This window comes from Grampus griseus (assembly GCF_964374135.1).
Source record: "Grampus griseus genome assembly, chromosome: 1".
In the NCBI taxonomy this organism is placed as follows: domain Eukaryota; kingdom Metazoa; phylum Chordata; class Mammalia; order Artiodactyla; family Delphinidae; genus Grampus; species Grampus griseus.
In genome coordinates this window covers 85,390,853-85,650,195 of record NC_139017.1, presented here as the reverse complement: position 1 = coordinate 85,650,195, position 259,343 = coordinate 85,390,853, and the positions used below count along the sequence as shown (strand labels likewise).

The window sequence follows — 259,343 nt, the reverse complement described above, 5'->3', positions numbered from 1 at the left end:
AAAGGGTTAAAATAGCAAGACCAGAAATAGACCAAAAACACATGAGGAAGTTTAGAGTATGATGAAGATGGCATATCAAATCATTTGGGGGAAATTAGTTTATTCATAAATGGTGTTGAGACAATTAAGTAACCATGTAGATGAGAATAAGATCAGATCTATATCTGACTCCTTGTATCAAAATTCCAGATGTGTCAAAAAATTGTTTTAAACATCATAAAAGTACTGGAAGAAAATATGGGAGGACTTTTAAAACAACAGAGTGGAGCATGACTTTGAATGCAGGACACCTGTTCAATAAACCAGAAAAGACTAATCAGCTTTACTTACAAAGTAACATTCAAAAGACAAATGAAATGTTGGGAAAATACTTGCAGAGCATCTTGTAGACAAAGGGCTGATCTCCTTAATCTATTAAGAGTTCCTATAAATCAACAGGGAAAAAAATCAACAACTCAATAGAAAAGAAAAAGGACAATGGATAATGTTGGGCTAGTCACAGAAAAGGAAATATAAATGCCATTAAACATATGAAGAGAAACTCAACTTTACTCATATTAAGAGAAATCATAATTAGAACTACAATTAGATGATATTTTTCATCAATAAGATTAGCAAAATTCAAAAAGTTTGCTAACAAAACGTCTGGGCAAGATTGTGGGGAACTAAGACACACATATACTACTGGTGGGAGACTGAGTTGACACAACTACTGTGACAGGCATTTTGGCAACAGCTAACAACATTTCCAATTCTATTTCTAAGAATGTATCCTACTTAAACATGTGGGGAGTCACCTATGTAATTTGAATTGCAGCATTCATCAAACTGACTAAAACTTAGTGAGTCTTGTTATACTCCAATCACTATTCTGAGCACTTGGCGTGTGGTCATGGAATCCCCACAAAACACTAGGAGGTTACAGTTATTATTATTCTCATTTTAGATACAAAAATGGAGGCACAGAGAGGTCAAACAACTCGCCTGAGTTCACACTGTTACACACTATTACTGAGTTTGCACCTGTATTTGTATTTATTTAGTCTGTCTCTAAAAGAAAACACCACTAACTGATCTTAGTAATTGCCCCAGGGGAGAGGAACGTGATAACTGAGGGACTGAGGGGCAGGGATGGGAGGAGGTATGCTTTCCCTTAAAAACATTTTTGTAACTTTTGAAGTTCTTCATTGACCTTGTTGAGGATTTTCAGGGAGCCTGATACCTAGTGTTCACACTTCCCACCTGAATTCTAGACCAACTGAGAAATAAGAGGACTCAGGAGATGGAGAACAAAGTAGTATCTTTATTACAAACATAGGAGAATATAAGCATAAACCATGGCTGCCGAGAAGTGGGCTTCAGAACCCTGAACTCCATGCACCACGGCAAGCCCCCGCCCCTCCCGGCAACCCAAACAGAGGCTCACCTGCCCACAGAAGCTGAAGAAGAGACCATGTGCTCTTTGAAAACTGCACACAAGAGATTTAAAAATGAAGAGGAAGGAGATGGGTTCAAGATGGCAGAGTAGAAGGACATGCGCTCACTCCCTCTTGCGAGAGCACCTGAATCACAACTAACTGCTGGACAATTGTAGGCAGGAAGACACTGGAACTCACCGGAAGAGATACCCCACATCCAAAGACAAAGGAGAAGCCACAGTGAGATGGTGGGAGGGGCACAATCACAATAAAATCAAATCCCATAACCGCTCGGTGGGTGACTCACAAACTGGAGAACACTTATAACACAGAAGTCCACCCACTGGAGTGAGGGTTCTGAGCCCCACGTCAGGCTTCCCAACCTGGGGGTCCAGCAATGGGAGGAGGAATTCCCAGAGAATCGGGCTTTGAAGGCTAGCAGGATTTGATTGCAGGACTTTGACAGGACTGGGGGAAACAGAGACTCCACTCTTGGAGCGCACACACAAAGTAGTGTGCACATTGGGACCCAGGGGGAAGGAGCAGTGACTCCATAGGAGTGACTCCATAGGAGACTTGCTGGTATTGGAGGGTCTCCTGCAGAGGCAAGGGGTGGCTGTGGCTTAGGGTGGGGACAAGGACACTGGCAGCAAATGTTCTGGGGAGTGCTCCTAGGTGTGAGCCCTCCCAGAGTCCGTCATTATCGCCACCAAAGAGCCTGTGGTCTCCAGTGCTGGGTCGCCTCAGGCCAAACAACCAACAGGGAGAGAACTCAGACCGACCCATCAGCAGACTAAAGTTTTACTGAGCTCTGCCCACCAGAGCAACACCCAGCTCTACCCACCAACAGTCCCTCCCGTCAGGAAGCCTGCACAAGCCTCTTAGATAGCCTCATCCACCAGAGGGCAGACAGCAAAAGCAATACAATGGAGAAAAGACAGCCTCTTCAATAAGTGGTGCAAGGAAAACTGGACAGTACATGTAAAAGTATGAAATTAGAACACTCCCTAACACCATATACAAAAATAAACTCAAAATGGACTAAAGACCTAAATGTAAGGCCAGACACTATCAAACTCTTAGAGGAAAACATGGGCAGAACACTCTATGACATAAATCACAGCAAGATCCTTTTGACTCACCTCCTAGGGAAATGGAAATAAAAACAAAAATAAACAAATGAGACCTAATGAAACTTCAAAGCTTTTGCACAGCAAAGGAAACCATACACAAGACCAAAAGAAACCCTCAGAATGGGAGAAAATATTTGCAAGTGAAGCAACTGACAAAGGATTAATCTCCAAAATTTACAAGCAGCTCATGCAGCTCAATAACAAAAAAACAAACAACCCAATCCAAAAATGGGCAGAAGACCTAAATAGACATTTCTCCAAAGAAGATATACAGATTGCCAACAAACACATGAAAGAATGCTCAGCATCATTAATCATTAGAGAAATGCAAATCAAAACTACAATGAGATATCATCTCACACTGGTCAGAATGGCCATCATCAAAAACTCTAGAAACAATAAATGCTGGAGAGGGTGTGGAGAAAAGGGAACCCTCTTGCACTGTTGGTGGGAATGTAAATTGATACAGCCACTATGGAGAACAGTATGGAGGTTCCTTAAAAAACTAAAAATAGAACTACAACATAACCCAGCAATCCCACTACTGGCCATATACCTTAAAAAACCATCATTCAAAAAGAGTCACGTAGGGGCTTCCCTGGTGGCACAGTGGTTGAGAGTTCACCTGCCAATGCAGGGGACACGAGTTCATGCCCCACTCCGGGAATATCCCACATACCACGCAGTGGCTGGGCCTGTGAGCCATGGCCTCTGAGCCTGTGCGTCCGGAGCCTGTGCTCTGCAACGGGAGAGGCCACAACAGTGAAAGGCCCGCGTACCACCAAAAAAAAAAAAAAAAAAAAAAGAAGAGTCATGTACCAAAATATTAATTGCAGCTCTATTTACAATAGCCAGGACATGGAAGCAACCTAAGTGTTCATCATTGGATGAATGGATAAAGAAGATGTGGCACATATATACAATGGAATATTACTCAGCCATAAAAAGAAACAAAATTGAGTTATTTGTAGGGAGGTGGATGGACCTAGAGTCTGTCATACAGAGCCAAGTAAGTCAAGAAGAGAAAAACAAATACCATATGCTAACACATATATATGGAATCAAAGAAAAAAAAAAGTCATGAAGAACCTAGGAGTAAGACGGGAATAAAGACACAAACCTACAAGAGAGGTAATGGGGAGGGCGAAGGGTAAGCTGTGACAAAGTGAGAGAGTGGCATGGACATATACACACTACCAAATGTAAAATAGATAGCTAGTGGGAAGCAGCCACATAGCACAGGGAGATCAGCTCGGTGGTTTGTGACCACCTAGAGGGGTGGGATAGGGAGGGTGGGAGGAAGGGAGATGCAAGAGGGAAGAGATATGGAAACATATGTATATGTATAGCTGATTCACTTTGTTATAAAGCAAAAAATAACACACCATTGTAAAGCAATTATACTCCAATAAAGATGTTAAAAAAAAAAAAAAGAAGAAGAACTAGAATTCTGCAGCCTGTGGAACAAAATCCACATTTACAGAAAGAGAGACAAGGTGAAAAGGCAGAGGGCTATGTACCAGATGAAGGAACAAGATAAAACCCCAGAAAAACAACTAAATGAAGTGGTGATAGGCAACCTGAGCCCACATACCACAACTACTGAAGCCTACATGCCTAGAGCCCGTGCTCCGCAGCAAGAGAAGCCACTGCAATGAGAAGCCCCCACACCACAACCAAGAGTAACCCTCGCTCACCACAGCTAGAGAAAAGCCCGCGCACAACAACGAGGACCCAAGGCAGCCAAAAATAAATAAATTAATTAATTTAAAAAAGAGAAAACAATAGCAAAGATCAGTAAAGCTAAAACTGGTTCTTTGAGAAGATAAACAAAATTGATAAACCGTTAACCAGACTCATCAAGAAAAAGAGGGTGAGGACTCAAATCAATAGAGTTAGAAATGAAAAAGGAGAAGTTACAACGGACACTGCAGAAATACAAAGCATCATAAGAGACTACTACAAGCAACTCTATGCCAATAAAATGGACAACCTGGAAGAAATGGACAAATTCCAAGACTGAGCCAGGAAGAAATAGAAAACATGAACAGACCAATCACAAGTAATGAAATTGAAACTGTGATTAAAAATCTTCCAACACACAGAAGTCCAGGACCAGAGAGCTTCACAGGTGAATTCTATCAAACATTTAGAGAAGAGCTAACACCCATTCTTCTCAAACTCTTCCAAAAAATTGCAGAGGAAGGAACACTCCCAAACTCACTCTACAAGGCCACTATCACCCTAATACCAAAACCAGACAAAGATACTACAAAAAAGAAAATTACAGACCAATATCACTGATGAATATCGAGGGAAAAATCCTCAACAAAATACTAGCAAACAGAATCCAACAACACATTAAAAGGATCATACTCCATGATCAAGTGGGATTTATTGCAGGAATACAAGGATTCTTCAATATATCCAAATCAATCAATGTGATACACCATATTAACAAATTGAAGAATAAAATCCATATGATCATCTCAATAGATGCAAAAAAAGTTTTGACAAAATTCAACACCAATTTCGATAAAAAAAAAAAAAAACTCTCCAGAAAGTGGGCAGAGAGGAAACCTACCTCAACATAATAAAGGCCATATACAACAAATCCACAGCAAACATCATCTCAATGGTGAAAAACTGAAAGCATTCCCTCTAAGATCAGGAACAAGACAAGGATGTCCACTCTCACCACTATTATTCAACATAGTTTTGGAAGTCCTAGCCATGGCAATCAGAGAAGAAAAAGAAATAAAAGGAATACAAATTGGAAGGAAGAAGTAAAACTGTCACTGTTTGCAGATGACATGATACTATATATAGATAATCCTAAAGATGCCAACAGAAAACTACTAAAGCAAATCAATGAATTTGGTAAAGTTGCAGGATATAAAATTAATGCACAGAAATCTCTTGCATTCCTATACACTAACAACAAAAGATCAGAAACAGAAATTAAGGAAACAATCCCATTCACCATTGCAACAAAAATAATAAAATACGTAGGAATAAAGCTACCTAAGGAGGTAAGAAACCTGTACTCAGAAAACTATAAGACACTGATGAAAGAAATCAAAGATGACACAAACAGATGGAGAGATATACCATGTTCTTGGATTGAAAGAATCAATATTGTGAAAATGACTATACTACCCAAAGCAATCTACAGATTCAATGCTGTCCCTATCGAATTACCAATGTCGTATTTTACAGAACTAGAATTTAAAAATCTTAACATTTGTATGGATTCACAGAAGACCCCAAACAGCTAAATCGATCTTGAGGGAAGAAAACAGAGCTGGAGGAATCAGACTCCCTGACTTCAGACTATAATACAAAGCTACAGTAATCAGGACAACATGATACTGGCACAAAAACAGAAATTTAGATCAATGGAACAGCATAGAGATCCCAGAAATAAACCCACATACTTATTGTCAATTAATCTATGAAAAAGGAGACAAGGCTATACAATGGAGAAAAGACAGTCTCTTCAATAAGTGGTACAAGGAAAACTGGACAGTCACATGTAAAAGAATGAAATTAGAACACTCCCTAACAGCATATACAAAAATAAACTCAAAATGGATTAAAGACCTAAACACAAGGCCAGACACTATAAAACTCCTAAAGGAAAACATAGGAAGAACCCTCTTTGACATGAATCACAGCAAGATCTTTTTTGACCCACCTCCTAGAGTAATGGAAATAAAAACAAAACTAAACAAATTGGACCTAATGAAACTTAAAAGCTTTTGCACAGCAAAGGAAACTCTAAACAAGAAGAAAAGACGACCCTCAGAATGGGAGAAAATGTTTGCAAACAAATCAACGGGCAAAGGATTAATCTCCAAAATATATGAACAGCTCGTGCAGCTCAATATTAAAAAACCAAACAACCCAATCCAAAAATGGGCAGAAGGTCTAAATAGACATTTCTCCAAAGAAGACATACAGATGGCCAAGAGGAACATGAAAAGCTGCACAGGATCACTAATTATTAGAGAAATGCAAATCAAAACTATAATGAGGTATCACCTCACACCAGTTAGAATGGGCATCATCAGAAAATCTACAAACAACAAATACTGGAGGGGGTGTGGAGAAAAGGGAACCCTCTTGCACTGTTGGTGGGAATGTAAATTGATACAGCCACTATGGAGAACCGTATGGAGGTTCCTTAAAAAACTAAAAATAGAATTACCATATGACCCAGCAATCCCACAACAGGGCATATATCCAGAGAAAAGCATAATTCAAAAAGCCACATGCACACCAATGTTCATTGCAGCACTATTTACAATAGCCAGGTCATGGGAGCAACCTAAATGCCTGTCAACAAACGAATGGATTAAAGAAGATGTGGTACATGTATACCCAATGCAATATTACTCAGCCATAAAAAGGAGTGAAATTGGGTCATTTGCAGAGACATGGATGGACCTAGAGACTGTCATACAGAGTGAAGTAAGTCAGAGAAAAACAAATATGGTACATTAACGCATATATGTGGAATCTAGAAAAATGGTACAGAGGAAGCGGTTTGCAAGGCAGAAGTAGAGACCCAGATATAGAGAACAAATGTACGGACACCAAGGGGGGAAAGCACGGGGGCGGGGGGGGGGGGTGGTGGGATGAACTGGGAGATTGGGATTGACGTATATACACTAATATGTATAAAATAGATAACTAGTTAGAACCTGCTGTATAAAAAAATGAAATAAAATTCAAAAAAAAAAAAATGAAGAGGAAGGGCAGAGTAGGCACACCTGGTTCCTACCTCCAGACTCACTCATCAGACAGACCACTCCACCTCCGCTGGGGTGTCACTGAGGAGTGTCCCCGTAGTGGAGCTCAGTCCACAGGGAAGGAAGCTCCCTCCACGAATCTCTCTTAAAAAAACATAAGTAATATTTTTGAATACCAAGGTAAGGAAATTAAAGCGCAAAGAGAGATGACATAATTTACCCAATGTCTCCCAGCTAGTAAGTGGCAGAACAAAATTTAAATCGAGTCCTCTCACTTCAAATTCCTTGCATCTTGCCTCTACACCAAGCTGTCCCAGAGTACGTATAGTGGCAGAGAAACTAGAGAGGTAAAGCCAGGGGATGTGTTCGAGAGAGCATGTTCACTCTGAGATGGAGCAGCTACTCCTGATAGCTGGATATGGAGGGGAAGACAGAGGAAGACAGAGTTGATAAATGAGCCCCCATCACCATCCGCAGTGCAGCCAGCCACACAAGGTCATCAGAGCGCCAGGAATGCCCTTCTCCCCCGGCTGGCTGTGGTGCGCATCCTTGGGTAGGACTCTCTCAGTTTCAGCTGAAACTCTGAGCCGACATCAAAACAATTCTACCAACATTGAAGCTAGAAGCCACATCAGCTTTCCAGTTCAGGGCCAGTACCTTATGAACAGCTGCAAGAGGAGATGTAAACATTGTCCTATGGCCACACAATACGTGAAATATCAGATTAATTGCTCTTCCCTCTGTTTTTTTGAAGCTTCCCAGTTTTAATAGCACAGCCTTGTATTTACAAAGTCTTGTTTTTTTGTCTCTTTATCATGAAAACTGGTGCGTGACTAGCCTTGCTGGAAGAGGAAATGAGTAATTAAATAATTGACCACAGATTCAACAAGTCTTTGCTTGGTGTGGGAAGAAACATGGTTGTGGATGCTGGATCATGGAACCAGAGCAAACCTGTAGGATTCTCAGGGGAAATAGTTTTCCAGATAAGTAAGTGTAAATCTTCCAAGACATCTATGGATGTCTTCATCTGTTGTGGAATATTGCTGTCTACTATCTTGCCTTGTGTAGTGGGATGTACAAGCCAACTTGTACATCCAGTGTACAAGGCCAGCCCAGACTGGATTGCTATTTGCAGAACTGGTGGGCTAGTGGCTTCTTTATGCAAATTCAATACATGGCCACAGGGGAAGGATTGGGGTTGTTTTGTGGCTGAGGCGAGAGACAGCATTTTTTTTTTTTAAAACATCTTTATTGGAGTGTAATTGCTTTACAATGGTGTGTTAGTTTCTGCTGTATAACAAAGTGAATCAGCTGTACATATACATATATCCCCATATCTCCTCCCTTTTGCGTTTCCCTCCCACCCTCCCTATCTCACCCGTCTAGGTGGTCACAAAGCACTGAGCTGATCTCCCTGTGCTATGCGGTTGCTTCCCATTAGCTAGCTATTTTATATTTGGTAGTGTATATAAGTCCATGCCACTCTCTCACTTCGTCCCAGCTTACCCTTCTCCCTCCCCGTGTCCTCAAGTCCATGCTCTACATCTGTGTCTTTATTCCTGTCCTGCCCCTAGGTTATTCAGAACCATTTTTAAAAAATGTTTTTTAGATTCCATATATATGTGTTAGCATACGGTATTTGTTTTTCTCTTTCTGAGTTGCTTCACTCTGTATGACAGACTCTGGGTCCGTCCACCTCACTACAAATAACTCAATTTCGTTTCTTCTTATGGCTGAGTAATATTCTGTTGTATATATGTGCCACATCTTCTTTATTCATTCATCTGTCTATGGACACTTAGGTTGCTTCCATGTCCTGACTATTGTAAATAGAGCTGCAATGAACATTGTGGTACATGACTCTTTTTGAATGATGGTTTTCTCAGGGTATATGGCCAGTAGTGGGATTGCTGGGTCATATGGTAGTTCTATTTGTAGTTTGTTAAGGAACCTCCATACTGTTCTCCATAGTGGCTGTATCAATTCACATTCCCACCAACAATGCAAGAGGGTTCCCTTTTCTCCACACCCTCTCCAGCATTTATTGTTTGTAGATTTTTTGATGATGGCCATTCTGACCGGTGTGAGGTGATACCTCATTGTAGTTTTGATTTGCATTTGAGAGACAGCACTTTTGATGTTGCTTGATCTGAGACTCTGGGAGGGAGGGGGCCAGCTGTGTGGGAACACGGAGGATGGCAGCAGTGGAGTGGCATCCACACTCCCTCCTCTCCCCATCAGGGTTCTGAGTAGCTTTGAGTTCCCTACCTATGGAGAGAGGGTTTAGGGTGGAAGCTGAAGGAACTGTGCTCATAAACAAGTGAGTGAGAGCCTGGACCTACACGTGCAGGGCATGTGCAGAACCCTGTCCCAGCCCTGCTCAGACCAGAGGGCAACTGAGTGTCCTGAGTGCAGAGACTGGCCAGCACCCTACCAGAAGAGACTGGAAGAGCAGGGTTTTTATGAGGGCAACAGAGGCAGTGGTGGGGAGCCGCCAGGGTCTGAAATAGCAGGAGAGACACTCTACGGGAAGAGAGGGTGCAGACATTCATGTAGGAGCTAAGAGTTTGGGTAATTCTGGCATTAATGACAGTATCACCTCACCTGCACCCACAACTGCTGATGCCCCCGTATTGATTTGTGTTTCCTGATGTGAATGAATATTTCTCTTAATTTATCACACCTTGGTTTCTCGCTGATCAGAAGCAGGTATGCATTCAGTCTAGTGGCAGTTTCCCATACAGGACAGTCTTCGAGCCAAGAGAACCTAAGAACCCCTGATTTAGCCTCTCTCCCTTTCTTTGGGTAGAACAGCATGTAATACCAATTCAGAAGTAAATTGGAATACTATACTTTAAAAGAAACTTTTCCAGAAATACTCTCCCAGTGATATCCTGAGAGAAGTTAGTCATACCTTGGAGTTCATTCAACACTGGGTCAGAAATTTATTGGCTAAGGAATACAACACAAGTGATCTCCTGGCCCTCTGACCAAGATCTGGCCCTTTTCTTCACCTCTGACAAGCCGAGTGCGTGAGAACTAAGATCTTGAGATGTTATCCGACCGTGGCCTTGCTTAGGCGTGGCCTAGCACAGCCCCTCTGGCTGCCACCGTTCTTACGTAACTGCAAATGATAGCTGGCAAGGTTAGAGGGGCCTTCGAATGCCTGAGATCAGAATCAGTCCCCAAGATGTGGGCCAGTTGTCATGGTGACTCTATTGTAGCATCATTTTATTTTTCAACTAAATAAAAGAAATCTTCAGATCCATCTGTTCAGTATGAGCCATTGCCTTTGGAGTCAGGACATGAGAGGGGCTTCAAAGAGTCGTCTACTTTGTTGGAAACAGAAAAGGAAAATTGAGTTGAGATTTGTTGCCTACTTCTGCTGGGTGTTTCTGCAGCAAAAGTGGCAAACTCTGTCATGGGTGCTCCATGGAGACCAAACACCGAAGTTTGTTTTCAGGGTGGAAATCAGACGTCATGCCTTTAAAGGTCATCCGTCAGTCAGCAGGAAAGCTTGGTGCGTGGGGCCTGTGTTCACCTCTCGCCAGGCTCTGGTGACGTGAATGCAGCTGGACTCCTTCAGAGCCCATAAAGGACCCTGATTGCGGCTGTCACGTTCCCATGGCCTGAGTGTGAGGAAGCAGGCCGTGGCTAAACCAAGTTGTACAACTCCTTGCTAAAAAAGAACAGGGTTGGGTGCCATTGCTTCAACTTGCGTAGCACCACGCATCTCTCCTTCAGAGTACTTACTCTAGTTGATGATCTCACGTGTGTGTGTGTGTGTGTGTGTGTGTGTGTGTGTGTGTGTGTGTCTGAGATGGCTTGCCTACTTCCCACTCTACATTATATGCTCCATGAAGACAGATGCTATTTCTTTGGCTCAGCTGTGTATCCCAGAATCTGGCGTGGTCCTTGTTTATTGAATGAATGAATGAATGAGTGAATTAGTAAAAAATCCTGGGGAGTATGGGGTCCTCAATTGATAGAGAAGAAAACAGGCCCAGAGAAGTAACAAGTTTCCCAAGGTCATGCCTTAAGGAAGTGACAATGGGTTTTGCAAAAACCTAGACTCAAATTGTGTCCCAAAGGGAGAGGTCTTGGGTAAAACCAAGCGAGATGTTGCCTTGTCTGCATCCCCCACCTCCACAGTTCCCACAGCTCTTAAACGGCAAAAGGCCAGAAATGCCATGGGAGCCACTGCTTCGATTTCTTAGGACTCCTGCTCTGCCCCCGGGGCCAAATTATCCCAGACAGAGAATGAGGCCTCACAGCCTTAGCTTTGGGTTTCAGGTTTGTCTGGCTGTAGACCCTGTGTTTCGTTAACAGGTGTTTCTGGTTTGTGTTCTCTCATTCTCTAAAATGTTGTTTCCTACATTTCCACACCCAGAGGAGGTTGGAGTCTGTTTTGTAATTATGCCTACAGTCTCTCCATTGCCCAAGGTATTTCTGTGGCTTCTGAGCATAAAAAGAAAACAATAAAAAACCTATTAGACAAGCAGTGGCACTTGTCTGTGATGCTCTCTCTACCCTGTGTCCACTTGAGAGGTTAGCCAATTCACCACAGGGTGGCCTTCTTCTATTTAGGAATAGGGTGCCCTACAGACCAGGGAGTGGTGGGCACAGGGCCCAGGATAGAAGAGTCAAGGAGGGAACTTACCGGAAGCGTGGGGACCACAGAGGAAGCTTGGCTGCTTTTCTGGCTTCTGGCTAGGACTTTACCTGCAATCGCCCAAGGGCAGAAGGAGGCACAAAGCTGAAAGGCCTCTCCTCCCATGGCTCAAGGCTGGGCCTGAGGCCCTTGGGCCTGTCCTCTTCCGATCCTGACCCTTCTTCTCAAGGAGACCTTTCTATGCCTGCTTACCCAGGGGCCCCAGAAGCTCCTCTGACGTCTCAGCCTCCCTCCCTGCTGGTCTACACACATCTCCACTTATGAGGGTTACAGTGCTCTCTCTGCCACCTCTCAGAGAGCATTTGTCACCGTGAAACAGAATTGCCCCTAGCCCATGGGCAGGCGGCACGGGATTCCAGGGGTCCAGGCAAAAAGAAGAGGGTCACATTCACCCATTTGAAAGCTGTTCCTTGACCCCTTTCATTTTCCCCAATTCCCACCCACACCACCCCAACTGCTACCTACCCTTCTACTCATTTGACCTCTCCTTCTTCTGGACAAATGACTGATGATAGAGATGGTCCCCAAGCCCGTGCTCAGCATGCAGATGATGGGAATGGTCATCCTGGAAGGAATCAGACACAATCCGTGTCCCTTGGAAGACACCATCTTTTGGTTCTCTGCTCAGGATCCCCTTTTCTGGGACCCGTCCCCTCTCCCTGCCCCTGCTCTTGCCCAGTTCCAGCAATCCTGGATTCCTTCAGAGCACCCGTCTCCTCCAGACCACACTTGATTGGACTTGGGGTGGGTGTCTGACCAAGCTGGGCCCAGCCCCCTCCTCGGGAACTAACATGGGACTGGAAGTGGGAGGATGCAGTCTCAGGCTGGCGAGTCTCTTGAACAGGGGAAGAATAAACTCGGCAGCTAGCAATGGATTATCTTCTCCTATGGCAAAGATGAAATATAAAAGGGTAGTGGGGAGAGAGAGAGGAAGCAAACACACATAAGCGGAGCAGATTAGAGATGGAGATAAATCCTGATGACATTCAGACCCTTTCTCAGGGCTATCACATCCCTGCCCTCTCATTTCATCAGTCATTGCTCTCTCCTTATGAAGAATTTCCCCCTTTAGCTAAAATAGCCAGAGAGCATTCTTGCTGCTTGTGATCAAGAGTCCTAAACTATATTCTTTTGAAAGGAAGCAAATAGTCACACTGAAGACAGTTCAGGAAGAGAAACAATACACTGCTGAAAAGGAGCAGGTGCAAACCCACCGTCATGTTGTGTTGTTACTGCCCACCCAAAGTCTGCTTGTCTCCTAAAGTCATGACTCACCTGGAGTGATCTGTCTTGTGGACAACTTTGGAAGAACCGCAGCTTCTATTCTTGTTGCCTGATAGGTCTGTGTCAGAAAGGATTTGTTGAGAGTCAAATAAGGCCCATCCCCAGGCCCTTCCTTTGCCTTCTGCATCTCTGCACCTCTGCCTGTCATTCCCTCAGTCTCCAGAGAATTAGTACCCTGGGTGACTGCTGGGTCAAGTCCAGCTGTTTATGGGTGCCCTGCACAGGGCAGAGGTGGAGGGAACAAGCAGGGCTGTAATCCAGCCCATATACTCGTTTGCCAAGCCATGCACCTTGCCACTGGGCTCCATGCACCTGGAGGAAGGGGCATCTTTTCCAGATTTGCACAAAGGCGCTGTGTTGACTAGATATGGCCTGTGGTTAGAGAGTGCCAGGCTGAGTGCCAGTCCTATCCTTAAGGAACTGATCAGTAGGTAACATAATTGCCACATCGTGCTTCTGACAGCCACCAAAACCCAACGGGAGAAGGGCCACTATGGTCACCCACATTGCCACCTGTGATAAGACTGGGGTGTGGGGTGTGTGTCTGTGTTTCATTTAAACTAAGGAGCACACTTAGGTGGGACTTCTCTCATCCTGAGCCTAAAACTCAGGACAGACTACACAGTTAAGTAAAAGCAGAACCACACAAAGTAGAAACACTGCAGGCGTGAAGGGTATCACACATTCAGCAAGAGGCTTGTTGAACAAATAACCAGTGGGTCAAGTGTGAGCAAGGCCCTCTAGCACCAGGAGGAGGCTTCCCGGAGCTTCCCTTAAGTCCTCTGTTTTCCTACTGACACTGTGCTCTGGATTGCACTAGAAAAAGACATCCCTTCTAGAAATGGAAATAATGAGAAGTCACTAGAGGAAAGGAGGAAGAAAAGAAAGATAGTACTTTCCATAAGCAGTGTGCCTGAGACAGGTTTTCAGCATTGGACAGAAGGATTTGGGGGAGCATCTGGAGACCCTATGCCTTCGCCCGGGCCCAAAGGAGCAACACACTGGCTTACACAGACTTAACCCTCCAGGCTGCTCCACCCACACCCTTCCGGCAGCTTCCTGGTGCAAACTGTACTCCTTAAAAGAAAGCACTGACCTCTGGGACCATATTTATCCCTGTAAATTATGAAATTATTTAAGTGGACAGTTTTTGAGGGTGCTTGTCTGGGTGCTTAGACCCCCTTTTTTTTTTCTTTTTTTCTTTTTTTTTTTTTTTTGCGGTACGCGGGCCTCTCACTGCTGTGGCCTCTCCCATTGCGGAGCACAGGCTCCAGACGCGCAGGCTCAGCGGCCATGGCTCACGGGCCCAGCCGCTCTGCGGCATGTGGAATCTTCCTGGACCGGGGCACGAACCCGCGTCGCCTGCATCGGCAGGTGGACTCTCAACCACTGCGCCTCCAGGGGAGCCCTTAGACCACTTTTTATAGCCTCAGTCACGCCTCAAGAAGTGAATCTTCAAGATTCTAGACCTGCAAGGCAATGCTCTCGCACCTGTCAGCCTCCCAAGTTCCATCTGCCAGATGGCTGTGAGGGGAGAGAGGTACCAAGAGCACCCCAGGGCAATGGACCCTCCTCTTCCCCAAATTCCAAGTCAGTTGTCAGCAGCAGCAGCAGCTATCCTACTATGGAGGGAAGGAGAGGCCAGGTTACCCCAGAGAACCTAGGGGGAGCCCGAGTTGTTGCTCTCTGAGTATTTACCACACCAGCTAACATGCACTGCTGTGGCTTACCCGCAGCTGGACCCCCAACAGGCTCTTACCTCTCCCAGACCAAAAATTGTTGGCGAGGGCTCTTCTGTTGTCAGTGACAACCAGCTCTGTAAAATCCATGTCATCCCTGGCAAAGTCCCACTGGATGCTGCACCAGTACCAGCCCGTATCCTCCTTGGTCAGGCAGGACACAGTGACGATAAGCTGGTTTCCTGTGTCCCCCATGGCCACACGGTCAGTGCTGTTGGGGGTGAAGGCGATGATGTTGCAATAGTCCCGGAAATAGCCTCGGCACCAGTATTTGGCGTGGTCCTTTTAGTGGGCATCGTAGTTGCAGATGGCAGAAGCTGTGTCCAGCACAAAACTTTCCTTGACCTTTTCGTCCATGACCATAGCATCTGTGAAAACACACATAGACAAACACTATTGTTCTTTTAAACACATTGTAGTTCCTGCACCCTGGAGGAAAATTAATTAAAGCATTGGAGGCCGATTTTTGCCTGCTTTGGGGTTGGCAACTGTTATGGGCTGAATAGTGTCCCCCTAAAATTTATACGTTGAAGTGTTAACTACCCAGTACTATAGAATGTGACTACCTTTGGATTTAGAACCTTTAAAGAGGTAATTAAGTTAAAATGGGGTCGTTAGAATGTGCCCTAATCCAATCTGACCGGTGCCCTAATAAAAAAGATTAGGACACAGACAACAGAGTGATGACCATGTGAGGACACAGTGAGAAGGCGGCCCTCTGCAAGCCAAGGAGAGAGACCTCAGGAGAAACCAAACCTGCCAACACCTTGATCTTGGACTTCTGGCCTCCATCACTGTAAGGAAACAAATTTCTGTTGTATAAGCCACACAGTCTGTGGTTGTTACAGGAGGCCTAGCAGACTAATACAGCAACCCTGGAGAAGACTTCTTCCCTGGCCTAAGAGCGGGTAAAATACATCTCCCCCTCTGCAAGAATTTAGGCAGCTTCTCATGTTGCTTGCAGGGAAGGGTAGAAGAGCCTGAGGCTTCCTGTTAGTATATCCTCTGACCCTAGCCCCCCACTCCACCTTGGTATCCTCGAGAAGAAAGTAAGGAGGTTTGAAACAGAAACAAACTCACAGACATAGAAAGCAAATTTATGGCTACCAAAGGGGAAAGGGCAGGGGGAGGAATAAATTAGGAGTTTGGGGTTAACAGATACACACTACTATATGTAAAATAGCTAAACAACAAAGACCTACTGTATAGCACAGGGAACTATATTCAGTATCTTGTAATAATCTATAATGGAAAAAAATCTGAAAAAAAATATATATGTATAACTGAATCACTTTGCTGTACACCTGAAACTACACAACGTTGTAAATCAAATATACTTCAATAAAATTTTAAAAAATAGAAAATAGGGCTTCCCTGGTGGCGCAGTGGTTGAGAGTCCGCCTGCCGATGCAGGGGACACGGGTTCGTGCCCCAGTCCGGGAAGATCCCACATGCCGCGGAGCGGCTGGGCCCGTGAGCCATGGCCGCTGAGCCTGCGCGTCTGGAGCCTGTGCTCTGCAACGGGAGAGGCCACAACAGTGAGAGGCCCGCGTACCGCAAAAAAAGAAAATAATTATAGAAAAAGAAAGTAAGGTGGTTTAGAGGTTTCTGATAGATATATAGGGCTGAAAACAGAGAGGTCTGGTTCTATCTGTCCTCAGGGGCTAAGAACTTCATGTTTCCTCCATACCAGACCAGTGTGGGCACATCTGTCATCTCAGGATGTTGCATAATAAGGAAGTCATGTACTTCACATCCAGCATGATAGTGGCTGGGGAAGTGTCTGACCAAGGAGACGAGATGGGCAACAGAGACCACCCCTCAGCCTTCCAGATGTGCACTGGGGCCTCCTCAAATGCTGCCTCAAGTGTAGCTCACAGTGGGTGTGACCAGCCTACAAAGCAGGCTCACATCCTTGATATCATTTGACATGGTATGATATTTTGTTCTCAGATGGACCCCATAAGAAAGATTGTGTGATACTCAGTTTACTGGCCTGAACACTGACTCAGAGAGGTGCAGTGACTTTCAAAGGTCACAAGGCTGGACAGTGGCAGAGCTGGGGCCAGCCCGGTCCTCTGAGTCTCATCTTTGGGGTCAGGCATGGACAGTAAGTGGAAAGTCCCATCCTCATATATTAGCACAAATGTTTTTAAGGGGAGAAAGGGGAAAGGAAGGGGAAACTTAAACTGAGAGAGAGAATCTAGACCCCTCATTTTAGCTGAGGGCTTCAAATTCCCCCACAACCCCTTCATCAGATCAAAGAACAAGGACTAATTTAGACAAGATCTATTTCCACCTCCTTTTATTTTCCCATCCCACTCCTTAGGTGGTTTGCGCTAATAAGCAAGAACTCCAGGTAGGAAAGGAAAAGAAAATGTATAGTCTCTGGGAAGCTTGGAGGGCTGGAGATGTTCCTTCCCTATCTCTTACCTGAAAAGACAGTCAAGGAGAGCAGAATGAAGAGCCTCATGACTGGAAGGAAGTGAACCTTCAACTGGGATGACCAGATGGACCCAGTGGTCTTAGGAATCCTAGATCTGTTTTCAGGAAATAGGAATCTTTGAGTTTAAGATGGTTTTATCCTGTTTGGAGTGACCAGGGAAAAGAAGGACCAACCAGTTAACCCAAGAAGTGCTACTATGTATAGGTCCCCAGGTTGTGCACTGCACAAGGGTACCTCATCAGAGGGATGCCATTTGTGGACATCAACTTACTTATATAGTAATATGAGAAAATTCTGGGCTTCCTGGTAGAGCCCAGAACAGCAGTGAAGATCCCCCTCCTGGGTAAATCCACTCTGGCACACGAGGCACACTCAGAAGGGCACATGTGCACACACCATCACTGGCACACATTCGTCTGTGCGACAGTGCCCTGTTTTGCCAATGGTCCAGGTATCATACGAGGCCAGGCCTCTTGTCTGTTCACCACTCTTGGAAGTCCAATTCCTATTTAGCTGAGAGGAAGACTAGTAATGAGATTCATAACTATCCTGCCTTCTGAGTGGATAGAGGGTGGAGCCTGAAGCAGGTGGAGCCTGGCATCCGGAGCATGTGAGCAGGTGAAAGTGCGGGTTTTTGTGCATCAGTAGACAGGCTGCAGCCTAAAGACATCTTGAAAGCTTTCTTGGGACAAAGCAAGGCTATCTGTCCATGCAGCAGAAGCTTCCCCTTATTCCTAATGGGACTCATATGGCCTGGCCACTGATTTTTAAAGTTTGAATTATGGAACCACCCTCAGTTGAATTTAAGCTGAATGCTTACTTATCACATCCCAGAGCTAGCACTTCTCATCAAGGGCTGGACGTGGGTGATTGTCCAGGTTTTCAATAATGTCCTCTCTTGAGGAAGGAGAGCCTTTCTCTAATTCACACCAAGTCAGCATATGGGCCAGCAGCAGGCCTGCATCATGGTATGTGTTTTACCTGCATCATGGTAGGTGTTTTGCTTATATTGCCTCATTTATTCCTTATGAAACATTTATGAGTTCAACAATTAAACTGCACAGGGAAAAAATGAAGCAGGAATCTAGATTAAAAGGGGCTTAAGAGACATATTGATAAAATTGCAATATATGGAATTTATTTGGATTCTGACTGAAGGAAACAATTGAGAAAATTTGGACAGTGATTAGATAGTTGATGATATTCAGAGATTATTGTTGGGGGACAGAGTCAAGATAGCAGTGTGGGAAGATGCTGAGTTAGGCTCTCCCCACAACTAGGGCACCTGCCGGCCACTGGTGGGGGACCCTGATGCCCAAGTAGATAGGAGGAACCCCCAAGTGAACCAGTAGGACACGGGGGCACTGAGGGGGAAGAATTGGAAGCCAGATAAGATTGGTGTCCCTGAGGCTGGGGAGATCAGGAGAGGCAGGAAGGAGGGACTCTCCGGGAGGAGCAGGAAAGGAGCAGAGGGCGATCGCCTGGCCCACTCAGGCCTAGGGAGCCTGCTGAGCTCCCAGGCCAGTCCTCTGCCCTCCAAGGCCCCCCCACCCCACCCCGGCCGCATTGGTCCTGGGGGCATAGCAAGGAGCCCGAGGGGAGAATAGGAGAGGCAGGCAGGAGGGGGCCTCCGGGACCAGGGGAGCAGGAGAGGGGAGGAAGGCATTTGCCCCACCCACTCAAGTCCAGGAAGCTTGCTGGGCTCCCAGGTGAGGTCCCCTGCCCTCTGAGACCAGGGATGGGGGACACGCCTGGACCCCTTCTGTTCCTTGAGCCTAAGCCACAGCCCCCAGGGCCTTTTCCAGCCCTGTGGGTCCTGAGCATAGGCCCCGCCCAGCACCCAAACCTCTCCCTTGCTTAGGCCCCGCCCTCCACAGCCAAGGCCTTCCCCTCCTCTTTTTTTTTTCTTTTCTCTCCTCCTCTTCTTTACTATTGTGATACTGACGTACCTTCTAGTTGTTGATTCATCTATATTTTTATATTCTTTCTAACATATCTGTTAGTTTCCTAGTCTAATTTTATTTTTTACTTTGTTTTTGTTCTCTTTTTTGTTTTTTTGCCACCCCATGCAGCTTATGGGATCTTGGTTCATGAGCCAGGGGTCAGGCCGAATCTCCTGTGGTGGGAGCTCTGAGTCCAAAGCACTGGACTAACAGAGAACCTCAGACCCCAGGGAATATTCATTGGAGTGAGTGAGGTCTCACAGAGTTCTTCATCTCAGCACCAAGACCCATGCTCTACCCAGTAGCCTCAAATTCCACTGTTGGAAGCCTCAGGCCAAACAACAAGTAAAACAGGAACACAATCCCAGTCATTAAAAAAAAAAAAAAAAATTTCACAGATGAAGGAGTAAGGTGAAAATCTACAAGACCAAATAAATGAATAGGAAATAGGCAATCTACCTGAAAAATAATTCAGAGTAATGAGAGAAAAGATGACCCAGAATCTCAGAAATAGAATGGAGGCATGGATTCAGAAAATACAAGAAATGTTAACGAAGATCTAGAAGAACTAAAGAACAAAAAAACAGAGATGAACAACACAATAACTGAAATGAAAAATACACAAGAAGGAATCAATAACAGAATAACTGAGGCAGAAGAACGAACGAGTGAGCTGGAAGACAAAATGGTAGAAATAACTGCTGAGGAGCAGAATAAAGAAAAAAGAATGAAAAGAATTGAGGACAATCTCAGAGACCTCTGGGACAACACTAAACACACCAACATTCTAATTATAGGGGTCCCAGAAAAAGAAGAGAAAAAGAAAGTGTCTGAGAAAATATTTGAAGGGATTATAGAAAACTCTATAACCTCTTCCTTAACATGGGAAAGGAAATAGTCACCCAAGTCCAGGAAGCACAGACAGTCCCATACAGGATAAATCCTAGGAAAAACACACCAAGACACATATTAATCAAACTAACAAAAATTAAATTCAAAGAAAAAAAATTAAAAACAGCAAGGGAAAAACAAAAAAATAACATACAAAGGAATCCCTATAAGATTATCAGCTGCTTTTTCAGCAGACACTCTGCAGACCAGAAGGGAGTGGCAAGATATACTTAAAGTGATGAAAGAGAAAAACCTACAACCAAGATTACTCTACTCAGCAAGGATCTCATTCAGATTTGATGGAGAAGTCAAAAGCTTTTCAGACAAGCAAAAGCTAAGAGAATTCAGCACCACCAAACCAGCTTTACAACAAATGCTAAAGAAACTTCTCTAAGCGGGAAACACAAGAGAAGAAAAAGACCCACAAAAAAAACTCCAAAGCAATTAAGAAAATGGTAATAGGAACATACATATTGATAATAACCTTGAATGTAAATGGATTAAATGCCCCAACCAAAACACACAGACTGGCTGAATGGATCCAATAAAAAGACCCATATATAGGCTGTCTACAAGAGACCCACTTCAGACCTAGGGACACATACAGACCAAACGTGAGGGGATGGAAAAAGATATTCCATGCAAATGGAAATCAAAAGGAAGCTGAAGTAGCAATACCTGTATCAGATAAAATAGAATTTAAAATAAAGACTGTTACAAGAGATAAGGAAGGACACTACACAAGGATCAAAGGATCAATCCAAAAGAAGATATAACAATTATAAATGTCTATGCACCCAACATAGGAGCACCTCAATACATAAGGCAAATGCTAACAACCATGAAAGGAGAAATTGACAGTAACACAATAATAGAGTAGGGGACTTTAACACCCCACTTACACCAATGGACAGATCATCCAATCAGAAAATAAGTAAGGAAATACAAGCTTTAAATGACACAATAGACCAGATATATTTAATTGATATTTATACAACATTCCACTCAAAATCAGCAGAATACACATTCTTCTCAAGTGCACATGGAACATTCTCCAGGATAGACCACATCTTGCATCACAAATCAAGCCTCAGAAAATTTAAGAAAATTGAAATCGTATCAAGCATCTTTTCTGACCACAACACTATGAAATTGGAAATCAATTACAGGAAAAGAACTGTAAAAAACCCAAATACATGGAGGCTAAACAGTGTGCTACTAAATAACCAAGAGATCACTGAACAAATCAAAACAGAAATTAAAAAACACATAGAAACAAATGACAGTGAGAACACAATGACCCAAAACATATGGGATGCAGCAAAAGCAGTTCTAAGAGGGAAGTTTATAGCAATTCAATCTCACCTCAAGAAACAAGAAAAATCTCAAGTAAACTATCTAACCCTACACTTAAAACAACTAGAGGAAGAAGAACAAAGAAAACCCAAAGTCAGTAGAAGGAAATAAATCATAAAGATCAGAGCAGAAATAACTGAAATAGAAACAGAGAAAACAACAGCAAAGATCAATAAAACTAAAAGCTGCTTCTTTGAGAAGATAAACAAAATTAATAAACCATTAGCCAGACTCATCAAGAAAAAAAGAGAGAAGTAAATCAATAAAATTAGAGGGGCTTCCCTGGTGGCGCAATTGTTGAGAGTCCACCTGCCGAGGCAGGGGACATGGGTTCATGCCCCGGTCCAGGAAGATCCCACATGCCGCGGAGCGGCTGGGCCTGTGAGCCATGGGCGCTGAGGCTGCGCATCCAAAGCCTGTGCTCCGCAACGGGAGAGGCCACAACAGTGAGAGGCCCGCGTACCGCAAAAAAAAAAAAAAAAAAAATTAGAAATGAAAAAGGAGAAATCACAACTGACACTGCAGAAATACAAAGGATTATAAGAGACTACTACAAACAACTGTATGCCAATAAAATGGACAGCCACGAAGAAATGGACAAGTTCTTGGAAAGGTACAATTTTCCAAGACTGAACCAGGAAAAATTAGAAAACATAAACAGACCTATCACAAGTAATGAAATTGAAACCATAATTAAAAATCTTCCAACAAACAAAAGTCCAGGACCAGATGGCTGGACCAGGTGAATTCTATCAAACATTTAGAGAAGAGCTAACACCCATTCTTCTCAAAACAGATGGAGAAATATACCATGTCCTTGGATTGGAAGAATCAATATTGTGAAAATGACTATACTACCCAAAGCAATCTACAGATTCAATGCAATCCCTATCAAACTACCAATGGCATTCTTCACAGAATTAGAACAGAAAATTTTACAATTTGTGTGGAAACACAAAAGACTCTGAATAGCCAAAGCAATCTTGAGAAAGAAAAACAGAGCTGGAGGAATAAGGTTCCCTGGCTTCAAACTATACCACAAAGCTAGAGTAATCAAGACAGCATGGTACTGGCACAAAAGCAGAAATATAGATCAATAGAACAGGTTAGAATGTCCAGAGATAAGCCCATGCACATATGGGCACCTAATTTACAACAAAGAGGCAAGAACATACAACGGAGAAAAGAGAGCCTCTTCGATAAGTGGTGCTGGGAAAACTGGACAGTACATGTAAAAGAATGAAATTAGAACACTACCTAACACCATACACAAAAATAAACTCCAAATGGATTAAAGCTCTAAATGTAAGACCAGACACTATAAAACTCTTAGAGGAAAACATAGGAAAAACACTCTAAACCATAGCAAGGTCTTTTTTGACCCACCTCCTAGAGTAACAGAAAAAAACAAAAATTAAAAAATGGGACTTAATTAAACTTAAAAACTTTTACACAGCAAAGGAAACCATAAGCAAGACAAAAAGACAACCCTCAGAATGGGAGAAAATATTTGCAAATGAAACCACGGACAAAGGATCAATCTCTGAAATATACAAACAGCTCATAGAGCTCAATATCAAAAAAAAAAACAATCCAATTAAAAAATGGGCGGAAGGAAGACCTAAATAGACATTTCACCAAGGAAGTCATACAGTTGGCCAAGAGACACATGAAAAGATGCTCAACATCGCTAATTATTAGAGAAATGCAAATCAAAACTACAATGAGGTATCACCTCACACAGGCCAGAATGGCCACTATGAAAAAATCTGGAAACAATAAGTGCTGGAAAGGGTGTGGTGAAAAGGGAACCCTCATGCACTGCTGGTGGGCATGTAAATTGATACAACCACTACGGAAAACAGTATGGAGTTTCCTTAAAAAACTAAAAATAGAACTACCATATGACCCAGCAATCCTACTACTGGGCATATACCCCAAGAAAACCATAATTCAAAAAGAGACATGTACCACAATGTTCATTGCAGCACTATTTACAATAGCCAGGACATGGAACCAAACTAAATGTCCATCGACAGATGAATGAAAGAAGATGTGGCGCATATATACAATGGAATATTACTCAGCGATAAAAAGATATGAAATTGAGTTATTTGTAGTGAGGTGGATGGACCTAGAGTCTGTCATACAGAGTGAATTAAGTCAGAAAGAAAAACAAATACGGTATGCTAACGCATATATATGGAATCTAAAAAAAAAAAAAAAAATGGTACCAATGAACCTAGTTGCAGGGCAGGAATAAAGATGTAGACATAGAGAATGGACTTGAGGACACGGGGTGGGAGGGGGAAGCTGGGGCGAAGTGAGAGTAGCATCGACATATATACACTACCGAATGTAAAATAGATAGCTGGTGGGAAGCAGCAGCATAGCACAGGGAGATCAGCTCAGTGCTTTATGACCACCTAGAGAGGTGGGGTAGGGAGGATGGGAGAGAGGCTCAAGAACGTGGGGATGTGGGGACATGTGTATGCATATAGCTGATTCACTTTGTTGTACAACAGAAACTAACACAGTATTGTGAAGCAATTATACTCCAATAAAGATCTATCAAAAAAAAATTTTTTTAAAGAAATTATTGTTACATTTTTTTTCAGATGTGATAATGATATTGTCATAGCCAGCCTCTAAGATGGCTCCTGACATTCATGCCATTGTGTAATCCCCTCCTAATCTGAATCAGGGCTAGCCCATGTGATCAGTAAAATATGGTAGAAGGGATGGCATATGACTTCCAAGGCTAGGTCATAAAAGGTGTGCAACTTCCACCTCAGAAGTCACACTGCTCTTTCTTTCTTGCGGAAGTCAGATGCCATGTTGTGAGGACTCTCAAGCAGACATGTGCAAAGGCCCATGTGGAAAGGAACCAACTTGCGACCCACCTTGGGAGTAAATGTACAACCCACCTTGGGAGTAAATCCTCCAGCGCCATCAAACCTCCAGATGACTACAGACCCAGCAACCTCGTGAGAGATGTCAAGCATGACCCACCCAACCAAGATGCTCCTGAATTCCTGACCCACGGAAAGTACAAGAGATAATAATTATCATGTTAAGCCTCTAAGTTTGGGAATAGTTCATTACATAGCAATCAATAATTAATACTGACATTGTGGTTATTTTTTTTTAAGTAGTCCCTATTGCTGAGAAAGCTGCATGTAAAACAAACACTCAGTATTGCTCAGAGCTGGCACACCGTGAAACCGAAGAAAGTACCAACAGAAGGAGATTATGCACAGATATCAGGAAAATGCCCAAGACATGAAAAAGTAACATTCTAAAGCAAATGACAGGCTGAGAGTTACAGAGAATAAACAGGTGTGTCTATTAGCGTTCTGAGTATTATCTGGTGTTATTAGTTCTGTTGCTCCCTCTTAAGGGTAGAATTAATTTTCACTCTATTTGATGTGTAAATAAAAAGATAAATGGGTCATAAGGATAAACCAAATTTTTAAAATATCTTTTAGAAATACAAACCGCAATGTTTACAGATGAAATAATTTGATGTGCAAAATTTCAAGATAATCAGGGTAAGGCAAGTTGGTGGGGTCATTAATGAAACAAGGCTGGCTGTAAATTGATCATTATTAAAGCAGGACAATAGGTATATGAGCCTTCATTATTCTAATCTCTCCACTTTTGTGTGTTTGAAATTTTTCATAACAAAAAGTAAAAAACGAAACGTTGACACAGGTATTACTAGTCTCCCATTTTACAGATGAGAAAAATTGAGGCTCAGTTAAAGTAACTGCTAAATTTAAGTTCACACAGCTAGTACAGCCGCCATGAGCTGATGCTAAATCTGAAAGAAAAAATTGTTCTTTCCATCGCTCAATTCTGCTTCCCCAGTAGTAACAATATCGCAACACTGTAGAGCACTTTAGAGTTGAGATTTACGTTATGCCAGTCATCCGAGTGGTTGGGGCAAGATGCAGCCTCATTTTTCTCATTCCCATTGTACCCAGTATAGTATCTAAGGGCAGAGTTTCTCTAGAAAATGTGAATTTAATTGTAAGAAACTGAAGATACAAACGGACCATGGCCAGACCATATATAAAAATAGAACTCTGGCCCACTACCAGCCCAGGAAACCAGCCCCTTATCTATAGTAACTGGCCCAGGAAGCCAGCCTGATGTAAACCAGACTTATAGGAACTCAGGCCATTATTCCTAGTAACAATTCAGAAAGCCAAACAATAATCCCTGTAACAATTGGCCCTGAATGGCCAGGACCTGATGAATAACTGACAGCTTCCCTAATTTTTGTCCTGCTTCCATCTACGAACCAACCAGAGAAAGTCAAGTATGCCCCCTAACCCATCACACAGGACACCCCACTTCTAGTCGGCCTGCCTACAGCCTCCCCAGGCCAACAGTCTCCAGTCGGGGTGTACCTGAAGCCTTCTTTTTTCTACTATAAAAGTGTCCCACTCTTCTGCCTGCCTTTAAGTCTCTGCCAAAAAGCAAAGGGCAGTGACTGACTCCTTTGCTATAGAAAGCTCAGAATAAACAGGGTTTGTTTGTTCTCATTTGGTTGGTCTTCACTTATTTCTACTGTTGATTTGATTTTAAAAATTGAGTAAATAAGCCCAGCTACTCAGCACCTACCTTTGTTCCAGTGAATCTGTCTGGAGGAGGAAGGAGCAAGCAAACCTCAGTTTTGTCTCGGTGGTCTTTTTTGTCTTATTCCTTTAAAATGAAAGCCCAACAGCCACCTTTGACAATGTTTAGCCGAAGGGAGCTAGCCAGGAGACAGACTCAGGGAAACTCCAGTGACATTAATCTCTAAACCTGAAACCAGGGTAGATCTCGCCACTTCCAGCCCAACTCCTCACCAGTGAGTCTTGGTTCATCTTTTTTGAGTTCACGCCAAAAGATGTTTCACTGTAAGGGCCTCTTCTGGGCTGGTGGAGCCCCCTAGCTCAAGAGATTCTCATTGACTCTCAAGCCCCCAACATACAACTTCCTACAAGCCTTCAGTGGGTTTGCTAAGCAGTGACTGTCAGAAAGGAAAAGAGAGAGAAGGAGGGGAGGAGGAGAAAGGGAGAAAAAAAAGAAGTTTTTCTGAAACTCTGGAGCTACAGCTTGTCTGATGACACCAAATGACTCAGGACAGACTGCTGTTTTCTTGTGAGGCAAGCGGTCCCTTTAAATCAAGTTTCCTAAAAGGGCACATGCCCAATGTTGCTATAGCAACTGGGTTAGAGGCCAAGAACCAACCAGCACTTCCCTCAAGTCTCCAACTGGGCAAAGGTGAGTCGTGGGCAGAACAGTGTGCCAGGAGCACCCAATGCCCCAGAGTAGACCCAGCGCCTCGTCCTGGAGGGGCATTTTAACTAAACACAAAAGTTAATTTGGGGGAAAATGCTGAAATCAAAAGAGGGGATACCATTAAGAAAAAATTAGAGGTGGGGGAGGCTTGTCTTTTGAAAGAAAAAAGATCCCCCAAAACGTTGATGGGGAATTTGTCAGGACAAAAGTCCCCTCCCACGTCCAGGGACCCCCAGGAATGGAGGGCGAGGGTGCGTTGCAGTCCTCTGCCTCTAACATAAGATTGTGAATGGCACCAGGAAGTGGGTGGGCGGGGTGACCAACGGGTTTGGCATCGGTAGAAAATGCTACGTGCGTGCGAGCTTTGCAACATCGCACATAGTGTTAATTACTCCTGGGCTGACAAGAGAAGACAAGAGGACATTTCCCTGAAGTGCAATGTTAACAAGATAAATAGGCTTATCGGGCTCTGGCCTAAGATTAGGATCAGGATAACCTTTCAAGATTGGCTAAGAATTAATTAGAAAAACGTTTCAGTACAGTTATCTTCTTTGATGTGGTTTAACTGAAATCCCCATCTTGCTGCTCTCATCAAGTTAATATATTTATTGTCTTGGGAGTGAGAGTCCACAGCTGCAAGTTTGGATAGCCCAATCAGAGATGCCACCTCAAACTTCCAGAGCCACACTTAAAGCCCGAATGACTTGACTAGAACGCCATCCCTGTCTGGTGTCCCAATTGGCAACGGCAGTTAATGCAAAAAACCCAGCAGTCTTTTTTTTTTTTTTGGCGGTACGCGGGCCTCTCTCTGTTGTGGCCTCTCCCGTTGCGGAGCACAGGCTCCGGATGCGCAGGCTCAGCGGCCATGGCTCACGGGCCCAGCCGCTCCACGGCATGTGGAATCTTCCCAGACCGGGCCACGAACCCGTGTCCCCCGCATCGGCAGGCGGACTCTCAACCACTGCGCCACCAGAGAAGCCCCCAGCAGTCCTTGAGTATACAAATCATAGTTTGTACCCATGATTCTGTTAATTGTACATAAGGTGGACTTAAGAGTTTGGAATTTGTAGAAATGCCAAGTCACTCTGCATGTCTAGGGATAGTTAGCAAGAATCTTGGGTTCTCCCATAAGGCAGGACTGCCTTGAAATCCTGGCTCTCATACTCGTTAACTGTGTGATCGTGGACAAGTTACTTAACACCTCTGTGCCTCAGTTTTCTCTTCTGCAAAATAGAGATGGTAATAACGGTGGTACCTAAAAGACTGTCAGGACCAAAAGAGAGAACGCGTGCAAAATAGTACATAGAAAGTGCTCAACATATAATAGCTGTCTGGTGTCTCTTTTTGCCCCACTCCCGCTATTCCTATTAAATTATAAAATACCAGAGGAGATGATTAAGACTCAGCTCTAAGAATCATTTCTTCTCTAACACTCGATGAATGGTTCATAAAGTTGACAAATGTTCTGATCAGCCCTGGAAAAAGGAGCAGGGTGTTCTGGGGCCAGGGGTGAGGGTCCTAGAATTTACACAGACGAACATGCCACATGGCATCAGGTAGAAGCAGGCTGAGTGCCAGGAGGAGCCAGCTGGGTCTTCAAGACCCAAGTGACCCTGACCCTCAGCAAAGAGCTACACAGCAATTAGTTATCATCTTTTATTTACTCAAATACATTTACAGGTGAATCCAGCAAGTTAAGTCCCTCTTAAACTCAGTTCACTCCTTGCATTCCATCCATCCTCCAGGTATCTGCTGAGAGCAGGGTTCTCTGCTTAGTTCCATAATGGAGTAGAACTGAGTCACCATTACGTCCATGTCCAGCCCAGTTGGGACCCTTTTGTCAGTAAGTCAATGAGGCATCCTTCAGATACCATGACTTCTGTTTGGGAAGGAGGAACACAGGCAGTAGTAACAATAGACTATTGTCCTCAAGTCAGACACCCAGAAAATTGAATTAGAAAAGAAGGACAAGAAAAAAATTGAATTAGAGAAAGAGGGTAGTAGGGAAGATAAAATTGGAGACAGCCAGCCAAATGCATCCCACATCACTGGAAGGAATCAAACACGTGAGAGCCCATGGCCCGGGTGGGTAGGCCCTCAAGAGTTTGTCCATGCTGAATCTGAAGGGTAATGGAATGGAGAGTCATCTTTCATGGATAGCTACTCAGAAGTCTGCTCAGTGCTTGAGTCCAAGCAATTAGAGGGCTGGCAGATCACACAGGATTTGAGGATCAAGAGATAGGTTTCCTTGAACTTCTTTATTTTATAAGCATAGACGATAGGGTTCATCATGGAGTTAGCATGGGACAGCAGGATGCCCAAGTAGAGCACAACTTGTGGTACTTCACCATTAAAGTAGATGATACAATTGATGATGGATAAAGGCAGCCAGGACAAAGCAAACAAGAAAAGAACCAGAAACAGAGACTTGGCTGTCTTGAACTCCCGTCCATAAAATGCACCTGTCTCTTTGGAGTTAGAAAAGTTCTGATTGAGTTTGTTCCGGATGACATAGAAGATGTCAAGGTAGATGGCACACATGACAACCAGGGGAATGAAAATCCAAGTGAAGAAGCTGAAGTAGACCATGTAGTCCATCCTCATCACGGAACGGAATTGGCAGGAAAGGAAGGTGAGATTTTTGTGGTACTCTGAGTTCAGTTTCATGTTCCAGCCAAACATGGGAGTCAATCCCACCAGGAATGACACCAGCCAGCAAAGGCCCAGAGCCAACCATATTCGTCTTTGAGTGGTGAACCTCTTGTATCTGTTGGAATGGAAGAGAGTCAGTGAGTTCACAGAGGAATTGCTAATGAGTGGGGGGAGATGGAGCTGGAGGGTGTTGGTATTCTATGGTGATTTCAGCTAAACTCTACTGGATGTGAAGACAAGATGAGCAGACAATGATTAGAGAAAAATACAGCAAAGTTCTCTGGGAACTTTTCTAAAGAAGTACAACCTCCAAAGCAACAGGAGTACGTTGCCTAGAGTCAGGGGCTTGCGTACCCCATTCACAGTTCCATTTCCAGCCCAAGAATTCTTCAGTCCCTGGGAGGTAAGAGTTATCGATCAAAGTCTCCTGGGATCGCCTTACCTGGGGAGAAATAATCTGCTCAAAGCATGTTTGCCTGCTGTGCTCTGCACTGGTTTTTTGTTTGTTTGTTTTGTTTTTTGGCTGTTGTGCTGCTGTCCATAAATTAGACTCTGCCTGTCCCACACTTACTCCCTACCTGTGTCTGCCCCTGCTTCTCTATTTGCACTACACTTGGGGTTTGAGTTAGACTCCACTCTCATGGAGTTGCAAACATCATGTTGAGGTGCTTCCAGGACCTTAAAAGACTCATCCAATCAAAAGTCACCATTTCTCCTTAAACCATTCTTCCTGACAACATTCTACATAGGCTATAAGAAGGAAGCAGATTTTAAGTACTGGCTATGTACTCAGTAGACTTTCTCTCAATAAAATCTCATGATAAACTGGAGATATTTTTATGACACTCTCCATTTCATTGATGGTAATGGTGAAAATCATAGTAGTTACAGCTACCATTTACTGAGCACAGACTGTGTGCTGGGCATTTTTCTAAGAGCTTTACGTGTATTAACTCATTTGATCTTATGGGAAAAGTACAATTATCATCCCCATTTTATAGATGAAAAAAATGAAACAGACAAGTTAAGCAACTTGTAGAAGCCAAAAGTGTTGGAGCTAAAATGGAATGGAGGTGAATCTGAGTTCAGAGCATCTTAACACTATGACGAGGAACTGAGACACAGAAAGCTAAATAACTTGCCCAAGATCAGGCCTCAAGATCTGGGATTTGAACCCAGGCTCGTTTGTATCAAAAGTTGTCTGTAGCTCCCTCACCATGCTCTTTCCCCAAGAGAAGAGAGGAGCAACAAGATACCAATGTAATTCAGGACACCTGGGGAATTCGATTTCTTCATTTGGCAATCTGTTCTGTTCACATGGTCACCTGAAAAGTTGTTACTACTTTCTGTAATGGAGAACTTTTGTGGTCCCCTTCTCAACATGGAAGAAGAAACAAAATTAAAATAACTTTAAAATAGCCTACATTTGCAAAGAAGAGAAACATCAGTTTATCTCCTTCTTTCCTCTCTGCTTATCTTATCATCTAGTACGTCTCTATCATTTCTAAAAGTCAAGAGCATTTTTCACTAATTAAAGATGCATCGAGTTTTTATCATCTTTAGCTCCCCAGGGTATTGAGCATATACTCCTGTAGTCAGTGGGGAGGGATTGGAGCGTTCCTCTGTTTCTAGTTCCCAAGTCTCTACTCATCGTTGTTAAACTCTTCACACACCAAGTGGTGAAAAGAACCTCTTTCAAGCTCAGAGGCCAATTTGGATTTGTTTCCACTCAAAAAGTCTGAGATCTGGAGGTTGTAGTCCCATTTCCCAGGCACCTCTATCACTGCCCCACACCACCCCTCTCCAAGCAAGTTACCTGACCGTGAGCTTGACCCGCAGGTATCGGTCCACAGCAATGGCTAGCAAGGACATGATGGAGGCGTGGGTGAAGATCAGCAGCAGGCAGGTCATGAGAAGGCAGCTATGAAAGTGGATTGTGACACCCAGGCTGATGACAATGGCCAAAGGCATGACCAGCACCCCGACAGCAATGTCAGCCAGGGCTAGGGAGACAATGAAATAGAAGGTGGTGTTCTGCAGGCTGGGGTTCAGTTTGACCACCCAGATGACCAGCACGTTGCCCACTATGGCACAGAGCCCAATGAGAATCTCCACAGTGATGTAGGTAGCGTTGGCCAAGGACACGGCAGTGCTGTTGAGAGGCATCTCGCTTTCCAGGTGGAGCCTCCCAGGTGACATTTGTGCCAACAAGATCCGTGTGGACAAGTCAGCCTAGCTCTTGCCAGACATCTCACCAGAGGTCCAGGTGCAGCAGCCACAGTCCAGAGCTCACAACACACCCATTCCTTCTCTTCTCTGTTGGAACCCCCTCTCCCCCTGTCCTTAGAGACAGTCCATCACAGGGCCATCACTTTCAGCCCCAATGCAGGCCGTACACCCCTGGGCTCCCAGAAGCCTGGAGGACAGTTCTATGTGGGCTGAAAGTGAAAATGCTGCTTCTGTTAGTTCCCCTGCCCCTGGAGGGCTACTTAAGCCCCATCAAGACAAGCAATGCTCTTCAGTGGTGTTTCAGGAAGTGAGATGGGCCAAGGGGAAGCACAGAGCCAGGAACACTCAGCAAGAAGATGGAAAGAATGAGAGCTGGGTGGGAGCATGTTTGTAGCATGGAGAAGACTCAGCATTCATTTACTCAAGGACTAGATAAGAATGTCACTCTGGGTGGGAGAGGAGCTGGGAGCACTGACCACGTAACATTCTGGTTTTCTGATAGCTTATCAGAAAGATCGCACAGTAAGGAGGCAAGCAGAACCCACAGAAGAGAAAGAAATAGCCTTTGGTGGCAGGCTCCTAAACTTAGCCAGAATGTACTCTTTCTAAAGAGTACACTCCATAGACTGACTGTGTCCCCCCAAAACTCATAGGTTGAATTCTGACCCTCAAGTCAAAGTAGTTGGAGGTGGTGGCTTTGGGAGCTTATTAGGTCATGAGGGTGGAGCCCTCATGAATGGGATTAGTGTCCTTATAAGAGGGACCCCACAGAGCTCCCTTGCCCCTTCCACCATCTATGTACCAGGAAGTTGGCTCTCACCAGACACAGGTTCTACTGATGCCTTGATCTTGGACTTCCCAGCCTCCAGAAATGTGGGAAATAAATCTCTCTTGTTTCTAAGTCACTTAGTCTTTGGTATTCAGTTATATCAGCCCAAAGGTACTAAGACAGCTCATAACAGTAAGGACTGAGAATTCGGCCACATGAGTTGACTCTGCTGGGGCATAGCTGGAACACAGCCTTTGTATCAAAGATCTTTTGCCAAAGAGACAAACTAAGATTCCCTGTTCAGATGAGCAAAACTTCAGCACCTCCCGTAAGCATCACATCTGCTGACCTTCATCTTCCCTTCTCAGCCCACACACCCACCATGCCCTCACACTAGCAACCAGCCTGTGTCAGATCTATTTGAGGGACAACAGGATGACCAGCCATGCAGAAAGGAGGGAAAGGGCAACATGTACACATGATCACACAGCATACCTCCTGCCTTCCGGCCCCAAGGCCCACCCCCGCCCTGCAGGAACAGCCATCTACCTGAAAATCAGACCCTCTCCCTGAAGTTGCTCACCTGGGAACTCCTGGGAATCAGACACTTGAATGCAATTTTTATTTGGAGTTCCCCTGGTTCAGGGGTTTCTCAGTGCCGCCCAAAAGGGTTATTTAGAGAGACAGCAAAAGGAACAGTTGGACCTAAGCCCACACTGTGGATTGAAGGGTTGATAATACTTACCTCTAAGCACCAATCTACGTAGAGCCAAAAAATAAAATTTGACGATCACAGGAGTGCTGTTCTGGTGTTTACTAACAAACACCTCTCACTGGGGCACTGGCGAGATGCCTCAGCATGGGGCCTGCCAGGGTCTTCTTTAGTTGTTCTGCTTCGGCATCATCTGTCGACACCCCTACCCCCCCACTGCCCACCCCCACCGCATCCCAAGTCTGTCTGGTGTGCCTTGCTAATCCCTGCTAGACTTGCTCAGGGAAATGAGCCAACTCCCCGGACATTAAGTGGCAGTCCTCTCCAACTGCATTTCTGTCGCTCCAGCATTTCCCAATGTTAGCCGTGCCCACATCCCTGCACTTTGGGAACATGAAAGGTGTCACCAGCCTCCAACGTGACCTCTCATAAATGTCTCTACTGCAGCTGCTCTCTTTATCTCTGCTCGGGAGAAGGGAGATATAGAGAGCGATTTCTAGGAGGCTGCGTGCGACCGAAACAAGTCCTCCTCGCTGTAAAGCCGTTGTTGAATCTTGGTAATTCACTGCCAACAATGTACCCCGGCTCCTGACCCTCAGCCACCCAGTAGCACCAAAACCTTGTGGGAGAGAAAGACCCTCTGGGGTAGCAATGAGTCGTGTTGCCTGGCTGTGGTGATGGTATAGCTAAGGAACATTTTTCCTGGAGGGTTTGGTAACCCCGGGTCTGGCTGGGGTGGACGAGGACAGAGCGAGTGGGCTCATGGCAGAGTGGAGCACAGACAGCTGCTGTGTGTTTGGGAGCTGGACAGACAGTGGACAGTTCCTGCATTTAAAGAAAAAAGCCTGTGGCCCTTGTGCAGCTGTAGGCCAGAAGCTTGGGGGAGGGAGAAGGAGGTGGAGGCCAGGGAAAAACCACAGATCCATCCTACCGGAAGTGAGCCGAGCTGTTAGGGATGGAAGTGACAGCAGGAGCTGGAAACCCGACTGGTGGGTGTTTTCAGATTCCAGCCTAATTCCCCTCCTTTAAGACCCAGGTGAGTCCTTCCAGAATCAGCCCATCTCATCTGGGTTAGAGAAACCAAGTAGAAGGGTTTTGCTCAAGGACCAGTCACAAGGACAGCGTGGTGGGGACAGGATAGCCTGTGAAGCTGTAACCCACAGGAACAAGGAGAGACAGGGGACACACTTGGGGCCACTGACCCAGCCACCGCCTCCCCCCCCTTCCCCAGGAATTGTTCCCAGAATCCTCTGCACAAACCTGGGGCATTTCCTCTCCATGAATAAAGGAAGCCCTTCCTTTATATTTTCTGAGTAGACAGAGCCCACCGATACTCAGGGGGCTGATGTGAGGGGTGAGGAGGAAGGCTTTCACAGCCACTTAGCATTTTGGGGTAAGACAGGGCCCTGAGTGTCCTTTTCATTCTAGACCGAACACCAAAGGGCAGCCAGGGAAAGAGGACAGAGAAACCAGGAGGAATGGTCCCCTTTCCCCATCCCCCCAACCCGGTCCACAGCCACTCTTAGTCAGGGAACTACCCTCATCACCTCTGAGCCCCCTAACCCAGCCCCAGGTGCAGCCTCCATGTTGCTCCCACGATCAAGTCCAGACTCCTCGGAATGGCATTGGAGACTCTCTGTGAGGGGGTCTCCCAGCCCCTGCAGTCTCCTGTTGCCTGGTTCATCAGGAAACCATAAGTGCCACTGGGCCACGTGTCCCGGGGCTCAGAGCGAGCTGTTTCACTTCCTCTCCCCTACGCACATGCTCCTTTCTGGCTAGGAAGGCCCTTCTCCTGTGCATCCACACAGAAAACAAGCACTTTTCCTTCTAGACACTTCTCAAACTGAACCTTGAAGAAAAATTTTCAGACCCCACCCGCCCCTGTCCCATGCTGGGTTTATATAATCCCTCCCCTGTTATTCTTTGAGCTGCTGGAAGGCAGGGAGCTCCCCTTTTCATTTCTGCATTTCTATCCCCTACCACAATGCCTGACAGCTACTAGGTGCTCAGAATATTGACAAATGAATGAGTAGGAACCTCAGTGAACCAGGGGGCATAAACTCAGCACTGGGTATAGAATACCAGCACTGGGTATAGAATACCAATCAGCTAGGACCTGTGAAGCACTTTCCATTATACTAGCTGCTGTGCCGAGCATTTTATACATCTGATCTCCTTCGATTCTCTCTGATGAAGTAGATACTGTCATTACTGTTGAGGCTCAGAAGGGTTAAGTAACTTGCCCCCCGGGATGCAGAGCTAGGAAGTGGCAGAGCTGGCATTCAAACCCAGGTTCCCGGCTTCCGTAAATGCATAAACGAGAAGGGCTTGGGCCCCAAGGGGATCTCTGTACCAGAAAGAAAACCTTTTGTTGGACCAAGGTGCCCCACACACAAAAAATTTAATAATAAAATAAATTATAAGTGAAACGTGGCTCAGCAGATTTTCCCATCTAAAAGAAAGCCCATGTCTGTTTAGGTTCTACTGAAAAAACCTGAAAATATGGAGGAGGGAAGGGTCTGGGAGGAACCATGAGCCTGAATCAGAGAAAAAGCAACCGAAGTCCTAGGGAAAGGCCTCTCGTGTCCCAAACCCTGGCCTGGAGCCACCATGGGCTGAGGCAACTGGACTCAGATCAACTGCAAGGCCACAACCTGACCCTTGGGCTTCTGCTTAAAAGCTTAAGAGCCCGGCCAGAGATGGTTCATCTGATCCTTTGCAGCTTCTCAGAAAAGCCTGGGAAATCCCAGCACCCAGCCTGCAGCAACAACAAGACGCAGTGTTAGCAGGGGCCCAAGGAAAGGACTCTGCAGCCCCAGAACTGGTGCAGGTGGTTGCTGAGACAGGATGTCAGGCAGGCGGAAGGTGCGGGCTTCTGCCAGGGGCTGGCTCTCACTGACTCGACTGCTGCCTGCAGAGTTGCACAAAATCATTTTGCTCACTTCCTCTTGGCCCCATCACCACTTCCCCAAAGATTTATATTTTTATAGAACTTGATGCTTGCCAGCCAGCAGCAGAGGCTTAGAAAGAGCAAGTGCTCAGAGTCCCTCCAGGACGGTGGTCTGCTCTTTCTCCCCCTCTGCCATCCCCCCTTCCTTCTCTGCCTCTCAATCAAGCCAGAGGGAGGAGGCTGTGCCGATCTGCAGCCACTGTCCCCAGGGGGCTTCCTACTAGGACTTCAGCTGTGACCAAGGAGCCAGGGACTCCCTATAGCCTGAGTTCAGCAGACTAACTGAGAGCCAGTGTGATGGGGGAGGAGAGAGGTCAAGGTTCCTTCACTCTGAGCAACAGGAAATCCTGCCCAGCTAAGGGGAACTGTTCCTGGCACCTACGCCCCACCCACCAGACCCTCCACCCACACTGAGTGTGTCAGAAGGCCTCTGGGCTCTAGTGGAGAATCCAGAGAAGGGTTCAGCTGACTATATTTATTCCAGGTTCTAGGCACTTAGGAAGTGAGGAGGTGTTCCGACTACCGGAGTCTTAGCAGGTAAGAGGCTTTTATTCCTGTGTCCCTGTTGGGGTGCTATGTGCAGCAGTGACCACCAGGTGGCAGCACATTTCCACTGCCACTCAGGGTGCAGGCTGAGCAATAAAATCCCTGAGAATTTAGCAGCACAGCCTCCGAGCACCACCTAGCCAGCCCCCTCAGATCGCGACACAGAGAGATTGCCATCTGCCTAAATTCAATCCAATCCCAAAGAATATTCCTGGGCAGTGCCAAATTCCATCCTCTTGATTCAAGGGGCTGAGAAGCAGCTTCTCCTTTTAAACCCGTGAGTGTTCCAGTAAAAACAATATTTGGTGCCCTTCATAGCGTGCAAAACTCCTCACACGGTCCACGTCAGTAAATGAACACAACAACCCCGCAAGGTAGGTATCATTCGTCTCATCTCCCAGCAGGAGAAACTGAGGCAGAGAGACAGGGGGATCTACTCAAGGTTGCCCATCTGGTCAGAGGCAGTGTGAGGATGGAGCCATCTCTGGCCTCCTTGACGTGGGGGGAGGGCTGCGGGGGGGACAGAAACCACCCGGGGAGGCCCCACCGGGATGTTTCGCTCCCTATGCCTATGTCACCAGGCCCTCCCTCGGTGCCTGCCAGTCTCTGACCTGTCCTCTCCCTTCTATGGGCACAGGGCCCACTGGTCCATTTTCCCGGCCTTTGCTGGAATGCTTCCTGTCTTTTGGTGCACATGATTTCTCAAACCACCTTGGGTCTCTTCGCAATCCAGCCTCCTCTTCATCACAGCCCCAGGCTTCTGACCACCCATGCCGGGTGTCTCCACAGTCCCCGGGGTGGCCAACTGTACACCCTGCTCTTGATCCCCACACCCTTTGTCTAAACACCAGAAGGTGTAAGAATGAACTCCGGATAGAGCAACTGCTGATCCTAAACGTTTCCAGCAGGACCATGCCCCGGGCCCTGCTTTTTACCTTCTACCTAGCAAATGTGATGACACTCCTGCAGGAATTGGGTGGGAATGCCCCTGTTTTGATGACATATGTGTCTTCCCCTCCTATACTACAAGGCCTCTCATATTTATGACCATGAGAGCTGCATGATTGGATGCCAACCAACCTGTGCCAGGCACTCTGCCAGGGGTTGTACACACAAGTCTACAGCAACCCTGCAAGTGAGTATTATTAGATCCATTTCACAGATGAGGAAACTAAGGCATGGTAGCCAGTGAATGACTTGCTCTGGGCAACACAGCCAGTAAATGGCAGAACTGGGCCCAAACCCCAGTCTGTCTTGCCTTCAAAGCCCTGGCTCTTCTCAATGAACCCCATGAGGACAGTTACACATCAATATGCCAAAACCCCAATTGTCATTTGGGCAGAAATCCTTCAGTGTCCTAATTGATAAGACTGGCTTCAGAGGTCAGGCCACCTACTAGGGGCAATGTGTTATTGGGCCAATTGTCTGCGTTCCAGCACCTGTCAAAGCTCAGCTCAGCAGGGGGGTATCCTGGGCCTCCAGAGCAGCCAGTCCCCTCCCCCTCCACACTCTCTGCGTGCAACTCCTACAGTGGGCCACATGAGGCAATGGCGTCCTGGAACCATATTACTTTAGTTCCCTGCTGAGACGCGTTCCCAGATAACCTCAGCCTCTGCGTTTTATTAAAGGTAAATATGGAAGGCTGTCAGAGGAAGTATGTACTGCATTTCATCATGACCAAAGATACTATCTGCTGCTATGTTCCCTATAGAAAGTTTCTCAGGATACATTTCTCTGAGGAGTTTAGTGTTAGAAAAAAAAAAAAAAGTTGCTTCTCTTAATAAACTAGCCTGCTTTGTTGAACTGCTTAGTGGTAGAGCTTTGTATAATTTGGTTTTGTGTGGGCAGCCAAGAGGCTCCGCCCTGGTGTTCTGTCTCAGTAACCACGCTCTGCTTAGGTATCCCACAGCATCTATAGTCCCCGCGTCAGCCCTTGGCACCTGTTGTGTCGGGGATTCCGTCGTGCCTTGTTCTTTTATTATGAAGGGCTCCCATGCTTTTTGGAAGTGGGCAAGCTGTAAATAACGAACACACAGAACTGACATTAGAAGGCCCGTTAGTGTTTATTTTGAAGGCAGGTCTGCCGGTTGATTCACCCAGGTTCTTAAACAAAGATTCTTGTCAGTCCCCCCACGACTTGGAGGGGAGGATTTTTTTCCCCGGACAAGTGATCCACAATCGTATTTTAGATGATCAGTTTGGGCAAAAGAAAAAATACGTCGACACTGGAAATGCCCTCTGGGGTTCAGTGAGCCCTTTGAGGAAAGCTTTCAATACAATACTTGAAGCATCAGTATCCAGCAGGATCTGGTAAATGTTCCCTTAGGAATGATGCTGTATAGAGCATAATGTAATGATTCTCCGGGTGGAATTTATTTTTATTTATGTAACCCCACCCACTTCCACCAAGGACTGAAGTTACTCTACCAGGCTGAGTCAATAGCTTCCCCCTCTGTACTCCCACGTCATCTCACACTTATTACACCACTTTGTAGTTATTTAATTACATGACTGCTCCTCTCACTAGCTAGCAAACCCCAGTAACTAGTAAACTCCTTAAGTAAACTCCATAAGAAATTATACCTTATTCATCTTTATATCTCCCTCCCTCTCCCCTTCTGCCAAAAGTACCAAGAGCCTGAAATAGTACCTGGCACATAGGAGACCTACAATCAATTCTCATTGGATGTGTGTTGCATTATTCTCAGGTCTCTCCACTCCTCACCTTGCAGGAATGCTGACCATATGTCTCTACGTCCACTGCGGAGTCAGGAGGGATCTAGGAAGTCCTCTTTCTCACCAAAAATAGCTTTTTGCATCTAACTTCAATTGCAAACCAGTACAGATAGAGAACAACATTTTTCTGGTCAAAGTTTGGGTCTGGTCAAAGGCACCCTCAGGGAGAATGTCTGCTATTTACATTACAGTTTGTGGTTTCAGCATTTTTATATACAATAGCCTATTTCATTCTCTCATCTCTGTGATTTATCTAAAATGGTGCCCTCTACACACACACACACACACACACACACACACACGCGCGCGCGCACGCACTCTCCGTCATCTCACTCTGTTTATTTCCTATGTTACCCCTTTCACAACCAGAGCACTTCATCAGAGTTTATTCCTTTCCTCACTTGGCTTGTCACTGCTCTGTCTGCAGGACCCAGAACCACCTCTGGTCCTGGCTAGCCCATTTAGTGTGACACATGATGTAGTGTGACAGATCACTGGGTTTGGTATGGGGTTTCCAGAATATGAGGATTGGGGGTGGGAGGGAGCAACAGAGGAATCTGATGCCCAGAGTGGCTAGTTCAAGGTCAAACCTGGAGCAAGCAGCCAGGGTTCTTCGCCAGCAGAAAGACTGGGAACCCACGTGGTTGGGAATCCCTAACGATGCGCTCCCCAGTTCCTGCATTTTCTTAGGGTTGATTCTCTCAGTCTCTTGCTGGAGGGGCTCTATCCATGTTCTGCTTCACTGGCTCCTTTGTCATTCTGGTCCCCCCTCTCTCTGAATCCGCAAACCGCCTAGGACCCTCCAACCAAGTCTGTGGTTGATTTTTTCTTCTTTCATGCCTGCACTTGAGCCTTGACCAGTCTGCCTGTCAACCCGTGCTGATGGGTGCAGTGGTGGGTGCTAATGAGTTACACCTGGAGCACCCCAGATGGGCCTAATGGACGTTCAGCTACAGTGAGATGCTTGACGGCACGCACATCCGTGCCTCTTCATCCAGGTGCCAGGCCCTTCCCACTCCGCCCTCACCTGACATGCTCCGGGGAGAGATCACTGTCCGGTCCAGGCCTGTGCTGCAAAACATGCTCATCTGTCTTTTTAAAACTCTGTTTCTAAATGGATGATGGCGGACAAGTTGTTCATTCTGTGTCTTCATTTTCCCCTTGATAAGTGACAAAGATACCTGACCGAGGGCTGAGGGAAGCAACGTGGGCCCGGCAGCTGGTCCACGGTCTTGCTGACCTCCCCCTCTACCAGTGTGTGAGCGCTACAGGGGAGGGTCCTGGTTGCACGGTCAGGGTCACGCCAGCGCCCGGCCACTGCTCCACCTAAGAGGTGCTTGATAAATATTGAATTAAAGGAAAATCATTTCACACCTACCAGCCTCCCCAAACCGTGAGATACAGGCTTTTGGGAATCCAAGAGGAAGGACTCCCCAGATGCTGGTCTCTTCGGCACTGACTCTCCCAGTTTCTCAGTGGAGCGGCTCTACTCCTGTCCAAATCCCCCAGCAGTGCTCCTGGCTTCTGAAACAGGAAGTGTCCAAAGGAGATTTGGAGGAGGCGGTATCATCTTCCTCTCCCTTCTCCACAGTTGCCAGGGTAACTTGCTTACCCCGTTCCAAGTGGTTTGTTAGCATTGGAGATGGTGCCCACCTACCCGGGGAAGCAGAAGCAGGCGACCTCGGTGGGCTCCCAACCGTCCCATCCATGACTCCTCTGTGAGCCTGGGGAAAGGCAGCTCTGATCTGAAGACGCTCAGTTCCAGACATGCTGTCTGCCAGGTCACTGGCCCCTAAGAGCCACCCTGGCCCCCGACGTGCCCCAGGTGACACTCTCCCAGCACCAGTCTCAAGAGCAAGATTATCCCAAGCAATAATCGTAGTTTCCATTTCTCACGTGTCATTCATTCTGGAGGGCCTGGCACGTCACTCGACACTATTCACCACTGGGAAGGGCCCCCTCCTGCGCAGGGTGTAAGGGTTGCTGAATATTACAGCCAACTCCTGCCGAAACAACTGCATGGCAAACCTGGGGGCACATGAGGCCCACAATTTAACTTGAATTACATCTATTTGTATTTGCTGTCAACCCTCAACACCAAACATCATCCAATCTTTCATTAACCGTGGAATCTTTCCTGATTTCAAGGCAACAAAGAAATAAGTTTGTTTTAGGTCGAGAGTTTAGGCTCAGAGCCGGGCTGTGGAGCCAACTCCAATCACTCCCGGCTTCCAAAATAGCATCTCATTCTGTCCTTGTCCCTCCAAGATGAGCCAACTGGCCTGCTCTGGCCATTCCCAGTGGAAGGCTAGACCTCGCTTTAATGACCATGACTTCAGCTGGGGCAACAGAACTCTAGGTCACTGCAAGACAGTCCAGCCCACGCCCCTTTGTCCCCCACCCCCGTGCCCTGCCCAGTGCCCATGACTAGAGCTTTTTATGTGATTCTGGAGTTGGCACACTCTCCCTTTCTTGCCAATAATGCCAGCTGTTGTTTCTGAGCAAATGGAACAAATGACCAACGTGAACTCCACGCAATCTATGGACTGGAAACAGCTACAGGGAGGCAAGGGCAGCCGCTGCCTAGGGTGGGACTGGGGGAGATGGAGGAGGGGTTTGCGAAGGAAGATGCAAGAACCTCAGGGAAGAGGGCAAAGGGCGAAGCCTCAGCAGAGAACCACGGAGAGGCACAGGGGCCTTGGCGTAATGGCCCAAGACTGCTGGAGGCCTCACAACTCCTCCCCAGTTTCGCTTCCAAAGATGAACTCGGCTGCGTCTTGACCAGATGAACGGAGTATATGCATAGCCTTTTATGAATGCCATTTTAAATGTTAAATTCTCTGTTAAAGCTGAAATGGATCTGAGAAAACAATAGGTCAAACTCCCGATTTCACAGGTGATAAGAAAGGTTCAAAGACAAAATAGATGTGTAAGTGAGAGGCCAAGTCTAAACTAGTACCCAGCAGCACCACTGCCCCCTGCAAGTGTGCACGCGCGCGCGCGCGCGCGCACACACACACACACACACACACACACTATACCACACCGCCTCAAAGTCAGGTAGATGAGGAAGGAAAAGAAAAAATAGCAAGTAGAGATTGCCTACTATGTGTCAGGAGCCACAGTAATACAGCGACAGCCACTAACCCTCCTGCAGGCGCCCTCTGGGCCTGGCACAATGCTTAGTGCTCTGTCACACGCTCTCCCTTGATCCCTGTCAAGGCTGTATCGCAGAACACATCCTTTTCATCACATCTGCTCTTTGCAGGAGGGAAGTTGCGTTTAGAAAGGTTCTGTAACTCAACAAGGTAGCCCTGCTTGTAGACAGTAGAGCCAACATCCACCTGGGTCAGTCACCTGCCCAACCCCTGTGCCACATGCCCCGGGCTGCTCGTTCAGTCCCGTTGCAACCTTGAGAGGTGGGTTTTGCCAGTCTCTGCAGATGAGAGACGGGGGTGAGCAGCTCGAATCCGGAATTCAACAGTAAGACAGCCCCAGGATCTGCTTTTCCCCTCAAGTGGGAACCTCTAGAGGGAAGCGCTAGTTCTTGACCCCAGACTCTAACCTGGAAAGGCCTTTCTGAGCATCGCACGGACTGGCTACCGGCACAGCTGGTGGGACATAGACTGGGTCACAGGGGCTGCCCAGCCAGGACTCCCACCGAGTAAGCCTGAGCCTCATTCCCTGGGTCTGGAAGAGGAAACACCAGTTTCCTAAACTGCCCCCTGCCAGTCCGCAGCCCTGCTTATTTGATGAAGGAAACACCAGCGGAGGGGAGTTTTCAGGTCCTGGATGTTGCGCGAGGAAGGGGCTGTGTGCTTCCTCGTGGGAGCGGGTGACGCTGTCAGTCTCCCCCGCAGCAGATGACAAGGAAGGAGGTCCCTGCGAGGAACTAAAGGTGCCCTGCGCTGAGGCGATGGGCCGGGTCCTCACAGGCAGCTGAGCCCAGCCATAGGTCTGAGAACTGGAGGGAAGCAGGGACAAGGAGGTGGAGCTCTCGGGGGGGGGGGGGGGGGCTTGGTGGGGGGCGGTACTGGTTCCCAGGCACCCCCAGGGGGTCACTGCGCCGTCAGCTCAGCTCCGCTGCTCTAACGCGGGGGTGGAGGGTGTGGAACTCTGGGGCTGATTCATCCGCCACACAATTTGAGGACGCCGGTGGTACACCCGGCCGGAGGTGCTCCTCTGGGAGTCTGCGAGCAAGGGATGCGAGAGGGAGTGTTCCCCGCAGACCGCAGACCTGAGCCGCTCTTGTCAGCACAGCCCGGCCCAGAGAGGGGCGCCCCCATTAAGATCAGGTCCAGCCGTGATGCCCATGCTCTGTCGCGGGCGTGGGTACCCATTCACTTACACGCCCCAAGAGTCCCGGAACTGCAGCTTCTGCGATTCCCCCGAGGTGACTCATCTGGGCGCTGTGTCTCCCTCCCCAGCTCCCATCAGCGGAGCCTGAGGCTGGGATTCCTCTGACAGTCCTGTTGTAGGAGAACCGGGCTTGGGCTCTGCCTGCCAGGACAGCGCCCTTGGCACGCGCCTTGGCACACAGCCCGCCCTCACCTTCCACGATCCTGTACACATCACCTGGGCTCGAGCTGACCTAAGCAGGAAGGTGCTCCTTGCCACGTCAGTCATGACCAAGGAGCCAAGTTCTGACACCCGTGGCTCAGGGCAGTGTCAGAAAGGCCCAAAGCAAATCAGCAGACGCCCATCTGGGAGCAGAGCCTGTGTCCTTATCAGCCTTAGCAAGCCCCCGCCAAAACCCTGTCTCCTCAGAAACTTCCGCCCAGCCAGCAGCTGTTTCCTCTCCTATATTTAAACAACCAGGCTAGTGAACTTGAGAGAGCATTGCTGCGGGGGGAGGAACACAGCCTCCCATGGAACCCACGGGCATAGGATGACCCCGAGGCCTAGTGGCCTCTCCTAGTGGCTTGGCTTCTCCCCAGCTTCTGCTGGGTGAGTGTGGCCCAGAGTTCCCAACAAGGCCTCAAGCAGCATGGTCTGTGCAGTGAAGCAGGGGGCCTGCAGGTCTGCCCAGACGGGTGCAAGCAGCTCGTGATGCCTTCCAATAGCGATGGGGTGAAGGGGACCCGCAGGAGAGCCAAGAAACACCTATCTCACAGCCCCAGCCCTGAGCACCAGTGGGTGCGACTCTCTAACACCATTACTGCTGGGGTACATTCAAGCCTTTTGGCTATTTTTAGGTGCCATTTCCACCCATATCTAAACAGAGCTGCTTGTTTAGAGGAAGGCCACCGTTTTACTAGAGACGTCTTCCTGGTTCTGCCGGCTCCCCAGGCCCAAGCTATTGTGGTCTCATCCCACTAGACACACACACACACACACACACACACACACACCACTAGCTTCATGAAACATTTAGTGAGAGGAGGGGCGTTTCAGGAATCCTCTAGAAAATATCCCCTTGTGGCAGAAAGTACCAACAGGGAGTAACCTAACGGCCCACATCCCTTCTCTCAGGCTGCCAAGCCTCGGCCATTACCAAGAAATGTTCTCCATGAGCAGCTTTACGTTGCTCTGCAAGGCAAGGAGGCTTTCCTGGACTTAGTAGTTGTCACTGGACAAGAGCAAGGACTGCTCCTGTCATTTGTGTCCTGCTCCCCTTGCCTCATCCCCATATACCGCAAGCCCCTTGTCCCAGCCGGTACTAGAGACAGGAGCTTGGCTTTACATTTTTCCTCCCTTCCTTAAACACAGAACACACCAACCAGCTGAATATTTTATATCTTGGAGTCTACCCTGAGGTGGGCATTTCTGAATTTCAGCCCACAAAAGCACAGGCTAGAGTCCTACCTGGATTTAGAACCCTAGCTCTACCCCTTAGGGCTGTGTGAGTCTGGGCAAGTTACTTTGTCTGGAGCCTCTTTCCATATCTGTAACATAAGCCTGAAATTGGTTAATGAAAGCCATTTCAAAGAATTGTCAAGGGGATTTAATGAGATGATATTTATAAACACCTGGCAACCCGCCCAGCAACACTTACTGGGTCTTGAGCGGGTTGATGAACTTTCTATTGCTGTGTGAATTATCCATTTCTGTCTGGTTTGTGTTCCTCTTCATAGTTCATATAAAAAAAGTTCAGAGCTTCAATTAAAATCAGTGCCCCTCTCAGCACTGGCTCCATAACTACTCCCCTTGTAATAATAGAAAGTATGAGTTGAGCAGCTGCTAAGCTATGCAGACCCATCCTTTGTGTGTCTTAACACGTCTCTGTGGGCAGGTATCAGTGTTGTCCCCATTTTATAGATAAGTAGACTGAGGTTAATGACTTGAGCAAGAATACACATGTAGTAAGTGGTAAAGCCAGGATATGGATCCAAGCAGGCTGGCTCCAGAGCCCCCACTTGGAACCTCTTTGCCGCACCTGCATTAACTGTTGAGTGGACTGCAGGTAGCACTGTTGGGGACTTTTCCAGAACCTAAGGCACACTTGCGCAGTCCTTGCTTCCCCAGAATCTGGTTTTCAATTAGCCACACTGAATTGATCGTTTGGTAACGATAGTGCCACCGATTCAGCACCTGTTTTATGCCAGACACTTGCATATATTATCTCTCAACAAGGATTTCCCAAGCTCAGCTCTATTGACATAATTCTTTACTGTGAGGAGCTGTCTGTGCATCGTAGGATGTTTAGCAGCATCCGTGGCCTCTACCCACCAAATGCCAATAGCATCCCCTCACTCCCAAGTCATGAGTCGTGATGATCAAAAATGTCTCTAGATATTATGAAATGTTCCCTGGGCGGGGGATGTGAAATCACTCCCAGTTGAGAGCTACTGCTCTAAATGGGAAGTCTGAAGTTCAGAGAGGTTAAGCAATTTTCCCAAGGCCACAAGGCTGGCAGGCAGCAGAGTCAGAATCTGAATCAAGGTGTGCCTGACACCAAAACCAGGTATTTGTCACTCTGTCATGCTCTCTCCTAGTTCTAAATAAGGAAGGTGTGAACTCGATACTGAAATCTATCTGCCCAGAGGCAATAGCATCAATAAACTGATTCCCCACCCCAGAGAGTGTTCAGATTCTGAACTTACAACTTCTGGCTACTGCTTATCTAGACTTTGGGAGCTAAATCAACTGAGACCTAGGCCACTCTGCCAAACCTGGAAATTTAAGCTCTTCTTTACAATCCTGTCTCTCCTATGTGTGCCATGAACTTAGTTTGGACATCTACTGCACTGGTTCTTCTGGAACCATGGAGAGGCTGCGGTCTTGGGAAATAATAGCAACTCTTCCAGTAGCTTGTCCACAGCCACTTTCTAGAAACATGCTGAGGCCAGAATCACAACCCAAACTTCTGCCTGAGTTCCATCTTCTTTTGCTTCCGAGTTCATTGATTAAAAGCTTCATGGAGGGCTTCCCTGATGGCGCAGTGGTTGAGAGTCTGCCTGCCGATGCAGGGGACACAGGCTTGTGCCCCAGTCCGGGAAGATCCCACATGCTGCGGAGCTGCTGGGCCCGTGAGCCATGGCCGCTGAGCCTGCGCGTCCGGAGCCTGTGCTCCACAACGGGAGAGGCCACAACAGTGAGAGGCCCGCGTCCCGCAAAAAAAAAAAAAAAAAGCTTCATGGACATATTGTCATACTGAGTGAAGTAAGTCAGACAGATAAAGACAAATATCATATGATATCACTTATATGTGGAATCTAAAAAATATGGTACAAATGAACTTATTTACAAAACAGAAATAGAGTCACAGATGTAGAATAAAAACTTATGGTTATCTGGGAGGAAAGCGGGGTGGATAAATTGGGAGAATGGGATTTACATATACACACCACTATATATAAAATAGATAACTAATAAGGACCTACTGTATAGCACAGGGAACTCTACTCAATACTCTGCAATGACCTATATGGGAAAAGAAAAAAGAGAGGATATATGTATATGTACAACTGATTCCCTTTACTGTACACCTGAAACTAACACAACATTGTAAATCAACTATACTCCAATAAAATATATAAAGTAAAATCTTCATGGCCATAAAATGGACTGAATTTGCACATTATACCACTTCCTGTGACATAAAACTATGCGTAATTGAAGAGAGACTGCGAGGCACATGAATATAAAGTTGCATACGGGAACCTAATTCACAGCAGAACTTGAACTACCCCAAGCCTAGATTTCTGTCATCACTTTTTATTCTTTTCTCCCCTCTCCTAGTTTTTTCTCTTCTTTGCTAAACCCTGCTGTGCACAGACATCTACCGCTGTTAACGTACTGGATGTTAGGAAACAAGGAACCACTTTCCATATGGCCTTCTTCATGCACAGGCAAAAACAACAACTAAAAGTAAATCCTGCAGGAAACTAAATAAGTCATCACTAAGAGTAGGTTCACTGCCAGAGCCTGCTAGCTTTCTTTTATGAGAGAAATGATAACTAATAGCAGCTGCTACCCATGTTGGTAAAGTCCAAAAGCCTTGGCAACCACAGCAACTGTGTGGTCGGTAGCTGCCTTCTCACTGCTCCTCAAAAGCCCCCCATAGTGTTCCTTTTGCCTAGAGTCATCACAGAAGAATTTTCATTATGAGATCATAAGATCAACAATCTCCCGAACAAGTCAGTGGCAGATCATGGCAAAAGGGGGAGTGTAAGTCTCAGTTTCCAGTGCAAGAATTTGAAAGATTAGGACTTCTACTTTAAGGTTCTATAATTTCTCAACCACACTAACAGAAGGGGAGATGAAAGTTAGTGGTCAAGACAGAGAAACTGACTCAGAGGGGCTTGTCAGTGTAAGAGACTGTTTTGGACTCAAGCCATTCATTTTTCAAACATATTTTAAAGCCGTGTTTTTCAAACTACAGATCTCAATCTACTATAGAAGTATGAAATCAACTTTGTAGATCATGATCAGAGTATACTTTCAATTAAATGGAATGGAATGAAATGTATATATCAGATTACATTGCACATTGTAATTTCATTTCAGTTATGTTTGAGAGTACAGTGGATAGCAATCAAAAATGAATTCCTGGGCTTCCCTGGTGGCGCAGTGGTTGAGAGTCTGCCTGCCGATTCAGGGGACACGGGTTCGTGCCCTGGTCCGGGAGGATCCCACATGCCGCGGAGCAGCTGGGCCCGTGAGCTGTGGTCTCTGAGCCTGCGCGTCCGGAACCTGTGCTCCACAACGGGAGAGGCCACAACAGTGAGAGGCCCGTGTACTGCAAAAAAAAAAAAAAGAATTCCTTTCGTTTTACACCCTCACTGAAGTGTAAGTAACATGCAAAAAACTTTACGTACTTAATGTATGCAATTTGATAAATTTTTACACATGTATACACCTGTGAAACAATCACTACAATCAAGGTAACAAACCCATTGCTCCCCAAACTTTCCTCATGCCCTTTGGTAATCCCTCCTTCCACTTAACTACTGATCCGCTCTCTGTTACTATAGTTTGTACTTTGTGCAATAGAAAATTATATAAATGGGGTCATACAGTAAGTACGCACTCTTTTTTATCTGGCTTTTTTCGATCCGAGTAATTACTCTGAGATTTATGCATGTTGTTGTGTGCATCAGTGGTTCATTCATTGTCATTGCTGAGTAGGATTCCATTGTGTAGCTCTATCACAATTTGCTTATGCACTCACCTATTGGTGGACATCTGGATTGTTCCCAGTTTGGGACTATTACAAATAAAAGTGCTATAAACATTTACATACAAGTTTTTATGTGGACATAGTTTTTCTTGGGTAAATACCTGGTTACGGAATGAGTGAATCATATGGTAGATGTATATTTAGCTTCCTCAGAAACTTCCAAACCGTTTTGTAAAATGATTTTACCATTTTACACTCCCACCACTAATGATGACAGTTCCATTTCCACTACATGGATCTTTGCCAGGGCTTGGAAAGGTCAGTTGATTTAATTTTAGCTGTTCTAGTAGTTATACAATAGTATCTCATTTAATTTGTGTATAGTGAAGTGACTATTAAATATTTTGCCCATTTTTATTTATTTATTTATTTATTTATTTATTTTTGTGGTATGCGGGCCTCTCACTGTTGTGGCCTCTCCCGTTGCGGAGCACAGGCTCCGGACGTGCAGGCTCAGCAGCCATGGCTTACGGGCCCAGCCGCTCCGCGGCATGTGGGATCTTCCCAGACCGGGGCATGAACCCGTATCCCCTGCATCGGCAGGCGGACTCTCAACCACTGCGCCATTTTAGTTTGATTATTCATCTTCTTATGGAATTGTTAGAGTTCTTTGTATATTTTAGTTACAAGTCCTGTGTCAGATATATATTCTGCAAATATTTTCTCCCAGTCTCTAAAGACTAACTAACCATTCCATTGTTTTAACAGTGCCTTTGAAAGACAAAAGATTTAATTTTGATTATTTTTACTTGTATATCTAGTTTACTTATTTTGGGTTGTATAGTTTGTGCTTTTTGCATCATATTTAAGAAATCTTTGCCAAGCCCAAGGCCACTAAGACTTTTCCTTAGGTTTTCTCTTAGAAATTTTATAGTTTTAGCCTCATATTCAAGTCTATGGTCTACATTTTTTGAAGATTTTTTTTTGATGTGGACCATTTTTAAGGTTTTTATTGAATTTGTTACAATATCGCTTCCATTTTATGTTTTGTTTTTTTGTCCGTGAGGCATGTGGGATCTTAGCTCCCCAAGCGCACCTCCTGCATTAGAACGCAAAGTCTTAGCCACTGGACCATCAGGGAAGTCCCTATGATCCATTGCAAGTTGGTTTTTGTATAAGGTGTTAAGTAAGTTGAGGGTCATTTATTGCATATGGCTATCCAATTGTTCCAGCACCGTTTGCTGAAAAGATTGTCCTTTTCCCATTCAGTTGCCTTGGCATCTTTCTTGAAAATCAATTGACCATTATGTGTGGGTCTATTTCTGGACTCTATATTCTGTTCCATCAATCAATTCATCTATTTTTACACAAATACCATACCATCTTGATTGCTGTGGTTTTATAGTCAGTCTTGAAATTAAGTAGTGTTAGTACTCCAACTTTTTTTCTTTTTCAAAGTTGTTCTGACTAGTCTGGGTCTTTTGAATTTTCATATACATTTTAAAATCAACTTTTCAATTTCTTCAAAGAAGTCTCCGGGAATTTGATTAAGGTGGTGTAAATTTAAGAGATCAGTTTGGGAGAGAATTGCCATCTCAACAACACAGAACCTTACAATGTATGAAGACAATGTATCTCTTCATTTCATTAGGTCTTCTTTAATTTCTTTCAGCAATGTTCTATATCTTTCAGTGTTCAGATATTGCATAGTTTTCATTAAATTTATCCTCAGGTATTGTTTGTTGCTATTGCTGTTGCAAATGGTATTTTTTTTTTTTTTTTTTTTGCTGTACGCGGGCCTCTCACTGTTGTGGCCTCTCCTGTTGCGGAGCACAGGCTCCGGACACACAGGCTCAGCGGCACGGCTCACGGGCCCAGCCGCTCTGTGGCATGTGGGATCTTTCTGTTTTCTACTTCATTAATTTCTGCTGTTATCTTTATTATTTTCTTTCTTCTGCTTGCTTTGGGTTTAATTTTCTTTTTCTAGTTTCTTAAGGTAGAAGCTGAGGTCATTGATTTGAGACCTTTCTTTTCTAATAGAGGTGTTTCATTCTATAAATTTCCTTTTGAACACTGCTTTAGCTGTGTCTACAAATTTTGATGTTACATTTTTACTCTTATTTATTTCAATATACCTTCTAATTTACCTTTTGATTTCTTCTATGACATACATTATTTAGAAGTGTGTTAATTTCTAAATATTTGGGGATTTTCCTAATATCTTTCTATTATTTATTTCTAATTTAATTCCATGTGGGCAGAAAACAGTTTGTATGATTTAAATTATTTTGAGTTTATTGGGATTTGTTTTGTGTTTTCTTGGTAAATGTTCTATGTGTACTTGGAAAGAGTATGTATTCTATTGCTGTTGCATGGATAGTTCTATAAATGCCAATTAGGCCTACTTAATTGATGGTTGTTATTCAGTTTTTCTATATACTGTCTGACTTTCTATTTATTCTAATAACTATTGAGTGAGGGGTGTTAAAAATTCCAACTATAATTGTGGATTTGTCTATTTCCTCTTTCAGTTCTATCAGTTTTGTTTCATGTATTTTGAAGCTCTATTATTAAGTGCATAAATGTTTAGGATTACTGTGTCCTCTTGATGAACTGACCCTTTTATCACTATGAAATAACTCTCTTTATCCCTAATAATATTCTCTGTTCTGAAATCTACTTTGTTTGATATTAATGGAGTCTCTTCAGCTTTCTTTTGATTAGTGTTTCCATGCTGTATTATTTTCCATCTTTTTACTTTTATCCTAGTTTTATCTTTATATTTAAAGTGGATTTCTTTGGAGGCAATATATAGTTCATTCTTGCTTTTGTATATAATCTGACAATCTCTGCCTTTTAATGAACATCTAGTGTAACTATTGATAAGGTTGGATTTAAATCTACTATTTTGCTATATGTTTTCTATTTGTTCCATTGTTCTTGATTCCCTTTTTTCCTCTTTTTATGCCTTCTTTTGGACTATTTTTTAGAAAGTTTTTAAAAATAGACTTTACTTTTTAGAACAGTTTTAAGTTCACAGCAAAATTGAGCAGGAAGTACAAAGAGTTCACATATATCCCCTGCCCCACATATATACAGCCTCCACCATTATCAACAACCACAGTGTGGGGTGATTTTTGTAGTTGTTATTGTTACAATTTGTTATAATTGAAGAACCTACATTGACACATAATCATCACCCAAGTTCATACTTTACAATAGGGTTCACTCTTGGTGTTGTACATTCAGTGGGTTTTAACAAATGTATAACAATATGTATCTACCATTATAGTATCATACAAAACAGTTTCACTGCCCTAAAAATCCTTTGTGTTCCACCTATTAAGCTCCCATCCCAACCCCCGGCAACCACTGATCGTTTTACTGTCTCCATAGTTTTGCCTTTTCCAGAATGTCATATGGTTGGAATTGTAGTAGTCTTTTCAGATTGGCCTCTTTCACTTAGTAATGTGCATTTTAGGTTCCTCCTTATCTTTTCATGGCTTGATAGTTCATTTGTTTTTAGTGCTGAATAATATTCCATTATCTGGATGAACCACAGTTTATTTATCCATTCATCTACTGAAATTCATCTTGGTTTGCTTCCATGTTTTGACAAATCTGAATAATGCTACCATAAAAATCCTTGTGTAGGTTATTATGTAGATATAAGTTTTTCAACTCATCTGGGTAAACACCAAGGAACACAACAGCTGGATCCTAGGGTAAGAGTATGTTTAGGTTTATAAGAAACTGCCAAACTGCATTTCAAAGGGACTGGACCATTTTACATTCCCACCAGCAATGAATGAGAATTTCTGTTGCTCTACATCCTTGCCAGCATTTGGTGTTGTCTGTGTTTTAGATTTTGGCCATTCTACTAGGTATGTAGTGGTGCCTCACTGTTGCTTTAATTTGCATTTCCCTGATGACATATGATGTAGAGCATATTTTCATATACTTATTTGAAAATCTGCATATTTTCTTTGGTGAGGTGTTTTTGTCCATTTTTAATCTCGTTCTTACTGCTGAGTTTTGAGTTCTTTGTATATTTTTGTTAATAGTTCTTTATCAGAATAGTTCTTTCTCCCAGTCTGTGGTTTGTCTTCTCATTCTCTTGACGGTGTCTTTTGCAGAGCAGAACCTTTTCAATTTAACAAGTCCAGCTTATGAATTATTTCTTTCATGGATTGTGCCTTTGCTATTGCATCTAAAAAGCCATCTACCACACCGAATGTCATCTAGATTTCCTCCTATATTATCTTCTGGAAGTTTTATAATTTTGCATTTTACATTTAGGTCTATGAGCCACTTTGAGTTAATTTTTGCAAAGGGTATATGATCTATGTTTAGATTTACTTTTTGCATGTGGGTGTCCAAGTTGTTCTAGTACCATTTGTTGAAAAGACTGTCGTCTATTGTATTGCATTTGCTCCTTTGTCAAAGATCAGTTGACTATATTTATGTAGGTCTTTTTCTGGTCTCTCTATCCTGTTCCATTGATCTATTTATCTGCTCTCTTGCTAATACCATGCTGTCTCAATTACTGTAGCTTTACAGTAAGTTAGGTAGTGTGTCTTCCAACTTTGCTCTTCTCTTTCAATGTCGTGTTGTCTATTCTGGGTTTTTGGATTTCCATATAAACTTTAGAATTAGAATGCTGACCAAAAACTTGCTGGGATTTTGATTGGGATTATGTTGAATCTATAGTCCTAAGTAGGAAGAACTGATATCTTGACAATACTGAGTCTTCCTATTCATGAACATGAAATATCTTTCCACTAATTTAATTCTTTTTTTAAATTTCTTTCATCAGAGTTTTTGTAGTTTTCCTCACATAAATCTTGTATATATTTTCTTAGATTTACTCTCAAGTATTTAATATTTTTAAGGTGCTAATGTAAATGATATTATGCTTTTAATTTCAAATTCTGTTTATTACTAATATGTAGGAAAGCAATTGAGTTTTGCATATTGACCTTGTATCTTGCAACCTTGCTATAATTGTATATTAATTCCAGGAGCTTTTTGTTGATTCTTTGGAATATTTTACATAGATAATCATTCATCTTCAAAAATTGACAGTTTTATTTCTTCCTTCCCAATCTGTATACCTTTTATTTCCTTTTGTCTTATTGCATTATCTAGGACTTCCAGTACAATGTGGAAAAGGAATAATGAGAGGGGGCATCCTTGTCCTCTTTAATTATTAAAATTATAATTCTAATGATTCTATTTTATATCCTTTGTTAGCTCATTAGCTGTAACTCTTTGTTTTATTATTTTATAACAAAGGTTTGCAATATACAGTCTACCTTCAAATAATATACCATTTAACACATAGTATAAGGGCCTTAAAACAATATATATCCATTTAACCCCTTCCCAGACTTTGTGCTATTGTCATACATTTTACTTCTATGTATGTCATGAACCTTTCAATACATTGTTATTACTTTTGCTTTCCAAAGTCAATTATTTTAAAGAGTTTTTTAATAATAAAAAAAGTCTTTTATATTTACTTACATATTTACCATTTCTAGTGCTCATTTTTCCTATGATTTCCATCTCATATCATTCTCCTTCTCCCTGTAGAAATCTCTTTAACATTTCTTGTGCAGGTCTGCTGGTGATAAATTCCTTCAGTTTTTGTATGCCTGGAAAAGCTATCATGGGCAAAAGTTATTTTTGAAAAATTTTTTCACTGGGTTTTGACAGATTTTCTTTTCTTTCCACATTATGAAGATGTTGCTCTATGGTCTTGTGTCTCACACTGTTCCTGACATGATGTATTCTTTCATTCTTTGTTCCTCAATATGTAATGTGTCTTCTTTTTATCCCTTTCTGGTAGCTTTTAAGATTTTATCTGTATCTCTGGTTTTGAGAAATTTGTCTCTTGGTGTAATTATTCATGGTTTTTATGCATGGGATCCATTAAGCTTCTTGGGCCTATGGTGTTATAGTAGACGTCAAATTTGGAAATTTTCAACCATTACTTCTTCAAACATTTTCACTGTTCATTCCTCTTTCCTCTCTCCTTCAGGGTCTCTACTTACATGTACATTGGCCTGCCTGAGGTTTTACCACAGCTTACTGATGTTCTTAGATTTTTTTTAAATTCATTTCTCTCAGTTTCATTTGGCATCATTTCTATTGCTAAGCCTTCAGATTTACTAATCTTTTATACTTCAGTGTCTAATCTGTTAATCTCATCCAGTGTATTTTTCATATCAGATATTGTCATTTCCTCACTAGAATTCTGTTTGGGCCTTTTTAATATTTTCCACATCTCTACTTAACATGCTCAATCTTCGCCTTCTTGAACATATAGAATATATTATAACTATTATTTTAAACTTTGTCTACTAATTCTATCATATGTGTTATTTCTGGGTCTGTTTCTTTGACTTTATACCTCATTACTGGTCATGTTCCTGTTTCTTTACATACTAGGTAATATTTTGATTGTATACCAGGCCTTGTTAATTTTACCTTGTTAGTACTAGATATTTTTGTCCTCCTTGAGTTTTGTTCTGGAGCACAGTTAAGTTACTTGGAAACAGTTTTATCCTCTCCAGGCTTGCTTTTAAACTTTGTTCAGTAGACCAGAGATGCTTTTAGTCTAGGACTAATTTTGTCCTATGCCGAGGCAGTATCTTTATAAGAATTCTACCCAAAACCCCATTAATTTGAAGATTTCCTCTCTGACTAGAAGAAACATGAACTATTCAGGTCCTGTCCCCTCTCCTTTTGGGTGGTTTTCTCCAGCTTTAGGCAGTTTCCTCATATGCATGTGCTGACCAATATTCAGCCAAAGACTAGAGGGAGACCCTCTGCAGATCTCCAGCACTTTCTCTCTGTGAAGCTCTCTCCTGTTCCGTGCTCTCTTCTGCAGACTCTAGCCACCTTGCCCTCCCTAGGCTCCCACCTCTGTCTCCTCAATCACCATGCTCTGCCTGGGTTTCTCCTCCCTGCTTTGCAACACAGACACTCTCCCAGAAATAAGCTGGGAGTAATTGTGGGGCTAACTTCATTTGTTTTCAGTGTTCAAATATAGTTGTTTCATATATTTTGTTCAGTTTATTACTTATTTCTGGCAGAAAACTAAATCTGATTCCTTTTACTTCATCTTGCCTGCAATTAAAAGTCTAACATGTATTTTTTTTTGTATGGGTTATGGGGTGGGGGGAAGTGTAAAAAATGCTGTCTTTGAAGACACATTTCCATGAATAATGAAAATTCCATCCATTGCAGAGTTCAGTCATGCAAAGGTCAACCAGTTTTAGAAAATCACTTCTTTAACAGAATGCTCCCAAGTTGCCTTTGTAAAGGCACTCAGTAACTTGTATAAAGATTGAGAACTTAAATTCAAGTAGTGTAAATAATCATTCAGATCATGTACAGGAGACAATGGGAAATCAATGTCAACCCTAACAAACTGCCCAGAACAGCTTCACCATGAGGAGATACCATGAGCAGAGAAGCAACTCTCAGATGCCAGTTAGCCCTGAAAGATAATCAGTGATTCTTCCTTGGAGACCTAGCCATAAGTACTGGGGCGGTAGTTCCTACCTCCCCTATGGGCAGTGATGTGCTCAGAGAGCCAGCCATTGGCCTTGGAATGGGAGAGGGATGCACCAGCTTGGCTTATTCTACAGGCCTCTGAACACAATCAGAGCAAATCCTCCTTAGTGACAGAGTTATATCCTCATCAGAAATGAGGAACTTTGGGGATACAGTAACCCTCTTCTAGGACTTCATGGTATTTAGTAGCTGAGTAAATGTAGCTTCCAAAGATTCCATATGCAAGTGCCAGTCATACTAGTAAGTTAGAGGAGAATCTGAGGTGTCAGACAAGGTACAACTCTGCATTTATGCTGCAGCTCTGGCAACCTGTTTATTAAGGAGCTTGCTTAAAAAATAGTTTCTATTTGCACTTGAAAGAGCAATCTAGCATAATGCATAATGTACACATTTAATGTATAAATTTACCAGCTTTGGACTTGAACAGTCCTGGGTTCAAATCCCACCTCTGCCACAAATGAATGGCCCTGGATAAGACTCTTAACTTCTCTGATGATCAGTTTCATCCACTTGTAAAATGGTGTTAATATTCCCTATTGCAGCATTTTGTTGCGAGAAGTGTATAGCTAAGATTCCTGGCATATAATATTCATTCAGTAAATATGGCTATAATTACAGTTATGGTAGCTATCTGGGGATGAAACAGGAAGAAAATAGGAAGGTGGAACCTCTTCATACTAGTCAAGATGAAAACATGCCATGCTGTAAGTAGAAGTACATCCAAGCTTAGGGAAAAAAAAAACGAAGAAAATCTCATTTGTACTCCCCAGACTCTAAATTGTCAGAATTATCTCAAGTGAGGATGATTTTTCTTGGCCCTGACTGACAGTCCTTTAGAGGCTACCTTTTCCAGAGACTCAGTCTTTCTTATGACAGTGCCCAACTCATGAGACCCTGGGAGCCACTCAGGGCTGAGCACTGCCTGTCCACTGTGCATCAGGAAGGCCCTGATATGAAAGGCAATAGCACGCTCCTTCCTCCAGAGACCTTGGCTCTAGCTCAAGGGTAAAGGTGGTGGAGCTGATAGCAGACCTGGCAAAGGAGCTGCTGGGGTCTGCTGGAACAGGGCCACCTCACAGAGGCCTGTCACCAGGCCAGGAAGGTGTCCCAGCAGCTGAAACCTGATCCCTTCCCTCTCACACCGGTGTGGTTTTGGGTGGCCCCGTTTACCTGAACTGCTCTGTAGAGGAGGATCAATCTGCATTTGCATTTTTCAGAGACTGGGAGCCTACTCCTGCTTTAAAACAGCAAACTTTCCTCTAAACCAGGACACTAGATCTCAAGATGGAGACAAATGAACTATGCTTGAAATTCTTCCTGGGACCCTCCAGACCAGCCCCCAAAAGGACAGTTACTGGTTAACTTATAAAGTGTGTAAAATATTTCATTCCTGTACATGGAGAACACAGGTTTTTCCCTCTGCTGAGACCTTATATTTAATGTGGATCATTAAAGTCAGCAGGGCTAGATGCCCAAGTTCCTCGTCACACTTCCATGCACTGATTTCCACTCCTTTCCCTTCTTTGTTGCTTCTACTGGCTCCTCAGTCATCTTTCTCCCTCTTCTCTCTTTTTTTCCTCTTCAGTTTTTTTTTTTTTAGTTGTAGTGAAATACACTTAACGTAAATTTTACCATCTTAAGTGCATTACCATTTTCAAGTGCGCAGGTCAACGGTGTTAAATACATTCACGTAGCTGTGCAACCACGACCATCATCCAACTCCAGAACTCTTCATCTGGTAAAACAGGAACTCTATACCCATTAAAAAACAACTCCCAATTCCCTCTCCCGCCAGCCCCTGGCAGCCACCATTACACTTTCTGTCTCTATGAATTCGACGGCTCTAGGTACATCATCTCTCCCCCTTCTCTTTAAGTCATACCCATACGCTTTCCTTTTTACTTATAAACCCAGCCCAGTCCCCATTCTCTCCTCCTAAAAACAGAATTTTCTTAAATCTCTTCTCTTGACTAGGCTACTTCAAATTCAATGGTTGCCTGCAGCCCTTAAAGGATTTTTTAAACTTGTAAACAAATAATCAGATAGTTTAAGAATAATGCCCCAAAGTACAGCAGTGTGTATTATAAAAATAAAATGTCCTCTCTTGTCCCTCATCCAAACCCAAATTTCCACATGTCTTTGCTAACCATTGTTAACAGTTTGCTGTATATTTGTCTAGAATTGTTCTCTGCTTCCATGACATTTAAAGTACAGCGTACTGGTTAATAGTAGACGCTCTGGGGCCAGGATGCCTGGGTTTGAATACTGACTTCACTACTTAGCTGGGTGACCTTGAGCAAGTTACTTAACTTCTCCATACTTTGATTTCTTCATATAAAACTGAGCTAATATTAGTATCCATTTTATAGGATTGTTCTGAAGATTAAGTTAATAAATGTAGAGCACTTTGAATAATGCCTTGTGTATAATAAGCATTTTTATTATTGTTATTATGCATGTGTTTTTATCTTGGTTACACAAATGGGAGTATACCATGCATATTGTTCTGCAAGCTTATTTCACCTAATGGACACACCAAGGGTAACTTTCAATGTTAATGCACCCTTATTCATTGTAATGACAACACACCGTTCCACACTATGGTTATAAGAGTTGGACTGGTTTTTAAATTCAGGGTACAAGAAGCTATAGAGTACGTGATAGCATGCCACAGAATATGTCCCAAGATGACAGTCTTGGGGTGTGGGGGATGACACATCAGAACTGGAGTTTGCTTTTGTCAGTGCTGAGCTCCTCAAGGGCAGGACTGATTTCCTTCTATGCTCAGAGAGCTGGTGATTGCACCGCCTCACTCATAGAGGTTTGTCCTTCACAGCTGCTATTCTTTTTTTTTAATATTTATTTATTTATTTTATTATTTTTTTAAATAAATGTATTTATTTATTTTGGGGCTGTGTTGGGTCTTCGTTGCTGCGTGCAGGCTTTCTCTAGTTGCGGCGAGCGGGGGCTCCTCTTCATTGCGATGCATGGGCTTCTCATTGTCGTGGCTTCTCTTGTTGCAGAGCATGGGTTCTAGGCACGCGGGCTTCAGTAGTTGTGGCACGTGGGCTCAGTAGTTGTGGCTTGCAGGTCTAGAGTGCAGGCTCAGTAGTTGTGGCGCACGGGCTTAGTTGCTCCACGGCATGTGGGATCTTCCCAGGCCAGAGCTCGAACCTGTGTCCCTTGCATTGGCAGGCAGATTCTTAACCACTGCACCACCAGGGAAGCCCACAGTTGCTATTCTTATTGATCAAATCTTACAAGCGTGCCTCTCTAAACATGGTTTTCCAGCAGACCCTTGGAAAGGAAGTCATCTCCTTCCTGCCCCTTCCCATGACCTGGAGTGCAAAGGACTGAGCCCTCAGGGAAACACTATGTGTAACCTGGCAGGAAAGGAGCCTCTGAGAGCACATGAGTGATGTGAGGATAAAATAAATAAATTTTATTGTAAGCGTGTGTACATGTGTGTGTGTGTGTGTGTGTGTGTGTGACCTCGATGCCATGACTCGTTGCCTTCCTCTCCACCCCTGTTGACTCTCCCATGACTTTCTGCTCATCTTATGTCGGGGAACCAGAATATAAAGACAATGAATAGTCAAGACTTATATCTAGAATGAAAGTACAACATAGCTGTCAGGAAACCAAGAGGCATGAAAGTTAGAGAAACACCCTGCTCACAGGAAATTAGTAAAATGTCCCACTCTAAGGACCACATTTGGGAGCCTGGCTCAGCTACGTATCAGCTTCATGATTTAACCTCTCTATGCCACGGCTTCCTCATTTGTTAAAGTGACAAAGACAATAATATCTATTCTATAGAGTCACTTTGAGGATTAAATGAATTAAATTCCTAAAGTACCCCCACCAGGGTAAGCTCTGAATGTCAACTATTATTATCATTGTATCTAAATGTATTCTACTACCCCCATCTCTAAACCCCAGTTTCCTTTTGTGTCATCTCCTTAGGCTTCATCTGTTTAAAGAGAAATCACAGAAAAACTATCACAGAGGTTTAGCAGAAGAAATAATTTATCATTTTAGAAATATTTCCCAAAGAGGGGGTCAGAGCCATTTCAAGGACCATCTGATTAGATCCCGTAAAGCAGTAGGCACAGAAATCCCTCCAGACTTTTTAAATCAGATGGGCATTTATTCAACACATTCCTGTACAGGGTAGTTTACAAAATTAAGCTAACACAGCAAAAGGACCCAGCACTGCAGGAACTTACACACCTAAAATGGTCATCGGAGGCAGGGCAAATGTTCAGGTGAGTGGAAAGTGTTTGATGTTCCTTGCTTTACTGAAAGTCCTTATTCACAGATTCACGGAGGTCTCATGCTAATGAGAGCTGATAACTCCTGCTCATGATCTGCTTCCTGTTTTCTAGACTTTACAGCATGGGACTGACTAGAATTTTATTCTCCAGACCAATGTGTCCTATGGGGTATCTCCAAAAGAGGAGCATCAAAGGGGAATAAAAAAGATGCTGGCTGTTGAGCTCTAGAAATCCAGCTGCCTTCTCCCAGCTTCTGGACACACAACGGCTTCATTGTGTATGGAGAAAAAAAATTGAACTGAAGCTTTCCTGCAAGCATTTTTGAACTTGGACCTCCAGTGCATAGATTAGAAGCCAGCTCCCAGCCCAGGCCCCCTCCTCTTCTCCCTTCTCCTTTCCATCTTTGTCAGAGAATTTAGTTCCATTTAAGTCCAGGGGACATGGCAAAAACAACACTCCAAACACCACTTCCATTTTTGGCAATGGGATCCTTCAAACAGTGAGAAATAGCCCTTCAGTTCGCAGGCCCCTTAGATTCTGCACCTCATACACTAGTTTCCTCTGCTCGCTTCAGAGGGAAGGGATGGATCTGAAGAGTTGAGGCTCATTTTCTGAGTTGTTTTTTAAGGAAAAAGATACCAGCAAAAAGAACAGTCACTGATTCTTAACGCTGGAAGGAGGTTAGCTAGCCACCAATCAACTCCCCGTTTTGCAGATGAGGAAACCAAAGCCAAAGAGGTTAACAACGCGAGCAGCACTTTGAGAGGTAGCCCCAGGACAAGCCATCTTAGGACACCAGAGACGCTGAAAGCCATGCCCTCATTTCCCCATTTACTTGCATTATTAACTTCCTATTAATACTTACTGATAAATTGTTATATACTGAGTCCTGTGCTCAGGAGAAGGAAGCAAAACTCGACCCTGCAGGAGTTTATAGTGATTAGTTCATTTTCTTTTCTTTGAATTCACTTCATCTCTCATATTTCTCTTTCCTGTCAATGAAATAATAAATCATTCTTTTTGTCCCTTTGGTTCAAATTTTTAGAGTCATAGACATGTCTCATGTTCACTCCTTTTTGATATACCACGTGCTATTAATTATTCATGTAAATATTCCATCTTTCTCTCAACAGACATTTATCATCCCCTACCACGAGCCAACCACTGTCCCTTTCCACCAGGGTACATTCTTTTTCTCTCTGTTCCTTCTGCTATCACCCCAATCCCAGGCTTTATCAACTTCCAATTGACTGGTATTTACAAGAACTACCTGGCTGCCTTCAGGCCAACCTCTCTGTCTGCAACAGGTCAAGTCTGATGAATTTTCCTTGAACAGTCACTGGTCACATCATGCTTCTGCTCCTCAGCCTGCAGTTGCTTGCTTCCTATTACCAATCAATTTGGGTCCAGATTCTTCCCCTTGGTTTTCAAATTTTCCTGCAATCCCTTTATCTACCCAAATTTATTTCCCCTTTATTCTCACCTAACTATTCTTTACTTTAACTGGTGAAATTTCACTCATCCTTCAAGGCCTGGGGTCAGGTTTCATCTACTCTCTGAAAAGTTCCTCTTCCCCAGCATCACAGTAGCCACTCCCTCTTAGACCTCCCTGGGCACTCACCTCTAGTGTAAGACTGCTCAGATTGCTGTAAGGTTATTTGTTCATCGGCTATCTCCTTACCTGGACTCTGAGCTCTTGGAACACAGAGACCATCCTTTTAATGTCCTATTCCAATGTCCAGCAGAACATAGGTGCTCAATATATGTCCTGCATGGAGTGAATGAATAGCTCCTAGCGCAGCACTGAGTTCTATGCAGGTGCTCAATGAAGACTTGCTGAGCACCTGAAGGTAGCCTGACATCAGAGCTCAACAGCCAGTGATGCAGGCAAGGATGTAAATAGCAATTGTGACACAAAACTATGCTCATAAAAGCATTGTTGCTAAAGGGAAACTTCCCTTTTTGGGCAACCTAGGCCAAAGAGACTCAAAGTCCAAGCAGCACTTTGAAAGTTATCCCCAGGGCAAACTGTCCTCGAACACCAGAGAGCTCTCCTTTCAAAGGGAAGCTTCCCTTTTGACACATGATTTTAAAGAATTGGAAAGAAGGGAGTCTGAACTCACTCGTAAATGCTAAGGAATAAAAATATTATATTTCCGAGGGAAACAATCTCCCTTCACCAAGCCTAAGGAAGACATATCTAATGTGGAATTAATACATTTTAAGAAAAAATTAAAACAGTATAGTTAGCAACATGAGACACATGGGAGCTATGATAACCAGAATGAAAATAGATGTGATCTTTTTTATTGAACCACTTTAATTACTATTTATTTATTCAAGAGGATGTTTATTCAAGAGGATGTTATCCCCATGCCTTTACTACAAGAACGGCCCTCTTACCATTTTCTTTAAATATTTTCCTTAAATACCTAAGCATTTAAGATTATCAATGACTTGTTTGCTATTAGTCAGCTCATATAGCATTTTCACAATTTTTAAAAGAACGATTGCATCAGAAAATTGAACATATTAGGATGATATCATGGATGATACCAGTCATTAAAAATACACTTCCCATGATATGCAGAAAACTAGAGCAATTTCACTGGAAAATACAATTTGTGCTTCTGGAATTAGCTCTTGTTACAGACATTATCAAGTACATATTATGGACAAGATGCTGTGCAGAAAACCAAGCTGTACCTGAGCAACTCCTTGCTCTCAAGTTTACCAAATACAGGAGGAGGATTTGAGTTGGGAAGTTCATCACTCAACACCCTTCACGTGTCTACAGAAATTGCAAGGTCTTTCCATTACCAGGCTCATTGTTTAGATACGCCACATTTCTGTGTGTAACTAATGACTCTGAGAAGGCTGTGAGAAGGAGGCTCTCAGTGAGGATGTCTCTGTTTCATTGGGGCTGCTGAATCGATCTGCTCCCAGCATCTGACCCTGCGTACTGGGCGGCACCTACTACTACTTCACATTTTGTCCTAAATGCGCTGGCCCATTTTTGATCCCAGGAACCAAGTTCACTGGGTGTCCTTTGAGTTTAGAACCATATTGTCTACAAAATAATTGAAACATCTACAGTCATTGAAATGCATATTGAGAAACATTCTCAAGAATTAAAGAACTGAAGTTTCACAAAAAGATTTTTCATTCTAAATGCACTGGAGAATAAAAAAGCTTCCCAGGACCTCTGGCATTCCTCCAGAAAAGGACTACCACACCACAGAGGAATTGGACTTTTGCCTAGTGACCTTTGGAATGACCTGAAATTTATATATTTTTTCAAATAGATGCCCTGCATGGTGACCTGGCAGCAGGATTATTTTCCCAGTCTATGATTCAGAAGCCATGTGATACTCATATTCCTCTGCAAGGGTCCATATATTCTACATCCTAGTGAGCCTGATCCTGAAGACCAACACTTGAGGATTTCTCCCACTTGAGCCACTTGCCAATGGCAGAGCTATCCCACTCTTAGCAGCAGGCCCTTGCCCTGAAGATACAAAATTCCCTTCGGTTCTGTTAAATTAATTTTAACAGATGTTATCTATGTGCCAAAAATTGTGTTTAGCCACTGGAAGTTAAACAAAAGAAGAAGATCTGGTCCCTGATCTTGAAGAGCTTATAGACAATTACTATACAATATAATGTCTTAACCAAACAACTCAGACCAGGTTGGGGTGGGGGGCATCGGAATTCAGAAGAGAGAATCATAGCCCAACATGGGGGCTTGGGAAATGCTTCTTGGAGAAGATAACATGTAAGATGATATTCTTAAAGGAAGAATTAGAGGGTATCAATCATAAAAAGGGAAGAGTGCTCTTGGCAGAGGAAACAGTATAAGCAGAAGTACAGAAGCATAAAGAAAATGGGCTGTACACATAGTTAGGCACTAGTTAAGAAGTTATAAAAGAACTACAAGGTAGAAGGTCGGGACAGAGGTGATACAAGGGAGACTAGATTTATAGAAGATAGGATACGAAGAACCTTGGGCGACCTGCTAAAGAGTTTGGAATTATTCAGTACATAATGGGTACCCATTGGTGAGTTTTGTTTTGCTTATGTAAGGAGTTGTTTGGGTGGATAGTATTTTTTTAATTTACCTTTTAATGTTTTATTATCAATAAAATTAGCATTCATTTTATTTTAAAAAAATAAACTAGGAACAACAAGCCCAAGTAGCCAAAGCAATCTTGAAAAAAGTAAAATTAAAATGTTGGAGATTTCACACTTCTTGATCTCAAAACTTAATACAAAGCTACAGTAATCAAAACAGTGTAGTACTAGCATAAAAACAGACATATAGATCAATGGGATGGAATGGAGAGCCAGCAATAAACCCTCATATATATGGTCAAATGAAAAGCTGTAGAGACCATTCAATGAGGAAAGGACAGTATTTTCAGCAAATGGTGATAGGAAAAACTAGATATTCACATACAAAAGAATTAAGTTGGACACTTACCCTACACTATAAAACAAAAATTAACTCAAAATGAAACAAATATTTAAACATAAGAACTAAAACTATAAAACTCTTAGGAGAAAACATAGGGGAAAGTTTCATGACATTGGATTTGGCAATGATTTCTTGAATATGAAACAAAAGCATAGGCAATAAAAGAAAAAAATGGCTAAATTGTACTACATCAAAACTAAAACTTTTGTGCATCAAAGGACACTGTCAACAGAGTAAAAAGTCAACCCATGGAACTGGCGAAAATTTTTGCAAATTATATAGCTGATAAGAGGTATATATATAAATATTTAAAGAAATCCTACAATTCAACAACATAAAAACAAACAACCAAATTAAAAAATGGGTAAACTGGGCTTCCCTGGTGGCGCAGTGGTTGAGAGCCGACCTGCTGATGCAGGGGACATGGGTTCGTGCCCCGGTCTGGGAAGATCCCCCATGCTGCGGAGCGTCTGGGCCTGTGAGAAATGGCCACTGAGCCTGCGCGTCTGGAGCCTGTGCTCCACAACGGGAGAGGCCACAACAGTGAAAGGCCTGTGTACCACAAAAAAAAAAAAAAAAAAAAAAAAAATGGGTAAACTGAGTTGAATAGACGTTTCTCCAAAAAGCTGTACAAATGGCCAATAAACACATAAAAGGATGCTCAACATCACTAATCATTAGGGAAATGCAAATCAAAACCACAGTGAAATACAACTTCACACCCAGTAGGATGGCTATTACCAAAACAAAACAAAACAAGCAAACAAATGAAGAACTCAGAAAATGACAAGTGTTGGTGAGGATACAGAGAAATTAGAATCCTTGTGCACTGCTGCTGGGAATGTGAAAAACAGTATGGCAGTTCGTCAAAAGATTAAATCCAGAATTACTGTATCATCCAGCAATTCCACTTCTGGGTATATCTCCAAAGGAATTGAAAGCAGAGACTCAAACAAATATTTGTACCCTCACGTTCATAGCAACATTGCTTACAACGGCCAGAAGATAGAAGCAACCCAAATGTCCATCAACAAATAAACAGATTTTAAAAAATGCTGCATATGCAATATAATGGAATATTATTTACCCTTTAAAAAATGAAATTCTGATACATGCTACAACATGGCTGAAACTTCAGGATATTATGCTGAGTGAACTAAGGCATTCACAAAAGGACAAATACTGTATGATTTCACTGATGTGAAATACTGAGAGTAGTCAATAGTCAAATTCATAGAGATGGAAAGTAGAATGGTGGTTGCCAGGAGGTGGGCAGAGGGAGAAATGGGGAGTTAGTGTTGAAAGGATATGGAGTCTCAGTTTGGGAAGATGAAAAAAATTTGGAGATGGATGATGGTAACAGTGTGACAACAATGTAAATGTATTTAATGCTACTGAACTGCTACTTAAAATAGTTAATATAGTAAATTCTATGTTATTTAAATTTCACCACAGAAAAACTCCTAGGAACCCAGAAAGCAAGAAAGTTACTCATAAGCTTACACAATATTCCCAATCTCCAGTACCAATATAACACTCTGGAGTGGTGAATGGGAGAATACATGATGTGGTTCGATTTGTGTTTGAGGTAGTTTCCTTCAACTGTAGAAAGGAGGATGGCTTTAAGCAGGACAAAATGAAAGGCAGGGAGATTGTTTAGGTAGTGACAGAAATAAGGCAAAAGACAAGGAAGGCCTGAACTGGGGAAGTGGTAGATCACTGCTATAGAGGAACAGACATTATTAGAAACATATTTAGGACCTGAAATGAGCAAGATTTGATGAGTGACCAGTGATGAGGATGGAGAGGAAGACATCCAATTTCAGAAATTTCAGAAATTTAGTGAATAGGGCACCATTACTTAAGACTACATACACAGAAAAAACAGAATAATTAATTTAAATTAAATTTAAATAACTAAAATGCAATATAATTTAATTAAATAATTTAAAATGTAATATAATGTAAATTTTTAAATAATTTAACTAAAATGTAATATAAGTTAATTAGAACTTTAAATAGTTTAATTAAAAATTTACTAATTGGGAATGTGATTGTAGTGGTTTGTATTTTGTTAACTTGGTTAAAATAACTATTTCCCAGAACTCTCTTCCTTGCATGTTTCTGTTTAGGGTGGACCATAGAGACATTTTGCGTGAGCTTTGGAAGGTGGAAGGGAAGCAGAGGCCATAATGTTTGGATGCGCAAAAGGTTGGTGCAGGAGCAGGAGGCACTGATGGAGCTCATGCACTTTGTCTCTTATCTGGGGGCTCAGGAGGAGCTGGAACACTTTGTCATGGTGTTAAACATTTACCTGAATGAGGAGTCAAAAAAGTTGAAGGAAGATCCAGGAGGAGGTAGAGAAGCTGCAGGACTGGATGCTGCCCTGAGCCAAGGAGATGAGGGGCCCATAAAAGAGCCTGAGATGCGTAAGACCCCAGGAAAAGAGGCCGAGGAAATGGAGAGTCTCAAGATGCTGGGAGTGACTGCAATAAAACTGGGTCTGGCTGAGCTGGAGAAATTTGGTAAGTCAGAATTGAAAGAGCCAGGAACATGGCCAGTGCCTTCAAAAGAAACATTTAAAGAGGAGAAGCAAGATGTGAATTTTTATGAGGTCTGTGTCACCAGAGCACAGTCATCCTACTAGCATTTCCTTCTTTATTATTTTTTAATCTATTTTATTGAAGTATAGTTGATTTATAATGTGTTAATTTCTGCTGTACAGCAAAGTGATTCAATTATACATATGTGTGTGTATATATAGGTATATATATATATATATATATACATTCTTTTTCATATTCTTTTCCATTATGATTTATCACAGGATATTGAATATAGTTCCCTGTGCTATAGAGTAGGACCTTGTTGTTTGTCCATTCTACATATAATAGTTTGCATCTGCTGATCCCAAACTCCCACTGCATCCCTCCCCCCGGCCTTTTGCAACCACAAGATTGTTTTCTATGTCTGAGGAGTCTGTTTCTCTTTCATAGATAAGCTCATTTGTGTCATATTTTAGATTCCACATATAAGTGATATGATATGGTATTTGTCTTACTCTTTCTGACTTACTTCACTTAAGATAATTTCTAGGTCCATCCATGTTTCTGCAAATGGCGTTATTTCATTCTTTTATGGCTGAGTAGTATTCCGTTGTGTATGTGTGTGTGTGTGTGTGTGTGTGTGTGTGTGTGTGTGTGTGTGTGTGTGTATACACCACCACTTCTTTATCCATCCATCTGACAGTGGACATTTAGGCTGTTTCCATGTCTTGGCTATTGTAAATAGTGCTGCAATGAGCATTGTAGCATCCCCTTCTTTAAATAGCCATTTAAATTGGGGACGATGCAGAGGTTAGATACAGGAGAAATGGCTGTGCGGCTCCTTCCTTCCACAGGAGTGGAAAGGACTGTGCTGGATGAGAGGTAAGAGCCCCAGGAAGCTGCCTGGTGTCCTCCATTTATCTGATGAAGTACTAGGCACAGTCATTGAGAAAGGAAGTCGAGGGCTGTGTAGAGAGTTTGAAGGGAGAAGTGAAGTTTGGGAACAGTGCCCCGAGGGTGGGAAAATTTTATTTAAATAAGTGCAGACTTCATGCAGCACTGTTATATGAATGCCCTTTCATATGTGACTTACAATGTGAAGGGAGCATTTCTCTTATGATCATCTTAACAATACTGGGCATGTTTGACCACATCCGGACCAGTTCCTAGTATCATGAGTGGTTTTCTTTTTCAGTAACCATGGATAATGAAAGAACAAAAAAGAATTTCCCTGATCTCTAGCAGCTCTGAGAGCATCCTTTTAAATTCCTAATTCTCTGAACACTCACACAGAAGAGCTAAACAGACCTGCATTAATTCACAGTATTGACTCCCACCATATCTTACCAAAGTATTACTTGCAGATTTCTGTTTATTTCACTTGTTCTAGGAGACCTGCAACCAGCCCTGCTGAAGTACCAGATGAGTAACTTCGTATGTCTACTCCTTCACAAACTCAGTTTCCTCCTGATAAAAGAAAACATAAAAAATATAATTTGGAATGTGATGGGAAACTGAAATCAAAAGTCTATTTGCACATTTCCCCTGTTGGGTTATAATATCTAGAACAATTCTAAAGAAATTCTTTCTGCTAAATACACACATACAGCACAGGTTAAGAGTTCTTTGGTAACCCAACTGTGAAATGGAGTTTTTATGGGTATTTTTACCGATGAACCAAAAAAGATCAAACTAAATTTATTCTGTGTGGACACAGGTGTACATATATTTTGAAGCGTACAATCAGAGAAGAGCTTGATTTTGAAAGAAAAATGGACGAATTTCATTTCTGAGGAGATTCACTGCCCAGAGGGAAAAACTATACATCTGGTCTCCCTGAATACTGTCTCCCATCCATTCAACACACAGCAACCAAAGTGATCTGAGAAATATAATTGGATAACATCACTCTTCTGCTTAAAACTCACAATGGAGAGTGTTCCCCAAAATGTTAGCGCAATCACTTCTTGACGTGTCAGTGCTTTGAGGAAATGAAAAGTGAATTTCCCTCTTTGAAAGACCAATCCCTACCTTGAAGAGGAGGAGGGAAAGAGCCCTACTGCAAATCGGAAAGCTTCACATAAAAATAGAACTACCCTATTCTTATATTTGTCTTGCCAACCCAGAGTGAGCCATTTTTGAATCTGGTGGGGTTTTTCTTGTTTAAAAGCACCAGGCCTTCTCAGAAAGAGATGGCAGATCATAGGCTATGATCTGCAAGGACGGGTTCCTTTTCTTGGAGAGGGCTTCATTCTCCCAATAGCTACTATATCCTATGCTGAAGGTTCCAAAGATTCCTAATTTCTGTATTTTTTTTGTTTTAGTTTATGTTAGTTTTCTTTTTTGCTAGTAGTCATACTAATGGGTTTGAAGTGCAATAATGCCATCTTAACAATAATTTATTCCTAAGTATTTTATTCTTTTTGACGGTATCATAAATGAAATTGTTTTTTAATTTAATTTTTGGATTGTTTATTGCTAATGCATAGAAATTTTATCTTTCAACTTTGCTGAACTCATTTTCTAGCTCTAATAGTGTGTGTGTGCGTGTGTATGTATTCTAAAGAAAACCTAAAGGGTTTTTTATATTTAAATTGTACCCAAATCATGTCATCTGTGAATAAAGATACTTTTACTTCTTTCTTTCCAAATTCAACGCCTTCTATTTCTTTTCTTTCCTAATCGCCCTGGCTAGAACTTCCAATAGAGTGTTGAGTAGGAGTGGTGAAAGTGGTCATTTTTGTCTTTTTCCTGATTTTAGGGGGAAAGATTTCAGTCTTTCACCATTAAGTCTGATGTTACCTGTGGATTTTTCATAGGTACCTTTTATCCAACTGAGGAATTTCCCTTCTATTTCTGATTTTGTTGACTGCTTTTTTTGTGAAAGAACGTTGGATTTTGTCAAACGTTTTTTCTATGTCTATTAAAATGTTCATTTTTTTTTACTACATTGGTTTTTGTATATCAAACCAATCTTTCATTTCTGGGATAATTTCTACTTGGTCATGATGTACAATATTTCTTTATATGCTACTGAGTTCAGTTTACTAGTATTTTATTGAGGATTTTCACACCTATGTTTATAAGGGATATTGACCTGTAGTTTTCTTTTCTTTTGATGTCTTTGTCTCATTTGGTATCATGGTAATACTGTCCTCTTGAACAAGTTAGGAAGTCTTTGCTGTTTTTTATTTTTTGGAAGTGTTTGTATAGGATTGGTGCTAATTCTTTGAGCACTTGGTAGAAATAACCAGTGAAGGCATCTAGTACCAGGTTTTTCTTTATTGGAAGTTTTCTGATTGTTGACTCCGTTTCTTTACATTTTATAGGTCTATTCGGATTTTCCATTTCTTCTTCAGTCAGTTTTGTTAGTTCACATGTTTCTAGAAATTTGTCCATTTCATCTGGGTTTTCTGATTTGTTGGCATATAATTGTTCATAGTATTCTCTTATAATTCTTTTCATTTCTCTAAGGTCAGTGGTAGAGTGCCTGCTTTCATTCCTGATTTTAGTAATTTGAGCCTTCTCCCAATTTTTCTGGTCAGTCTAGATCAGGGGTCCCCAGCCCCTGGGCCACATAGCAGGAGATGAGCAGTGGGCAAGCGAGCAAAGCTTCATCTGCTGCTCCCATAGCTCCCCATCACTTGCATTACCTCCTGAATCATCCCTCCCATCACTTGCATTACTGCTTGAACCATCTCCCACTCCCCCCAGTCCGTGGAAAAATTGTTTTCCACAAAACCAGTCCCTGGTGCCAAAAATGTGGGGCACCACTGGTCTAGATAAAGGTTTGCAATTTTGTTGCTCTTTTTAAAATACCAACTTTTAGTTTTATTGATTTCCTCTATTATTTTTCTATTCTCTATTTCATTTATTTCCATTTTGATTATTATTTCCTTCCTTGTTGATTTGGGCTTAGTTTGCTCTTCTCTAGTTTCTTCAGATGGAAGATTATGTTATTGACTTGAGATCTTTCTTCTTTTTTAATGAAGGTGTTTACAACTATAAATTTCCCTCTGAGTATTTTTCCAACATTCTCTGTATCCCATAAGTTTTACTATGTTGTGTTTTTGTTTTCATTCATCGCAAATTATTTTCTAATTTCCCTTTTGATTTCTTCTTTCACCCATTGATTATTTGAGTGTATTTTCACATATTTGTGAATGTTATAGATTTTTTTTTTTTTGTGCGGTACGCAGGCCTCTCACTGTTGTGGCCTCTCCCATTGCGGAGCACAGGCTCCGGACACACAGGCTCAGTGGCCATGGCTCATGGGCCCAGCCGCTCTGTGGCATGTGGGATCCTCCCAGACCAGGGCACAAACCCGTGTGCCCTGCATCGGTAGGCGGACTCTCAACCACTGAGCCACCAGGGAAGTCCTATAATACTATTTTTAAATTTTTATTTTATTTATTTATTGCTGCATTGGGTCTTTGTTGCTGTGCGCGGGCTTTCTCTAGTTGTGGCGAGCGGGAGTGACTCCTCATTGTGGTGTGCAGGCTTCTCATTGCGGTGGCTTCTCTTGTTGTCAATGTTCTAAATTTACTTCTGTTATTGATTTCTAATTTCACTTTATCATGGTACGAGAACATACTTTGTCCGATTTCAATCTTTTAAAATCTATTGAAATTGGCTTGTGGCCTAGCATATAGTCTAAACTAGAGAATGTTCCATGTACATTTGAGAAGAATGTTTATTCTGCTGTTATTAGGTGGAGAGTTCTAGAGGTATCTACTAGGTATAGTTTGTTTATAATGTTGTAAAGTCTTTTACATCCTTGATGGACTTCAGCCTATTTGTTTTATACATTATTGAAAGTGGGATATTAAAGTTTCCAGCTATTATTATAGAATTGTCTATTTCTCCCATCAGTTCTTTCAGCTTTGGTCAGTTCTGTTGTAAGATGCATACATGTTTGTAACTGTCATATCTTATTGAGTGGTTGATCCCTTTATCATTATAAAATATCCTTCTTTGTTTCAGTGACAATTTTTGTTTTAAAATCTGATATATTTCTCTGATGTTAGAATAGCTATGCCAGCTCTCTTTTCTTTACTGTTTGTGTGGAGTGTCTTTTCCCATTCTTTTTTTTACCCTACTATGTTTTTAATCTCAAGTGAGTCCCTTGTAGACAGCATGTACTTGGATCATGTTTTTTAAAAGTCCATTCTGCCAATCTCTCTGTTAATTGAGTGTTTAATCCATAATTAATTAATTATATTTAATGTAATTTCCAGTGGAAAGGACTCACTTCTGCCATTTTGTTATTATCTATGTCATCTATCTTTATTTTTCTCAATTCCTCCATTATGACTTTCTTTTATGTTAAATAGTTACTTTCTAGGGTACCATTCTAATTCCCTATCATTTCTATATATTTTTCAGTTATTTTCTTAGTGCTTTACCTGAGAATTACAATTAACAATTTATAGCAATCTAGTTCATATTAATACTAACTTAATTTTAATAATATACAGAATTTTGCTCCTATATAGCTCAGTTTCTCCCTCCCTTTATTCTGTAATCATTACAAATTATACCTTTAAACATTGCTTGCCCATCAACATAGATTTATAATTATTGTTTTAGTTGTCTTTTAAATCATAGGAAAAAAGAGGAGTTACAAACACAAATCCATTAATATTATCCTTTAAATTTATCTATGTAGTTACCATTAACAATGGATTTGAGTTATTGTCTAGTATCCTTTCATTTTAACCTAAAGGATTCCCTTCAGCATCTCTTGTAGGACAGGTTTGCTAGAAACAAACTCTCTCAGTTTTTGTTTATCTGAGAATATCTTAGTTTCTCCTTCATATCTGAAGGATATTTTTGCTGAATATAGAATTTTTGCTTGACATGTTTTCTTCTTCAGCACTTAAATATATCTCCCCACCACCATCTGGCCTCTATGGTTTCTGATGAGAAGTTAGCTGTATGTGATGAATTGCTTCTTGTCACTTTCAAGACTCTCTGTCCTGAGCTTTCAACAGTTTGATTATGATGTATCTTGGTGTGGATTTCTTTGAGTTTATCCTTCTTGGAGTTTACTGAGCTCCATGGAGGTGTAGATTCATATTTTTCAGAAAATCTGGGAATTTTTGGATGTTATTTCCTCAATTATTTTTTTCTGCCCTTTTCTCTTTTCCTACAGGAACTCTCATTATGCATGTTTTAGTTCACTTAATGGTGTCACACAAGTTTCCTAGCCTCTGCCATTTTTCTTCATTCTTTCTTCTTTCTGTTCCTGACATGGTATAATTTCAATTAGCCTATCTTCAAGTTGCTGATTCTTTCTTCTACTTCCTCAGATCTGTTGTTAAGCCCCTCTAGTGACTTTTTCATTTAAGTTATTGTATGCTTCAACTCCAGAATTTCTGTTTGGTTTATTTGTATAATCTCTACCTCCTTATTGATATTCTCTATTTGGTGAGGCATTGTTTTCATGCTCTTCTTTAGTGCTTTACATATGGTTTCCTTTAGGTCTTTAAGCATATTAAAATGGCTAATGTTAAGTCTTTGTCCAGGAAGACTAATACCTGGGCTTCCTCAGAAACACTTTCTATTGATTGTTATTTTTCCTGTAAATGGGCCATAATTTCTTGTTTTGGTTCATGCCTCATAATTTTTTATTGAAAACTCAACATTTTGGATATTAAAATTTGGCAACTCTGAAATCAGATTCTACTCCCTCCACAGGCTTTGTTGTTGCTGCTTGCTGTAACTATTGTTTGTTAATTGAATTCTCTGAACCAGTTGTGTAAAGGCTGTATTCTCAGTCATGTGCAACCACTGAAATTTCTGATTGTTAACTTAGTGGATAACTAATGATTGTACAGAGATTTCCTTAAGCACCTGGAACAACAACAGCGACAACAAAACCTCCCAGTCTTTGCACAGAGATTCTGTGTGTTTATTGTAGCATGCCTTCAACACTCAGCCAGGCAATTTACAACTCTGCCTTGACCTTCGCTTCCTGCTTGTTCAGGACAACTAGAGGTCAGAGCTTAGGAACTTCTTGACCTTTCTTGAGCATGGGAACAGCCCTGGGCCTTCTAGATTTCCAGAAATATGTCAGAACTTTACAAAGCCCTTATTCCCTAGCCTTTCTTTCAAGGTATTTGATTAATCTATTGTTTACCCCAACTGTTATCCATTGCCTTAGCAGCAAAGGCTAAAACATTTGCCTCCAAGTGTTTTCAATGAATGACCCCAGGTAATGCCTTTAAGGCTGGGCAACTTCTGCATTAAGTGAGGTAAAATATGCCTTTTGAGCTGGTCTTCTAGGGAGTCACCAGACAAATCAACCAAAAACAAATATTTCCAAGTGATATTTATTCTACTCCCTCTGGCACTGGTACTAGAATACAGGTGGTTATTTTCAAGGCCACCACAGACCTGGGGGGCTGGAGACGGGACAAAGGCAAGTTACAATGCCACAAAGCTTGTTGTTCTTACAAAGATCAGCTTTTTTCCTGGAGTATGTGATCCATGAATTGCCGCAAGCATCTGGTTGGTTTCCAGAGTTATGATAAAAAGTTTATTCTGACAGTTTTGCCAGGTTTTTAGTTGCTTTTATGAAGGGGTGGACTTTTGAAGTATCCCACTCCACCCTTGTCACTAAGATCAAAACTCATCCCTTTTTATTCATCCTCTATATCCAGGAAATCAGCAAATCCATTCTACTCTTCCTTTAAAACTCCTTTTTTTCTGTTTTTCCCAATTACCACCACCAGCAGGCAAGCACTGAAAGACAGTTTATCGTAATAACTAAAAGCACAGATTCTGGAATCACATGTTGGTGTTTGAATCCTATCTCCACCACTTCATACAAGTATAACCTGAAGTAAGTTAATTAAAACTTTCTGTGCCTCAAGTTTACCATCTGTAAAATGGGGTAATAAAGAACCTATTGTTGGGAGGATTAAATGAGTTAACACTTGTCAAATGATTAGTGCTGGGCCTGGGATGAGGTAAACACTAAAAAATTGTTACACACTAAATGCATTCAGCAAATATTTATTGATGGCCTGTTATATACTTATCTGTATATTACAGTGAACAAGACTAACAACAGTCAGTGTCTTATCCTGGGTTGCTATAACAAATTACCATAGATTGGGTGGCTTAAATAATAAAAATTTATTTCTTACAGCAGTGCTGGAGACTGGGAAGCCCAAGACCAAGGTGTCAGCAGATTTGGTGTCTGTCAAGGGCATTCTTCCTGGTTTTCAGATGGCCTCCTTCTTGCTGTATCCTCACATGGCAGAGAGAAAGAGAGATCATCTTTCTTGTGTCTTTTCTTATAAGGGCACTAATCCATGCATGAGTGCTCTACTCTCATGACCTAATTACCTCCCAAATGTCCCACCTCTAAATATCATCACATGGGGATTAGAACTTCAACATATGAATTTGATGCAGACACAAACATTCAGTCTATAGCAACAGGTAAAATCCCTGCTCTCATGGAGCTTATATAAAATGTTGCAAATGCTTCATACTCAGATTGCTATTTTTCAGATTCCTTCTGATGGGAAACAATTTTTGTGGTTTTCTCACGTTGCTTCCCATCTTGCAAACAGAGGCACCTGTGGCCTTACTTTTGGACTATTTCCCTCTAGAGCAGAGAACAGGTTTGTTTATTGTCTAGTATAATAAAGATGATGTCTCCCTCCTGGCAGAAATCAGGTAGATGTTCTTGTAGTCCATTATAAAAGATTTAGTTCATTAGGGTTGAAGTTCTTCAGCTGTGATACAAACCCCTTGCACATAGAGCTTTCATTCTACATCACTTCTGTGGGACTCTAGGAACAAGGAGAGTGGAGGTGAAACTGAAACTCATGCTGCTTGCTATGCCACGAATAACAAAGTCCTTTGTCTCTGCTCAGGAGCCTTGTGTCTTCTGCCAGCATCTATGCAACAGGCTAACTTTTTTTGCTTTCAGGTAGAGTAAAATGTCAGACCCGTCATGGTTTTTGATAACTTCCATCTAGTATGCTATTATGAAGGTGCCTTCCTTAAACCTAAGTTCTACTTATTACACCTAAAGTTTTTTATCTGACTTCCAGGTTCCTTATACCTATCCAACTGAATTGCCCATTTCTTCTTTAAGATCTTCTTCATGGGCCAGGGTTTTCAGACATATATTATCATGCTCATTTCTACTTCTGACATTGGGTGCATATCCCCCCCCCCCCAACCCCTGCCTCTTTTGGAATTTCTTCCTCATTCCCTTTTCTCCTACTTTGTTGATTCATACCCATTTCTCAAGACCTATTTCAAGTCCAAAAACTGGCAGAAAACTTCCCCATTGATTACTCTTTCTGAAAACATGTACAGTGATTAAGAACCCATACACATAACATTATCTTATATTGTTTTTTAATAGTTCCATATGGGAATGCTTGGTGTCAGTTTATTTATCTCTTGTAAAAATAAAATACAGTGTGTGGGTGTGTGAAAAAAAAAAAAGTTCCATATGGGGATGCATTGCTTCCTCATTCTGATTGTAAGCAGGAAGGAAGAGTGCCGGGAACAAAGAGTAGTCTGAATATGATTGATTGGAGTGGTTAAGTACATGTGCACTGAAGCCAGAATTCCCAGATTCAAATATCTACCACTTATTGGCTGTGTGACCTTGGGCATATTACTTAACTTTTCTATGTCTCGGTTTCTTCATCTTTAAAATGGCAATGATGATGATAATAATAATACTTATCTCACAAACCTGTTGTAAGAATTAAAATAATACACCATACACCAAATATAATAAAAACATAAGAAAACATACACCAAAGATCAAATTAAAAACATCACAGAATTTAGAGCTATGTATGTGTGTAGTATAAATACTGTAGAGGATTTCATATCTGAAAAGACTTCTTGCTATGAATCTCTCAAAACCACCAGATAAAATATAACAAAAATCTTCTGTTTGACAAGAAAATAAAGAAAATATTCAAAGGTCAAAGGTGAAACCATTGCACAAATCTAGAGAAGAGGGTGAATGCTGAAGCTGGGGACTGTTCTAGAGCATTTGCTGATCCAAGATAATCTAGAGCATTTGTTTTAATGGCCACTTGGAGGCAGCACAATAAATCTCAAGTCCATATAAGTTCATGAGTAACAGGAGAGACCCAAACATTTATCCAAGAGTTGCAAAGGACTATACACAAAGTAAATAATTAAAAGAGACACACACATACCCCTCAAAGGAATATAATAAAAAAAAACCCACACAATTAATATATCAGTCATGGCATTTGGTACAGGGTCAAAGGCAGCTTTGTGAATTTTTAAGCACATGTGAGATCTCAAATAAGTTTGGGGCCTGAATTCAGATTTCCTTCATGTTCCAAAAAAACCCAAATCAAAAATTTAGTTCAAAGTGGTCCTAGATTGGTAGTACCCTAGCCTCTGGTAAAAGCAAACACAAATTCTCTCCACTCAGGTCTCTAAGAGTTCCCACAAAGCTCCAAAGAATGTTAGCTCACAATCAAAAATCACAAAATACATGAGTACACAAATTTCCCTGCATAAGAGACAGCAGAAACATGCAGGGAAAAAGTCACCAGCCAAGATTTTAAATATAAGTATTAATGGTTACAGAATATTAAGTAAGTATGTATAGTATGTTTATAAGGTATGAGTATTAATTGAAAATATGAGCAAAGAATAAGAGACTATCAAAAATGACAAGACATATTTGGAAAAGAACTACATAGAACTTCTAGAAAAAAAATTTTAAATGTAATAATTGAATTTAAAACTCAGTAGACAGGTTAAACAGTAGACTAACCCAGAAGAATAATTAGTAAGTTGAAAAACAAAGCCGAAGAAATTAAACAGAATTAATATTACAAAGATAAAAGAAACTAAGATTAAGAAATAAGAAACATGGAAGATGAAATGAGAAATATGTCTATTTAGCTTTCCAAAAGAGAGACTAGAAATGAAAAAAGGAGAGGCAATATTTAAAGAGTCTATGGTCTTTTCAACAAATAGTGTTTGGAAAACTGGATATTCACATGCAAAAAAAAAAGTGAAGTTTTATACCATATACAAAAATTAATTTAAAACGGATAAAAACCTAAACGGAAGCACTAAAAGTATAAAAATCTTAGAAGAAAATATAAGGAAAAACTCTCGATTGGGCAATGATTTCTTAGATATGACAGCAAAACCATAGGTAACAGGGAATTCCCTGGCAGTCCAGTGGTTAGGACTCCAGGGTTAGGCTTCCATTGCAGGGGGCAAGGATTTGATCCCTGGTTGGGGAACTAAGATCCCACAGGCTGCAGCCAAAAAAAAAAAAAAAAAAAAGACATAGGTAACAAAAGAAAAAAAAATTGGACTATATCAAAACTTAAAACTTTTTGTGCATCAAAGGATACTACTAACGGAGTAAAAAGGCAACTCGTGGAATGGGAGAAAATATTTGCAAGGTATATATCTAATAAGGAATTAATATCTAGAATAGATAAGGAACCTACAACTCAACAACAACAACAAACCCAATTAGAAAATGGGCAAAGGGCTCAAATAGACATTTCTCCAAAGAAGATATACAAATGATCAAAAAGCACATGAGAAGATGCTCAATATCATTAATCATTAGGGAAATGCAAATCAAAACCACAGTAAGAAACCATTTCACACCCACTGAGATGGCTATTATCAAAAAAAGAAAACCAAAACCAAACCAAACCAAGCAGAAAATAACAGGTGTGGATGAGGATGTGGAGAAATTGGAACTTTTGTGCACTGCTGGTAAGAATGTAATATGATACAGTCACTATGGAAAATAGCATGGTGGTTCCAAAAGATTAAAAATGGAATTATTGTATGATACTTCTGGTTATATAGCCAGAAGAATTGAAAGCAGGGACTCAGATATTGGTATACCCATGTTCATAGCAGCATTATTCACAATAGCCCAAAGATGGAAATAGAAGCTAACCTGGATGAATGGATAAACAGAATGTGGTGTATTCATACAATGAAATACTACTCAGTCTTAGAAAGACACGTACTATAATACCAGTGAACCTTGAGGAAATTATGTTTAGTGAAATAACACAGTCATGAAAGGACAAATACTGTTTGATTCCAGTTACATAAGGTACCTAGAATACTGTAGTCAAATTCACAGAGACAGAAAGTAGAATGGTGATTGCCAGGGACTGGGGTAAGGGAGAGTTAGTGTTTAATGAGTACCGAATTAAAGTTTTAGAAGATAAAAAAATGTTCCGGAGACAGATGGCGGTGATGGTGGTACAACAATATGAATGTACCTAATGCTGCTGAATTGTACACTTAAAAATGGTTAAAATGGTAAATTTTGTTATGTATATTTTACCACAATTTTTTAAAAACTTAAAAAAAGGTTAATGGCTGATAATTTTACAGAAAGATAAAGGATAGAAGTATTCAACTTAAGAAATCACAGTAAATCCTTAGTAAAATAAATACATGTCTAGACACATTGGAGTAAAACCACAGATTAACAAAGAGAACATGTTAAGACCTGTCAAAGCGAAAGATATCACCTGCGGAGGAATGATATTGAGACTGACAACTGATTTCTCAACATCACAATGGAAGCCAGAAGAGAGAAGTATAATGTCTTCCAAAAACTGAGGTGAAAAATAATTCTACATAAAAATGTATACCTTATTTTTTTAATTTACAGAAATAGTGAAAATATACCCCATGTAATTTTGTACAGCATTTTAACTCCATGGGTCATGTGTCTGTCTCCTGCACCAGTGCCTTGTCTTTGATTCCTAAAACCTAGTACAGAGCCCATTAGTTTAAAAACTCTTCATTGTGTGGATAAATTAAACAAATAGCCAAACAAACAAACACAGTGCTAATCATTTTTTTGGTGACGTATAATAACACATCTACATTTGTGTCCATCAAAATTTCTGAACAAAAATTAAGATGCATGGTCTGGAAATGGGGCAGATGATTTGCAATTGGAAAATATCCTCGAACATATACTGCCTCATACGTATATCCCACAACCATCCCGTCAACATCTCAGTACTAATATTGCCAATATCCCCTTCCTTGACCCAAACCCACTGTCATATTTCAAGTGAGATTTATCAGTTGTCAACCCAAGAAAATAAGTTGCCTTAATATTACTGTTTAAGTCTCTGCCTGGGTCAGGAAGCCATAACCCTTTCAGTTTCTGCTGATAGGCTGGAAGATTAAAACCAAAACTGGTCATGAATTATTGTTTGCTTTCTTTGCTTCACTTCCAGTTCTCAGTTAAGTATTTTGAGAAAACCCAGTACTAGTATGTACCAAGTGCTGTGCTGGTAACTATTGTTCAGAATACTGATTAGGCTCTTACTAGGTACTAGGTATTGAGTTTAGAACTTTAGATGCATTATCTCTTTCAATTCTCACAAAAACACTTTACAAATGATATTATTATAATGTCAATATTGTGGATGAGAAGACTAATTCTTTAACAGATTAAGTAACCCTACCCAAAGTCCTACACAGCAAGTAAGTAGCAAAGCCAAGATTTAAACCCAAGAGTAAATGACTCTGAAGTCTGTGTTCTTAGCACCACGCAGCTTACAGTCTGTCTGGGGATATAAGAAATTCACATATGAAATCAATGGAAAACAGTATTTGGTGAAATGCCAAAGTATAGCTCCTTAAGTCACAAACTGTGGTGGTTCTCCAAGCCAGACTGATATTTGTTTTTCTGAACCCTGAGGGACATTCAAGAGGAAAGGGCTGAACTTTATAACAAAATAAAAGTTTACAAGAGCCCTGAGTTATATACAATCAGGAAATTCAATGATTGAATGTGTAGTGTGGGCAGACAAGAAAACTCATGGGAAAATACCTACAGCGCTAAAAACTTGTCTTTCTCAGCTTATAGAGCACCTTCATATATATCATGTCATGTCATCTTCACAACAACCCTGTGAAATACAAATTATGTCTCTTTCACAAGTGAGGACAAAGCATTGATTGAGTGGCTTGCCCCACGTCACTGAGTCGTGTTCCAAAGTGGTCAGTATGCAGACTCAGACCGAGATCTTTGCCTCCACCTCTTATTTCTGCTCTGACTCGCTGCCACTCAGGACTCCGGCAGCCCAGCATTGGTCAGATGCTTTTCTCAGGATCTTTCCTACCTGGTCCCTTTCTGTCCCAAGCAACCTGCTGGAGTCCCTGCATCAGTCCAACTGATGGTGTCCCTTACCAACTGCCGTGGAGGCTTCCAACAGCTACAATCCATCCCTCCAACCCCTCTGCCTTTAGAGGATCAGGGGTCCCCTTATTCTGGGGACAGAGAACTGGACTCACTCATGAAGACTTTACCTCCTAAAACTCACAATTATCCTTTTTTCTCCTGCAGCAACTTCTGCACCATAAGTCGAAGAAAAGCTGAAATTTGGGTAACTTTCAAGCCGTTTGGACATTTTAAAATTTGAAGTGGGAGAAGTACTGAAATTTCTGGAACTCTGCTTCTGAGTGCTTATTACCTTTTCCATTTCCCTAAGCTCCCCTATGATAGATGGTCTAACCTTCTTACAGTCAATAAATATTTAATGAGCACCTATTAGGTGCCAGGGACAGTTCTAGGTTCTGGAAAAACAGCATTGGACATCACAGAAAAGTGCCTACTCTCATGAAACTTGTGTTCTAGGAGTAATTAATAATCATAAGTAAATTATATAAGTAAATATAAAGTAAACAATTATAAATGAATAGTAATTAGTTCTAGTATGGAGAGTCAGGTGGTGATGGGCACCATGATGAAAACTAAAGTTAAGTGGTAGAAAATGACTGGCAGAATGGGGCTTATTTTCAAAAGGTTGGCCAGGGAAGGCAACTGTAAAGAGATACCTAAATGCAATGAGGGAGCAAGCAAAGTCGACAGGCCTTCCAGGGGAGGGGCTCTCTAGGCACAGAGAACATTGTGCTGAGGGCCTGAGGTTGGCACATACACAGAGCATTCAATGAATGATAAGGAGCTGGTGTGGCTGCCACAGGGTGAATGAGGGGAGGGTGGTAGGAGACAAAGTCAAGTGCAAGGGACTGGATTTTGTAGTGCCTTGAAAGCCCAGAGAAGATTGCTGCTGTTCAGGTATTCAATCACCTTCAAACAAACTGAGCAACTATCTTAGCCAGCATTGTCCGATGTTGAAAATACAAAGATTTGTAAGACAAAGTCCTAACTGTCAATAAGGTTAGAGTCTCATGAAAAACAGAGACAAGTAAGCAGACAACTCTATCACAGTGTGATAAGCATTATGATTGGGTTAACCACAAAATACTGTAGTAGCATCTGGGAGGGCACCCAGTGCAGACTGGGCATGTCCAAGAAAGTGAAAACTAAACCTGTGATGTCCGTACGGTGGTCACCAGCCACAAGGAGTGATTAAGCGCTTGAAATGTGACTAGTCTGACTGAGGAACAGAACTTGTAATTTTCATGAGTTTAAAACTGAAGCAGTGTGAACTATTTTTCCATTAAACACAACTTTATGGTTTTGGTAGGATTACGTTCCTTTGCCATGGCATCACGTAAGATATTGTTGTGCTGTAGTGCTCATGTGCTTTTTACTTTTAAAAACATGGCTCCTAGAAATTTTATAATTAAATAAATAGGTGGCGCATGTAATATCTCGGTGGATAGCACTAATCTAAACTGAAAGTGGAGGAGATGAGTCAGGGCAAAGTAGGAGGGAAGCCTCTAGGCAGAAAACCCAGATGGTGGAGCGAGCTCTGCACCTTCCAGGAATTACAAGTAACTCAGTGTGATGAGCCCTGAAATGCCAGCCAGGTGTGGGGAGACAGGAGGGAAAGGTAAACAGCAGGCAAGTCCTGAGGGCTTTGCACATAACACCACGGAATCTGAGCTTTATCTTGAGTAGAATAGGGAGCCACCGAGGGATTCAAGCATGAGAGCTATGATCACCTTGGAATGGCTGAAAAGTTCTCTCCGGCTATCGGCTAGGCTATCGTATGAAGGATGAATTGAAGAGGGCAAGAGCAGAAGGAGGAAGACCAGTTAGCACAATAACCAGGCGAGAGAGCATGGCAGTGACACTGGAGGCAAAGAGAGAAGTGGGCTAACATGAGACGGTAATGAGAGGTCAGGTTGGCTAGACTTTCCACTGAGTGGGTGTGAGGACTCCTGCTCTCTGAAGCCAGGCAGACAACTAAGCTCCTAAAGGAACTCAGGGTGCGAGGGCTGCCCCACATGGCTGTGCTTCCCCTTTCTGTAAAGGCTCTGAGTAATAGTTGGTGGGAAGAAAACTCTCCTGGAATCATGCTTGGGCATATTATTTTGTCTTTAATTAATGATTTTTGGAAGTCAGTGTATTCCATGATACCAGGCACACAGCTCCACTATTTTCATTTCCTTTGATCAAAAGATGGCTTAGTAGACACAGATATAGAGAACAAACTGGTGGTTACCAGTGGGGAGGGGGAGGAGAGGGGAAATATAGAGGTAGAGGAGTGGGAGGTACAAACTATTGGGTGTAAGGTAGGTTACAAGGATACAATACGGGGAATATAGCTAATCTTTTGTAATAACCGTAAATGGAGTGTAACCTAATTGCATAAAAATAAAAATTTAAATAATAATAATAATAAGATGGCTTAGTGAACAGATTATATCTCTCAAAAATAGCCTCAGGGGGGCTTCCCTGGTAGCGCAGTGGTTGAGAGTCCGCCTGCTGATGCAGGGGACACGGGTTCGTGCCCCGGTCCGGGAAGATCCCACGTGCCACGGAGTGGCTGGGCCCATGAGCCATGGCCACTGAGCCTGCGCGTCCGGAGCCTGTGCTCCGCAACGGGAGAGGCCACAACAGTGAGAGGCCCGCGTACAGGAAAAAAAAGAAAAAAAAAGCCTCAGGAAAGAGAAATGTATTTGAGGTGCATCCCGCCCCTCCAGGGTCAAACAGGTTAGGGAAGAAATATTAAATATAGTAGAGAGCCACACCTTACCTCAGCAACCCAGGGCCATACCCAGGTTTTATGGAGCCAGAATTTATATAGTTTTGGTTTTGTCTTGCTTTGTTTTGTTTTGTTTTTGGAGGGAGGTTGGGATTAACAATCTCTTTAAGGAAAAGAATACCAAATTGTGACTTTGAAATTGCTTAGATAGGTCCTCATGCAAATGAGGGGCCCTGATACTTAAGCTTCATTAGCTTCACTGTATGTCTGCCTTGGTACCAACAGTTTTAGGAGACCATTTTGTTCATCCCTCAAACATTTATCAAATGTCTAAAGGTTAAGGGCACCGAGCAGGGTGCTGGAGACAGACATATCAATGGGATGAGATGTAGGCTCTCTCCGCAGGTGCTGTGGGTGCAGGGAAGAGGAGCCCCTGGCTCACTGGAAGGCAAGCTGGCTGGGGTGGCTTCCTGACGGGGGGTGCATAACATTTTGTGTCCCATGAAGCTGAGAAATCTGTCCACTGAAAGTAGAAGTGCCTGGAACGGCAAATCCAGTTCTTGCAAAAAGTCTCATCACAGCCAAGATGAATGGCTTACTAATACCTTAAGATCCACCCCAGGGTAAAATGACAACACTGCTGGGGACTGAACTTTGTCCTCTCAAAATTCGTATGTTGAAGCCCTACCCTTCCTTTTGACTGTATTTGGAGACAGGGACTTTAAGGAGGTAATTAAGGTTAAATGAGGTCAAAAGGGTGGGGCCCTGAGCCAATAGGACTGTTATCCTTATAAGAAAAGGAAGAGATAGGTAGATCTCTCTCTCTCTCTCTTTCCCTCTCTCCCTTCCTTTTTCCCCTCTCTCTCTCCTTCTCTTCCTTCCTTTCTCCCTGCCTCTGTCCCTGGCAAACCAGGAAGACAGACCTCACTAGAAACCAAATTTTCTGACACCTTGTTCTTGGACTTGTAGTCTCCAGAACTTGAAAGAAAATATGTTTCTGTGGTTTAAGGCAGTCAGCCTGTGGTACTTTGTTATGGCAGCTGCACAGACAGGACAAACCTCCAGCGCAATGCGGTCAGTTTCTCACTACACCTGCCCCTGGACAGAAGAGCCAGGAGCAGAGGGGCAGTTCTTGGCCTCCATCCATATTTCCAGGGGAGATGCAAGAACTGTGACTGGTGTCCCCTTATCTCCTTGGGCCCTCCTTCCTGATGCCTTAGTCCCACCAGGCTACTCTCCCTTGGAGTCATCCTCCCAAAGGTCACATTCATAGTTAGCAAATGATTCTCCACTCGTGGATGAAGCAGCTAGCCTGCTATGGCTGAATGAGTCCTGGTAATATTTAGAAAGAGGCTGGCTTGGCCACTGTCCTGGGTACAAGGCCCCAGGAAAATCAAGTCCTGTCTCTGAACTGTGAAATGAGGGGGATGGGCCAAATCATCCCTAAGCTCCCTTCTACCTCAGGGATTCTAGGATTCTAAACTTCTATCACTTTCAAGGGCCTCTGAGTACAGAAATGCTTCCAGGTCCCACAAGAAGGAATCTTTCTCTGAGATGGGGAGGTACTTCTGGCCAGGGAGCCTTCCCAGTGGTCTTCAAATCACCCTTGGGTGCACAGGCAACTGTACTACCTACTCAGAAGTCTTAGAGTCTCCTGCTTCTTAGCACTTTTGAAGCCACAAATGTACTGGAATTCAGAGGTTTCCCTGGAAGGTTCTGACTAGCCAGAAATATAAAAAGTCTTTTCCCAGTTACAGGAGGAACCTCTGTGGCATTCTTTCCACTTGGAAAAAAATAAAAACAAAGCATAAAATGTCAGGGAAGAAACTGCTGAGTGCTGTGTCCTGAGCGTGTGGTGCAGGGAAGCTTCTTAATTTCCCAAAGAACATGCAAAAGTTGGCCAACCTAAACTTCATTTTGGCTTGGGGACTCAAATGCTATATGAGCTAACCATGGCCGGCACCCAGTTCTCGCTGCCATGCCAGCGTCTCATCTGGTCAAGGTGGCAGACCCTCCCAGAAGCAGGGTCTGAAACCCAGGGTCTTTGAGGCCACGTGGAGGTGGGAACCACATCTTGCTTCTTATAAACTTACAGCTTGTGCACCTTAGAATATTTATAAACTGAAATGATATTGAGGTTGAAAGAGACTTCAAGGTCAAATTAAGGAGATACAGCCATTCGCTTGTTGGGCACTTTCCAAAATGACTTTGAATTGTGCATTTTTTCATGGGCATCCAAACTCCCAATTGATAGTAAGCCCTGAATGACCATCTCTTATTTTTGTGTCTCCTCCTTTGTACTCAGCATGTTCATTGCAAAGCATGTTTTCTGACATCAGAGGTGTGGGAGTTCTTCACATCAATGCTCCAATTCTCCAACACCAACAATTTGATTCAATTCTGACACTAACTCCTGAAGTTCATGTCCCGCACATCTGTCTCCACTTCAGACACCAGACACAAATGAGGTGCCGGGGCTACCCACACCTCTGCTTGGCTAACTGCAAATTTGAGGGTTCCCACAACCACCCCCCTCAGGTTCCATAATTGGCTAGAATGACTCATACAATTCAGGAAAACACTCTGCTTACCAGCTTATTATAAGGGATACTCAGAAACAGCCACATGGAAGAAATACATAAGGCAAAGTATGAGGTAGGGGGTGGGGGGGTGCACAGAGTTTTTTATGTCCTTTCTGGGTACAGCACCCTCCCAGCTCATCAGTGTGTTCTCCAACCTGGAAGCTCCCTGGGTCGCCTTGTTTTTGTAACCCATCTCCAGACCCCTCCCCTCCCTGGGGGTCAGAGGGTGAGGCTGAAAGTTTGGTCTTTCTGGTGACCAATCTCCATCTTGAAGCCGTCTAGGCATCCCACCCTGAGTCACTTCATTAGCAAAAACTCAGGTGTGATCAAAAGGGGCTCTTTATAAATAACAAAAGATGCTCCTATCAGGAAATTCCAAGGGTTTTAGGAACTCTGTGTCAGGAATCCGAGACAAAGGCTAAACATATATTTTTTATCATACCACAATTGCACGCATATTCTTTTTTTTTTTTTTTTTTGCGGTACGAGGTCCTCTCACTGTTGTGGCCTCTCCCGTTGCGGAGCACAGGCTCCGGACACGCAGCCTCCAGACGTGCAGGCTCAGCGGCCATGGCTCACTGGCGCAGCCGCTCCGCGGCATGTGGGATCTTCCCTGACCGGGGCAGGAGCCCGTGTCCCCTGCATCGGCAGGCGGACTCTCAACCGCTGCGCCACCAGGGAAGCCCTTGCACACATATTCTTAGTGAAACATGTGTCAGTTAACTCCTTGACTAACTTGGAGTACAAGAAGCATAATTAAGAATTAAATATGGCTAAGGAATCCCCTTTCCCTGAAATCAGAAAGTTTCTGGAGGACCCTTGTTTTTGTGACAGGCCATTCTGCCAAAATGTATGGTGCCAGTTCCACACATCAACTTGAATTTGGTGAGAGAACAGATAAAACAGCATACGTTTGGGCCACTTTTGTTGTTATTAAAAAGCTAAATTTTTTATTTAGGAGGTTCCAAAGATTTAACTAATTATGAGGCTCCCTGACTATTCCTTATTCCTTGACCCTTTCATTGAAGCCTTGAGCGCTAACAGGATGACAAAAAGCAGAGGCTGGTGTACAACGCACTTGGCATCTCTGCCGCTGAGAAGCCTGCCATTTCCACAGGCAGGAGCTTCTCAGAAGCTGCATCTCATAGACAGTGGGCAGTGGAAACGCCTCAGCACCAGGGAGGTACCAGAGCAGGTCAGCAGGGCTCTGCTGAAGTCATCAATATGCAGTAGGATTTGGCTACCTTGCTCCTTTCTCCACATTCCAATGGCTCTAGCGTTACAGAGCACGGCAGGTTCCGTGCTCCCCAAGATGGCTGCTTGGTGCCCCAAGTTCTAGGCAAACTGCGATGATGAGTTTGTCACCCTAGGAAATGGCCAGGACTGACCTGAAACAAATATAGTCCCAGAGGCTAGATTCAGAGCCTGGTTTTGTTTGCAAGGTTGTTATACTATTTTCTTGAATGTAGCAATAAATAATGGTGTGGAGTTACACAAAAATTATTCTCTATAGCAGTTGAGAGCGCAAGCATAGAGAGTCCAGAATAAAAAATAATCCACAAAAATATCAGGTTTATGAGAGCAAGAACCATGATTTCTGTATCCTTATCACTTACATAGGACATAGTAGATAGCCAATATATATTTGCTAAATAAATGAGTAAACTCATGAGTAAACAAAAAGGTCCAGTTCTGGCTCTATCACTTCTAGGTGTGTGGCATTAACCAAGTTAATAGACTTTTTTAGGCCTCTGTCTCTTCATCTATAAAATAGGGATGATAATAATTAGCCACTTTATAGTTGTTATGAGCTCAATTGTATCCCTTCAAAATTCAAATATTGAAGTCCTAACTCCCAGTACCTCAGAATGTAGCCTTGTTTGGAGATAAGGTCTTTAACGAGGTAATTACGTTAAAATGAAGCCATTAGGATAGAGCTTAATCCAATCTGATTTATAAGAAGAGGAAGTTTGAATACACGGAGAGAGACACCAGACACCCACACACAGAGGAAAGACCATGTGAGGACACAGTAAGAAGACAGCCAAGGAGAGAGGTCTCAGTAGAAAACAAACCTGCTGGCACCTTGATTTTGGGCTTCTAGCCTCCAGTACTGTGGGAAAATTAATTTCTGTTGTTTAAGCCACCCAGTCTACGGTACTTTGTTATAGCAACCCTAGCGACAGCAATGATTAAAAGAATAATACATATAAATCACCTACCACATGAATGCTCAGTAAAATTTCTTGTTCTTCTTATTATTTACTATTAATAAAAATATCTGGGGGCTTCCCTGGTGGCGCAGTGGTCGAGAGTCTGCCTGCCGATGCAGGGGACGTGGGTTCGTGCCCCGGTCCAGGAAGATCCCACATGCCGCGGAGCGGCTGGGCCCGTGAGCCATGGCCGCTGAGCCTGCGCGTCCGGAGCCTGTGCTCCGCAACGGGAGAGGCCACAACAGTGAGAGGCCCGCGTACCGCAAAAAAAAAAAAAAAAATATCTGGGACTTCCCTGGTGGCACAGTGGTTAAGAATCCGCCTGTCAACGCAGGAGACACGGGTTCGAGCCTTGGTCCGGGAAGATCCCTCATGCCACGGAGCAACTAAGTCCGCGCGCCACACTACTTTGCCTGCACTCTAGAGCCCACGCGCCACAACTACTGAAGCCCACAGGCCTATAGCCCGTGCTCTGCAACAAGAGAAGCCACCGCAATGAGAAGCCCGCACACCGCAACGAAGAGTAGCCCCCGCTTGCCGCAACTAGAAAGAAAGCCCAAAGATCCAACGCAGCCAAAAATAAATAAATTTTTTTAAAAAATTAGTTCCTTTAAAAAAAATCTTAAAAAATAATATCTGTGCAGGGCACTGAAAAAAGATATAGTATGTAGAAAACCATACAAAAAGGATCAGTAGAATTGTTGTCCACACTGGAGGATCTTGGGGGGGCGGACATAGAAAACTGCCCCTGCCCTGCATAATGACCACTACGCTGAGATCACAGAAGAGTTTGTGTGTCAGTAAACAACATTCTAGCCCAGAGCTTCTCAGACTTTAAGGTGCATGTGAACCACCTGAGGATCTTGTGGGTCTAGGGTGGGGCCTGCAAGTCTGCATTTCTAATAAGCTTGGAGTGATTCTCAGCCTGCCGGTTGAAGACCACACCAGGCAACACTGAAGAAACAGGTTGTTTGGTCCCAAGTGAGGCAAGAGGTAGATGGGCCCCCCGCTGAGCAGCTGGAGTTTGTCCCCTGTAGGGGGCACAGGAGCAAGAGAGGAGCTGAGCCCTGCCTAGATAAGAGATAAAGAGACCACATATTTCTCATTCTCAAGGTCAAAGAGACCTTCCTGACTACACATGAACAGAAAGGCTCCTCAGAGGTCGAAAGGGAGGGGGCATCATCCCATAGTAAGTGATGTCAACCTACCCATAGACCTCTTTGCTAGAATCCATCTTGGCTAAGACATAAGCACACACATGGGAGGACTCTGAGATATACCAGATATGGACTCAGAACCAGGCACAGCAAGATGATTGGCCAAAGGGAACCCAGGAGGGATGCCCAATATAAGTGGTTCAAACTACCATGAGGGCGCATCTCTCTCTCTGAGTCCACCCATGTGAGTCTATTCACATGTATCCTTTTTCCTCATGATAAACACTTTACTTGTTTCACTACTTTCCATCTCTTTGTGGGAATTCATTTCTACAAAGCCGACAGGCCAGGGCCTTGTCACTGGCCACTGGTCTAGTGGCTAGGATTCAGCGTGCTCACTGCTGCGGCCTGACTTCAACCTCTGTCCAGGGAACCGAAATCCTGCTTCAAGCCACTGCAGGCCGAGGCCACCCCAGATCGCAAGGGGATATGAACTATTTGGATAGCCAAGACTAAAACCAAAATACATCAAGGGAGTAGAAAATACTTTCTAAACTGCATCCTATATCTACATATAATGATTAGAGTTCTCAGTACCATTTAAGTGAATGTATAATCCAGGGCCAGAGAGTGAAGGTGCTCAGGCAGGTGAAGTTATTTGGAGAATCCTTGGGGGAAGGAAGGAAGACACTTGATTCCAGGGGAAATGAAATCTTTCTGTAGGAGAACCTCTCTGGACTAAAGCCACCTTAAATAGTCCATCTGAGGTCCTATACAGTTCTTTTTCTTTTTTTTTTTTTTTTACATCTTTATTGGAGTATAATTGCTTTACAATGGTGTGTTAGTTTCTGCTTTACAACAAAATGAATCAGTTATATATATACATATGTTCCCATATCTCTTTCCTCTTGCATCTCCCTCCCTCCCACCCTCCCTATCCCACCCCTATTCGGTTCTTTATTTCCCTATCCAAATAAGGCCAGGAGTGGCATTTTGCTGCTCCTTTGAAGGGGTGAGGGGAGGAAAGTGTAGGCGCATTTCTGGCTCTGTTTGCCACCAGCTAGCTAATGTTTGGTTTCCTTATCTTTGGAGAGTATAATGGGTGTTGGTGCCAGTTTGGAAGCTACCTGATCTCAATCAGACTCTAAAGTCATTAACAAAGCTATCAGGAGGTAGGTCTCCACGTGAGCCTGCAGCCAGAGCTTTAGGAAGAGGGCCTGGGGAGGAGGATGAACAGACTCAACCTCGGGTTACTGGGAACCTAAGTGGAACATCTTTAGTAGAGCCCCCAAATCTGCATCATCAGGGCTTATTGCTCTAACTGTGCCCCAAGAAGCAATCCCTTCCAGGTACCTGACCACACACAGGTCAGATTTTCCTTGTCTTCTGAGTCCCCCTGAGACCCAGCAGTTTCCCTAGGGTAAGGAGATGTGGATCCAGCAACTTGAGGAAGCTTCTGTTTTTCATGTTTTTCTAGAGTTGGAGATGGGAGGATGGATTGAGAAGGAACAGCAGAGATCTCAGCCCCTAGAAACTTGGATTAATCAACTGACATCTGGGTATTCTTTTGCAGGAAACCAGGTTCCTTGTAGGGTAAGCGGTCAAAATGACCCCTGATGACAATTTCCCCCTGAATAGATTCATTTCCATGATCCCATCGCAAGCCCCATAAATGCGTACGAGCTGTGGCTTACTTCCCTTCTCTCCTCCGATCCTAAAGTCTACTACAGTGCTTTTCAGGGAGATAAAATCTAAATAAGCATCTTCTATTAGCCAAACAAAAGACACAGTCCTTGCCTTAAGGAGTAACACAGCCTCTTAGAGGGAAACAGAGGAGTCAACAAATAAATGTAATCAAGTATCCTAGGCGCCCTGACAAACGTCTAAATGGGCAAAGAGCAACGAAGCAGAGCATGTTTACTTTCAGCCTGGAGACTTAAGAGATAAGAAAAGGGTTCAGAAGCTTCCGGGTTGGTGAATGCATGGAGATTTGGGGAGAGTAACACCCTTGGAGAGGTTATGGAAGCACCTTGCCCTTTCCCCACACCTTGCCTTATGCATCTCTTCCATCTGGCTGTTAATAAACTGGGCTCTCTCTCCTTTATAAGCACCTGATTGGCCCCAGAGTCTTGGCCGTTCATGTGCCTGGGCTCCGGCAGAAGCCACAGACAGTCCGAGTGAGCCAGGACAAACTAAGGACTTATGCTCGCTGCACAAACCACCACCACCACAACTGTGTTTGCGGATCCATTACACTTTTTATTATCAACCTGCACTGATCAAGAATGAACTCAAGCTGGCCAGGACTTTCAGGGACAAGCTTATGCACCAGTATCTGTTGCAGCCCTGTGGAAAGGAGGGTCTAAGTCCAATCTCCTCTCTTTAACAAAAATAAAGGAAGTTATTGGAATGTCCAACCAGCCACATCAGAGTGGAACTCAACAGACATGTGAACAACTATCACAAGCAAGAAGGCACAGAACCACTATTGAAAATTAAGAAATGGAACCAATTTTGTCTAGCAGGCAAAATGGCTCCAGTACCCAGATAAAATAAAGCTGAGGAGGATGCATGCTAAATAAAAGGAGAGAAAATAAAGAAAGAAAAAAAAAGAAAAAGCGTTCTGCAAGGATGTGTTTGAACTGAGTTTTGAGAAAAGAGAATAGGTCGGGTGTCCAAGGATATGCTTCTAAGTGTCTAAGTGTGGACCTGTGTATGGATGTGGGATGGAAGGAGTGGGATGGAAGGGAAGAGATGGAGGGCATGGGGCAGCCACCAAGCAGAGGGAGAACCCTATGCAGAAACAGGCGACAGCCTGGCTTGTTCAGGGATCTGGAAGAGGTTTGGAGTTGCCAGAGTGTGTAATGGGGGAAAGGGAGGGTTGGTAGAGCATGAAATAAGGTTACATAATGAGGTCAAGGCCAAATCACAGCTCATCTTGTAAGTCACGCTTAGAGGTTTGGACTTGACCGAGGAGCAATGAACAGCCAATAAAATCAAGTGGCATAATCAGTTGTCTGTATAAGAGTGTTTGTTTTAGCAAAACGTTTTTCTTTAGTTGCAAAAATAATTTCTTTTCAATGGGAAAAAAATGAGAGAACATGAGAAAAAAATATCACTTATAATCTGACTACCCATACACAACTCTTAATGTTCAAGAGTGTGTCTTCCAGAAGAAAATAACAGGGAAAGGGAGCTAACATGTGCTGGGTACCTACTGTGTGCCAGGTGCTTTCTGGAAGTTATCTCATTTAATGTAATACTAAGGTTCCCTGCTCCATGCTGGCTAGAGATAGAGGGTTGTAAGAAGGGCCACTGAGGAACTGGCTCAGCCATGCATGACTAGGTTACCTAAGATGAACATCTTTACTGAAGTGTCCACCTAATATCTGCATCACCAAAGCCCAAAGTACACAGTACTCCATTGGGCAGACGAGATGGGGCATGAGAGGGTAGGAGGAGAAGCAACTTTGGGAAGAGGAGTTGAGGAGAATAAGTTCTCTTTGAGATGTCTGTGAGACCCACAGGAGAGCAATCTGGGCTGGAACTAAACATTTCGGTAATCGATGCTTAAATGGGAACTAAAGCCTTGAGAATAGATGAACATGTGCCAGGGAGAGAGAAGAGAGAAGGCCAAGAACAGAGGCCTGGAGAATGACAAAATTTAAGAGGCAGAGCAAACGAGACCCCACTAGGGTTTATGAAAGAAGGTCAAAGAAGAACAGGAAAGAAAAACATCCTGGAATTTATAGAGCATCTAATGTCACAGAGGCCAAGCAAAGTGAGCAGTGGAAAGATGACACAGGCTTTAGCCATTCATCAGCAGGAACTTGGCCAGAGCATCTCATGAAGGGGGTGGGGGAGCCTGAGTGCAGCAGGTGGAAGAATGGGTGGAAAGGGACCATGAGTGCAGATTATGCTTTTGGAGAGCTTGACTGTGAAGGGAGTGGACTTTTTGTTGGATTGATCTGTTTTGTTTTGAAAGACTGGAGAATACAGCATATTTTTATGAGAGAAAAGTGCCAATAGAGGCTTAATACAGATCCTGGAGAGGAGGGCTAGCCAAGGGAGCAAAGTTCTAGAGCAGTTTTCCTCAACCAAGAGCAGTCAATGTCTGGAGACATTTGGGGTTGTCACATCCAGGTTGGGGAGTTGATACCAGCTTCTAGTTCATAGAGGTCAGGGATGCCGCTCAACATCCCACAATGTACAGGACAACCCCCCATAAAACATAGAATTATCTGGCCCAAATCTCAATAGTGTCAAAGTTGAGAAACCCTTTTTTTAAAAAATTTGTTTGTTTGTTTATTTATTTATTTATGGCTGCGTTGGGTCTTCGTTGCTGCTCACGGACTTCTCTAGTTGTAGCCAGCGGGGACTACTCTTCGTTGCGATGCGTGGGCTTCTCATTGCGGTGGCTTCTCTTGTTGCAGAGCATGGGCTCTAGGCGTGAGGGCTTCAGTAGTTGTGGCTCACAGGCTTAGTTGCTCTGTGGCATGGGGGATCTTCCAGGACCAGGGCTCGAACCCGTGTCGCCTGCATTGGCAGTCAGGTTCTTAACCACTGCGCCACCAGGGAAGTCCAAGAAACCCTATCCTAAAAGGAGAAAAAACATATTAAGAACACAAGCAGGGGCTTCCCTGGTGGCGCAGTGGTTGAGAGTCCGCCTGCCGATGCAGGGGACACGGGTTCGTGCCCCGGTCCGGAAAGATCCCACATGCCGCGGAGCGGCTAGGCCCGTGAGCTGTGGTCTCTGAGCCTGCGCGTTCGGAGCCTGTGCTCCACAACAGGAGAGGCCACAACAGTGAGAGACCCGTGTACCGCAAAAAAAAAAAAAAAAGAACACAAGCAGTATGACAAGCTACCATCTGATATCATCAAATAAATATTTATTGAATAAATAAATGAATTAAAAATTCCATCTGGAAGCCCTATAACTTAAACAGGGCATGAAGAATTTGAATACTATGTATCTCTGTGGACTCAGAGATAAGATACAGGCTCATACTCTAAGTTTTGAGTAAAATGATGCTGCCTAGAGAACCAAGGAAGGCTTAGAAGATGGGCATGGAAGAAGGACATTGACATTTATTGTCTGCTGTATGCCAAGCACCGTATATAGTTTTATGACTTAATATTTACTACACTCCAGTGAGTAAGGTAATAACTCCATTAACTAAGGGGGAAACAGACTCACAGAGATCAAATTAACTTGTCCAAGGTCATCACTCTAGTAAAAAAGGGTACCAAAATTTAAACCCAGTTATGTCTCACTGTAAAGTCCAAGTTCTCTCCACCACGCTATGCTGTCTTCATGCTATAACCAAATCAAGTGACATGTTAGCCTTCAAGGATGAGCAGGACTTCAACAAAGAGAGGAGAAGAGAAGAATAGGGGCATTCCAGGTGTTGTGGAGCACGTGTAAAGGGCCTGTGGTGTGAAACAGCCTAGATGGTGAGGCGGTGTGACTGAAATAAATGGAACACAGCCAGGGCAAGGGTGAAAACTGGCACAAGGGGTAGATGAGTAGTGTGGCCACCACACAGGTAAGTCATTTCCAGAAGTAAGCAGTTCTTAATTTTAGTCTTTCCTGTTGCTATTCAACCAGTTAGAGACTCCTCATTCTCTGTTTTACGTGGTTTTCCTTTTTCCCAGTACTAAATTTTCCTTATTCCAAGCACAGAGGTATCTATATATTGGTTTAGTGTTTAGTAAATCTTTTTGTTTTCTATGACAGCAAAAATGAACTATGCAACTTACAAATCCCTTGACTAGACACTCATTTTACAAGGGAATACGATTTATAGATTAACTGGGGGAATTTTAACACCTGTTAAACAGCAGTGGGTACACAATTGCCCAGAACGTAAAACCAAGGCTGTCAGGGAGCACCTCCATCTTGCTAACTGTAATGCCAGATAAATGTCATCCTCTGCTCAGGCTTTTTCATAGTTTCTTAAAAAATAAAAATAAGTACTCGGTTGTACTTCCTAAGGCATTTCCTGTTTACAGGGTGTGTGTTCTAGCAGCTGTGTTAGAAATTGTGACCTAAGGGCTTTCGGATCAAATTATCCTTTGAAGCTACTCGATGCCAAGCTAGGGGATTACTCCCACCCAGGCCAGAGGCTGGTCTACTGGCCCCGATCCTGGCAGTGCTGGGTTCCTGGCTCCTACAGTCATATAGTCCTGTAATGACGGCAAGGGGATGAAGGGTGCATGGAGGTCTGGAGTTTACTCTGTCTTCATGGAATGTATCATTTAATTGGAAAGGCAGGAAAAAAATGATATTCACAAAGTATTTTTCTGAGATTCCTGTGTTTCCCAGTCACAGAGAAGAGGTTTCAAGGCACAGGTCACTGCTGGTCCTCCAAACTCTCCCTCTCTCACCCACCCCCAATGTCTTTCCCTGCTCTGGAAAAGGGCAAAAGGGCAGTTTTTGTCCCAGGCTGCTGAACACATGCCCAATTATTCTCTGGGACAATGAGTCCACCGGTGATAGGTAAATGTACATGCTTACAAAAAGAAAAAAACGGGGCTTCCCTGGTGGCGCAGTGGTTGAGAGTCCGCCTGCCGATGCAGGGGACATGGGTTCGTGCTCTGGTCCGGGAAGATCCCACATGCTGCAGAGTGGCTGGGCCCACGAGCCACAGCCGCTGAGCCTGTGCATCCGGAGCCTGTGCTCCGCAACGGGAGAGGCCACAACAGTGAGAGGCCCACATACCAAAAAAAAAAAAACGGTGATAGGTAAATGTACATACTTACAAAAAGAAAGAAAAATCCCACTTTAAATAGTCAATTTAAACACATTTTTTACTTTTAGGCCACTAATTCACTAATTACCATTTCAGTAAAAAATACCTAGCCAGCCTGAAAGAAGTGAATCTCATTTCACACAGAAAGAGGTGAATTTATAAAGATGTTCATTGCAGCATTATTTACAATTGCAAAAACCTGAAAACACCCTAAATCTATAATCACAGAATAGGTTTTAAAAAAAGTATGATATATGCACAGTGAGATATTATACAACTATTAATAATTTTACTTAAGAGTGTTCATGGGCTTTCCTGGTGGTGCAATGGTCGAGAGTCCGCCTGCGCATGCAGGGGACCCGGGTTCGTGCCCCAGTCTGGGAAGATCCCACATGCCGCGCAGCGGCTGGGCCCGTGAGCCATGGCCACTGAGCCTGCGCGTCAGAAGCCTGTGCTCCGCAACGGGAGAGGCCACGGCAGTGAGAGGCCCGCGTACCGCAAAAAAAAAAAAAAAAAAGAAAAAAGAAAAAGGGACACTGAGATTGTGTGCTCTATGAAATAGTTAAACCATAAAACCAGCAAGGCCAGTAATTAAGGGGATTAAATTGATACAGATGATGGGCATAAATCAGAAGTGTGTTGTCAAAGATTTGTAGTTACTAAACCTGTTTATCCTCGTTCCAATAGGAAAAAAAATAAAGCAATCATAGGGTTTTTAATGGAGGTCTGGGCCATTAAGCCATTATGTAATTTTTATCTTTTCTTGCTCCCTTGCCAGAAGACTCAATAATATCCCCTGAGTAAATAAATTTCCTCTGCCTCTAACAAGCTGTGTGGTGCAATCCCGGGCCAGCTACTTACCTCTTGAGATTCAGTTTCCTCATTTGGAAAGGAGGGAATTTGTTCTTATAGGTCTGACATTCTGTTTCTCTAAAACAAAATGTTTAGATAGTTCTAGGACATTCATTCTAAGACACATTTAATTTAAGACACATCATCATTTTGTGTTTCACTAAGAAAAAAAAAATCTTGCCAGCTAAGCGCTGACACAATGCCTTAACCATAACCCTATGACCAGGAATCTGTCACACCAGGCTCTCATGACTTTGAAATATGGAACAATTCTCCCTGCCTTCAATTGTGTTGCTTGGCTTATTCTAGGCAATTCTTTTGTGCATATACCAGTAACACAACAGAACACAATTTTATTTGCTTGTGGGTATTTTTTCTTTCATAGGTCCCATAAAACACTTGGTTCTTGTTTTTTGCAGTAACATATGGAATTGTGGTAATTTCTCCAATGATAAATATCTGCTTCACTAATGTCAGATTCATGTCCCACTATTTTCATGCCTTCTGCAAATACAATCACTTTTCATTTCAATGTCAAATGATAGTGTAATTTTTTGTAATTTAAACGGCAACCAAGCTCAACATGTTATTACCAACAGTGTACTTAACTGAAGTACTGACACCATGAACAGCTATGAGTAAGTTTGAGCCTGGGCAGACCATGACAACTACATCATGGCTACAGCCTGGCTGACATCAGTGTAAGAAGTATCCCAATTGATTTCAGAGATATTAAAAAATTGGAAGGAAGGCGGGAAAAGTGTGTTTCAGAACTGATGAATTGAGATATGTCCTGTTCACCCCGGTGATGGGGATCTGGAACAGAGTAAATGTTCAGTAACTATTGTTTGGTTGTTGAAAGATTGGAATGAAAGGAGGAATGAAGAAACAAGTATCTAATTGGGAATGCTGCAAAGGCACTTCACTTACTGCCTTCTTTCAGATTGTTTTTTATTTGGTGGCAAACTACCACCAATGTATTATTCTCTGTACTCAAAATATATTTGCTTGAAATACATCATTAAAAGAGTTATATACTGGGCTTCCCTGGTGGCTCAGTGGTTGAGAATCCGCCTGCCGAGGCAGGGGACACGGGTTCGAGCCCTGGTTCGGGAAGATCCCACATGCCATGGAGCAGCTAAGTCCGTGTGCCAGAACTACTGAGCCTGTGCTCTAGAGCCCGCGAGCCACAACTACTGAACCCACGTGCTGCAATTACTGAAGCCCGTGCACCTAGATCCCATGCTCCGCAACAAAACAAGCCACTGCAACGAGAAGCTTGCACACCGCGACAAAGAGTAGCCCCCGCTCGCCGCAACTAGAGAAAGCCCACACGGAGCAACGAAGACCCAACGTGGCCAAAAATAAATAAATAAATAAAATAATTTTTTTTTTTAAGTTATATACTATCCTTAAGGAGTTGAAACCTTGTTACCATGTTAAATAAACAAAAACTTCAATATCAAGTCAAATATGATAATTTATAGTAAATTTTGCTCTGAATCACCAGAGCTGGCTGGTATCATGAATCTCCCAACTTTCACCTAGGACTTGGAATCTGGTTCACATTCCGTTTTTTTCCCCTACAACCTCTTACATCTCTATCAAACTGTGAAACTCTAATGTTCACGTGGAAGACTCGTGTCACGTGATCTTACACAGCCTTGACTCCTCAATACCAGTAGCCTTGCCTTCCTATCCTCTCCAGCCGCCACCTCCCAGCCCTCTTCTTCCTGATCCGTGTATTTCAACCATTCTATAACATTCTACCTATTCTATTCAATCTGTCATTCTTCTCAACAGCTCTTTCACCCTTTGTTTTTCCCAAACCCTCAAGATCTTCACTTTCAGCGAATCATCTTACTTTCCATCCTACGAGAAAATTAAAAGTCATCAGGTTGGAACTCCCTGAGCTCCCTCCCCAGAACCTAAAAACTAAAAACACTTATTCTACCCTTTCCTCCTTCTCTCCTGTTTCAGGGTGACTCCTTCTCCAGTTCAAGACTTATCCCTCCATCTGGTCTCTGCCTCCCCCTCAGGAAACTCTTACTCTGTTAATCATCACTTTCATCTCATTTATGCTAAGTTTCCCCTTCACTTGATCTTTCCTGACAGCATATAAATATTTTCATCTCTTCTCTCTAAAAAAACAACTTTTACTCGTCCACGCACTCCTCCTCTCTCCTAGCTCTAGCCTTTTCTCTTTCCTTCAAAGCAAAGTTTGTGAAGTCTACCTATTATTGTTGTCTGCACTTTCATCTCCTAGTCACTTGAAAGTCTACTGCAATCTGCCATCTGGGAAACATCCTTCCTATACCAATAAAATTGTTCTCTAAGCTGACCAGTGACTGCCATGTGGCCAACGGTATCTCACCTTACCTCTCTGCAGACATTAATACTATGGAATCTCCTTCCTTGACATTTCTTCCCCTTTGGTTTTTAAGACACCATTCTCTCCTCCTTTTTCATATTTTCTCTGTTTTATTCTTTGACCAGACAGAGGAAGTCTCTGTCTTCAGCCTTTTGCTCTTCCGATCTACTGACGAAATCTCTTTGGTGGTCTTCTATCAAATACACTGCTTCAGCTTCCACATATGACCCTCAGCCCCAAATCTGTCCCAAATGTGTTCAACTCAAACTTCTCTCCACATTGATGATAACAGGTCTCAATTAAGCTCATCATCTTCTCCCATAAACCTGTTTCTCCTCCTGCCTCAGTGATGAGCATCACCATCCCCACAGTTGTCAAGCCAGAAGTGGGGCCATCCCCTTGGACTCGTCCCTCCGTCATCTGCACATCTGATCAGTTACTTAGGCTTCTAGAGTCTGCGTCCTAGCATCTGTTGATCCATTTCCAATGCATCTGCTTTAATGAGGTCTTTGTCATCTGTCACTTGCATCATTATAGTGGTCTGCTAATTGCTTGTTCTCCAATCTACCTGCCACACGACTGCCAGGATAATCTTCCGAAAATGCATATCAGATCACATTATTTCCCTGCTTAAATTACTTAGATGGCTCCCCAGGAGCTTTCAAGACAAAATTAAAACACCTTAACAACTAATCCTTCTAGACGTGCCCCTGCCTACATCTCTGGCCCTTATTCAGCTAAATACCCTAATACTTTCTTTTTCCTGATCACACTTAACTATATGCACAGGATGTTTCATGACCCTGAGCCACCTCCTCAGATGCTCTCCTATGCTCTCCTCTTTGGTCCAGCTAACTAACTGCTGAACATCCTTCTTGAATATCTCTTCTTCTACTAAGCCTTCCTTAACTCCCTAATTAGCTGCTGCTCCTCTGTTCTACAAGACATCCTGTGCACACCTCTATTGCCTCTATTGTCATTGCTGGTTTATTTATAAGTCTTGTCCCAGAATTTATGCTCCAAGAAAGTAAGGACCATGTGTTACTTGGTTTAGGTTGTTATAAATATTAGTAGAATGAATGAATGAACAAATGAATCACTGAGCCTTCAAGTCTAAAAATAAGTTGTTTTACAGTATGGAGGTTCCTCAAAAAACTAAAAGTAGAGCTGCCATATGATCCAGCAATCCCACTCCTGGGCATATATCCAAACAAAACTATAATTCTAAAAGATACATGCACACCTGTGTTCATAACAGCACTATTCACAATAACCAAAACATGGAAACAACTTAAATGTCCATTGACAGATGAATGGGTAAAGAAGATGTGGTACATATAGACAGTAAAGTACTACTCAGCCATAAAAAAGAATGAAATAATGCCATTTGCAGCAACATGGATGGACCTAGAGATTATCATACTAAGTGAAGTAAGTCAGAAAGACAAAGACTTGTGGTTGCCAAAAGGGAGGTAGGTGGGAGAGAGATGGAGTGGGAGTTTGGGGTTAGCAGATGCAAACTATTATATGTGGAATGGATAAACAACAAGGTCCCACTGTATAGCACAGAGAACTATATTCATTATTCTATGATAAACCATATGGAAAAGAATATTTTAAAAAAGAAAGTATATATATGTATAACTGAATCACTTTGCTGTACAGCAGAAATTAACATGACATTGTAAATTAACTATATTTCAATTTTAAAAAGTTGTTTTGTACTCAAGACAGAGGAGAAATTGTGGATAAACTAAGGAGTGATAACAGTAAAAGAAGTATGAAAAAAAGCACTTCATGAAATTAGATATCTTTGTTTACTTGCATCTTTCTCTAAATGGTTTTATTCTCTTAAATAAGTATATTAATACAGTTATTATTAATATTTTGATGTCTTGCTGATATTCTAATTTTTAATTGAAAAAAAAACAACCCCAATTCATTAGGAATATATCTTAAGCTGAACTCCCAAGGGAAATTCAAGTGGAGCCTAAGTACTTGAAACTCAGATCCAGGCACCAGAGTATACCTTAGGAGGTTTGGATTTTCTCAACCAACACTTTCACTTGGCATTTAAATTTCTCCAAGATTTTATACCAATCCATCTTTCACCATTCTTCTGTACTCATCTTATATTCCAGTCCAAGTGAACTTCCAAACATTCCCTGAAAATGCCTAACTTCATTGTTATTGTTATTACACTGTCTTCATTGTTATTGATTTAAATTGACTTGATATATAGCAGCACAAATTCTCCCAATCTTGTTTTTCTTTGAAAATATGTTGTCTATGTATGGTCTTCTGAATGCTCTACCTTTTGAATTTAGGTTGAGCTTATCAACTGCCACTCAATAAATAAATAAAGCAAAACAACAGAACACTTGGAGATTTTGATTGGAATTGCACTGAACTTAAATTACCTTGCGAAGAATTGACATCTTTATTGAGTCTTCCTTTCACAAAATACAGTACCTCTCAGTAGTTGTTTAGGTATTATTTTATGTGTTCCAATATGGTTATATAACTATTTCCACAACTGTGTTACACATCTTTGGTTATATTCTTTTTTTTGTTGTTGTTGCTAGGAAACATCATCGTTGTTTTTATTATTATGGTTTCTAATTATTTGTTTCTCTTATATAAGAATACAGCTGATTTTTGCATTTTGATTTTGTTATCTAAGGGTTTTGCCAAACTCTTTTATTTTAATAGTTTGTAGATTGTCTTGAATTTTTTTATATAATCACATTAATTGTGAATAACAGTTTGTTTCTTCCTTTCAAATCCTTATCCATTTAACTTCTTTTGATCTTATGGTTGCTTGCTGGGCCCTTCAGTACTCAGTTTAATAGAAGTAGTGATGATAAGCATCATTGTCTTATTCTTGACTTTAAAAGAAATGCTTCTAGAAAATTAATCATTAAGTATATTAAATGTGTTATTTGCTGTAAATTTTGGGTGGACACCCTTTATCAAGTTAAGGAAGGTCCTTTTATAATGCATTTGCTAAGAATTTTTACCATGAATTAAATTTTATCAGATATTTTCTCTGCAGACATTGGGATAATTACTTTTTCGCCTTTCATATAGTAATGTAGTAATATATAAATATAATGAATTATATTGATAAATTTTCTAATGTTCTAGTATTGAATTCTGGGATAAACCCTAATAGATCATGAATCTTAATTCTAATGCATTGCTGGATTTAATTTTTTACTATTTTGTTTAGGATTTTTACTTCTGTATTTATGAGGGATTGATCTATAATTTCTTCTCCTATCTATCCTTGTCTGGTTTTGATATCAAAATTCTGTCAGCTTCATAAAATGATTTGAGGTCATTCTTTCCTTTTGCTGTTGTTCTCTGAAATAGATTGTGCAAGATTATGGTTCTCTTTTTCTTAACTGTTTGTCAGAATTTGCCTGCAAATTCCTCTGGCCCTTATGTATTTTGTTTTTTTTCTGTAGGTAGATTTTAAACTACCAGTTCAACTTTTTTAAATTAATTTTTAAATGAAGTATAGTCGATGTACAATATTTTATAGTTACAGGTGTACAATATAGCAATTCACAATTTTTAAAGGTTATACTCCACTTATAATTATTATAAAATATTGGCTATATTCCTCGTGTTGTACAATATATCCTTGTAGCTTATTTTATTTTATTTATTTACTTATTTATTTAGTTGCTCTGGGTCTTAGTTGCAACAGGCGGGCTCCTTAGTTGTGGCAGGTGGACTCTTTAGCTGCGGCTTGCTGGCTCCTTAGTTGTGGCATGCAAACTCTTTGTTGTGGCATGCATGTATGATCTAGCTCCCTGACCAGGGATTGAAGCCGGCCCCCTACCTTAGGAGTGTGGAGTCTTAACCACTGTGCCACCAGGGAAGTCCCTTACTTTATATATAATAGTTTGTACCTCTTAATTCCCTACCTTCCCCCAACTGGTAACCACTAGCTTCCCTCCCCCAACTGGTAACCACTAGCTTGTTCTCTATATCTGTGAGGCTGCTTCTTTTTTGTTATATTCACTAGTTTTTTGTATTTTTTAAATTCCACATATAAGTGACATCATAGTATTTTTCTTTCTCTATCTGTCTTAGTTCACTTACCATAATACCCTCTAAGTCTACCCATGTTTCTGCAAATGGCAAATTTTCATTTCTTTTATGGCTGAGTAGTGTTCCATTGTCTCTCTCTCTCTCTATATATATATATATACACTGCATCTTCTTTATCCATGCATCTGTTGATGGACACTTAGATTGCTTTCATACCTTGGCAAGTGTAAATAATGCTTCTATGAACATTGGGGTGCACGTAGCTTTTTGAATTAGTGTTTTTGTTTTTTCCAGATATATATACCCAGGAGTGGAATTTCTGGGTCATATGGAAGTTCTATTTTTAGTTTTTTAGTTTTTTGAGAAACCTCCAAACCTCCTGTACCAATTTACACTCCGACCAACAGTATAAAAGGGTTCCCTTTTCTCCATATCCTCACCAACATTTGTTATTTGTGTTTTTGTTTTGTTTTGTTTTTTATTTTTGGCTGCATTGGGTCTTCATTGCTACACGCGGGCTTTCTCTAGTTTTGACGAGAGGGGGCTACTCTTGGTTGCAGTGTGTGGGCTCCTCATTGTGGGGGCTTCTCTTGTTGTGGAGCATGGGCTCTAGGCACGTGGGCTTCAGTAGTTGTGGCATGCAGGCTCTAGAGTGCAGGCTCAGCAGTTGTGGTGCACGGGCCTAGTTGCTCCGCGGCATGTGGGATCTTCCTGGACCAGGGCTCGAACCCACGTCACCTGCATTGGCAGGCAGGTTCTTAACCACTGCACCACCAGGGAAGCCCTTATGTATTCTTTATGATGAGAGCTCTTCTGATAGGTGTATGGTGATATCTCATTGTGATTCTGATTTGCATTTCCCTGAAGATTACTGATGCTGAGCATCTTTTCATGTGCCTGTTGGGCATCTGCATTTCCTCTTTGGAAAAATGTCTATTCAGTTCTTCTGCCCATTTTTTAAATTAGGTTGTTTGTTTTTTTTGATGTTGAGTTGTATGAGCTCTTTATATATGTTGGATATTAATCCCTTAACATTCATATCATTTGCAAATATTTTCTCCCATTCAGTAGGTTGTTTTTTTGTCTTGTCAATGGTTTCTGCTGCTGTGCAAAAGCTTTTAAATTTAATTAGGTACCATTTGTTTATTTTTTTCTTTTATTTCCTTTGCTTTAGGAGACATATCCAAAAAAATATTGCTGCAATTTATGCCAAAAAGTGTTCTGCCTCTGTTTTCCTCTAGAAAGTTTATGGTTTCTGGTCTTACATTTAGATCTTTAATCCATCTTGAGTTTATTTTCGTGTATGATGTTAAAGAATGTTCTAATTTCATTTTTTACATGTAGCTGTGCAGTTTTCCCAACATCACTTATTGAAGAGACTGTCTTTTCTCCACTGTATATTCTTGCCCCCTTTGTTATAGATTAATTGACTATAAGTTTATGGGTTTATATCTGGGCTCTCTGTTCTGTTGCATTGATCTATGTGTCCATTTTTGTGCCAGTACCATACTGTTTTGATTACTGTAGCTTTGTAGTATAGTCTGAAGTCAGGGAGCATGAGTCCTCCAGCTCTGATCTTCTTTCTCAAAACTGTTTTGGCTAGTCAGAGTCTTTTGTGTTTCCATACAAATTTTAAAATATTTGTTCTAGTTCTGTGAAAAATGGCATTGGTATTTTTATAGGGATTGCATTGAATCTGTAGATGGCCTTGGGTAGTATGGTCATTTTAACAATATTAATTCTTCCAATCTAAGAACAATGTATATCTTTCCATCTCTTTGTGTCATCTTCAATTTCCTTCATCAGTGTTTCATAGTTTTCTGAGTACAGGTATTTTACCTCCTTAGGTAGGTTTATTTCTAGGTATTTTATTCTTTTTGATGTCATGGTAAATGGGATTGCTTCCTTAATTTCTCATTCTGATACTTCATCTCTAAAATGCAAGCGATTTCTATATATTAATTTTGTATCCTGCAACTTTACCGAATTCATTGATGAGCTTTAGTAGTTTTCTGGTGGTGTCTTTAGGATTTTTCTGTGTGTAGTATCATGGCATCTGCAAACAGTTACAGATTTATTTCTTCCTTTCCAATTTGGATTCCTTTATTTCTTTTTCTTCTCTCATTGCTGTGGCTAGGATTTCCAATACTATGTTGAATAAAAGTGGCAAGAGTGGGCATCCTTGTCTTGTCCCTGATCTTAGAGGAAATGCTTTCAGCTTTTCACTGTTGAGTATGATGTTAGCTGTGGATTTGTCATATATGGCCTTTATGATCTTGAGGCATGTTCCCTTATACCAACTTTCTGGAGAGTTTTTATCAAAAATGAATGTTGAATTTTGTCAAAAGCTTTTCCTACATCGATTGAGATAATTGTATGGTTTTTATTCTTCAGTTTGTTAATGTGGTGTATCACATTGACTGATTTGTGGATATTGAAAAAATCCCACTTGATCATGTTCTATGATCCTTTAAATGTATTTTTGGATTAGTTTGCTAGTATTTTGTCAAAGATTTTTGCATCTATGTTCTTCAGTGATATTGACCTATAATTTTCTTTTTTTGTGATATCTTTGTCTGATTTTGCTATTAGGGTGATGGTGGCCTCATAGAAGGAATTCAGAAGTGTTCCTTCCCCTGCAATTTTTTGGAATAGTTGCAGAAAGATAGGTGTTAACTCTTCTCCAAATGTTTGATAGAATTCATCTGTGAATCTATCTGGTCCTGAATTTTTGTTTGTTGGAAACTTAAATTACTGATCCAGTTTCATTACTGGTAATTGGTCTGTTCATATTTTCTATTTATTCCTGGTTCAGTATTGGGAGATTGCACCTTTCTAAGAATTTGTCCATTTCCTCTAGGTTGTCAATTTTATTTAGTTGCTTGTAGTAGTCTCTTATGATCCTTTGTATTTCTGTGGTGTCGGTTGTAACTTTGCCTCCTTCGTTTCTGATTTTAGTGATTTGGGCCCTCTCCCTTTTTTTCTTGTTGAATTTGGCTAAAGGTTTATCAATTTTGTTTATTTTTTCAAAGAACCAGGTTTTAGTTTCATTGATCTTTTCTATTGTTTTCTTCATCACTATTTCATTTATTTCTGCTCTCATCTTTATGATTTCTTTCCTTCTACTAACTTTTGGGTTTCTTTTTTCTTCTTTCTCTAGTTCCTTTAGGTGTAAGGTTAGGTTATTTATTTGAGATTTGTCTTGTTTCCTGAGGTAAGCTTGTATCACTATAAACTTGCATCTCAGAACTGCTTTTGTTTTGTCCCATGGGTTTTGGATAGTTGTGTTTTCATTTTCATTTGTAAACTACCAATTCAACTTTTAAAAAATAGCTATAGCTGTTTATTAGATTTTCTTTTTCTTCTTGAGTCAGTTTTTGTAATTTCCTTTTTCTAGGGAACTGGCCATTTCATATGTTTTCAAATTTTGTTGCGTGAAGTTTATAAAATTCTCTTATTTTTAAAAAATTCTATATATATATGTAGTGATTTTCTCTATATATGTAGTGATTTTCTTTTCTAATCTGTGAATTTATTGGTCTTTTCAAACCACCGGCTTTTTGTTTTCTTGATCATTTCTACTGAAACTTTGTTTTCTATTTAATTAATTTCTCCTCTACAGTAGTTCTTTTCATCTTTATTCTCTGTGTGTATTCTGTTGTCCCTTTTTCCAGTGTTCTGAGTTGGACACATGGCTCATTAACTTCTACTTTTTCTTCTTTTCTAAATAAGCATTTTAAAGCTTTTGTGAATTTCTCTGCAGTTCTTACTGTATCACATAAGTCTTGAAATATATTTTATTATTTAGCTCTCTATACTATTTGATTTTAGTTATGATTTTTTTCCTTTGGCCTATTCAGTTATGATTTATTCCCCATGTTTTTTAGAAGAATCTTTAGATTTCCTAATTCATGGAAATAAGTAAATTTTTTTTAAAAGTTTTAAAGTTAAGTTTTGTTTTGTTTTATAGATCAGAGAATGTGGTCTATGTGATTACTGATTTGTTGTTGTCTGGGCTAAGATGGTGGCATGGTGCCATCAGAGACCTAGATCCTTCTGTCTTTCTGCTCCATCATCCCAATACGTGACTTCCATAATATACCTTTTTAAAATTTCTTACTGTCCCCAGGAAAATGGTTTTCATATAGCAGCTGTTAGGTACAATGATCTCATTTAACATACCATGCAGCATTAGAAGGAATTAACAGCCCAAACTCAATAATCAGGAGATTTGTCATGAGTCAGTCCTCCTTCCATCCTCATCAGCTTCTTTCTCTCAGACAGAGTTCAGAATCCTGTTCTGGAATTGCTCCATCTCATTCCCCGGCTCTGGACCTGAAGAGCTGCCTCCAACGTTAGGCATTTAGAAATATTTGTCAAATTAAAGAATACACAATTAGAAAGGAATGAATATCTCCCAGCTTGTTGATCTTGCAAGTCCCAAGCTAGGAATGGATGGCAAATGTCACAAACAGTAATTGGATACACTTACTAAAGAGATTGGAACTAGAACAAGGCAGGCTTACAGTACAAGAAGAAGCATCATGGACTGCACAGTCTTGGGGGAACAATTTCAGGAAAATTAATCTTGAAGCAACAACTTTCTGGGAGCCTCTGAAATATATATATTCATGAATTTTCTGGCTGACCTATCACATATAATTTTCCCATTGTTCACAACATAAGCAGTGTCTGTCTATTCAGGACAGCAGCAACTCCACACCAAATATTGTCCACAAAGCCAATCTAGACAGTTGAGCCGAAGGCACATGGCTATTGGGGAGTGGGAGACGAAGTTTAGGGCATTGTATTTTGTAGGTGGTGCTTGGCTGTCCTGTAACTGCACCCTTCCACCTTGCTCTGGCCCAGTCAACACAGCTTGGGTGTGGTTGCTCGTAAATATTCCCAAAGAGCAATGACGATTCTTTTGGATTCCTGAACACGCCATCTCCCTGTGGGAGAGCTCTGGGGTGTGTGGCCAGGACTCTCAATGAAGTTTTAATCAAAGCACTGCTTCCTCCCCGTTGTTGCTTTTGGAATGGCCTTGTTCTCTGAGTCCGAGTTTTGACAACAGCACCTCGCTAAATTTTTCCATAGCAGCACTTGGATTTTTGCCCCATCTCCTCCCATCTGCACACCCCCATTTCCTCTCTTCTCTGTTTTGGCTCTGTGTGGTTCTTCTCGGTAACGTGGCTGAAGAGTAATGAACCCAAAATACCTAAGCAACAAATGAGTCACCACACTCAACAGCAGAGTTCTGAAGATCAGCGGGTGTGTTGGGAGCTAAATAGCAGAAGAGGTGGCTGCCCAGAGAGAGAGGGAGACGGAGAAAAACAGAAACAAAATGAACAAGTTGGCTGAGGTGGCTGACAGCAGCTGAGTGGGTGGAGGGGGCAGGGAACTTGGTTGGCTTGCAAAGGTGAGATCGGCACCGTGGCTTGTCACACCCCGGCTGACTCAAGCTAAGTGCAGCCCCCTCTGGACCTGTTAACACTGGACTGTCTAGTAAAACCTGGCTGGACAAGTCATCTGACTGCTGTCCTCTCTGGTTTACAAGTTTTGAGTCCTAGGGCTTGCAACTCTTTGTCCAGGTTGCTACAAGTCTGCTTAATCAGGGACCCAGTGATATTGTTCCAGGGCCATTCCCTTTCTGGTCATACATTATCTGGGTGACAAGAGTCAAGACATAATTTAAATTGCTTCTTTGTACTTTTCTGTTTGTTGGGGGTTTTTTAGAATGCATCATTTTCCCAAAATCTTATCTTGAAGCATAATAGTAGAGCTGGATGGCCAGCTCAAGGCCAAGGCTCCAGGCTGCACTGGCCGTGAACACTATGGGCAGCTAAGGCTGTGACTCTGCTGAGAGATCCGGGGACATTGCCCCATCAGGATCAGCTTGGCTTAGAATCCACAGGGCATGTGTCCTGGAAGCTTAGGACATGACTCCCACTTTTTCTACTTTTCTAAGTAAAAACGGGAATGGAGTAGGCTGAGCCCTTGGAACATGTCTAGTGGTCTGATTTCATGGGGATCTGCCTGGCCAGCCCACAGTCCTTCCCAAAGACTTTTTTTTTTTTTTTTTTGCGGTACGCGGGCCTCTCACTGTTGTGGCCTCTCCCGTTGCGGAGCACAGGCTCCGGACGCGCAGGCTCAGCGGCCATGGCTCACGGGCGCAGCCGCTCCGCGGCATGTGGGATCTTCCCGGACCGGGGCACGAACCCGTGTCCCCTGCATCGAAGGCGGACTCTCAACCACTGCGCCACAAGGGAAGCACCCAAAGACTTTTAAACTATCACAAGGAGCCAGAAGGAAAAGCCACATGTGCAAGGGACAAGGGCTAGGATGCAGCTAGGACTGTTAATGTGTCATGGCTGCCAGGAGAATCTTTTGAAGAAAAAAAATATATAAAATGTTCCTTGAGATAGACTGTCTCAGATCATGAGGATGACAGGGTTTGCTCACAAGCTGTTTGGAAGTTTGGGGACTACCTTAGAAAGAGAGGAAAACAACGTAAGCTGCTTTGGGTTTTTAAGTCTGCAGCCACTTTCTGCTCCACTTGACCCTGCACTGGGGGCTGGACTCAGCCTTTGGTTTCGTCTCCCGCAGACCCCGCCCCCACCCCACCCTGCAGAAGAGCACAAGCAGATGCCATGACTTGGGAAAAGCAAAGATTGATCTTGAGAGGAAGTGGAGGACTTAACGCTAACCAGGCTGGACAGCTAGAAAGAGAACAATTCCAGCCCCTGTGAAGAAAGACCAGAACCCAAGGCCTGATCAAGGCAAACTTTCTGATCCCTATGAAGTTCCTGAAAAGGGCTGCCTCTGCTCAGTTCAACTCACCCTCAGCTGTGCCAACAGGTGAATTACTGAAAATCTTCTTTGGAAATGATTTGTTACAATCATCTCAGGGAAGTCCATATTCTTAGCCTCAGAAGTCTTCATTTCAAAATGAACAATATCATTTTCTTAAGATGACATAAGCAAGTAAGCTTGTTATAAAAATAAAAGTAGAAACAAAGAAGCCAGCCATAGTTCCCACTCTCAGAATGTTAACTTTTTAGTGTGTTTCCTTCCAGTCCTTTCACAGGCATTGGTCTATTCTTTCACACAGTTATTCTCATTCTGTATATAGAATTTTGTACACTACTTTTTGCTAAACATATCTTTTTCTGGTATCACATGGAAAATCTGTAACCATAGTTATTAATGGTTGACATATAATCCATAGATTATGTTTTGGACATTATTTGTGCTTCCAGTTTTTTAAAACTATGCCTGTATTTAATTAATGTACAAAATTTGGAGATTTTCACATTAGCCCCATCACTTAGCCATGTGGTAAATCATAATAATATCCCAGTTGGTAACCCGAGGGCTTTGGGAGGAATCTATAGGACAGCTAATCGGAGGGAGCTGCCAGTCAGTCTTCTTCAGGGATCTAGCCCCTCTTCAGCTGTAAGATCATGGATTTCTGGTACAGGAGTCCTGAAGGACATAGAAATTGCTTAAGGCAATGTCAGCGGCATCTAGCTGTGTATTTCCTGCCACATGTGGCCCACATTTCCATCTCCAGCCCCACTTTTTCAAGCATCCTGAAGACAACAGATAATATTTTCAGTGAGTGAAAAGAACAGTAAAATGAAGGACAGGGGCTACACTCAGTGTGACAAGGCTGAGGCTCTCCTTTGAAAACATTTATAAAGCATCTTCTTCTTCTGCTGATTTCCTAGCAGAGCATTTTGATTTCTTGTGGGCTTCCCTGGTTGGGTCTCTTGCTGGAGAGAGATGTTTTGAGCTGCAGAACTAGGGCAGCGGAAGCAGAAAGAGCTGGCACTAGTCAGGACAGGTAGAGTCAGCTACGGGTATAATTTATCATTTACCAAATAGCTCATAGTTGTATGGTTGCCTTTAAACATTGCATGAAAATGCTGTTTTCTTTCAAAGGCAAGTCCTGCATCATATAGAACACCGTTCCTGAGCATAATGGAGGAGAATGTGCTTCAGGCCAGGTACTTTTTAGTGATTATTTCATTTAAGAAACTCAACAATCCAGAGTCAAGTGCTCTTTTCCTTATTTCGTATATGAGGTCCTTAGACCATAGAAAAGAAAAATAAGTCACCTAAGGGGACATGGCTAATAAATGTTTGAGTCAAGATTAGAACCCAGGGCTGATTTCAAAGCCTGTGGTCTTTGCCCTACATCATGCTGCCTCCCTTGTTTAGCCTGGCTTATCTATTTTTTAAATATATATTTATTTATTTATTTATTTTTGGCTGTGTTGGGTCTTCGTTGCTGTGTGCAGGCTTTCTCCAGTTGTGGCAAGTGGGGGCCACTCTTCATTGCGTGGGTTTCTCATTGCGGTGGCTTCTCTTGTTGCGGAGCACGGGCTCTAGGCACGTGGGCTTCAGTAGTTGTGGCTCGCGGGCTCAGCAGTTGTGGCATGTGGGCTGTAGAGCACAGGCTCAGCAGTTGTGGCACACAGGCGTAGTTGCTCCCGGCATGTGGGATCCTCCCAGACCAAGGCTTGAACCCGTGTCCCCTGCCTTGGCAGGCAGGTTCTTAACCACTGGGCCACCAGGGAAGCCCAGCCTTGCTTATCTATTGATAAACATGCTTGTAATTAAAAATGAGCTGATACTTATTGGTTAAAGGTGGGGCTTTCTCAGATATCCAGAAGTCATTCACAGCATTCTCTTGAGAGACCCTAAGACTAGGGGTCCAACAGTGTATAAGGAGCTCTTTCATGGGGTGGTCTTAGAGACCCCATGGAGGTTCTGACAACAGAAGGCCACAGGGAGCTTCCACCTCCCATTTTCTCCAAGGCCAGTCCTTGGGACATATTACGGAATAGAAACTATTGATTTACTGTGCTCTTTAATACCTGTGTAATAGAATGACTTTATCATAAGAAAAGTGTCTGTGTTCCCGCTAGACTTGAATTTTGTGAAGTAGGGAACTATACTTATTTTCTTCATTGCTATATTCCCACCCTTAATGCAGTGCTTAGTCAATAATAGATGCTCAATAAAATTTGTTGAATGAATGAATGAAAATAATATCTAATCAAGTGTGGGCCTAAGGTGTAGGCTGGAGTTAAGGATGGCTCATGATCAACTCCCCGGATATAGATGTGTTTCTCAGGATGTGTAGTCTAAACTGAGGTGGCCCAAATCGGGATTGGTCAGGAAGCCTGTGCAATCTGTTTCCATTTTTTAATGTCCGTGGTAAACTCTTGGTCACAGGCATGAGGCCATTTGACATGGGAAATGAAGTGTTTCCTTTTTTCCCTTGCCCTTCCATCGTGGACTGAAGATAAACTTTCTTTCCTTGTCTCCTTGATTCCTCAATCAAGTTGGATTTATGCTAGGCTTACAAAGAGAATCCCTCCTACAGAGAGTGCTTACAGCATCCGGCTTGTTCCCCAAAGGGAAAAGTCAGGGGGAAAGTGTACATTAAGCCCAGTTAATTAAGTGTGCATTAATATTAAGCAATTAATATTGTGTTCAAGAAACAAAAAGCAAGAGCATTACAAGTGGTTTTTGTCATAATCCTGTATCTCCCAAATGTGTAAACTCCAGGAAAGTCCAGATCCCCAGTAGGAACCCATCTGCTATATTTCTAGTCTGATACTCTTCTGTTTATATTTGCTCATTTCTCTCACAGAGTGCCAGGAGAGAAAAAGGATATTTAAAAAATTCATCTGCTAGTATTTATGCAAACACAATCCTCTCCAAGTGTGGGTTGAGCAATATGAGGAAAGCAGATGCAAATGCCTCCAGCGGACCTCAGTGAAACTGTAATAAAGAGAAGGCAGAAATACGTATATCTACCTTATAAGATCTGAAAAGCAGAAGACAGAAACTGTCCTCTGACCAGCTGCATTTGACAGGGAGAAGTTCTGGGTCTTGAGCTCCAGATTTGGAGGCTTATTTTCATCTGTCAGTGAATCTGTTGGGCTTCTCCTGTGTACTAGCCAGTTAGGGAATTATAAAAGCTTAAGATTCCTGGTTAAGGACATAACAGTAAACAATTATAAAAGAGCATGTTACTGACCTAAGGAGAAAAGGGAAGAAACATTGGTTGAGCCTCAACTATCCGCTTAACTTTTTGCTGAGTGTTTCACACACAGTATTTCATTATTTAATTCTGACAGCTCTCCTATGATACTGTCATCCTCGTCCTTCAGACCCAGCCTCACGGTAGCCGTATAACTTGTGCAACATCATATAACTTAGGCTGTCTATTTCAAAAATCCATGCTTTTCCCCCTATATCATACATAAGGAGCTTCTAAGGCTTAAAATCCAATGTTATATGTGTTCGGAATTTAAATAGCTAACATCAGGGAGTTCCCTGGCAGTCTAGTGGTTAGGACTCGGCACTTTCACTGCTGGGCCTGGGTTCAATCCCTGGTCGGGGAACTAAGATCCCACAAATCGAGTGGCATGGCAAAATAATAAAAAAATAAAATAAACAAATAGCTAACATTGGTTGAGTGTTTATGAGATAGGCCAAAGTTTAAGTTCTTTATATATGTTAACAGATTTAAACTTTGTCATCACTCTAGGAGGTGGATACTACCCTTATCCCATTTTAAGGATGGAGAAATTGAGTTTACGTATAAATAAAGTTGTCCAAATCACAAGGAAAGAGCAGAGCCCAGTCTGGATCCCGAAGCCATGCTTCTAAGCACTGCACCACACTGCCTCTCCTCTGAGGAGCGCTTTTAAAAGCATTCCAGAATCCCGCCTCCCCTTCAGCCAGCCCAAGCCTACGTCGATTTAACGGGGACAATATTCAGTAAACACAGTACAGTAAGTCCTCCATATCCGCAGCTTCCACATTCAGGCATACAACCAACCGTGGATGGAAAATATTCAGGAAGAACCAAACAAACAGAAAGTTCCAAAAAGCAAAAACGAGTTTGCAGCCCTGGCAACTGTTTACATAGCATTTACATTGTACTAGGTATTAAGAAATCTAGGGATGATTTAAAGTATACAGGAGGAGGTGCATAGGTTTTACGCAAATATGACACCATTTTATATACAGGACTTGAGCATCCCTGGAGTTTGGTATCCGTAGGGGGTCCTGGAACAAATCCCCTGTTGTTATTGAGGAAAGACTGTATTTCAATTCCTCTCAAAATCTCTCTTCTTGCGGCCCACATCTCAGGGTCCTAGCCTGGAGGTGTAATGCCTCAGGCAGGTCAGGACAGTCACTTGCAGCAAGCTTGGAAAAACGAATTGGATATATACTCTTTAGAAGCTCAAGAAACAAGCAGTTTAGTGTTTCCCCCTTAGTATAAAGAAAATACTCTTCTGCTTGCGATAAAGGTTAGCGGGCCTCCCCGTGCAGCCTGATGCTAGAAGGAGACGGAGTGGATGGCCGCACGCCAGGCCCGGGTCCCCCTGTCCCCTCCTCTCCCTCCTCTCCAGGTCTCTGCCTGAAGAGAATGAAATAAATTAAAAGAACATCCAGGGCAGGAGAGCTGTTTCCCTTTCCTGTAAATGCCTTTGTTAAGGCACCATGTTTAAGAAGGCATAGCAATGTGGGGAGGGAGTCAGGGGCCTGGTCTCAGAAGCATGAGTAGTACCATTTACAGAGAAGCAAGCAGAAGAGAAGAATCTGAAAGACAGAGCCTTAACCCAAAGACACAGAGTTAAGCCTAAAGAAAGTGTTTCAATAATTGAATGACGAAATTTTAAAACTTATGGAACTAAAGTTAGTTTTTTCCCTCTTGCTACCCAGCAAGTGGAGGCTCACAGGGAGAGCAGAGTGACTTAGAGAAAAAAGAAACTGTGTTTTCTTTACACATCTGAGTGGAGTGAGTAATTTTACAATCCTGGTTTACACGGGAAAGGGGAGGCGGGTATGAATTTCAGTAGTCAGAATCAGAGCTGAGGCCGCTGCAGTCCCCCTCACTCCCTCTCCACAGCAGCAGGGGTGGGATCCCCAACACCTTTCTTTGAAGACCTGTTCTCTCCCCAGTGAGGTCCACGTGCTTATATTTAGACAACATGAGGACATGTTCATGAACCTCACCCACAATGTTCAGTGCGGGTAAACTGCCGATCTCTCTCTGCTGAGGCCCATGATGATGCTGGGATCCTTCATGTCCAAGGAGTGGGATGTCGGCCACTTTTTACTGCCTGTGGGTGTCCAGGACAATGACCACATCAGAGGGTGGTAACCCACAGCTGAGAAAGAAGATCCTTGTCTGCAGTCGCCCCTCACTCCCATCACATCAGAAAGATGCTGAAGACCAGCTGAGGAGAAGAAAAATAGGAGCCAAGCTCTGCAATGAAAGGTGAGGAGCTGAACTCAGCAGGCTTCTCCAGCAGGTTAACATGAATGTGGGTAGAGGGACCTAGCGCTTCATGTGGAGAAGGTTCCTTTTCCTCTAGAAACAGAAAATGAGAAAAGACTCTTTCCCAAGTACAGAACTGACCCTTATCTATGTACAATCTTCCCTGATGACAAGCAGCAAAAAGTGTACTTGATAGGTGCCCAGGTTTGGAAGTTCAAATCCCAGCTGTGCCACTTCTTTCCTGTGTAACCTTGGGCACGTTACTTAACCTCTCTGTGCCTTTCATCTGTCAAATGGAGAAAATAATAATACCTTCCTCAAAGGATTGTTGGAGGATTAAATAACATATGTAAAGCCTAAAGAACAGTTCCTGGTACATAATAAGCCCTCAATAAATTTGGCTATAATTACTTTTATGACAAGGGTAAGAGCAGTATGATTTTGAAGGTCTTTCTAGTTTAAGGTATCCTTAAATTTACTGACAAGTGATTAAGGATAAACTCTAATTGAATTTTTCAACAAAGTCATAGAATCTCTCCCTCCATAGGCCAATCACCTTTTGCAAGGAACTGTACCCCACACCCTGGAAAGAAAGGTATTCATTCAATGAATCAGCCTTCAGCCAAATAGGATTTTGAAACAAGACTGACATCCTGACACTTCCTATCATTAAGGATGTTCTGATAATCATGTTATATAAGAAGACAGTCAGTACCCAACTACTGTCCTTTTCCTCCCATAGGCTGAGTTCAAGATCAAGTCAGCCTTCATTCAAAAGGGGCACTTCAGGGCTTCCCTGGTGGCGCAGTGGTTGAGAGTCCGCCTGCCGATGCAGGGGACACGGGTTCGTGCCCCGGTCTGGGAGGATCCAATGTGCCGCGGAGCGGCTGGGCCCCGTGAGCCATGGCCGCTGAGCCTGCGCGTCCGGAGCCTGTGCTCCGCAACGGGAGAGGCTACAACAGTGAGAGGCCCGCGTACTGCAAAAAAAACAAAAACAAAAAAAAAATGGGCACTTCATCATGAAAACAATACTCATAGAAAGAATGTGGAGTTAGGAAGTCCTGGGTTTTCCATTTTGGCCTCCTAGCTTCCTAACTGTGAGAGCCTAAGGGAGCCGTTTCTAAAAATGAAGATAATACCTATAGAGTAGGGTCTTGTGAGGGAGGACTAAATTAAATTAAAGTGACCAGTATAAAGAAGGCACTCAAATGTCAGTTCCTGCTTCCTCTTTCCCCCTTTCCTGCTGAGATACAGAGTTGGACTACTCTGTGGGAAGGGGGCATTCATCAAATGATGTGTCAGTTTATTTTTCTCCCACTTTTTTGAGGCAAGGGATTATGAAGATGGGAAGAAATAATCACCCATCAAGAAAAGATTGGTCTAATCTTTTCTACCCAGTGGAAATTGCCCATTTTTCTCCTCTAGCACTTTAGAACAATGATCAAAGTCCAGCTGATACTGAAAGATCTAGCGACTCTAAGACTGCCTCGGTCAACCAAGGAGTAAGTGTCCTGTTGATCGCTATTGAAGGTGGAAACAAATAAGGCCTCAAGCAAATCCATCCCAATATGGCCCCTTTCCAGAGTTTACAGGATGTATGCAACACCCAAGTGGGCAAGACAAGTGGCCACAGCATTGAGATGCTTCAATAGAGGAGGTAGTACAAGTCCTGCCAGCTTCTTATCGGAGTTCTAAGGACAAAGCTGAGTGTCCAGTCCAATCCCCTCCAGTTATACCAATTCATAGTCACAGAGCCCTTCTCTTCCCTGCTAACATCCATTCAAGCACCCAACCATCAAACTCACCAAGGCCTCGCTGTAATTCCCCACCCACTCTGTTTTCTTCAACTGCCAGAGAACTTTTCTAAGATGAAGCAGAGGCCAAGAATCTGGGGCCCCTTGGACAGGAGTCATCTTAGCTGCTGACACACACAAGTGCTGACATTGGAAAGTACCACTGCTGAATCAAAAAGCCACTTCCTAGAGATGGCGGAAGTCCTCAAGGCTTGGTTCCTGGAACACCACTGATGAGGTCCAGAAACTTGAAGCCTTCCATGCCTCAGTTTTCCAGCATGTGGGAAGGGTAATGACAACAAAGGAAAATTGCTACCTACTGCCCAAGTTGTCATCACTATAAGTTTGAATGACTCAACCGACTTCAGAATGCTGTGAAAAGTAATAAGTATTTACTGTGTTTTCTGAGATGAAAGGTGCCAGAATTAGGCAGAGCTGAGTCAAGCAGTAGGGTGTCAGCTGGGATGCAGTGAAGCTTTGACAGCATGTTCCCTTGGCTTGTAGACTGAACTTTAATTTTTGCCGTGGTAGAAATTTTTCAGTAAGAATTATTTTATTTTTTCCTTTGCAAAATACTTTTACATTTCTCCTTCCAAGTCTGAGGCATGAAGAGTTGTGTTGGAGGGGCTTCCCTGGTGGTGCAGTGGTTGAGAGTCCGCCTGCCGATGCAGGGGACACGGGCTCGTGCCCCGGTCAGGGAAGATCCCACATGCCGTGGAGTGGCTGGGCCCGTGAGCCATGGCCGCTGAGCCTGCGCGTCAGGAGCCTGTGCTCGGCAACGGGAGAGGCCACAGCAGTGAGAGGCCCGCGTACCGCAAAAAAAAAAAAAAAAAAAGAGTTGTGTTGGAATACAAAACCACTCCTCCCAGTTGAACTGCTCAGGACTGCAATTTAAAAAATAGTTGAACATCTTTTAGATTCTTCTTCATACCATGCCACGCAAAGGGGTTAGTATCTAGCTTTTTGGGGTTTTTTTTTTCTCTTTCCAACAAAACAAGTAAAATTTCTAAGATTGAGAGTCTATGAGATCCTGTTCAGCTTCTGCCCTGACAGCTGTCTTTGCCTCCCCCTACATTTTCAGATGAGCTTCATTTCAGACTCATTTTGGAAATGTAGACATTTATTTGCTCCTAGGCCACTTACTCTTTGCCTCTCTGTTCAAATGTCAAGAGCACAAAAGGAAAAGATTGCAATGATCATGTGCAACTTGCCATCCCAAACCTCTGATGTAAGAGATGCAAAGCAGACTAGAGTGGGCCTTGGCTTCTCTGACAGAAGAGCAGCCAGAAGAGGAGGAAGTGGGAAGAGGCCCCGGGGCTGCGGTGGAGACTCTATCAGCAAAGTCAGCACCTACAGGCTGACAGAGGTAGCAAACAGGTCTGTGCCTGGTGCCCCACCATGTAACTGCCCTATCGGGCCACATCAGGGGCTGTCGAGCCGAGTTTCTGCACACCGTCTGCACTCCTACATGCTGTCGGTAACACAGGCACCCTGTGGAGTCGACAGACAGTTTCTTGTGGAGCTGAACCCTCTGCCTCATTCTCATCTCCTGCGTGTGCCCCCTTCACCACCACGCTTTGATCCAAATTCTTCTCAGGGTCCCTATTACATGCTGGTTCTACTTGAAATCAATCCCTGGTGGCCAGGATGTCCAGAGTTTAGCTTATAGCCTTCAAAACAAAAGTGAAAAAAATAATCATCACTAAAATAAATAAAAACGAGTCTCCACTTTCTGACAATTTTGATAGTTTCATTTGTTTACCATGTGACAATTTCTACCTACTTCCCATCTTGCCTCGTCATTTGCCTTCTTTGGTGCCCTTTTCCTTCTTCCTCCCTTTGGGCCAACCCATTGAAAGCCATCCCACAAAATGGCTGGACAGTGAATTGCCTGTCTTACAAATTCATCCTCAAAACAATTGTTCAGTTAAAATACTCTTGGGCCCTCCATCAAAAAAGATCAGCAATGTTCTTTGAAACGTCTAAGCCCGTCTCATGTCTGAACATACCCAGGGCCATGTTTCTCTCCATTTCTATGACTCATCAACCTCTCTGACTCTCCGGTTTCCATACTATTAGATTGCTTTGGGGTTAGTTGTGAGGTGAAGACCTACTGCAAAATTCAAGGTGGTAGTCATAATACTACACTGAACCTCAGACAGAAGATTGACATGGTTTCTTACCTGCCAGGAATAAGCAACCCCAGGACTGAAGTGATTTTCAAGATTCAGGATTTGCTGAGTGGTCCTAATTGCTAACAGCCAACAGAGGAAGGGGATGTCCAAACGCAGCCAGCCTACCCTGTGAACTGTTGGGCACAGTCATTCCACTAAAGATGGTGGTTTGCCCATCTTTGTGTTTTGCCATTATTTTGGCAGGATGCAAGCCCCCAAGGGCTAATTTACCCCACTGACCACCACTTAACAGTTAAAAAACAAACAAACAAAACAAAACAAAAAAACAAACAACAAAACTTAGGTTTGTTTATCGAGAAGAAAACCAAAGCTTTGGAGAGAAGACAGGGATAATGTCTTTGGATCCCCAGGGCCTAATGGTCTCAAAAGATATTTACTGAGGTCATTTGATTCCTGTGAGGGTTAATCATACATAATTTTCCAATCATTCCAGTCTTGAAACTACCCTTGGAAGGTAAATCTTTGTCTTAGAGTACAATCAGGTAATGGATTGTGGCCAGACTAATTTCTTAATTTTTATAAAACGTGGTAAAGAGGAGAGGAGCAGCAGCCTGAACCTCCCAAATGCTTAGAATTAATTGATCGGTCATTGATTATCTGTTAAAGATGTTTCTCTCTAAAACTTGGTTGGGGGAAGAAGGAGGGTCCAACGTGGTCACCAAGGTGGCCAGAAATCCAAATGCTATGACAGGCAAAATTCTTGGCATAAGAGAAAAGAAAATTGGGCAATAGGATTAGACTGTGTGTTTCTGAGGTCACGTCAGCAGTCTCCTGGGCCACGGCTTTTGCTTGCTCACAAGGCAGTTTGCTCAAGCAGTGCAGCTGCGGGCAGCAGGGCTTTGGATACAAAGCCCTGGTGAGAGAAAATCAAAATAATCCCCATTAAGTTCCTATTATCTTAAAACTTAGAAACCCTAATGAGAGGCTTCCAGAGTGAGCAGCACAGCAGGAGGGCACGTCTGATGCATGCTGTCTTCTGTGAGGATGTCACTGTCGCCATGGGCAAGCTGAGTGCCCACGTGCATCAGAGCAGTTTCCCTGGAAGCAGCCAAGACTGACGGGGCACCCCAGGACTCAGAAGCCACGAGGAAGGGACAGAGAAGCAGCCCGGAAGTGACACTGGCGTCCTGAAGGAGACCCTGGGCCTGAGGGGTGACTATCTTTAACCTCGCATTTTGTTAGTTGCTCCTCAGAAACTCTGAGCAGATTTCACTTTGAAGGTCCCAGACTCTTTAGTGTGGTGCTGCCTAAAGGCAGGTCAAATGCCCTGTGCAGGACTCCCTCACCTCTACGATTCTCAAACTATGTTCTCATTATACTTCAGGTAGCGGAATCTCTTATGGGAAGAAGGAGAATGCTTATTCCCCCAGCAATGAGCAATTGTGGAAGCACTCCTCTCTAGACCCGGCAGATGGATTTCAGTGTTTTCTGTCCAAACACTGCGTCCCCCCGCCAGGTCTGCATTACATCTTGGCACTGCGCGGCCCACTAGTACCACATCATCTCTTGGCACTGAGCCAAGAGTGTGCCCAGCAGCGCTTAGCACCATACAGGGAGTCTATGGGGGCCCTCCAAGCTCCCTCCACCGCACTCCTACTGGAGCAGGGGAAGAGATTATCAGGCAGCAAGTCACAGTGTTGTTAGGTATTGTTATTATTACCCTGATGTGTAATAAATCTGCATGGTGCAATAAATTAAGGCAAGGATCTGTTCTCACTTTACACGCTGCCAATAGTTTTATTGTAACAGCTTGAAGATATGCGTTTTCCTTTTTAGGCAGAGCAGAGGAAGCTGTGAAATTTGAAGAGAGAACAAAAGCATACTTGAATGTAGTTTGCAAGACAGGTATTGGACAAAAGGCAGCTCATCAGGACAGGGAGCATCTAACATTTCTGTGTTTAATGGTGTTGGGGAACTTTGATGCCTTACAATGCTGCAATAATTCATTTGAATTCATTTTCCTATCAGTAGATCTGCGTTCTGCAAAGCTGACCTCTCTACCAAGACTTACAGTGCTTTCTTTCAGTGATAAACCTGAGCTGATTGTAAGATCACACAAATTGGTTCTGGAACTCATTAAAGTCAGCAAATGAGCATTAGTGAGATAGTTGCATAGGCTGAAATTGTGATAATCTGTCCATTCACCAAGGGTGAAGAGAGGGGAGGTGAGAAACCCTAGGGCTCCCAGCAGGAAGATTATGATGCATTTCAGGTGCCTGTCCAGTGATGCACATGCCCTGGCTTTTCTTCCTTTACACCACGCACCTCGGTTCTGCAAGAGACAAGGGAAGGGCTTGAGAAATCCTTCCCCTCTATCCTTTGCCAAGTTCAAAGCCCAGGCCGAGGCCTTTAATCATGTCCCCAGCATATCTTACCCTTAATGAATCTTTTTTTGTCAAGAGTGCTCCTCTTTGGTAGGAAATCTATTTCTATTCTTTGTTTCAGAATCTAGGCTTTACTTTTGAAATTCAAATTGTTAGTGATTCAAGATCTCTTAACCCTCTGGTTCCAGGGCTTTCCATTTATCTTGTTCTTCTGTTTCCGTAGGCTCATAGGCTACTTTCCCCTAAACTAGGCATACTGGGTGCTGATGCTCTGCTTTCTGTGCCATTGGATCCCCTGAATGTTTATTAAGCTCTTGAGTACATAGTTGATACTCAGTATATAAATGGTAATTAAATGATTTTCAAAAGAGTCATATATGGCTCATTCTACAACTACCAGCTCTGTTTCCCTAGTTTACCATCATCTCTGTATTACCCTGCACAACTATGCATTCCCCATGACCTTCCAGCCCCAAACAACTGACGGCCTTGGTAATCCCCTTGGCAAAACCCTAAACCTCACCCCTTCAGTCCTCCTTAGAAAATACTACACTCCTTTGCTTGAATCTCGTTTATTAGCAACAAGCACTAAGACAGGAAATTTCATTCTATGAGTTTGAGTAATCTCATGAATTCTATTTTTTTCTCCTATGTTTTCCCCTTAATACAGTCTACCTCTGGTTAATCTGTAACAAGCCTAATCAGTATAAACTCTGGAAAAGCTGAGGTCATAATTTCTGAATCTGGTTTGAATTTGGGATTTGCTCCCTCAACTCAAAATTAATATTTTAAATGTACTAGAAGTGTTTTCCACTTTCTGGCCTCAAAGTTATGTTTTTTACACACACAGTTTAGGATCTGGCTCAACTAATTATGAAAATGGAAAGGAAATTTCCAACTCCTTTTCTGGCCTCTCTTCTATCTCACCACTGCCTGCCACCAACGTACACACACACACACACACACACAGACATACAAGTCACTGGAGATGGGGAAGATGGAGTCCTTTCTTGAATTCCCCTTAGGTTGTATCACTGTTTGGAAATAATTGGTTCTCATCCAGAAGCAGACAGAGACAGAGTAAGGAGTTACTGTTTTAGCTTAGCCATATAAAGTAGCACGTACCCCAGGCTTTAATCTTTCTGTGAGGCTGCTCTGGGATATGGTCTTCTTTCTAGTGAATAAGCAGATTCATGTTAACAAATATTTACCAAGTACTTATTTTGTTCCCAGTACTCTACTGTTCATTATACTAGCTCATTTAACTTAATTCTTGCCTTTAATCATATTTTCGTTTCATAGATGAGGAAGCAAATGTTTAAACATATTAGGTGGCTTTTGCTGAATGGTAGAACCAGAGTTTTGGATTCCAGGTCTACTGTTCTTCACATTTCACCATGTTTTCTCTTGTCTGATGTTTTAACTTTGTGCTAATAAAATCCTATGTGTAAGAAGTGGAACTCTCTGTATAAAGTAGTTGCTCTTATGTAACATACAGAGCATGGACATGTATGTTACTTAAGAGTATGTACCATTCTGATGAAACCCCATTCTAGAGCTGGCATTGGCTTCTGGGTAAATACCCATCTAGTAAATACTCAAGTAATACTTTATAAAGATTTACACAAATTTCTCACTGGAAATTTGGAGCTTAGGACATCTCCAAGATTGGGTCCAAGCGTTATGCATCAAGGGAAGGAACAGAAAGCCTGATGATACTGTAAGACGCTGGTTGTGTGTTCCTTTATGCCATAGATAATGGGTCTAAAAGTTGTATTAATTTGTTGTAAACAAAATTGAAAGTAGGATGAAAATAGGGGGAAAAAAATCTCTGCCTAAATTTTTTTTTTTAAAAAGGCATTTGAGGACTTCCCTGGTGGAGCAGTGGTTAGGAATCCCCCTGCCAATGCAGGGGACGTGGGTTCGAGCCCTGGTCCGGGAAAATCCCACATGCCGCGGAGCAAAAAAGCCTGTGCGCCACAACTACTGAGCCCGCAAGCCACAACTACTGAGCCCACATGCCACAACTACTGAAGCCTGCACACCTAGAGCCTATGCTCCACAACAAGAGAAGCCACCACAATGAGACGCCCGCGCACCGCAACGAAGAGTAGCTCCGCTAGCCGCAACTAGAGAAAGCAAAAAAGACCCAGCACAGCTATAAATAAATAAATAAATATTTTAAAAGGTACTTGAAATCATAATGCCAGGTTTTTGAAGATGTTTGGTTATCAAATAACCATTTACCTTTCCTATACAGACAACTAGTATTTTTTCAGCATTCACTATATGTTAGTTACCATTATAAATTTTATGTATGATTCAATCTTCACAACAACTCTATGAGGTAAATGCTATCCTCATTTTACATATACAGAAACTGAGGCTCCAACGGGTTAACTAATACGTCTAAGGTCCCACAGTGGCAGGGCCAGAATTTGAAGTCACACTGTGTGACTCCAGAGCCTACATGTTTAATCACACTTAGGGTTGCCAGATAAAATACAGGATGCCAAGTTAAGTCTGAATTTCAGATAAACAAAGCCCAAGTATTGTGTGGAACATATTTATACTAAAAATATATTCATTGTTTATCTGAAATTCAGATTTAACTGGACATCTTGTATTTTTATTTGCTAAACCTAGCAACCCTAACCACACTATTCTGCCTTCTAAAAATGCATACATATGTCTGTATCTATGCGGGTTGCTTAATTTGTGGTTTACATATGCTTGAGTTTTGTTACAGAATAGGAAATGATGTTAACTCATAGCCACAAAGTTAGAGCAAGCCCTCTTGGATTCCTTTACCCTCCATTTATTGAAGGCTGGGTTGGTCTGGGGCCAGTCTTATCCTTGATACGGCAGTTAAGTGCAAGCTTTTCTCTTTTGATAAGAGAAGACTTTGCTTACTGTTGGCACATTCTGGCCTCCTGCCTATATTGAGCTCTCTCTTCAGTGGCCACAAGTTTTCTCCCTGGTACTCATCCTTATCCAACTTCCTTGCTGCAGAAATCCTTGATTCTTTCTTGGAGTTTCAGAGCTGCATGGTTGAGTAGCTCCTTCCTCCCAAATGACAATGTTCACAGAAAGAAATGGAAAAGAATGAGCTGGCTTAGCAGAAAGGGACCTTGCGTATAAAGTCTGCTGTATAAAACATATAAATAGGCAATCTACAGACCACCAAACAAGCACTCATGTTTATCAGTGTGTGTACTCTCCACTCTAATGTACATCATGCAGGGACTTCCCTGGCGGTCCAGTGGTTAAGACTCCAGGCTTCCACTGCAGGGGGCACAGGTTTGATCCCTGGTCAGGGAACTAAGATCCCGCATGCTGTGCAGCCAAAAAAAAAAAAAAAAAAGTTCTCCTTGGAAATAGAAACTGTTTTTAATGGCCACTTAGAAGACAAATATATTGTCCCTAGATCACACAATGCATTAAAAAAAATAAAGGACTTTTGAATTAGCTTATCTTTATCATCTTTCAATAATGTGGATAATTGAAAAGTGACCATCCATTTACAGGCTTGGATGGTTACAGAGTTACCTCTATAGTCAAGATTTTTTTAAATCTTTTAAACAGCATGAATTTTTATGAACTTAAAATAAAATAATAATGATAGATAATATTTATGATAACATAAAACCAACATTTTGCCATTATGTGCCAGGTTCTAAAAACAGTATTTTTTCTTTTTGCAGTACGCGGGCCTCTACTGTTGTGGCCTGTCCCGTTGCGGAGCACAGGCTCCGGACGCGCAGGCTCAGTGGCCATGGCTCACGGGCGCAACCGCTCTGCGGCATGTGGGATCTTCCCGGACCGGGGCACGAACCCGTGTCCCCTGCATCGGCAGGCGGACTCTCAACCACTGCGCCACCAGGGAAGCCCTAAAAACAGTATTTTATATGCCTGATTGCTAAAATTTTTACCAAAACGCTATGATATTTTGTACTTTTAGTAGTACGATATCACAAAAAAGAACACTGAGGCTGAAAGGGGTTAAGTAGTTTGCCCAAGGTGGCACAGTTGGTAAGTGGCTAAACCTGCATTTAAACCTATATAGGACTTCCCTGGTGACGCAGTGGTTAAGAATCCACCTGCCAGCGCAGGAGACATGGGTTCGAACCCTGGTCCGGGAAGATCCCACATGCCGCGGAGCAACTAAGCCCATGTGCCACAACTACTGAGCATGCACTCTAGGTCCCGCAAGCCACAACTACTGAGCCCATGTGCCACAACTACTGAAGCCCGCATGCCTAGAGCCCGTGCTCCGCAACAAGAGAAGCCAACGCAATGAGAAGACCGTGCACTGCAACAAAGAGTAGCCCCCACTCGCCGCAACTAGAGAATGCCCGCGCACAGCAACAGACTCAACACAGCCAGAAAAATAAAAAGTAAAAAAGTAAGTTAGGCATTAAAAACTAATAATAATAAAAAATTTAAAAATAAACCTACATAGTCTCACTCCAAAGACCATATGCTTAATTACTGAGCAATAATGCCTCCACAGCATAAGATCGGTAGATACAGCTTCTGTGGTGAAAAAGAAGTTTTTAAAAAATTTCCAATCTGTTGCTGACCCTTTCACTCCAAAGGCATGAAGTGCTTTCTTTCTGAAAACGTAAGGAATATCCAGGCGGAAAAGAAGGTGGGTGGCAAATAGCCAAAGTGGTTAGTATTAATTTAGATGATTAAATTCCTAGAAACGCAACCTACCAAGACTGAATCATGAAGAAACAGAAAATCTGAACAGACCAACTACCAGTAATGAAATCAAATCAGTAATCAAAAGCCTCCAACAAACAAAAGTCCAGGACCAGATGGCTTCACTGGTGAATTCTACCAAACATTCGAAGAAGAACCAATCCTTCAACAAAATAAAAAGGGAACCCATTGAATGGAAGAAAATATTTGCAAATTATATATCTGGTAAGGGGTTACTATCTAAAATATATAAAGAACTCAAACAACTTAATAGCAAAAAACCAACAACCTGAATATAAAATGGGCGGAAGATCTGAATAGACATTTTCCCAAAGATATACAGATGGCCAACACAAACATGAAAAGGTGTTCAACAACAGTAATTAAGCAAATCAAAACTACAATGAGCTATCACCTCACACCTGTTAGAATAGCTATTAAAGACAACAAATAACAAGTGTTGTGGAGAAAAGGGAACCCTCATGCACAGTTGGTAGGGTTATAAATTGGTGAAGCCACTATGGAAGACGGTATGGAGGTTCCTCAAAAAATTAAAAATAGAACTACCATATGATCCAGCAATTCCACTTCTTGATATTTATCTGAAGAAAATGAAAAACTAACTTGAAAATATTTATGCACCCCCATGTTTGTTGCAGCATTATTTACAATAGCCAAGACATGGAAGCATCCTAAGTGTCCACCGATGGATGAATCGATAAAGAAAATCTGGTGTATGTATATAAAATGGAACATTATTCAGCTATAAAAAGGAAATCTTGCCATTTGTGACATGTGGATGGACCTTGAGGGCATTATGCTATGTGAGATATGTGAGGGAAAGGCAAATACTGTATGATCTCTCTTATACTTGGAATCTAAAAAAACAAAAAAACAAACAAGCTCATAGAGATCTAGAACAGATTAGTGATTGCCAGATGTGGGAGATGGAGGGGGTGAGAGAAATGGGTGAAGGGGGTCAAAAGGTTAAAAAAAATTAGATGTTGTCTGACTACTATACAGCTTATACCTCATGTGACTCACTATACAAGCTGGGCAACACCTGCACTGGTCTATGCCCTGCTCAAGTAGACAGGTCTACTGACGACTCACTTGTAAGTCACAGCAATATAAGTAGCCACAAAAGATTCTAAATTCTTACTGTCATTTTCTGTACTTATCTTAAGGTCAACTGGGGCTATAGTCTGAATGTTTGTGTCCACCCCCGCATTCATATGTTGAAATCCTAACTCCCGAAGATGATAGTATTAGGAGGTGGGCACCTGGGAGGTACTTATGTCATGAGGATAGAGCCCTCATGAATGGGATTAGTGCCCTTATAAAACACATGCCAGAGAGATCCCTAGCCCCTCTCACCAGGTGAGGACACAGCAAGAAGGTGCTGCTACGAATCAGAAAGAAGGCCCTAACCAGAACATGAGCATGCTGGCATTGTGATCTCAGTTTCAGCCTCCAGAACTGTGAGAAATACATTTCTGTTGTTTATAAGCTACCCAGTCTGTGATATTTTGTTATAGCAGCCCCAACGAACTACAGCAATTGGTATTAAACAATTCTATGGACCAGAACCAGTATGTGGACCACACTTTGAACAGCACTAATATAGAAAAGATCCGCTTAGCACATAACTAAAATATACAAATATGCTAATGATTTAGATGGTTGGCTATACTCTCTCTCCCTCCCTCACCCACTGCCCCCCCTCCAACGACACGCACACACACACACACACACACACACTCTCACACACACACACACACACACTCCTGAAATATTTATTGAGAACCTACTATATGCCTGGTACTTTTCTAGGCTCTGGGAATACAGCAATGAACAAAACAGATCAAGTGCCTGTCCTCAGAGAACTTACGTTCTAATCCAACGAATGTTTTGACACCAAAAGTTCTGGGTTCCAGCTCAAGATCTTGCCAGTTAACAGCTCTGTGCTTCTGTACAATTCATGTAATCCCCCTGAACAAGTTTTCCCTAGTGCAAAATAAGCCTGATACCTACCTTAATGACATTGTTGGTAGGATTAAATTAGGTACTGTGGAAATATTTTGAAAACTTTAAAGTTATATACCAACATCAGGTCAGTTTTACCATGTGTCCTTCTTGAAGCCAAGGGCCATATCTTTCCTGTCTTTGTATCCAGGGCAACAAGCATAACTGCTTGGCAAGTAACAAGCACTCGGTTAAGGTTTGCTGAATAAATAGATGTTAAGGTCCTATACATCTGAGTTATGTTTTTTGTGTAAAATGTTATAACTGCTCTTCAAATCCTTAAAACCACTGCACCAACAGGAAAAGTATATTTGGCACTGCAGAGCATGGCACGTGTAATTCTATTCTTGGGTTACAGGTTTCTAAGAGTCCGAGGCCTAAAAATATATATTCTGAACACTTATTAGATGGAAACCTCTTTTTATGGATTTGTATCACCATCTGAACGCTTCTTAAAGGTCTTTTCCATAAATTGACCCTAGGAGTAGCTATGCTGGTCCTGCCAGTTCTAAGCATGCCCTTGCTCTCTAGGGTTATGAGCTAGAACTGAGTTGTCAAAGTACCCTGTAAAAGTTGGGAAGCGTTTGGAAGAAACTCTCAGCAAATGGTAACATGAAAAGAAATATAGTCAGGTTGCTTCTTTTCAAAAATTGGAATCTCATATTAGTTTTGTTTTTTGTTTTTAATTTTAAGGTCAGCTTATTAAGTTCAATGATGAAAGCTATCAGAAGAATATTTTCCTGAAAATGATTTTTTCTTAGAAAAAGAGAAAGGAAAATGACCACCCTCTCAGCATAGCCACAGATGCTGTGGCAGTCAGACCTCTCTGTGGATGGCGGTAGCCCATCAGTTGGTCAAGTCACTCTCAGGGTCAGCAGGACTGTAGTCTGGATCACCCTCACTCTCCTCCAGATCCTGGAACAAAGAATCATCTACCTCCACATTGTTTCTAGCATCCTCCAAGAACCGGATATCAGATGTGTCAAAATTATGCTCTATTTCAAATGGCTGTTTCCCACTTTACTTTTTCCTGCTTGTTCTTCCTCTTTCATTCATTGCTTTTTAATTTCCAAGAATTCTGCATCAAACTTGGCCTTCCAACTGAAGAAATTCTCAAGTGTAACGGGAGTACTTCTTGGCTTCTTCTGCTTCTTTTTCTTTTTGTTTCTCCCAGGGTATACAGACATGCTCTTTCAGGGTTAGAGATATTACTCTTGGAGGCAGAGAGAGGCACAAATTCTCTTGTAGAACTCAATGCAGTGGCTAGTTGAGGAGTACCTCATATATATAAGGTGCAAGACTGACACTGAAGGGGCACTAACACAATTAGAGTGATCTGCAAGGAGGAATATTTTGTAACGGAAATGCCATGAATACATAAAATACATAACAAGGCAACATATAAGTGCCACAGGTAATGTAAAAACAGAAACTGTAGGGAATTCCCTGGCGGTCCAGTGGTTAGGACTCGGTGCTTTCACTGCTGGGGTCCAGGTTCAATCCCTGGTCAGGGAACTAGGATCTCCACAAGCCGTGCAGCACAGCCAAAAAAAAACCAAACCAAAACAAACAAAAAACCCCACAGAAACTGTATTTCAGAGGAGATGAAAAATCAGAAAAGTTTCCAGGGGGGATTCCCTGTCGGTACAGTGGTTAAGACTCCACGCTTCCACTGCAGGGGACGCGGGTGTGACCCCTGGTCCGGGACCCAAGATCCCACATGTCACATGCGGCACCCACCCCCATCCTGCCAAAAAAGAAAAGTTTCCAGATATAAACTGCTATGCAAGACAGGCCTTCGAGAATTTCAACAAATTTGGGGCCTAGAGGCAATTGTCTCTGTTCCAAGCAAAGACAATTTAGACAAACGCGTTGACTGCTTTGTAAAAAGTTGGTAGAAATTATGGCAAGCAGTTCAATTTTGCTTGAGAACCAACTCTATATTATGTAAAGGGGCAGTGCAGGGTAAGGCTGGAAAAGGGGAATGGAGACATATAACTGGACAAATGCCAGATTAAGCAGTTTTACCTAATTTGACAGGGAAAATAATTTTTAAAATAGGGTTGGAGCTGTGATCTGGCCACTGCTTTAGGGAGACGGCTCTGGAAAGAACACAAAATGTATTGAAGGGAAAGCAACTAAGCAGGAGACCAAATAGGAAACTACAACAAAAGTCTAGAGAAGAGGTAATCAGTACCTGACCTAGGGCAGTGGCAATGGTGATAGAGAGGAGGGGGCAGATGGAAGGGACATTGGGTAGGAAAGGTCTATACGTGTCTGTCCAATATGGTAGCCCCCAGCCACATGTGGCTATTTAAATCTAATTTAAATACCCTAAAGTTAAATAAAATTTAAAATCTAGTTCCTCAATCAATGCTTGATAGCCACATGTGACTATTGTATTAAATATACAGCTAAACATTACCATCACAGCAGAATGTTCTGTTGGACGGTGCTGATCGATATACTTTGAGGACCAATTGGGTACAGGAATGGGGAAGATGGATTAAATGTGGCTGAGCTTTGGTGGATGAGTAACTGAGAAAGACAGTGCCAAGAGCAGGAAAGGGGAAGTAAGGAGGAAAGATGTCGTTTAGTTTCTGTCAAACACCAGGCAGGACAAAGCATCTACACAAATGCTCAGGTGGGTAGAGCAGGGCATGAGTGGGCTCTCCCAAGCCTTGTCAAGCCACATGATTCCCCATCCTCCAACTTCCCCTTCCCTGCAGTATTGAGTTGGCTTATCCTCTATCGGGCTCAGTTTCTCCCCAGCTAGGGCGGCTCCCTCAACCTCCCCCAGATCAGCGGCTCACAAGAACTGTGACAAGGCAGGAGCCCGAGAGCCTACTGTTTCCTCCGCTCAGAGGCGCCTGCCTGGATCCTCATTTCTCACAGATACCTTCGCTTCCTCTCTCCCAACTGCCTCACTCACCCTTCCCTATGCTCAATCCTTGGAAAGTCCCCTTGATCCCACTTATTTGACTGCTTCCTCTTGAACTCTTCTCTCCTACAAGAACCACGACACCATTGACCCCACCGCTTTTTTACTTGCCCTCTCTTCCCTCTCAGCTTAGATTCTAAGGTTTATCACTATAACCACTCCTTGGCTTGTACCCCTCCCCCCTCTAATGACTTTCATCAGCAAAACCCAGCCCTGGCCAAATCCACCTCTCCTTCAACCCCACAAGCAAAGGAATGTGGCTGGATAAAAACCACACAACCTTGCTGAGTGGTCTCACTTTAGATACAGGACCACTGACTCAAGAGGGCCCTCAGCCTTGTCCGTACTACACTTCTCCAGTAACTCTTCCACTCTGAGGGAATTCCTTCTCACCTTCTTCTATCTCCTTAAATAGCCAACAGCCCCACCCCACTCACAGCTTTCTATTGCTTAGAATAAAAGAAAGCTCACAGCCCTAATCTACTTCATCAAACCCACTGAGGCAACCGCACAACAAAGAATATTCCGTGCAAACTGGGAAAATGTGCACACAGACTGCGTGTGCGCGTGCACGTGTGTGTGTGTGTGTGTGTGTGAGAGAGAGATGTGGAGGATTTGCTAAAAGGCACCACCTCTGCAGTTGGAGCAATTAGAAAAGGTGCTCCTTCCTGCAGGTTGATTTGGCCTCAAACTTGGTTGGCAGAACAGGGGCTGGATTTCAGCTCCCACCTGCCTCCTGCACGTCAGTGGCCTGAACAGGCTACCAAATGTACTACCTGACCTACCTGCATTTGCACCCACGGACTTTGCCTCCTCTGCAAAAACAGTGTGTGAACATACTGTCCTTGCTCCTATCCAAGGCCAACTCCTCCACTTCTACACTAGGTCTCATCGTTTCTCACCTACTGGAGGACAAGCTTTCTCCAGCTGTCTCCTCTTATCTTCTGCGTCATCACCTTTACCTCTCTAAAGGTTCATTCCAGAATACCAACATAAGGAAACATCCCCCATCTTTAAAATACCTTCCCTTAATCCCAAGTACTCCTCTCTCTCCCTCTTTCTTTACAGCAAAGCTCCTCAAGAGCTGTTTAGACTTGCTATAAACACTTTCTCTTCCTCACCTCCCATCTCTTGTTCACACTAATCAGACTTTCTGCCCAATGACTCTGTTGAAACTGCTTTCGTCAAGGACATCAGCAACCTTCATCAGGTCAAATGCAGTGTTCAAACTCTCAGTCCTCATCTTACTTATTTCAACGGTATTTGATAAGACTGGTCACTCCCACCTTCCTGAAACAATTCTCTTATCTTCCAACACTCCACCCTCTCCTGGTGTTCCTCCTACCTGGTAGCTCCTTCTGCTCTTCTACAGAATTTCCAAAGGTTGAAGTTTACCTTCCTCCTCCCCTCTAGCTACTCTCCCTCCTAAGTGATTTTACGTAGACCTAAGGCTTTAAAAAGCATCTATGTGCCGATGACTCCCAAATTCATATGTTCAGACTCATATATCCATCCAACTGTTTTGCATCTCTACTTGGATGTAGAACAAGCACCTTATGCAACATGTGCAAAACAGAATTCCTGATTTCCCCCACCTCAGATTTTTTTCCTTTTTAAATCTTCCCCATCTCATTAAATAGTATCACCATTAACCTATCCTTTACGCCCTGAACCTAAGTATCATTCATGATTTTTTGTTCCTTCACACACTCTCTGCCAAATCCATTCCAAATCTATATGTATCTGAATACATCCCGAAACATCCCTTCTCACCCCTTTTCTGCTGCCATCCTAGTCCAAGCTACCATAAACAGCTTCCTTACTGGTCTCCCCGAGGACATCTGTGCTTCCCTGTTGTGTATTTTACACACATTAGCAAGAGTAACTTTTTCAAATGTGAATCAGATGCGGTCACTCCTCTGCTCACCCTCCCATGGCTTTCTGTTGCTCTTATTAACAGCCCATAAGGCGCCATAGGATCTGACCTCTTCCCCACCTCTCAGCCTAACTACTACTGCTCTCTGGCTAACTGACTACGCTCAGCCATACTGGCCTTTTGTTGGTCCTGCAACATGCCAGGCTATTCCCACTTCTGAGTTTATGGCTGATGTTCTTTCAGCTTGGAAAGACCCCCCTACCCCTCTCCTGCCGAGGTATTTGCTAGGCTCACCCCTTCATATCATACATGTATGTGCTCAAAGGTCTCCTCTGAGGGGCAATACCTGGCCATCTATAAAGTCATCCCATTCCTGGCTTTATATTTCTTCACACAACATCACTTCCCGAAATTTTTGTTTACTTGTTTGTTGTGTCTCCTCTCTCCCACTAGAATGCAAGCTCCACGGGGCCTTTGCTTGCCAACGGCATTCCCTGAACCTAGGACAGTGCCTAGCACCTACTAGATGCTCAATTAGTACTTATCAAATGGTTGCATTCCCTCCAAAATTCTATTCTCCTGAATCTTCAGACCCTTCCTCATTTCCTTTCCAGCCTCCCACACCACCACCCCACGCAAGGCAAAGCTGCAACTCCCCGCTCTTTCCTCTGCGTTCTTAGCTCTTCCACCGCCTTCCAGCGCGGCCCCTTTAAGCGGACTCCGGAAAGCCGCGGGGAAGGCGGGGCCGAAACCTCGCCGATGCTGACTCGAAGGGGCGGGGCGGAACTAAGGGGGCGGGGCCTGCGTGCTGCGTGCGTGCGCGTTCTGGAGGCGCCGCCGCCGCCGCTCTCGAGGCCGCCGCCGCCGCCGCCGCCGCCGTCGTCGCCGCGCAGAGCCGGAGCAGGAGCCACGGCCGAGAGGAGGGAGGAGGAGGAGGAGGAGGTGGAGGAGGCGCCGGACCGTGGGGGTGAGTGAGGGGCGGGGAGCCGGAGCCGGCCCCAGAGGGAGCAGGGGGCGCGGGTCGGCCGAGCCCGGGCTGAGGCGGCTCCTGTCGCCGGTCAGTCCCCTGGCTCCCCCTTCTTTCTCCGCGTTCCCTCGGTGTCCGGGGCGGCGGCCCGGGGGCCTGGCCGGCGGGAGGGGCCAGGGCTCGGGGAGGCCCGGCCGCTGCCGCCCGGGGCCAGAGCCAACCACGCCCGCGGACCGAGCCGGTCGACTGTGGTTGGGCCTGCGGGAGAGGGACGGGAGGGGCCCGGGCCGGGTGTGGGAGAGAAAGAGGACATTGTGTCCCCCACCCTCCAACTCCCTGAGGTGTCATGGCACAAGCCCATTTCCCTCGCCATCTCCCCGGACATAGTGCCCTCGCCCCTCGCTGCCTGAGAGAGGTAGAAGATTAGACATCGCTGCATTTTTTTTCTTCTTGCTTGTCCCCAGACTAGGGTCAGATCTTCTTTCAAACGCAGCTCACCCTTTGGGGGGCACGCGTAGAAGGGGGTTGCAGGGTTGGGTGAATTTTCTGTCCTCCCTCGGCTCCTTGGAGAGGTGCGGGTAGACGGGAGCGGTGTCCTTTCTGTGTTCCCTTGTTAGGGTTCGGGGTCTCCCGTTCCTTCCTTCATTCCCCCGGTGCACAGGGCTGACATCTCTACACCCCACTCCACCTCTCAGCTCCTTTCCCGCCCTCTCTCCCCACGTCTTCCGTAGCATGCCATGTGTTCGCTTTTTCAGCGTTGCCTTTCTTGGATCTCTGCTTTTCCCCTGAATTTTGTTAGGGAAGAGGTCACTGTGTGATTCTTCTTGTCTTCCTTCAAACGGGGACTGGTTGGAGTGTCTTTTGCCCCCTCGTTCAGGAAGTTAAGGACAGTGTCTTAGATAAATTGTGTAATTTACTGCTATAGGGGAAAGATGAGGGGAAGACATCAACTCACAGGGCTAAGAACCAGTTTAGGGGACCATTTGACCTCTTGGAAAAAGAACTAGCATTGAGGAGTTAATGTATTCCGTTTTGGGAGGGAAGATCGTTTTGTCACTGCTTTGAAGGGAGGTGGTTTTAAGAAGGAAGGGAATAACAGGGCAGGAGGTTATTGGGTCACAGTCGTACAGGTGGCCACAGTTTTCTGCTTCCTGGGTGTGAGATGATGATTTTTCCTGTTTTTAATCACAGTAAAAATGAAGGATCAGCTCTTAGTTTTAACGTGGGGCTGCTACCTTCAAAAGCATGCTGAAAGGGCAGTCTCAGAAGGGATGCTGCTGGAAACAGGATTTGGAAACTTTATTTTGGTTTCCTGTCAGAGTGTGTGGGGGTGGGCACACGTGTGTGTAGTTTTTCTTTTCTTTTGATGTAACTGATACCTGTGATATTTTGCCATAATAAGCACTAAATCAGGCCCTGATCCCCTGTCTGTCTTTATTATGATTTCCTATAACACTTTCTGTTTGAAATTATATTTGTGTTGGTTGAAATTCTTTTTAGTCTGGTGTTTCAGTGAATCTTGTTTACTCCGCATTTTGAATTATGTACTACAAAATATACTTAGGTGTAAGGTACTGAGGATCACACCATGCCCACTGGCACATGGTAGGCACTTGGTATTTCTTGAATGAATTGTTTGATTACGAAGATGTGTCTAAGTTTTACATATCATCTATCTTTTTGAGAGGTAGCTCAAATTAGAAGATTGCATTTCACTTCCAATATACAAAATACTAATTATTAACGTTTTTTGGGCCACTGACACCTTTGAGACTATAGTGAAATATACGTATAGACTCTCTCCTCAGGAAAGAAGCAATAGACATTTATGCACAAAATTTCACATTCAGTTTCAGGGACCCTCTGAAACCAACCATGGGTGCTTGTCTTAAATGTAAACTGGAATCCTGAGTATTATTCAGTTCCATATTAAAACTGTTCAAATACCTTTGTTCACCTTCTGTGTGACCTCAGGAATGACAGTGTCTGCGCTTACAGACTAAACTTTGGGTCTTTGGAAACAAGATTTAAGAGTGATTGTTATTACAATTTTATGTGGAAAAGTTCTCATTAATAACTTTTACCAATAATTTTGAACTAGTAATTTTAATTTTTTTTTTTTTTTTTTTTTTACGGTACGCGGGCCTCTCACTGCTGTGGCCTCTCCCGTTGCGGAGCACAGGCTCCGGACGCGCAGGCTCAGTGGCCATGGCTCACGGGCCCAGCCGCTCCGCGGCATGTGGGATCTTCCCGGACCGGGGCATGAACCCGTGTCCCCTGCATCGGCAGGCGGACTCTCAACCACTGCGCCACCAGGGAAGCCCCTGAACTAGTAATTCTAAACAAACGGCTTTGAAGGAAATAAGATTGTTATAGTCACTTTTGACAGCTTAAAATCATAATCACGACTGACTTATGATTTTTATTGTGCAAACTCCTTAGCAATATGATCAGCACTTGAAAATGTTCATAGATCATTTTTCCTGTTCTCTTCCAAGCTTGTTTATATGCATGGTTTTTCATGTAGTTAATAATTATTGTACAATTATCAACATCCAGTATTAATCTAACAAGTGCTTTTTAAATGCCTATTAAAACAAAGTCCTTGCTGTCATAGAGCTTATATACTAATCAGGAGAGGTGGGCCATAACCAGATAAATATAGAATAAGTCAGATGATAAGAGGTATGCAGAAGAGTAAAGTAGGGTAAGAGGATAAAGAGAAACAGTAGCAAGGAAGGGTAGTCAGGGAAGACATGAGTGAGGGATATATGCTCTCTTGGGGAAGAAGGTTACAGGCAGAGAGGACTGTTAAGTGCAAAGACTGCTCAGTCTTTGCCTTGACCTTTTGGAGAAGGCCAGTAAGCAAGAGGGAAAGTGAGAGAGCTTGAGGTTAAAGAAGTAGCCGAGGCCACTATAAAGCCTTTTAGGCAATGGTCAGAACTTTGGATTTTACTTTGAATGAGATGGGAAACCACTGGAGGGTTTTGAGTAGAAGAGAGACCTGTTCTGACTTACGTTTGTGGGAAATGTTCTGGCTGCTGTGTGGAAATCAACTGGGAGAGGGGGGGTGGGAGTAAAAGCAGGAAGACCTTAGGAGGTTAATCTTCATTTTAAACCTTTTTCCGTGGTTGCAAAATAGTCCATCTACCTGCTCTTGGGCGTATAGGTAGTTTCCTTTTCCCCCTATTGAAAATAACAATGAAATGAACACTTTTGTGTATACAACATTTTCTTTCTTTTCGAATATTTCCTTGGAATTGATTTCCAGAAGTACTGCTGAATCAAAGTATATAAATATACTTGTCTTCTTGGTGTGTCTATTAATTCCTTCAGAGAGTAGATTGTACTAGTTAAAAGTGACAGTTGTTGATCTTAAGTTTCATGCAGTGTCACTTGCATTGAATATTATTATTTAATACTTTAAAAAATAATTTGAGTTATAAAAAAGAGACCTTTTAGATTGTTAGAGTGAATTTTCCAGTAGCTCACGTGAGTTCATTAGTTAGCTCACCACTCTCTTTAACATTTGACAGCAGCGTGCCAGCTGTTGGTGCTAACTGTTGGGGATACATCGTTGAATTAGAAAGGGTCTCTGCCCTCAGGGAGTTTTACATAATGTGATAGTTAAATAACTTCAGATCTTGCCAGTGTTTACTGATACTCAAGAACTTTGTTAGTATATGGTTGATGATCTTTTATATAGAATGGACATTCCAATCAAGCACCTAATTTTTCATATTGATAATTCTTTTTTTTTTTTTGCAAAGGGATTTTTAAATGGCATCTGCAATTTGTTTAATTTCTGTTTTGTATGTCTTTAAAATCATACATCTCTGATAGCCCCACGTTTTGTTCTTTGCAGTAAATTTACGCAGATAGTACTTGGTTGAGGACTTTCACAGTTGAATTTTTAAATTGTTGTAATTCTTTATAAGTTATTCAAAACACAGAGACTGTTGTTTCTGTTAAATAAGGTCAGCACTGCATCTTTGAAATTTTATTTAGATTATAAAGGAGGATGATACCAGTCTGTTTTGATAGAGTCATACCACTGGGCGTCTACGTGGCTTGATTTGGCATGAGCGGAAACTCCAATATCTATGAATTGAGTGGGTTGAACTAATAGAGTTACCTGCAAGCACCTAGCACTGTGTCTGACACGAGCTAGGGACTCAGCAAATGTTCATTGAACCTCGGATAACCTCTAAGCTCCCAGTTCTAAAATTCTCTTATTTTAGAAGGTCAATAAAAATATCTTGTTTAAAGCATTTATATCTTAATGTTGTGGTGAGTTTAAAATTGTGAACATAAACTTACTTCCTCCTAATGTTCCTTTCAGATTGAACTCATCAGTTTTAAAAAGAGTTATGGCATATTGCCAAGTATTTTCTGCTCGTTCCCATGTCATATACTGCTGCATGACTTAATGCCAAATTCATATCTTATGGAAATGATTAATGTTAAAAATAAAGATATTTAAGCTTTCTTATGTTACTGAAACAGATGAAACATCCATTTTTTCCCCTTTTTTCTGTGTGTGAAATTTGAACCTATAAACTTACCATGATGTTCTGATCAGTTAAGCAGTTCAACAGAGAACTATGCCATTCTGTCATTTTTGCTTGAAAATAGGCCTTTTAGAGGTAGAAGGTACAGGTATGCACCAATAGAAAAAGGAAATTGTGTATGATGATTAAGGTGGAATTGAAATAAGAAATAGTATACTTTTATAAGTGGAATATCTCAGGATTAAATATGTTCTATGAAATTAATTTCAATCATTAGACTAATGGCTTTTTTTTTTTCAGTTCAGATGACTTACTTAGGCTATATAAATTTAGGTTAGATAAATCTGGAAAAGGTTTCTTTGCATATCCAGTTTTCCCAGAGATAGAGATAAGTTTCCTGTCTTCAGCGTATTTATTTAGTTCACATTGACAGAGAGTGGTTCAAAGTGTAGAATGGTAAAACTAACCAAATTTGGAATTAAATATGTAATTCTATGTTTGGTTTCAGAATATATTTATATTAGGCCATATCTCATAAGGATAGGAATGTACTAAACACATAACTGATAAAAGACACTGTTGGATTAATTAAAACTTAAGTTGATTTACTTCAAATTCACAAGTATACATGTATACCTATAACACGCATGGTTGTTTGCAATGCTGTGTTATACTCACTCATTTTGGTTGTAAGAAATAACTTTGCTTAGGCTAGAACTGTGGCTTAGTTATCAATGACAAAAGTGTAAAGTTGGAGAGACACAAAGAACTGAGTACAACTGTTTCTTTGGACAAAGCCCAAATGCCGCTTGTAAGATTCTAAGTTAGTAGTAGTAAGAATTCTCTCTTATTGCAGACTGAACATTTCAGATCTGTCAGATGTGTGATCCGGAGAGTAAATTCATTCACTCTGTTTTCAGTGATATTTTTAAATTCATTTATAAATAGGATCATTCTGTTCTAGACATGTTGGCTGTTTTATAGGACATTAAGCAAGCAACCATAACTTAATTATTTTAGCAGCTGACATTTAACACTAATCTTTGGGTTTTATGTAGTTTTCAGTATCTATTCCAAATCATTGATGTCTTTTGAACTACCTTATTTATTCATTTATTTGGCTGAACCGGGTCTTAGTTGCGGCATGTGGGCTCTTTTAGTTGCAGTATGCAGGCTCTTAGTTGCGTCATGTGGGATCTAGTTCCCTGACCAGGGATTGAACCCGGACCCCCTGCATTGGGAGCTCACAGTCTTTTTTTTTTTTTTTTTTTTTTTTTTTGCGGTACGCGGGCCTCTCACTGCTGTGGCCTCTCCCGTTGCGGAGCACAGGCTCCGGACGCGCAGGCTCAGCGGCCATGGCTCACGGGCCCAGCCGCTCCGCGGCATGCGGGATCCTCCCAGACTGGGGCACGAACCCGTGTACCCTGCATCGGCAGGCGGACTCTCAACCACTGCGCCACCAGGGAAGCCCGGGAGCTCACAGTCTTAACTACTGGACCACCAGGGAAGTTCCTGCACTACCTTTTTTTAAATTTATTTTTTAAATTTATTTATTTTTGGCTGCATTGGGTCTTTGTTGCTGTGTGCAGGCTTTCTCTAGTTGTGGTGAGCGGGGGCTGCTCTTCGTTGCGGTGCGCGGGCTTCTCATTGCGGTGGCTTCTCTTGTTGCGGAGCACAGGCTCTAGGCGCGGGGGCTTCAGTAGCTGTGGCATGCGGGCTCAGTAGTTGTGGCTCATGGGCTCTAGAGCGCAGGCTCAGTAGTTGTGGCGCACGGACTTAGTTGCTCCGTGGCATGTGGGATCTTCCCGGACAAGGGCTCGAACCCATGTCCCCTGCATTGGCAGGTGGATTCTTAACCACTGTGCCACCAGGGAAGCCCCCTGAACTACCTTTTATTTATTTATTTATTTTTAATGCATTTCTTTATTTTATTTATTTAATTTTGGCTGCGTCAGGTCTTTGTTGCTATGGATGAGATTTTTCTAGTTGCGGTGAGCGGGGGCTGCTCTTCGTTGCAGTGCGTGGTCTTCTCATTGCGGTGGCTTCTCTTGTTGTGGAGCACAGGCTCTAGGCGCCCGGGCTTCAGTACTTGTGGCATGCGGGCTCAGCAGTTGTGGCTCGCGGCCTCTAGAGCGCAGGCTCAGTAGTTGTGGCGCATGGGCTTAGTTGCTCTGTGGCATGTGGGATCTTCCCGGACAAGGGCTCGAACCCATGTCCCCTGCATTGGCAGGCGGATTCTTAACCACTGTGCCACCAGGGAAGCCCCCTGAACTACCTTTTAAACTCTAGCTGTGAAAATATTGCATAACTTGATTATTAGATTTCAGATTCAGTCATTGAACAGAAGTTTGGGTGACCCAGTATTTGGCAGTTTGACAGAAACTGAGATGTGAGTCTGTAGTTTCTACTCTAAGTATATAGTCTATATATATAGTCTAGTAATTTATTTTGTTTCCCAGAACCTGACATATGTCTTTTAAATAAATGTTGTATTTTCATGGTTGAGTAAAAATAGAATGATACTCATTTTGTAAGTAAAAACTATGTGATATTTTAATTCTCTCTTAGTTTCTGAACAACTATTTCTGTGGTCTTATTTTCTAACAGCTTTTTAGTAGAAATTATCTCTGGGGTGATAGGTTTATGGGTAATCTTCAACTTCTTCTTTACATTTATGTTCTTTTCAAAATTTGCCACAATGGAACATGAATTAGTTTAAACAAGAAAAAAATGTTTTAAACAAGAAAAAAAATGAAGAAAAAAATTAGAGCAAACCAGTTTCCCATTGGTTAAAGTGCAGTAAAATAAGAATTGCTTGCTCAACCACCTATTTTACTTCCGTCAAAGGTCTTTTCTTTCCTTTTTTTTTTTTTTTCCAAATTGCTTTTCCGCATATATGCCACATTGTAGGGAAGTTTTTTCCCGGTTCAGCTAACAGTTTTAATTCTATGTTTAATGTGAGAAGTTTTGGATTTTTTTTTCTTTTGAAGAACAGCTTAATATTTTTTCTACACTGATTAAAATCAACCTGTGCCACTAAAGTTAACTATCCAATAGAACAGAAACGTGCATATAGAGAAAATGCATTTGTGTCCGTTTTTAGTGAATGTTGTTGGTAGCTTGCCAGCTTTATTTTCAAGTTCCTCCCAGACCTGTGATGTGCTTATAAGGCAACAACGGTATATTTAGTTAATTTGCAAAATGAGAATACTTTTTCTGGTTTTTCCATTTTGCATGTTTTGAGTTAGGATTAATTGGACATTTATTATTCTCAACAGGCATACGGTAAAACAGTTCGTTTAACTGTGGTGCTTTCTATTGGAGTATTGGCTGACTTTTAGATAGTGAGCCTTGTGCAGTTTCATGAGTACTACTGAGTTTTGGATGACATTCTTTACACAATCTGAAAGTACCCCTGAGCCTAATAGAAGCTGGAAACAAAACAAATTTGATGTTTTCTTTGCAGTAGGAAGTGTAGTTTCTAGTACAAGAAATATGCCCTTGTTAGGTTCAGGACCATTTTCAGGGGTTATAACTGTTTGAACATTTTTTTCTTGTTTAAACTAATTCATGCTGCATTGTGGCAAATTTTTGAAAAGAACATAAATGTAAAGAGGAAATTGAAGATTACTCATAAACCTATCGCCCAGAGATAATTTCTACTAACATTTTAATGTACATTTTTCTAGTTCTTTCCTCACATGTACAGATTCTTTTAATTTTTTAAAAAATTGGAATTATATTTCTATACATACAGTTTCGCTCCTACTTTTTTCTCTGAACAGGGTATTGTTCTCCTAGTGTGGGACCCTTAGGTTGATCTTTATAATACTACTATTTTAGATAACACTGGGGCAAACATTTTTGTACATTTATCTTTGATTGCATCTCTGTTTTTTTTTTTCTTCCTTTAGGGTAGATTCCCAGAAGTGGGATAACTGGATCAGAGGGTGGTTACCCTGTGTATAAGAGTGTGTGTCTCACTGCACCTTCAATGGCATTGAGTAGGTCAGTTTTTACAATCTTTGCCAATTTGATAGATATCTGTTACAATTCTTGGGTGGTAATCACAAAATCCTCATATTATTAATAATCTGTAAAACCATCAGCGTGTATGATTATTAATTTGCAGTCGTCTTTGAAAAAGTTGGTTGGAATGATTTTCTTTGAAAATATTTTAGGTAAAAGTAATCTTTGTAACAAAAAAGATATTCCTTGACATTGCAAGTTGAGTATTGTTCTTATATTGGAAAGAAATAGCATTTTAGTCTTCTCTCTTTACTAAAATAACAAACATGAGAAAGCTTATTTTATAGTATGTAATAAGTAGAACTATAATGTAAAACTAAATTGTTTCAGATAGATGAGAGGGATAGTCACATGATTCAGACTTAAAAAAAACCACACAACTTAGTGTTTAGAGCAATGGCTGTAGAGTTAAGCAGCCTGTGTTCAAATCCTTGCTTTCCCACTTACTAAGTATATCATTTGAGGCAACTTACTGAGTGTACAATTTAAGGTAACCTACTAAATATATAATTTGATGTTTCTGAGCTTTGGGTTTCTCATCTTTAATAGGAGAATAAATAATAATACCTACTTTATAGGATTGTTGAGAGGATTAGAAATACTGTTTAAGACTACTGAGCACATAGTAGGCGTTTAATAAAAGCTGGCAGTTGTTGGGTTTGGAAGTTTTGGGCCAGTTTTGTAGGGTGGGGCAGGACATATCTTTCGTGTGTCCTTATTTACATAAATAAATGCAGAGATGCAAAGGGGCCTTGAGCAGTGGCAGCTGGAAGGGAGTGGTAGACATTCTTTGTGGTAGGAGTGGCATGAGCCAAGATAGAAAGTTCAGGACAAGTTGGAGGACAGGAGATTGATTTGACAGAAGCCTAGGCTTGTATAGTTAGAAAATAATGGCAATAAGGGCATAGAGATTGATTGGGACTAGACTTTGGAAGCCATTGAATGCTAGGTTGAGAAGTATAGGCTTTATGTGGGAGCACAAGAAGTTTTGATATGAGGAAAATGATCCGATCAGAGCATTCATCTTTTGGAAGATGAATCTAGCTACAGAGTACAGAATGAATTGAGGAAGAAAGAGACTGAAGATAAGGAGACTGGTTTAAACACATAGGTAAGGCAAGATCTGAGGGTTTAACGGAAAACAAGAGGGAAGGTTTTGGGGGGAGTTGCTAGGAGTCACTGTTGTGAAGATCTCTGGATCTTCAAGTATACCCAGTTTGGAGATGAAGTTCAAAAGAAAGAGTCTGATTCTATTGAATAGGTTACATGGAATTAGGTAACCTCTGAGAGAAGATAAGACTCAGTGTGTACACTTTGGTTGTTGCTACCTTTTTTAAAAAAATTGAAGGGTAAAAGATTCCTGTTTTTCATCAATAAAAATCATATGTTTATGCTATTTCATTGACAAATGTATAGTCTCCTGTAGAAATTTACTTATCTAACATTTTGAGTTCTTAGCTAACAGGGAATCTCACTTTTAGACATTGTATTTCTGAAGGTATTATCTTAAAATACTTCACTATAAGGTGAAATTCTTCTCTGTGTGGTTTTTCCAGCTTTTGTGAATGCAACTGGACTTTAGAAACATCAGTTTTGTGAGCAGAAGTGATGAAAAGTGCAGTATAGACTTCTTGTTAAGCAGCTTAGCATGTTGAAGGCAGTAAAATATGGAGCAATAAAAAATAGGAAACTGAGGATGTGCTCTTTAGAAAAAATATCACTTTCAGTACTTCTCTCTTAATTTCTTAAGTTAAAATAAAATGAGTTAGCAAATGCCATTCTTAGTCATTCTGGTACTGGTTCTAGCTCCACGCTAATTGTACTTTCCACTTGGCTGAATAATATGTAAGCAAGTTAGCCTAAAGATTTATATTAATATTTCTTTTTGACTGATAAGTAAACTCACATGAGCTGTGAATTATCTGCTTGCTGTCTTCCTTTTATGTTACCAGTTGAAAAAAGAAGCAACCCCCAATTTTTAAAAAATAAATACAGCTTTGTGACACATGTAAGGTGTTTGCATTTTTTAAACCATTGAGTTTTATACCTTTCTTAAGGTTTCTTTTAGTTTTCAAATATTTTCTAAACTCAGAAATAAAGTCTTTATTATTAATTTTATTCACATCCCTCCCCTTTAAGAGTATCCTTGAAAATATTTTAAATTAATAAGCAAATGTAGCACATAGTATTGAGGACTGTATATGTGTTATTTTTTTTTACAAACACTGTTTTTTTAATGTGAAACTGCAAAAGCCAAATCTGGTCAACTGAGTGTTATTTCATTTACTAGAGACCTCAGATATTCAAAACAGAGATTTAATGTCTCAAACTATGAGATTCCAGTTAAGTCTATTTGAATTGATTTGAAGATATTCCTGTTGATCAACAGAAATCAGAACTACAATTCATTCCCTAGGACTGATGACTCTTAACCCTTCCCTCCTTCTCCCCAAGCATAGCTGAGAACAGAATCTTCCCTGATTTGGGCCATGCTGGCACTGTCACTATGATGTCAGATATAGCCTTCCCAGTCTGTACTTCTTACATTCTTCGAAGCCTACTTGCTTCTTGGCAGCAAAAATAAGTTATTAGATTGAGTGGCTAGCAGCTCATGGTATACTATTATAAGAAAATTCACAATTTTAAATGTCAGTTAGACCTCAATAAAGCTAAAATTAAAAAAAGAAAATTTATTCAATTTTTACATGAGGCGACATATGAGGTATGTGAAACATGAGTAGACTTCCATATTTTTCTATCCCAAAAGATTGAAATAAAAGAAAATAAAGCCCATTGGTTGAATAGATTATTGTGTACATTTTTCTTACTCTTTTTTCATTGAAAGAACATTTTTTCTTACTCCTTTTGAATAAGCAATTTTGAATGCTAAATGTAAGTTCTTGACTAAGAAATCAGTCCTTCCCCAAAATAATCTTAAGCAGTTTGGCTAGTTAGCCAACAAATATTTATTGAGTGATTATTGGTTACCTGGTGCTATTTTAGGAACTGAAGATAGGGCAGTGAATAGACTGCTCTCTGGAGTTCTTTATACCTGTGGGGTTTGGTGATTGTGGAGAGAAACAGTAAACAAACAAATAAGGGAACAGATAATTTCAGAGGTCACAAATGCTATGAAGAAGCTGTAACAGGAAGAAATGATAGTGATGGAAGGGTTTAGAATGAGTGTTGAGGAAAAATTTCCTGATGATATTAATCTGACACCTGAATGACAAAAAGCCAGACATGTGACAATCTGCAAGAAGAGTGAACCAGACAAGAGGGCCAGTTGGTGCAAAAGCCCTAAACTGGGAAGCAGCTAGTCATGATTGAGAAGGCCGTTGTGGTAAGCTGAGGGGAGACTGGTAGATGAAGTTAGCAAGGGACAGATCACAGAAGTCTATGGTGAAGGGTTTGGATTTTGTTCTTATAAATACAAAGGGAAGACGCAGGATATCACTACCTACCTTTATGGATAAATATGTGTAACTTTTGAATTTGAAGATGGTGTTACTAATGATACTGGCTTAAAACAAATCTGTAGGGTAACCAGTAGTTTTTCCAGACATAGAAAATCACCAATTTATGGTACATAAATTATGTTTTTCCAGGGGTCTGCAGAAATAAGAGTGAATTCTTTTTAGTATTGCAAAGAGCCTAATGAAAATTGTATGTTTGCTCTCAATAGATTTATACAGGTGAAATATTATGTATATTTGCTTTGACCAATAATTATATTGACTCAAATCTTTGAGGCTAATTACCACATTATCATTATCCTACATTGTGGTGATTTGCAGGCTGTTAATGAAATAAAACATTGTGCTTACACCTCAGAAACCCAGCATTGAGTTTCATTAGTTTTTATGTCTGACAATTTGAGAGTTCTAATTAGCCATTATAACTGATTAATAAAATGTGAGTGCATTTGATACACAAAAGTCTTTAAAGACATGGAATCTGTGGAGAATAAAGGATTTTTCATAGTTAGGTTGAGAACCACAGATAAATGTCCCAATCTCTAGAGGGACTTACAGGGGAAAAGGAACTAGTATTTTTGGGGGGGAAGGTAAAACCCTTACATCACATTTCATCTGCACAGCAAATCTGTGAAATAGGTATAGTTCATTTTTTGTAGATGATGAAACCCAAGGTAATTATATAATTTATGAAAATTCACAAACTTTTTTTATTAAGTCTTTTTTTCTTTTATTTTTGGCTGTGCTGGGTCTTCGTTGCTGCTCATGGGCTTTCTCTCGTTGTGAGGAGCAGGAGCTACTCTTTGTTGTGGTGCGCGGGCTTCTCATTGCGGTGGCTTCTCTTGTTGCAGAGCATGGGCTCTAGGTGCTCGGGCTTCAGTAGTTGCAACACACAGGCTCAGTAGTAGTGGCACGCAGGCCCTAGAGTGCACGGGCTTCAGTAGTTGTGGTGCACGGGTCTGGTAGTTGTGGCGCACGGGCTTAGTTGCTCTGCGGCGTGTGGGATCTTCCGGACGAGGGCTTGAACCCGTGTCCCCCGCGTTGGCAGGCGGATTCTTAACCACTGCACCACCAGGGAAGTCCACAGACTCTTAATTGTAGAGGTTAATGCTGACTGCAAACTTTTAGAGGAAAGGACTGCTGCAGTACAAAGCACAAAATAAATGATCAGTAAATATTTGTGTTTTGCTTGCATGCAAACATGAATGAATGAATGAGCGAATGAATGAATGAGTAGGTGAATGACGGAAGACTGCCTCTATCCCTCTAATCTTTTCTTCAGTGCAGCACACCCTTTTTCTTCTATTAGATGAGTCTCAAAAACTCTTCAGAAATAATTGACTTCACCTATCTTTTTTCTCTGCAAAATTCCTCCCCCCATGTAGCTTAAATTACTTAAAATAAATCACACAGTAAAAATTCTAAGGAGGGAAATAAAGACCAGAAACTCAGAAAGTATAATTTTCACTAAGATTTTAACTACCTGAGTAGTCCCTAATGTTTTCAGCTTTAAAAGAAATCTGCTTTAGACCCTTGCATTCACATTCGAGATATCATCTTCTTTTGGTTCTGCTTCTATCTCTTAAATTGTTCATAATTGTTTAAAAATTTACTGTAGATTTTTGAAGTAAGGTGGCGGAACAACAGTAATCAAAATGTTTATGCAGCCAACATTAGTTGTCCACGTAATCTCTAACTGTTTCAGTGGGGGGGGTGTTTATTTCTGTCTTCTATTAGTACACCGTAGTGTGTGATTTATTGTTCAGAAATATGAACTGATAATTCCGGGGCATTTAATGGTTAGTAGGGTTAAAAACATACATAATGGGGATTTTTTTTTCCTCGACTGATGTTAATACTCAGGCAGAATAGCAGTATGAGATCTCTCTAAACTTCATATTTATAGTTTCTAATCCTTCAAATGAATTAACATCTTTTTTATATATAAATTTATTTATTATATTTTTTTTTTGGCTGAGTTGGGTCTTTGTTGTTGCACGCGGGCTTTCTCTAGTTGTGGCGAGTGGGGACTACTCTTCATTGCAGTGTGCAGGCTTCTCATTGCGGTGGCTTCTCTTGTTGCGGAGTACGGGCTCTAGGCACACGGGCTTCAGTAGTTGTGGCGCGAGGGCTTCAGTAGTTGTGGCTTGCAGGCTCTAGAGCACAGGCTCAGTAGTTGTGGCGCACGGGCTTAGTTGCTCTGCGGCATGTGGGATCTTCCCGGACCAGGGCTCGAACCAGTGTTACCTGCATTGGCAGGCAGATTCTTAACCACTGCACCACTAGGGAAGGCCCCAAATGAATTAATATCTTAATAAATTAAGTTTAGAGTACTTTTAAATGAATACTTAATATGAATGGATACCTAAGAGATGAAAATAGATGCAGATAATCGAGAGATTGAAAGAAACTTTTAGTGGAAGGTTGCAAAAGGGAAGGGATTATAATACAGGATTTACCATAAGGAAATGGATGACACGGGAAGTTGCTATGCTAGACTGTGAAAAGAAACTTATCTTCACCAAAAGAGAAATGAAATTGATGAAATGAGGGCTAAAAGGAGATAAATAACATTGAAGAGTAGAAAGAACACTTTAGGTTAGATATGGTGGCCTACAGGGACCTTCTGACAGGATATGATGAATCTCATCATTTGTGGCAGTATCACTACTTCATGAAGGATGGGATCTGTCTTGTTGATTTGTGTTCAAAGTACAATAAACCTAGACAGAATGAAGAGTGTTGTTTTTGTGAAGAAGGAACATGTTTTTAAATTTGTCTCTAGCTGTCTGAGACTAAGGTTATAATATGATGGGTCTATAAAAGATAACTTCAGGTGATATTTGGTTCTTGGTATCCTCAAAGTGCTTTTTTTGTTTTTTGGGGTTTTGGGGGCTAGATTTCTGTATGACAGCTTTCAACTGCTCAACTGTTGTATGCTGCTGCTCTTTATTCTAATCATATAATCAGTTTAGTAATGACATATGTAACCCCCTGACATGAGATTTTCATGCTTCAGAAAATTGTTTTGCATATAAAGTACAAGTATCAATTTGCCCTGTTGATGTGTATATCTAAAAGTTGATGTAAGTGACACTTTTATAAATTTAATTATTTAAGAATATTAGATTAATTTAAGAAAAACCATGGGCAAGTCAGTTGGAAGGTGAATCTTAATGTCTTCAGACCCACCTTTATTTGTTTAAATCTTCAGATATTAGGTTATTTTGATGTTGTGTCTTTTACATCCAGATGATAAGTCTGGAACTTAAAAAAAAGTTCCTGTGCCTTTTGAATATTGAGTTTCACACTTGGGACAAACTCCATTGTAAGACATTCTTTTGAATTTTAAATAAATGTTTGGTAACTTCTCACTAGTAGTCAAATGTCATAATTTTTACTTTAAAATATGACAGCATTATAACTCAAGTACAGTTGAAACTATGGGTAGGAGGGTTTTAGGTGATGTAGTCATTCTCTTATTTCCATTATGCTTTAGACTTGTACTACTGTCATCAATAGAACAAGCTTGAGATTGTGTCACCACTCAGTGCTATCTGCTTGTGTGTGTATGTAAGCAGTAGGCCTTAATACTGGGTATAAAGAATCATTGCTTTGTGGTGTTCCAAACTGGCCCTGCTTAGGTTCAACGGTACTGGGTTGAGCTTGTGTCTATAGTGAATTGTCACATTTTTGATCTTTTGCAGCTATAACATTTCCATAACCATGTATTTAATGTCTTCTGTGTGTTGATGTGCTGAAGATGGACATGTGAAGTTTTTTAGTAGTACAAAGAGAATGCCTATTTAATCAGTAAAATTTTTCAATGATTTTTTTTTTAAAGCATTCAAATACTTGCAAAAGAGAGATGGCTCTATATGAAGGACCAACCATCCTCTCTCCACCTTGTGGTTAATTTTCACAGTATAAGAAACTATTTTTTTAGTCCTGTAAGCCAAAATGTTTTGTAGAAAATCAATCATGTAATCGCTTTTGTCTGCACCATTTAAAGAAATGCTCTATTGTTAAGAGAGAAAAAGTTGATTAACAATGTTTATATAGTATGATTTCAATTCTTATTTTTTACAAGTTTCTATTCGTATGTAGAATATAGGCAAGAAGGAAACATCAGTAGGATCAAAGTTGTTATCGTGAAGTTGAGATTACAGGTGATTTTTATTTTCCTTTTTAAATTTAAACTTTTTTCTGAATTTTATACACTGTTCATATATATATTATAATTAGAAAATGAAGGTTCTAAGATGAGTTCATTATAGAATATGAAATTAAATTTAATAAAGCTTTTACAGATGAAGATTCTTTGGGGATAAAATGAGTTAAAGGCTTTACAGATGAATTAAACAAATGCATTCCTGAGATGGAATTATATATAATGACAAAATCTGTACTTTAAAACAAAAACAAGCAAAATTAAGTTCGTTTTCTTGGTGTAGCAAGTGAGAGAAATGGGAAAAGTGTACTATTGATATGATGACTTGGAAAACTTCTGATTCTTCTAACTCAGGTTTGCCTCAGTTACATTCATTTGTATACTGTTTTATAGATAATTGTTTAATTACAAGATATAAATGTATTTATATAATGATATGCCAAATCTCACATTGAATATTTGGTTATTTGATACTGTATTTGTGGTCAGCAAGCAAAACACTATGAAAGTTTGTATATAGTATCTACCAGCTGTTACTTCACCTCTTTATTTCCCAGTTGTTTTCATCTGTAAAATGGAAAAAGACATGTTTGAGGATTGAATAAGTATGCCTGGCGTACAAAAAGAACTTAAATATCACTGCTGCCACTATTATTACTACCACCAAAAGTTGGCATCGATGTCTATAAGAAACTGGAGAAGATCACTAGGAACTGAAGCAACGTCTTAATCCTTTGTATCCATTTTGACTAACCCAGTGTATTCTCTTTTAGTTAAGTGGGACTACTACCTGTACACTTAGGTAGATTCATTATTTATGTACACAGTAAATCTTGGCATTTGTGGTTTAACATTTTAAACCCAGAGTCTTTAACATGGGAGGTTTGTAATTTGGGATAGGCAGAATTTTGAATCTTGCATATTTCAAGGCTGACATGACAAACACGTTTATTAACTAGCAAATTGAATGTAGCTGACAGCATCCCAGTTATTATTACCTAACAGTGACTTTTCTTCCCTACTTGTTTAATTTTCATCATGGGATGAAAACTTGTGTTTCTTCGTGAATGATGCCTTGAGAAGGCCAGTAGTTAATACTGGATTTTGCAGATATAACTGAAGTGAGTTTATTTTAGTGGCAAAATTTATGAATTTTGCTTATTTCTTTTATATTCTTCACAGTGCCTTGTACCCAGTAGAAATAATGGATAATAGGGTGTGTTTGATAGTTTGTGAAGAAATTTGAATCTCCAGGTTCCTTAAAGGAAAGGGAGGAGGTTAGCAGGAATTCCTAGATTTCCGGGCTTTTAGGTTATTTTTATTTTTATCACTTAAGTACATAATTTAAAAAATTTCTTAGACCAGATTAAAATATATATCTGTCTGGATTTCATATTTCCATGGAGTGGTATGATGATATAAGTGTGCCTCATTTAATAAAAGCTACTAATCCCATCCATAGATATGTTGATTTTATTATCTGCAGTAGGACCAAGGAATCTGTAGTTAACTCTGCCAGTGGATCCCAGATAATTCTGACGCAGTACTTTTTCAATTTCTTACTCTATGTTTTCATTTTAGTATTATTTTTTTTTAAATCTGTATTGTATTTTTAAAGCCTTAGGACTATAGGAATAAACTTTATATTTAATAATGAAAATTAATGTTATGTCTTAACTTTAAGTAGTTCAATGTGCATATATTACTTATTCAGACCCAAGTAATACCAATGAGAGTACCAATGAGGCAGTGTTTCTCAGCCTTTTTATTATTATCACTTGCTCCCCTCACTCCAGTCTTTATATATATATTTTTCTAATCGTCCCCCAATGAAATTTTAATACCACAGGTATTATCGTGTATATTTGTTTATTTATTGTACATTAATCTGTGCTTTGTACACTAAAAGAGTTAAGATTTTTTTTACCTCCTTAGGAGCAATATTGCCCCTGTTGAGAATGAATACAATAAGCTAAAAGAAAAATCACTCTTAGTTTTACCTCCCAGTCTGTTAACATTTTGGTATACTTCTTGCCCAGTGGTTTTCAATGCATATCTATTTTCCTTCAGAAAATGAGATTGGATGCATAATAGTTCATGCCCCCTTTAAAAAAAATATTGTGAAAATGAATATATTTTATATTATATCTAATGGATAAATAATATCAATAGGTGTATTCTGTTATGTGAATTTGCAGTCACTTTTAAAAATTATTCCCTATAGTTTTCAATTTTTTTTTTTTTTTTTGGTTGCACCAGGTCTTAGTTGCGACAGGTGGGCTCCTTAGTTAAGGCTCGAGGGCTCCTTAGTTGTGGCACATGGGCTCCTTAGTTGCGGCATGTGGGATCTAGTTCCCTGGCCAGGAATCGAACCTGGGCCCCCTGCATCTGGAGCGCAGTCTTAACCACTGTGCCACCAGGGAAGTCCCTCGATTTTTTATTATAAAAGCTCTGCTATGAATATCATTGTAGTTGAATTTTTCCAGGCATTCTAAATTATTTCCTTAGGATGAATTCCAAGAAGCAGAATTATTTTATTCTGTATATCTTAATATTTCGATATGTATAAATTATTGAAAGTCCTTTTCCCCAAGGACAACCACTATTAATGTGAATATTTGTCCAGCGTTTTCCTGTGTATATTCTAACATAAGTAGTTTTATAAACCTGTATCTATGGTTTTTTTTAATTTATTTTATTTTTAAAGATGTATTTATTTTTGGCTGCACCATACCATGTTTGGGATCCTAGTTCCCCCACCAGGGATTGAACCCGCGCCCCCTGCATTGGAAGCATAGAGTCCCAACACTAGACCACCAGGGAAGTCCCTATCTATCTTTTAAAAAAGAATAATAGACTGAACTTTAACTATGGCAAATTGCTTTTTTGCCCAAGGCATTTTGGTCGTCTTTTCATATCACTATATGTAATTTAACCCATTTCTTTTTAGCAGTGTTCTACTGAACTGAGGTACATTTATCCATTCTTTTATTGGAGGGCCTTTTGTTTCCTGGGTTTTTTTTCTTTTTGTTTTTGGCATACATCTTTGTTTGCTTGTGTTTTTCTGTATCATAAATTCCCATTTATGGTGGAATTGCCAGGTCATTTAAGAATTGAAATTGCATTATATGCTTGAGTCTCTTTTTAGGCTTTCACTTCTTTTTCATTCCTTTACATGCCTGCTCTGATATTGGTACTAGATTTTCATTACTGTACTTTAGTGTTGTACTTTTATATCTGGAAATATAAAAAGTTCTGTTAAGTAGGCAGATGTGCTTTTGTATATTTTTCAGATTACAAGTTACAGTTTAAGTTTGGCTAGATTTTGTTTCTTTGTTTTTTTAAGACACAAGTATTGATATATGTATTTTAACTAGATTGGAATAATACAAATTTTTGAGGATTGACATTTTTAGGCTTGAGAACTTTTAGTGCCTGGCAGTAATTCAGAACTCTAAAAGTACCTCTGAGTTGCAAAGTAGACAAACAAGTTGTTGAGCTGTGAGTTCTATGGAAATACTTGGAACCACAACATTTCTGTCCAGTATGCCTTTTAATCTTTGGTTTTTTGATTGAAGTATCTTGAATATATACTCTTTGCTATCTAACTTTTATTCCTTTTAAAAGGAGATATATTCTCTCTCTCTTTGTACATTTTTGGTAATGTACTTATTTTAGATATCTCATGTTTTTTCTGCTTATTTTTACAGAGTTCCTTTATATTATTGTCTTCAGAGTTATTCATACATTTTTCTGAGGTTTAGAGTTCATAAAGTTCAAAATATATGAGAATAGATCTATTAAACGTTGCAGAAGAATTATGCTTTGGTTTTCTATTTTAAATAAATTTATTTTATTTATTTATTTTTGGCTGCGTTGGGTCTTTGTTGCTGCGCGCGGGCTTTCTTTAGTTGCGGCAGGTGGGGGCTACTCTTCCTTGTGGCGCGTGGGCTTCTCATTGCGATGGCTTCTCGTTGTGGAGCATGGGCTCTAGACATGCAGGCTTCAGTAGTTGTGGCACGCAGGCTCAGTAGTTGTGGTGCACGGGCTTAGTTGCTCCGCAGCATGTGAGATCTTTCCGTACCAGGGCTTGAACCCGTGTCCCCTGCATTGGCAGGCAGATTCTTAACCACTGTGCCACCAGGGAAGCCCCTATGCTTTGGTTTTCAAAGTAGAAGTGTTTTTAGGCTTTTTTTTTTTTCTTTTGCGGTACGTGGGCCTCTCACTGCTGTGGCCTCTCCCGTTGCGGAGCACAGGCTCCGGATGCACAGGTTCAGCGGCCATGGCTCACGGGCCCAGCCACTCCGCGGCATGTGGGATCCTCCTGGACCAGGGCACAAACCCGTGTCCCCTGCATCGGCAGGCGGACTCTCAACCACTGCACCACCAGGGAAGCCCCTAGGCTTTTTTTTTAAGGCACTAATTTTTGTCTGAGACAGTTTCTCCTTTAAATTTAAACTTAACTGCTCACACCATTACTAAAATCTTTAAATGTTTATTCTGACCCTACTTACTATGATTCTATCTATGACCTAACTTTTTTCTTAAGACACTTTTGTTTTTAATTTTATTTATGTATTTATTTATTTGTTTTTGGCTGTAGCGCATGGCTTGTGAGATCTTAGTTCCTGGACCAGGGATTGAACCCGTGCCCTTGGCAGTGAAAGCGTGGGGTCTAACCACTGGATCGCCAGGGAACTCCTTAAGACACACTTTTGAGTGAGACTTTCAAATGCTCTTAGTGTTCTGGAAGACTTAATTTACCTTTGTAATGAAAAATCTCTCCTGAGAGTACTGTGTTCACCCAGATTAAAAACTAATCATAATAAATAGAATAAATGATATTCAGTACCTAGGCAATTCGGATAGGACTGTTTTCTACGAGTAGACTCTCTTGGAGTTGAGTTGTTACCACAGCTAGCTTAGGCTCATTACAGAGGCTCACATTGCTTTGGGTCATGGTTCTTCATCTAGCCAAGTGAAAAACCAACCATCTTCCCTTGTGGTATGGTCTTTCTTGCGAGTTATGTTTAAAAAATTGACATCTCAAATGTGATTTTTGTCTCTTGAGGCTTACCGTTTAACCAGGTTTGAGATTTTATTCTTTGGTGCAAACTTTAACTTAAACACTTTGTTAATGTACACGAAGCTGAATCTTTTACTCAGACTCACAGTAGCAAGCAAATGACAAGCCATGCTTGAGCATTAACTCACTATGACTTTACACATTTGCCCGAGCCTGTGTGATTGCTTGGATACTGTCTTAACCACCCCCATTGCCTACTTTCTTTTCTGAAGCCTGAAGCCATATTAAAAACTTCAGATTCATTTAAATGAATTGTCCATATAAGGAGGATATTTGATTTTAGCTAAACATAATGTGAGATCATTATAAATGATTATAAAAATTAGAATGTATAATAGACATTTGTGTTTGTAAAACTTTGAAATATTTCCATTTTATTTTTTATTATTTAAAATATTTCCCCTCATGTTTAAGTATTTTGATAGATTAGTACCAGTAAAACTTCAGTTAGTAATAGTCATCTGGTAGAAAAGATTCTTTAATAGATTTGTTAGAATATACATCTCTGCTGCACATAAAGGTTGGGGAGATTTTATGTCTTGCGCTCTGACAAAAAGTAAACTGCTTTCTAGGAAGGTATCAAGTAATTTTTACTAGCTTTTTACGTAATTATTTTGGTATTCAAAGTATAATTAAAGTAATCCTTGAACATCCTTTTAGCCATACTGTTTTTAAAAAATTATTTTTAATTAAACAAGTAATACATTATAAAAAGAAATACATGTGACAAAAATACAGATTGAGTAAAAAATACAGATAAGGCAAAAATAATAGTTGTCATTCGCTATGTATCTTACAGAAATTTCTTGTGTAAACATGTATATGTAAAAATATTTAGTTTTGTTTTTATACCTGCTTTTTTTTTTTAAGTTTTTAGATGTAGAGTTGAGACATGAAGACTAGAAATGCACTTTACTAGCATGCTGTGGTACTAAATGAAAATTCCATTCTTGGAAGATAAGTTTGTCAAGTTTCCCCATCTCTACCTTTGCCCCTCCCCTCACCTGTATTCTTTTCTTTTCATCACACTCTCCTTGAAAGGAGAGAAATATACTGTGGTAGGTCTCAACCCAGGATTGGCTGTATATTAGAATTAACTGAGGAGTTTTAAGAAATATCCACATCACAGCTCCACCATCCAGATTCTTATTTAATTGATCATGATGAGGCAAGACATGTGGAAGGAGAACATGCTTTATCTTAGCCTTCATATTGAAGCTTGCCTGAGCTTCTGAGTTCAAGTATGGTTTGGGGGAGGCACTGATTGAATCCAGTGGGGCATCTTCCTGAGTTTCCTGTCTTCAAGCAGGAAGATAGGCATAGGTCTTTGTCATCCCTCAAGTTCTCTGAGGAATCCACTGCCACAAACTTCTTCATTTATTCCATTGTTTGTTCATCTACAAAGTTTGTAATACTTTAAGGAAAATCAACATCATTAATGCTGTGCAGATTAGATAGACAAGAAGATGAGTGATAAAGCAGTTGTGGTTAACCACACAGATGCTAGAGGCAAACAGCCTGGGTTGTAATCCTGGTTCTGTAATTTATGTCTGTTGCACTTGGGCAGGTTTGTTTTAGCCTCTCTGCCTCATCTATAAAATCAAGATAATGGTCTCCACCTCATAAGAATGTTGTAAGGATTAAAAATATTAATATGTGTAAAGTGCTCCAAACAGTGTTTTGTACATACATGGTGAGGATTCAAAAGAATAATAGCTACAATTAATTTATTCCTTTTCTTGTATCCTCCTTTCTAACATTTCCTCCCTTTTGTTACCCATTCCTCCTGAAGATAGGTTAATGCTTTTCTTTGATAAACTAGATTGGGGTCAGCAAACTTTTCTCTAAAGAGACAGATGATAAATACTTTAGGTTTTTAGGGTCATGTTGTCTGTGTTGCAATATTCAGTTCTACTGTTGTAGGGCAAAATCAGCCATAGACCATATGTAAACAGATGTGCATGGCTGTGTCCACTTTATTTATGAGCACTGAAATTTGAATTTCATATAATTTTCACATATCACAAAGTACTGTTTTTCTTTTGATTTAAAAAAAATTATTTAAGAATTTGAAAAACATTCTTAGTTTATAGGCCACACAAAAACAGGCAGTGGACTGGATTTGGCCTATGGGTCATAGTTTCCTGATCCCTGAACTAGAGTAAAGGAACCTGAACATTCTGACAGCTGTTTTAGACACCCTTTCTTTCTTAAGGATGCCATCATTCTTTAATTTCCCTGTACTTTGGAGGAATCTAGAAAATTAGTTTTATTGCCAGTAGGTTTAGAATTTAAAAATTCTACTCACAGCTTTGATCTTAAGCTATTAGCGCATGTGTCAAACAGTGAAATCTTTGTGGACTCTCTTTCTCAAACAGTGACATATATAACTGTACTGGGCTTTCTTTGGTTGCAAGCAACAGAAACAGACTTTGTCTTGTTCTCAGCACCAGTATACAGCAGATGTTTGTATTAGTCAGGTTTCTCCAGAGAAACAGACCAGTAGGATTACAACGTGTGCGTGCGCACACACGCATTATACATATACACATACATTTTGTGTGTGTGTGTAAAAATAAAGAGGTTTATTTCAAGGAACTGGTGTCTATGGTTGTGGGGGCTGGCAAGTCCAAATCTATAGGGCAGACCAGCTGGAAGCTTTGGCAGAAATTCTCACGACGGAATTTCTTCTTTAGTGAAACCTCATTTTTGCCCTTATGGGCTTTCAGTTGGTTAAAGGAGGCCTCCTCACATTATTAGTAATCTCCTTTACTTGATGTTAACAACAGTTACATAATACCTTCACAGCAGCACCTAGATTAGTGTTTGTTTGAATAACTGGCTACTGTAGCCTAACCAGGTTGACACATACAGCTAACCATCACATAGTTCAATAAATACTTTTCCAATAAAAGGATGAACAAATGGCTGAAATGGTTAATTTAAGCAGAAAAAAAGATATTTATATGATGGATGTTGAATAACAGAATTTACATAAGAAAAAAGTATGCAGGCCTCAGGAAACCCCAAGAAGAACCAGGACAGTTTGCAGGGATCAGGACCTAGGTAGCAGCAGTGAACAACAGTATCTTTAGTAGTGTACCACAGTCAGAATGAATCAGCTCTAACCATTTTCCATATTCACATCATTGTGCTCAAGATTCAGCATCATAAGAAATTCAGCCTAATTGGCATCCCTCGACATCCCTTGGTACGAAATCTCCCTTGCCTAATGGGGGGTGGAATACTTTGATTGACGTTCCCACCAAAACTACTGTGCGGGAAACAGGTTATTTCCCCACAGAGTGTCAGGATAACCAAAAAGAGGAGGAAGGGATACTAGACATGCAAAAATAACCTTAAATGTGAGGAGGGACAACTTTATCCACTGAGTGGGACTTGAGGGGAAAAGATGATAGTGACTGGACTTGGTAAGTTTATCAGTGAGGGGAGGGAATGAGAGAGGAAGTAGAGCAGAGATTGGTAAAAGGATTGATATGCGGTACTGAGGGCCCAGGTGAGATTTCATATCAGAAATTTGTAGTAGTGACATCACTTACATGATGGTATTTTCTCCAGCAATGAAGAGAGATTTTAAGATTCATTCATGGTTGATGTTACCGGCTGATTTGGGGGGAAAGAGGAATACATGACACAGAGGGTGCTGGGCAAAGAATAACTCAGACAAAAATGGTGATGATGATAAAGAGCAAACACTTCTAGAGTCCTTACTCTGTACTAGGCTCAGTTATAAGTTTGCTTTAAAGATGCTAACTCATTTACTCAGAATAACCCTGTGAAGTAGGCACTGTTTTCCCCGTGATGAAACTGAGGCACAGAGAGGTTAAGACATTGCCTGATATGACAGTGTTCACAGGTTCAAAGTCTGTGCTTAGCGACTATTCCTGATATGACAGTGCAAGTGTCAGAGCTGGACTTCAAACCCAGGAACTTAGGTTCAAAGTCTGTGCTTAGCTGCTATTAAGTTACACTGATGATCACTCTTGGAATCCAGGTTTAGGAGGGAAGGAAAGATGATAGTGTGTGAGATGACAAAGGGATCACAGTGTCAGAAGTTTCAGTGAAGTGGAAAAAATGCTGTGGGGGTTTCCTCAAAACACACACACACACACACATGCACACACATACATGCACACACACACACATGCACACGCACGTATGATTATACCAGGCCAGGTATTGAAAAAAAGGATATTTATTTAGACAGTTACCAATAATTCTTAATGATGAGTAGCTTTTTTCATGAGTCGTATTTGGACTGCACAATAGTTTTTGCTCCATTTTTGTGTGCTAATAGTAAGATATTCTTGTAAAAGTCAGCCTCTCTGTTTCCTTTTGTATGCTCCACCACCTAGTTTTGACAGAACCCTAGTAAATGACCAGATTTTTTCTACTCTTTCTCTTTCCTCTCATAACATTAACTTGGCAGACTTTTTCATTTTTGTCTGTTTGTATCCACTAGTATACTTCTGCCTACTTAGTAGGGGAGCTCTGCCAGTTAGAGCTAGAGGTGGTTTTTTCTAATTTGGAAAGACAGCATGTGTCTCTGTCTTTTAAGTTCTCCATGATATTTCCTTTTTTTTTTTTTAACTTGGTGCCTAATTTGTAAATAAATTTCAGCAAATGTAGACTTATAGAATTAAAAAATGAATGCATCCCTTAGAGTGGAGCATCTTCTCAACACAGAACCAGTTTGCTTTTTTGAAAAGTGTTTGGCTTTTTCCAACAGTTTTTGTTACCTACAGCCTATATAATTGATAAGTTAATCAAGCCAACACTTTGAGAAATGGGATTATAGTATTTTTTTCTTGTTAAATTTGGGAACTGGCTTTATCTTCCTTTATCTTTCATTGTCTCATTTTTAGCAGATAAACATAATAGGTATTTGTGGCATTAGCGACCATTGTAGTATTGGTTTTTTCTGTATCAATCTAGATAGTGAGGTAAGTTTGAGGTTTGCTCTGCTTGGTGTGCCTTACAGATTGATTCAGGCTAATATTTAAATTATTCGCTTCCAGCCAGTGAAAGGCATTGTTAGAAACAGGGCTCTAGATCTAAGATTGTAACTTCTGGAAAATTTAATTATAGATATTTAATTGTAGTGTCTCCCTTTGAACCCTGCCCCTCAAGGCTTTAGTAATACTTAAGGTGTCTCCGTATTCAGGTAGTTTTTGATTTGACTGTAAATACTTTCTCCCAGGTAACAAGCTTAGTCCAGAGATAGGCCTCAAAGTTAGCCCTTTATATGCTTGTGGAGAGAATTTTAATACTTATTTCTTATTGATTGTTATCTTTTAACTAATATGAAGTTATTTAAATTGTTTTTTTTATTATACTATACCAACAAAAGATTGTAGTAATTCATTTTTGAAGACCCTTGAGAATCATGTGAGTCCAAAAGTATTAGACTCAAACACAGTGTTAGGAGTTGGTGATTTCGTCATTTATTTGTATGTAGCATTTTTCAAATTTCACAACTTGTATATGTTCTGACACTTTCATATATGACAAAGGATTAAGATAGGTCTAGATACTGAGAAATTTCTCCTTATCAATGTGCATGTGTATGGATATTGTAGACAACATTATTAGTCTTTTAGTCTGTACTGTATTGAGAATTCTATTGTTCAGTGAAAATTGCTGGTATACTAGGTGTCTAGAACTAATTCTACATAGAAATTGCTGTATAATCATTATATTTTCAGGTATATATAGCAAAATCACTGTTCAGCTGTGATATAATTTCTCTTGTGGTATTTTGTGTATGTGGTTGCTTAGAAATTTTATCATATATAATGGGAATATTTCTTTTTTTGACAATTTAAAGATTGTTCCCATACCCCTACATTTTTTTTTTGTAATTTTATTTTATTAAATGTTATTTCTTTGGCAACTCTTTTAATATCCTTAAATGTTTCCATGTTTGTGACCCTTCATCATTGCCCTTCAACATACTGATGTCAGGTGCAAGATTTGGGGTTTCCCCCCCCCCATACTATGTTCTTTAGATAAAAGAAAAAATTCATTCAGATATGACTTTAAAAAAATTGATCAGAATTAATAACTTAAAAAAATTTTGATCAGAATTGCATTTTCAAGGAGAGTCGTAATATATTGGTTTCTGCAAACATGTAACCTCATTGTGTACCAGACCTTACGTGATGTACATAGAAGTAAAAATGGGCTTAGGGAAAGTGGAGGTAAAGTTAGTTGGTTATGCTGATGGACAGTGGGTGGACTTGGGTTACAAATATTTCCTGGTGATCATTTCTGCCAACAGAATTTCAAATATTTAATGTACTCCTCTGTAGCAAGTAATCTAATGCATTTTCAACCACAGTGACTACAGATTTAAAGTCCTTGGAATGGGCTTTCTTAAAAGAATTCAGCCATTGTGAGGGACAAAACCTACTGAAACAAGTCTTAATTTTGAACTTAAAAAAATTAGAAGCCAATGTTAGAATGAGTATGTGTAGAATATGTTATCTCAACCCTTCACCCATCACCTTATTTTGTTATGTGGTCTTTTGGTCATTAACTACTTTTTATCAATTTTGAGTACTTGGATTTGGAAAGAAAATGAGTTCAAGCACACATTTGGAAGTTTTGCCTTTTTCTTGGATTTCGTTTTTGGTTTGCTTTTGCTATAGAAAATGAAGTCTGTTAAACACAGTTTATCTTACTTTAGGTTAAGAATGTGGGCGCTAGAGTCAGGTTGTCTGAATTCTAATCCCTACTATGCAGATTACTGTGAGCTTTGGTAAAATATTTTTCTTAGCCTCACTTTCTTTAGCTATAATATGAATAATAATAGTAGCCCTACTTTATGGTCATAAAAATCAAATGATATGGTCTGTATAAAGTACTTAGCATGGAATATTATATATTATCATTGCTTTATTATTCCTTCTTTTCTGCTGATCAAAACTTTACTGCTGATTCTGGCTTCATCTTTGAGGTTACTGTTTGGTTCCCATTGAATTTTTAGCAGGCAGCTTGGTATTTAAAGGAATATTTAGTACACTATTCCTTTTAGCTAGAATAAGCTAAAGATGCAAAAGAATGAATGTTGTCTTAAATTCCTAAGACCTGGGGAACTGGTCTGAATGCTTTTACGCACTTGGTTAACCTTTGTGCCATTCAGAATGTAAGACCAGTTTGTGCTGATTTCCATTCTTCTTTTAGAAAGACTTAAAAAAAAGAATGACCATAGTATTCATTGATGTCATTTGGACGATTAGGAAAAGTACTTATTATACCTCTAAAGACCCAGAGAACTCTTGTTTATGCTTATTTTAGTAGTGAAAACTTGGTTTTGGCTTAGAATTCTTCTAACGATATATGAGTCATATTATTTGTAGGGTGCTTTTTATAAAATTTTATAAACTTTGTCTCATTTGATCATCACAATTCTGTGGAAAAGGTAGGACAGATGGAATCACTCCTACTTTTAAAGATGAGAAATCTGTACTTGGAAGAAGTTCAGTGACTTCCAGAGATAAATAGCTAGTTGTCTGCTCTCTGATACTTTAGTTTTCATTCTGTGTCTGAGAGTTTCTATGTAGAATCAATTCCTTCTTTGAGATCAACTTATAATTTCCAGAATGTAAAACTCAAATTGTTGAAATTACCAGATTTTCACATTTGCCAGAAGTATATACCTTTTGTTTTGGTTTGGTTTGTTTGCTCGTTTGTTTTTTGGCCAGTAATCAAGTTAGAGGAACAGCTATCAAGTTCTGCCATAGTATATTAGTATAACTTTAATGTTATTTGTAGCTTTAGGATTTAGAGGTAGTTGAGTCAAAAGTATGCCCTTAAAATACATTTGATGCTAGAAAGTTAATTGCCTCTAAATATAATTTTGATTCAAAGGGCATTTATAAAATTTTTTTCTCTGATTCTTAGGATATTCATAGTCAAGCTGCCCAATTTCAAAAGAAAAATTATGTTTTACTTTTAGTACTCATTTTAAAAACTAGCATGCTTTATTTATATTGTGTAAATACCTATGGGAAGATGCATATGTATTTTTTTAATTGGGGACATTCTTTGTGCAAGATGTTCAGTTCAAGTATTTTTAAAACCTCTGCTTTTGTATTTATGGGCTCTGTGCATATCACTGTGAAGGAATATAAAATAGTCCTTACCTTGCTTTCAACGAAGTTGACATTGATAGGGAAGGCCAGGCTAATTATGAAACAATCTGAGTAGAGGTTGCCAAACTATAGTCTGAGGCCCATTTTTGTTTGGCCCTCAAGCTAAGAATGGCTTTTGCTTTTGTTGTTTAAAAAACAAAAACCAGAGGAGAATATGTAACATAGACCATCCCTGGCCCTCAAAGCATAAAACATTACTGTCTGGCCCTTTACAGAAAAAGCTTGGTGACGATGAATTAGAGGAATATGTCACATAAAATAAAATATAACCAGAGACATTAAGGGATGCAAATCAAAACCACAGTGAGATACCATTTCACACCCACTAGGATAGCTGTAATCAAAAAACGGGCGATAGCAACTGTTGACAAGGATGTGGTGAGAATGTAAAATGGTACAGCCACTGTAGAAAACGGTTTGGCAGTTCCTCAGTAAGTTAAACATAGAGTTACCATATGACCCAAGCAATTCCCTTCTAGGTATACACCCAAGAGAATTGTAAACAGGTTCACAATTAAAACTTGTGCAGTATGTTCATAACATTATTGGTCATAATAGCCAAAAAGTGAAAACAACTCAAATATCCATTGAATGGATAAACAAAATGTGGTATAGCCGTATAGTGTAATATTCAGCCTTAAAAAGAAATGGAGTACTGGTACATGCTACAACATGGATGAACCTTGAAAAACACTATAAGTGAAAGAAGTCAGACACAAAAGGTCACATATTCTGTTACTTCATTTATAGATATAACTAGAATAGTCAAATCCATAGAGACAGAAAGTAGATTAGTGGTTGCCCAAAGGCTAGGGGGAGGGGGAAATGGGAAAGTGACTGCTAATGGATATGGGGGTTTCTTTTTAGAGTGGTAAAAATGTTCTGGAATTAGATAGTGGTGATTGTTGTACAACCTTGTGAATGTAATTTAAACCACTGAATTATATACTTTAAAATGGTAAATTTTATGGTATGTGAATTTTATCTCAACAAAAGAAAATGTAACCAGAGACTAAGTAGTTTTTATAAAAGAAGTAATGAGAGGTCAGGTAAAGAAGGCTACAGGCATGAGTTAATGGATATAACTTTGAAGTCGGGGCTTGAAATGCACCCTGAAGAGCTTGGAGGATTTGGATAGCAAAAGAGGAAGTGGGTATGGCATAACACCGTAAGGGGTATAAACCAAGGTATTTGTGTTACACAGAAGAGGAAGAAGTGGCTAGACTAAGAGGGAAAAAGACAAACTGAGTCTCTTGTTTTCATGGGGCTTCTAAACGTGCATATTTAACTGATTTGGGATCATGCTTTGTGCTGTCATTTTCGTGGAATAAATTGTATATTCTTCTAGCCTGAGACAGACTTTTTTTTTCCAGCCAGAAAGCAAAAGCCTAAGGGCTGTCTCCATGGTACTTTTAACAGGTTACTGTAAGGATTTTAGTTCCCAGTATATGTGTTGAAGAATTTGCCATCATCTCTTTTGCTTTGTTTTATTAAGTCATACAAAGTATCTATCTGATATTTTTGTTGTTATTCAGAACAAAAATCTTTGATAATAACTGTTCCTTATGCTTGCCACTTTACACTATAAAAGTCATTCATGTGTATTGCCTCATTTAATCCTCTCACCACACCTATGAGATAAATGGTATCATTCCCATTTTAAATATGAAAGAGGCCATATAATAGAGTGATTAGGAGCCGGGATGGAGGCACTGGAGTCAGAAAGCCTAGATTCAAATCCTGGTTCTGCTGTTTACTAATTGTGTTTCAATTTTGATGAGTTATATAACCTCTCTAGGTTATATGTTTTCTCTTGTGTAAAGTGGTAATTATAATATCATAGAGTTATATTTAAATAAGTGACAAAAGTAAAATTCCTAGAGTCATGCTTGGCACATAGTAAGCCCTCAAAAATACTGTTATTTATAGATCATGAGAGTTGAATGAGGTTAAGAAGTCCAAAGTCTTGTAGCTGGTAAGTGGTAGAGCCAGCACCTAATTACAGGTGTTCTAGATTCAAGTACCATTTTTCTAGTTGCTTTTACCAGATTTTATTATATACTTACTTATGTATTGCTCATACATTTATAAACCTTCATTTAAATGGTGACTAGATAATAAACCAGATATTAATAGCACAAGAAACTTTCTAACTTCCTTACAACAGAACTTTAATTCCTAAACCAAGTCTTTTGCTTCAATCTGCTGATAGCCACTCCTTAGTAGTTATAAACCAAATTATGAAAAGGGAAAATGACAAAGGAAAATACAGATTTAACATAATTAACAAAAATTCACTTGAATATGATAAAATAAACAATTAAAAGTAAATAACACCTGCAGGGAAAACTTGCAGTAATCACAAGGGTGACTGTCCTTAATTAATAAACATACTAGACTGATAGATAGGGAAAATAACTTTTTTCAAAACAAATGAGAAAAGAATAGGCAGTTCGCAAAAGAAAGAAGATGTGACTGACAAGTATTTGGAAAACAGTTTAACCTCATCAGTTAATCAAAGAAATTTAAACTAAAGCAGGGTAATACACCTCTGATGATATGATTAACAAAATAAGAACATTTAAATTGTAATAAGCAAATTTAAGTTGAAACTGTTATTAGGGATGTGGTAAAATGGGACCCACATATTCTTTTTTTGTTTCTTTTGTGTTTTTTTTTTTTTTGCGGTACGCGGGCCTCTCACTGTTGTGGCCTCTCCCGTTGTGGAGCACAGGCTCCAGACGTGCAGGCTCAGCGGCCATGGCTCACGGGCCCAGCCGCTCCATGGCATGTGGGATCTTCCCAGACCAGGGCACGAACCCATGTCCCTTGCATCGGCAGGCGGACTCTCAACCGCTGCGCCACCAGGGACGCCCCTCTTTTTTTCTTTTTTTGACCATGTGGGATCTTAGTTCCCCAACCAGGGATTGAACCCATCCATACCCCCTGCAGTGGAAGCTCCGAGTCCTAACCACTGGACCACCAGGGAATTCCCGAGACCCACATATTCTTGATATGGGAATGTAAATTGATAAAACTATTAATCTCCATGAAGAACGTTCGAAAAGTTCCTAACCTTAAATCTAGTAATGATCCATCTGAAAATGTAACCCAAAGAAAAAATAGTAATTCTGGATAAAAATGTATGCATAGATTCCTTGCAGGGTTATCTATTATAACAGAATGTTTGGACATATCCAACAAAAAGATAGTTTAATTATTGTACACTTATTGCAATATTATTTGATAAAGAGTTATTAAAAATTTCAATGACCTTGGAAAAAGATGATGAGATAACGTATGTTTGGGAGGTGGAGGGAAGAAGGATTCAAAATTGCAGCCCTGTGCCCTCTAGTGTCAAGCAGTAAACCTAGTCTTGAGGATAGTTCATTGTGGACAAGATTTACTAAGTAACTCTTGAATGTTTGATGTACTGAACTTCTACCTGCTGTGGAAATAGTATAAAGAAAACCCCTTTTGAACCCAAATCCTCTTTGCCTTGTCTTAGTGACCACCCCATTTTTCTATTCTTTAAGTAAACTTCTCAGAAAAAATCGTCTAATGCTATTTCCAGTTTGTCATCTCTCAGTCTTTCTTGAACCCGGTCAGTCTTTTGGACCTAGGTTATTCCACTGAAATGAATTCATCAAGTCTCCAGTGACCTCCAGTGGTCAGTTCTCAGTCTTCATCTTACTTGACTTGTCAGCAGCATTAACAGTTAATCACTTCCTTTTCTTTGAAATGTCTTCTTCTCTTTGTTCCAAGAAGCCACATATTTGGTTTTACCCTTACCTTACTGGCTGCTGCGTCTGATCTTCCTTTGCTGGCACCTCTGCCTGTGATTTACTTTAAGTTAGTATGGTGAATTACATTATTTTAAAACTTGTGATAAAATACACATAACATAAAACTTACTGTTGTAACCATTTTTAAGTGTACAGTTTAGTGGCATTAAGTACATTTACATTTTTGTGAAACTGTTAACACCATCCATCTCCAGAATTTTTTTTCATCTTCCCAAACTGAAACTCCATACCTGTTAAACACTAACTCCCAATCTCCCCACCCCTGGCAACCACCATTCTACTTTTTGTCTATGAATTTAATTATTAACTACTGTATGTACTTCATGAATGTGGAATCATACAGTATTTGTCCTTTTGTGACTGGCTTATTTCACTTATTATGTCCTCGAAGTTGATGCTTGTTGTAGCAGGTATCACAATTTCCATTTAAAGCTGAATAATACTCCATTGTACGTACATACTTACACTTTGTTTATCCATTCATCTGTTGATGGACACTTGGGTTGCTTCCACTTTTGGCCTATCGTGAATAATGCTGCTGTGAACATGGGTGTACTACAAATATGTGGTTGAATCCCTGCTTTCAGCTCTCTTGGGTATATGCCCAGAAGTGGAATTGCTAGATTATATGGTAATCGTATTTTTAATTTTTTTGAGGAATTGCCATACGTTTTTCCACATTCCCACCAGCAGTGCACAAAGGTTCTAATTTTTCCACGTCCTCACCAACACTTGTTATTTTCTGGTTTCTAAATTTGTTTTGTTTTGTTTTCTTTTGTTAATAGCCATCCTAATGGATGTAAAGTGGTATTTCATTGTGGTTTTGATTTACATTTCCCTAATGATTAGTGATGTCGAGTATCTTTTCATGTGCTTATTGGCCATTCGTGTATCTTCTTTGGAGAAGTGTCTGTCTATTCAAGTCCTTTGCTCATTTTGTTTGGGGTTTTTTTTGGTTGTCGTTGAGGTTTAACAGTTCTTTATTCTGAATATTAACCCCTTATCAGATATATGATTTACAAATATTTTCTCCCATTCCATCTGTTGCCATTTTACACCATTGGTTGTGTCCTTTGATGCACAGAAGTTTTAAATTTTGATGTAGTCCAGTTCATCTATTTTTGCTTTTGTTGCCTGTACTTTTTATGAAATATCCAAGAAATCATTGCCAAATCCAATGTCATGAAACTTTCCCCTATGTTTTCTTCTAAGAGTTCTATAGTTTTGCTCTTACGTTTATGTCTTTGATCCATTTTGAATTAATTTTTGTATATAGCGTAAGGTCAGGGTCCAGCTTAATTCTTTTGCATGTGAATATCCAGTTTTCCCAATAACATATGTTGAAAAGACTGCCCTTTCCTCATTGAATGGTGTTAATACCCTTGTCAGAAATCATTTTACCATTTATGAAAAGGTTTATTTCTGGGCTCTTATTCTACAAATTTTGATATGGTGTGTTTATTTTCATTCTATTGAAAATAGTAACTTCCCTTTTGATTTTTTTCCTTGAATCAAGGATTATTTAGAGGTATGTTATTATAGTTTCCAGATACTTGGGGATTTTCTTGATGTCTTTCTATTATTGATTCCAGCGTGATCAGAAAACATACTCGTATGATTTAAATTTCTTCAAATTTACTGAGACTTATTTATAGTCCAGATTATGGTCTATCTTTTTAAATGTTCCATATGCCCTTAAAAATAATATATATTTTGTTGTTATTCATGAAATATTGTAAAAGTATCAGTTAGGTCCAACTGATTGGTGGTATTCAGTTCAGCTATGTCCTTTCTGATTTTCTGCCTGCTGTATCTATCAATTACTGATAAAGGGGTGTTGGAGTCTCTGGGTATAATGGTAGATTCATCCGTTTTTCATTGTTGTTCATCTGTTTTCTTGTTGTTCTAGAGCTGGGCTCTAGAGCGCAGGCTCAGTAATTGTGGCACATGGGCTTAGTTGCTCTGCGGCATGTGGGATCTTCCCGGACCAGGGATCGAACCCGTGTCCCCTGCGTTGGCAGGCGGATTCTTAACCACTGCGCCACCAGGGAAGTCCCCAAAGTGTGTTTCTTGATCCACTCTGACAGTCTCTTTCTTTTAATTGGTGTATTTAGAGTTGATTTTTGACTAGCGATTTTTAATGTAGTTGGATTAATAGCTCCCATAGGTGTTACTGTTTTCTGTTCATTGCCCTTGTTTCCTTTTTGTCTTCTACTCTTTTTCTGCTACCTTCTGGTTTTAACTGAGCATTTTATATTATTTCATTTTTTCTTTTCTCTTACCATATCAATTATACTTTTTTTTTTTTAGTGGTTGCACTTGAATTTGAAATATACATTTACCACTAATCCAAGCCCAGTGTCATATAACACTATACCACTTCACAGATAATACAAGTACTTTATAACAGTTTCCAATTCCTAAAATCCCTTATAATGTGCTGTCATTCATTTTACTTACCCATAAACTATAATCATCTAATACATTATTGCTATTATTTAAAATTGTTGTCTGTTAGATCAATTAAGAATAAGAAAAATAAAAGATTTTATTTTACCTTCATATATTCATATTTAGGTCCAAGTTTCTGACTTAAATCATTTCCCTTCTTTTAAAGAACTTCTTTTAATATTTCTTGCAGAGCAGATCTATGGCAACAAATTCCACTGAATTTTTGTTTGAGAAAGTCTGTATTTCTCTGTCATCTGAAGGCTAACTTTGCTGGATTTGCAGAATTGTAGCGTGGTGGGGTTTTTTCTTTCAACAGTTAAATATTTCACTTCATTCTCTTATTTTTGTGTAATTTCTGAAGAGAAGTCTCAGGTAATTCTCATTCTTGCCCCTCTAGAAGTTGGGTGTTTTTTTTCCCCCTCCAGCTTCTTTCAATATTTGTCTTTGATTTTCTGCAGTTTGAATATATTCCTAGGTGTAGATTTTTTGGTATTTATCCTGCTCAGTGTTCTCTGTTTGGCGTCTGTCTTCTGTTTATTATTTAGTAGCCTTTTTTCTCCCAACTCTTCACTCCTTTTGGCCCTATCTTTAAATATATCTGGAAGATAACTAATTCTTACCACTTCCACTGCTACTGCTTTGGTCCATATTGCCATCTTTTGGGTTTCATTTGCCTTCAAATAGTTCTCCCTGCCTCTGCCCTTGACCTCCTCCTTCCTTTCACCACACGACAGCTAGAGAGATCTGTCTAAAAGTTCAGTGGGAACTTGTCATCCTTTGATCAGAACCGTTCAGTGAGTTCCCATCTCATACCAAGTAAAAGCCAAAGTCCTTACTATGAGCTAAAAGCCATCTTTAAGCTGTCTGTTTCATCACTTACCTTACCTCCTACTAACCATCTCATTACTTCCCTCCAATTAGGGTGCCATCCTTTCTCTTTATAGAAGTCACTAGACATCTCAAGGTTTTTCGATTTCCTTTAGATGTCTGCATGACTCTGTTCTCTTACTTACCATTCATTGCCTTTAGGTCTTTACTTGAGTATCACTTTGTTTCAAACTACAAATCTTCCTGCCCTTTGAACTCCCTATACCCCCTTTCCTGCTTTACTTTTCTCCAGAACACTTTACCAACTGACCTGTGTCTGGCAGGAGAGAGTATGGCACAGTGGAGAAAATGGAATAAAGGCAGTTTGGCTGGAGCATTGAGAGCGAGAGAGAGAACATTGTGAAATGAAGCTAGAGTGGGAATTAGGGACCAAACTGTGCCGACTCTTGTAGGCCATGTTAACATTTTCTGGCTTTATCCTTAAGGGTAGTGGCAAATCACTGAAGTATCTTAACTGGAGGGATTTGGGAAGAGGGTCACTATCATGATTAAATAAGTATTTTTATAAAGATCATTCTAGCTTCACTATGGGAAAAAGATTGGGAGGGTGAGGGGAATTAGATGTGAAGGGACCCGATGAGAGGCTATTGCAGTGATCTAGGTATAAACTTATGATAGCGTAGTCTACTGGGGGGGGGGGTTGATGTCCATCCAAAAAAGAATGTTTGAAACTGATTCTTATCAAGAAATCCATTTATAAACATATGTGGTCAGCAATTCATAACTCTTAATTGCTAAATTAAGATCTCCCATTTATAGAATCTCCATTTAGTTCCATTATGAGAAAATAAAAATCTCTCACCCAGTGTTACTCTTCTTGAAAATAAATCCTAGAAATTCTATAAATCAATAGTCACATTTTTTTTTGGTATATTTCTTAGCATTAGGCACAGAATCCAAGATCCCTGATTAAGTTTAATTTTCATTTAATGGCCAATTTTTAGACCTGATCAAATTGATTTGTCTCATGAAAGCAAGCTTTAAATAATTTTCTTATTACGTTTTTCTGACCTCCTCTCATCTCAAATACTAAGAACTTGATTAGAACTAAGATTGTCCTGAACAGGATATTTTAAAGACAAAGGTGTCTATGCCTGTATTATTTCTTTTCACAAAGCCAGTAACCTCTGGCAACAGGAACCTTCAGAGTTTTTGAGAATCAGAAACTCATGACTATCTGGCCATGCTAAGATAGATTTGAAGTTCGTAAAGCAAACAGGTTAATAAACTAGGGTCCTAGTAGTAGTTTTCTAATGTGGCAGTGTTTTCATCAAACCAAAATATTGATCCTCTGTTTTCACTTTAGGAGGGGAAAGCATTTAACTTCTCCCATGTTTTAAGCATTTTATAGGTACCTAAAACATGTTATATTGTTTAATTATCAGGAACCAGTGAGGTATCTAATCCAGCTTTGTTTCGTTAATAAGGAAATTACATATTAACAAATAACTTGCCCAGGCTCACACAGGGATCCAGGTATGCCAGGGGTTCCTTTCGATCAGGGGTTGTTAGTTTGGGTTCCTTGGTCTCCACTTCTCCCTATGTGTTTACATTTTCAAAGAACTGATGACCCTTCAATTCAATAAGGTTCAGAATCAATAAATTTTATTACGCTGCCTCCTGATTTGGGGTTCCTAATCTGACAGTACTATCCACTCTTGTCTTACATTACCTTTCCACAATTCTTCTCAAAATATTGATACCAGTAACACTGTAGTTACAGTAGTAAAGCAGTGATAGTAGTAGTAGTTGTTTTTTAGCCAGGCACTGTGCTAAGAGCTGTATATGCATTATCTCACTTGGTGTTCACAGCAAAGTTGCTGAACTATGTCCCTTACTTTAAGACTAATCCTCTCTATGTCTCAAGTCCCAAGCCCCATTCCTTGCCCTCCTAACTGGACTCCCTGCTCCAGTTTCTCATTCCCTTTGTTCCTACATCCACAGTTCTCATAAAAGTTTGTGGGTTTTTTTCTTTTTTTTTCCCTCAGATTATCTATTCAAAAACCTTAGGTGACTTTCCTTCTCTGATAGGAAAGTTTCAAGTTCTTTGGCTGTCATACAGGGACTTTGGTAGCTTGCTAGCCTGCTTACTGTTTAAACCACATCTGTACTCATTCCTTTCCCCCTACCTTTCCCCCAAGCTTTCACTGTAAATTCTCAAGCCACCTAGACTTTTTCTTAATAGTTTTTTTTTTAAATTAGACTTTTCATTCTCTTGAATCTGTGCGTTTTTTCCATGGAATTCCATGTCTGTAATACTCCTACCCCACTCCCCTTCCTCTGCCTGACCTTCAAGAAATATATGTAAGGCATACGGTGAAAAATCTCCCTTCTTTCCTTGTCCCCTCATTCCTCAGTTTCCTTGCAAAGGTATTCTATGTGTATTCAAGTTTCTATGCACATATATGAGTAGAGGCAAGTTAGCATGTTAAGAGTGTGAACTCAGGAACCAGGCTGCCGAAGTTTGAATTGTGGATTCTCTTCCTAGATGTGTGGTTTGGGCAAATTGCTAGTACCTACCTCATAAGATTTTTGTGAGGATTTCTCACAGCAGTGCCTGGCATGTGGTAAGCTCTCAGTAAATGTATGCTATTAATATTGTTTGTTATTGTTATGTAACAAAGCATAATACATTGAAAGAGAATGGCATTTAATATCAGGATAGGTTTGAGTATAGCTGCCTAGTTACTTTGCCCCTAAGTCATTTAACTCAAGTTAAACCTTGGATGGTTTCCTTATCTTTATAGTGGGGGAAATCATATACAGTTTTGATTTTGGTGAACTAAAAAATATAAAGGAAAGAGCTTTGTACATGATAAAATGCTATATAGAGGTTAGTTGCTATTGGTCACATCATTTTACTTTTCCTTCCAGGAAGGATCTCAGCATTTCAGTTGGTTATAAGAAGTGAAGTAGTCTTTAAGAATAAAGATTTCAGAAATTTGTGACAGGTATGCTGTTTTGCTTTAGAAATTATTTTAGATTCATACTTTTTCATTAGCTATGGCTTGCTTTAGTGTTAGTCTTAAATTTTAAAATTATGATTATATAATTTATGTGGCAATGCCCTTAAGGGGATAAAGTTAAATACCTCTTTTTATGGAAATGTATCCATCAGGATTCTAGAATTGATATACTTTGCATAAATTAGTAAACTTATTAATTTAGTAAGCCTTTTAAGGAAAAAAATTTTTTTGTCAACATAGAAAGTATTAGTCACAGCCTATAAAATTTTCTTCATGGTTTACAAATGTTTTATTTGCCTGCGATGATAAAGATTGCTAAAGAATATTCATCTTACTAAGTAGATTGTACTACATATAAAAAGCAGTCTGCTTTGATGTAGTTTTTTTTTTTTTTTTTTTGCGGTACACGGGCCTCTCAGTGCTGTGGCCTCTCCCGCTGCGGAGCACAGGCTCCGGACGCGCAGGCTCAGCGGCCATGGCTCACGGGCCCAGCTGCTCCGCGGCATGTGGGATCCTCCCGGACCGGGGCACGAACCCGTGTCCCCTGCATCGGCAGGCAGACTCTCAACCACTGCGCCACCAGTGAAGCCCTTTGATGTAGTTTTTGATGATTTACTCTGTTGCTAAAAAAGAATAGGTGCTCACTTTTTTTTTTTTTTTTTTTTACAACTCATGGAGCACATGTCCTGCTCAAAGGCACAGTGTAAGGAATACTTTTGGATAATGTGATAGTCTCCCGTCTTCTATTTAATAGAGGCATTCCCAATATTCAGCATTTAGGAGGAAAAGTTGTAGACAGAGGTTAGTAAGTGGTAGAGCAGGATTCTAGTCAGGCAGTATGGATCATAAGTTCACGCTTTTAAACATTTCACTATAATGTTGTGAGAAACAGAATGAGACTATGAACAATTACCAATAGCTTTGACAAAATAATAAAAGAACTTCTGGAAATGAAAAATATAAATAAAAATTTTTTAATTCAATAGATAGGTTTAACAATAGATTAGAATTCATGAGCTGGAAGATGACCTGAAAAATAAATTAACCAAAATAAAGAGACACAGATGGACAACATGTAAGAGAAGAAATGAGAATTAGAAAATTGGGGCAGAAATTGCTAGATTTCCTTGATTTCTTTCTCCTTTTTAGCAATAACTGTATTAGTTGGATGCTTTGCTATCCAGCTACAGCTTCCATTTCACTGCCTTTCTGATAGTGAGATTTGACTCTGTGTCAAAGTTTCAGCAATTTGGATGCAAGTGGAAGTTATGTGTGCATAGGTTTTAGCCTTACGGTTTATGCCTATAAGAGGAATGAGATACTCCATTTCCCACCTCCTTCTTCCTTCCCATAGACTGGAATGTGGACACAGTGATGAACTATTTTTAGTTAGGTAGAAGAGGGCAATACTATAAGGATGACAGAGCAGCAACAAGATGTAAGAGCTTAGCTCTCTCAGACTGCTAAGCTGCCAAACCAGCCCTGGACTGTCCCTTTCTACTGTCATGTGGGAGAGAAAAAAACCTTGAATTTTGCTCAGGCAATTGTAGAGTCTCTTATTGCATCAGCCTAGTCTTGTATTAGTCTTAACTAATACAAGAAGAGCATGAGAAGATCTACCAGTTATCAAAGCAGAATATAGATGTGAAGAAAAGTCAAGTAAAAATAATATTTGAGGAGTTTATAATTAAGAATTTCTAAAATTGCAAATGGCACAAATTCAAGAAGTCAAATCCTAAACAGGAGAGAAAAAACTAAACCTAAACACTTCATAGTTAAATTTGCATATAGTCAGGGACCTTAAAAATAGCCAAAGGGCTGGGTTTCTGGTGGCGCAGTGGTTAAGAATCCACCTGCCAATGCAGGTGACACGGGTTCGAGCCCTGGTCAGGGAAGATCTCACATGCTGCGGAGCAACTAAGCCCATGCACCACAACTACTGAGCCTGCGCTCTAGAGCCCACGAGCCACAACTACTGAAGCCCGCACGCCTAGAGCCCGTGCTTCACAATAAGAGAAGCCACCGCAATGAGAAGCCCGTGCACCGCAATGAGAAGCCCATGCACCGCAACAAAGAGAAGCCCCCGCTCGCTGCAACTAGAGAAAGCCTGCGCACAGCAACAAAGACCCAACACAGACAAAAATTAAATGAATAAAATAAATAAATAAATAGCCAGAGGGAGAAGACGGATTACCTTCAAAATATCTACTATTAGACTGGTTTATTGAAAGGAAAAACTTGAAATCAGAAGAAAAGAATAACTACAGTGTGCTGAAAAGAAATAACTATTAAAGCTAAAATACCTTTCAAGGGTGTAGGTACATAATAAAGTTTTCAGAAAAATTAAAACAGAGATTTTTATCTCCAGTAGAATATCATTAAGACAAATTCAGAAAGATACACTTTAGGTAGAAGGAAAAAGATCTCTGATGGAGGCTCTGAGATATTTGTTGGAAAAGAAGAAAGGCTGAAAATTAACGAGCCAGGAGTTCAATCTAAATTAGAAACAGGACAGAATAAAGAAAGGAAGGAAATAATAGAGATAAAAGTAGAAATAAAGAAATATAAAACAAGTGAACAATGAAGGATCAACATAGCTGAAGCTGATTCTTAGAAAAAGACTAATAGAGTTAACAAATCTGGTAAGATTGATCAAAAGAGAGAGAAGCCATAATAAACAATAAGTTTGAAAAAGGAGATGTAACTACAGATGCTACAGAGATTATTATAAAAGAAAAATGTACTCACTAATACATTTTTTAAGGAATAATTTCAAATGGCAGGTTATTGCATGAGTTATCATAATAGTATAATAAGCCTTTCAAGACCACTTGTCAAATTTGCCAAAAATTTTTACTCCTGAAAAAGTAAGATGGTTGGATTAAATATTTTAATCCTTTACCTGAATTCTTAGAGAATGTCAAGAGTACAATGAATGGGATAACTGCCTCAGTCATAATTTACTAAAGGTTTTAGTAAAAATTTGTTTGGGGATAATTGATGGGTCAGTGTCTTCTAAAGCAGTAGAATTTGTGTTCCTTTTTTGATACATAAAGAAGTAGGGAAGTGTCATTTAGTAAGGAAATGTAAGAACCTAAGAAATTGTGGAAACCTTGTGCTTTTAAAAGTTTTTTTTTTCCACCAAAGATAATATTTGTTTTTATTATTATTCTGTGAAAGAAGTAAGGTAATCTGATAAATTGGGACTAAGTTAGGCTGGTAGGACAATCAAGGAAAAAATATCTTTAAGAGATGAGTGCCAAAGAATAGAAAGGAATCATTTATGGACAATTTTTCTGGAAATAATATTTCCAAAACATGGGAGAAACAAATACAAAGGCCCTGAGGCAAGATGAAGCTTAACTACAATCAAGGAACAAAAAGAAGCTAAAAGGTTAGGTCAGGAGATAACCACACAAATTTACACCAGCTGGTCCCTAACTTCAAGTCTACGTGGATATATTCTTTTTTTTTTTTTAACATTTTTATTGGGGTATAATTGCTTTACAATGGTGTGTTAGTTTCTGCTTTATAACAAAGTGAATCAGTTATACATATACATATGTTCCCATATCTCTTCCCTCTTGCGTCTCCCTCCCTCCCACCCTCCCTATCCCACCCCTCCAGGCGGTCACAAAGCACCAAGCCGATATCCCTGTGCCACGCGGCTGCTTCCCACTAGCTATCTACCTTACATTTGGTCCATGCCTCTCTCTCGCCCTGTCACAGCTCACCCTTCCCCCTCCCCATATCCTCAAGTCCGTTCTCCAGTAGGTCTGTGTCTTTATTCCTGTCTTACCACTAGGTTCTTCATGACATTTTTTCCCCTTAAATTCCATATATATGTGTTAGCATCCGGTATTTGTCTTTCTCTTTCTGACTTACTTCACTCTGTATGACAGACTCTAGGTCTATCCACCTCATTACAAATAGCTCAGTTTCGTTTCTTTTTATGGCTGAGTAATATTCCATTGTATATATGTGCCACATCTTCTTTATCCATTCATCCGATGATGGGCACTTAGGTTGTTTCCATCTCCGGGCTATTGTAAATAGAGCTGCAATGAACATTTTGGTACATGACTCTTTTTGAATTTTGGTTTTCTCAGAGTATATGCCCAGTAGTGGGATTGCTGGGTCATATGGTAGTTCTATTTGTAGTTTTTTAAGGAACCTCCATACTGTTCTCCATAGTGACTGAACCAATTCACATTCCCACCAGCAGCGCAAGAGTGTTCCCTTTTCTCCACACCCTCTCCAGCATTTATTGTTTCTAGATTTTTTGATGATGGCCATTCTGACTGCTGTGAGATGATATCTCATTGTAGTTTTGATTTGCATTTCTCTAATGATTAATGATGTTGAGCATTCTTTCATGTGTTTGTTGGCAGTCTGTATATCTTCTTTGGAGAAATGTCTATTTAGGTCTTCTGCCCATTTTTGGATTGGGTTGTTTGTTTTGTTATTGAGCTGCATGAGCTGCTTGTAAATTTTGGAAATTAATCCTTTGTCAGTTGCTTCATTTGCAAATATTTTCTCCCATTCTGAGGGTTGTCTTTTGGTCTTGTTTATGGTTTCCTTTGCTGTGCAAAAGCTTTGAAGTTTCATTAGGTCCCATTTGTTTATTTTTGTTTTTGTTTCCATTTCTCTAGGAGATGGGTCAAAAAGGAAATGTAAGAACCTAAGAAATTGTGGAAACCTTGTGCTTTTAAAAGTTTTTTTTTTTTTTAAGTTTTAGATACTTGTACCAAAAAGTGATGGCACAATACTGAAAATGATCTATAATTTAGTGTTTTCTTTTCTTTCTCTTTTAAAAAAATATTGTCACCAGCCCAATAGTTCATATTCACACTGTTCTATTGATTTAAACAGTGTGCTTAGAGAAGATGTTGACTTATGGGGACAAGTGCCTTATTTTCTGGAGGAGCAGTAGAAATAGTAGTGGTAACCTCTGTGGATAGGCACTCTGAAGCACACCAGTACGTAAGAAAGTCCTAGGCTGACAGACATCTGTGGGCCTGGAGAGCAACTGGTACAGATTACAGCAAGCTACAGGAAGGATTTTTTTTTTGTGGGGTGGAGGGTGGGGAGAAGGGAATGAAATTCATAGATTATCTGGCAGGTTTGGGTGGAAAATACGTTGGTAGACAATTCCAGAATAAACACAAGTTATATGAAAAAGGAAATGTAATCTTAATATATTACTTTGCTATGTGTTATTTAAGAGCTAAAATTCTCATCTACCATAATAGCAATATGTAAAACTAAAAACCAAGAGATAGGAGTATAAATATCTTATTTAGAAGTATGGAGAGCACTCAAAGAAAGAGCTAGAAGTTTGAAGTAGGTTAAGGGGATATAGTTACTGCTCTTTTTTGTTTTAAGCCTTTTTTTGTAATGCCTGCTAGTAGTACTAATTAGCATATATTACTTTTAGTTTAAGAGAGTGTAAGACCTAAAGCTTTTGGGTAGGAGACAGAATGATTACAGAATTTGAAACTATCATCTGAAAAATGAAATAGGATTGCTTATTGAAAAAGAAGATATGGCAGGTGGAATAACTGTTTTCAAATATTTGAAGGAGCATAGACTGGAAGAGGAATTCTCTTTTTTCTGTTTGGCATCAGAGACAGAGACCCAGTAAGTGGCCACTACAAAGAAACAGCAATGTAAAGAACGTTCTAACAATTAGGTTATCCAGAAATGGAATGGACTGTTTTGTGAGCATAGAATTCAAAGGGTTAGATGACCATATCTGGAGATGTTTTTAGAGTGAATTACCACAAAAGAAACACTTACTATGGTTCAGGCATTCTGTTGTTAAATACTGACTTCAGTATTTTAAACAAGAAAAGACAAAACCAGCTATTCATATAACATGTTATAGGATTTGCTACATGTAAATTAAATGTATTATTTTCTAAGTTTGTCATCACAGTCTTCATAGAATAAGCTTTTATCATTTGTGGTTTGCAAATGATACCTTTCTCTCCTGTTGTTTATTTTTCATATTCTGACTCTGGTTGAGTTGGTCAAGTTTTCTTTGCTCGTTTTTCCTCTAGTGATTTTTAAGTTATATTATTTAGTTGTTGACATTACATTTTTCACATGTTTAGATTTATATTTTTTTTAATGTATAGAAAAAGAGAGATTCAGTATCTTTATCCTTTTCCCAAGAAGAGAAAACCTTTAACATGCCTTTCTTCCTGTCTCCTCCCAAACAAAAAGGTTGAGATAATCAGTTTTATTTCCAGATTTTTATACATATTTTAGTGATAATTAGATACCTAACTATAATTTTTCCTGATTTATTTATTTGTTTGCTTTATTTGCTTGGCATATTTCTTGTTCTTACACCTTTCTGTTTCTTGAATCATTTTCCTTTTTTGTGTTGGAGTACCAACAACTCCAGTAATTTTTTAACATCTTTATTGGAGTATAATTGCTTTACAATGGTGTGTTAGTTTCTGCTGTATCACAAAGTGAATCAGCTATATGTATACATATATCCCCATATCCCCTCCCTCTTGTGTCTCCTTCCCACCCTCCCTAACCCACCCCTCTAGGTGGTCACAGAGCAGAGCTGATCTCCCTGTGCTATGCAGCTGCTTCCCACTAGCTATCTATTTTACATTTGGTAGTGTATATATGTCCATGTCACTCTCTCACTTCATCCCAGCTTACCCTTCCCCCTCCCCGTGTCCTCAAGTCCATTCTCTACATCTGCATCTTTATTCCTGTCCTGCCCCTAGGTTCTTCAGAACCATTTTTTTTTATTACACATATATGTGTTAGCATATGGTATTTGTTTTTCTAGTAATTTTTGATATGTATTTTTATTATCATTTAGTTCTAATTATTTACTTTCCATCTTGATTTCTTCTTTGACCCATGTATTATTTAGAATTATGTTGTTTAACTTACATTTTGAGATTATGTATATTTTTGTATTGGTTCCTAGTTTAATTGTAGTTAGAATGTACGCTTTGTATGATTTCAGTCCTTTGAAATTTGTTGAGACCTGATTTATGGCCCAGCATTGTCTGTTCCAGTAAATAATCCATGTGGCAATTTAGAAAAATGTGTAATTTGCAGTTGTTGGGTGTGGTGTTCTATATATGTCTACTGGAGTGAGTTGATTTGTTATTTGGTCAAATCTTTTACATATCCGTACTGATTTTTATCTTCCTTTTCTATCAGATACTGTTATGTTAAAATCTAATCATGATTGTGTATTTGACTAGTTTTTCCTTTAGTTCTGTCAACTTCTGCTGTATGTATTTTGTCTTGTATTTTAATTTTTCCTATTGAACATTTACTCACGTAATTAGTGATATTTGGATTATCCATTATTTTCAATTTGTCCATCTCTTCTTTGTTCCTTCCTTTTTTTCCTTTATTCCTTCTGTTTTTAGTTATCAAACCATTCAAAATGTAGTGGCTTAAAACAACCCGTTGTTTCTTGAGTATGGAATTAGGGAGTGGCTCAGCTAGGTAGATCTGGCCTAAGGTCTCTCCTCTGGGTGTTGCAGTCAAATGGTGGCTGTCTGGGATCATCTTCTACACTCACAGGTCTGGGAGGACTCACAGCTGGGGTTCCTCCAGCAAATTTGTCCCATCTCTGTGGTCTCTCCAAAGTGGCAGCTTCAGGGCAGCCTTACAGCCTGGGCCCAAAGACATGGCTGCAAAGAGAAAGATCCAGGAGGAAATTCTGGCACCCTTTCTAGCTTCAGAAGTCAGACAACACCACTTCTGCTATATTTTATTAAATCTTGCCATATTCAAGGGGAGAGGAATATGTTTTTCTCTAGAAGTTTTTTAGGGTGAGATTTATCCTTCTTACCTCTTTCACACTTTCCATCTCCCCATCCTTTTGTTCTTCTCTGTTTGGGTGGGTTCAGTATATTGGTTCACTAACCTGCTTTTTTCACCTATATCCATTTTTCTCTTCAGCCCATCTACTGAACTTTTTTTTGATGCTCATATTTTTATTTTCTAGGTTTCCAAAGTGTCTTTTACATAGATGTAATAACTTCACAGGTTTCTTTAAGGATATTACATTTATTTTATAGCGTTTTATAGGCCCTCTTAACTCTGTTTTCTTTGGTTTTTGTTCTTCTGTTTGTTGAATTTATTGCCTCTGTCAAGGTGTTTTCCTCAAATCTGTGATTAATTGTCTGCTCTTTTTGAGAATCCCTACTGGCCTCTTCTATTTACAGGAGCTTACCTTCTTTCATTTGGGAAGGGGTAGGAAGTGCTATTGGGCTGAGTATACCTGGTTTTAGAGTGTGAAGACTAATTTATAAACTTCATTTATAAGTACATTATGTCTGATCACTTTATCCCTATGTACATCCTCTCCCCAAAATACTAATCTTGAGAAGAATAAGAGGAGAAGGTATCAAGGAAGATATTCTCTCAATGAGATAATGTGAGTTTATGTTACAAAAACAGTTGATGTTGCATTATGATGTACTATGAGGAACTTTGTTCTTTATTTTAGAAACTTAAGTCTTACCGTCATTTCCATATTTATTCACCACCATCCCCACCCATCCCCAACATGTTGTGGTCAGTTGTCACGTTTAAAATATTCACAGCTTCTGTAAATATTTAAATATAACCAACAGTATAACTGCTTGTTAAGCTTCAGTGTTCCTTAATGTAAAAAATTTTTTCTCCAAAATTTCTTGTCACAACTAAATTTCCTTTAATGAATTTTGTTTCATAGGTTCAATTGTGCAGGAGAAACTATTTCATCTTTTAATTAGTTTAAATATTTAAAAACAGAAACAACAAAGTTGGGGTCTATTTGCATCACAAAGAAATCAAATTGTTACTTTATGAAATTTAGAAGTAGTTTTGCTGAAGTTCGAAGAGTGAAAAAATGTTATAACTTAGACCGTAGTGTTAGGGATTCAAGATTGACTTAAAATGTAAACATAGTGTAATGTTTATTCTTGTCCTCCTTATTTGTCAGGGAATCTTAACCAGAGTCAGAAATTTTCTGGTGCTGTGTTGGGAGTGCACGGCACAAGAGATTTCCATAAAAAGGCATGGGATTTACTTGGAAGAACATAGTAGTTTTCTAACTTGGCAGTAATGAGTTAGAACTAACCCCCTTTAAAAAGAAAATATTAATCTACATTATTCCTCATTGGGTATTTGTATGTGTTTTCTTATCTGAGCTATATTATTCTTGTATCTGCATTTGTGCATATGTATATACATTTATAATCCATGGTACTTGTTAGGTGTAAAGAAAATAATTTTCTATGCATACAGTATGTATGAAAAATGATTTTGGAAGTCGACTCTCTTATCCCTCGAGTTGAGTAACGGGACAAATATCTTGTTCTTACAGAGTACCCAAAATAATTTGGCAATCTCTGAGTGCTTTTCCCCAAATTCTATTGCCCTAGGAGGCAATTTGGGGAGCATAAATAAGCCTTACTATATTAGGATTCCCTCTCGAAAGGTACACATTTTTGGATGAGAGAGGTGATGAATTCATATCTTGTTAAAATGACAGCAATCCTCAGACTAAGAATCACTGGGGGCCTTGAAAGGGGGTTAAGGATATGAGGATCTGTCTGGTTGAAAGAACCTTGAACATTATACTTCCAGTTCCCTTCCCTTTCTTGTGCTATTATTGTAATATATTTTACTTCTATGTATGTTGTAAACCGTGTGGTACATTGTTATTTTTGCTTTAAGAGGCCAAAAAAGTCTTGTAGATTTACTCTCACCATTTCTGGTACTTTTTATTCTTTAGTAATGTCATTTCTTTTTCTTTTTTTAAATTAATTAATTAATTATTTATTTTTGGCTGCATTGGGTGTTTGTTGCTGCGCACGGGCTTTCTCTAGTTGTGGCACGCGGGGGCTACTCTTCGTTGTATACTGACTTCTCATTGTGGTGGCTTCTCTTGTGTGGAGCACAGGCTCTAGGCACGCGGGCTTCAGTAGTTGTGGCACACAGGCTCAGTAGTTGTGGTGCACGGGCTTAGTTGCTCCGTGGCACGTGGGGTCTTCCCGGACCAGAGCTCGAACCCATGTCCCCTGCATAGGCAGGTGGATTCTTAACCACTGTGCCACCAGGGAAGCCCCAATTGTCATTTCTTTATGTAGATCCACATTTCCATCTGTTATCATTTTCTTCCACCTGAAGAATTTTTTTTGCTTTTTTTTAAGTGCAGGTTGGTGAACTTATTTCTTCCCCCAGCTTTTCTCTCTTTTTTTGGATCTGAAAAAAAAAATTATTTCACTTTCATTTTTGAAGGATACATTCATTGTATTTAGCATTCTAGGTTGACCATATTTTTCTTTAAGCATTTGGAAGATGTATTTTCTTCTGTCTTGCATAGCTTCTCGAGAAAGTCTATATATTTTCTTAACTTTGTTCCTCTGTGGCTAAACTTTTTCCTTTAGCTTCTTGTAAGATTTTCTCTCTTTGACAGTTTTTCAGGAATTTGATTATTGTGCCTTGTGCTTTTCTTTGTATTTATACTAAGGAGAGGGCTCATTGAGTTTCTTGGATCTATGGATTTATAGTTTTTATCAAATTTTGAAAGTATTTTATTATTCAACCCCACCCCCACCCCATTCCAGTTACACACATATACTTGATAGCTGTGGTTTTCCTTTCTTCTTTTAGTTTTCTTCTTCCTTTTCTTTTCTCTCTCCCTCTCCTTCCATCTCCCCACTCTTTACCCTCCTCATCAACTTTTTTCTATCTTCATCTCAGTTCCTCTGAAATTTCCTTCTGCAGTATTTAATATAATGTTAATCCCATCTGGTTGTGTTTCCATTTCACATACTGTTTTTGAACACTAGAAGTTCATTTTGGTTCTTTTATGTCTACCGTTTCTCTCCTCATATTTTCATTAAATCCTTGAGCATATTTATCATAGCAGTTTTAGAGTCCTCATTGGCTAATTCCATTATCTCACTTCTGGGTCTGTTTCAGTTGACTCATCCCACCCTAGTTTCAGGTCATATTTTCTTTCTTCCTTATGTGTCTATTAATTTTTATTGGATGCTGTGGACATTGAAAATTTTATATTGTTGAATGGTGGATTTTTTTTTTCTTTAAAAAAATCTTGGACTTGTTCTGACAGGCAGTTGTTATCTATGGATTGACTCAATCCTTTTGAGGCTTATTTTTAAGCCTTTTTAGGAAGCATGTAGAGTATTTTTTACTCTAGGGTTTGTTTACTCCTGTACTAAGTATGAATATTCTGGGGTTTCAAGTGAATTGTCTGTTTTTCAACAAAGAAGACTCTTCTGGTCAGAATGTCAATATTTCCCAGCCCTCTGGGAATTGCTCAGCTTACAGATTCCTATTTATTCTTTGCCTTACCTCATGGAGTTTCATCCTGCATGCCTGGCTTAGTGTTTGGCCGCAGACTCAGGTGGACCCCTGTGCAGATTTCTGGAGTTTTCTGTGCATAACTCCCACTTCTCTGGTAACTTCTCTGCTTGAGTTTTTTCTCCCTGCATCACAATCTGAAAAGTACCTCTAGGCAGAAAGCCAGGGCAGGTGTAGGTCTCACTTCATTTCCTTCCCACCTCTCAGAGATCACAGTGCTTTACTGCTTATTGTCCAACCATGTCTTGCAAACAGTTGTTTCATATATTTTGTTTGGTGTTTTAGCTGTTTATTGTGGGATGGAAAGTTCATTCCTATTTACACCATCATGATCATTGGAAATTCTTTTGTATCTTTTTAAGATAATCATGGAGATAAAAAATAAAGTTTATATTTATTCCCCTCCCCCCGTCCCAGCAATTTGGGCCTTATGAAATAAACCAGCAGTACCTACCTACAGAGTTTCAACAATTTCATCTACATTTTCCCATTTGTATCATAATAATATTTGAGGTAACAGTTTATGTGGTTCACCAATAATACAATAATGAACAAAACAGTATAGAATTACATATGATATTTTAAGCAAATAAAATAGCATTTTCATTATATTCAAGCTCATGAGTGAACTTTTCAAAAAAGTATGTAAGTTTAAGTGATAGCTTCGTAAAGAGCTCGTGATTGTAGCTATAACTACTAGTTTTAATCATCTTATTTTCTGATCAAATACGAAGTAACATGAACAGGCTAATGATTGATGACTAGTCAAAGATAATCTGTAATGAACTAAAATGCCTGGCAGTGGTCCTATAAATTTGTATTAAAATATTCATGGTTTTGTTGTATAGCCTCTGTCTTCCTCTTGATAGTTTTAAGGGAAAAAACAAACAAAAAACAAAATGTCATGTTATTTCATGTAACAGTTGTACATTCTTAGGCTATTCTTAGCATGTTTATTAATCTTTGATTTTTTTTTTCCCCCAGATTGTCAGTATTTAAAAAGACCACATCATGCGTGAGTACAAGCTAGTGGTCCTTGGTTCAGGAGGCGTGGGGAAGTCTGCTCTGGTAAGTTAGCCACCTAACTATAATTAATTAATATAATGCAAGAAGAACGGTGATATTTTCTTGCTTTACAACTTCTAGTCGCTCAAGAGAAAAGGTGGCAGTATGTTTTATATGCATAATATCTGGCCTACCAGGGTACAAGGACTCATTCAGTAACCATGGATGTGTAGTTTTATAATGGTGGCTCATTCATTCTTTCATTTATCAAATATTTATTGGCTACCTATTTTATGTTAAGCACTAGTGTTTGTGATTCAAAGAGGAATAAAAATTGTTTTCATTGTTAAGGAACTTACATTCTAGTGTGGGAGACTGATTATTACAAGTACCAGTGGAGTAAATCCTACCCTACCCCCATCCCAGACTTAAGTGGAATAAAGGTCATTTTTTTGTACACATGCTGTATTTATTTAGGAAGTGTTCATTGAGCTTCTATAACGTCAGACTCTAAAGTTACAACAGTGAACAAAAACAGTCACAGTCTCCCTCACAGAGCTTACATTATAGTGGAGGAGATGTAATAGATACACAGTTAATCAAAGAACTACTTGATTATAATTGTGAGAGAGATACTTTGAAAGAAAAGTATATATTGTTAAGAGACCTCTAGGACAAGGAAACCTAAATTAGCATTTGAACAACTGAAAAGGGTCACAGTTGCTGGGATAGGAGTGAACCGGGAAGAAAGTAGAGGGAAATGAGGTGAGAGATAAGCAGGGGCCAGATCATGACTTGAAGACCATGTAAGAACTTGGAATTTATTCCTAATGACAATGAGAAGCTGTTGAAGTAGGGTTTTGGGAGGGTGGTGGTGGTGACAGAATTGGATATATGTTTTAAAGAGAGCACTTTGTTCTATCAAGAGTAATTTAGAAGACAGGCAGAGAAGATGTGGGAAACAAGTTGGGAGTTAATGCAATACACCACATTATTGTTTGTAGAAGCTTATATTAGCAGTGAAGAAGAGAAAAGTAGATGTTTTGAGAGTTAAATAGGAGGTAGAATTGACAATTAACTTAGTGCTAGATTGATATGGGGACTAGGAGAGAAGGAGCTGTTGAGGGTGACTCCCAAATTTCACAGTCAAGCTACTGATTTTATGAATGGACCATTAAAGAAGTAGAAGGAAAGCACTGGAGAATGAGCAGATTTGAGAGTGAAAATCAAGAGTCATGTCAAACGTCATGTGCTTGTGAGATGTTCAAGTAAATACATCAAATAAACATCACATCCTCAAGACAATAGCTTAAAAGAGAGACTTGTGGTATGATTTGGGTTGCCATGAATATATCTATGGTATTTATTTTATGGGAATTATGTTACTGTTAGCAGTGTAATTTAGTACCTCTGTGGTGAATGTTTGCGAGTATCTGTTATTTTATTATTTTTTTAATTTTTTTTTATTTTTTAACATCTTTATTAAAGTATAATTGCTTTACAATGGTGTGTCAGTTTCTGCTTTATAACAAAGTGAATCAGTTATACATATATCCCCATATCTCTTCCCTCTTGGTATCCGTTATTTTAAATGCATGTAACCTTCAATTCAGCAAGTCCCTTTCTGGAAATGTATCCCACACATAAGTTCACATATACAAAATGACATGGTCAAGGATGTCTATTACAACATTCTTTACAGTGGCAAGAGTTTGGAAACAACCTAAATGTCTACCAGTAGGGGCTAAATAAGTTTTTAATACGTATTTTGAGTAGAATCCTATAAACCACTAAAAAGAATGCAGCAGCTCTGTATATACTGATAATTAATGATATCTAAGCTGTATTACTTAGGAGGAAAAAGATACTAAGCAGTGTAGAGTACCATATGTGTTTTATAAGAAAGGAAGAATGAGGGGGGGAGATATTATAAAAGAACAGAGGCTATTTTTGCAAGGTTCAATAAGCTGCAGATAACATATCAATTACTTCCTTGGGAGTGGAATTGGAAAAGATGGTAAATAGAATTAGTTACCATTACATATGTTTTTGTGTCTTTTGCATTTTGTCCTACGTCCATGAATTACCTTTTTAAAATAAATAAATTAATTTAAAATCCATAGGAATTAATGAGGTTGTCTAGGGAGAGACTAGAGAGAGAAGAGAACTCAGGACTGGGCTCTGAGTACCTCTCAACATTTAAAGAGTAGGTAGGATTGGAGGATCCAGCATAGAAGAATGTATCTTGTACTTGAATGTAAATAATGTACCTTTACTTGACTGCTCAGAAGTCATAGCATAGTAGCTGGATGTGATAAAAGCAGCTACAGTAAGGTGATGATGCCATAACCATCCTGGGGTGGGTTGAAGAGTAAATGAGAGCTGAGGAAATGGAACCACCATTATAGATAGCTGAAGAAGTTTACTATATTCAAATTAATCTATTTAATTCAAGCTAAAATAGTATATAAAATATTCCTCTGGCTAATTGAAGTGTGAATGACCTCAGTCCACATTCTTACCCTTGCTTTTAGGCAGTGATGTACCAGACCCCGTTCTAAAGCTATCTAGGAAATATTTCACAACCATCTTCTGTCCTTCTTTTCATTTACTGAATGGTAAAATACCTAGTTTCCCATCTTTGTTTATAGAAATTTTAGAGATAAAAGTAGATAATCTGAAAAAGATGAGTAGGTAATGTTTTCCTATGCAAAGAGTAAGGCTTTGGAATCAGGAAGGTATATGTTTGAATCTCAGCTGGCAAATCAGAAAAATAACTACTTCTGGGGTGAATATGAAATTTGAATGTAATTATAAATTTAATAAACTCAATAAATTTTAATTCCCTCTTCTGTTTTCCCCCACAATTAGAAAGACTGTTCAAGACTTTTTAAAATTTACAATGTTTTGTCTCTCTCCTTTGAGGGTATGAGATAAAACTTGCTATAGATACATAGAGGGGTAATAGGAGTTTAAATACTGATAAATTTTCACGTTTTAGTAAATTAGAATCCATGTCCTTATTTGTATCCTGGTAGTATTTTAAAACTTAATATAGTAATTATTTAACAGTGTAATGTCAGCAGCAGCATTGGTGACAGTTTTTAACGTGACCACCTCCTGTCATAAGTGTACTCTTAATTATGAATGTATCCTTATATTGAAAAATAATGACACTTCACATTTGCATGTTTACGCAGAGTTTTCATATAATTACATTTAACCTTTACCACTTTGCGAAGTTAAATAACATTTAAGAGGGGCTGATTTTTCTTTTAAGTCCTTAACTTTTGTCTGCTTTTTTTAAATTTCTAGACAGTTCAATTTGTTCAGGGAATTTTTGTTGAAAAATATGACCCAACGATAGAAGATTCCTACAGAAAGGTAAAATATGAAACTTGTATACACATGCTTACAAGTAGTTTCTTATGACTTTAAAACTTGATCCATGGAATTGCTTTTTTGAAAATAGTTTTGAGAAATGATACAGATGTTCTGTATTTGTTTTTAAAAGTTTCACCAAGACAAAATACTTTTCGTAGAACACTGCTTATTAGCTATAGAGAGCTCCATGTTCTGTTACTGATTAGTAATCTGTTCTTTAATGTACACATTTTCCTGGTGGGAATTCTTTTAATGTAGAAAAATTGCATATAAATAGGTATATTTTTGTACTCTTTTTGTGAACTAAAATTGAGAACACTTTATGCTTTAAGTTATACAGTAACTGAAAGTTATTTTTGTTTAGTTGTATAATAACTTAAAAAATATTTCTCCTTTAAACTGTAAATAGTTAGAGTTGGATTCTGTAACACCAGAACACCAAGAGTAAAATTGCTAACTGTGGACTTTGCAGGATAATGATGTGTTGATACAGGAAGGTTCATTGATTCTCACAAATGTACCACTCTGATGTAGGATGCTGATAGTGGGGGAGGCTAGCAGGGAGCAGGAAAAGGGTGTATCGGAACTCTGTACTTTCTGCTCAGTGTTGCTGTGAACCAAAAGCTGCTTTCTAAAAAATAAAGCTTATTTAAAAGGAAAAAAAATTTTAATAGTTGGTCTTGACAAAAAATACTATTTTATTTAACTATAAGACTAGCTAGAATTGTGGAGAATTTTCATGATTTTATTTCCCAAGTATGTTATGGGGGGGGGAAGAGACAGTGTTGTAAGAAAGCCTAGTAACCAACGATATACCCCACTGCCCCCCAAAAATTTTAACCTGCCTTTCAACAAATAAGAAAGGGTTGCTTTGGTAGATGTTTTAGAATTTACCTTTAAATAGTGCTATAACTTTTGCTGAATTAAGTTCATCAAGCCTACTGGCAGAGCAGTTTCATTATCTGTAAATTGGAAACAAAATTGTGATATATATTGAGAAACTACAGACCTAATTCATTGTTCATTGAACATGCCCATTCACAGATTGTGCAGGTTGTTATCATATTTGTCCCGTAAGTGGTAGACAGTGAGTTTGTAGATCCACCTGTGGTGCTCCTCATCAATTCCTGATCTGACAGAGAAGCAGAGTTTAAAATAGTCCTTAGGTTAATATGTTTATTTTTAGAAGACCATGTTGCATTACTGAAATTTCCCCCAAATAAGTTGCTGGTTAAAGCTTTAACTACAAACGGAGATATGTACCTTGAGTGCTGAAGCACTTTTCTTAATCCCTTCTTTATTGAACATTTTCCTCACAGCTAATAGTTGATACTTTCTTTAGGACAACCTTCTCTTCTGTAAAGCCCTGGGAAAGTAGAATTCAGTATATGAAATTTCACCTTATACACACAGCTTTTCCAAAGAAGTACCTTTTTTTAAAGTCTTGAGAACTCTATAGGTTCAGTGTTATTGTGTTCCCTTTATCTCTTAAGAATTTCCTTTGTATTAAATTTGGGCATATTTTAGTAAAACTTTGACAACTTGAATCTGGTAAGTTGGCAAAGTTTTCTTTACCCCCAGATATTGGCTGTTTTGAGCTGCTTTTGTGCTTTGTTTTGAATATAATATAAATATACATACTTTATACATTTTTTTTTCCCTGTTAGAACTATACCTGTTTGTTGCAGCTTTTCTTAAATTGCAGAATATGACCATTGGCTTCTAATAATAACAACAATCATTACTCAGAGTTTATAGTGGTCAGAAAAATATCTAAACTCAGGATTAACAGTCCTAGCTTCTGTATTATTAATAGAATGTGTTTGAGACCTCCTGTTCTTTACTGTGGTACCAACTTGGTCTCCACCAATACAGCAAACTGCTAGAGAAAGGCTTTGTAGTTGTTAATAAGGACTTTGAGTGAAGAGGTGGGAGGAAAACAGACTGACATTTTGATGTTACTTTTTCATCCCCCTCCACCCCCCACCCCCCTGCCCTGACCCTAACAGCAAGTTGAAGTAGACTGCCAACAGTGTATGCTCGAAATCCTGGATACAGCAGGAACAGTAAGGATGTTTTCTCTTTTTTTTTGGCGGGGGTAGGGTGGGTGGACAGATTTTCATTTGTGAACAGTATATGGTCACCTGAATGATTTCTGTGAGTAAAAGCATTTGTTCTGATTAAGAACGTTAAGTCTCTAAACGTAGGGCTTCCTAAATTTTCTTATGTGTGTGAAACTATCTATGATGTACTTAATGCCCACATATCACTATTAAATTGTATGTTGCGCTCACCTACAGAATCTGTGTGTTGAGTTTCTTTTCCCTGTATTGAGGTAAGGATTATGCTCTTAGTGCTTTAAACGAACAAACAAAAGGAAAGTATTTTAAATACGGAATTTTAGTTAAAATAGGTATTTCTCTGGGTTTAAATAAGACTGACTCTTAACACCATGGTCATTCATTTATTTAAAAAACTTTTTTTGCTTTTTATTAGCATTTTAACATCTCAAGGGACTGGTGACAGATACGTGTGTTCTGACAAAAATCTTTAGGATTATTTTGAGCCTCATTTTTCACATGCTTAAATGAGTATAGTGACGTTTAGTACATTATAGGGTGCTTATAATGATCAAATGAGATAGTGATTATAAATCACTTGGCACAAAATGTCTTTTATATTTGTGTATTTGTGTATTTGTGTATATGTGTATTTGCTTTTATTTTCATTGTCTTCATTTGTCCTCACCTTTTTAATTGTTTAATTAATTAATGATGGTTTTATTCTGCCACAATTATACTACCACAAAAAATGCACACATTAAATGATTTTCTTTTCTTTTTTTTTTCTCCATATACGTAGACTTTACCTATTAGGCAATTCCTAGCTTTAAAATGGATGGTATTCTTAAATGTTTTAAGTTGTTTTAAAATTCAGCACAAATATTCCCACTATAATTTTATAAATGGTAAGAAAGCTTCAGATCAAAAAAAAACTTAAGCAGACTGGAGCAATTAGAGTACGAATTATACCATATTTTTCTATTCTTTTGTGGGAAAATGGATCTTGATTCCAACAGGAAGCTTTGGATCACTGGAACTCCTTCTTTCTTATATCAGCTGAATTGAGACCTCCCCCTCTTGCCACTTCATCCAACCCCCAAATTTCCTAGCTTCTGAATCAGCAATAATTCTCCTTTGTTCCCAAAGACCCCAACAGTTAAAAAAAAAAATACTTTCTATTTCTTCCTTTCACAGCCTCCACAAGTGTGAGGGCATTGTTTCTTCCTCCTCTTGTCCAAATTAAAATTTTCCCCTTCTGCAGAGATCTTCCGCTTTTGCTCTCAAATATCTTGTATTTATACCATCCTAGCACTCAGCATGCTGTGTTGTAATTTTCTGTTTACTTCTCTGTCCCCAGTGCCTTGCATAACGTTTGGAAAGTAGTTGATGCTCTTTGATCTTGTTCTAGATCACTCCTTACTCCTTAAGGATTTTTGCTTACTTTCTCCAACACTGCTTTAGTCCAAATTCTTGGTGATTTTAGTATCCAAATAGAATCTTTACGGGTAATATAGATGATCCAGTAGCTTGGCCTCTCAGGTCCTTGACCTCCACCCTGCTTCAGTCATTCATGCCCGTGGTCTTTACCCTAGACTATATGATTACCAGTAACATAATACCATCTTAAATCTCATTTTCAAGTGTCCTACTCTCTACTAACCATCTCTTGTTTCTCCATCTCACTTCCTTTCATACCTTTCAACCTGACTGTAATCTGCAGTCTGTTAAATCTAACATCTCTGATTATCTATCATATCCTCAACCCCCTCTTTATACAGCTTCAAGTCCATGGTCTGTCATTCATAATCAATCCCTCGGATATATCCTCAACCTTCTTGACTTTTCAGCAACCTTTGACTCAGTAGATCATTATCCTTATCTGTAAAAATTTTATTCATTTGACTTCTAGGAAACAACACTTGCTTGCTTTTCTCCCTGTATGATTCGTTACTCCTAAGTCTCCTTTCCTGATTTGTCTTCATTTCCCCAACCTCTTAATGTTGGAGGGCCTCAGAGTTCAGTACTTGGACTTCTCTTTTCCAAAACCACTACCTTGGACATCATCTTTTGTAGCACCAAAATAATTAAAATCTGTATATAAAAAGGAACTATATGCAGTTTTTCTAAATCACACAGAAACAAATTAAAGTGGTTAAGATTTCCGTTCTAATTCTGTAGCTGTTTCTAGTCATGTACGTAGGGGACAGGGACATTCATGTCAAATTTTCCAGAAACCGTGTATCACGTCTTATGTTTCCTGTCATGATAACATGTAATAAAGAATTCAGGGCTTCCCTGATGGCGCAGTGGTTACGAATCTGCCTGCCAATGCAGGGGATACAGGTTTGAGCCCTGGTCCAGGAAGATCCCACATGCCGCGGAGCAACTAAGCCCGTGCACTACAACTACTGAGCCTGCTTTCTGGAGCCCGCGAGCCACAACTACTGAGCCTGCGTACTGCAACTACTGAAGCCCGTGTGCCTAGAGCCTGTGCTCCGCAACAAGAGAAGCCACCGCAATAAGAAGCCCATGCACCGCAATGAAGAGCAGCCCCCGCTCGCAACTAAAGAAAACCCGCGTGCAGCAACGAAGACCTAATGCAGCCAAAAAATATTTATATATACATACATACATACATTAAAAAAAAAAATTCAGTAGCTCACTTGTGATTATTCTGATTTAACTTGTTTCAATATACATTTAAGAAGTCATATTTATAATTGCATATTTTTTTTATAGGAGCAGTTTACAGCGATGAGAGATTTGTATATGAAGAATGGCCAAGGGTTTGCACTAGTATATTCTATTACAGCTCAGTCCACATTTAATGACTTACAAGACCTGAGGGAACAGATTTTACGGGTTAAGGACACAGAAGATGTAAGTATTTCTCTATATATATAGCATACTGCCATCTCTCTATGGCCAAATAAAAAGTGTCCATTTTCTCTATCAGTAGAGGATTTAGAGGGTATTTACCATGCGCCTAAGAGCCCTGGTGACCAAAAACGTTTTTAAGCTTTCTAAATTTACCTACAGATAATATGCTGAGATGATTAGAAAAGAAGGACACGTATGTAAAGTTCTTCTTTCTCTACTGCACTTATGACCTACATGGTGCTATGTGGGTCATAAGTGGAGTGGAGAAAGAAGAATCAAAGAGTACTTGGTAGAAGAAGGGGGACTCCAGTTGGGCTTGGAAAGTTGGTAGTTATGTCAGAAACAGTGTTCAGAGAACATTATTAAGAACCGTAATGCTGTGTTCCTATTTCTAAAATTCTGTTGGTACAGTTTTTACTTAGTTTTTTCCTTTGAATTATGTTAAAGATTTTAATTAACTTACATTTTTATATATTTTTTTGTTTTTGTTTTAGAATTCTTTTTTTAATGTTAATTTTTTATTGTGGTAAAATATACTGTTTTAGAATTCTTGTCTTATTTGATGAATAGCATCATTGTTGTTTTGCCTTTTTGCAAAGATTAAATGTATATTTTACGTTTGTCTCAGTTTTGAGCTACAGAAAGTTCCTTTTTCAAAAGTTGTATAAATTAGGATATAAAATTTCATTTGTACCTTCTTTTCTGTTTTTGTGTGTTCTCTCTCATTATTAATGGGAACATAGGCACCTGCTTAAGACCTCAACTTTGGGTAATACTGTAGGCGGGAGGAATTTGCACCATATGACTCATGACCAACCATAACCTAATGAATAGTTCTCTTTCTTCCCATGACTAATTCATCTAAGAGAGTTCTCTTTTCATAGGCAATTACATGCAAATCACTGAATTCTGGTAATGTTAATCTCTTTATCCCATGTAATAAACTAAAGATTGAGTTGTAGATGAAGACATAGCTACTCAGTGGCTGTATTTTTATTCTTTTCCTTAATATCTCACCTAAGCTAGTCTTCAGATCTAGATGTCAGTTGTAGAAGTAAAACTTATTAACGTGTTGGTCTTGCCGCTACTATTGGCATTTTTTGGTCCTGTGAGATGAGGCACTTAAAACACACCAAGACAATGAGTATTGCAGGAGGTTCCTTTTCCTTCAGATTTTTCTACTTGGAATTCAGCCATTAGCATTAGTCCACCTGAGCATTTTGGGATTATAGTCTTAAAATAATTTAGCAGATCAGTGTTGTAGAATCTTGTCCATATTTTTTCTGTCTCTTCCCCCTCCATTTTCCCCCCAACACACGTACATACACCTTTTTTTAAGCACTTGATGAAGATTATAGTCCTAACTAACACATTTCAGTTGGTGGCTGGTAGTTGCTTACTTATAAAAGGCTGAGTAACAAGTACGTTAGGGCTTATTATATGATTTTTTCCTTCTCGCAGGTTCCAATGATTTTGGTTGGTAATAAATGTGACCTGGAAGATGAGCGAGTAGTTGGCAAAGAACAGGGTCAGAATTTAGCAAGACAGTGGTGTAACTGTGCCTTTTTAGAATCTTCTGCAAAGTCGAAGATCAACGTTAATGAGGTAAACTACAGCTGCTAGGCAGCACAAATAAGTGCCTTTTTAGTTTCCTTTCTTTCAAGTTAACAGCCAAAAACATTTTTTAAAAAAGAAAAAGTGGTGTTCTTTTAAGTAGTCTTTATCTATCAATTTATGGAAAACACTAAGTAATTCCTAGAAACCTTATTCCTTCTCTTATATGAAATCACTTTGTTGGCTGTGATGAGGACACTTATATTTACCTTGTTGGCAAAGAGGTGGTTTAAGTTAAAGAATATGTTTTTTAAAGTCCTGCTAAGCCTCTAAATGATAAGCCAGAAAGTGGTGTGTGAAAATTGTCACATCACCCTTGTATTATAACAATTACCTATACAGATGTGTGTAAAAAGGTTGTAAAGTCAAGTAGAAAAATAAAAAAAAAATCAAAGTAGTTACTGTAATGAACTTACGTTGTACAGAAAGATATCATGGAATTTGGTGTTTTGAGTCCTGCTTCCCTTTGGTGCATGACTCAAAGGGAAGAATCTGTGTGAGTGTGGATGGATACAGAACTATGATTCACTCGGTCTTTTAGGCCTGATAACAGCAGGTGCACAAGGCTTTTTTTGTCCGTGACTTAACTACTCCACTATCCTGAGAACATAGCTGGGGACAGGAATGCTTAACAAGTAAGCTTGCCTGCCTGGATGTAAAGGGCCAATAGTTTACTGGATCCCTAAAAGATTAGTGCAATCCCCAACTGCAACCACTACATCCAAGCAAAATCTTAAGAGGTTCCTTTGCTTTTTGTTAATTTTAACATAAGCCTTTTTTTTCTTAAAAAAAAAGCAGAATAGGCTTCTTTCCTTTCCCAGTAGTACAGAAGTCTTCATTTGCCAGTGTGCTTGCCATTTGTAGCATCACAGGTAATCAGTCAGAGTTCAGCACACTTACAACATAGATGAGAGTTAAGACTGGTTTAGGTTATCAGAGTCCTCTGGTGTGTTTTTGCTTATGATTCCTCTCTGGCCTTTGGTTCTTTTGGTCACTTTTCCTTCACTGATATTATGGTTGTAGACTATTATTTGACTTTTTAAATGACCAAATTACTTTAAACGTGTGGCACGAAGAAAATTTAAGGTTGTGGGACTTCGCTGGTGGCGAGGTGGTTAAGAACCCGCCGGCCAATGCAGGGGACACGGGTTTGAGCCCCAGACCGGGAAGATCCCACATGCCGCGGAGCAGCTGAGCCCACGCGCCCACGCCCTAGAGCCCGTGCTCCACAGCAAAGAGAAGCCACCGCAATGAGAAACCCGCGCACCACAATGAAGACCCAACGCAGCCATAAATAAATAAATAAGTTTTACAAATAATAAGTCAAAGCTTGTCTTTCAGATAAAACCAGTTTTAATAAATACATAAAAATAAGAAATTCATAAATTTTATTTATTCAGCAAATATTCATTGTGTTCCTATGTTCCACTGTGTTAGGCACCAGGGTAACAGTCATTTAGACAGAGACTATTCTTGCCCTCAAGAAGTTTACATCCTAATGGGGAACAAGTCCTGCTGAGATCTTCAACAACAGTTATTTGTAATTCACTGCCAAGTAAATGAAAGGAAGTATGAAATGCTTCTAGTTTCAACTTTCTCTGTTGTGGAATTACAGTTTCATAGATGTTATCCTGAAAAACATGGCTGATCATAAAATGTTGATTTTTGGTTTAGTCTCCCCCACACCACCACCAAAAAAGAAAAGAGAGAGAACGTTAAGGTAAAACACATAAACACATGAGGTAAAACAATGAGCTTGGCTAGGGGAGTAGTAGTGCACGGTCACCATCTGCAGGATGATTGGCCTTAGAGATATAGTTCCTGCTGTCCTGTGATCACCCTCACTGGTACCCGACCACCAAGTTCATAGGACTCGGCCGAGGTTGAGTTGGGCCAGGGTCCAGTGAGCACAGTGGACAGAGGTATTCCTTACCTTTCAAGCATTACCTGTTTGTGGGAACTTACATGCTACTAGATCTCCCTCCTCTGGGTTTCAGTTTCCCATGCAGCAGAGGTGCTTTTTCACAGTAGTCTCTTTGAAATCAACCGTTGACATGAAGGTTTATAAAACAAAAATAGAAAAAAAATACAACAAAATGAAATACATTAGCTACTTAAGGTTCTTTACTCTTTTGGAAAACATACAAACTTTATGCTAGAAATTCTTGAGAGTGTAATAATTTCTTTCTTTTAATATTTCTCTCTTGATAGCCTAATAATCCAACTATGGAGTTTTGGGGGTAGTTAATAGTTCCTCAGACAGCTAATGCCTTGAAAATATGTGTGTGATTTCTGAGTGCCTGAAGATAGAGAGATCATACTTTCACATGATTGAACTCTTGGACTCAAGTTTGAAATCATACAGGGACATCCTGCTTAACTAAATTGCCCTCTAATTCTCTACTATCTATATCAGAGAATATATAATTTTTTAAAAAAAAACTCTTGGGACTTCGCTGGAGGTCCAGTGGGTAAGACTCCATTCTCCCAATGCAGGGGGCCCAGGTTTGATTCCTGGTCGGGGAACTAGATCCCGCATGCACGCCGCAAGTAAGAAGTCTGCATGCCTCAACTTAAAAAAAAAAAAAAAGGTCCCTCATGCTGCAACGAAGATCCCATGTGCCACAGCTAAGACACGGCACAGCCAAAATAAATAAATAAGTAAAAATAAATAAATATTTTTTTTAAAAACTCATCATTTTTGTTGTGTTTTGAAAGTAGTACATAGCTGTATCAGAATCACATCAGTCTTAATCAAGAATTAATTGTTCTTTGCTGATGCTGGAATAATAATTGGAATCAAAACATCCCAATTAAGGAGTGATAGAGGGATTGAGAAATTATTCTGTGTTCCCTTTAGATTTTTCTGTAGTTCAGAAGGATGAGGAAGAACCTAGACTGAGGGCTTTCAGCATATCTAACCTAATAACTATAGTTCGAACTTGCCCTCATCACTGCTGCTGTGAGGTAGGCACCGTTTGCCAAGGAAATCCTTAAGGGTAATACCACAAAACCAGTTACCATTTTGTTTAGTACCAGAAACCCATGGCTACCATGAAGAAACATGCTGTTTTGATTAATTTACTATTTTAGTTTATCCTTTTGTTATTTTTCACTTATAGATTATGCACTGAGGCTGGGGAACTAATGAGATTTTGTTTATGGCTTATGAACATTAAGTTCTTGAAGGGCTTTGGAGCTGTGAAACAGAAACTACCATTTTGTTCATAAACCCTTAAGTTTTCAACTTTCTTAGAAATAAGATAATAGAATTAAATGGTTGAAAGAAAATGGGAGAGTGGGTAGGATGGACCAGAAAGAAAAGAATATAAATGAATCAATAGCTTTGGGATAAATCTGTTTATCCCAAAGGGGGGTAAATGAAGGGGTCCCCCCTTCAACAATTAATTTAGGCTTGTAATCTTAGGACCATTATTTTTTAAATTGAAGTATAGTTTGCTGTACAATATTATATGTTATAGGTGTACAGTGTAGTGATTCATAATTTTTAAAGGTTTTACTCCATTTATAGTTATTATAAAATATTGGTTATATTCCCCATGTTGCTATTCCCCATATATTCCCCATATATCGTTGTAGCTTATTTTATACCTAATAGTTTGTACCTCTTAACCCCTACCCCTATATTGCCCCTCCCCCCTTCCTCTCCCCACTGGTAACCACTAGTTTGTTCTTTGTATCTGTGAGTCTGCTTCTTTTTTGTTATATTCACTAGTTTGTTGTATTTTTTAGATTGCACATATAAATGATATCACACAATATTTGTCTTTGTCTGACTTATTTCACTTAGCATAATGCCTTCTAAGTCCATCCATGTTGCTGCAAATGGCAAAATTTCGTTCTTTATAGCAGAGTAGTATTCCATTGTATATATACACCACATCTTCTTTATTCATTCATCTGTTGATGGACACTTCCATATCTTGGCAGTTGCAAATAATGCTGCTATGAACATTGGGGTGCATGTATCTTTTTAAAAAATATTTATTTATTTACTTCTTTACTTACTTACTTACTTTGGCTGCGCCAGGTCTTAGTTGTGGCACTAGGGATCTTTTTTTTTAGTTGCGTCATGCGGACCTCTTAGTTGCAGCATGCGTGTGGGATCTAGTTCCTGACTAGGGATCGAACCCGGGCCCCCTGAATTGGGAGCATGGAGTGTTACCCACTGGACCACCAGGGAAGTCCCATGGGGTGCATGTGTCTTTTCAAATTAGTGTTTTGGGGTTTTTTTGGTTATATACCCAGGAGTGGAATTGCTGGGTCATATGGTAGCTCTATTTTTCGTTTTCTTGAGAAACCTCCATACTGTTTTCCACAGTGGCTGCACCAATTTACATTCCCACCAACAGTGTAGGAGGGTTCCCTTTTCTTCACATCTTCATCAACATTTGTTATTTGTGTTCTTTTTGATAATTGCCATTCTAACAGGTGTGAGGTGATATCTCATTGTGGTTTTGATTTGCATTTCCCTGATGATGAGCAATGTTGAGCATCTTTTTATGTGCCTGTTGGCCATCTGCATTTCTTCTTTGGAAAAATGTACATTTGGCAAAATATTACTAACTGGTGAATATGGGTGAAGAAAATACATAAGTTCTTGGTACCTGCAACTTTTCTGTAAGTTTGAACTTTTTTAAAAATAAAGCAAGTATAAAGATATAAGTGAAGCATTAACTGTTCTCTTAATAATTAGGTTTTTGAAGCATCAAAGATTCCACTTCACTATCTTGTTTTTTTCACTACTAATTCTTTTTACTAATTTGTTATTGAATATCTCTAAGAGCAAGTGTATTTCCCTCATTGTAAGTAGGTAAGTTGTGCTTTACCCTGACTGAAAATCAGCTGAGGCTTCTTAGAAACCTGCTGTTTCTAAGAAGCAGCAAAATACAAAGCAGCAAAATACAGATCCAAGAGCAGAATAATATTTCACAGAATCAAGATTGTTTTGTGGAACAAGGTCTCAAATATTGGTTAAATAAGTACTTTTTCTTGTTTTTATTTAGATATTTTATGACCTGGTCAGACAGATAAATAGAAAAACACCAGTGGAAAAGAAGAAGCCTAAAAAGAAATCATGTCTGCTGCTTTAGACCCACAATAAGCAGCAGCTCTGAGCCAGGTAAGATGCTAAAAGCAGAGCAGATACCTTTCTCATCCTCTTATTTGGGGCTTTCCCCAACATTAACCACTTCCCATTTCACCTCTTAGGGTATTTCCAGGCTTCTGTAATTTGTAAATGTTTTATATAACTTATAGATATGTTCATCTACTGGATAATTTGTCTTTTTCTCCATGAGATTCTAAGCTGTCTGAGGGAGGGCAAGGATCATGTCTGTTTTACTCACCAGTACATCCCCAGTGCCTGGTACAGAATGGGTGTCCAAACAATAGTGGTTCAATGAATAGAAAGCCTTCCAAGGTCACACCGAAATTCAAGCTGAATTGAAGTGGAACAGTGGTTTATCTGAAAATAAATTTTTTTTTTGATGAAATATTTCAAAGTGAGCACACATATATATCAGTAATAGTCATTCCTCCTCAGATGTAATCCCAGCCCTGATTCCTGACACAATGGATTAGTTTTGCCTCTCTGAACTTAACAGAAACAAAAACACTTAATGTGTTATTTTATGTGTGGCTTCTTTCACTCAAAAATGTTTTTGAGAATAATCCTTGTTGCATACAGCAGTAGTTTATTTTTATTGTATGACTATACTAGCAATATATTTATGTATTCTGCTGTTGATGGACATTTGGGTTCTTTCCAGGAACAAGTATGGTGCCTGTGCACTTTCTATTTTTTCTTTTTCTTTTTTTTTTTTTTTGAGATGATCATATGGTTTTTATTCTTCAATTTGTTAATATGGTGTATCACACTGATTTATTTGCATATATTGAAGAATCCTTGCATCCCTGGGATATATCCCACTTGATCCTGGTGTATGATCCTTTTAATGTGCTGTTGGATTCTGTTTGCTAGTATTTTGTTGAGGATTTTTGCATCTATATTCATCACTGATATTGGTCTGTAATTTTCTCTTTTTGTAGTATCTTTGTCTGGTTTTGGTATCAGGGTGGTGGTGGCCTCATAGAATGGGTTTGGGAGTGTGCCTTCCTCTGCAATGTTTTGGGAGAGTTTGAGAAGGATGGTTGTTAGCTCTTCTTTAAATGTTTGATAGAATTCCCCTGTGAAGCCATATGGTCCTGAGCTTTTGTTTGTTGGAATTTTTTTTTTTTTTTCTTTTTTTTTTGCACGGTACGCGGGCCTCTCACTGTTGTGGCCTCTCCCGTTGCAGAGCACAGGCTCCGGACGCGCAGGCTCAGAAGCCATGGCTCACGGGCCTAGCCGCTCCACGGCATGTGGGATCTTCCCGGACCGGGGCACGAACCCGTATCCCCTGCATCGGCAGGCGGACTCTCAACCACTGTGCCACCAGGGAAGCCCTTGTTGGAATATTTTTAATCACAGTTTCAATTTCACTACTTCTGATTGGTCTGTTCATATTTTCTATTGCTTTCTAAGAATTTGTCCATTTCTTCCAGGTTGTCCATTTTATTGGCATAGAGTTGCTTGTAGTAAGTAGTCCCTTAGGATGCTTTGTATTTCTGTGGTGTCTGTTGTAACTTCTTTTTCATTTCTAAGTTTATTGACTTGAGTCCTCTCCCTCTTTTTCTTGATGAGTCTGGCTAATGGCTTATCAATTTTGTTTATCTTCTCAGAGAACCAGCTTTTAGTTTTATTGATCTTTGCTATTTTTTTCTTTGTTTCTATTTCATTTATTTCTGCTCTGAATCTTTATGATTTCTTTCCTTCTGCTAACTTTGGGTTCTGTTTGTTCTTCTTTCTCTAGTTCCTTTAGATGTAAGGTTAGATAGGTGTAAGGTAAGATTGTTTATTTGAGACTCCTCTTGTTTCTTGAGGTAGGCTTGTATAGCTATAAACTTCCCTCTTAGAACTGCTTTTGCTGCATCCCATAGGTTTTGGATCGTCGTATTTTCATTATCATTTGTTTCTAGGTATATTTTGATTTCCTCTTTGATTTCTTCAGTGATCTCTTGGTTATTTAGTAACGTATTGTTTAGCCTCCGTGTGTTTGTATTTTTTACGTTTTTTTCCCTGTAATTGATTTCTAATCTCATAGTGTTGTGGTCAGAAAAGATGCTTGATATGATTTCAATTTTCTTAAATTTACTGAGGCTTGATTTTGTGAGCCAAGATGTGATCTATCCTGGAGAATGTTCCATGCACACTTGAGAAGAAAGTGTAATCTGCTGTTTTGGAATGGAATGTCCTATAAATATCAATTAAATCTATCTGGTCTGTTGTGTCATTTAAAGCTTCTGTTTCCTTATTAATTTTCTGTTTGAATGATCTGTCCATTGGTGTAAGTGAGGTGTTAAAAGTCCCCCACTATTATTGTGTTACTGTCAATTTCCTCTTTTAGAGCTGTTAGCAGTTGCCTTATGTATTGAGGTGCTCTATGTTGGGTGCATATATATTTATAATTGTTATAGATTCTTCTTGGATTGATCCCTTGATCATTATGTAGTGTCCTTCCTTGTCTCTTGTAACATTCTTTATTTTAAAGTCTATTGTATCTGATAATGAGTGTTGCTACTCCAGCTTTCTTTTGATTTCCATTTGCATGGAATATCTTTTTCCATCCCCTCACTTTCAGTCCCTAGGTCTGAAGTGGGTCTCTTGTAGACAGCATATGTATGGGTCTTGTTTTTGTATCCATTCAGCAAGCTTGTGTCTTTTGGCTGGAGCATTTAATCCATTCACGTTTAAGGTAATTATTGATATGTATGTTCCTATGACCATTTTCTTAATTGTTTTGGGTTTGTTTTTGTAGGTCCTTTTCTTCTCTTGTGTTTCCCACTTACAGAAGTTCCTTTAGCATTTGTTGTAGAGCTGGTTTGGTGGTGCTGAATTCTCTTAGCTGTTGCTTGTCTGTAAAGCTTTTGATTTCTCTATCGAATTTGAATGAGATCCTTGCCGGGTAGAGTAATCTTGGTTGTAGGTTCTTCCCTTTCATCACTTTACGTATATCATGCCACTCCCTTCTGGCTTGTAGAGTTTCTGCTGAGAAATCAGCAGTGAACTTTATGGGAGTTCCCTTGTATGTTATTTGTCATTTTTCCCCTGCTGCTTTCAATAATTTTTCTTTGTCTTTAATTTTTGCCAATTTGATTAGTGTGTGTCTCGTCATGTTTCTCCTTGGGTTTATCCTGTATGGGAGTCGCTGTGCTTTCTGGACTTGGTTGGCTATTTCCTTTCCCATGTTAGGGAAGTTTTTGACTATAATCTCTTCAAATATTTTCTCTGGTCCTTTCTCTCTCTCTTCTCCTTCTGGGACCCCTCCCTATAAAGCGAATGTTGTTGCGTTTAATGTTGTCCCAGAGGCCTCTTAGGCTGTCTTCATTTCTTTTCATTCTTTTTTCTTTATTCTGTTCCACAGCAGTGAATTCCACCATTCTGTCTTCCAGGCACTTACCGTTCTTCTGCCTCAGTTATTGATTCCTTCTAGTGTAGTTTTCGTTTCAGTTATTGTATTGTTCGTCTGTTTGTTCTTTAATTCTTCTAGGTCTTTGTTAAACATTTCTTGCATCTTCTCGATCTTTGCCTCCATTCTTTTTCTGAGGTCCTGGATCATCTTCACTATCATTATTCTGAATTCTTTTTCTGGAAGGTTGCCTATCTCCACTTCATTTAGTTGTTTTTCTGGGGTTTTATCTTGTTCCTTCATCTGGTACATAGCCCTCTGCCTATTCATCTTGTCTGTCTTTCTGTGAATGTGGGTTTTGTTCCACAGGCTTCAGGATTGTAGTTCTTCTTGCTTCTGCTGTCTGCCCTGTGGTAGATGAAGCTGTCCTGTGCACTTTCTTGTACAAGTCTTTATGTACATGTGCATGCATTTCTGTTTGGTGTGTGTGTGTGTGTGTGTATGAATGAAATGGCCAGACTATACACTATATATGTGGTAGCTTTGGTGGATACTGCTAAGAAATTTTTCCAAGTAGTTGTACCAGTTTACACACCTACTAGCAGTTTACGAGTTCCACATCCTCCCCAAATTTGGTATTGTCAGTCTTTGTAACTTGAGCCATTCTGCTGGATGTGTGTTGGTATGTCAGTGTAGTTTTAGAAGTCATTTCCTCTCAGGTGTGGGTTGACGTCTTTCAAATGTTTCTTCTATAGGTCTGTAGGTAGTAGTCAACTTTAAGTACCACTTAAGCTTTCATTAAGTGAACCCATTGGAGAGAAATTAGTGGCCGCATTGAAGCTGCCTATCGCTGCCTATCACGTAAGCAACCAGGCCATGTGGGACCATTTGTTTTCCCTTAATTATATATTTAAATCCCCTGAACAGTTTTTACTTATGTTCATCAACTCTGTAAACATTACCATAAAAGAATACTTTCATGGAGTGGATTTATGATGTAATTTGATGCTAATTATGGGACTGTTACTAAACTGGGTCCGCTTAGAGGAGAGTTGGTTGTGCTAAAACTCTTGTAGGTCTCTTGGGTCTGTTTAGTAGATTACATCTTCTGGAGCATCAAATTAACTAATATGTGCTTCCTTAGAGATATGAATGAAACTCTCTTAGGGGAAACAACTGAGTAATTGTACCCCTTTTTGAAATGAAGTAGAGGGAAAATAGACAGAAAGGAGTAAAGGTCACAGATTGCCTCTGGATAGTGAGATTTTGGAAAAACAGCTTCTGGCCAAATGCTTGCTTAGGCTTTTAGTGAAATCTTGAGTCAGTAACTATAAATCATCAGCTCCTTGAAGGTGATTATTGTTAAAGTTGATAGTATTTGTGTTTCTTTAGGTAAGGGTACAAAGGTAGAAAAAAATGAGAACTCCAGTTCCTGTTCTGAAATGTATTTAACTCTTCTACAGTTAGTTGTCTGGCTTTTTTTTTGGGGGGGGGCTGCTTTGGTTCTTCGTTGCTGTGCATGGGCTTTCTCTAGTTGCGGCGAGCGGGGGCTACTCTTCGTTGTGGTGTGCAGGCCTCTCATTGTGGTGGCTTCTCTTGTTGTGGAGCGCGGGCTTCAGTAGTTGTGGCACATGGGCTCAGTAGTTGTGGCTTGCAGGCTCTAGAGTGCGGGGCTCAGTAGTTGTGGCGCACAGGCTTCGTTGCTCCATGGCATGTAGGATCTTCCCGGACCAGGGCTTGAACCCGTGTCCCCTGCATTGGCAGGCGGATTCTGAACCAGTGCACTACCAGGGAAGCCCCTGACTGGCTCATTTTTATCATTATCTTAGCTGACCCTCGTTTAATGTCCAGTTCTCAGAAAATGTCCTTTTAGCTTATGTCTAAAGGAAGAGGTGCCGTCTCCTGGCCTATTGGGCAGATTCATTCACGTACACCCTACAGTGTACTACTATGAGTGTTACCTTAGAGGAAAGAAATCTTGACCTAAATCTAGAAATAAGACTTTCATCCTGGTTGCATAAATTCTTAGGCTCTGATAGGTAATTCAGCTTACAATATATTTAATGTTACCTGAGATCTCTGTGCATATTTGATAATACCAAATAATAGGTTACTTAGTAATCAGAATACTTTGCAGAGCATTTTGCTGTGATTATAGACTTGAAGTGCTATGTTGATCCCATTTAAGAAGTACTGAGATATGGAATAAATTTAAATAGCCACTATAAATGGTTTTAGTAAGGGTATGTGAACCTTAAGGGCAGCTTACCTAGCCCTAGCCGTTAGGCAAAATCATACTGAAGCGTGTTAGTCTCTTTCTAATATGTCCTACTTTTTTAAACTGAGGAAAGAAATTCATCTTCAGGAAATTATTCCTTTAACCTAATTCTTTTCTGCTGAGCAGTAAACCTAACTTTGAGTCTTCTGCCCTTGAAAATGGGCATCAGCTCTTTCTGTATCGTTTCTTCTTGTCCTAGCCTGAATTGGAATAGGTAACCCTAATATAAATAATCATAAAATGGTTGAATAAAGAATTTCCATTGGGAAGTTGATGCAGGCATGAGTTGTTTCCTTAGTGGAAAAGGAACCTTTAAAAATAAGATGATACTGGGGTAGAAATGAAATAATCACTGTTTTCCTCTTTACAGACAGGACTGCCAGATATATTGTGAAACACTAAGTACAATAAAACTATTTTTTAAACATTTTTAAAGGGAGTTTAAAATAGCCTTGTTACTATATATGTTTAATATAATTTAGTTATCTAATAATGATCAGCCAAAATCATTATTTCTCTCTGTATTATTATGTAGCTACTTATTTACTATCATCTTCTGACATCAAGGTTAACCATATATATCAGTATATATATATCTGTATCTATTCAATGTTCTAGATTACAGGAATGAAGAACTGTTGCCTAATTGGAAAGTGCCAGCATTCCAGACTTCAAAAAATAAATCTGAAGAGGCTTCTCCTGTTTTATATATTATGTGAAGAGTTTAGATCTTATATTGGTTTGCACAAGTTCCCTGGAGAAAAGAATTGCTCTGTGTATATCTCTTGGAAAATAAGACAATAGTATTTCTCCTTTGCAATAGCAGTTATAACAGATGTGAAAATAAATATACTTGACTCTAATATGATTATACAAAAGAGCATGGATGCATTTCAAATGTTAGATATTGCTACTATAATCAAATGATTTCATATTGACCTTTTTATCATGTTTCCTCCCTGTCAAGCACTAAAAAGTTGAACCATTGTACTTTATATCTGTAATGATATAGATTATGAAAATTTCCCCTCAGACTCATTGCAGCAGATAACTTTTTTGAGTCATTGACTTCATTTTATATTTAAAAAATTATGAAATATCATTCTGTCATTATATTCTAATTAAAATTGTTTGTGCATAATGCTTTGGAAAAATGGGTCTTTTATAGAGAAAAAAACTGGGATAACTGATTTCTATGGCTTTCAAAGCTAAAATATATAATATACTAAACCACCTCTAATATTGCTTCTTGTGTTTTACTGTCAGATTAAATTACAGCTTTTATGGATGATTAAATTTTAGTACATTTTCATTTGGTTTGTGTGTTTTTGTTATTGTTTATAGATTTAAGGCCTTTATTTTATAATGATCACATTGTTTTAAATGCAGCAGTAGCTCCTTCCTGGCTGGTACCTGCAGAACACTTGGCTTTAAACCCCTAAGTAAATGGTGATTTCTCTACAAACAGACCTCGCACTTTCTGTTCTATATATATTTATTCCTATTATACAGTAAAATACATCAGACTACATACAATAGTTTTGTATATTCTCTCTTGATCTTAAAGATTGTATCTTATTGAATAAAATATCCCACTGTGTATTATTTTTATATGTAAAAAGATAAGTTTACTACTGTATCAGGGTTTAACTTTTACTACTTCAAATCTTCCACAGGTTGTAATTTCAAGGGAATCATTTTGCCATTGTTAATTTGTTGAGTATAAGTCCACCAATGAAATGTTATGTAAATATTTTCAAGTTTGCTTTATAATAGATCGAAGAATCTAAGAGAAGTGGGTAAAAGTGAAAAAGCATATAAAGGATGTGTCAGTTGCTTTTTCTTCAACTGTATATGAAGTAGTATAGTGGTAGTCATATGGAAAAGATTGCTAAGTTAAATTTTTAGCTGGCTATATAGTGGTGCTTTTCCTTTCCTTCCCAGTTTTTTTTTCTGTTTTTTACAAAAAGTGGGGCTTAAGTAGGACATGGACCTAGGGTGATATGACTTATGTACACCATAGAGGTAGAGCAGAACAGCTTGTTAGCCACTTAAGTGCTAGAGAAGGAAAGAAACAAGCTTAGGAAACCCTGTGCCTTGTCCCTGAATGTTGAGGAGGAAACCAGTCCTAGAAAGTCTAAATCATTGCTCAGGGATCTAGATGCTGTCTCGTTGCAACTAGGTGTGAAGTAGTGTTCATGCCTTGTTGAGACTTCCTAGGAGTGTGGTCAGCCCCATCAGTTACTAAATTGAAATTTAAAGATCAGATTTCAAATGTAATCTCTGACCAACCTGAGAAAATGTTAAAATATTGTAAAAAGAAAATTTGGAAATTGTATTCTTTTAAGTTTCTAATAAACTTAGTTACCTAATACTTACCTTCTACTGATTCAGTTATACATATGTCTGGGACTGAGGGGCCAAAAATCTCATAAATGCAATAAATTTAAAAAAAAAATAAGTGAAGCATTAGGGCCAGTCTGTCCAGGTCAGTGTAGCATATTTTAAGGTCCTCTAAAGTCATTCTGCTTTGAAACTCACCTCTCAAACATTCCTTTGGACTTAAAATCATAGATAACCATCTCATAAGCGAGCAAACATTTCTAAATATTACCTGTTACATAGATTGTGTCGTTATTTGCCAGATTAAGTAGGAATTATTTTAAATAAGAAGAACTCCCAAGTTACAGTCTGCTTGACTAGGAGCATAACTCGATGTCCTCTGTTTTAGGACATGGTAGGAAAAGACGACAGGTACTGGATTTCTTTGTTACATCTTACACAGTCTACTTGGGATAAAGGTAGAACTGTGAAGAAAAATGCCCTTGTGGCACACAGTAGTGTGCAGAGCAGGACCAGCTGAATTCAGAGACATGCATTGTTATCTCAAAGAAGTCTGCCATTGCTGAGCAAGATGGAAAGGTATCCTGTCAGAAAGTGAGATAGGTGTGCTTTTATATTGTCCCTATGTGAAGTCCTTAGTCTTGGTTCCAGAGGGGAGGGTGCCTGAAAATACGATATATTTTTATAGCAGAAAAATCAAAAAGCCCTCAAGGATATTATATGAATCTCATATGGTGAATATTGAAGAACTGACGCCGTATCAGTATTTATGGCTATTTAAAGTATATTAACTTTGGTTATATGAGTAATATCTACTTTAAAGGAGGCTTGATGTCACAGTCGGTAGTTTGCTTTTTTCCACTAGAATACGAACAACTTTAATGGCTTCATAGTGTCCCCAAACGATCTTAGTTTTGGAAACTAAGTTAATACATAATCTATAATTTTACCCTCCACCAGGGGGAGCTTCAGTATCAGTTAACACTTCTACCATTGAATTAAAAGTAGATATTCAAGCCATCTATTCTATAAATACTGTGTGCCTCACAAAGAGGTGTGAAGGCCCTCCCTCAAGAGTTTGCAGTTTAATTGGGCAGAGAAGATATAAGAAATTCGTCAGAGATATGAATAGCATTGTAATTCATTGAGCTGTGGCCACAGGGCAAATTCTCTTAGGAATGTTTAGAGAGAGATGGATATTGGTGTGTTTTTCTCTTCCCTACAACTTTGAACGAACCTGTATTTGGCAGCTTGGTTTGCCATCATAGCCGACTGCCTTTTACTCCTTGGTGAAACCGTGTGCATCTTTGGAGTTAGAATGTACTTGGAAAAAGTCAATCCTTGGGAAGATACTGATCTTTATTACCAACTTTATGAACATAGGTTACTTGGTCTGAGGCTGCTTTTCTCCACATATGAACATTCTGCATTTTCTGGACCTGCCCAATTTCAAATAGTTTGCCTCATTATCCTCATAGGTACACATATATTTGTCAGTTCACGTATCCGATTTTTGTTTTCAGGACTGAGGGACAGAAAGATACAAAGATTACCTCAGTATTTTCCTTTGTAAGCAATCATAGTAGAATGTTAGAGGGCGTAAAATACACTCATAAATATGTGTGTAGTGAAACCAAAGTGTGAAGAAATTGTCAGGTATTCGGAGGAGGAAAATAACTTGTAAAATAACCTTTTGTTTTGTTTGGGTCTTGTACTTATTTAAGGTGCTACTTAAATGTGTGTTAAAATAGCCCCTCTTGACTCAGCTCCAAACTTAAAAGGGCAGAGTGGTTTGGGTGCTTGTCCAGGATCTGGAAGGAGCCCATCTTGCCGGGGAGGAAATGAATGTGAGCTTTGAGGCAGTCTAACCACCCAGCTTTTAGCATTTCTATTCCCCAAAAATGTAAAAACATGCAAGTTATTCTTGAAAATGTAGCATAGACATTGCATTGAACATGGATTTTTCTTACTATAACTTCATCTTGGGTTTGTTGAATGTGTTGAGTGTGTAGTGCACTTATTTAATGCCATATCTTGCCTAAATACTCTTGTTGAGAACAGCTGGAGACTTTGAACTGGGTGCCTAGTTCTGTTTTCTGGGAGGCAACATGGATTCTGTTTTGCAGACATCAACAAGAGCTTTAAAAGTGAATTGGGGATGCAAGTTCTTTGGCTTGTTAAGAAGCTTCCTGTGGTTCTGGGCCCAAGGTGTGACATACATTTCCTGCTAATCGCTTCTCTTAAGAAGCATGGGCTTGGCTGTTCGTTTGTAGGAAAAACCTTAATAAACCTTCCCATTTTAAGCAGTGATGTGACTCTTATTTTGAGCTGTTGTTTTCAGTGCATTTTTTTAAACTTAACCAAATGCAAGTTCTTGTGCCTACTTTTAACCATGTAAAAGTTCTTGTAGGGCTTACAAAGCAGAACAAGGCATGATCCTTATAGGCCTACCAGCAAATAGTTATTGTGCCTCTACTGTATGCCAGGTGCTGGTCTGCGTGTTGGGGCTACATCGGGGAATAATACAAACCAAAATCCCTTCATCCCTTCCCTCGTGGAGTTTCTGGCAAGTGGCAAAAGCTGTGTGTGTGTGTGTGTGTGTGTGTGTGTGTGTGTGTGTGTGTGTGTACTATGCAGAAGAGTTAAGCAGTGTAAAGGGGCAAGAGTGCTGGGCAGAAGGAATGTGGTGGTAGTGGGTCACAGGTTTAGGTTTCACTGAAGTTGCTCTTGCATAAATATTGGAAATATGTAGCCCATACACCTGCCTGGGGGAAAGCACAGCCTTCCATGCAGTGTGAAGGGTCTGCAGATGCCATAAGGTGGACATATGCCTGGTGTGTTGAAGGATCAGCAAGGAGGCCAGTGTGGCTGGAGCAGAGGGATCAAGGAGGAGAGTAATAGGAGGTAACAGAGAGGTAGTGGGATGGGGGAAGACACTTCCTTCCGCATTTACTGAGTGGAGTCCACGAAAGAGCTTTTGGCAGAGGATAAAACATGGTCTGACTCGGCCTACCATAAGGAATACTATTTAGGAATAGCCTATAGAGGGCCCAGGATGGAAGCAGAGAGGCCAGTTAGGGTACTGAATAATCAGGTAGGAAAGTGGAGCCAACAGGAAATGCTGACACATGGAGAGAGAGAGAGTGAGTGTGTGTGTGTGTGAGAGTGAGAGAGAGAGAGAGAGAGAGAGAGAGTCAAAGATGACTCCAAGATTTTTGGCCAGTAAGGTAGTGAAGATTATGACAGGAGCGGGTTTGGAAGGGGCAGAGGGAGGGGGTCAGGAATTCGACTTTGAACATACTAAGTGTGAAAAGTGTGTAACATTCTAGAGTTGTACGATAGGTGGTTGGATATGAGTCTAGAATTCAGAGGAAGAGGTCTGGACAGGAGGCTTACATTTAATATTTAAGAACATGAAGCTGAATAGGATCACCAGGGTTGAGTATAGACAGAAGCGATCCAAGGATTCTGTCATGAGGTTGGGAGACGAAGAATTAGCAAAGGAGAACACGGAGGTCACTGGTGACCTTGACGGGCTGTCAGTGGAGTGGTAGGGGACAGTGTCTGGAGTAGGTGTAGGAGAAAACAGAAAGAAAGACAGTGGAGATGTCAGGCATGGATTACTGTTGAGCTGGATGAAACAGTGCATGTTTGTGTGCTAATAGGAGTGGTCCACTGAGGAGGCGTGTAAGGGAAGAAGCTGACCCAGATAGGAGCATGGGCGGCTACAGTGGCAGAAGGCAAACAGTATGTGGGATAGAAACTGGTAGGTTACAAAGAACTAATAAAAGGTACCATGAAGAAGTTTTAAGCAAAGTAGCATGAGACAGAAGAGACAGATGCTTTCTGTTCTGGGAGATCTGAAATGCTTCCAGAGAGGGGAGTTGAACCAGGCTTTAAAGGGTGGAATTTTCAACAGGTGTTACAGGCAGATTGCAGGAAAAAGCAAGCGCAGGAAACAGGAACCAGGAGTGATCTAGTTTCAGTTGGTGTTAATGTGGAGAGAAGAGGCTGGAGCCCTATCATGACAGGCCTTGAAACAAGAAGTCAGCAACTAGTAGGTTGAGCTAAGCAAATAACAAGCGCATAGCATCCTCTGGGTGAGACTTGGAGAGGACAGGGATGGGGGGATTTCAGAAGTGAGGAGGATTGGCGATTTCGAGGTTATAAGGCCTACTCCCCACGGATTCTAGTGGTCTTCCCAGGCTTCATATCGCACTCCATTCTCCCTCTTTCTCTAATGACGATGATCTCTGAGGCTTATCGTTGTGATCATTCCCAAACAAAAGCTCCGTTTAGAAGGGAACCAGCATTAACACTTCGGCACTCCAAGATGTTAGGGAGGATTTAAGAGAAAAGGCTTTTTTTTTTGCTCTGTATTCCTCTGCTTCATTTGACATAATTCTCCCCTCAGACCCTTTGGTACCTACAGGGTGGGTAATTAGTTCCCACCTTCACACCCTCCCAAGTTTTCCTTTCTTTACTGTTACTTCACAGCAGGAGACAGCAGCCCCTCTGGCCCTTCAGCCCCTTCCTTTCCCTGGGGATCTACCATTTTGATTAAGAAGGCTCTTTCCCTTAATCCACTCCTATTGGGTAGGTGCCAACTTTCCCACCAAGACCCCATCATTCAGGCCTTCCCTTGCGGGTGAAAGCCAAGCCACACTTCTGTAGCCCCCGTCTCCCTTGCCCTTTGCATCACTAGTATCTCTCTAGGTGGGTGGGTTGGGGAGTTTGAAGGAGCGGCGTTAAGCATGCAGTCTTCCCATTACGGAAAGTAGGACTTGGAATTGTGGGATTAGGCACTGGGCCCTGTCTGCCTTGCCTGGGAGGGGATACATTTAATGGAGAAGTTTAAAGAAGATATTTGATCCCTATGTTCCCTGTAGGGTCCCGAAGCCAAGACCAGGAGCTTTGGAATTCTTTGGGCCTTTGAAATCACTGATACAGTCCCCTAACCCCGTATTTTCTGGAATATAAATTGACTTACTTGAACAGATGCTTGGAACCTCAGATCGGGGATTCTAACACCTGCTTGAGTCAGTCTGCCCGGTGCTCCCTGTGATGAGGAGGAAGCTCCCTAGGCCCGTCCCTAGGCAGTGCACGTAGGAGGCTTTGAGTGACTACTTGGTGGCCGTCCAGGATGAAGTCACCAGCCTTGGCACTTCTGCCTGAGGAGCAGAGTCTATGCAGGGATTTCAGTTGCTGTACTTGAACACCATTTGGAGGAACCTCCAAATGTTGCTACTTCTTGCTTTTAGAAAACTTTTTATGCCTGATACCCTCCCCTTTCCCACCACTTCTACACAAACGACTGATACGCATGCTGCCTTGCTGGGAGACAATGTCTGGAGTGTGGCCAGTAGTGGGGCTGGAGGGAGGGAAGGCGCTGAGCACCCAGCTCTCAACTTCCTTCCCCCTTGCCCCACCCTGACCCTCCACAATCACAATGGGGGAGGCAGAATCTAGCAGACTCGATGTCCCCAGCAGGGGCGGGGATCCCTGGCAAAGCAGGTTAAGAAAAACTCCTATGGTAGGGTAAGGCTGGGGCCAGATGTTGTTGCCAAAAAGGACAAGGGGATGAGCCAGGTCAGGACAACCTGTTGGGAGGGAGCAAGTAGAAGGGGATAAAACTTGGAGGCTGGGGTAAAAGCGATGTCCTCCAGGATGGAAAGAGGGAGCCACTGGGATTGAGCAGGCATGGAAGACAAGTGGCTGCGGTCATCTGCAGGACCTGAGCTCTGGGCGGCTGGATGACAGCATGCCAGGGGCAGGGAGCTGGGTGGGAGGGGGAGGGCCAGGGCTCCTCAGACAGCCCGTGTTACAGTAGAATTGGCCTGGAGAGCTAGGGTGGAGACGCCAAAGCAACGGGCCAGAGACAGAGGGCAACACACAACAGCTTGGGGAGGGGGGCTCAGGTTGGGGAGTTTACTCTCTTGAAAGTGATGTTGGCCCCAGCTCCCCTCTCCTGGGGAGTGGACTGAGGAGTTGAGTGAGAAGTGGGCCTGGGGAGGCAGCTGAGGGGCCTTGACTGCTGGTCTTGCCTAAAGCAGGAGATGCAGGAGCCGGGCTCAGCAGAGGGTTCACTCTGAGGAGTGGAGGTCGCGTCGAGAGCCCTGTGCTCCGCGGTGCTGGAGGTACAGGAGTGGTGGGAGAGGAGTTGCTAGGGTGACTTACAAAGTAATTCCTGTGGTTGGGTACAGGCACAGATAAAGCCCCTGGAGAGGGCTTCGCAGAAGAGATGCCCTCTGAACTGCAGAGTGAAAGGTGCGTTAACAGGTCAGCCGGGCAGAGGCAGTGGGGAAACAGCAATGCAAAGACCTAGAGGCATAAAAACCCCAAGCTTGGAGCAAAGTGCTCACCTCCCTGGAGCATCAAGTTGGGGGGTGGGAAGTGCCCAGAAGTAAGGCTGAGAAAGTCCATTGGGGTCTGTTGGGAAGGACTGGGCCTCCAGACACCCACGGAAGACAGGCCCAATGAGGATGAAGTCACAGGATCTTGAAGACACTTCCTTCACCTCCTCTGTCCTCCCAGAGCCCAGGCAGCATTTCCTTGCAGCTGCGGGCCCTCTGGTCGGCAGGGGGAGGTGAGGAAGGGGCCTGAGGGGGAGGCACAGGAGGAAAGGGAAAGCAGCCAGGGGAGTAACATGTGCAGAGCGGGGGAAACAGGGAAACAAAACCTGATTCTTCCCTTGGATGGGGGCACCTCCCCCAAAAACCAGGTGGCATCTGCTGTGCCTGAACCCGCCCCCGCCCCGCCCCGGCCAGTGGGAAGAACTAGGGGGCAGGGCGGAGAGCCCAGAGCTGGGTCGTGGTGGGCTTCTGCCGGAGGTGCAGAGCTCGCAGGAGGGCATTTTTGGCAGTGATTCCTATGCCCCCGGAACAGGGTGGCTGTCTTGAGGGATGGGTCCAGAGGGGCGTACAGGGAATGGATTCAGTGGAGTGGAAGCCAGGGAGCAGAAGTGTGGCAGCTGTGGCCTGAGACCTGGTGGAGAGTCAGAGACCCTGCTCCCTCCCGGACCCAGGGCCCAGCCTGGCCAAGATACAGGGAAAAGGCGGAGTGTGAGGTGCAGTCATGGCTCCCTGCCAGATTATTTTTGCCCCAAGTGTTGTGTTGAGGAGTAGGTGCCCGAGAAGGGCTCCCTCCCTCTTTGTTCCTTGGAGGCCTCTCTGACCAGTAACACAAAGATGATTTCAGAGAGCGATGCGGGTGAGAGTGTGGGGTGGCGACACTGACTCCTCAAAACCATCAGAACTTGGCTCGTCCACTTCTCTAGTCCTTGCCAGGAATGCACGGGCCCTGAGGGTTTACTGTGAGGGAGCGGGCGGGGGTGGGGGTGCTCCCTAGAGCACATCCTCAGGCAGTGGGGGGTCTTCAAGCACCATTCCTGAGCTCAGCCTATGCTGCAGCCCCTCCGTACCCAGCCCCCTACACACGTGCACACACATATCCTTCCACGGAAAAGTGTAAATTGTTTGCCATTTGGCAAATAGCCCATCCGGGTAATATTTTTACAATGTACAAAAACATGTTCACACTTATTGTCTTCTCTGATCCTTGTTACAGTTCTGTGAGGTAATAGGGCCAGAAGAGGAGACCAAGGCTCTGAGAAAGCTGTTCTCGATCTTTCAGTGTTTTTTGCCCTGGGTCACTTGGTCTGCGCCTGAAGGGATGGTCGCTCACCTGATACATACTGAGCTTCTGCTGGGTTCTAGAGGCCGAGGTGCCTCACGTCCTTCACATCTCACAGCAGCCCTGTGTTTTCACCATTTCACGCCAAGAACAGTGAGGCTCAGGGAGGTTAAGCCACCCACTCTAGCTTACACAGTGACGGGCAAGTGGGTCTCCTATCCTGTTTGGCTCCGGAATCCAGTGCCCATGCCCGGGTGCCGGCAGAAGTGCCGTGACTGCCCTGGCTGGGGAAGGCACCTGGCGGGCACTGAGAGCCAGATACCCGCCGAGAGACAGGCTGTGCTCCCGCTTTAGGGCGGCCCTGTAGGAAGTGTTGCTGTGACTCGGGAAAGATGGGGGTGCCCCCGCTTGCCACAGCGCTCTGCGGAACAGGGCCACGTGGCGGGGACAGAGCTGAGCCAGGTCTCTGGTCCTCGGGGCAAGTTTGAGTTCGGCTCTCCACCTGAGGGGTGGTGCAGCGGAAGTGCTTGAGGAAGAGGGACCCTCTGGGAAAGAGGGGTCCCAGGGCTGAAGGGATGGGAAGAGAAAGGAAGGGGACTAGGCAGGCCCTCCGGCCACAGGGACTCTTCTAGTTCCTGCTTGTGGCCAGGGATCATCTACAGACACACTCTGGTCTCAGGGCCACAGGGAAACAGGTGGGGTCCTGAGCAGATGCCTGAGCCAATCAGGGGACCCCGGTACCTGCCAGGGAAGTGGGCCAGGTGTGAGGCGGACCCCATGCCAGGGAGGGTATCAAATGAACTTCCAGCTTATTTGCATGTCCTAATTAACCATAAAATGAGCCCCAGGGGCAGCATTAAGCTGTCAATTTCTCTCAGCTTCCTTCCACTACTTCCCCTTACACATGGCTCCCCCCCTCCACATTCCTGTATCACTTAGGCCGCACGCATTCCCATTCACCTCTCCCCTCAGCGTCAGTAAAATAGTCTCCATCATTTTCCCGGCAGGAGCCCAAAAGGGGACGGAGAAGGAAAAATAATGGGGGTGGGGGGACACATATGAATCGGCCCTAATCTTTCATCATCAAAGCACGGGACGGGGCACTACATCAGCCCTGTCAAGACCCGGGCAAAATTCCGCCACTAGCAGCCAGCATTCCATTTATTCTCCATGCGTGGATAATGCGGGGAGGATGGGTTTTGTTGTTGTTCCTCTTGACTTGGCTTTGGAGTAAATATGGACAGTTTGTGGGGCGGTGTGAAAAGCGCAAGACTGCAAGTCAGCTGGAACTATTTCAATCCCAGCTCTGGCACTGGGACCCTCGGCAAGTTGCTAAACTTCTCTGAGCCTCTCCATGTGAAATAGGAGTAACAGCAGCTATTTCCCGAATGTGGTAAGAAGGAAATAAGAGCACGAAGCAGGCAGTGCCCAACACCTGCGAATTTTGTGGCAGCATGTGTCCCTCATTGTTTTGTTCTGGCCCAAGTTGCAGTGAGTTTTCATTCCCTTGGATCCCTTCTGGCTAACCTTTGGGTTAAGAGTTTCTTCTTTCTTCCTACTGGACCCCTTGAGTCAGGAACTGGGTCCTTGTCATTGCTCTGTTCTTAGTTCCTATCACAACGCCTGGCACTGGGAAGTGTTCAGAAAGTTTTGTTCAGTTGGTCTGAATCGCAATGACTGTCCACAAAACTGATGCGTCACAGATGAATGGCCAAGAGGTGACCTGGTTTCCTGTAGGATCATTCCTGACTCGGAGCTGGTGCCTTCTTGAGTAACTGATGGGTAGCTTCTCCCCCATCCAGCAGCCCATGGCTCCCTCCTCTCCAGACTCAGCGATTCAGTGGGTGGGATCTTCACACACACACATTCTACACGTGTGCAAACACACACACATCACTCCACCACCCGAGGCAGCCACAGCCGATGGGCCTTCACCCAGGATGGATTTCAGGTTTCTGTGGGGAGACAGGAAGGATGGGCAGGGGCTTCCTCCTCCAGAAAGGGCTAGCTCGGTTGGTAAACTCCAGGGAGACACGAGGAAAGTACAGGCTTTGGAGCCAGACATCCCTCTGTTTCAAATCCTGGTTCTTTCATTTGCTAGTAACCTCATATGGGCAGCTTACAGGACCCCTCAGAGCCTCCACTGAATTACCAGGTATTAACAATACCTTCTGGGGTCATTTTGAAGTTTGAAAGACGTGTGCACACTGCCTGGCCAATAGCCATTGTGCGCACACACACACACACAAAAATTAATAAGCACCTTTCCTCTTGTAGCTTCTGCCACTGAAAACTACACATCTACCATTTGACTGTGTGGGAATTTGAGGGTGACCCTAATCGCTTCCCAACTAGAGCTGTGGGGCTGTTCACTCTAAGCCCCCTCCCTCCATCTCTGCCCCCAGGGGTCCAGGATGCAGGAAGAGCCTGTCTTGTTATTTTTTCCTCTACAATTTGGTATTAAATGCTCTGAGGGCGAGAAGGCGGCTTGCCTCTAATTGCAGCTGTCACTCCCCATCAGGCAGAGGGGAGTTCAGCCAGGAGGAGGTGAGGGAGGAGAAACGGATTGCCCTGCTGGTCAGGCTCGGCCCAAACAGGGACCCGCATTGTCTTTTCCCAGCCAGTGGGCGTTCCCTGCCAGGGTGGGAGGGACAGGCAGGCGGGCCCTGGATCTGGCAGCGTTGCTCTCCGGGCCACGTGCCCAGCACGGCTTTAGGTGTAGCCAGGGGTGCCGGAGCTGAGCTGCTGCCCCTCCACCCTGGGTTGTCCTGGACAAGATGGGAAGATGAGGCCAAAGGCATTTTAAAATGAGTGCGTATTTCTTCTTGGCTCACCTTGCCTCACTGGTGAATTCACATGTTCTTGTGCCCTGGGTGGAAGTTCTGAGCTGGAGACAGGGTGTTGGGGAAGGAGTGTGTGTGATTCCAGGGCCCGGCGTCTGTTCTTCAGTCAGCCCCTGCCTGCGGCCTGTACTTGGACAGGTAGCACATCCAGGCTTACTTCCTCATCTGGAAAATGGGGATAATACCTGCCTTTCTTGCCCATTTACGAAGGAGATAATGGATATGAAAAGGCTTTCAGACGTTTAACGTGCTATACAAATAGTAGCTTTCCTTTCCTGTGCTTCTGGAAAGGCTTGGGGCTTCCCCAAGCACTCCTTATACACACTCCTTAGTCAGCCGTTTCTCAGGGTCCAGGGATGGGCTGAAATCTCAAGGGCAACAGAAGGGGGTGGGAATTTGCCTCTCTGCTCCCACTCCCAGGAGGGCCAGGCTTTACTACCTGTGCCTGGAGCAGCGCTTTGCCAAGGAAGCAAACAGTTATGAGGCTGGGGACACGAGAAACAAGGTCTTTATTGGCGATGTCTCTGGGGAACCTGTGGCCCCAGTGCCCGATCCATGCAGAATGTTACACTGAGGTCTTTGGGGCAGTGAAGGAATGTCAGAAGGATTTCCTGGTCTTCTCCCCCTGCCCCTCTCCTGCTGTCACCTCCAGCCCCAAAGCAACACACACACACATTCTCTCTCTCTCTCTCTGTCCAAGGACTCTTGCCTCCCCCACCAGCCAGCCCCTAGTACAGCCTCGCCCAACTACAGGCCTGTCAGCTGTGCTCCAGACCTTCTGCTGCTTCTCCCTCCCTTCTCGGCGGAAGGGACTTGGAGTTAGGCTTTTGAAAGCCATACCACCTGGCCTCTTTCCCAGGGGCCCTTTTGGGTCAGTCAAATTTCTACCTCTAGGATTCAGACCCAAACCGCTGTGTTAACATCAAAGCCAGAGGGTGAGGATTCCAGGGCCTTGGGGCAGCTGGTGGAAGGATTCTCCCCTCGTCTGGGCTCCGAGGCACCTGGGAAGGGGCAATGTCCAGAGCCCTTGGAATGGCCCCGCTTCTTGCCCTTCTGCAAGCGTCCGGCTCTGGGCTCAGAGGCCGTGGGTGTCACCCAGCCTGGTTTCTCCTTCAGCAGCCGGTCACGGTCAGGCCGCACACTACGCAAGAACTTCCTAAAGATGTTTGCTGTTAGGGCAAACCTGCGGCCCAGCTCCCGCGGCGGGCCCCTCCCTCCTTTGGGGGCTCCTGCCTCCCGGGTCTCACCCTTCTCCCCACCCTTCTCCAGTTCCGGCAAGTCCAGCCAGTTGCCCACCAGGTCCGCAAAAACGTTGTCACCTAACACCAGAGGCTGTCGATTCCGGCCCCGGGACATCAACGTGGAGGTCCAGTCATCCGGTTCCACCAGCTCTGGCCCCCGCTGGGCACAGCTTTGGTGCTCTGGCAGCCGTGTCCTGGGCGGGGGAGCTAGATCCCTCCCACACACACTCCTAGGAGATGGAAGCTTGGCGCTGCTGCCCAGAGCGGGCTGGCTGGAGGGGGAGCAGCCCGCAGGCCTGGCAGGACCGCTGCCACCCTCCCACTGAGGGGGCTCCAGCTGCGTCCGGGGGCTTTCAGGGCAGCCTGGGGCAGGACCCCCTCCAGAGATCTCCAGCTGCTCCAGTGCTGTCTGCACCTGCAGGAGCTTCAGTTCTTGCAGCGCCCCCATCATGCAGTTCATCTGATCCTGCAAGCCATCGCCCACTTCCTTCATGGACATCTGCAGGGGAGAGAGCACAGGGCCTGTGAGCCAGGGGGAAGGGCTGTTCCCCAAACACACACCTCCAGGGTCATTCCGGCCTGCCACTGACCCCATCTCTGTACAGCCTAGTACAGTGCAGATCAGGGCTGGGAGAGGAGGAATTTTGACACGGATATGGCTGGATAAAGGAAATACTATTAATGGCAGCTGACTTGCTAAGACAGCACCGTCCTGAGCTACATATATGTATACATATATGCATATGTGTAATTAATCTATAGTTAATCTCCCCAACTACTCTGTGAGGTAGTATTATGGTTCCTATTTTACAGATGAGGAAACTGAGGCACATAAGGAACTAGCTCAAGATTACATAGAAGGTAAGAGGTGGCACTGAGATCAGTTTGGCGGTACAGAAAGTTCCGGTGGCCACCTGTGTCCTTTGTGTCTGTGCCCTCTTCTCCTGAGCCTCCCTGAGATGAGGATGATGAAGACAATAACAATTTGTGAGCAGTTACCGTGTAACAGGAGTTGAGCTAAGTATTCTGTGCACATCATCTCATCGCATCCTTATATAAACCCTAGGAGGTTGGTATTATAATTCTCATGTTAACATATGAGTTAACCACGGTGAGGGTGAAGTAACTTGCCCAAGGTCACATAGCTCACGCTGCTGGGACTCAAACACAGGACGTCTCACTCCATATGCTAGCGTCCTAACCACCAAGCACTGCCTCAGGATGGCTGGGCAGTGGAGGAGGGCTGAGAGGGACGCTAGGGAAGAGGAGGGGCTCAGATTCCCTAAGAGAAAGGGAGGGTAGGCCTGGGGTTTCCTTTCACTGTTCACATCTGGCAGGTCAGGAGACAGATAAGGAGCCACGAAGCTCCTGTTTGCTGAGACCCCTGCCCAGCTCTGCCCAGCCCTTTTCTCCCTTCCCAACACCTGTCCCCTCTCAGCTGCTCTCAAACTTGGCTCCAGTGCTCTTCCTGCCTTCTTGGCCCAGTTGGCTCCGCTGTCCTAGCCAAGAGTGGGGACACCGGGGGCCAGTTCCCCAGCCCCTCTGTGGGTGTCTAAGGCCCGAGTCCCAGGTGCCAGCTGGAAGGGGCTAAGAGATTGACTTGGGTGAGGGCCGAGTTTGGAGGCTGGGCAGGGGATGCTTTGTCTGATAACATTCACGAGGTTCCCGTCCCCGGGCCCAAGCTGCCTTGGTTCCGCCAGCTCCCTCCCCAGATCTGCTCATGTTACAACGGCAAACCTCAGGCAAGGGGACCATCTGTTTCTTAAGCCCCCCAGAGACCCACCGGGATCATCTTACCTCCCAGCCTTGTCCTAATGCACAGAGCTAAGCCCACAGGGTGGAGGGGTGCAGGGCCTGGGAGGGCAGGCGCAGAGGCTCTGCAGCGCTGTGCTGGCAGCTGACCCTCTCAGGCTTTAGGGTCACACCCTCCCCTGCCAACTCGGGCTTTGGTGGGAGTTAGGGGCCAGCCCAGGCTCTCCTGAGCCAGCAGTGCTAACAGACAGTGGAGGACTGACTGTCGCTGAGGGCAAGGAAGCCGTTGCTGAGTGTAGGATTACCCCCACTCTGCACCTTCCCCAAGAAAGAGCAAGAAGAAGTGGTGGCTCGGGGCCTCACGGCCTGGGGTTTGCCAGGCTGCTGGGCAAGCATGCTCCATTTGAGTGGCAGCAGCAGCAGCAGGAGACACAGCCTGTGGCGTGGCCACGCTTGCTGACGGCCCCCTGCTCTGGCCTCTTTGGCTTCTACCTTCCTGACCCCTTCCTTCTGGAGGCAGCTCAGCCACAACTGGAAGACCCAGAGCAGAGTCAGGAGACTCTGAGCCCCAAACCAAACTCCTCAAGGTCCCTTCCCGGCAAACTGCTGCACCGACTCTCCTATTTCTGCCCCCTGCCTCATACCACTCACCCCAACCTGGAACCTCAGGGTCATAATCGGCTTTCCCACCCCACTGGCCGCTCTTGTCCCCAGATACTGCACATCTGCCCTCCTACCCCCTGCAATGCTGCAGAAGCCTCCTTGCAGGCCACCAAATCAGGCTTCCCGACACACACCTCCGACCCTGTCACTTGCCACTCAGAAGCATAATCCACTCCCATATACACCCCACACTCCCATCAGAACCTCTTCTGTGATACTTAAAACGCTCTTCCCTGTCGTCCTGCTACTCACAGCTCCTCTGTGCATTTAAGTGCTGGGTCACTGATGAAACATTCATTGAGCATCTACTTCTTGGGGGCAGGGACTGAGATCTACACATCATTGTGTTGCCCCAGAACCCAGCTAGCACCTCTGCACTTACTACATATCCATAAAACATACACTGAGTACCACTGAGCACCCCAAATTGCTTGCTGCCCTCAGTAAGTCACTACCCAGGGAGGAAGGGTCAGGAACCTTTCTCAAGGTTTCATTTCACCAAGAGGCACAGAGTCGGAGCTTGCCAGCTTCCTTCCAGAAGGCTAAACACAGTCCAGGTCAGAGGCGGTGGGAGGAATGAAATGACCCCATTCAATCCCTTCCAGTATGGAAAAATCCTTAAGAAATAATGCTGACATTTTCTACCTTTTTAAAGTGAGAACGAATGTGTGGGTATGTATGAATTCAGGGATGCCCGTAAAACAGAGGCCCCATTTAAGTAAATAAGAGCTGAAGTTGCAGCCCTATGGAAAATGACAGTGCATTGGTTAAGATCTTGGGTTCTGGAGACAAACGGAACAGGGTTCAAATCCCAGCTCTGCCATGTAATAGCTGTGTGATCTGAGCAAGCTATTTAAATTCTGTTTTTTAATTCCTCCATTCTTGCTTTTTTTGGCCGCCCTGCGCGGCTTGCGGGATCTTAGTTCCCCCACCAGCGATTGAATCTGGGCCACTTCAGTGAACGTGCTGCATCCTACGAACCACTAGACCGGCAGGGAACTCCAAGTTCTCCATTCTTTAAAATGGGAATAAGAGTTCCTGCCTGGTCCAACTTTGGACAGACGAGATGAGGTAATGTGTGTTTATGCGTGGCCTACAGGTGGAGTTTGGCTGTTATCTTAAGACTTCCTGAGAACTTCCAGAACATTTCTTCCTCAGTGAACCTGAACACGCAGTAGTGATAGGATTCCGTTCACCTGTCTGGTCTGATTGAGGAGAAACGTCTCGTCTGGTCCCTTTTCCCACCCTGGCACCACACAGAGGAAGGAAAAGGGAAGCCTCGCATCCTCCTGCCCACGGTCCAGCCAGATTCGGTCAGCCAGCCACAGAGCGCTGACCTTGGAGGGCAAGAAGGCAGCTGTGAGGGGGCTGAGGATGGAAGAAGGAAGCCCGAGTGTGGGAAACAGGGAGGCCAGGGAGTGGGGAGGCAGGAGCATCGGCTGGGGCGCCTGATGGAGAAGCGAGCTGCCTTTCCCAGCCCGGGGAGAGTGATGTCACCCAAGGAGAAAGAGCCAGAGGGCAGGCTGCTGTCTTCCCCAGAGCGTGGGACCCGCTCAGATCCCAAGGTTTCTCTGGCCGAGAGGGAGAAGAGAGAGCAACGTGGGGTGGGCGTAAAGGAGAGGCGCCAAACCTGAGAAAGTCCCGAGCTAGAAACGAACACTAAGTCCCATGCTGTAGGTGATGAGCTCCTCTCTGGCCTCCCAGTGCCTCGGGACGGTGCCAAGTCATACCCAACTTGCCCTCAGGGCTCAGGTGGAAAAGTCACAAGAAGGCCTAATTAGTTCTGATTCGTTTGAGTGGGAATGGCTCTAACAGGCACTACCATCTTTCTCCACCCCAGCTCACACACACTCACACACGCTTGTACACACACGTGTGCACACAGGCACAGAGCTAGCCTGCTCCACCGCCAAGCACAACACCCGAGATAAGCGTATCCTAGAGACGGCTGTGCGAACCCTTTCTGAGAAAGGTCTCACCACCCTCCTTGCATCCACCCCACCCCACAGCCCATCTCCCACCCCCAGCATCTTCTGGGCCTCCAAATGTCTCATTCTAAACATTTTCTTCCTGTCAAACTTTAATCTCTCCCACTGCAATCTAAACCAGCCCCTGGCTTCCTCCCTGTGGTGGAGCTGGATGCCCCCGGGCACCCTCCTCGGGTTTGTGAAGAGCCCCATGCCGTCCTGTGGGGACCTGGCCCCCTCCAGCTGACTAACTCGGCCACTCCACATGGGGCAGATTCACCAACCTTTTGTGCTTCGGATTCTGACTGTGAAATGATAACCCCTCACACGTGTGTAGCACTTGCTCTGTCTTCCACATGACCTCGTCTGATCCCCACAATTGCTCCGGGAGTCTGACGAGGCAGTTGGAGTTACCCCACTTAATGGATTAGGAAGCTAGGGAGCTGAGAGGTTCGTTTTCTCCCTCAGTGTTTCCTAAGCACGCTTCCCTAGACTTTCCTTCATGATTTCACCATATCTATATATGACCTAGTCTCCTACTTAATACTTTACTTAAATCTGTTTATATAAATTAATGGATTTATATGGAAACTTATATGAAATGTATATCACTTGCCATAAACAGATGGTAACGCTTCCTATCTATCTATCCATCTATCTATCGAAACTAAGCTTTTCGTCTGAGTATCACCTGATGTCATCTTGAGCACCTCCAGTGGAAACACAGATCTACTGCCTGAGGTTCCGAGGTGGATTAGTGGCAGGACTGGGACCGCATGCCTGGCCCTCTGACTCCAGGCCAGTGAGCTTTCCATGTCATCATAATCCCTGACTCTTCAGCCTCATGGGATTGTTGTGAGAAGAAACCAGGATAGTCAGTGGGACGTGCAAGGGCAATTATCATCACATAGGGAGGAAGAACATGAAGTCGTGGAGGGACTCCAAGACCCAATTCGGTTCACTTCCACTGAAGGTGTTTCTTCACTGACTCATCTGAAGGGGGAAGATGCTTGCTGGGAAGCCAAACCCCACCATCCTGGCCCTCCAGCCCTGAGCCCTCCGCGGGGTGGTCAGGGCTCAGCTGCCCATGGACAGCTCCCCTCCATGGCACTCGCTGGGCCCTTTGTGGTTTGGGAGGAGTAAGGATGGGAAAATGTGACACCAGCATCCTCGGCAACCTTCCCAAGCCCTCTCCTAGGCCCCTGACTGATCCCACAGCTGTGCCCTCCATCCATCCATCTCACGCCCTCTCCCAGCTCAGCCAGAATCCTTTGACACAGGCTCCAGCTTTGCCCATGGACCTGGCAGTGTGCCCTGCCTCGCTCCCCCCACCCCCATTACTCACAAGATCCCCACACAGTTCCTTTCAGCCCCTCTGGAAGCTAGAAGGAGGTTCAGGGCCGGAAATGGGAAAAGCCCAGCTTTTGCCAAGTGGCCCATTCTCCAGCTCCGTGAATAGGGACCTTCACAGCCCCCTGCTCTTGGCTGGAACTCTCAACAGGAAGGTAAGGTAGAAACTGTGCCAAGAGCCGGAGGAGGGAGGAGGGTAAAGAAAGGAGGGAGTGTGAGATGGATGAGCCCACTCTCCCAACTGAACAATCTACGGGGGGCCATGTGCTTGGGCAAGAGGCAGACAGACGGAGAGAGGGGCCCAGTCTCGCCCCTGCAGGGGGCTTGCCTCTCAGCCTCACCTCTCCCCTGTCCAGCTTTAGCCCCTCTCCAAGGCAGCCAGTGAACCAAGTTCCTTGGGCATCCAAGGGACCTCAAAGGGTTACCTTCTTTTTCTCCTTTCTGATTCAGGCCTTCATAGTCTCCTGTGTGGACTCTTGTGATAACCTTCTACCTCATCTTCCCACCTCAATTTCCTCCCTCCCCCTATCCCCACCCCAACCACCTCCTAGATCCCAGGGCACGTCTCTAACCACGCTGCTCGGCAATGCATATGGAAAAGGTCAGACTCTTCAGCATGGCATTCAACCCCGCCCCCCCTTCTGCTCTCAACAGCTCTTTCAGCCCTGTCGCCCACTCTTTTTCTGCATATACCCTATGTTCTAGCCATAATCCAGTGAGTCTTCAAATGTCCCCTCTAGACAGTCTTCAAACACCCCCATTACTTCCAACTCTGCACGTTTTGGTCATGTCGTTTCATCATCTGCCTGAAATGCTCTTTTTCTCCTGTGCCCATCCCTATTTATCCCTCAAGGTGTGGTTCAAATGCTACCACTTCCATGAAGCCTTCCCTGATCCCCTAGCTGGAGGTAATTCCTCCCTCTCAGAGCACTGAATGTGTGCCTCTCATCTAGTACGTATCCTCCGTTTCTATACAAGACATTCGCATGCATATACTGGCTAGGAGTGTGAGATCTGCAGTCAGACTGGCTGGGTTTGAATCGTAGTTCTGCCACTTATCAGCTCTATACCTTGGCCAAGCCACTTAACCTCCCCATGTCCCATTTATAAAATGGGAATAATGGAAGTGCAACTTCTTAGTGTTGCTTTGGCAACTGACATAATACCTGAGATATCTGGCATATCAGTAACTGTTAACATCAATATATGTTGTTATTATTATCACTCCCATTAAACTCTAAGTTTCCTGAAAGCAGGATCGGTGTCTGTTTATATTTGTAACCAAAGTACTAGTGCCTGGCAAAGTGCTTTAAACATAGTACGAACTCAATAAGTGTGTTCTGTGAACGAATGACACATGCACACCAGTCTGATCAGTTCATCACTGTGAGTTTACCAAGTGCTTACAACACATTAGGTACTGTGTTATGTGCTAGGGACATACAGCTGGGGAGGCACTTGACATAATCTTCACAGTAGCTGTATAAAGTAGGTACTTTTAAAAGCCCATTTTACGGATGAGAAAGCTAAGGAACAGAGACGTCAAATAATCTGCCAGGGTCACACAGAGCCAGGTTTTGAGTTCAGGTTGGCCTGACCCCAAATCCTGTGCTCCATGCTCTTCCCACTGACTACAGCACACCCCAGCAAAGTCCTCTTCACTCTAGCTCTAAACATCAAGGGAGACCACATTATGAGATCCTTTGCAGAAGCTTTTTTCTGCCTCAGGAAACTTGCTCTTTTGCCCCAAGAGCTGAAGGCTGTTCCTATTGTACCTCCTCTATCACCTTCTTATTTCCTCCTTATTTTGTCTTTATGCTCTGGTCCTCCTCCATGTACCAGAATCTCCTGAACTTGTGGCCACTAGTGGCTAGATAATTGCCTTCTAGGAACACCAAGTTGTTCTAGAAGGACCTTCCCCAGCCTGAGAGAAGTCTCTCTGCTGCTTCACCAGGCCTCAGCTAGGATCGACATTAAAGGAGCTGGTTCCATCAACCTCCTCCTCCTCCAGGAAGCCTTCCCACCCTGGCTGTACTTTACTCAGCCTTTATGCACTCTGTTTGCTCTACACTGATCTGAACTCATGAGCAACACCCTGTGAGCATCTTACATCTGCTTCCTCTGTGTGCCTATGTCTACCCCATTTGTTGGAAGCCCTCAAGGGAGCAGTGTATAAGGAACAGCTGGTCCCAAGGCCTGTGTTCAGGCAGGGCCCCTCTTTGGCTGCTGGAGGGGGAGAGATATATTCTCTACTGAGTAGTTGCAGTCCTGACCCCCTCATCCTTAGGAAGAAGTGTGTCAGCTGCTGCTACTCTCCTGCTACATTTCAGCCCTGAAACCAGATCCCTGTCCTCTTCCAAACAGGGGAGAAGGGCCAGTTCTCCAGACATCAACCTAATTGAGCCAGGATCCCCAAATTCTCAGCGTCCCTCCAGTGCTCACTTGTTACAATGCAAATTTTCTGCTTCAGGAAATTGGGAAATTCTGCTACTTTGGTTTTCAAGATCAGACTCTTCTTGTCTAGATTTTCTGGGCCAAGGGCAGGACCAGGAGGCAGGAGAGGAGTGCACAACACCCTCGACAAAGAAAATTTCACAACTCCTTGATGTTTCTTTTTCCAGCAGCCTTAACCCACAGTGTCTGTGGGACGTATGCTTCTTGAAGGGAATTTAACGGCATAAATGAATGTAGAACTTGACTAGTATTACATGAGTGCCATTCCTGGGCACACACTAACTTAGGGCAAAGCCAAGCACCACACAGTCCTCCTGGGTGGCAGGGAAGATTCTGCCTGGGATGAACACACACACACACACACACACACACTTCAAGCTCATGACACATACTGACTATAAGCCTTTCCCACCCCATTGCAGACCCAGGGGATAAACAAGCCAACACCTTCCTAACCCAGGCACAACCAAGCTGCGGTGAATTCAAACCCCAAAGTCCTTAGAGGAGCCAAAAGGCTGAGCCTGAGCTAACTCAGCTCCACCTTCTCCTTCACTCCATTGGGAAAACAGAGTCACTGAGATCTGGCTCTGCCTAAGCCCTGGGCTGAGGCGTCAGGGAGTGAACAAGACTCTAATAGCTCTGCCTGTCACTCTGCTCTGTCTCCTTTCTGGGCAGACTGGCACTGGGGAGGGGGCGGAACACCATGGGTGGAGGGAGGGTGCAGAGCTCTCCCATCTGAGTGTCATTCTGGGCCCCAGGCCAGGCATTTGGCTTCCTCTCCAAGAGAGTCAAAGGCTGAAGCTGTTCAGACAAAGGGCCAAATGAAAGCTAATGGGGAGCTGGGTGACTTCAGCCTCTCCCCTTCCTCCTTCCGGGGACTGGGGCTCAAGTCCTTGGCAGGAGAGCGTGCAAATCAAGACCTGGAGCTCAGCTCCGTGCAGATTCCTATTGCCTTTTTTATTCTCCCGGCGTCCACAGACTGTCTTCGCCCCCCCTCACCACCTCCCACCTAAGGTGCTGTAAAAAATGCAAATCAGTAGGATTTTAAAATTCAAGCCCGTGCCAGGAACACCCACAAACCCTCTATTAAGGCAGATCCTGAGGTGGGTGGTGTGGTCCCAGATTCCAAGCAAAAAAAAGAGGATTCTGTTAGATTCTTTTCTCAGCATGGCCCTTGGACTTCAGACGTTATCTGTGGCAACCTTGACCTTTCCTTCTGGTATTGGACAAGTGAATGGGACAAGTCAGAATTATGTGTGGGCTGGGCCAGCCATCCCAAATTGACATGGAAAGCATGAGAAAATGAGTATGGGAAAGGACATGATGGAGACCCTTCTGTCCCTCATCTAAGAAGCATTCCTCTGGGTAATGTTCCCATCTGAGTGTCACCACCAAAAGGGCTTGGGGAGGAAGTCCCAGAGAAGTGACCATTGACCTGAGAAGGCAGGCCCCGGAGTGGGACAGACAGAAAGAGTGCCTGGGCCACTTGACCAGGAAACATCAATGAGAACACCTGCTGCTACAAGCTCCCCCTCCCCCCCAAGCTGGCCCCTGTTAAAGCTGCCAAGCTCCCTCCCCAGCGGGAAGAGTGGACAGTTTGCAGGCAGGAGTGGGAGAGGCTGTCATGGAATCTGGAGAGCCATGGGCTGGCACTTTTTGGATCCAGGTCTGCTGTTGTCAGCCTGGGTGCCCCTGGCCCTGAAAAGCAAGAAGAAAGAGGGGAGAAAAGTGAGACCGAAAAGAGGTCGACTCCAAGAGAAACAAACTAAAAGGGACAAAAGGAGGCGGAGGCAAAGCCCCAGGAGAGCCTGGTTGACAGAGACGGCTGTGGCGGCCCAGGTGGGGGACGTGCATAATATCTGTCTGAATTCTCGTGGTGGGTAGAACAAGAGAGGTGGCAGGTGGGAGGGGGAGGGATATTAAGTCAGTAAGAAGCAATGCGCCTCCCACAACAGAGTTTCGGCAGAAGCCGCTCTCCCCACTTGGGCGATTTCCACGCCCCGCCGCCCACCCCCCGACCCCGAGACTGTGCCACTTCTCCCGGCCCCCGTACCCCGGCCTCTGCACGTTCCCTCCTCGTTCCCCCAGCCCAGACCCCTGACATCTGGCTGGGCCTCCGCACTCCCGCTCGCGAGCTGCCAGGCGGCGCCCGTCCTCCCGCGCCGGGCCCGCCCCCGCCGGTCCAGCTGCCAGCCCCCTCCCCGCTGGCAGGCAAGTCCGGGCAGACAGCCGGCAGGGCCTGCCCCTGCAGCCGCGCCAGCCCTGCCAAGCCCGGCCGCCACAGCTGGGGGGGTGCCCGGAGGTGCCAGCTCCCCTCGAGCGAGCAGTCCCTGGCCGACCTCCTGCCCCGCGCAGGGCTGGGGCCACGCACCCTCCTCCCGGCGCCCCGCGCAGCCCCAGCTGCCCGGCAGCCGCGTTCCGCTCTTTCCGTGAGGGCGCCCGGGTCCCACCGCGTCTCGGGTGAGCCCTCTTTGCTCCCTCGGGTCTCTGGGCACATTTCGGTCTGGACTTGCTTGGCTCCCTTCGTCTCTCTCACTCGTTCGTGCCTGCCTCCCTCTCACACAAGTCTCTGCTCCAAGTTTCCACGGGGCCCCTTTTCCTCAGGACAGGCCCTGTCCTCCGCCTGCTCGCCGTGTGCCCTCCTCTCCTCTCTGGGCCTCGGCCCCGCGCGCGTCGCGGTCCCGGGGTCCTGGCGGAGGCCAGGTACCCGTCGTGGCGGAGCAGCCCTCCCAGCCCCCGGCTCCCGCTCCGCTCTTACCAGCTCCTGTTTGAGGCGGCGCAAATAGCAGTCCATTTCCCTGCTCTTCTTCCTCATGCGCCTATTGGCCGGGCTCGGCTCCACGAGAGAGTCCCAGGATGGGAACACCGGTCCCACCGAAACCGCGCTCGGCCGGCTCGCGGCCCCCGCGCCTCTCGCAGCGCCGAGCCGAGCCTCTGCTCCCAGGTCCGGACTTGGAGCCGCTTCCCGGCTACTCGCGGCGCGCAGTCCGTGCTGGGGGCGGAGGGAAAAGTGGGACAGCCTATGAGAATGCAGGAGGGATGCCTTCAGCCAATGAGAAGAACGCACGGGGGGCGCGGGCTGGGCTGCAGTGGATGGGCCCTGGAGCGGGTGGGTGCACCAGGCGAGGGCCTCCGCTCCTGGGGGGCTGACATGGGGGACACCTACCTGGTTCTGGCCGGTGCGGCGGGGTATATCGTGACGCCAGACTGTACCGACGTCCCCCAACAAAGCACGTGACCCCCAGAGAGAGCCCGTCTTACGGATGGGAACTGGGTAGCAGTCTCGGAAGAAGCTGAGTACCTCAGTGTCAACACTGTTTCCCAAACTCCGATCAGAAAAGGAACACCCTCCACCCCAAATGCCACTCGGCAGCTCTTTTGAATTCTGAAGTGTTCAAAAAAGTGGACTCCGGAAGTGTGGGTCTACCTCACCTTCCAGTCTACTCCTCACCCCTGGAGCGGAGGAGCCGCTGCTCGGTCCGTTCACGTATTTATCACGAAGCAATGGAGGCTCTACTGTACTCCCTGCAGGGTTATAGGTCTGCGGTTACTGAATAAGACAGGCTAGGTCTCTGGTCTCAAGAACGTACAAGGGGCGGCGGAAGGGAAGGGGATAAGACAGACAGGTAAAAAAAATTAGACACCATAATTTCAGGTAATGACTCTTCATGAAAACATAAAATAGGGTAATGGGATGGGGGCTGCCTTCAGTAGGGTGGGCAGGGGTGGAGGGGCAGGTCTTTCTCTCCCGCAGTACTCCGGCGGCGTCAGTTATCCTAATTCTTGCTCTGGCCACTTGCGAAGCTCTCTGTAAGGTCGGGGGAGGGAGAGAGGACTCAAAGATGCTAACATTCTATTCAGCAGACGCGGCCCATGCGCCGGAGGTGTGCGAGCTCCAGCCAGGTCCTGGGCGATGGACCCGAGAGGAGCCGCAGGCCTGCCCGGGGCGCTCCTCCCAGCCGAACCCAGGACCCGCAACGCCGGCCTCCGCGTGAGTCGGGGCTGAGGTTCCCACCCGGTGCCCGGGCTCCCTGCAATACGGCCTGGCCCGCGGGGGGACGGTGTTGCAGGGCCCGAGAATAATTAGCGCAATTAGCGACTTGTTGTTTCAAGGTAATTAATGGGGGAAAGTTTGCCCCAGGCAGAATTTAGGGATCTCCGAATGAGTCAACCTTGAAGACGCGAGAGAAGGGGCAAAGAAAGGAGGCAGAAACTTCGGCCATTCCGATCCGTGTCAGCAAAGAGCGCCACCTCTGTTTACCATGGAGAGGTGAGAGCGAAGGAGGGAGGGAGGATAAAAATGAACGTCTTCAGAAATGAAGACTTTGCAGAGTCCAGTCGGACGGCCTCCACTTAGCCCCGGGTTCTCAGTTATAGTGGACCTTGCCTAGGGCTCTCGGCCTAGCCCTGACTGCCCCCTTTGGATGAAGCTGGGCAGCGGAAGCCGCTGGGTAGAGAAAAGGAAAAGGCACACAGGTGGGTCAGAACCCAGTCCGAAGCCTGTGTCTCGGTGGCCGCTCGCCAACTCAGGTGGCCTCGCTCCCTTCGAGATCGCGGCACAGGATCCCGCGTGGGTCAGAAAGCCGACGGCCGTGGGATGGAGCTGAGAATCTGCCCCCGAGTTTCCAACGCCCGCTGGGAGAGCCCGAAAATGCATTTCCTGCTGCTCTCCCAGGCCGGCCACCGCCCATGGCGAGTCCGGCCCGCTGGTCCACTCAGCGTTGCAGAGCCCGGCCCCCGGCTTCCTGGCAGTTGTGAATCGAGATCCCCAAGGGGCCCCTTTGGGTAGGACACGAGGAGAGTTCAGAGTGGGAGCCATTCCCAAGTATGGGGCTACGGTCTCCAGCCCAGGTGGACCAGTTTTTGAGTTGAATCCTCTGGGACTGCCCGTTAACATATAGTTCACGGAGGAAGTTTTATGCGGGGAGAAACACCACAAAAGAGCTCCTCAACCCGGAGGGCCGGTGCTCTGCTGCGCAGCACCCAGCAGCAGTGGCGGGTATACGAGGCACTGAGTCTGCGGGTGTGTGGCTGAAATAGTATTGGGAGTCAAGTTTCAGGCCTAATTTTCTCCATGCCTTCGAGCTCAAGGACTGGAATCCTCTTGGAAGTTAGTGGGAGAGCAGCTATGGTTAAAACTCCCGGAGATGCAGGCTGATGTCGTCACAAGAATTTAGGACTGGGTGTTGAGGCCTTCTAGAGTATTGACAACACAGTATGACCTTGCACAGATGCTTTCCTTTCACTGGCCTCAATTTCCCTTGTTATAGTTTAAACCTATGTGAATCCTAACACTTTATGCCTTACAAAACTCTATTTTGACACTGATCTGTGAAGTAGTCAGGACAAGGGGAATCCATCTTAGAGATGAAGAATATATTGTTAGCAAAGCCAAAGATTGCATTCTACCCACTTTTTTTTTGCAGTACGCGGGCCTCTCACTGTTGTGGTCTCTCCCGTTGCGAAGCACAGGCTCCAGACGCGCAGGCCCAGTGGCCATGGCTCACAGGCCCAGCTGCTCCGTGGCATGTGGGATCTTCCCAGACCGGGGCACGAACCGTGTCCCCTGCATCGGCAGGCAGACTCCCAACCACTGTGCCACCAGGGAAGCCCTCTACCCACTTTTAAGGTCAAGGATATGGCAAGAAAAAAAACTGATGACCATAAACTCAGTGCAGTGCTCAAAAGAGACAGGTCCCAGCCAAGTCAGAAGCGCTATTCCCGTGTGGTTCCCCCAGAACTTTGCAGGACAATTACTGTCAAACTCTGGGGTGCTTTTATGATGCTGGGCCACTACAACTTTCTTGCTCCCCTGCCTCTGAGAAGGTCAACATTACACCAGGGTGTGTGGAGCCCTCTCTCTTACCTGGTTTCTGAAGAGGTAGCTCTGTCTTCCACCTTTTCTTTTTCTTTTTCTTAAGTGGTAGAGAATAAAGCCTATTGCCATGGTTGTATAAACAGGGATAAATATCCTTGGGCTGAGGATGGGGGTGGGGGTTAGAGGACGATTCATTTTTGCTGAAGAGGAATCAAATGGTTCAGCCTCCTCCCTCCTGCCCGCCCCCCGGCAACACTCAGCCTGGGGGGAAGATGAGATTACCTCATTTGAAAATAAAGAATAAATCAAAGGTCTTGAGATTGGATGTGAACTTACTTTCTCAAAGCCGTCCAGAGCTGGAGTGGAACCCTCAGAAGCATCTCAGCTTTGCCCCTTGCTGGTGGGGATAAGTGTATTGTGGGTACTTTTCTTGAGGTGCAGCTCCTGGAAACGGTGCCTAAAGGTGTCAGACTCTTGTGGTTTGCCCAGCCTAGTCAGGGAAGGTGGTCCCCTCTGCTCTACTGCCAGAGCCTGAAGGTCCTGGCACCGATGACTGACCTCAAAGGGAGAGGCAGAACCAGGTATATCCCAACGGAACTCGGATCCTAAACTAAACAATGGAAACACTGCCATTCTCCTAGCTCCAGATCCTATGGTTCTCACCTGGATGTCCCAACCCACCAAGTCTTAGCCTGCCCTGGATGAGGCACCCCTGGCTAAGGCAATGGTCATCTCATCTCCACTGGCAACAGAAGAGCTGAGGAGCTCATCCTGATAACCTGATGTGAGGAAAGAGATATGTGGCCACACACAGTCTGGAAACCTCATCATAACATCACCCTCCCAAGGGTGGGTCCATGTCCCCATTGCCCTCATGCCTCCCCCCCTTGTGGCTGCCAACAGCCCTTATCCCAATCCCCGTCCCCACTCCCCCCACACCTCCTGAGCATCAACAGGAAAGGCTGACCCTAGAGATAAACACGTGCTGTTGGAATGTGTTCGGATATCACTGCAGAACTGTTTCTCTCCAGGCAGAGGACCTCTCCTGGCAGGCAGGCCCAGAGGTGCTGAGCAGAGACTGCGTGGCTGGTGTGAAACACTGGGATGGTGGGGGAGGAATTGGACAGAAGCCTAACTCTTCTTAGAATAACCTAACTCTCAGTTTTCATGATATCTTCCTCTGTCCACCTTAGACAGAGGCCTGGGCTCCTCTGCTTCTTACAATCCCAACACCAGGAGAGACAGCAGAGAGACGAAGTGGTCTACATGTTGGGAGCCCTCTCGGTTCCAAAAGAAAGATTCACTTTGGTGTTTAAGGGAAAACTCTTCTGACTGGGTGGTGGAATCAAAGACTCAGTCATAGGAAGCTTGTTAGCTTTTGGTGTCCTCAAACACGGAGTATCATTCTCCTCACTTTCAGATAGAGCAACTGAGGTCCAAAGAGATGGGTCTGAAAGGTGATATAATAAAGTCTCCCTGTTTCCAAGGTAACCTCTTTCTACTTCCCTCCTCTGTGGAATACTTCCCCATCCGCAGAATGGCCATCGCTCTTGCATACTGTGTTAACTTAGACGCCACGGTCACAGTCGTTACTTCTTTACAAAGTTCCTGGGCTGCAAGACCCAGTTATGCAGGTGCTAAAACTTTTTGGAGAGGGACAGAAGGAAGGTGTTGGAGGAAGCAGTAGCAGGATAGTCATCTGAGAAAACTTCATGCATGAAGGATAGTCGTCTGAGAAAACTTCATTCATTCCTTCCTTCATTCAGAGGAATTGTAAGTGCAAAATTAGACTAGTCTTAATAATGAACAGTTAAGTCTATGGGCTGCTACCAACCCCTATTTGGAATTATTTGCAGCTATGGGCCTGTGCTTATGGTGCCTAAGCGATGGTCTCATTGCTACTGGGAAGTAAACATTTCCATTTTGCAAACATTTGCTGGAAAAGCAAGTATTTTTCAACTGCAAAGAACACCTGAAGAATGTCAGGGCACAGCTAGGGGATATACTTATGGAATTTGTGCAGATTGATGCTGGTTGATGCAAACAGCACTGAGAAGGAAAGAGACTTGCTCCCTGCACTCTCCTGGGGATATCCTGCCACATCTGGCTCCCTGGAGGCCCAGCGCTGACTTGCCTGTAACATCACCGTGGCCTGCAACTCAGGGCAAAAGCTGATTTTATTACACACTATTTGGTCATCTCCACCAGCTTCTGGTAGCTGTAAACAAGTACCAGGCATTGGCAGCCTGCCAGGGGGAGAGTTGTCAGCAAGAGAGAAAGAAGGCGACCTGCTTCTCCCACTGAGGCCATGGGGTAAGTAGAAAAAGAGGTCAGTTTCAGGTTTGGCTTACTGTGCATATTTGCTTCCACCAGGCTGGCTCCTAAGCCTGGTCTTTCGCAGGTGGCAGAGAACTGTCCTTACCTTGATCAGACACCGGCCCTGGGGTACAGGTGAGGTTTCAGCCTGGAGACCCTGAGGGGAGCCAATGCTTGAGGGTGACAGCTGCTTCTGTGAGGGCTTCTGCTTGACCAGAGTTCTGCGGTTTTGTGGGGTGTGAGTGGGGTGGGCAGTGACTCACAGCAGCAGCAGTCTGTACCAGGAGACAGCCTCCGGTTCCCAGAGCGGAAAGGCAATGAGGCCAAGAAACACTGCCGTCATTTAACAAATGAAGATGCACATTGCAGAACAGGAGTTGAACACGCAAAGGAGTTTGGGTTTTTTACTGCCCTCCCTCCTCCCTGCATTTGGACAGGTTTTCCCTGCTGTGATTATTCCTCATGAATCGTCATCCATAGAAAGCGACTGAGGCAATGGAGAGTGAATAATGAATCCCCCAAATGGCCTTTTGTGTCTCTGCCTGGAGGGTTTTCGAAATCACTTGCATTTTCATCTCTCTGACTTAGAATCATAGAATTTGGGAGCTGTAAAGGACCTTATAGATAATCAGGGAATTGTGACCTCATGGAGAGACTAGAAGTCAAGCTCTGTGGGTCTGAACCTCCAGTCTGTCACTGAAAATAGAGCTAGCTAACATTTATTGAGGGATTTCCTTGTGTCAGGCATGCATCTGTTCTTCCCAGACCCTCGGAGGCAGGGCTCCTATTGCCTCTGTTCTGCAGGTGAGGAAGGGATGAGGAACCAGAACTCCCCTCGGTTCACCCAGAGGCTCTGGCTTCAGAACCCATGCCTTCTGTCACTCCAAGGCCTCACCATGTGGACTTGAACACGTAATTTAACCTCGTTGTGTCTCAGTTTTCTCCTCTGTGATCTCTAAGTCTGACAGTCTGCATTTCACACCCAAGCATATGACTTTACAAGTTACGAGAGTGCAGCCCAGAAATGTTAAGTGATTTGCCCTAAGTCACCCAGGTCGCTAATGGCAGAATCAGCAAAGGAACTCAGATCCAGTGATCTTCCCTCCCCTGTCCCTCCCACCCTCCCCCTACTCCCCGCCGAGACCTCTTTCCCCTCCATCACACTTTGGTAGGTGTTTCTAGAGGAATCCAACTCCTTGCCTTAGAGATCTCTTCTATGATTTCAGATCGATAGGTTGGACGTGTTGGGTTTGCGTGCGGCCAGTCACAACACCAACGGTGAGTTCAGGAAGCTGGTGATATTTGTCCAAGTACCTTCGACCTATCTGCCTGCCTGCTCTTTGCTATCTTTTTCAGGTCAAGAGTGGTGATGAAAACCATGAGGGAAGAGCACGGCAATGCCATGTCTGGTGTGGCCCATACATACACTCCCCGGTAGGTGCTGTTTCCAGCTGTTTGTCCTCATCAGGCAAATGTTACCACCTTGTGCCGGCTCTCCCTCCCAGCTTCCTTCATGGTGGCAGTGGTTGAAAGTCTGCTCCTCTCTCCCCTTCCCTCTGTCCTTTGTTCTCCCTGTCCCAGGTTCTGATCATTAATTGGCGTGTGATGAGTGTGCCTTGGAGGAGGTAGGGGTCAACAGGGTCTCCAGTAATCACTATGCACTGTCTTTGCCAGCCTCCGCATCCCAGTGTCTTTCCTACGGAAAACAGATTGGAAAAGGGTGGAGGTGTCAATAAACAAATCATTGGAGTGCATGGAAAGTGAGAACAAGGGAATCCTGGGTGAGGCATTACTCTATTCACAATGGCACTGGGTACCCATGCATGTGTGTGAGTGTGTGTGTGGCTCACACACTCTGAAATGAGCTCTCACCCACTGGTGAGTGGAAAATTAGCTTTGGCAGGTGAGGAACTGGGTGACAGGTGAGGAAGCCAGCAGGGTATCGGTGTTATCTGTCTCCTATTGCTGTTTGCTGGTGTTGCTAACAATATCTCGCCCACCCCCTTCCCCTCCCCTAACTTGTAATTAGGTGGAGTGGAAATCACTCGGGAGGGCTTGGGCAGGTGGGAGAGTGATATGAGTACATTAGAATGGCCTTGTGACCTTTGGAAGCCAGCCGTGTGCTTTGCAGGTGGGCTGCCCCAAGCCAGGTGGGAACTGGCATTTTCCTGATGGCCCACGAAGCAAGCTGTGTGGTTTACATTTCTCTGGTGGGTGGGAGAAGAGATGGCAGTCCAGGGACTAAGTCCTGGGGAGTTCTGCCAAATGACATAAGCTGGAGGTGAAGTGAGCCAGGACGGGGGAGGGAGAAGTGAGGGAGACCTGGGGGTCTTAGACTGGCTCCGCTGCCCATCTCTGCCTGCTAGTTGGCCCTGTAATCCACCCCCGTGCCTCAATTTCTCTGACTGTAAAGTGAGGAAAACAATCTCACTGCTACCTGCCTGCTGTGAAGGTAAAGTGTAAAGGCCCTTTGAAATGTCAAGAACACTGTCACTGGACAGCGCCAAGGGAATTTGCAGAGCCTACTGAGCGGCGGCAGTCTGCCGCTGCATCACTTTCACAGCCTGTGCTCAGACAGGTACTTAGGCATCTCACATCCATAAATCTCATCTCCTATCTATAGTCAGCAAATAAGGGAAAGGGCAGGCCGCTGCTCTGCTACCATCTGATCTTCCTGGGAGGGAGGCCCCATCTCCCGGCCTCCCCTGCCTCCACCGCAGGTGATGAGCCCTCTGCGCTCCCTCATCTGCTCCCGGCCTGTCAGTTTAATTTAACAAGGTTGAGGGAGAGGTTTGATTTAATCAAACCAGTTGCTGTATCCATTCTGCTCAGAGGTCCCTCAGTGTCACCACTGAGGCTCAGATTAGACAGTGACAATGACTTCTTCTTCCCTGACTTTGCCTCCCCCTCCCTTTCTCTCCCTGGAGGGAACATGGAGGCAGATCAGTCTCCTGGGACCTAAGAATAGATGTGGGAGGATCACAGGAGGGAAGCAGACTGGCCTCAGAAAGCCCCTCTCTCGTGCCTTACGTGGCCTTGTTTAAGTCTGAGCAACCGCCTGAGGGATGAGGGGAGCGGCAAATTTGAGCAGAGCCGCCCGGAAAGGCTCAGGGCTGCCTGAGGACAGAGCTGTGCCATCACCAGTGCCATCGTGGATGGCCTCAGAGAGAAAACCAAGCTCCCTTGCTGTCGGGAAGCTGGGTGGAGGGCGGGCCGAGGAGGTAAGGTGCGGTACGCTCTGCACGCTCCAGACAGGAATTTATTTCCAGTTTCTCAGCCTGGATTCTGGGGTCTCCAGAGCCGGCAGACAACAATAGAAAAAAGGTGAGGCTCCATCCATCTGAGTCTCTGTGGCTCTGTTCTCGGCCTGAAAGCAGCAGTGACAGGAGGAGGCTGTGTGGATGTGGGTAACTATGGTGTTGGGGGGAGGCAGGTAACGGTGGTGTGTGTGGGGGTGTGATGTGTCTGTGGCTGGGGAGCCAGGCAGGGGGGTGTCTGGTGCAGATAGGTCAGGCTTAGGGAGTTTCGAATTCCAGAACAAATCTCTCTTGCCACTTAACTCTTTCCTTTCCCTCCTTCTCCAGGAAGTGGGTGCTCGGCACCTCTTGTTCTCTTGAGCAGCTCACAGGAGAGAAACAAAGTCCTCTTGAAGGGGAGCCCTCTCTTGGCCTGATGGAAATCTTTCCTTTTGCTCATTTGTGTCACATTCTTCCATCAGGCCGGGCAACTGACAGGTGCACCCTTCCCCGGGCCCCTTTCAGAGTCCCCTCCCTGCCATTTGTGTCTCACCCAAATAACCAGCAGACACCACCATCCACAGGAGCTGCGTATGATTAGCAGAAACCCCTCCTGACAGCTCCAAAGAGAAGCCCTCAAATGCGTATTCTATTGAGTGCATCTCATTGTTGCTGACAGCCGCTTTATCAATTAAATTCCACATTCCCCGTCTTCGGAGACGCCACAAACCTGCCTACCTAATAAATCACAGGCCCCCAGTTATTGTTAAATGTCCCATCAGTCTCTAATAAACTCCCTGCCAACAGGGGCAGGTTATTTATTATGTTGCCTGGACAAGAATGAATTGGGCCCCATTCTCAGCAGAAGAGCAAACGTGACGCCTTCCTCCCTAAAGACTGAGGCTGTGGTATTAAATGGGGCAATTAATCAACGTGGGCCTTGGGCAGAGGGGAGTCTGGTCTAGAGAGAGGGAGGATGGCCTGGGGTCCTTTACTGAAAGCCAGCTAAGCAAGTCCCCACGGTGAGAGGTGGCCGCGCAGAGTATAGGAACCTGGGCCTTTCCTGCTTCTTCCCCTCTCCTCATTCCTGTTTGAAAAGGTACTGAAGACATAGTCACCCCATAGGCCAAGGGGCACATATGAAAATAGTTATTCTCCACGTTGAAAGGTAGCTGCATAGGACTGAGCAGGGTCGTGAAAAATTCTGTCCAGAAGGCCAGATATTGTTACTTAATAAACTTGATGTAACTTAAGTTTATTGATGGTGCTATAGTCCACTGAGCAGATGAACTGAAGAATATAGGAGGGAATGTTCCCCTTGCCTGGGAGAGAGAACTAGGAAACATGTGCTCAGTCACTGCTTGCTGGCTAAGCAGCACACAGGTTAAGCACTGACACTCAGAAAGCAGTGGACAACACCCAAAAGACCCAGGGGTTGTTAGGTGTGAGAAACAACGTTATAAAGTGGGCCTTGCAGTTACTACCTCATATTAGATCCCAAACTGAGATGATGCTCGATGCTCTGCAAGTTACAATCCAAACTCCTCAGCTTTGTCACCGATCAAGCCTTAGTCTATACTTCCAATTGTATTTCTCTCTATTGCTACATAACACTATCCTCCTTTGGGCGAGCATAACACATTAATTTTATGTTCCTTATGGTGGCAGACAAGGTCCTCCATACTATGGGACCAATATATCTCTGCAACCTTGTTTCCTGGTAAGCGCTGCCATACTTGCCTCCGTTCATGCTAAAGCTCATACCTTACCGTATCTACTATAGTTTCTCATGCTTCCACGCCTTTGCACAAACTGTTCCTTTTGCCCAGAATATCTTTCTAACTTGTCTGCCTGGTGAGCTTTCCTTCCACCCCCACTGCCTGATGAACTCCACATCTATCCTTCAGGATCAGCTCAGAAAATCACCCCCCCAACCCCAGTGCTTCAAGGGACTTGAGCATTGTCTCCTGATGCAGCTATCTTGGCAGAAGTGCTAGACTCCAGGGATTAGGAAAAAAGTGACCCGGGCATGGAGGTTTTCTTATAGTTCCATGCATGCTTTAAACCACTCTGATTTGGGATGGGGAGAGAAGAGCATAGAGAAGAAAGCTATTGGTCTCTGAATACCAAAAGCTGTTTTTCTCAATTTTTCAGATGTTCTCACGCTCTCCCACATGACAGCCACACTTTGAGCCGCTAAGGCCCTGAAAAATGTCAGTACTGCATGTACTTTTACACCACCTTGTGCTATCTGAATATTTCCTCCTTGGCCAGAGCTATCCGTCTGCATGTATCTTTCTTCTTGAGGGCAAGTGCTCTGCTTATTTTGTCCCAGTTTTGCATCTCCAGCATCTGGCTGATTCGTATTAGGCGTTTAGAAGATTTCTGCTGAAAGAATGAATGAAGAGATGTTTGCAGATTGAATGCAAATAATAAGGTTGCCTACCCTTTGTTGCTTTGAGGATCAAATGAGAAAAAGTGGCTATAAAAATCTTAGTGCCTTCCCTTCTTTCCACATAGTCCCACGGATCCTCACATTCGAGGGGGGGCCACCTTATGTCTACGTTTTTGTTTACATTATTTTCCTTTTCTCTGGGTGCAGAAACTTCCATTGTGAAATCATTGCCTGGGACCATTTGAACCTGAAAATCCATTCTGAGTCTACCTTTTACTCCCACTTCTTCAATTCACAGGAATCCTTCCCCCCTCTACCTTCCAGGTACATAAGGTGAGGAAAGATTTTCCAAGTAGACAGAACAGCATACAAAGAGGCTGGGGTCCCATTGTGATTTTATCCTGAAGGAGGACAGCAGGCAGACAACAGTCCAACTGGTTTCTGTGTATGTTACTCTCATACCTTACCTGGTTATTAAATGATCTCTTACCTTTATGTTTTATTTTTATGGCACTAAAAATTATGACCAACAGCATTATTACAGTTTTTAACTACTGAGGAAAAAAATTGTATTGATTTGTTTTTAGCTATAGCAATATAATTTATGACTAGTAACATAACTGCAATATTTGGGCAGGGGAACCATTCAGGAGGTTGTTGTGATAGTTAGGACCTAAAAGTTCCTAAAATAGGACCCTTAAAAGGGACCTAAAATAGGACAGATGCTATGGAGACTGGAGAAGAAATATGGATGCGATATTTGGAAGCAAAATTACTTGCCCTCAAGTAATTGTTAGAAAGGGGAAGGATTTCCCTGGCGGTCCAGTGGTTAGGACTCAGTGCTTTCACTGTCTGCCATGGCCCCGGGTTCAATCCCTGGTCAATCCAAATCCCCCCCCCCAAAAAAAAAAGAAAGGGGAGAGGGATAATGGAAGGTGGAGTCAAGAATAATTAATTCCCAGGTTTGGGATTTAGGGATTAAGTGGATGAAAGAGGTGGGGTAGGTACTAAGAGGAAGTCTGGAACCTTTACTGCCCACTCCCAACAGGCCCCCTTCTTTCATATGAACAGTTGGCATTTTCTCAATGTTTTGTAAATTTATAAGAAAAATGCATCTGAGAATACCTTTCCAGTGGGATTACCTTGCCAAAGTCCTCCTACCTCCTTTGGAATCTGCATCATCACCGTGTGTGTGTGTGTGTGTGTGTGTGTGTGTGTGTGTGTGTGTGTGTGTAGGGAAGTGTGAGGCTGGTGAGAGATAACGACCAGAATTATGATATAATCTTTAGATTTGTAATTGTGAATATTAGGTTCCAAAAATACTTAATTTGGAGTTACGACTCAGACTTTTTATAGGAGCTCATTTATTCAATAAATATTGAGCACTTACTCTGTGTTAGATTGTTTTTTCCGATTAGGCATACTGCAGAGAACAAAAGAGAATAGGTCCCTGTCCTCAGAGAGTGGGGGAGACAGACAATAAACATATGATTTCATCTAGTGATAAGCAGAAAAATAAAGCAGAATAAGGGAATAGAGAGTGATGGGAAAGGCTGGGGAGCTGCCAGGATGGGGGAGCTATCTCAGAGTGTTCAGGAAAGTCCTCTTTGAAAAGGTGGTATTTGAGCAGAGACCTAAAATAAAGTGGTAAAGACTGCTGTCATCCACGAGATGGTGGTGGGGAGGGATAGGAGCAACACATAGAAAATGTTAAATTTGAGCTATTAGACATAAAGTGGAAGTGTTGAAAAGGGAGATGGATGTACAAGTCTGGAGTTCAGAGGAGGGTCGGAGGTGTAGCTACTAATGTGGGAGTTGTCAGTTCAGTTGCTGGTTCCAATTCGATTTGCTTTTATCAGAGCTCAGCGTGTGCCAGGTACTGTGCTAGGGGCTGGGAACGCAGAGATGAAAGCACACAGATATATACCTGGCAACGTGGTCAATCCTAAATCTCGCTGTACTTCGGGCGCTCTCTGCGAGCACAGGAGGAGGCAGCGAGTTGGGGCGGGACACGGTGGGGAGCCGGAGGAGTTGACCGCCGAGCCGAAGCCCGGAGGCTGGGAGCGTGACGCACTGGGCTCTTCACAAAGGCAGCATTGTGAGGTCAGCAACGCGGGCGCAGGGCGGGGCAGTGCTCCCACCGTGAGCGCGCGGCGCCCTCTGTAGGCCGCAGGCGGCGACACACCGGTAGCCTCAGCTTTCCTCCCCTCCCTTTTCCCGCCTTCCTCAGGCCACGTTTTTTTTGTTGTTATAGCTGTTTCCGAGTCCTTCTAAGCCTCCGACTTCCGTCCCTTACCCCTCCTCTTCGAGGCCGGGAGTGTCAGTGTCTTCGCAGGAAGACTGCCAATAAAGTTTTTCCTCTTCTTGTTCTCAGGCTCCACGCCTCGCCCCAAGTACCGCGAGATCCGGCGGCGCGGCTAGCATGGCGACGGCTTTTGAAGGCTCGGCGGCCTTAAAGACCGTGGAGAGCACTATGCCGGCGGAGCGCGTGGCTGCGCAGTTCGCGGCCCCGGAGCCAGCCACCCGGCCAGTGCGGAGTCTGCGGACGGCTCATGACATCAACAGTCCGCGGACCCGCACCGGGGACGTGCTGCTGGCGGAGCCGGGGGACTTCGAGTCGCTGCTGCTGTCGCGGCCGGTGGTGGAGGGGCTGCGGGCGGTTGGCTTCGAGCGGCCGTCGCCCGTGCAGCTCAAGGCCATACCGCTGGGGCGGTGCGGACTTGGTGAGGGCTGGGGCCCTGGAGGGGCCGGGAGGGCCGCAGGAGGGGGCGGCGGCGGCGGCGGCGGCCAAGCCCGTGGCGAGGGCCGGGAAGGGCCCAGAGCGGCCGTCTTGCAGGGCTCGGCCCGGGGCAAGACGCCGCACGCACGCGAGCCTCAGTGTCCTCCTCTGTCAAACGGAGGCGCAGTATTGAATTTGGAGATAGTTGAGGCCCATTCCACGCTGTCAAGTGGTTCTACGTTTGGGAATATAAACGGCAGGAAAGATCTCAGATGAGATCAGCCTGGATTAGGGTAGGCCCTAAATCCAGTGACAAGAGTCCTTATAAGAGCAGGGAGAAAGGCAGAGAAGAAAGCCATGTGAAAATGGAGGCAGAGATTGGAATTACACAACTCCAAGCCAAGAAATGTCTCAGCCGTCAGAAGCTGGAAGAGACGGGAAGGATTGTACCATAGAGCCGTAGGAGGGAATGTGGCCCGGCTGATACCTTGATTTCATATTTCTGGCCTCCAAAACTTTGAGAAAATAAATTTCTGCTTTCTAAGCCAAAAAAAGAAGAGAAACGGTGGAGGTTCAGGGAGGAGGCCTGTTTCTGGATATGGCCGCATGCTTGTTTTAGAGTTAACTTAAAAACGAAGGTGGTTAAGGATGTGATCTCTGGAGGCCTGTCTAGTTCTGGAATTTCATGTTGGTACCTAAGCTTCTTCAGTCAGTCCTGGCTAATGATAATTTTTTTTTTCCTCCCCAGATTTAATTGTTCAAGCTAAGTCTGGCACTGGGAAAACCTGTGTATTCTCCACCATTGCTCTGGACTCTCTTGTTCTTGAAAACCTAAGTACCCAGGTGAGTTTAGCTCAGAGGACCCAAGGAGGGTATGTTATGTGGATTTCCTACAGGTCAGATGAAATACCAGTAGCTCCTCAGAGGTAGAAGTGAATGATTGTGTTAAGACATATGAAAAGTATACAAGTAAAGTAGATACTTAGGCTGATGAGTGGTGTTGGTGTGGTTAGTGACCAAATACACATTATTAGTGTTAGAAGTTTAGAGATTTCTGTTATTACTGCGTGTTAAATAAAATAAGTCTGCCATGTGTGTCAATTTTGTCATTACTTGAGAATACCGATAGGGATTTTTTATTCTTTTATTTGCTCACTAGATTGTGGTGAGGTTTAGCATTTGACCTGATTCGTGGTAATGAGGTGTTTGGCTATGGTAGGTAACTGCATGTGGTTCTTAAAGTGAATGTATTATACTGATCTCCCACCTTCTGGGTTCTCTCAGAGTAGGGTCTAAGAGGGCCTTACCCAAATTAACAGGAGATTTGGGTTTGGAGATCATTTCTTCAGCAAAGATTTGTTGAGCCCATGTTATGTTTAAACAGTATGCCAGGCATTGGGGATATAAAGATGAATCAGGTATGACCCTCATAGTCTTACTTTGTGGTTTAGTAGTTACAGCAGGCTGTATTTCAAGTTCTCAGTCATGTATATCTGATGATGACTCTTCAACAGTGTTTTTTAACCCAGATATGAGTATCTGGGTTAAAAAACACTGTAAAGCTTTTTGAGTCCTGCCTTATGTATTTATTCTACCGACTTGTTAAAGGTATATTTTATGTGTTTTTTAGATTTTGATCTTGGCTCCTACAAGAGAAATTGCTGTACAGATACATTCTGTTATCACAGCCATTGGAATAAAAATGGAAGGCTTAGAGTGTCATGTGTTTATCGGAGGGACTCCATTATCACAAGACAAAACCAGACTTAAAAAGTGTCATATTGCTGTTGGTTCTCCTGGTAAGATATCAATGCTTGTTAATAACTGGGGCTTTTAAGTAACTGAACACTTCTATATAGCAATAAGAATATGGCAATCTTTGATAATTATGGTAATTATTTTGAGGATTAAAAATGAAGAGCATTAGATTAGTGACATATAAACACATGACTGGATTACCAACAGGATTTATGAAATTTCTGTTTCTAAGGATGTTTAAGAACAAGTATGGGATAGGCTTCTGAGCAGAAGAGGAATGAGATGATTTCAGAAAGCCCTTCTAAGCCATGGATTGGGATTATTCTTTGCTTCAGTATTAGTCCTTCGGTCATGAGTCACTCAGAATCATAATCTAGCATTCAGTGCCTTACAAGTCTTTTGACAGGAAGTGTTTATTTTCCATACGTATTGGTGATGAAATGTGAGGGAAAAAATAATGGATTTAGGGAAGATCAGAACTCAGGATTTCTAATTTGTGGTTTAGTGTGTAAAGAATAATGAGGGTTGGGTCAGGAAAGTTAGCAATTCAACCTGTAAGTAGAATAACAACATTTGCTGAAATTTGCACGGATTTGGTGCATATGAATATTTGAATATTTTTTTTCTGGACTTTAGGCAGAATTAAACAACTGATAGAACTTGACTACTTGAATCCAGGCAGTATACGTCTCTTTATTCTTGATGAAGCAGATAAGCTTTTAGAAGAAGGCAGCTTCCAGGAGCAAATAAAGTAAGAAAAATAACTAACTTGACTATTGAAATGGTGCCCCAAAGTATCTATCTTTTGCTTTTCTAGGTGGTGATTATCATCTGAATAGTTTCCATGGTGTGTGTGTTTTTCTTTTATTTTGCAGTTGGATTTATTCTTCCTTGCCTGCCAGTAAGCAGATGTTGGCAGTGTCAGCTACTTACCCTGAATTTTTGGCTAATGCTTTGACAAAGTACATGAGAGAGCCCACTTTTGTAAGACTAAACTCCAGTGATCCGAGTCTCATAGGTGTGTACAGATACTGGATATTTAGTGGGTTGGTTTGTGATATTCTGGAGCTTTCCTTTGCTAAGTTGGCTTTTGCTTTCATATTTGCTATAGAAAATATGTTCATTTTAACAGAAGACTCTTCTTTGTAGGTTTGAAGCAGTACTACAAAGTTGTCAGTTCATACCCTTTGGCCCATAAGATTTTTGAGGAAAAGACTCAGCATTTACAAGAATTGTTCAGCAAAATTCCATTTAATCAGGCCTTAGTCTTTTCTAATTTACACAGCAGGTAATGTACCTTAAAAAGTCATCTGGGGGGCTTCCCTGGTGGCGCAGTGGTTGGGAGTCCGCCTGCCGATGCAGGGGACACGGGTTCGTGCCCCGATCCGGGAAGATCCCACATGCCGCGGAGCAGCTAGGCCTGTGAGCCACGGCCGCTGAGCCTGCGCGTCCGGAGCCTGTGCTTCGCAATGGGAGAGGCCCGCGTACCGCAAAAAAAAAAAAAGTCATCTGGGGAACTTGTGAAATAAAAGGATAGGTGTGGGGCAGTATTTGTAAAATTATAACCCTCTGTGTTATTTTTCATAGAGCACAACACTTGGCTGATATCCTTTCTTCTAAAGGCTTTCCTGCAGAGTGCATTTCAGGTAAGTTCATCTCTTAACTTTAATCTTTGTTTAGTATCCTGACTTGAAGCTTCTCCAAAGTCGGGAGGAAGAGATACCACTTCCTGACTTGTCTTGTGAGTGTGAGGTTAGACTGAGTCTTCAGAGTAAAAGGAATTTCAGGTTTATTTTTCACTGGGATTTGTCTCTTTAAGAAGTAACATGGTATGTACTAAAAAACTAGAAAACTGGAGTTATAGCCACAAAGAACATAATAACTTTACAAAATAGAGTCTGTCTTTGTTATCTTAAGATAAACATTGTAAAAAATACAAAGAATTGCTAACTAAATTGACTTTTACAGTCTTGTGGAAGGCAAAACTGATTCATTTTTGACACAAAGCTAAATTATTACTGTTGACCTAGGAGTGAAAGATTTAAAGGAATTTTTGATAAGTGAGATCCTTTTTAGAGTTTTGATTGCTATCTCAGCTTAGTTTTTAACCTGTTAGCGTAAGCTCATTTAGTCGTGGTATATTATGAGATACTGGGGAGATTGTTTTCTGATGGACCAGTATTTGGATGATAGATCACAATTCAACACCAAATTGGTAAACAGCTGGTTAAATCAATATTATTTTCCTAAGAATTGTTAAACCTCATATGGCACTTTGTAGATATAATGTTATAGCTGCAGGCATAGCCTAGTCACCATTTAAAATTGAATTTCTAGTTGATTGCCTAACCATATTGTAGAAGATTCTGACTTTAGGTTTTTGTTTCTGACGTTAGTTCTTAACCTAGATTTGCATATAAGGACAGAATTAACTTTGGTTGTTAAAGTGTTAAGACTGGCAATTATGATTTCTGATTTTTGTGGATTTGATAAATGTATGTTCACTTGTTTTGGTTTTTTTTGCGGTATGTGGGCCTCTCACTGCTGTGGCCTCTCCCGTTGCGGAGCACAGGTTCCGGACGCGCAGGCACGAACCCGTGTCCTCTGCATCGGCAGGCGGACTCTCAACCACTGCGCCACCAGGGAAGCCCTGTTCACTTGTTTTTATATGACTTTCTTTCTGGGTCTTTTTAGGCAACATGAATCAGAATCAGCGTCTTGATGCTATGGCTAAACTGAAGCAGTTTCATTGCAGAGTCCTCGTTTCCACAGATTTGGTAAATTTCCTGTTCAGTTTGGGTGATTAATCCATCTGGACATATGTTCTGTTATCAAATGTACAGATTTCATCTGTTATTTTAGGTGGGTGTATCTGACAAGAATACCGGAAGATAATTGTCTTTCCAGTGCTGGGGAATATGATTTCTTCCTAAAAATGTCTTCTGTATTTTTATCTTTATTGTTGAAATTAGTCATTAGAAATGAATTTTCTTTTCCTTTGCTCCTAAATATCCTCCTTGCTCTTAAATATCCTCCTATTCTTAATTGGGCTCTTGGTTATACTGAATAATATAGTGTGCCATGCAATGGCTAATGCACACAAACAACTGTTCTCTTCTTCAAGACGTCCCGTGGAATTGATGCTGAGAACGTGAATCTGGTTGTAAACCTGGATGTTCCATTGAATTGGGAGACATATATGCATCGGATTGGCAGAGCTGGCCGTTTTGGTAAAAAAAAAAAAAAAAAAGAAAAGAAAAGAAAAAAGTTTGGGTGCTTTCTTTAAGGGGAGGAAGCTATAATGTGACAGGTGGACTTGAAGTGTCATTTATGTGAAAATGATTTACTACTTAACATTCCTTCTGTGCTTTAGGTACTTTGGGACTGACAGTGACCTACTGCTGTAGGGGAGAAGAAGAAAATATGATGATGAAAATTGCCCAGAAATGTAAGATCAATCTTCAGCCTTTACCAGGTATATTTTGTCTGTTTCATTTTGCTGTCAAAATAATAATGATAGGCCTAATAAAAATAATAGCTAACATAGAGTACTTATGATGTGTTGGATACTGTTCTAAGTATATATGTTAACTCATTTAATTCACACCACAATTACGTGAGGTATGCGCTATTATTATCTGCCTTTTGTAGATGAGGATATTGAGGCATAGAGAGGTTAAATATTTGTCTAAGGTCTTACAGCTAATAAGTAACAGGGAGAAGATTGCAAGCTAACTAATGACACATGAAAAATGAAAAATATTTTCCTACTGTATTAACTCCATATTTTACTTTGTAGCCCTGCAATTTGATTTTATTCTTTTATATCAAGGGATGTATTTTACCTCTTATGTTGTTATGAAGGTAATTCTTGCCATACTCCCCTTTGTCACCATGGGGAAGGAATAGTATCTTTAATTTGGACACTGTTCTGAAAATGTTGAAGTGTTTTCTTTTGATTTTAATGAATCATTTATCAAGCTGCTATTTTTTTAAATTAATTTATTTATTTTTGGCTGTGTTGGGTCTTTGTTGGGTCTTCGTTGCTGCGTGCGGGCTTTCTCTAGTTGCGGCGAGCTGGGGCTACTCTTCATTGTGGTGCGCAGGCCTCTCATTGCAGTGGCTTCTCTTGTTACGGAACACGGGCTCTAGGCACGTGGGCTTCAGTAGTTGTGACACGTGGGCTCAGTAGTTGTGCCTCCTGGAAGTCCCCACCCAGTTTTTTAGGGTTTCTAAAAAAGTTTTCAAGAGATCATTAATAGTTTCAAACATGCATTGTTTCCAAGACAGCAGTTTTAAAAAGCAGCTTGGGGCTTCCCTGGTGGCGCACTGGTTAGGAATCCACCTGCCTGTGCAGGGGACACGGGTTCGATCCCTGGTCCGGGAAGATCCCATGTGCTGCAGAGCAACTAAGACCATGCACCACAACTAATGAGCCTGCGCTCTAGAGCCCATGAGCAATGCAGTCAATCGATAGAGCCCAATGCAATCAGTCAATCGATCAATCAATACACAAACAAACAAACTTACTAAAAAAAAAACCAAACTCCTGGGTGGAAATATGGTTTATTTGCTATACAACTGACCCTTGAACAACAATGGGGGTGGTTAGAGGCGCTGAGCCTCCATGCAGCATAAATCGCTGTATAGCTTATAGTCAGCCCTCCATATCTGCCTTTCCACATCCACTGATTCAGCCAACAGCAGATTGTGTAGTACTGTTGTACATTGGAAAAAATCTGCGTATAAGTGGACCTGCGCAGTTCATACCTGCAGTTCAAACCCGTGTTATTCAAAGGTCAACTATATATGTTAATGTATGCCTGTTAGTGTGTGTATATATATACGTTGTATAGATACATAAATGTATACTTATATAGTGTATACATGACCTTCTAGAAGATGGACTATGTAGTTATTGAATAAATATAACAATGAATATTTTACCAATTTATATTAACTCCTTTAGTGATTTTTACAAAGCTAGATGAAACACAGGTTTGGGAGTACTGTGAATTTTAGTAGTTTTGGCTTTGTGGTAACTCATTTTCACACATTTTTTAAATTGCTCTAAGCTTATGTCCTGATTTACAAAATATTTGTTTTTAGAGTAGATGGTCTTTAGGTTCTCTGTCAGTTCTAAGACTATATTTTGTTAATTCTCTCTATGTATAAGTCTATTGGTGATCTTTATAGTTATAAATAATGGAAAAAGTAAATTGAAAATTGGTACAAGAGAGTTAGGACTTGTGGTAAGACTCAGTATCATAACATCTAGTGATAAAAATAAGATTTGCCTTTGGTTACCAGAAAGTGACTTTGGATCTTTATGAAAAGTTAACAGAGCCCCGAAATGATGAGAAAATGATATTTATAGTGTTAGATCTATACTGGACTAGGCACTTGTGTGACAACAGACTGTTCGGGTGAGTTGCCTGGAGCAGGATTAGGAGGGAATTGGCCTGAATGATAGGTCTCCGCAAGCAAGGGATGGCACCTTAGTAGGAATCCATGTTTAGTTAGAGGGTCTGTTCAGTGAAGGATCAAGAGCCCCAGCTGAAGAATCCAGATCTGAGAGAATGAGTAGTGGGTACACATACATGGAACACCACTAGCAGCAACAGACAGGGGAGGTCTTTGTAAAGCAGGGCCTCTGTGTACTTAGTCTGCCTAAGATGAAAATTGGTCACACTTTGGAAAGATCTGAGTGCAGGTGGAAGCAAATTGTCATGCCTGGATGGGATAGGAAATTTATAGAGTTAGAGCCAGCAAATTTTTTTAAACTTACAAGTGCCATTGGTACCACAGATCTTTTCACAGTCATCTGGCTTTTTTCCCCGTGGAGGTTTTTTTCCTCCACCGTTGAGGGCAGTGATTTCTCCCTGGTAGAATATAGGGTGGCAGATTTACTTGGGTACAGGGTTGCAGTTGTAATATTTCCCAGTTGGTAAGCTTTGGGGAGCACAATCCATTTTCTAATATCTTGTTTTGCTGTTATCAGTAGTGAGATAATGGGGAGGAGTTGGGGAGAGGGAGACGAGGAAGGATGGGAGAATCGCGGTAGAGGCATACCTCACTCCTAGAATAAGCTCTTTTCGAGTGAGGGGGTATGGGATGGGTCTTTTATATTTTTGGGCAAATTTCTTTACTGCAAGTTTTGCTTAGGTCTTTTAAAATCTAATATATTAAGCTTCTTAGTATAGTGTTAGTATATTTTGTTTCTTAATCTTATTTGACCGTGGAAAGCTTTATTAATCCATTCAGAAAATGCTGGTCTAGAACAGCTCGAGAATTTAATACTTTTTTTATTCCTTTTACGTAGATCCTATTCCTCCTGGTCTGATGGAAGAATGTTTGGATTGGGATGTGGAGGTTGAAGCTGCCATGCATACATATGGCTTAGCAAGTATACCTACACAGACCCTAAAACAAATTCAAAAAATAGAGAGCACCTTTCAAACTCAGAAAGCTCATGGTAACCACATGGCTTCATCTAGAAATACTTCTGTATCTGCACTATCAGTCAAATCAAAAAATAATACCAAACAAAAGCTTCCTGTGAAAAGCCACTCAGAGTGTGGAATTGTAGAAAAAGCCATGTCACCAAAAGAACTGGGCTGTGCCGTACAATTGGAAGAGCAAATGAAGAATTCTATTCAGTCCTCTGTTGAAAACTCTACTAACAGTCAGCACCAAGTCAAAGAAGCTTCTGTGTCACTCCCCAAAATTCCCTGTCTGTCTTCCTTTAAAACCCATCTGCCATGTACTTTGACTTTTGCAGAATTGATGGAGGATTACGAACACTATATTAAAGAGGGGTTAGAGAAACCTGTGGAAGTCATCAGACACTACACAGGTCCTGGGGATCAGACTGTGAATCCTCAAAATGGTTTTGTGAGAAATAGAATTACTGAAGAGAGAGTGCAGATATTGGCAAGTAGTAGCCAATCTGGAGACTCTGAGAGTGACAGTGATTCTTACAGTTCAAGGAGTTCTTCCCAGAGCAAAGGAAGTAAGTCATACTTGGAAGGTTCTTCTGATACTCAGCTGAAAGACTTGGAATCTATTCCTGTGGGTGGCCATATCTCTTTGGAACAACCTCTGAATGGAAATGACCCCCCTCATCTAGTAGAGTATCAAGAATCACCTGAAATCAAAATAAAGACAAGGCATAAAGAGGGAGCTAACCATAACCAGAGAGCTAAGCAGAGCCAGAGAAGCCTTCCCAGGCGGTCTTCCTATCGATTGCAGGCAGAACCCCAGGAAGATGGTTGGTATGACCGCCATAGGGAAACACATCCGAGTTTTTCTGACACCTATCAGGACTATGAGGAGTACTGGAGAGCTTACTACAGGGCGTGGCAGGAATACTATGCTTCTGCTTCTCAGTCGTATTATTGGAACGCTCAGAGGCATCCAAGCTGGATGGCAGCCTATCACATGAATACCGTTTATCTACAAGAAATGATGCGTGGCAACCAGTGATTATAGGCTGTACGTCACGCCATCTGGGGATATCAACAAGTGATACCTTTGGATTGCCATCCTTGACCTGTAGTAGAGTGGCATATAGTGGCATTTTTGAGCAACTGGAGAAGTTTTGAGGCTTTCCACTGGGACACATCTAGTTTTCAGATTGTTTTGACCTAAATCAACCTGATTCAGGTCAGATGAATTATCTTCTTTAAAGAAACGTCTTGGATGAGATTCTTGAAAGAAAATTTTGGGGGACATAGAGCTAAAGGTCCCAGGGTGCCATTTTCTATAAGCTGTTCCAAAAAGAAACACTTAAAAAGACTTATATACCACTGCTTGCTTAAAAGAAATAAAAACAGTTGAGATTTGAAAAATAATGCTAGTTTATGCTGTGGAGTTCTTTCCAAAAGTCTTGGGCTACATTTCCATAGAGGTGTGTTCTTGTAGAAATTTGTAGCATGGTAGAACAGAAAGCCCCCTCTCCTTTTAGGTTTAGGCAGGAAGGAATAAACATTGCTTCAGACTTTCCTGAAGGTCCTTGTTTGCTTCCAGTAAAAATATTTATTACCAGTAAAAGTAGAAACTTAGCCAAGTGTGTTGACATGTTTATTGTTCCTCTTTTGAATATCTTTTGTCTTTATAATTGTGGAAGCTGTGGTTGATGTGCATTAAATAGCTAAGGATCATCAGTAGTGGCTGTCTTTGTTTCTCAGGAAAAGGAGCAGCTCTTAATCTTTGTTGATTTTTGGATCCTTTTATGAATCTGATGAAAGCTATAGATTTGTCCCAGAAAATTTCATTCTATAAACAAGAATTGTATATGTAATTTCAAAGGGTTCATAGACCCTTTGAAGCCCATCTGTGGAACCCAGGTTAAGAACTGCTGTACTCTGCTGGTAGGCTAAGGGAAGTTTCTAGCATTTTTCTGAGATGCTGTATCTGTAAATTATGATTTAGATAAATGTAATTGGAAGTTACATATTCTTTAATTTCTTCCCTGTAGCAGTTCTTTTATGAATATACGATTGGTTCCCAAACTTCTCTGTGAACGGATTTGTGGTGAGAGAACCGAGTATGAATAGAGATATGTATTTACTTTTTAAAAGTGATGGGAAGCTCTCCTTTCCTGTGTGCATACTTGTCTAGGCAATATAAACACGTTCCCCCCTGGCTGTCAGCAAACATCCACAGCCATTGTCATTTACTGTCTGACACTCACATAACACAGCCCTAAACTGTTTAACTTAGATTCCTGTCATTTGGGTTGGGCAATGATATGCTTTATTTATATGTATCAGTACTGTACATGTATTGCCAAGTTAGAGTGAATTAATTAACATTGTAAATAGCAAATCCATAATTAGGTCCAGAATGTCATTAAAAAGACTTTAATTACATGTTTAAATAAGATATTGTCACTGCTATATAATTGAACTTTCCTCTTTTTTTTTTCTACCCTTTCCCCCACAATACAGCCAAGTTCACAGTTTGTCATTGCTAGGGAATTTTAATCAGGATACTCCTGCATCTTAATTAGAGATGTGGGTACCCATTAGTCTTGAAATTAATTGGATTCTCTTTTAGGATTGTCTTGTGATCTCTTTTTTAATATAAAAGTAAGCTGGAGGTAAGCATATACATAACATGAAAATAATACTGTTTTATTTTTCATAAGCATTTGCTAGGAAAATTTCAGCAGTTATCTTCCCAAATAAGGGATGTAGTTATTGTGGCTGTGGAAGGAATCTGCTGGCATTTGTATGTTACTGTGTGTGGAATTTTAATTTGGAATTGTCATTCTAGGTGCATAACCCCTTAATCTTTTGGGGACTATAGATAGGTTTTAGGCAAACGCACTTGAGAATGTTGTGTAGTAGAAGGAGCAGTTGTCTTGGTTGACTCTGTTACTACCTACTTTTTACTTTGTACTAGTCATTTAGCCTCGCGGGGTCCAATTTTCTCATCAATAAAAGGAGGCAGTTGGACTAGATTTTTAGGGTCCCTTCTAGTTCTAAGATTTAACTAATACATGACTAGTAAGAGAAGATAATTTCTAGTTAGAGAAAAGAATAATCTTTTTATGAGTATAGAGAGCCTTTATACATTCACTTAATTTGGATGAGGGCTAGTGTGAATTGGTTTAATGTCTGAATTCTAGAATACTAAATACACTTATTAACAGCTGTTCAAGTTAGGCTTTAACTTAAATTAGGCTAGCAGTATTAACATGTAGAGAAATGTTTGAGAAACCTGTTGCTTTGGATAATTCTGACTTAGAGGATACAAGTTATTTGGGGTAATTAAAAGTAATATTTTCTAAAGTAGCCTAAGTATTGCAATAATAATTGCTAACCTTTTAAACATAACCTAACCTTAAAAAAAAGCTTTAAAGGTAAACTTCAGCCCCTGAATACTAAAAATAATTGAACAGAAATTATAGTAGTTACAGATCAACTCATGAGACAAGGGAGTAGTTTGAAGTTTTAGGGTTTTTTTTCTCCCGCAAATATAAATAAAGCTATGTTAATCTTAAAAGATAAAATTATATTTTTGATAGTCATAGCTGACATTGGAACTCTGACAAGGTTATTCTCTTATTTTTGCAGAATATGTTTATTGTTTTGTGCCGCTGTGAACAAGCACATATATCCCAGTTAACATTTAGTGCTTTTTAATGAAAAAGCACGTATTGCTCACCACATCTGGTTTCCAGTTACTTTGC

General features: G+C 42.0%; 4 protein-coding genes across 5 annotated transcripts; 2 read left to right on the top strand and 2 right to left on the bottom strand.

The window, feature by feature from the left end:
- Positions 1-29,088: 29,088 nt before the first annotated feature.
- On the bottom strand, positions 29,089-31,779 carry ADORA3 (adenosine A3 receptor; the record flags this gene model as incomplete). The annotated part of the gene is made up of 2 exons (XM_082677856.1): positions 29,089-29,695; positions 31,397-31,779. The coding sequence occupies 2 exons, from the start codon at positions 31,777-31,779 to the stop codon at positions 29,089-29,091; spliced, it is 990 nt and encodes a 329-aa protein (XP_082533982.1).
- Positions 31,780-135,899: 104,120 nt separating this feature from the next.
- RAP1A (RAP1A, member of RAS oncogene family) lies at positions 135,900-213,347 on the top strand. 2 transcript variants are annotated; one of them, XM_082649408.1, is made up of 9 exons: positions 135,906-136,032; positions 144,458-144,551; positions 187,948-188,031; positions 191,284-191,352; positions 193,362-193,418; positions 196,155-196,295; positions 197,757-197,900; positions 202,937-203,052; positions 209,277-213,347. In XM_082649408.1, exons 3-8 carry the CDS (start codon positions 187,975-187,977, stop codon positions 203,021-203,023), a joined length of 555 nt encoding a protein of 184 aa, XP_082505534.1. In that variant the 5' UTR covers positions 135,906-136,032; positions 144,458-144,551; positions 187,948-187,974; the 3' UTR covers positions 203,024-203,052; positions 209,277-213,347. The 2 variants fall into 2 exon arrangements, with proteins under 2 accessions (XP_082505533.1, XP_082505534.1); XM_082649407.1 differs by lacking the exon at positions 144,458-144,551 and having other exon boundaries at positions 135,900-136,032; positions 209,277-213,346.
- Positions 213,348-221,986: 8,639 nt separating this feature from the next.
- INKA2 (inka box actin regulator 2) lies at positions 221,987-233,849 on the bottom strand. Its single transcript, XM_082676118.1, has 2 exons — positions 233,662-233,849; positions 221,987-223,216 (listed from the first exon to the last, which is right to left on the bottom strand). The coding sequence occupies exons 1-2, from the start codon at positions 233,716-233,718 to the stop codon at positions 222,374-222,376; spliced, it is 900 nt and encodes a 299-aa protein (XP_082532244.1). The 5' UTR covers positions 233,719-233,849; the 3' UTR covers positions 221,987-222,373.
- Positions 233,850-247,090: 13,241 nt separating this feature from the next.
- On the top strand, positions 247,091-257,867 carry DDX20 (DEAD-box helicase 20; the record flags this gene model as incomplete). Its single annotated transcript, XM_082671844.1, has 11 exons — positions 247,091-247,391; positions 248,136-248,230; positions 249,018-249,186; positions 249,782-249,896; positions 250,021-250,163; positions 250,295-250,433; positions 250,733-250,791; positions 251,840-251,922; positions 252,270-252,375; positions 252,519-252,620; positions 255,468-257,867. 11 exons carry the CDS (start codon positions 247,091-247,093, stop codon positions 256,628-256,630), a joined length of 2,475 nt encoding a protein of 824 aa, XP_082527970.1. The 3' UTR covers positions 256,631-257,867.
- Between the last annotated feature and the right edge of the window lie 1,476 nt (positions 257,868-259,343).

Bases quoted from the DNA above. Each gene is read 5' to 3' on its own strand.
- RAP1A (XM_082649408.1), top strand. From the start codon at position 187,975: ATGCGTGAGTACAAGCTAGTGGTCCTTGGTTCAGGAGGCGTGGGGAAG. The intron at 188,032-191,283 runs GTAAGTTAGCCA...TTAAATTTCTAG, and splicing joins GCGTGGGGAAGTCTGCTCTG to ACAGTTCAATTTGTTCAGGG. The intron at 191,353-193,361 runs GTAAAATATGAA...TGACCCTAACAG, and splicing joins TAGAAGATTCCTACAGAAAG to CAAGTTGAAGTAGACTGCCA.
- INKA2 (XM_082676118.1), bottom strand. From the start codon at position 233,718: ATGAGGAAGAAGAGCAGGGAAATGGACTGCTATTTGCGCCGCCTCAAA. The intron at 223,217-233,661 runs GTAAGAGCGGAG...TCTCCCCTGCAG, and splicing joins GCCGCCTCAAACAGGAGCTG to ATGTCCATGAAGGAAGTGGG.